Source organism: Orcinus orca, chromosome 20, assembly GCF_937001465.1.
Source record: "Orcinus orca chromosome 20, mOrcOrc1.1, whole genome shotgun sequence".
Lineage (NCBI taxonomy): Eukaryota > Metazoa > Chordata > Mammalia > Artiodactyla > Delphinidae > Orcinus > Orcinus orca.
In genome coordinates this window covers 51,536,244-51,780,036 of record NC_064578.1, presented here as the reverse complement: position 1 = coordinate 51,780,036, position 243,793 = coordinate 51,536,244, and the positions used below count along the sequence as shown (strand labels likewise).

Sequence of the window (243,793 nt, the reverse complement as noted above, 5' to 3'; positions counted from 1 at the left end):
ATTAGAGTGTATGGAAAAGAGGGACGTTAAAAATAATTCCTAGAGGAAATTAAGGAGACAGCTAAATGCAACGTGGGATCCTGGATTAGATTCTAAACCGTAAAAAGAACATTAGTGGAAAATTGTTGAGATTCAAATGAGGTCTGTACCATTGGTTAATGGTATTATACCCTTGTTAATTTCCTGACAAATAATTGTACTATGGTTATGTAAGTTGACGTTGGTGAAAACTGGGTGAAGGATATATGGGAACTCTGTACTATTCTTTGCACCTTTTCTGTAAGTCTGAAACGATTTAAAAATTACAAGTTTAAAGAAAAAATTTTAATGAAGCTAATCTTCCCTTAATAATAATAAAGGGTTAGATTTTCATACTAAACGAAGTAAGCCAGACAGAGAAAGACAAATATCATATGATATCACTTATATGTGGAATCTAAAAAAGTGATACAAATGAACCTATTTACAAAGCAGGAATAGACCCACAGGTATAGAAAAACAAATATACAGTTGTCGAAGGGGAAAGGCGGGGAGGGTTAAATTAGGAGTTGGGGTTAACATATACACACTACTATATATAAAATAGATAACCAGCAAGGACCTACTGTATAGCATAGGGAAGTATACTCAATATTTTGTAATAACCTGTAAGGAAAAATCATCTGAAAAAGAATCTCTCTATATACATATATATGTATAACTGAATCACTTTGCTGTACACTGAAGCTAACACAAGATTGTAAATCAACTACACCTAAATAAAAAATAATAATCTTCGCTCCTAGATTTGTAGGCTAAGCAACTGGGTAATTGGTGGTGCCACTAATTTACAGAGGGAAGACGTGGGGAAGAGTGGGATTGTTGGGGAGGACTTCTGGGTTTGGACACACCAAACATGTCTGTTTGACACTCAAGTGGAGCTGTGGAGTTGAAAGTTGGAAGATATGGCAATCACGGAAGAATTTGGGCCTGGAAACCTAGATTTGGGAATCATTGGAGTAGACGTAGTATTTGAAGCCATGTGACTGAATGAACTCAGTTAGGAGAGGAGAGAAGATGGAGAGGGGAAGACATCTGAGGACCAAGTCCCAAGGCCCTCCATCAGAATTCAGATAAAGCAAGAAGACCCAGCAAAGGAGACTGAGTAGGAGTGATCACACATGTAGGAGAAAAACCAGGAGAGTTGGGTGTCCAGGAAGCCAAGAAGGAAAGTGCTTCAAGAAGGAGGCAGTGTTGGGCTTCCCTGGCGTGCAGTGGTTAAGAATCCACCTGCCAATGCAAGGGACACGGGTTCAATCCCTGGTCCTGGAAGATCCCACGTGCCGCGGAGCAACTAAGCCCGTGAGCCACAACTACTGAGCCTGTGTGCTGCAACTACTGAAGCACACACGCCTAGAGCCAGTGCTCTGCAACAAGAGAAGCCACAGCAATAAGAAGCCCACGCACTGCAATGAAGACCCAACGCAGCCAAAAAACAATTATTAAATAAAAAAAATAAAAATTAAAAAGAGGAGGCAGTGTCAAGCTATGGAAGCAATCTACGTGTCCATCAGCAGATGAATGGATAAAGAAGACGTGGTGTATATATACAACAGAATACCACTCAGCCATAAAGAGGAATGAAATTTTGCCATTTGCTGCAACCTGGATAACTTGGAGGGCATTATGCTTAGTGAAATAAGTCAGACAGAGACAAATACTGTGTGATGTCACTTATATGTGGAGTCTGAAAAATACAACAAACTAGCAAATATAATAAACAAGAAGCGGATTCACAGACATAGATAACAAACTAGCGGCTACCAGTGGGGAGAGGGAAGGGGGCAGGGACATGATAGGGGTAGGGGGGAAAAAGGGTTATTATGGGACTATATGAAATCACTTGTGTGAAACGTTTGAAAATTGTAAAGCACTATAGAATTTAAAGAATCTTTCACTCAATAAAAAAAGAAAAAAGCAGGAGGATGGACCTAGAGATTATCGATACTAAGTGAAGCAAGTCAGACAGAGAAAGACAATTATCATATGATATCATTCATATGTGGAATCTAATTTTTAAAAAATGATACAAATGAACTTACTTACAAAACAGAAACAGACTCACAGATTGCGAAAACAAATTTATGGTTACCAAAAGGGAAACATGGTGAGGAGGGATAAATTAGGAGCTTGGGACTAACATACACACACTACTATATATAAAATAGATAACCAACAAGGACCTACCGTATAGCACAGGGAACTCTACTCAATATTCTGTAATAAACTATATGGGGAAAGAATCTGAAAAAGAATGAATATATGTGTATGTATAACTGAATCACTAAGGTGTATACCTGAAACTAACACATTGTAAATCAACTATACTCCAATAAAATTTTTTTTAAAAAGAACACAGGAAAAGAAAAAAGGAGGAAGAAGAGGCAGTGTTCAGAGTGTCTAATGCTGCTGAGAAATGCAGAAACATAAGGACTGAGGTTTGGCTACCATAGATGACCTTGACTAAACAATGGGAGATGAAGCAGAGACCTCAGGTAGGGAAAAATTTTTAGAGAAGTTTTGCTACAAAGGGAACAGAGAGAGGTGATAATAGAAGGAGAGGGAAGTGGAGTCAAGGAAGGTTGGGTTTTGGGTGTTTGGGTTTTTTTGGCCACGCCACACGGCTTGTGGGATCTTAGTTCCCTGACCAGGGATCGAACCCATGCCCCCTGCATTGGAAGCGCGGAGTCCTAACCACTGGACCTCCAGGGAATTCCTTTTTTTTTTTTTTTTAGGATAGAAAAGATGTTAAGATAGAAGGTCTTATAGCAGAATTATCTGCTGATGGCAAAAAAAAAAAAAAAATTAAGCATATACTTATCGTAAAACCCAGCAAGCTCACTCTTAGCTACTTATTCAGGAGACCTGAAAACTTATGTTCACACAAAAACATGTACATAATTTTTATAGCAGCTTTCTCCATAATTGCCAAAAACTAAATGAAACTCAAACGTCCTTCATACAGGGAATGGATAAACACATGGGCACACATGCCTTGGAATAGTACTGAATGTTAAGAATGAAAAAGAGTCAACTCTACTTCAATGAAAAATAAAATGGGGCTTCCCTGGTGGCACAGTGGTTGTGGGTCCGCCTGCCGATGCAGGGGACACGGGTTCATGCCCCGGTCCGGGAGGATCCCACATGCCGCGGAGCGGCTGGGCCCATGAGCCATGTCTGCTGGGCCTGCGCGTCCGGAGCCTGTGCTCCGTAACGAGAGAGGCCACAACAGTGAGAGGCCCGCGTACCGCAAAAAAAAATAATAAAATAAAATAAAATAAAATAAAATGTAGGGACTTCCCTGGTGGCACAGTGGTTAAGAATCCGCCTGCCAGTGCAGGGGACACGGGTTCGAGCCCTGGTCCGGGAAGATTCCACATACTGCGGAACAACTAAGCCCGTGCGCCACAACTACTGAGCCTGCACACCTAGAGGCCGTGCTCCGCAACAAGAGAAGCCACTGCAATGAGAAGCCTGCGCACCACAACGAAGATTAGACCCCGCTCTCCACAACTAGAGAAAGCCCGCACACAGCAATGAAGACCCAACGCAGACAAAAAATGAGTTAATTAATTAATTTTAAAAAAATCCGTAAAGGAAAGAGCTACTGATACACACAACAGGAATGAATCTTCCATGCATTATGCTAAGTGTAAGAAGCCATACTGAAAAGGCTACATATCCTATGATTTCATTTACACTTGACCCTTGAACAACACGGGTTTGAACTGCTCAGGTCCACTTATACGTGGATTTTTTTTCCGTAGTCAATACTGCAGCACTAAACGATCCGGTTGGTTGAATTCCTGAATGCAGAACCGTGGATATGGAGGAACCACAGTACTCAGATTTTTCAATTGCGTGGACTGTCAGCACCCCTGTCCGACCTGGAGCATTGCTTAAGGGTCAACTATATTTGACATTCTGGAAAAGGCAAAACTACAAGAACAGAGGGAGAGAAAACAGAGCAGTTGTTTCCAAGAGCTGGAAGTGGGGGAGGCAGCTGACTACAAAGGGAAGGAGGGAACTTGGGGGGAAGGATGGAAGGTTCTATATCTTTACTATAGTGGCAGTTACATAACTATCTGTTTGCCAAAATTCATAGAAGTGTACATGTAAAGGGTCAATTTTATTGTATGAGAATTAAATCTCAATAAACTCGACCAAACCAAAAAACTGGCTTCCCCAAATTAATTCATTAATGACAAAGGGAAAAAATAATAACTTTATAATGGAGAAACCCAGCAGACACTAGCCTAACCAAGTGATCAAAATTAATGTCACCGGTGATAAGATATAGCAACATGATGTGCCCCCAATATGATGTGATGAGAAGGGAACTTCAACTGTGTGGCATCCTCCCTCCCCGCAAAAAACTATAATCTCAATCTTATCAAGACAAGACAATGCAAGATAAATGCAAATTGAGGGACAGTCTGCAAAGTAACTGACCAGTATTCTTCAAAAGTGTTGAGGTCATTAAAGACAAGGAAAAAGTAAGAAACGATTGCAGAACTGCAGGAGGCTAAGGGGACATGACAGCTAAATGCAATGTGGTACCCTGGGCTGGATCCTAGAAGAAAGAAAGGAAATTAGTGGGGAAATGGAGGCAATTGGAACGTCATTTAGTCAACAGCATTGTACCAGTGTCAATTTCTCCATTTTAACAAATGAACCTTGGCAATGTAAGACGCTAACATTAGGGGAAACTGGGTGAAGGATATCAAGAATTCTCTGTGCTATCTTTGCCACACTTTTGTAAGTCTGAAAATATTTCAAAATTAAAAGTAAAGCAAAGAAAAAAGATCTTATTATAACACAGGAATGACAACCTGATACCGAGGAATAGGAGAAACTGACATGGAAATTGACATAACACGTCTGCGTTAGTTTCCTATTGGCTGCTGTAACAAATTACCACAAACTTAGTGCCTTAAAACAATACACATTTATTACCCTACAGTTCTGGAGGTTGGAATTCTTAAATGGGTCCACAGGGCTGTGTTCCTTCTGGAGGCTCTAGGACAGAAGTCATTTCCTTGTTTGCTTTCTCCAGCTTCTAGAGGCTACCTATATTCCCTGGCTCATGGCCCTTCCCTCCAGCTTCACAGTCAGCAAAGTAGCATCTTTCTCCTCTCTGACCTCTACTTTTTTTATTTTTTCATTTTTAATTACTATTATTTTTTGTCTTTTATCTTCTTTTCCCCCGGCACCATGCACAGCATGCAGGATCTTAGTTCCCCGACCAGGGATCAAACTCGTGCCCCCTGCAGTGGAAGCGTGGAGTCTTAACCACCTGGTCACCAGGGAAGTCCCCATTTTTAAGTATTTTCTATTTTATTTTAATTTCTTACCTGTACATCTATCCTCACATCATCTAAGAATCTGACCTTCCTACCTCCTTCTTGTAAAGACCCTTGTGATTACCTTGGGGCCACCGAGGTCATCTGGGATAATCTCCCCAACTCAAGAGCCTTAATTTAATCACACCCACAAAGTCCCTTTTGTCATATAGTATTGGGTTGGCCAAAAGGTTCATTCGTTTTTTTCCGTAAGATGGCTCTAGTAGCACTTAGTTGTCTTTAACTTCATTTGAAACAATTTTGTTAGATTGTATGTGACAGCTTGTCATATCAGCGTGCATTTAAAAAAAGACGTATCAAAACTGGTGAATTTTTGTGTAGCCATTTTAATATTGAAGATGGAAGAAAAAAGCAACATTTTTGGCATTTTATGCTTTATTATTTCAAGAAAGGTAAAAACGCAACTGAAACGCAAAAAAAAAAAAGATTTGTGCAGTGTATGGAGAAGGTGCTGTGACTGACTGAACATGTCAAAAGTGGTTTGTTAAGTTTCGTCCTGGAGATTTCTCGCTGGACGATGCTCCACGGTCCGGTAAACCAGTTGAAGTTGATAGCGATCAAATCGAGACATTAATTGAGAACAATCAACATTACACCACGCAGGGCTTCCGTGGTGGCGCAGTGGTTAAGAATCCACCTACCAATGCAAGGGACATGGATTTGAGCCCTGGTTCAGGAAGATCCCACATGCTGCGGAGCAACTAAGCCCGTGCGCCACAACTACTGAGCCCATGTGCCACAGCTACTGAAGCCCGTGTGCCTAGAGCCCCTGCTCTGCAACAAGAGAAGCCACCGCAATGAGAAGCCCACGCACTGCAACGAAGGGTAGCTCCCACTCGCCACAACTAGAGAAAGCCATTGCACAGCCGCAAAGATCCAACACAGTCAAAACAAACAAACAAATAAAATTTAAAAAATAAAACAAAACATTATACCACACAGGAGATAGCTGACACTGAAAATATCCAAATCAAGCGTTGAAAATCATTTGCACCAGCTTGGTTATGTTCATCCCTTTGATGTTTGGGTTCCACATAAGTTAAGCGAAAAAAACTTGCTTGACTGTATTTCTGCATGTGATTCTCTACTTAAACGTAACGAAAACGTTCCGTTTTTAAAACAAATTGTGACGGGCAATGAAAAGTGGATACTGTACAATCATGTGGAACGGAAGAGATCATGGAGCAAGTGAAATGAACCACCGCCAACCACAGCAGGGGCTGGTCTTCATCCAAAGAAGGTGATGCTGTGTATATGGTGGGATTGGAAGGGAATCCTCTATTATGAGTTCCTTCTGGAAAACCAAATGATTAATTCCAACAAGTACTGCTCCCAATTAGACCAAATGAAAGCAGCACTCGACGAAAAGCGTCCAGAATTAGTCAACAGAAAACGCATAATCGTCCATCAGGATAACGCAAGACTGCATGTTTCTTTGATGACCAGGCAAAAACTGTTACAGCTTGGCTGGGAAGTTCTGATTCATCCACCATATTCATATTCACCAGTCATTGCACCTTCGGATTTACATTTATTTCGGTCTTTACAAAATTCTCTTAATGGAAAAAATTTCAGTTCCCTGGAAGACTGTAAAAGGCATCTGGAACAGTTCTTTGCTCAAAAAGGTTAAAAGTTTTGGGAATATGGAATTATGAAGTCACCTGAAAAATGGCAGAAGGCAGTGGAACAAAAAGGTGAATACGGTGTTCAATAAAGTTCTTGGTGAAAATGAAAAATGTATCTTTAAAAACCAAAGGCACGGGCTTCCCTGGTGGCGCAGTGGTTGAGAGTCCGCCTGCCGATGCAGGGGACACGGGTTCGTGCCCCGGTCCGGGAAGATCCCACGTGCCGCGGAGCGGCTTGGCCCGTGAGCCATGGCCGCTGAGCCTGCACGTCTGGAGCCTGTGCTCAGCAACGGGAGAGGCCACAACAGTGAGAGGCCCGCGTACCGCAAAACAAAACAAAACAAAATAAAACAAAAAAACCCCAAAGGCACTTTTTGGCCAACCCAACATACTCAAAGGTTCTGGGAATTAGGACTTACGACGTGGACATCTTCCGGGGGTGGGGGGGGGACATCATTCTGCCTCGCATATTAATGATACAAGAGAATTAGGAGTGATGACAGGAGCTGAGTCTGCAGCCGGGACAGAGAGATGGGACCCAGGACACAAGGCAAGATGTTGGTCTTGGGTTGGGAGGGACAGATGAAAAGCAGAGCATCTGGGCAGCTGACAGAATGGGCTGTAGGAAGATGAAGTGTCTGGTAGCCTCTACGCTTTCAGAAGAATGAGGAGCGAGGGAATCAGCTGACTGAAGGTGGAGGACCAGGGTGTGGTGGGGATTTGAGGAGAATGAAGATGGGGAATGGCCATCTTGTGGGGGGGGGGGTGCTGAGTGTACCTTGATGAAGGACACAGAGCAGGGTCACAGGAGGGCTGGGATTTGGGATCCAGCCCCCCTCAGAGCCCCCTGGGAAGGCACAGGGTTAGGGTTTCACCCCAACAGTGCCCTGGAGGGGATCATAGGCAAAGAAGGGAAAGACATCCAAAGGAGAGTGACTTTATGGGGGACCGTGGAACGGTGGAAGCAGGGGGAAGAGGGAAGGGAGGACAAGATGGGGGGAGTCAAAGATAATGAGAATCTAATGGGGTCAATGCATTGTACCTGCTGGTGGGCTTGAAAGTTGGCTTTATTTTTATTTATTTATTTTTTTGCTGCACCGCCCACAGCTTGCAGAATCTCAGTTCCCCGACCAGGGATTGAACCCTAGGCCATGGCAGTGAAAGACAAGAATCCTAACCACTAAGCCACCAGGGAACTCCCTTGAAAGTTTTTTTCTTAAAGTTGGTTGGTGGGAAAAGGGAGTGCATGGACAGAGAATGGGATGATAACAATAGAGTTTGCCTACTGTGTAGCACAGGGAACTATATTCAGTATCCTGTGATGAACCATAACAGAAAAGAAGAGGAAAAAGTATATTTATGTATAACTTTATCACTGTGCTGTGCAGCAGAAATTGACATTGTAAATCAACTATACTTGAATAAAATAATTTTTTTAAAAAAGAAGAGGAAGTCAACTAAACTCCCATAAAAAACAAACAAAAAAGAGGAAGAAAAAAATAGTTTGGGGAGTTCCCTGGCGGTCCAGTGGTTAGGACTTGGCACTTTCACTGCTGTGGCCCAGGTTATCCCGCAAGCCGTGCCGTGTGGCCAAAAAAAAAAAAAAAAAAAAGTTTTAAGGGTGTGTAGTTACTGATAATGACAAGGACAAGGGTATGACCGAGGAAGTGGGTGGCACAATCAAGGGGGACAGATAGACACGGGTGTCGTTTCTTTGGGAGGAAAACAAAAATTGCCTAAAATTGATTGCAGTTTTGCATGCAAAACTCTTATGAATATAGGAAGAACCATTGTGTTGTATACTTTATTTTTAAAAATTATTTTATTTTTATTTATTTAAAAAAAATTTTGGCTGCGTTGGGTCTTCATTGCTGCGCGTGGGCTTTCTCTAGTCGTGGCGAGTGGGGGCTGTTCTTCCCTGTGGTGCGTGGGCTTCTCATTGCAGTGGTGTCTAAGCGCGTGGGCTTCAGTAGTTGCAGCATGCAGGCTCAGCAGTTGTGGCTCGAGGGCTCAGTTGCTCTGAGGCATGTGAGATCTTTCCCAGACCAGGGATCAAACCCATGTCCCCTGCATTGGCAGGCGGATCCTTTTTTTTTCTTTTTTTTTTTTTGCGGTACGCGGGCCTCTCACTGTTGTGGCCTCTCCCGTTGCGGAGCACAGGCTTCAGACGCGCAGGCCCAGCGGCCATGGCTCACGGGCCCAGCCGCTCCGCGGCATGTGGGATCTTCCCGGACCAGGGCACGAACCCGTGTCCCCTGCATCGGCAGACAGACTCTCAACCACTGCAGGGAAGCCCTGCAGGCGGATTCTTAACCACTGCACCATAAGGGAAGTCCCATGTCGTATACTTTAAACGAGTGAACTGTATGGTATGTGAATTGTAGCTCAATAAAACTGTAAAAAAGGAAGGAAGGAAGGAAGGGGGCTGGGATAGATCAGAGGGCAAGATGGATGGAAATGATGGGTTCAGAGTACCAAGAGGCCACGTGTGGATTATCTAGTATCATGGTGTGTGTTAACGAGCCACCCAAAGACTGTATGACTGAAAACAATAAAGATCATTTATCTCACTCACAAGTCTGCAAGCTGGGAAGGGCCTCAGGGAGAAGGCTTATCTCTCCTCCAGGGGGTAGCCTGGCTGGGGCAGGAGGATGTGCTTCTAAGATGGCTCACTCACGTGGCTGCAGGCTGGTGCTGGGGATGAGCTGTGAGTTTAGTAGCCTAGAGTCCTCTCCACATGGACCTTGTCATCTAGCCTGCACAAGTGTCCCAAGGAAAAGAGTGGGGTGGAACGTTGCCTTTTATGACCCAACCTCGGAAATCACACTGCGTCTCTTCCAAGGTGGTCTGTTCGTTGAGGGTCTCACCAAAGGCTGGAGAATGGACTCCACAAGATAGGGTGTGACATGGCTTGGACAAAAAATACGGTCCTTTTTGGAAAAGACAACCGGGTACAGGCCAGGTTTTAGCAGAATCATCTATATGGGGATATTGAAATTATTAAGAATTATGACAGTCGTTTTAGAGTGATGGATATAGAGCCAGCATTGAAAATCTTCCATGAAAGAGTGGGAGTGGGCAGAAGGGAAAGAGATGAGTTCTTTAGGGAAGGCTGGGAAGAGGTGTCCATGGATAACTTGAGCTTCAAAGGAGCTGAGGGAGGGAGAATTGTCTGGAAGTGGCAAGAAGGAGCGCCCACCTCCAGGCTCAGTGGTAGGAGGGTGTTAAGAGATAAGGTTGCAGGCAGGAGAGATCGGTGCACACACAGCATTCAGAAACCTACAAAGAGGGATCTCTGTGGGCTCTGAGAATGAGAAAAAAAAAGAGAAAGGAGACCAGAAAGAAGGGAAAAGGCCAGAGAGATGGGGAGACAGAGACCCAGACACGGGTAGGGCCAAAGACCATGAAAGAAAGGGACACAGACACAGAAAGAGGGAAACAGAAATCCAGATGGATGGTGACATAGCATCCCAGAAAGAAATTGTAGACAGGAAGAGAACATGCCAGAATTCCTAGGGGGTTAAAACCTTTAGTGTCTCTCTCTACTCCCCCAGCAGAGGGCGCCCGGGGCCTCATTCCCTGGAGTCCGGGTGTCCAATCCCCACGACTTCCCGCCAAGCACATCGGATGGGGCTATTTTTACCCCGTGTCATAGGACACCGGTGGCTGGAAGGCCATCGTCTGTCTGTCCTTTGGTCCCTTCGAGTGACCCTGCGGCATTTCCCCAGCCCACCCCTGACCTGTTCCTGGCAGGCCTGCTCTCCTTTTGCACTATTCAGGGCTGCAGCTCAGGCCTTGCTGGGTCTAAGAAAGTCTGGCAGAGAATCCAGGTGGAGACCCGGGGGGTGGGGGTAGGGGCAACCCGAGCGAGGGCACCCCATGTGGGGGGCACACGCTCAGGGTTTAGAGCTGCTGGAGCATCCCCAGGATGGGGAAACCACCAGGACAATGGCAGAGACAACCTAGGGTGAATGTCAGAGAGAGATTCAGAGATATGACTCGGGAGAGGCTCGGTCCTCCAGAGGCCCTGAGACAGAGACTTGCAGTAATTCAGAGAAACAGGGAAAGAAAGATACCCAAAGGGGAGACCCAGAGAATCCCAGGGACAGAGACACAGTGGGCTGAGAGGTAATGAGAGAGAAGAGACCCAGAGAGACAAGACGCAGAGAGACCCAGACAGAGGGGAAAGACAGAGACCAAGAGAGACAAGAAAGAAACAGAGATAGAGATACAAGAATATAAGAAAGACGGAGATTCGGAGAGACCAAGACACAGAGACTGACGGGAATCCCCACAGATGACCCTAGAACGGCAAAGCTCAGGGATAAATGACCCATAGAGATACTCAGAGATAAAACCCCGAGATCAGAGATACAGAGAGACCCAAAGTGAAGACACAGCCAGACACAGAGACATACAAAAGAACGAGAGAGAGAGACAAAGAGATGGAAATTTGTGACTCGAACAGAGCGGCTCAGATACTCATAAAAACATAGACGAGAGACATACACGGAAACCCGGAGAGACGCAGGACAGAGATCTCAGGCGATGGAGAGACAGAGGGAAAGGAACCCCGAAGGCCAGGTGGACCCGGAGAAAGCGCAGCGCCGCGTCGCCTGGGGGTAAAGGGAGGGCGCCCCGGCAGAGGGCGCCCGGCCGCCCTCTGCCCCGCCGGGGTCACGGCGCCCCCTCCCCCGCGTCCTGGCCGCACGGCCGGGCTATTTTTACGCGTGGACACCGGACACCAGGCTGGGGCGGCGGCGGCGGCGGCGGCGGCCGAGGCGGGGCCGGGCCAGGTCGGGCGTCGGGGCCACACGTCCGTCCGCAGGTCGCCGGGGCTGCGCGCACCATGGAACCCGGGTGCCCGCAGCCGTGCGGCTGCTGCGAGCGAGTGGTGCTCAACGTGGCTGGGCTGCGCTTCGAGACCCGGGCACGCACGCTGGGCCGCTTCCCGGACACGCTGCTCGGGGACCCGGTACGCCGCAGACGTTTCTACGACGGCGCGCGCCGCGAGTACTTCTTCGACCGGCACCGGCCCAGCTTCGACGCGGTGCTCTATTACTACCAGTCGGGCGGGCGCCTGCGGCGGCCGGCGCACGTGCCGCTCGACGTCTTCCTGGAGGAGGTGGCCTTCTATGGGCTGGGCGCCGCGGCGCTAGCGCGCCTGCGCGAGGAGGAGGGCTGCCCCTTGCCATCGGAGCGCCCCCTGCCCCGTCGCGCCTTCGCGCGCCAGCTCTGGCTGCTCTTCGAGTTCCCCGAGAGTTCGCAGGCCGCGCGCGTGCTCGCCGTTGTCTCAGTGCTCGTCATCCTCGTCTCCATCGTCGTCTTCTGCCTCGAGACGCTGCCCGACTTCCGCGACGACCGCGACAACTCGGGGCTCGCCGCGGTGGCTGCAGCTGGCCCGGTGAGGGGGCGGGGCCTGCGTGTGGAGAGGCGGGATTTGGGAGGAGCTGGACGAGGTCCACGGGGTCCTGGCCAATCATAAAGTGGGGTAAGGGGCAATGGGAGGTGGGGCCTCTCAGGAAGGTGGGGCCTGGCTGTGGATAGGCAAGGCATTGGGGGCCTGGTTGGAAGACCTGACCAATCAAAGGTGGGCAAAGGCCTGTGAGAGGTGGGCAAGCCAGGGACGGCGCCAGACCTGGGAACCCTACATTAAATCCTGGGCTGGGGGCGGGAAAGGTGTAGCTTAATGGGGCGGGGCCTGAGGATCTACATAGGAGGACCTGCCTTTTCAGAAGGCGTGCGCTGAGGTAGGTGAGAAACCCGGCTTTTGGAGGGCAGGAGCACTGGAGGACAGGTGTATTAAGAAATCAAAACTGAGGGATAAGGAGAGACTGAAAAATTGGGGGTCTATACGGCTGGCAGTAACCAATGGGAAGGATGGGCTGGAGGTAGTGAGATCTGGGACCTGAAGAAAGCCGCCGAGGGAGCTGCAGATGGAGGGGTGGGGCCTGAGGATTGGGGCAAAAGGAATCCATCATAAAGAAAGTTGAGCTGAGGGCCGTGAGGGAAGGGGCCCGGGTTTTGGCATAAAGATAAGGTGTTTAACCATTATGGTCCAGGCTGGGTTTGGGGAGGGCAGGGCACAAGGGAGTGGGGCCAGGATGGGGACCCTCCCCATCTGGAAATTCAACTCTGGGGGTGGGATATTGGGAGGGAAGAGATTGAGCCCTACTCAAGCATTATTTCAGGAGGCCCTGCCAATGAAGGATCAGGGACCCTAAAGTCAGCCTTCCCTGGGGGTCCCGAGAAGGAGTGTACTACAGCTAGGTCACCGGGGTTCTGGGGGTAGCAGCTATTGACCAATTTGTAAAGAAGTAGTTGAATATTTAAACAGGAAATATGGCCATTCCAGTGCGTCCCAGCCCTGGTATGGTCCTCCCTGAACCCCTTCCTCTCTGCAGTTTCCAGCTCGGCTGAACGGCTCCAGCCCAGTGCATGGACCCCCACCTCGCTTGCCCTTCGATGACCCGTTCTTTGTGGTGGAGACATTGTGCATCTGTTGGTTCTCCTTCGAGCTGCTGGTGCGCCTGGCAGCCTGCCCAAGCAAGACAGCCTTCTTCAAGAACGTGATGAACCTCATCGACTTCGTGGCCATCCTGCCTTACTTTGTGGCACTGGGTACCGAGCTGGCCCGGCAGCGGGGGGTGGGCCAGCCAGCCATGTCACTGGCCATCCTGCGAGTCATCCGACTGGTACGTGTCTTCCGCATCTTCAAGCTGTCCCGGCACTCAAAGGGCCTGCAGATCTTGGGCCAGACCTTAAGAGCCTCCATGCGAGAGCTGGGCCTCCTCATCTTCTTCCTTTTCATTGGTGTGGTCCTCTTCTCCAGCGCAGTCTACTTTGCTGAGGCCGACCGGGCAGACTCCCATTTCACCAGCATCCCTGAGTCCTTCTGGTGGGCAGTGGTCACTATGACCACAGTTGGCTATGGAGACATGGCGCCCGTCACTGTGGGCGGCAAGATAGTGGGCTCTCTGTGCGCCATTGCCGGCGTGCTGACCATTTCCCTACCTGTGCCAGTCATTGTCTCCAACTTCAGCTACTTTTACCACCGGGAGACAGATGGCGAAGAGGCTGGGATGTACAGCCACGTGGACACGCAGCCCTGTTGCCCACTGGAGGGCAAGGTCAATGGGGGGTTTGTGGATCGAGAGGTTCCTGAGCTCCCACCTCCACTCCTCTGGGCTCCCCCTGGGAAACACATGGTCACCGAAGTGTGAGGACAGTTGAGGTCTGCAGAACCTCACATTTCCTTGGAGGGAGGGAGGGAGGGAAGGGAGGAAGGAAAGTTGGGGGGAGGGTGTTGGGTTTAGGAAGAACTAAGTTAAGTGGTAATGAGTTGGGGAACACTAAGTCTTATTGGGTCTTGAGTTGTGGATTGGTAGCTCCTGTGGGTACCTCCTGAGGTGACAGTGAATGGCAATGGGTTATGCTGATTTGAGGGGGGGGCTCCATCGGTTTGTATTGCATTGGGTTGTGTAAAGCTTGGGGTAGTGTGGAGATAGGTTTTGTCACATAATTTTGTGAGTTTCTTAGTTCCATGTTGGGTCGGGTTGGGTTACGAGTGTAGGTGAGTCTTGTCCAAGTGCATTATGCAGGATTCTGTGGTTTTATGAGTCCCCTAGGGCCATGTTGGATCAAGTAAGGTGGTCACCCACGGCACTGTTGGGACTGATTGTGTGTTCATGCATGGCACTATAGAGTTGGGTTGAGACACTGGAAACTGCGTGGCTTTGTGATTCTTCTAGGGCCATGTTATTTTAAGTTCTGTGAACTTGTGAGTCATGTAGAAATACGAAGAGTCATGTGATAGAATGTGAGCTTTCTAGGTCATATGAGGTTAAGTTGGGTTGGAATGTATGAGCATAGGAGTCTTTCAGGGTTCTGTTGCGTTGAACTGTGTAGAGTTATATGGCTAGAAGTTTGTCGGGGCTACAATGAGTTGAGTCGTAATGAGTTGTATAATCATGTGAACCTCGTAGGACCAGTTCAGTTGGGTCATACAACTGTTTGATTTGGGTTACATCAAGTTCCGTCCTTGAGTCCTGGAGGAACATTGGGTTGAGCTGGACTGTATGTACGAGCACCACAGGGCCATACTGGTTTGTTTTGCATTTAGTGGTAGCGCCAGGACCCAAGGATAACAGTGCTGGGAAGGAATCATGTGTCAAGGAGTGAATATGGTACGTGGACTCTAGGAGACCAACTGAACTGGCTTGCCCAGTGTCATCCCCATAAGGGGCAGGGCTAAGTTCTGTATTTGTAGATTCCGTTGGTCACACAGAAGGCTTCTGGGTGACCTTGGAAGATGTAGATGCCCCTTCCGTTTACCCCACACCTGCTTTGTTTTGCCATTCAAACCCCTTCTCTATCTGTCTTCCCATAGAGTTTTCCTTCCAGACATGGAGATCAGAGCCACAAGGGAAGGGGAAAGGGGGAGAAACTGTACTCTGTTTAGACATGATGGGGGGATAGAAACCCAAAGGAGGGGGACAGAGAGCTGGGGAGGGATAGAGACCCAGAGAAAGAAAGAGAAAGAAACCCCAAGAGGGGAAAAAGACCCAGAGAGAGGGGGAGACAGAGACCCATAGGGGGCAGGTATCAGGCACCCAGAGAGCAAGGGACAGAGACCCAGAGTTGGAAAGAGACCAGAGCACCCCAGAGAAAGAGAACCAAGAAAGAAAAAGGCAGAAAAAGTCAGTGCCCCTGAACCTGAGAGAGATGCACAGTGTATTCCATGGAATCACAAAGGGATCCCAAATCAGGATGCACCTCCCTACCCTCCCGCAGCTCAAGAAGTGTGTCAGACAAACTGCAGGGCCCACTTTATCTTCCTGGGGAGAAAGCAGTGTCTCAGAGCATGGGAGTGGCTTCCCAAGGTCGCGTGGCTTGTCCCCGGGGAGGGATGGGGGGCTGGACTTGTGGCCTGCTGCTTGACCCTACATGTCCCCATCAGCCTGCTGGTCTGCACAGGACTTCCCGAGTCTAACAGCCTCATTTCTGACAAATGAGGAAACTAAGGCTCGGGGGAGGTGGGGGGTTACCCAAGGTCAGAGGTCTTTCAGTACTAAAAGGGCATTTGGAGGAGAAAGAAGAGGAGGATGGTTACATCATTAACATATATAGGGCTGCCTGTGTGCCAGGTAACTTTCAAAGTACTTGTATTCATTATTAAAATCCACCCAGTGGTTTACAGAGAGTTGTTGTTGTTATTTTTAGCTAGGAAACCACCCCCCTTTCTTTTTTGGTCAAATGAAATCTCACTTAGGAGCACCAGTGTGAAGCATCAGAGGGTGTGAACTGGTTTGAGGAGTCTCTCTTGACAACTCAGAATGTGGCTAACAAATTCCGTTTGGAAACCCCTGATTTAATCCAACCACCTTTTTACACAGAGAGAAGAAGGTACAGATTGTGAGAAGTGTTTGATAAAGGTTGAAAATAATGTAACCTTTAAATAATATAACACTTCTCTCCAAAATGGAGAGAAAGGCACATTTGGAAAAGAAACGGAGACAGACAGACCCCCCTCACAGTGACAGACACAGGGCAGAGTCTGGGAGGCAGGCACAGAGCCCAGCACAGGGACCCAAAGAGGAAGAGACACGTGCAGAGAGGACAGAGATACCCAAGGGGAGGAGGGAGAGCAGGAGAGAAGAGGGCGGCGGTCTGGGAGGGGGTAAGAGACAGGAGGGAGGACAAAGACCCATAGAAGGGGGAAGAGACCAGAGAGGAGGGGCCAGAGATCCAGAGAAGAGAGAGGGACAGGGACCCAGACAGAGAGGAGAGGGATAGAGAGAGAGGGGGACAGAGACCCAAGGAGAGAGGGGGAGACGGAAACTGTTTCCCATTACTCTTTGAAAACTCACCCCTACTACCCCTTCAGAGACTGAAAGTTGCATAAAGTTCCTCTGGTAGGGCGTGGGGCATGTTGGGTGCTTAGGGGTATGGGAAGCATGACGAGGTCAGGGAAGTGACCTGAGTGGACACTCAAAGACTGAGAAGCGCCCCTCCTCCACCCCAATAAACAACTGCAGCAGCCTTCTGTGTGGCCTTGGCTCGGCTGGGGAGAGGTGAGGGGAACACCCTAATCCGGGGACACCCTTCCCGCCACCTTGCCATGCTATATTTAGGCTGAGGGAGGGGTACGGGATGACCCCCCCACCACCTCCACGAAGGCAGGTGTCGGCTTTCCTCCTGAAAATAGCTCCAGGGGAGGGGTGAAGCATTAAGTCTGTCCCGGGACTCCAACTCCTGTCTGATCTCCATCTGTCTTAAGGTCTCTCTTTCTCTGGGTCTCTTTCCCCCTTGTGGGGTTCTGTTCCCTTTTCTTAGCATGTCTGTCTCCTCTCTCTGCATCTGTGTCTTCTCTCTCTCTCCGGGTTTCTGTCTCCCTCTTTCTCTGGGAGTCTGTCCCCTTTTCCTCTCCATTTTTGTGCCTTTCCCCCACCTCCCTTCATCTGTCACTATTCACTTTCTTTCTCTAAGCAGGTCATTCTGTTGCCAAATCATATCTTTGTCTATCTCCGGGTCCTGGAATACCTTGAGTTGCTCTTATCTGAACTCAGGACAAGACCCTCTCCCCAGTCCCCACCCAGGAAATTCCAGCAGAGAGGACTTATGTGGGAGAGACCCCCCTCACCCAGCGTCTCCCCGGGGCCTCGGGCCTTATCACTTCCCGAGCCCAGCTGGTTAATGTCTGGCCTGGAGCTCCCGGGAGAGTTGGGGATGAGAGCAGAGGGTGGGAATCTGCCCGGGGATTGACATTTCACTGGCAAAAGAACGCAAAGGAATCTCAGGCCCAGACTCCTGGGTCTGAGGGAGGAGGCAGCTGGAGCTGAGCAAGAAGGGGCTGGGGGTCCAGACTCCTGAGTCTGAAGGAGGAGGGAACTGCGCGGGCCCAGACTCCGGAGTCTGCGGGAGGAGGGGTCTGGGGGACCTGGACTCCTGGATCCGGGGGAGAAGGGGGCTGGGGACCCGGACTCCTGGGTCTGAGGGAGGGGTGGGTGCTGGCGCCTGGCTTCCTGGGACTGAGGCGGGCGGAGGGCTGAGCTAGCCAGGCCGGGCTTCCGAGGTCTCTGCACGTGTGTGGAAGGCGGGATTCCCCCGGCCCCTCCTCCGCCGTCGGGCGCCGCCCCGCCCCCGCCCCCGACCCTGGCCCTCGGGAGCTTGTGCCGCGAGGAGCCGGTGGGCGACCGGGCGTCCCTGCAGCCAGCGAGCAGGAGGAGGAGCCGCCGCCGCGCCAGGGGCAGCCGGGGGAGCCGAGGAGTGCGCCCCAGGTAAGAGCCTCCGCGCCTCCTCCCCCGGGATTCCGGCGTCCGGGTCGCCCTGCCCCCGGGTAGGGAGGGACGGGGGCGGGGCCTGCGGGGGCGGGGCCTGGCGGAGGAAACTGAGGCAGGAGGGCAGTGTCCCAGAGGGACAGCCCGTGACCCCCAGCGGGGTCTCAGGAGTCCGCACCACCTGGCTAAACCTTCTGGGGGAGGGGGGCCGGGGAGTCCGTATATCTGAGTACCTGGGAAGGAGCTTGAACTCCAACAAAACTCCAGGGTCTGAAGGAGGAGGGCACTGGGGGTCGGACTCCTGGGTTTGAAGGAAGAGGGATTTGGGGGCCTGGACTCCCGCATCTGAGGGAGGGAGCTGGGGACCTGAGTTCCTGAAAGAGGAGGCAGCTGTGGCCGGGGCTCTTGGGTCTGAGTGAGGAGGGGGCAGCTAGGGCCCAGGACTGCAGATCTGAGGCAGGAGGCAGCTGGGAACCTACACTCTGGGTTCTGGTTGGGTCAACATGTTCCCCTCTTCACAATTCCCCCTTCCCATTTCCCCATCTCCCAGCCAGGGCAGGCGGCCACGCCAGGTATGTGCAATAGACGTCTTGGACGGGCCCTGGCCTGTCCTGTGAGGAGAGAACATTCCAGGAAGCAGCCTCGGGGACCCGGGGCTTCTTAGGTGTGGGCCCTCAGGGACCCGGGTGTCCAGGCCAGCCCTGCCCCCGCCCTGTCTGAGAGATGAATGGGCTGAGGAGGATGTAATCTTTTCCAGCCTCCTTCATCCTCAGCGTCTCCCCTCCCCTCTCCTCCCCCCATCTGCTTTCCATCCAGGAGCCATCACCTGGGCAGGGGGATGCAGCCTTGACTCTTGGTCCCTTACACTTTAAAAAGAACACTTTTAGAGAAGGGGAGTGTTCAGGCCACCTCCTCCACCTGCCTCTATAACCTACCTGTTCCCTTCCTCCGCTAGGTGGTTGCCCCCTCCCTCTCCTGAGATGTCAGGAAGGAGGGGGCCACCTGCGTCCCCCACAGGGGCCCCCCGGAGCCTGGGGGCCCCCAACCCCGGAGCTCGGAGGCGGAGGAGGTGCTGACAGGTCTGGTAACCACCCACTTCTAATCAGTCCTCTCCAGGCCATCCTGTCCCAGAATCCACAGGCTTCCAGAATGTTCTAGAGAGACTGCAATATGCACACCCCTGCCAGTGTCTCCCAGCCCTGGGCCAATTTCATGGACAGGGAAACTGAAGCCCCACCTGAGAGGAAGTGTCTTGCCTTCACAGTGGCAGTTTTAAGCTGAACTTGGGTCTCCCTAGGATTCCAGAACATGACCTTTCTCAGAATTTTGGAAACTCAAACCTCCTCCAGACTGCAGGGCTTAGGGTTCCTTGGGGTTGTAGAGGCAGGATGGCAGAGTGGAGTTGCTGGGACAGGGTTCAAGTTCCACTTCTGGCATTTGCTGGCTGTGTGACCTGGTGCAAGTCACTAACCTCTCTGAGCCTGTATTTCCCCATTTGTTGGCTATTAATAGTAATCATAGTAGACTAATTATGATTAATCTAGAAGTTGAGCATTATCGAAGCCCTAGAATATAGGGTCCCCCGAAGTTCTAGAACAAGTGCCAGAACCGCCTCCCTGTGGTTCTGGCACACAAAAGTTCCCATCGGCCCCCCCACTAAGTTATTATCCTTCTCTCTAATTCCAGCTTCCCTCTCTCTATCCTCAGGTGCTCAGCGAGATGCTCCCCCACCCCTCAGGCTCCCTCCCCATCCTCCTACTTTTCCTCCTCCCCAGTGTCCCAATGGAGCCCCACGCCTCACCCTCACCCCTGCCCCCATTTCCAGTCCCTGAGTGGGACCTCTTGTCCCCCCGAGTAGCCCTGTCCAGGGGTACCCCCGCTGGGCCCCCTCTGCTCTTCCTGCTGGAGGCTGGAGCCTTTGGGGAGCCAACTGGCAGCCCGGCCAACCGCACTCGGCGGGGGGTGAGTGAGACAGCACCAGCGAGTCGCCGCGGAGAGCTGGCTGTGTGTGACGCAGTCAGCGGCTGGGTGACAGACCGCCGGACTGCTGTGGACCTGCGTGGGCGCGAGGTGGAGGTGCTGGGCGAGGTGCCTGCGGCTGGTGGCAGTCCCCTTCGCCAGTACTTCTTTGAAACCCGCTGCAAGGCTGACAGCGCTGGGGAAGGTGGCCCCGGTGGGGGTGGAGGAGGCTGCCGGGGTGTGGACCGGAGGCACTGGGTGTCTGAGTGTAAGGCCAAGCAGTCCTACGTGCGGGCATTGACTACCGATGCCCAGGGCCGTGTGGGCTGGCGATGGATTCGAATTGACACTGCCTGTGTCTGCACGCTCCTCAGCCGGAATGGCCGGGCCTGAGGCCCATGCCTGGGAACTGGGCAGGTAGAGGAAGAAGAGAGCTGGATGCTGAAAGACCTCAGGGGTGGCCTGGCTGCTCTAGGCCTCAGTTTGGGAACTCGTCAAATGGTCACAAAAATCACAGCTCTCCGATTTTGAGAGCTCCATCTGGGCAAGAAAGACAGATGGTGAAACCAAATGGGGGTTTTGAAGGATGAATAGGAGTTCTCTTGGATGAACTTGAGGGTAATAATGATGATGATGATGATAGCCAATATTTTCTGAGTGCCTACTGTTTATGAGCTCTAATACACATCTTGTCAGATCAGCTCTGGTGGATTTGACCATTGGAGGCCCTCAGCTTCTAAGTTGCTGACCATGCGATCTCAGAGGACATCACCTTGCCCACCCTGGAGAGAGTGACAAGGAGGGGATATGTCAAGAAGTGTGTGTGGGAGCATAAAAACTGGAACATGTAGGCAGCTAGTTGGGAGCTGGGGTTCAAATGAGAAATCTTACTTAGTCAGATAGGGCAAGTGTTGGCTTAGATATTCTGTTTTGAGGTAGCGAGCTACCTATCACAGCAGGAGCACAAGCAAGGTTGAATGACAGGAGGTCAGGATGCTTGACAGTTTGGCCTTGGTGGGGAGTTGGAATCAGGTTTCTACCCCTCTTCCCTTTCCCAACCTTTACCCTATACTAGTAAAGAAATAGACCTTACCATTGTCCAGCTTGAGTAGAGCATGAGGTTTTGACCAACTGGCCTGTCCCCTGGCTGGGATCAGGGGTGATTTGGACCCTGATCATCCTAGAATGAGCCAGGAAAATCCAACAGGAGAAGCGGCCCCAGAAGCCTGAATGAGGGGGTCAGTGGCACCCTGGGCCAGGCTGCAGAAGGCAGCCTCAGTTTTCCCTGTCTGAAGAACGGGTTGGTGGGATGAGATAATGGGGGCTGAGGAGGCAGAGGCTTTGACCAAAAGGGCTTTAAAGTGAGGAAGTGACAAGTCAGGGATAGACCCCACACCCTCAGGACACCCCTTCATATATTACCATTCCATAGCCACATGCAAACACAGACACACACTTTTGCCCTTGTTTCTGCATCTCTGTGTTCTGGGTCTGTGGTTCCCGCTCTCTTTTCTGCCGCCTCCTTTGTTGTCTCTCTGTCTAAATTCCTGTCCCACCATCTCTGGGTCAGTAGCTCTCTTTCTGTCCCTGTTTCTCACTCACTGTCTCACCCATTCCTGTGTGTGTTTCTTTCTCATTCAGCAAAGCTCTTTCCACACCCCCCTCTTTATTGCTAAGTATTTCCCCGTGGGTGCCTCCCTCTTCTCCCACACCCATACCCAGGTGGAAGTTTTCAACCAAATCAAAGGCAGGCAGGACAGAAGCCGAAGCTGATGCTGAGCCCTTCAGCACACACAGGGAGGGAGGGAGAGCCCTGGGGAAGTCTGGAAATCGTTACCCAGCCCCTCACCCCTACCCTCTGCTGCCGAGGTGGGCTGTCCTGGCAGAGGGAGGCGGTGGCCAAGAGGGCCTGGACCCTATAGGAAAGAGGGATGTTTCTCATGAATGCCCTGATGCTCTGAGTAGCTCTGCCCTCCTCTCCCTCTGTTCCTCTATTTTTGGGTCTCTGACCACCCCCCGCCCCAGGTCTCTGTGCCCCTCTCTCTGCTGCTCCCTCTCTGGGTCTCTGGGTCTCAAACTCTCTGAACTCTGTACTTCTATTGCTCTCCCCCGCACTTTCTGCCCTCCTCTCCCTCTGGGTCTCCGTCCCCCCCCCCATTTCTCTGAGTTTTTGTGCCCCTTTTGGGGTCTCTGTACTCTCTCAAAATCCTCCTCTCTCCTGCCTGGGTGTCTTTCTCACTCCATCCATCTGCACGCCTGCAGGCCCTTCATTGGCTGGGTTTAGGGTGGGCGGGTTCTGTCACCCGGGGCAACAGCAACAACGAGCCGGCTCCTGCTAGGCTACGGGGCGGGGGTGGGACCATGGCGGGTCGGACCCTAGCTCGGCGCTACGGTCCCCCACGGTCCCCCATCTCTGGGACCAAGGTGCCTGGATCCCAGCCCAGCTGGCATCTCACCAGCAGTGGCGTCGCCCACCACTGTATCCCGCCCGTGCCCTTTCCCCCGCCCACTGTGCAGGTGAGAGGACCCTAGGCTCTTAGCCAAGAGGAGACTGGGGGCCCAGACTGAAGGAGGGGCCTGTGGATCCAGACACCTGCTGAGAGAAAAGGGGATTCCGGGCTTAGAGTTCTGTCTGACAGAAGGAGGAGGGTTCCAGGGACTGGGTCTGAGAGAGGAGGGGTCAGGGAACCTGGATGCCTGGAACGGGCGGTAGGAAAGGGCTGGGGACTGACTGGGAAGGATCAGGGCTTGCGGACGAGACTCCTGAGTCCTTTTAGCTGACGTCCTGCACCTTCTCCTCAGTCCACGGTCGCGGAGCCCCTGCTCCTGGCCGCAAAGCAGGATTTGCATATTTGGGCTTTCGACGAGGTCACCAACAGATGGGAGACAACCTCGGGCTCGGCTCACGTGCCCAAGACCCACGGCGGGCCCTACGCGCAGCCCAAGGCCCCAGAACCTGCGGACCGCACGCGGATTGTGGGGATCAAGGATGTAGCGGAAAAAGTAAGGTTCTGGGATGCCCAGGTCCGCGGGAGACAGGGCTGGGGACCGCACTGGAGTCCCGTGCACCCTCATGTTGTGTCCCCGCGTCGTCTTCTTGCAGCTCAGACACCGCGGCTGGCGCCTCCCTCTGATCACAAAGCACCAGTGCAGTGAGACGAGGGCGCAGTACACCGGCTGGCCCAGCCTGGACCGGGGCGCCACCTCCTTCATCGGGCCCCAGCCCCTGGAGCTTGCGGACCACAACCGAGGGGGCCCTTCCCAGGTAGCGGAGAAGACCGCAGTGGCAGGACCTGGCAGAGCTTTGAGACCCTGGGGCGGGGTCTGAGGGAATTTTGAGTCTGGGGTCTAAAGAGTGGGACAGAATCTGGAGGTTACATTGAGTGGGGAAGGGGCTTAGGCCTTTTGAGGCGGAGCCAGGAGGAGGAGGGGACTGGAAACCCGAAATCCCAGCTCTGAGGCTGGGGCCACAGCTAGTAAATCCTGGGGCGGGCCTAGGAGGCGGTTCTGAGGCTGTGGGCGGAGCTAGGTAGCCTAATGTACGTGTGGGCGGAGCTTGAATATTCTGAGGCCGGTCTGGGGCGGAAGGCGGGGCTGGCTTCCCCTGTTAGGGTGGTGTTAAGGAGTAACAGTCGCCCGAGGCGCAGCTGAATTCCAGGGGCGGGACCGAGAAGGTTTGAATCTAGGGGAGGAGCAGGGAAGGTTTTTTAGTGACTGGGTGCTTGGCTTTGTGTCCGATGACGGGCAGAAAGTATTTGGATTTTGGAGGTGAGGCTAGTAACGGTTCTGATTTGGGGAGCGAAGCTGAAGTGCACTGGCCAGGAAGGATTCTGATTCTGGGGGCGGGTGTCGGCCTGGTTCAGAGGCGCTGTTGAGGCCAAAGGAAGAGGAATTCCGTCTGGGACAAAGGGCATGAAAAAGGGTATGAAACCTTTCTTGCTCATCCCTCCTCCCGCAATCCTCCTCAGGCTCTAATCCCCTGGACGAAGAACCCCGAGCTGGCCGGCCGGCCTTTCACTATTTCTGACCAGGGCATCCTGGACCGCCATCAGCTCTATCTGACCACTTCGGCCCGGGACTTCCAGGCCTATTCGAAGTGAGCCTGGGTCCTCCCTTGGCACCGACCCCCTGCACAGCCCCCGCATAGGCTGGTGGGACGCTGAGCCCCCCGGTGTTGGGTCCCCGTCTCTGACTCAGTAGTCTCGGCCTTCAGCTCCTGCACGCGCAGTAATCAGAAGTTCAGACCCAGCCCCTACCTTTTTTAGCGCCCTGGTACACTTAGTGTCAACTCTCAGGAACGGGAAGCCTGCAAACGGCCCAAGAAGGCGCTCTGGATCTGGGGACGTGGCCCTGAGGGTCTAGGGCGGGCTTCCTTTGGTATTTGAGTCCCCCAGATAACTCGTTTCTAAGGATGCGAAAAGTCCCAGATTCCAGGCCCTTAAATACCTCGAGGACCCAGGAATCCAGGCTAGGACTCCCCAGTCTCATGCTTCCTAAAGGGTCCCTGACTCCTACAAATGTGTCCTCGAGGATCTATCTAGCTGTGCCCTCCCCATCGTGCCTCCACCCCAAACCCCGACAGGAAGGAGTTGTCAGGCTACCCTCGCAAGGACTCGATGACCTCCTGGAGCTTCGGGGAGACGCCCCAGGCCTGGGGCCCCGGCCCGAAACAGCCGCCCGGTCCGTGCTCCTCTCGGCCACTCCGGCCGCCGAAAATCCGCGTGGCCCGCGCCCGTCCGGTGATGCCAGTCGTGCCGCACCGCGGGGCGCTGTCTCTGGCTCAAGAATCCTACAGCCCCCCGCTGCACCCACTCCGCCGGCTCGACCGTTTCTGCCCGCTGGAGCCGCCCTGGGGCGGCCCCCACTGGAAACCCGAGTCAGAGACATCTACAGCGTGCCGAAAGCCTACAGCTCCGAGAACTTCAACTACGGCAGCTTAAAGCCGGCGCTGGCCTGAGTCAGACGGGCCAGCCCCGCCCTGGACACGCCCCCCAAGCGGGGGCGGGGCTGAGCCTGGAAGACTGGGACTAGGGGTACACTGGGTGGGGCTAAGACGGGACCCCCGCCCACCACCTGGGGGCGGGGCAGAGCTTGGACCGTGGGCGGGGCGAATCTAACAGGTCCACTCGATCACGGGGGCGGGACTGAGCCTGGAAAATGTACCTTGGGGCTGTGGGCTAGAGGGTGGCACACACCCTCTGCGGCGGAAAGGGCAGAGCTTATCTCAGTCGACAACAGAGTTAAATAGCCTAAACCACGCTCTTTGCTGGGTTCAGTTCCGGCATCCTGGCTTCTGGGGGCCTGAGTGTGGGGCAGGTGGGATTCCCGCTGAATCCCTGGTGGAGGGGCGGCGCGTCTGGGTGGACCACCCCCCACCTCTGGTGACAGAATCCAACATCGAAGCCACCCCCCTCCTAAGAAGTCGGACTCAGTCTACGGCAGGTGGAGCAGCGTTGAGGCTTCAGCCTATAACCACTGGAGGATTGTCAGAGGGGCGGCGCTCCAGCCTCTGGCGGGCTCCCCTCAGGATGGGTAGAGGGGGGCCCACAAGGCAAGGGGCACAGCCTCCTATACCCTATTTCTTGTGCTCCCACCACGGCCTCCCTAGCACCTGGGGACTGAGTCTGTGAAGTCTGCTTCACCTTGGGCGTCTTCTGCTTCTTGGAGCGGAAGCCACTGAGGGAGTGGGGGGAGGGGGGCGCCACTGGGCCATTCCTGCATCTCCCTGACCTTGTCTGCCTCTCGCCCCCGGGGAGATTAGTGTCCAGGTTACACCACCATGCTGCCGCCCCCAGTGGCCTTGACGCCCCCACAGCCCGCAGCTATAAGACCAGGTAAACGCGGCAGGGGAGACACCGAGGATGGAGATGCTCCAGGTAAGACCGCAGGGCCCCTGGGCCCCTTGCGACTACATCCAGGCCACGGCTGGAAGGAAGAGGGAGAGTCCTGTGACCTGGCAAAGGAGGCCTCTTTCTAGAAGGGTGTGGAGAGCCAGCAAGCTTCCTGGCAGGAGGAGGGAAGCAGCTGGTGCAGGGCCTGAGGGTGGGTATCTGGGGTCCCTGGGTATGGGGATGGGAGATTCTTGAATGGAAGACGTCAGGCAGAGGAGCTGGGTCCCCGAACGTGTGTATGCAGGGCCGGGGGCTGGGTGGTAAGGACTCGGGGCGGAGGGCTCGGGCTGGCCCTGAGGCGCTGGCCTGGTCCCAGGGGCTGCTGCTGTGGCTGCTGCTGAGCGCGGCCGGGGTGCGGGCACCCGGGGGGCCACTGCGGCCGCTGTGCCGGCCCATCAACGCCACCCTGGCCGCTGAGAACGAGGCCTGCCCTGTCTGCATCACCTTCACCACCAGCATCTGTGCCGGCTACTGCCCCAGCATGGTGAGCTGCCCGGGGTGGGTGGGTGCTGCCACCTCAGCTCCAGGTGCATTACTCAGGGCCAGGCCCACAGAAGACAGGAAGTGGCCCCGGGGGTAGAAGCGTGGCCCGAGCCCGGGGCAGGGGCTGGGCGTGTGGGAGGGAGAGCACAGATGGTCCTCTGGACACCCGAGTCTGGGATCTGTAGGGTGCAGTGAGGGAGCTCGGCGGAGGGCTTGGCCCCAGGTAGACACCCAAGCCCTCCCCCGCAACCCCGCCACCTCCAGGTTCGGGTGCTGCCGGCTGCCCTGCCGCCTGTGCCCCAGCCAGTGTGCACCTACCGCGAGCTGCGCTTTGCCTCCATCCGGCTCCCCGGCTGCCCGCCTGGTGTGGACCCAATGGTCTCCTTCCCTGTGGCCCTCAGCTGTCACTGCGGGCCCTGCCGCCTCAGCAGCTCTGACTGTGGGGGTCCCAGAGCCCAGCCCTTGGCCTGTGACCGCTCCCCTCGCCCAGGCCTCCTCTTCCTCTAAGGATCCCCACCTCAACCTCCCATGCCCACCCCAACCTCCCATGCCCACCCCAACCTCCCATGCCCACCTCAACTCCTGGAGCCAGCAGACGCTCCTCCCCATGCCTCCTAATAAAGACTTCTCAAACTGCACTCTGCGGGTGTCTTTCTGGGGTCTCAGGGTGTGTGTGCCTGTGTACGTGCACACGCACACACAACACACACAATAGGTCCAGTTTCAGAACCATTTTATACAAAGTCACAGTGTCAGAACTCTGGGAGAAAATGGGGAAGCGGGGGTGAAGGTGATATCAGCTCAGGAGGTGTCCATGGTTTCACCTTCTGTCGGGAGAAGGAAGGCCACGTGGTCAGTGTGGCCCCGAGGGCAGGGCCTGAGCTCTCCAGGCTGGGCTCCCTCCTCCCTCTCTGGGGCAGGTGGGGAGGGGGACACTCACTGAGCTCATTGAAGAGGAAGGCGTCCTGGTACTCCTTCATGTACTGCGTGGAGCGCGACTCATCCAGGAAGAGCGAGTAGACCCGCTTGATGTCATCCACCTGTACCTCGGTGCCCTGATAGGGGAATTGAGACCTCAGTGGGGCCCCTCCCAGGAGGTGGGTCAGGGTGAGGACTCTGGGGCCAGGTCGCCTGGATTCAAATCCTGCCGTGGCCACCTCCCCACCGCTCAGTTTCTTTTTTTGTTTGTTTTTTTGCGGTACGTGGGCCTCTCACTGTTGTGGCCTCTCCCGTTCCGGACGCGCAGGCTCAGCGGCCATGGCTCACGGGCCCAGCCGCTCCGTGGCATGTTGGATCTTCCCGGACCGGGGAATGAACCCGCATCCCCTGCATCGGCAGGCGGACTCTCAACCACTGCGCCACCAGGGAAGCCCCCCCACCCCTCAGTTTCTTCATCTGTAAAATGGACTTAACGGCATCAACTTGCAGCCAATAGATATTTACTCAGCACCTCCCGTGTGTTAGGCTGGGAGCCACAGAAATTAACCCGAGAGACCAAAGTCCCCTGCCTTTGAAAATTTGGGTTCTGAGACTAAATGCAACTGCCCAGGGAAAGCCCTGGGAGTAGTAGCATGTCCTCCACGCGCTCATCTGACCCCTGGGCAGACGCAGCCACTGACCTTGCGTTTCCGGCACACCAGGCTGGCGGCCGTGATGAGCTGGATGGCATAGCGCAGCGAGGTCTCCAGCCCAATGCGGGTCAGCACTGTGTAGGCGTCCTCACTCATCTCCACGTCTTCCTCCTCACACCTGCGGGCAGGGGGCGTAGGTGGCATTCAGCCAGGGCCATGGCATTGCTGGACCTCTGGGATACACATGGAGTCCACGTGCTCAGATGCACAGAAGAGCCACCGAGGCACGGGCTGGGCCCAAACCTTGGGCCTCCTGAGCCTCTCCCTTCCAGGGCTCTTTCCACAAGGTCAGTCACCGGCACAACCCCTCCCTTCTCCAAAGAGCATCCTCCCATCATAGGCCACTGCTTGGATGCCCAGCCCAGTCCTGCTTCTGGCAGGCCCAGTGACCTCCCCCTCAGACCTCAGTGTTGCCACGTGTCAAACAGGGTGGACACCAGCCCTGCCTCTCAGGCCTGTAGCCTGGTCCTGCCCCGGAAGGCCAGGGGGGCCCCCCCACCCGCACCGGATGCGGAGGATCTGCTTTGTGTCTTTCTCGCTGTAGGGAGAGGTCGAGACGATAAGCAGGCGGTCCAGCAGGTCAATGGGGATGCCATGGGGGCTCTGGTAGCTGGTGCCCCGGATCCTGGGGAGAAGGGGGAAGGGAAGCTGTCAGGGTGATGCTCTTAGAACCTGGCTCTCCATTCCCTCTACTCAGAACACCCCATCCCTACCAACCCCCTCGGCCACAGCCCGCTCACTGGACCAAATACCGGTTAGCCTTCAGCTCCGCGCTGGTGTCACTGCCCAACGGCGCAGCCACCCCCTGACTGCATCAATCCCCCTGGAGCTGAGCTGGTTTTAGCTAGATATCTGTGTCCAGGATTACTGGATCAAGGTCCCACTCCTCTGCCTGACACAGGGCTCCACAAGGGATGCAACTGTGCCGGTCCTGTCCCCGGCTGCACCTGGCCCAGCACAAGGCCTGGCACGTGGTGCTAGGAAACAGCAGATTCCCGTTATTCATGGTAGCTGCGTTCTACAAAGTGGAGGCGAACACTCAATTAGCAAATACAGGGTTAGGCTCTTGTGAGCCTCTGGTCACAATTTTTGGCAACCAACCAATAGATAGCCCGGTTTCAGGTTAAAGACACCTTATTCAATATATATTATTGACTTATTCATGCTGAACTCATAGCCAATAGCACTTGAACTCGTGCCTGAAGGAAGCTCATCTAACACATGTGTTTTCTCTGTACGGCACATCCCTGCCTTCTTGCGCTTAGCGACACTGGACAGCTGGGGGCCATTTAAACAGCAAAATGACCAGGAACAAAAAGCATACAATGTGACAAATGTCGCACTAAACAGATCAGGAAAAGGACACTTATTTACAGCACGTGAACTGAAACTAGGAGGCAAAGCACTGCCTGCTTTGACCCTCGCCTGGACGGTCTGCCATGGGCGATTCAATTTTTTCCTGCTCTGCACACGCTTGTGAATGACCGCCAAAGTGTGATGGATACCAATTTGGAGGCTACAAATCAACTGTAGCGAGTAAGCAGATCCACGAATACGGAATCTGCAGAGGAATGACTGCGTTTGCTGCCCCTCATAGGAGACACCCCTGTTCCCACAGCCTGACCTGCAGCTGCTACAAACATGCTCTCAGCTGGTCTCAATCAACCCTGTCATCTGGATACCAAATTCTGGCCCTGCCACCTTCTACGTGTGACCTTGGGCAAGTTACCAGGCCTTGCTGTCCCCACCTTTAAAACGGGGCTGAGGGAATTCCCTGGTGGTACGGGTGCTTAGGACTCCGCGCTTCCATTGCAGGGGGCACGGGTTTGATCCTTGATTGGGGAACTAAGATCCTGCAAGCTGTGACGCATTGCCAAAAAAATAATAAAAAAAATAAAGCAGGGCTGAGACAATATTACCTCCCGAGCTTCTTTTGAGGGGGCCCAGCAGTTCATCCTGGAAAAGGGCCAAGCACAGAGCCAAGGACAACCTGCCTGCTGCCCCTGGTAGCCATGCCCCTGTCTTCCCTGCACTACAGCTGGCACAAGGCTGCTGCCCTGGAGGTGCTGGTCCCTGGGCTATCGTGCAGCCAGGTGCTGCCACGCACATGAGCAGCCCTGGGTAATAGGTCCAGGTGGCCATGCTGAGTGCAGCCTTTGGGCCCCAGCCTCTTGCGGGCTCTCTGCCCTCCACTTCCTTCTCCCTTCCTGTGGACTCTTGAAACGTAGATGAGGTGGGGAAGAGCCAGCAGGGAGGACCTGGCACAACGACACCCTAGGGCAGAGGTTCCCAAGCTTTATGGCGTCTGGTACCCTTCATGTCTCAGGAATTTTTCCATGGTATCCTTAGGTCAAAAGAAATACTAAGCTTCGTTCCCTTTATTTCTATTAAGCAGTTAGGTGTAAGCAACTTAATTGTAGTAGTTTCTGCAGCGTCCAAAACATGTCACTGTGCATCCCTTAAAACCTTAAAACATCCCACAGGGGCTTTCCTGGTGGCACAGTGGTTAAGAATCTGCCTGCCAATGCAGGGGACATGGGTTCGAGCCCTTGTCCGGGAAGATCCCACATGCCACGGAGCAACTAAGCCCATGCACCACAACTACTGAGCCTGCGTTCTACAGCCTGGCTCCACAACTACTGAGCCCGCACGCCTAGAGCCCATGCTCTGCAACAAGAGAAGCCACCATAATGAAAAGCCCGCGCACCGCAACTAAGAGTTGTTCCCGCTTGCCGCAACTAGAGAAAGCCTGCGCACAGCAACGAAGACCCAGTGCAGCCAAAAATTAAAAAAAAACAAAAAACAAAAAAACATCCCACAGCACTCCTGTGTTCTCTGCAGTACCCTGGGGTGCCTTGGCACACAGTTTGGGAACTGGAGCCTTAAGGGCTACTGGAACAAGAAAACAGAAAGAACATGGCACCTGGACTTCCTTGTGGAGCAGAGTTGCCCACCAGCCCTGACCAGCCACCTACTTTAGTTTGAGGGGAAAGTACACTGTCTTGTCTGGGCCACAGAGCTTGGGAATAGCCAAGCCCACCCCTCCCTAACGAGGTGCTCACCAAACGTGCCCTGATTACCCAGTGACCGTTCCCACCACCCAGAGGTCCCCGTTCTCCCCAGGGGCCTCTGAGGGGCCGGCAGTGGCTCACCGGGTGATGCCGCGGTTGGTGGCCATGATGAGGACAGGCGCCATATCACTCTCCAGGGCCCGGTTGAGGAACGAGAAGCTCTCAATGTCCAGCATGTGGACCTCGTCGATAAATAGCACCTGGGGGTCAGGGGGGCGGATGTCAAACCCACCTCCTGTGTCCCCTCTTCTCCCCCACCGCAACGTCACCTGCCGTGGCCCCGTCCCGGTACTCACGCCGGGGATGATCTCCGCCTTGCCTTCCTCCCGCCACTCGGCCACCTTGGCATTGATCTGCTCTCGGACTTCTGACTTGATCTCCCCTGTGTCACCTGTGGGAGGCGGGGTGTCAGAGACAAGACAGGGATCCAGGGCCGGAGGGTGAACCAAGATGCAGAAGGATGGGACGCCAGGGACAGAGGGAAGAGAGACCAAGCCCCTGGAGTGGCAGCATGACGGGAGGGCCAGGGAGTCGGAGATGTCCCAGAGAGGCAACACAGGGGGAGAGATGAACCACACTGACAGATGGAGAACAGGAGTCAGAGAACAGGGATGAGGGAAGAGGGGAAAAGCCATCGTCACGGGGGGGCCATACTGGTGGATGGGAGAGGGAGAGGGGAGCTGCCAGGCCCCCCGGGGCGGGGGGAGATGAAGGCTGGGCCTCACCTGAGAAGAGGGCCAGGAAGCCCTGGGTGCGGGAGTTGATGACGTCAATCTCATGCAGGGACACCGTGTGCACCACCTCCTTGCGTTTCTGGAGCTCCCCATCTGGGCACTGCACGAACTTGGTCTATGGGGCCGGGGTGGGGTTCGGTGTGGACAAGGGCAGAAAAGAGCATGAAGGGGGGCCCAAGGGGCCGTCTGGGGGAGACTGGGGCTCCCTGGAATGGAACTAAGAATCCAGATGGGGGTCACCCAGAAACCCCAGGCCCAAGGGGTAGTCAAGACCAGGGCAGTCAACAGCACTGAAGGATATGGGGGTTCCTGGAGGACCCTGGAAACCATGAGCCAAGTGCCAAGCTGAGGGACCCCAGCTGTCCTAGAGGGTACAGGGAAGAACCAGGAGTACCAGGGACATGGGGTTGGGGTGACAGGAGGATCCAGACCCTGTAGGCCCTGGGGTGATAGAAGAGAGAGAAACATCCTGGTGCCTGACCGAGGGGACCTGGAGCCCTGGCCCACCTGGGAGCCCATGGCGTCATAGTCTCGAGCGCGTGTGAACGAGCGTCCCAGCTTGGAGATCTTGCCCGTGGCCTTGTCAATGGTGATCACATCCCTGCAGGGGATGAAGGGTGGGGGTGAGGAAAGGAAGGGCCAGAGCTCCCCTACCCTGACCACCTGGTGCGGACCCCACTGCTCACCCAGCCTGGACCTTGTCCTTGGTCAGGGACTCGATCATCTTAGTGCCCAGGTCGTATATGGTCTCCATCTCTGTGGTCTTGAGGGTTAGCTTGCCCACCTTGGAGCCCTGAGGGGTGACATGCCAGGCAAGGGGCTCAGAGACGGGCCCAATGTCTCCCTAACACAGCTACAGAACAAGCATGACATGGGGCAGCTTTGGGGGCTTGACAAAGATGTCCATTGTCACAACTGCAGTGACAGCTTCCTGGGTGCATGTGTGTCAAAGCCTAACATCTTGTAAACCTTCAAGGGCGTGGCTTATTGGCTGTCAACTGCACATTAATAAAGCTATTATTAAAAATCCAGTAAAGAAACAAACAAAAACCTAAAAGACAAAATCTATAAAAACAACAGGGACCTAAGGTCTCACAGAATGGCCAAAGGGGTCCCACTGTAACACTCCTTTTCTATACCCAAATGAAAGGCGGTTTTTGTCGATCACAAACCCAGAAGAACTCAGCTAAACACAACTAAGAAAACAAAAAATGCCACGCCCCTCCCCACGAGATAAGCTAAGAAAACAAAATGCCACGCCCCTCCTCACAAGATGAACAGTCACCAAGTCTGGGCTTTTCCCAGCATATTGGAGTCTCTCCTGTTTCCTGGAATTGTTTCCATAGTGAGGTGCTTCCTTTGTAGGGACAGGTGGCAGCATAAAAGGACTGGGATTGGCGAGGGAGTTAAAGCGAGTTTTGGTTGTTCATTTTTAAAGGGAGGATGTATCCACGGATTTCTGCTGTAATCAAAATCTAATTTAAAGAACGATCTGGGGAATAGCTTTCCCTATATTTAAAGATTCTCCTACCATGTTTTTAAAATTCAAAATCTAATTGCAATGGATGAGACTAATTTAGGAGGCTGTTTACAGGTGTTAAAAGTGCAAGTTGACCTCCACCCTCCAGCCTCGGGGGTAGCCTAGACTCGGGAGCGGACTCACCGTCCCCGTTGCTGGCCGATCAATCTGGATCTCCACCACCTCCCCTTCGATAATCTCAGTCTCCTCCCTGGGCAGAGAACAGATCTAAGGGGAGAGCCCGAGGCCTGGGTCCTCAGGAACTGCCAACTCCCGTGAGCGCTTGGGTGCAGATGAGCTGGCCAGGGCCGGGGGTGGGGGCGTCCCAAGGCCGCTGGGACCTGGCGGCGCCCCCTGCTTACTTGATGCGCACACCGATGGAGCGCCGGAAGGCCTGTGTCAGCGCCTCTGTTTTGCTCATCTCCAGGGAGAAGATCTCACTGCCGGCGATGGCTGTGAACGGAGTGTCAGGGCCCAGGGCCTGTGCCATGCCTGGGAAGGAGGGGAGGCAGCCTGGGTAGGTGGGGGCAGCCCTGGCACCAGGTCCCCAATACCCGCTCTGTGGCAACCAGCTCTTCTCCCTCCTCAGGCAGGAGAGCAGGAGAGAGGGGCAGGGTGCTGAGGGGCAGACAAGGAGACGCAGAGAAGGCAGGGGACAGAGGGCCGCATGGGGAGGATCAGAACCCTGCGCTGCCCAGAGGGCAAACCTTGACTCTGTACTCTTGCCAAGCCTTCCTCCTAACCGCTAAGAGCTGTTTAGCCTCAGGGCTTGGGGGTGATGAGCAGGGGTAGAGACAAGGGGCTGAAATTGAAGGTAAGAGAGTCAGACTGTGTAGGTTTGAATCCCGGCTCCAGGGCTTAGCACCGGGTGACCTTGAGAAGTCTGCTCCCCAAGCCGGTTTGCCCCTCTGTGTAATGGGACCGATAACATGACAAGCACTGGCACGGGATGGCACCCTGCATAGGAGCGATTACGAGGGCAGGCAGGGATACACTGGTGCTCAACCATGACTCCGTCACGGTCTGGAACCAGCACAGGGACGGGCCTCCTCTATGGCTTGGGGCCTGGAGCTGGCTGGTAGACAGCGGGGCCATTCCTGCCATCACTCCAAGCGCTGAGCCCCTCTGCCAGCTCCCCTTCCTGAGGGCTCTGCCCAGCTCTGAGCCAAGTCTCCCGGACAGGAAGTCACCGAACCCTCCTGACCACTGTGAGCTGGGAACTCTCCTTGGTCCCCTTTACAGATGTGTGTCACACTCTGTGCCTGGGTGTCCTGCTCCCTACCGTCTGTCCAGGAGACTCCCAGACATCCTACAAGTCTTAGTTCAGGTTCTGACTCACCTGGGAAGTCTCTCCCGACAACCGCCACCCCGTTTTCTCTCCCCACCACCCCTCATCGGAGGTAGAAGCCTCCTCTGTTCATCACCCTGGACGGTACCGTGTCCACGAACACCTCCCCCAGGCCGGAAACTTCTTAAAGTCAGGATTTTGGTCTTAATCATCTTAGTGTCTGCAGTGTCTGGTCCAGGACCTGGCACACCAGGGTACCCGAATGAGTGCTACTTTATCTTAACTGCAGACCTAGCTATTACCTTGATTCTCACTGCCTGGCCCCACAGTCAAGGCACAAACGTGGGAATGAGTGGGAAGAGAGGAGAGTCCAGGAAAGCTTCAATGAGGAAAAGATGCCTGGGTAGGGTTTTGAAGGATGAATAGGAGCTCAACAAGGATGAGGGACAGTTGTGAGTAAAAAGATCTTAAATCACTAATGCATGGAAAAGAGACTGCTGGCTGTCTATGCAATGCCCATCTTTCCCATCTTCCTTCGTTCCAGAACCCCCATTTTATTAGGGTAGCAGTGATCCCAATTAAAATATTAAAATAAGTTTTAATGTCTCACTGTCTCGTGCAGCAGAGTGTAGCCATTAAGTTCTAGTCAATAAAACATAAGCAAGAGAGTGTGGGAGTCCCAAGACAGCTGCTTAAAGGGAGCTACCTCTTGGAGGTACACCCTCATCGCAATTCCTCTTTCTCCTTCTTCCCATATGGAGTATGGATGGGAAGGCTGGAGCGTAGGCCATCTTCTTGCAACATGAGGTGACCCTGACATGGAAGCAAGTGATGTGGAGGCAGGAAGGTAGGAGCCTTCACTGTTCAACAAGGCTGAATTGGCCTACATTCAGATTATTCTATGGGAGAGAATAAACCCATAGTGTTTAAGGCACTGCCATTTTGAGCTGTTAGACGTGGCTGAACCCCAACCCTGACTTACACGGTAGGGATCATCTGGCAAGGCCAGAAGAGATCCTGCCCTGAGAGGTGTCTTACCCATGGCGATGGCCGTCTTCCCAGTACCCGGCTGGCCGGCGATGAGGACCGCCCGGCCGGCGATCTTCCCTTCCCGGATCATCTCTAGCACCACGCCAGCTGCCCTCCGGGCCGCCAGCTGGCCCACCATGCCCTGGGAAGCCTGGGGGTGGGAGGTGACAGAGCACACAAGGTGACTTCCTCCTGGGCTACTACTGCATTTCTACCACCTCCAGCCTGATGAGATCAAACAGGACATGTTGGCAGGGACTTCAGAAAAAAGCCAAAAAAGCCTTTTCCACCCCCATTTTTTAAAGACCGATAAAACTGCACATGCGGCTGAATTTTATAAATACAGCACAAAGGTCTGGAAGATCATAACGCAGTCCCCATACTCCCCACAGCCCTAGGTCCCCTCTGCCCGAGGCCCCCATGGAGCAGCCTTCCCACCCCGGCCCCCTGGGCTCTACCTGCCGTGGCTCCAAGGCATCATCTAGCCCCAGCCCCCGGATATGGGAGTGAGCGCCTGTGTGTGGGGAAAGAACCAGAAGACACGGTTACCAGCCAGCTCGTGTTGATGTGTGGCCTGAGGGGCTTCCCCGCCGAGCCCCGGTTTCCTCCTTGGTCACAGGGGCACCTCGATTCCCCACCTCACTGGGAGGATGGCCGGACATGGTAAATGCTCAGTAAATAAGAATGGCTCTTAGGCTACGTGGTGGCCTGAGTGACCTCCCAGGTTCTAATCTCATTCCATGTAACTCTGAGAACAAGAGTCTCAGCTATTATCACCCTGGATCATGGCCAGGGCTCAATAATCGCCCCCAGGCCCTCATTGACATGGAGGCGAGGAGGAGTTCAGAGAGGTTAGGTCCCTTGCCCAAGACCACACGGCCAGTGAGACGTGAAGACGCAGGATTCCAATGCTTTACACTAGACCAGGGCTGGGCAAACTACAGCCTGTGGGTGGGCACTTGTTTTTGTAAATAAAGTTTTATTGGCACACAGCCACATCCATTCGTTCACATACCATCTGGGGGTGCTCTCGCATTGCTGCAGCAGAATTGATTACTTTCAACAGAGAAGATTTACTATCTGGCACTTTAAGGAAAGATGTGTCAACCCCTGTGCTGGCCTGTAGGCAGGCTGAGGGCAGGGACTGGGTGCAGCTAGAGTCTCCTGGGTCCTCAGCTCCCAGCAGGGCTGGCCCTTGATAGCTAAGTGCTTTACCTTATTGTATCTTATGTCAACTGAGGAGGTGAACTACTCTCCCACCATTTTGCAGGTAAGGAAACTGAGGCACAGAGAGCAACTAGCCCCTCACTACGCGGCTCAGAAGTGGCACCCAGCAGCGTGCTTCCAGAACCCAGGTTCATAGCCAGCAGCCCTTTACTGCCCCTTCTGGAAGCTCTGAATGAATGAATATGAATAAGTGTAGTCTCCTCCTTGCAAGTCAGGCTCTTTGCAAAGGCTGCACCCTGCTGTCGCCACTACACCCCAACTTCCTGGTCCCAGGTGAGCTGGGACCAGGGGCTTGCCTGCTCTGAGTCTTGGTCACCTCAGCTAAAAATGGGATGACAGTCACAAGAGGCACCTTGTGGGGCTACTGTAAGGATTTGAGGGATGCAAACTCTTATTCAACAGTTATCTGTGGAGCGTCTGGTCTGCCAGGACCTGTGCTGGGGACACCGCTAGGAAGGAGACAGACCAGGTCCCTGCCCTCAAAGAGATGATGCGTGTGCCTGGTGTTTGGGACAGTCAGTGCAGGGCCAACCCCAGTCAGCACTCAGCAAATATCCACCTTCACGATTTCCAAGCAGGATGCTGGGGCATCAGGGAGCCCCGCCAGGGAAGCCAAGCCAGCAGCAGTACCGCCTGGGGTTGAGGCCTGGCATGGTCTACCCCACCCCCACCCCCAGCCATCTGACCAGCTCTGGAACTCAGGAACCTCCCTCCTTAGATAGCGGGGACGGGGGATGGTGGGATGGTGTGCAGGCCGACTCCCTCTTGGGGGCCCTGGGTAAGCTGGCTCTGTCAGGGGTACAGGGGGCAGGCAGGGGCTAGGTCCTATTCCTGACCCACGCTCACTCACCGATACGCTCAATCCTCGTCACGTCACGGATCTCTGGGACCTTGGTTGTGGCTGTCTGGGGTTGGAGGAAGACGCATCAGTAAGAGCCTTTGCGGTCCCAGCTTTCAACAACCCCTCCTCTGTCCCTCCTGCCCGCCTCCCACAAGACAGTCCTTTCCACTCCTCCCCACAGACAGGCTGGCATCCCAAACACCAGATCCTCCTCAGCTGTCACCCACTAGGGCTGGTGGGTTGACACCATTACACCGTCAGTCCCAGGAAGCCAAGGACTGTGTCTGTCTCGTTCACAGCCCCGTCCCCAGGGCCGGGCCCATGTTTGGTGCCCAGGAATTATTTGCTGAAGGAAGAAGTCCTCCCCATCCCCCAGAGCTGCGAGGACAGATGCAGAGTGGGCATTAACTTGGACGTGTTCTGGCCCCCCATGCGCCTCGCTGCCCCAGCTCTCTGTCACTAGGCCTTTGCATGTGCAGGTCCCTGGTCTGGCCTGCTCTCCCCAACCCCCTCACTGAATCAAATCAAGCGTCACTCATTAAGGGAGGCCCTCCCTGACCTCAGCCCCTGCCCGGCTAGTTCTAGGGTCTCTGGATATCCAGACAGAAGGAAGGGCCTCTTTTGGGAGTCTGATCTCACACTCACAAGGTAGACTGTTGCATCAATGTTCTTGGCTCCAATGGATGTGAGTCCCATGAAGGGCACAGCCCACATCTCACTGGTCTCCCTTGGGGCTCAATGTTTGGAGTTTGAATGAATGACGCCCTGAAGTGCTGAGTTCACTCAACAAGCAGGAACTGAGGTCTCCTGTGTCCCCAGCTTTCCAAAGAGCAACGTCAGACATTATCCCTTCTCACGTGGGGGAGAGAGATGAGTAAACACTGCCTGGAACAATTCAAGAACCGAATGGAGATCCACTCAGATATTCATGGCAGTGTTATTTATAACCAAGAGGTGGAAAAAACCCAAAACATCCATCAACGGATAGATAAACAAAATATGGGGTAGCCATAAAACGGAATATTATTCAGCCATAAAAAGGGATGAAGGGACTTCCCTGGTGGCACAGTGGTTAAGAATCCGCCTGCCAATGCAGGAGACACGGGTTCGAGCCCTGGTCCGGGAAGACCCCACATGTCGCAGAGCAACTAAGCCTGTGCACCACAACTACTGAGCCTGCGCTCTAGAGCCCACGAGCCACAACTACTGAAGCCCGTGCGCTTAGAGCCCATGCTCCGCAACAAGAGAAGCCACTGCAAGAAGAAGCCCACGCACCGCAATGAAGAGTAGCCCCCGCTCACCGCAACTAAAGAAAGCCCACGCACAGCAATGAAGACCCAACGCAGCATACAATTCTTAAAAATAAAAAAAAAGACCCAACGCAGCCAAAAACATATATAAATAAATTTATATAAATAAGTAAATAATATTTCTTTTAAAAAAGGGATGAAGTTCTGATCCACGCTACAACGTGGATGAACCTTGAAAACATTATGCTGAGTGAAAGAGGCCAGACACAAAAGGTCACATGTTGTATGCTTCCGTTTATATGAAATATCCAGAATAAATAAATCTAGAGACACAAAGTAGATTAGAGGTTGCCTGGGGTGAATAAAGAAAGGGAGGCCTAAGAAGCCAGCACGCTGACCCAGCTCCTTGGCCACCTGCCCCCAACCCTCTTCCTCCTCACAGGTCTCCTAACCAGAATGAGAGGAGATGCAGGCATCCAACCCAAGGAAAACCCTCCTCTCTCTGGAACCAAGAGTTCAGACTTCCTGACCGTGGCATGGTCACAAGCCTCCTCCCTTGCTGTTTGTGAACTCTCCCACTTACTCCTCCTCATAGGAGGTTGGTCACTGCCCCCAAACCCCTATCAGAAGATTGAGAACATACTCTCACCCACCCCTATACAGCCTATCAGACTCTACTCGAGACAAAAAATACACATTGGTCCAGGAATCCCAACATAAACAGACCTGCCTCCCACAAAACCTTTCCTTTCACCATAAGCCTCTCCTACCCCGCGCTGCCTGCTGATCCCATGGAAACAAAACTGAGCTACCATCCCCTCATACTCCCAATACTTCACCCACACCCATGCGAACTGGGTCTCAGGAGTGTGGCCACTGCCCTTTCCTCTTCCGCTTCCCCATCCACCCCCTTTGCCATGACAACAGAAACACTCACATGTCGCCCCTCAGGCACCAGTTAACTCTCATCCCGACCCTAGCCCCATCTTGACGGGGGTCACCATGGGAACCGAGGCATCTGGAAGCCACGTCCAACCGCCAAGCTATGGCTACATCCCTTCTTCATTCAGATGTTTCTCCGAAAAGTACTAGGTGCCTGGCCCAGTGTACCTGGTCTCTCCTTTATGGAGTTCACATGCATACATTCAAGTGATAACTTATTGAGCATCCACGTTGGGCATGTCCTGATGAAATGCTGGGAATATGAAAATGGCTAAAACAATCCCATGACAAGTTCCTAAGCCTCTGTGCCCCCGGCCCTTTCCGCTCTCTACTGACACCCTCTGGATTCTCAACACTCTCTCTTTTGGCTCAAGACTCAATAAGCAACTCCACGATCTGAAGCGCATTGGGCAGGTCCCCGCCTGTGTTTCTCCCTTGTACTCAGGTACTATTCACACCATCAACAACCCAAGACTGCTGGATGGCTTGGAGCCCAAGACACTACAACCCTCATCAGACTTTAAGGCAAAGGACTGGAGAACTGGCCACTACTTGCGCCCAGAGGATTGGAAGTTGGAGTTCCTAGAAGATGATGGAGTCAGATTTGACCACTGAGACCGTAAGTATTCACTTGAACCCAGGATGCCGGTATCCTAGTCCCTTCTTTTTTCCTCCCTCAGATCCAGAAGCCCGGGCCCCCAGCTCCCTCCTTCCTCAGAACCAGGAGTCCAGGCCCCCAGCCTCCTCTCCGCTAAGATCCAAGAGTCCAGGCCCCCAGCCTCCTCTCCGCTAAGATCCAAGAGTCCCCGTCCAGCCCCCTCCTCCTTGAGACTCCTCAGCCCTCCGCACGCCGACACTCACCACGGTTGCCATGATGCTCACCAACCGCCAATATCCTAGCGGAAACGGAAACGCGCTAGGAACGAGGCGTTCTGGCCCCTCTAGACTGCCAGGTCCTCCAAATATCTCGGTGGTTCTCCTGGTGGGGCGCGGCGTCACTTTTCAGGCCCCGCCCATCCAGGCTGCTCTGGAAGATGAGTTCCCAGAACTCCGGAGTCCATTCCCCACGCCTCGTGGCTCCTCCTCCTTTTACCCAGGCCTCCTTACTAAGGCCGATTGCAAAATTCTTAACACTTCTTTGTGCAACCACACGTACCCCACGCCTCCTTTCCTCCTTATCCACCGTCTTCCCTCCCCCGTCAATTTTGAGGCCTCTAGCTTCGGATTGACAGAGCTGAAGGCCAATCAGCTAGCGCCCACTGGAGCTCGCACCAACAGCCAAGGCGGGGGCGGGGCTGAGCGAACCCTGCACTGTTCACCAATGAGAGACGCGGGAGCCCCGCCCCCGGGCGCAGACCAATGGCGCTGGCCGGGGGGCGGGCACCGTCTCCTGGTGGCCACAAGGTTTCACTGCAGGAAACCCACTGGGCTCAGTGACGCTGCGGCCGCCTCCGGCCCCGGTCCGAGCGCTCCAGGCGGTAGTGCGGTCGTGCAATAGGAAGCTGAGGGTGGTGCAAGCTTCCCGTCGGGCACCAGCTACCTGGCCCAGCGCCCTGCCCAGTGCATTCCTCAGACACCTCTGGGGCCCCCACCTGTGGCCCCCGGAGCCCTCTAACCGCGTCGGCCATGCCTCTAAACCGCAGTTTGTCCGTGTCCTCACTGCCAGGACTGGAGGATTGGGACGATGAATTCGACCTGGAGAACACAGTGCTCTTTGAGGTGGCCTGGGAGGTGGCCAACAAGGGTGAGCACGCCGGGCGGAGGGACCCGGACGAGAAGGGCAGTCGGGGATGGGGGTAACGAGGCTGCATGGCATGACTCTTGGGTCCTGGGCAAGGAGCCTGTGACTCCTGTGTCCTTGGGGAGGGACTGGAGTTTGTCTCCTGGGCCCTGGAGGGAGGGGATAAGTCGCCTAAGATGAAAGGAGGTTGGAAACCCAGGTCCTGGGTCCTAGGGGTGAGGGGGCTAAAATGAAAAAAGACCAGAGACCTGGGTCCTCAATAGGGAAGGAGATGGGGGGAGGGGTTTGCACTTCGGAACTGTGGCCCTAGGGGGAAAGGTCTTGGGCTGTAACTCCGGATTTGGGAGAGAGCCCACTTGGAGATTCGATGCGTGAATCGTGGTGGGAGAATTTGGGGAACTGGTCATTTGAGAGTAAAGACGTGAAGGGGCTGGAGACCCTAATTCTTAGATCCTAGGGTGAGAGAGAGTTAGGGCCTGGATGCCTGGGTTCTGAGGGCCTGAGCTCTGGGTTCTTAGGAGTAGAGGAGCCTGTAGCCTCAGAGACATGCGCGCAGGAATGGGGAAAGGCTGGGAAGTCCTAAGCTGGTCAGGGGCTGGGCCCTGGGATGGGAGTGGCTGGGGGCCTGGATTTCTGGGTTCTGGGCTCCAAAGGGCCTGAGGTTCTGGGTTTGGAGAAGGCTGGGGCTGGAATCCCAAGAGCTAGGCAGTCTAGCTCCACGGAACAAAGGGAGCTGGGATTTTGCTTTGCTGAGTCTTGGGAGAGAAAGGGGAGGTCTGTGAACATGGAGACATGGATCTCCAGGGCCCAGGCTTCAGGAGGTAAGGAGGCTGGAGGCCCAGACTCCTGGGTCTGGAGTGGAGTCATGGGAGGGGCAGGGCCCTGCATGCCTGTGTCCCCATGTAGGGAGAGGGAACTGAGGGACAGGTCGGCAGAGTCCGTTGGGGGGTGAGGAATAACAGCTCTGGCTTCTTTGGGGCAACTCCGAGAACCTAAATGAGGCCACGAAGAGGGATTCTCCCTTACTGTGTCCTGGAGCCTGACTGGGAATTTAAATCCAGCTCCTGTAAGCTGGGAACTCAAGAAGCTAGGCCCTAATAACCCTTGTCAGGTTATGTCCTCCTCAGCCCCAGCCCCTAATTCCCTCACACCTAGAAGCCTAGGCCCCCAGCCCCTTCTCTCAGACTCAGCACCCTCCTCCCTTCAAGTCCCGACCCCAGCCCCCTTCTCCCATAGACCCAGGAGTACTGTCCACCACTGCCCTCTCCCCTCCTTCCTCTGACTCTGAAGTGTGGGCTCCCAGACCCCTTTTCCCTCTGAGCCAGAGGTCCGGGGCTCCCGCGGCCCCACCCCCCACCCCGCCCCAGGCCCCAGATCTGTGGACCTCTGCCCACAGTGGGTGGCATCTACACGGTGCTGCAGACGAAGGCGAAGGTGACAGGGGATGAGTGGGGCGACAACTACTACCTGGTGGGACCGTACACGGAGCAGGGCGTGAGGACCCAGGTGGAACTGCTCGAGCCCCCGACCCCAGCCCTGAAGAGGACGCTGGACTCCATGAACAGCAAGGGCTGCAAGGTGGGACATGGCCCGGCTGAGGGCAGGGTGGGGGCAGCAGCAAGAGAAGGAGCAGGGGATGGACAGCCCCAGGGAGAGAGGGAGGCATGGACAGAAACTCAGGATGGCCCAGCACTTTCCCGGGCAGGTATCTGACAGACACTCAGACAGATGCAGGACCCCGTGAAGTGAGTGGGTGAACCCCCAGCTCTAAGACATTGGTGAATGGACTGACAGACAGCAGGTATGAGACAGACTGAAAGATGGTCCCAAGAGGCCAAGATCCTCAGATCCAGAGAGAGGAAAAGAGCTAGATGGACAGCCAGACAAAACCCAGGGGAGGTGGGCTTGGGGGTGAGGCAGGAGGCCAGAGCAGGAGTTCTGGAGCCTGAAGTTCAAATTCGCCTTCTCTGCTTCCTGCCTTGTGACCTTGGCGAATGAACATGCTAATAGCATCCGCTTTATAGGTTTCCTGGGAGGATGAAATAGTTCATAAAAAGTGTTCAGCCCAGGACCTGGCATGCAGTTAGTACTGTCTGTGAGCTGTGAGGTGTCGTCGTGGTTATTATTATCATCGTCATTATTACTGAAAGCAGCCACACTTGCAGACTGAGGTGGACAGGCAGGCAATGGAGAGAGGCTGAGTGTTCCAAAAAGTGATGGTGGCCCCAGTGGTTAGAGCAATAGGGAGATAGACAGAGTCCAGATACAGAAAAGAGGTAGCCTGATGTTTTAGAGAGAAGGATCTCGAAGGAGAGAGGAAGATGGAATATTGAGGAAGGGAGGAGAGGTAGGCAGGCAAACCCAGGGGACAGAGTTTTGGATGCGCAGCCAGGAATTAAAAGGAGGAGGGGAGAGTCCCAGGCACCCGCTGAGAATTGAAGGATGAGGACAGAAAGGTGGCTGTCCCCCAGGGAGAGGGCCATAAGGCAGCAGGGCTGAGGTGCAGACATTTGGGTCTGGGAGGGAGAGGTACAATGCTGCCTTCATTCATTCACAGCCTCTGATTTGGGGTGGGGTCTGGAGTCCAGTTAGACGGGACTGTGTCCCTAAGGAACCCTAGGGCAGCCCAGTCCCTCCCCCATGGCAGCTGCTGTCCATGTGCTGGGGGCCTAAGAATAGCCCCCCCAGCAAAAGGGCAGACAACAGCTGGGAGGGGGAGGAGCATAGGGGGTCAGGCGCCTAAAGCCGGGAAAAGCCAGGTTGGGGATGAGTAGGACGGCTTTTCGGCCCAAAATCTGGCAGCAGGCCCAAAATCTGGATCACGGTCTCGGGAGGAAAGCAACAGATCAATGAAACGTGGCAGGGCCAGAAATGCGACCACGAGGCTTAGAAACACGGCAGTGGGTAGAAAAATGTAGCCCCCATGCATGGAAAGTGGGTGGGCAGTGTTAGAAATGAGGCTGCAAAGTACAAGATGGGCCTATGGGCAGAGAAAAGAGGAAGCAGGTGACAAATATATGGCGAAAGGATCAGAAACAAGGGAGCGAGTGGAAGAAGGAGGAGCCAGTACAAGGAGTGAGCGGCAGAAAGGAAAGATAATGGGAGAAAGCAGCATTATGGTTGGTGAGAGAAATGTGGCAGCGAACACAGAAGCAAGGCAGCGAGCTGGAGAAATGATTAGCAGGGTGGAGAAGTAAGGCACTGGGGGCACAGAGACAGGACACGTGCAATGTGGGTTTATAAGTAGAGAAGAGAGGCAACTGTTAGAGAAACTAAGCAAGGGATAGGGAGATGCTGCAGCCGAGATGGGAAAAAATTGTGGTGGGAATAACTAATGGCAAATAGAGAAATAAGGCAGTAGGTGAGAAATTAGCATTAGATACAGAAACAGAAGGCAGAAGCACTGAGGCCATGAACCCAGACGTCTCCCTGGGGATGGGAGAAACGCAGTTGCTGTGCCCAGAGACAGGTGGCCCAAACCCTAAGCCTCCCTGTGTCCCCCTGCAGGTGTATTTCGGGCGCTGGCTGATCGAGGGGGGCCCCCTGGTGGTGCTTCTCGACGTGGGGGCCTCAGCCTGGGCCCTGGAGCGCTGGAAGGGGGAGCTATGGGACACGTGCAACATCGGGGTGCCCTGGTATGACCGGGAAGGCAACGACGCCGTCCTTTTTGGTTTCCTCACCACCTGGTTCCTGGGTGAGGTAGGCCCCACTGCCAATCCCCGTGTCACTCCTTTCGACCCCAGGCCCCAAATTACAATGGCCATCCGAGGCCAGAGGGTGGCCAGTGTCTCCCAGAGCATTCTGGGAGTTGTAGTCCTTTAAACCGAGGATTAGCTCTGATCTCTGGCAATATGGACATCCAGGGGCCAAGATTCTTCTTTCCTCAAAGACCCAGTCTCCCAACCCCAGCTTCATTCACTCCAGTCTTCCAAATATAGGAATTCTAAGCCATTAGCTCTTGGGGAGGCTGGCTTGACGGGAGGGCTCACCCCCCCCCAGGGAGTTCTGGGAGTTGTAGTTCTCTAATATGGGCGGGACTTGGCTCTCAGATGAGTCCCCGGATGTTTGGGAATCCCTAGCCTATCTGAGAACCAGGAACCCCAATTCAGACCCTCTCTTAGGTTTTAAAAGGCTCAAGAAACTTGTTTCCCATACCCTGGGACAGTTTATGAATTGGCCGCTCCTAGGGCATTCTGGGAGTTGTAGTCCTTCAACCAGTATCCAGTACAGGTCTACTCTTGATTGACATAAAAGGTGTCCAGGAATTGTGTTCAGGACTTGGGGACACTAAAACTTTGGTCTTTCCAATTCAGCCCTTCTGGGACTTCGAAGGTTGGTCAAAAAAACACAGCTCCCATCAGCCTCTGGGAATGAAGTAAGCTAGCTAGTCTGGCTGCCTTAAGGATTTAGAGCTCCTTGTCCCATGGGGATTGCAATGGGTCAGCACCCACTCTGTGCGGTTGTGGGGATAGATTGACCTCTCCCCTGCTTCTTCATCCACGTTGGGGATTGCTGGTTGTCTTCACAACACACATGGAGACACATGTGTGTCTCCCTATCCCTATTGCCCCACAGTTCCTGGCCCAGAGCGAGGAGAAACCACATGTGGTTGCACACTTCCATGAGTGGTTGGCGGGCATCGGGCTCTGCCTATGCCGTGCCCGGCGGCTGCCCGTGGCTACCATCTTCACGACCCACGCCACGCTGCTGGGGCGATACCTGTGTGCCGGTGCCGTGGACTTCTACAACAACCTGGAGAATGTGAGCTGGGAGGGTGGCAGATGGGGGTTGCCAATATTTCAGGACAGCCCGAGGCTGTCTGCGAAGCCCAAGGGGATCAAGTTCCCTCTTCCCCCAGGACCCAGGAATCCAAGTCCCCAACCCCCTCCACCCTCAGGCCCAGGAGTCCAGCTTCATGGCCCAATCTCCCCTAAGACCCTGGAGTCTGGACCGCCTGTCTTCTCCCCAGTTCTTCTAACCTGATTGCCCTCCCTCCCTACCCAGTTCAACGTGGACAAGGAAGCAGGTGAGAGGCAAATCTATCACCGCTACTGCATGGAGCGGGCGGCAGCCCACTGCGCTCATGTCTTCACTACCGTGTCCCAGATTACCGCCATTGAGGCTCAGCACCTACTCAAAAGGAAACCAGGTAGGAAATAGGCCTGGGTCTGTAGACGTAAGCGAGGTAGTCTATGCCAAGGCCTGTTGCAATGTTTTTGCTGTAAAGAGCAGAGAACTACAACTCCTAAAATGCCCTAGGTTGGTGACCTGAATATGAGGCTGCCTGGCTGCATGCCCTAGAGGCTAATGGGAAGTGTAGTTTCTTTAATTTCAGAAATGGTAAAATTCTCTTACTGGCTAATGTAGATATTGGTCTTCTGAAAGAGGAAGGAGGTTCCTTGCATTTTGTGTTTGAGAAAAGCAGTGTTGGAACCAGTTATTCTTCCCAAACTATAGCATCCATTCTCATTGGGTATAAGGTGAGAACTATAACTCCCAGAATACCTTTGGCTGTCTAGCTCCTTATATTCCTGGAATTTTGCCCCAGGAGCTGATGGAGGTTATAGTTTTTCACTGACATGCTTTAATTTCTATGATAATAGGAAATGGTTGGGGCCCTAAAAGAGGCTTGAAGATAGAGAAGCAGGATGGGGACATTGACTCATTCCCCCAGCTCAGGGTGGCATAGGGGAAACAAAAGAGCTACAACTCCCAGAAGCCCCGATGTTGCTCTGTTCCCTGTCTTGTTAGCCATTCACAGGGGCTGATGGGAGTTGTAGTCTGACTTGTGAATATAAGCATGCAATATTGGGCAAGAAGGTATCTGAGTGGCAGGGCAGCTGGGTCACCACAGGAGCTCACTGGGGAGCTATTGAAACAAAGACATCGTGAAAGGAAAGGGGTCTTTCCTTCATTTATTCATTCAGCCACATTGATCTGAACGAAGAAATGAAGAAATGAAATGTGGGACCTTCTCCCCCAATCCCAGATATCGTGACCCCCAATGGACTGAATGTGAAGAAATTCTCTGCCATGCATGAGTTCCAGAACCTCCATGCTCAGAGCAAGGCTCGAATCCAGGAGTTTGTGCGGGGCCATTTTTATGGGTATGTAGGCCAGATACCTAGGTCTTGAGAGAGAGGGTGGTTGGGAACCCAGACTCCTGGGGCCAGCAGAGGGGACAGCTGAAGACTCAGCCTCTTGAGTTCTTGAGCGCCAGAACAATGGCTGAGTATTTAAGGAAATCCCCATCTAAGGAGAAAAGAACAATTCCCAGGAGTTCCCATGATGCCTCTGTCCTAAGATGTTCTTTGCCCCTGTGGCTTCTGGGGTTTGTAGTTTCAAGGCTGGGGCTAGTGGGTGAGGGTCTTGGCTTCACCCTGTGTTGTGGCTTCTTTAGGCACCTGGACTTCAACTTGGACAAGACCTTGTACTTCTTTATCGCTGGCCGCTATGAATTCTCCAACAAGGGGGCCGATGTCTTCCTGGAGGCCTTGGCCCGGCTCAACTATCTGCTCAGAGTAAGGCCTGGGCTGCAAGGGGACAAGGAGGATGAGAAAATCAGTACATGACTGGGGAGAACGGAGACCTGGGGAGGTGGGGGCAGGGAAACCCATGTGTAAAACAGGAGTGTAGGGACCCAGAAAGAAGATCAGAGTCCCCGTGGGAATGGTACCTCTGTCCTATAATTCTCCTTGACAGTGAGGGGCATGGCAGGGTCCTCGTGGTCTTGGGGGGTGGCAAAGGGTGGGACAGCCTTCTCCCATGTGATCCTCACACACTCACACGCACACACACACACACCCTCCCTTTCCTCTGCCCCAGGTGAATGGCAGCGAGCAGACAGTGGTTGCCTTCTTCATCATGCCAGCTCGGACCAACAATTTCAACGTGGAAACCCTTAAGGGCCAAGCCGTGCGCAAGCAGCTTTGGTCAGCAGCCCTCAGCCCGGCATCCCTGCCGCTCCCACTCCCAGCTGTGTGCTTTGGGTCCCCTGTTTCTCCTGGAGTCTCAGTTTTGTCATCTGTGACATGATCAACCCATCCCCCACCTGATTCCCAGCAAAGTTACTTGCTCCAGATGCCTGCAACTCGGGGGCAGTACGAAGTCGCAGTCGCAGGCAGGACAAGTGTGACAGCATGACCAGGGCTCTGGTATCAAGCTGGCGAGATCCCGCTCATGCCCCTGTCCTGCTCTGGCTTTGTGACTTTAGGCAAACCACTCCCCGTCTTCAAGCCTCAGTTTCCTCATCTGTAAAAAACACCTGTTAGCCATCAGCTATTTCTTGAGCTCCTACTGCGTGCCAGGTGCTGTTCTAGGCACTGGGAACACAGCTGTGAGGCAAAAAGATAAAATCTCTGCCCTTATTGTGTTCACATTCTAGAAAGTTCTATAGAAAGTGCTGTGGCAAAAAAAAGCAGGACTGGAATATGAGACAGGGTTGTCAGGACAGGCCACACTGAGTAAGTGCCAGCAAGTAGAGACCAAGAGAGGAAACAAGGGAGGAAACCCTGTGTGTATCTGGGGAACAGCATTTCAGGCAGAGGGAATGGCAAGTGCAAAGGCCCTGAGGCATGTTTGAGAAACAGCAAGGAAGCCAGCGGGGCTGAAGCAGAGTACCCTAGGGAGATGGGGTAGAAAATGAGGCTAGAGCTACGAGAGGACCATGAACAGAGGAATGTCAATGAAGTTGTAGGGTGGCACTCTTTGCTAGCTTTACTTGTGTCCATACATTTTCCTCTCTCAGAATGTAATTTTCCCTTTTTATAAAATGGGGCTTAGCATCACGACTACCAGGACTAGCCTAAGTCCTAATAATAGCTGACATTTTTGGAAGGCTCTGTGTGATGGGCACTGTGCACTTTTTGTCATGACCTCATCGAATTCTCACTGCAAACCTTTGAGGTTGCTTCTATTTTTATCCCCATCTGACAGATGAGGCATTCAAGTCCGAGAGGGAAGGCCACCTGTCCCTGGCCGCAGAGCTGATGCAAAGCACAAGGGATCCGAGCCTTCCAGGGCCTATTCCCTGAGTCTCCATCCTCCAGCCAGAAATATCCAGAGCTTCTCTGCTCAGACCTCAACTTCCCAGCTGCCCCAGAAGCCTAACAATAAATGGCAGCTGGTCTATAAGTGATGTTGTCGCTCTGCTCCTTCCAGGGATACGGCCAACACAGTGAAGGAGAAGTTTGGGAGGAAGCTTTATGAATCCTTGCTGGTGTGAGTGTCCCGCCCTCAGCCCTGCAGCCTCCTGGGCTCTAAACCCTCTCATCACCCATTCCCAGATGCATCCCACTGCTCACCTTACAGGGGGAGCCTCCCAGACATGAACAAGATGCTGGACAAGGAGGACTTCACTATGATGAAGAGAGCCATCTTTGCCACGCAGGTATGGTTTGGACTCCTGAGTCGAAAGATGGCGATTCCCAGCAGCCCTGGAGGCAGCTTGCCGTGTTAGCTCTGACCCCAGAGATGGCTGGGAGTTCTGCTTTGTTGTCAGTCCTTATTCAAGGAATCAATTCTGAAGCCAGAAGGGTGTGTGTGAGCTGACTGGTAGAACTTGAATTCCCAGAAGCCTTTAGGGCAGCCTGCTTTCCCACAGCTTATTCTGCCACAGAGGCTTCTGGGAGTTGTAGTTTCTTTGAGTCCTTGGGGATCCATGAACAAAAGGTGGAAGGGACCTTAAACTAAAGTCAAGATAGCCACAAAAGGAGAGCTGCAACTCCCAGCTAACCCTGGGCCTTGCTGCAAGCTACCTCCACCTCTTCCCCCAGAGACTGCTGGGAGTGGTAGTTTTGTTGGGCCTCTAGGGATAGAGCCAGGTCAGCTAAAAAAATTATTTCGGGACTTCCCTGGCAGTCCAGGGGTTAAGACTCTGTGCTTCAAATACAGGGGGTGCGGGTTCGATCCCTGGTTGGGGACTAAAATCCCACGTGCCGCATGGTGCGATCAAAGAAGAAGAAAAAACAACAAAAACAACAGTTATTCACTGAAGAACATTGAAAACTTTCAGCAGCTACTGTTTCTTATCCCACTGGTTGTGTCTTAGTCTCCAAATACCCCTGGGAGTTGTAGCTTCTTTAGATACCTGGGGTTAATTAGATGGGTGGGAAACCTTAGAGAAAATTAGCAGTCACAAAATGAGAACCACAACTCCCAGCAGCCCCCAGGGCTTTCTGCTACCTTGACTCTTCCCTTGCCCCAGAAACTTCTGGGAATTAGAGTTCTTTTATCCTCTGGAGTCAAGGGTTTTTGGTACCTATAGTCAGGGTTGGTGATTTCCCCCAATCCTGGGGAATGGAAACCAAGACAGCCAAGTTGCACAAACAAGGTGTGAATTGTTTTTGGCCAAACTATAATTTCCAGTAGTTCCTAAGACAGTCGGCCTCACTGAGAATGTTTCTGCCATGGGGCTGCTGGGAGTTGTAGTTTCCTGGGCTCCTGGAGTCAGTAAACTGAAGATGAGTAGATCTTTTAATGAGAGGAATAATGGGACAGCTGCAAAGAACTATATATCCCAGCAGCCCCTGGGACTGCTATCACACTAGCTCTGTCTTCCTCCAGTGGCTCTTGGGAATTGTGGTTTCTTTGGGCCTCTTTTGAGGGTGGAGGTGGAGAGAATACAGGATGGAGAGTAAAAGGAACTTGGAGAGAAAGAGATCCAGGATTTTCATAAGAAAACTATAACTTCCGGCAAGCAGCCCCTGAAAGGCACAGCCCCCATCAACTGCTGGGAGTTACAGTCCCTTTGGGTTTCTTTGATGAAAGCCCAGAGTACAGAACAAGATAGCTACAACTCCCTCTAGTCTATGAGGCATGTTAACACTGGCTCTGCCTCTAAGACAGCTGGGATTGTAGTTTCTTTTCGGCTTATGGTGGTTATTAAAGGGAAAAGAAAACCTTTACAGATAGAGCCAAGTAGGAAATCTACAACTCCTGGTAATCTCTTGGGTTTGTTGCTCCACAACCTGATGGGAATTGTCTCCTTAGATCCCCAGGATGAGCATGGCTCATGGGGAAGTAGGAAACCCTCTGTCCCTTCCCTGACCCCCCCACCCCACTTGTGGCCCCTACAGCGGCAGTCTTTCCCTCCTGTGTGCACCCACAATATGCTGGACGACTCCTCAGATCCTATTTTGACCACCATCCGCCGAATTGGCCTCTTCAATAGTAGTGCCGACAGGGTCAAGGTGAGGGCACTGGCCAGGGTGGGTTGGGCATGGGGGGGTGGGGGGGTGCTGGGGAGGGCGGTGATATGGGGGCTGGAGCCTGAGCCTCACATTCCCCATCTCCCCTGGTATGTCAAAGGATTGCAATGTTTAGAAAGAACCTTTGCTTCTGAGGCAGACTTGGATTCCAGTCTTTGTCCTGACACTGTCTTGTGTGGCTTTAGACAACTTTTTCATCCTCTCTGGGATCCCCAGGGAGTAGCTAAATAAGGTGCTCGGGCTGAGCCCTTGTTTTCCACTGCCAGGTGATTTTTCACCCGGAGTTCCTCTCCTCCACGAGCCCCCTGCTCCCTGTGGACTATGAGGAGTTTGTCCGCGGCTGCCACCTGGGCGTCTTCCCCTCCTACTATGAGCCTTGGGGCTACACACCAGGTGAGTTCAGCGTCTGGCGTGATCCCAGGACAAGGGACCGGCCCTTCCTGAGCTCCAGACTCCTCCTTTGCAAAACAGGAACAATGGAAACAAGTCTGTTCATGTGTTTTTGTGACACAGTAGCTCATGTGAGTAACTAGAGGGCTGATGTCAGAGTTCACACGTGATTTCTCCCAATTTGCTACTGTTTGGTTCCCCAAAACAACAACAGCTAAATGCACAGCTTGTTCTCTAACAATCAAGCTACTTTCATATGTTTTTAAGGCAAAATAAACACCACATTTGCTGTAATATTTCTTAAATGATGAGTGATTTGACAAGTTTGCCAGTTTCATCCACGGTTAAAATGGTGCATAGGTTTTGTGTGACCAGCTCCAACCCTATTTTTCCCATAAGCCTTGTATGTAGTGCCTACTTTCGCAGCTTACAGAGGTTTTTAGAAACACTTATATAAAAATTATAATAAACTCCTTGAAGCATTTCTCAGCGTTATTTAAGGGAGTAAGCGAGGTGTAGTAGGTGCTCTGTACACAGTGATAGTAATAATGAGAGACCTTGTCTTACCTCTTGTCAAAACAGACTATAAAGCTATGACAACCAAAACAGTGCAGTCTGGCACAAAAAAGTGTCTTACAGGTCATGAGGATAAATTAAAATGGTAGACATTGGCCCAGAATACCGTGCTCAATAAATTAGCATCCTTATTACCCAATTATGGACTCTTCCTTACCCTGAGGCCTTGGGGCAAATGAATTCCCTTTTCTGAGCCTAGTAGCTTCCCCTCTAAGGAATAGGGACTATCATACTTTAATGCACAGCCTAATTTGTCTGGTTCCTGACTTGCGCGGCACAGCGCCCGGCTCTTATTAAAGGAGCCAATAGAGGGCGCCATTGGGGCTTTCACTGGGATTTAAGGCAATAAAGAGGGGCAAGCTAAGCGGACCTTTCTCACGCCTTCCCGCAGCTGAGTGCACGGTTATGGGTATCCCCAGTGTCTCCACCAACCTTTCTGGTTTCGGCTGCTTCATGGAGGAACACATCGCAGACCCCTCAGCTTACGGTCAGCGCCCAGAATGAGAGCCGGGACTCTTGGATCCTGGGAAGGAGGGGCGTGGTCTCTTGGGTCACTAAGAGAGGAGGGGGTGGACTCCTGAGTCCCAGTGGGAGGAGGCGTCCTGGTATCCGCAGAGTCCCAGAGACAATGAAGGTTTCCCCAATCTGTTTTCTGAGACTTTTTCTGGCCCCCACAGGCATCTACATTCTGGACCGGCGTTTCCGAGGCCTGGATGATTCTTGCTCGCAGCTCACCTCCTTCCTCTACAGTTTCTGCCAGCAGAGCCGGCGGCAGCGCATTATCCAGCGGAACCGCACGGAGCGCCTCTCCGACCTTCTGGACTGGAAATACCTAGGCCGGGTATAATTCCCCTCCCTGTCCTCTGCTGTGAATAAGTCACTTACGGCTCTGGGTCTCTGATTCCCCGTGCCTCGAAAGCTGGCGCAAAGGGCATGGTCTCTTCCTATTTGTAACGCTTGCTGTCCCTTTAAGAAAAGAATCAACTTTCAGACTGGAAGACCACCGAGGTGGGAAGTTCTCTATTTGCATAAGGGTGCGGCCAAAGAGGTACCTGACTGGAGAATTCCGCCCCTGTTAAAGGAGTGTGGCTCAGAGACTGTCCATTCACAGCTCTGCTTATCTACATAAGGGGTGGAGCCTGAAAGATGGATGATTGGCAGAGGGGCCAACTGGAAACCACCGCAGGTTGTGTTCATCTGCATAAAACGTGTAACCAGGCTTCACCCCACCTCCAAACCTGCTGGGGGCGGGGTCAGGCTCCTGCCCCCTGATGCCCACTCCTCTTCTTTCCCCCCAACAAGTACTACATGTCTGCGCGCCACATGGCGCTGGCCAAGGCCTTTCCAGAACAGTTCACCTACGAGCCCCACGAGGCTGATGCGGTAAGTGGATCCGGGGTCTCTCTAGGGGGGGCCAGGAGCTAGAAGGGTGGGGTGAAGTAGGGTGTCCCTCCTGGAGTTGCAAGGCCTCAAGGACGCTGGACGCCCAGGCAGGCTGCAGAGGCCTCTGCTCACTATGCGGTTTGTGCCCACACCTCCGTACGCAGACCCAGGGCTACCGCTACCCGCGGCCAGCCTCAGTGCCACCATCGCCCTCACTGTCGAGACACTCCAGCCCGCACCAGAGCGAGGATGAGGAGGAGCCCCGGGACGGACCACCCGATGAAGATGGCGAGCGCTACGACGAGGACGAGGAGGCTGCCAAGGACCGGCGCAATATCCGCGCCCCGGAGTGGCCGCGCCGCGCCTCCTGCACGTCCTCAACCGGCGGGAGCAAGCGCGGCTCGGTGGACACAGCGCCCTCCAGCTCAGTCAGCACCCCCAGCGAGCCCCTCAGCCCCGCCAGCTCCCTGGGCGAGGAGCGCAACTAAGTCCCCTGACCCGCACTCCCCTGCCAACACTGCCTCCCTTATCTTGAGGGTGGATGCAGAATGGCGCTGTCCCTAAACTCCACTCCAGATCCCTAGCCCTCTGTGGGGTCCACAGCCCTACCCCCTCCGCCGTACACTCCAGCCCCTCTAGCTCCTCTCTCGAAATCCCAAATACTCCAGAATCCTCAACGCCGTGCCTTTCTTGGGTTCCAGAATGCATAATCTGTGCCCTGGAGTCCCCCAGGCCATCGCAGAGGCCAGGAATCTGCCATTATCCTGCCGTGGTGCCAGAGGTTTTCAGAAACCTGCTCTGTTGCCTTCTATGCTGGGGCTCCTTGAGCCCCTTGCGGCTTGCTAATTTTACAGCATACAGAGCCTGCCATGCCCAGGCCTGGCCCGGGGCCACCAAGCACTGGAAACCACGTGCAGTCCGTGCTAATGAGACAATCAAGTCCAGAGCTGGGGCACTTTCAGGGACTTAATGCAGGTTAAGTCCAGAACTCGGGCTCCAGGCCAGTGCACTCGTGTTTACTGTGATTTAGCCCTCCCTGGGGTGTCCGGCTCTGCCTGGAGGATCCCTCCACCCCTGCTCCCTTCTTCCTCTGCACTTTGGCCAAGCAAGTGGGGGCAGAACCACTTGGTTCTCATTCCTACTGGAGAACAAGCTGTCTTGGTCTAGATGCCTTTCTGGACCAGACCCTACTCCTTCTTCCCTGAGTCTGAACTCTTCTGCGTATCTCTAAACTCCTGCACCCTACAGGGAATCCCTCTGCTGAGGACAACTGGCTGTCTTCCCCAGTACCTGCACACATAACCCCCAACCGCTAGACCCACCATGAAACCACTGGATTCTAGGTCCCAGCTGCCAAATTTAGAACCTTACCACTTTGCTGCATCCTGGTCCCTTCCCTCTGGTCTAGAACTCAGCCCACTGGATTCTAGAACCTCCATATTTACCTCGAGGCTCTTCCATCCCTAAGCTGTGCCCTGCCCCCAGCTTTGGTGAAAGGGAGGGGCCCCTCACGTGTGCTGTGCTGTGTCTGCTGCCCTTGGTTTGCAATTGGGAGGGGGGAGGGCAGAAGGGGTGTGATTGAAGTGTGTCCAGAGATGAAAAAATACATCTATATTTAAGAATCTCAGGTCTAGTCTGACCGGAGGGCTTGGTGGGCCTCAATCCTGGCCCCACCCTCCTCTTCCTTCCCTCTTCACCTCTTGATTCCTCCCTTTGCCCACTGCTGGGTCCCGGTTCTCTCGTCTCATTCTACTGTCTTAGAGACTTGGATTGCCACTGGATTCCAGTGTTATTTCAAAGGAAGGCAACTCTCTCGTTTTTGACTCGACTTGCAAGTGGCAAAGTTGCCTCAGCCTCTTAAATTCCTCAGTAGCGCTAGCCATATGCAAGGGCTCGATAGCCACTGTGGCCACACGTGGCCCATGGCTACCCTATTGGACAGCACAGATACAGAACACTTCCATCACTGCAAAAAGTTCTGTTGGACAGCACTGGCTTAGAGCATGTTTCTAGGACTCTGGAAAAAAGTCTTTTTCTCCTTTCAGTTCTAATCGTCCCTAGGCTACACGTGCATCTCTGAATCAATCGCTTTTCAGGGGAGTAGAAAGCTCTGATTGAAGGTGGATGTGTGACCATCTTTCTGTTAGCCGCAGTGTTTGTGACACCCGAGTCCCCTCCCCCACCAGAGTTACCAGCAGGAGAGGCAGGGTGCTGAGCAGCCGTTTCCTCTTAGATTCGGCTACCAGAAATAGGATGGGGTGGGGGGGGTCAGAGCTGACATCGTTTTATTGCTTGGACCCGGCAGCTGCTTACGTCATCTTCAAGCTTCTTCAGTTCCCATTTGGATAATTTCACATCCCATTTCTGTCTGTGCTGAGCCCTGAACCCCCTAGCTCAGCACCTCTTTCACATCATGTGCCCTCAGCTGCTCAGACCCACTAGCCAGTTTCTACCTATTATGTGCCTTGAATTCCACACCTGTAACAAACAGCCTTTGGAGGTCAGACCTGGGTGTGCCTCCCGGTTACCATGGGTAATTTACACAGTTTGTCTCAACTTACCCATATGAAGGAGCTCACATTTCTACTTAGCCTCCCAGAATTGAGGCAGAGTACTTTCAGAGCTTGGCAAGTGCCTAGCAACATAACTCATGTGAACCGGTTTCTCATTACTGATCTCCTTAACAGCTGTCTGCTTCCAGCTAGCAACCCCAGGTTTTACTAGACTCTCCCTGGAGTCTGGGCTCTACCATCTTAGGAGGGGCAGTTAACAGCCTGGCAAAGCAGAAAACCCACTACAGCAACACCCCACAGGTGTTATTATGTCTTAGAAGTAGAGCGCCAAACTCCTCTCTCCCTGCCAGCCCAATGTAGCCAGAAGCCTTGTGAAAACAGATCCCACCTTTTTTCCCAGGATACACACATAAAACCACTAGCTGCTGCAAAAAGCTTTATTGTTTCCATTTGGTCCAAGGCTTGGGAGAGGGCTCCAGTGTGGTTAACAAGCTGCCTACTGGCTGCAGAGAGGGGCTTCGGGCAGAAGCCCTGACACCAGAGGGGCTCCTCAAAGGCCACTGGGCTCCGGAGGCTCCTAATCGTGCTTGAGGGTGAGCCTTTCGAAGAGATACTCGCCCAGCCCAGCCTGGGGACCAGCCAGCCTGCGGAGGTTGGTCAGGTGGTCACCCATCTTCTTGATGAGTTTCACCTCCTCATCTAGGAAGTGGCTCTCCAGGAAGTCGCAGAGCTGAGTGATAAAAGAGGAGAAAATGTTGCCACGTACAGATCTAACAATGTGACAGATGGGGGAAGGAGGCTCAGAAGGAAATCTGCCCAATCAAATGAGGCCAATGCTTCGTATGTAAGCATCATTCCAGGGAAGGTCTCATAGACATGACTGGAGATACTTACGTGGGGGTCTGCGCGGGCACAAGCCAGGGCATGCAGATCCAGAAGGGCCTCGTTCAGGTTCTTCTCCATTTTAATGGCGGCTTCCATAGCGTCCTGAGTTTTACCCCACTCATCTTGAGATGGCTTCTATACCGAAAACAAACGGCTCAGTACTAGCCACATACTCTGGAAAGGACTAAAAACTAATTTTCCTGTAGTTGCGAGAGTAGAGGGCTTAATCGGAAAAAAACGTCTAAGAGTTTGTATCTATCATTCCCCAGTCTCCTATAACTACACGTCCCAGGATACTACACGCTGCGCTCTAGACCGCCACGTCTTGGGAGAACTGGGTGCGCCTCGATCTCCAGCTGTAATAACCCACAAAAGACTGAACTCAATCTCCGAGAGGCCTACGCGGTGCCTAAACCAATACAGTCAAGGGGCCTCTAGTGCAGGGACTGTTGGGAGATGTAGTCCAATGCCCACACACTATTTACCTGCACGTCCTGGAAGAGGGCGCGGCCGCCGCGTTGGTTTTGCATTTTCAAGAGACGCTTGGCGCCCTCGTGCTTCTCTTCGGCCAATTCGCGGAAAAAGTGGCGCACGCCCTCCAGAGCCACATCGTCGCGGTCGAAATAGAAGCCCTGCGGGAAGAGATGGCGGGAACAATGGTTAGCAGGAGGCGAGGCCAGGCATGCGGACTCCGCCTCCGACTATCCAACAGGACAAAGGCGGCCAGCGCGTGCGCAGAGGGCCGGAGGTGCGCAGCTGAGGGGAACTTGGGCTGGGGGCGTCCTGGGGACCCTCACCAGAGAGAGGTAGGTGTAGGAGGCCCGCAGATGCATGTTGACCAGGCGGTTGACGGCGGCCTCCACCTCGGTGGAATAATTCTGACGAATCTGGGAGCTCATGGTTGATCGGTAATAAGGAGTTCGGCTCAAAAAATGGTGTTGGCTGGTCCCGGTGACCGAGGACAGCTGAGTGGCTGACTCCGAAGGTTGGAGGGTGGATAGATGAGTGGCTGACTCCGAAGGTTGGAGGGTGGTCGGAGGCTGGAAGAAAGGGCGACCCTGGGTCTGTTCCGTCCAAACACTGTTGAAGCAAGAGACAGATCCGGGGAACCGCCGAGCGCAATGAAAACTGCTGTGGCCAAGGCGGCTTATTTTATAGTGCGCAGGCCCTCGGAAGTGGGACGGCCAGGGAGAGCAATCGGCCAATCTGCGGTGGTGGGAGGCGGGGCCTGGAGCCCACGCGTGACCAATCAGGAGCATATAGGACTCCTAGACACACACCGCTCCCCCCCCGGAGGTGGGGAAGTCACGCGCCTGTAGGCGACGGCTGTTGTGAAATGGGGAATGGGGGGGTGGGGGTTTTCGCGGGATGCAACAGCTCTGGGGCTAATTCTGCGAAGTCAAGGGATTCTGGGGGTGGGGGTGGGGAGGGAGACTCTCTAGTAGGTGAAAGATTAATGAAGACACTGGGAACCCTGGAAAATAATCATTCCTGGGTCCTGGGGGTGTCTCAGGAAAGTAGATCGGATTCTGGTGCTGTGTCAGGGCACGGGCTTTACTGGAACCCTGGGGGCGTTCCTCAGAGGTGCGGAAACCTCCAGATGACTGGGGTTTGCGCTGGGAGATAAGGAGGTACCCGGATCATTGAGAAGTTTGGAAGGCTGTGAGATGATGTTTCTGGAACCTTGGGTCTCTCTCTGGGAGGACCTGGAGCCTTGGGGTTCAAAGGTGGGGGAGTTTCTGTACCTTTAGAGTTCACAGTGGAAGTCCCTATTTTTCTGGAAACTTCCCCGGGGGGGGGGGGGTAGGGCGATCTTTAGGCCCTTGAAGTGATCTGCGAGATTAAAGGGACAGTTGTAGAGCCCTGCTGTTCAGCCCCGCAGTGGGGCAGAGGGATGTTTCCAGAAGCCTAGTAGGGGCTTTTTAAAGAGGTCAGGGGTCTTGGAGAGCCTTTTGGAGCGCTCGAAAGATTGTCTGAGCCCCTTGGAATACCTAGGGGCTCTTTTAGGGGCTCACTTTTTCTGGAAGCTGAGATGGGTTGGGGTGAAATGACACTGGAGTTTTGGGGGTCCCTCTGAGGCTGCGCTTCGTGGAGATGACTTTGAAGGCAGCCAGAGACTGGGAATTCTTTTCGACGCTGAAGCAGCCTCGCTGAAATTGTCCCTGTCTTGCCTGACACATGCTCCTTCAAGATCACGGAGAAGTACTGAGTCCCGGTGAAACAAGGAGGGTCTGGGGACCTACGGATGGGATGTCTGTCTTTAACCAATGGACATTTTTAAAGTGTGTCTGGTCCAGGCTGGTGCCTGGGTGGCAGAGCTGGCTGAAGGAGCCCTCCAGGAGCTCCCATTGTGGTTGTTTGCGGGGAAGGAGAAACAAAGACAGGACTTTGACCCTCTTTCAGTGCCCTAATGGAGGCAGCTGTCCGGCTGGGGCAGGAAAGCTGAAGCCGCTGGGGCGTTGGGAGCAGAGGTCAGGGCTCACCTTGCAGAGAAGCGTCTCCAAGCAGCCCGGGCAGGGTACTCCCTGATCAAGGGGACGCCAGTCAGGCTGGTATCTGGGGTCCTCAAGGGGTGTCTGGGCCAGTGCCAGGAGAGCAGCCGTGCTGAGTCATGCTGAACTCAGCTCTGGAAGGGGCTCCCGCAGCGGGGCGGGGTGGAGCCCGCTCGCTGACCTCATCTACTTTGGGTGGACTGCAGTCTGCCTGGGACCCGGGGAAGTAGGCCTGGCTGGGCCCCAAGTCTGGCCCCCTCCCCCAAGGTGCCACCTCGAGTGCTTTGTCAAGGCACTGTCTTTTTAGTTCCCTTGATGGTTTCCCTGGGCTCCCGCCTGCGGCCATATTGTCCCCTCTCTCTGGGTGGCGACTCAGTCTCTCCTCACTTCTGTCTTATCCGACATCTCTCCCCTGACTGGCCGTCTCTGGGGGAGGGGCAGTTGCCCCAGGCACACAGTCACGATGGAGTCTGAGTTACTCATTCACCAAATTTCAAACCTCAGCCCAAAGACCTTTAGCCTGGGAAAGGAGAGGTGACCTGGGAAGTGCTCACAGGTGGAGGGAGAGGAAGGGGTGAGATAAAGATTATCTGAAGAAGGTGGGGGGAATCAGGGGGGATAGGAGAAGACAAGTGACCCAGGGAAACAGGGAGAGAGAGACAGGGGGACAGAAAGACCCAGAGAGGGACAAAGAGACAGGAACAGAGACAGAGAAGGGGACAGAAGGACCCAGAGAGAGGGGGATGGAGAGCCAGAGGGGTGGGACTTCCCTGGTGGTGCAGTGGTTAAGAATCCGCCTGCCAGTGCAGGGGACACGGGTTCGAGCCCTGGTCGGGGAATAGCCCACATGCCGCAGAGCAACTAAGCCCACGAGCCACAACTACTGAGCCCGCCTGCCCTTGGGCCTGCGTGCCTCAACTACTGAAGCCCGCGCGCCTAAAGCCCATGCTCCGCAACAAGAGAAGCCCAGGCACCGCAATGAAGAGTAGCCCCCGCTCACCGCAACTAGAGACAAAAAAAGCTGCGCATAGCAACGAAGACCCAACGCGGCCAAAGAAAGACAGCCAGAGAGGTGACAACCAACTGTGACTCTCCGAGTGACCTTATTCTCAGTGATTCCCTTTTCTGATTCTCCTTCTTTGGCTCAATCTACTGTGCCTCTTTGTGAGCGCAGCATCTTCCCAGGGGGCTGCCCCTCTCCTGGAGGGCCCTTCCCATTTACGGGGCCAGACCCTAGACTCCTCCTCCTTCTCCAGCCCCTCCCTCCACAACCTGTCAGTCTCCAGCCTGTGTGTCTCCTCTGCAACCACACAGCTCAAGCTCAGGCCTCCCCTGGAGTCCTCCCTTGGACCCTCTCTCCAGCCTCCTCAGCCTTCCAGCCTCCAGGGGCTTCCCCAAAAGGCTCCAGCGCCCTCCCCTGCTTTCCTAGTCCTCCCGAGGTCTGCCCCCCTCCAGCTTCTTCCCCATTTCTCCACCTCAGTAAATGTGCAACTTCCTGTGGTCCCATATGGTGGAAGCTTCCAGGCCCTAGTTCCCAGGGTCCAGGAGGCTGCTTTGCACCCTGCTACCCTGATATCCACCCCCCACCCCCGCCCCAGCCCCCTCTGCCGGGTTTGGGCCTGGCACAGTGCTGCCTCTAACACAATACCCTAGGCTGTGATACATGAGTCATGTGATCTCGAGTCACCTCGGTTCCCCTCAGGACTGTGGGCTCCTTAAGGGCAGGGCCAAGACTTAACTCACCACCTACCCATAGAGGGCACCAGGCAACCTCAGAATAAGATGGGTCAGCACGTGAAGCCTGGTCTCCTGCGACAGCCAGGAAGTGGGCCCAGTGACTCAGACTCTGAAAGTGTGGCCCGAAAGAGGTTTATTGCCCCCCGAGACCACTCCTCCCCACCCCACCCCAATAATTACAAAAGTAAGAAAAATGCCCATGGCCCCCAGTCCCCACCCCTCCCGAAAAATGCCATAATTTATGCAGAAAAGACACAGTCCAAGGCCGCTGGTGGCCTCAGCCCATCTTCTTCCAGATGGTAAGCGAGGCAGTGAGTACTCCGGCCACGAGGATGGTCACTGTCTGCCACGTGGGTGTCCCAAAGTAGGAGAGGAGGCCGTCCTGGGGATAGGGACATGAGGCAGTTCAGCAGCTCAGCCTGGGCCAGCACGTGAGGGGTCACAGAGAGGTCAGAGGGCATGAGTGGGGGCAAGGGCCTAAGATTAATGGTACTAAAGAGTTGGGGGCCAAAGAGTTATCATAGAACTTGAGGGATTCCGAAGGAAGTAGAGGCACCAGGGAGGGCAGAAGGCACTAGTCGGGTCAGAGGTCACCAGGAGGTCAAGGGTCATGGAGAGGTCAGTGGGTGTCATATGAATCAGGGTTGATCAGACATGTAAGAAAACGCATTACAGAGTACATCTGATGATCCGAAAATGGGGAGGAGGGTACCACTGTGGTGGGCTCAGGAAGGCCCAGGGGTCCCAGGGGAGTGGGGGATTGGATGGGGTTAGGGGCCTCACCCAACCACCCTGGTCCTGGATCCAGCCCAGCAGCCGCTCTCGAAGGAAGTCCAGGGTCCAGCCCATGATGGTCCTGATCAGCTGGGGCACCTTGGTGCACAGGGCCTGCAGGGAGTGGACTGGGCCTTAGGGACTAAGCCTTGTCGCCACTGCCTGGGGCAATGGCCCCCAGCCTCCTTTCTCAACTCTCTGCCTCCCCTCCTGCCCTTCTGCAGTCTCTTTTCCACTCACAGTCAGAATGAGCTTCATAAATTGTAAAGTGGATCTGGTCACTGTCAACTTCCCTGCTCACAAACCATCTATGGCTCCCTAGTACCTCTGGGATAAAAAATCAAAAGCACATCTTGGCCCACAAGGCTCTGTGTGAAGCCTCTGACCTGATCACATTCCAATTTTCCTCTTCTTTTCTGTGCCTCACTGCCCTTCTTCCATATCTTTTTTTTTTTTAATTTTAAACTTTTTTTATTTTTTCTTTGGCCACTCCACACAGCTTGTGGGATCTTAGTTCCCCGACCCGGGATCGAACCCGTGCCCCCTGCAGTGGAAGCAAGGAGTCCTAACCACTGGACCGCCAGGGAATTCCCACCCCTCTTCCATATCTTCATTCCCACCAAATTCTTAACCTGCTTCAGGACCTTTGCACATGCTAATTCTGCTGCCTCAATGGACCTCAACCTAGGGAATTTTCACTCATCCCTCACAGCTCAGGTCTAATGTCACTTCCCCAGAGAGGGCTTTCTGACCTTCAGACCAGGTAAGGCCTGACGCCTGCTCTTCAACTCCCTAAGCTTCCCTACTCAGCCTTTATCTCGCTGCTTCTCACCTGCTGTCCCCAGCTCCACACGGAGCCCTACCATCACCCTGACTGCTGTCCCCCTCACCTCTAACATTCAAGCCCCATCAGCTCAATCTTGCAAACACATCAAGAAATCTACTTCTCCACCTCCAATGCTGCCCCCAGACTCCAGGTCAGTCTTCCGTTAGCCAGGATTATTACAGGTACCTCTTTGTCAGCGTCCCAGTTTTTGCCCTTGTGCCCCATAATCCATTTTTCTACCCAAAAGGGCCAAAATAATTTGCTGGGCTTCCCCTCCCCCAATATTTTATAATGAGAATCTTCAAAGAGAAAAGTTAAAAAAGTTTCTAAGCGTACAGGCATATACACACAACCTAGATTCTACAATTAACATTTTGCTCTCCTTGCTTGAAAAGTCTTTTCTATTTATAAATCAGGTCACCTCACTCTCTTGTTTAAAACCAGCCAATCACTCCTGTCGCACTCAGAGTAAAGCTAGTCTTTACAGCGGCCCACAAGACCCTCGCAATCTGCCCTCATCTCTGACCTTCTCCCTCTCCTCACTCTGTTCTAACCACATGGGCCTCCTCATTGCCCACAACACACTAGGCTTGGCCCTACCTCAGGGCCTTTGCATGTTCTGCCCCTCTACAGGATGCCTTTTCCCCCATCTTTATACAATATATCACTGCATCTTTCTTGTCATTCCAACTTTAGCTTTCACGTCACCTCCTCTTAGAAGTCTTTCCTGACCTCTTTGCCCAATCACGTCACCCTAGTTTACTTCGCTCAGCACTCATCATACGACGTGGGCTCCCTGAGAGCAGGGACCTAGCCTTTTCTGTTCTGTGTCCTGGGTGCCGAGTACAGGTCACACACACCATAGGCCCCATAAATGTTTGTTGAATGAATAAATGAATGAAAAAGCAGACAAGCGGTCCATAGCTGCCTCTCTCCATTCCCTCTGTGGTTACTGGGCTGCCACAGGGGTTGACCTCACAAGTCCCAGGTCCTCATAGGGGAGCCTGCCTGGGCTCACAGCCCTGCAGCCGCCCACCTTGAGCACCAGTTTGCTGGCAAAGTAGAAAAGGGCGACAACCCGGCCCCAGTTGAAGTTGCCGTCAGAAAACATTTCGGCCGCCACTCGGAAAAAGACCTCTCGGGGGGAGTCTGTGTCCACGGCCGCGATCATCCTGCAGGAGAGAGGAAAGCCAGTGCTGGGGAGGGAGGATCAGGCGGAGTGTGGAAACTCTGGTGTCCACCCCATACCAAAGATAAGGAAACTGAGGCCTGAGCCAGGAAGCCATCATGGGGGAGAGCCACGAGGTGGACATTGAGGAAACTGGGGAAAATGACTCCCTGAAGGAGAGTTTCAAGATCCTAGGGCAGGGGAGGGCTGGGAGTCCAGAGTGCTGAGTTGAGTGGTGGGGCCCTGGACCCCTGGGTCTGACGGAAAAGGGGGCTGTGGGCCTGGACTCCAGGATCCCAGGGAAAGTGGGGGTTGGGAGCTGGGACTCCTGGGTTCTGAGGGAGAAGGGGCTCACTGGCTGGACTCCTGGGTCCCAGGGACCACACCTCTGCAGCTCCATGTTACTGTCCAGTTCATCTCCAATGCGCTTGAGACACTCGCTCAGCTTCTTGGTGGATGCATCCTGGGGCGCCTGCTCCAGGCCCAGCTCGGGCGTCTCTCCCCCCATTCGCCCTGCTCGATCCTGGATGAAACTAGAGTGGGAATGGAGTTGCAGGGAATGCAGAATCAGAATGGGGCCTCACTCCTCAAATCTGCTCCGCAATAATCAGACCTCAAACTCACCCCTGAAGCAAAAGGGCCCCTGTCTTCATGATCTGCTCAGAGCTGGTGGGCCCTAGAGGAGAAAGGAGGTAAGAGGTGCCTGGACTCTTGGGTCCTAGGGGGATCCAGGGAACTGGAGTGGCTCATGATCCCTGAGGGAGGACAACACTAGGGGACCCTGGTAGATAAAGTGACTGGGGGCCCAGGCAGCTGAGTCCCTGATGGAGAAAGAGGCAGCAGTCCTGGGCCTGTATCCTTCATTCTTCCGGGGGAGGAGGCTGAGGGAACACTTCATGCAACCAGACCCCTGGCCTGAGGGGACTGAGGGGAGACCCGCCCCTCCCACCAGGAAGTGGTGCAGGCAACAAGCCCGGGCCTGCCCCGTGGGCTTGGATTATGGGGCTCCCCAGCTTCTCGGGGGTCCGAAAGCGCCAGACAGGAAGGGATCCGGACGCAGAGGCCAGAGAGCCCGGGACCCCGGGAGTGGGTGGAAGCTGGCAGCGCCGGATCCCGGAGTTTCTGCCCCGGAGTGCTTGGCGATCGCACGGCCCCATACCGGCAGGAGGGATCCTGGGGTCGGCCGGCGAGGGTCTCGCCCTCCTCCCGCCCGTCCACCTCCCGCCTCACCCCCGCCTCTGGGTTGCTCCCCGGACCCGTCCATCACCGCCGCTCCCGCCGCCGCCTCTCGCCGGGTCCGCCCGGGCGGCCGCAGCACGCCCCTGGTCACGTGAGCGCCCCGCTGAGCGTGCGTCCTCTCACGTGATCGCCCCGCAAAATGGCCGCCGCGAGCCGCTGCCCCGCAGGGCTATCCGGACACAGGACCGCACCTGCCTCACCTGCTCCGGGAAGGCTCGGCCCCTATCACGTGACTGCCCAATCAGCACTTCCCCTTAGGAAGTGGTTGTGGCGCCATTCCACCAGGCGCGCATTCAATCGCAGTTATAACTTTTATTCATTCATTCATTCCTGCAATATTTTCAAAAGTTTCGGTTGGGACTTGAGCCCTTGCCAGGACAGAAGGAACATCAGAGGCCAAAGATAGCATTCTTTGAGGCAGGACGTTCCAGATGACTAAAGTCTATGAATGTTTATATGTGTTTCTGTGAAAATAAAAAGAATCTGAAGTTCAAAAAGTGATAGATTGGTGATAGATTGGCAGGGTGAGGACAGAGAGGCTCCTGGGGTGTCCGAAATGTGCTATATATTTATCTGGGTGGTGATTACTTGGGCATACACATATTTAAAAATTCACTGAGTTGTACACATAAGACGTGCAGTTTACTGTATGGAAATGATTATATCTCCCTTTCAAAAGAAAATAGTAAGAAGAAAAAAGAACTGAGATTAGAAAAATAGGCTGGGGCCAGATGATGAACGGTTTGGGCATATAAGAGAAGGGAATCTATCTCCCAAGGGTGGCTGGGAGCCACGGCAATTGAAGATTATAGGTATCTTAATCCATCAGCCTGACAACACCAGGAATATAGTCTGACAAATTAAAGTTTATTGACCCACTGAGATGATGGAGACCACACAACAGAGAAACCATGGAGCATCTTGACAAAGGAAAAGGTAGAGTTATTATAGGATTTGGAGGAAGAGTGGAATTTAGGTGATGACTGTATGTTAGGCTCAAAGCCAAGCAGTGTGTGGACTGCAAAAGGAACCAGGGTCCTGTATCCTTGCAAACTACAAGATGAATGTAGATGTGTAGTGTTGGGTCCAGAAACCCTTTACTCTGCACCTGGGTTGGAAATCAAGGCTGCTACTATGTATCAAGTGACTTCAATCCTACAGGCAAAGTGGGATGTTTCATTTTTACTGATAGAATTTCCAACAGTGTGAGTAAGAAAGCATGTCCTTGGGAAATAGTGTTTCATATTAACGTTGAAGCTGGCTTTATTTGTGTCTGTTATTCCAGCCCAATGAATTAGCCCTCCCTCCATCCCAGTTACAGAGAAGGAAGAAGGGGCTTTTAATGCAGCCACAGACCTCTAAATGGTACAGCTGTTGAGTAGAGGGGAAAAAACTTTTGAGATAGTTCTGAAGTCAATATTGTTTACAATAATAAAGATACTATATCAGAACTATGAAGCCCACCTCCAAGATGGACCCCAATGATTCTCACCTCCAGGTATTCAGGCCCCTGTGTAGTCTCCTCCCGCATTGAATAGGGCTGACAGTGTGACTAACAGGGCGTTGTGGAAATGGCAGTGTAACTTCCAAGGTTAGGTCATAAAAGTCACTGCAGCTTCTGCCTGACTCTCTCTAGGATCACTCACTTTAGAGGAAGCAGCTGCCACATTGTGAGGACACTCAAGCAGTCATCCACTGGAGAAACACACATGTCGAGGAACCAAGTCCTCCAGCCCCAGTCAAGCCTTCAGGTGACAGCTGTCCCCACCAACATCCTGACTGCAACCTCGTGAGAGATCCTAAGCCAGAACCCCACAGCTTAGCCATTCATTGATTTCCAACCCTCAGAAATTGTGTGAGACAATAAACGTTTATTGTTGCTTTAAACTGCTAAGTTTGGGGGCAATTTGTTACACAGCAGTAGATAACTAATACATCTAGGATAATTATGGCCTATTTATAGATGCAGAAACCAGAGCCCAGAGAAGGAGATGGATTTGCCAGAATTGTATGGTTCTTGTGGGTGCTGTCAGGTCTCCAGCTTGACCTGTGTCACTTGGACAGGGCTTTCTTACTCAGCCCCACTCATAGACCCCAACCTCCTGTCCCTCCCCTCCAGCCCATCTTCCACATGAACCTAGATGGGTTTTTCTATATCCAGAGCTGGCCCTGGTCCTCACCTGCTCACAGCCCTCCCATGGCTCACTGGTAATAGTAAATCTCTCTTACACATTATTATAAGACAATGAATCTAGTACAATCTGTTATTTATTGTATATCCAGAGGGATAAGAGAGAAAATGATGTTTTAAGACTTTTTTGGGGGGGGCATGCCGCATGACTTGTGGGATCTTAGTTCCGAGACCAGGGATGGAACCCGTGCCCCCTGCAGTGGAAGCGCAGTCTTAACACCTGGACCACCAGGGAAGTAACTTAAGACTCTTCTAACAAAGGAAAATACAGTTTATAGGTGTTTTAAAGTTACCGATGTATATTACAAGATGGACATAATCGGTGGGATCTGGGGGTGGCTTACTTGGGTCCTCTGCTTTGCATTCTCTCACAAGGCTATAAAAAAGGTGTCAGCTGAGGTTCTGGTCTCATCCAATGACTCATCTGGGGAAGGATCCATTTCCAAGCACCCATAAATTGTTGTTGGGAAGATCCGGTCACATGAGAGATGCTGGACTGAGGGCCAGCTTCCTGGTTCCTTGTTGGCTGGAACTCCTTTCTTTGCCATGAGACCCCTTCATAGTGCAGCTCCCAACACGGCAGCAAGCTTAATCAAAGTGAGCAGGCAAGACTGAAGTCATAGTCTATTATAACCTAGTCTCAGAAGGGACATCCCATCACTTTTGCCATGAGTGGCAGGTCACTAGGTCCAGCACAGTCACAGGAGAGGGGATTATATGAGGACATGAATATCAGGACGTGGAGGTCATTGAGAGCCATTTTAGAAACTGATTACCCCAGAGAAAACTCTAATTCGAAAAGACACAGGCACTCCTATGCTCATAGCAGCACTATTTACAATAGCTAAGACATGGAAGCAACCTAAATGTCCATCGATAGATGAATGGATAAAGAAGACGTGGTCTATATACACAATGGAATATTAGTCATAAAAAAGAATAAAATAATGCCATTTGCAGTAACATGGGTGGACCTAGAGATTACCATATTAAGTGAAGTAAGTCAGACAGTGAAAGACTAATATCATATGATATCATTTATAGGTGGAACATAAAAAAATGATACAAATGAACTTATTTACAAAACAGAAATACACTCACAGACACAGAAAACAAACTTATGGTTACCAAAGGGGATAGTGCAGGGGTGGGAGGAGGAGAGAATTTAGGAGTTTGGGGTTAACAGATATATGCTACTACATATAAAATAGATAAACAACAGGAACCTACAGTAAAGCACAGGGAACTGTATTCAATATCTTGTAATAACCTATAATGGAAAAGAATATGAAAAAGAATATATATATTCAATATATATATAACTGAATTACTTTGCTGTACACTTGAAAGTAACATGACATTGTAAGTTAACTATACTTCAATGAAAGAAAGAAAGAAAGAAAGAAAGAAAGAAAGAAAGAAAGAAAGAAAGAAAGAAAAGAAAAGAAACTGACTACCACTCCAGGAAAGGAAGAACGCTTTGCACATAGAGGAAGGACAGCAAAGAGAGGGCTAACATGTTGTAGATGCTAAGTTATTCAGGGGAAGAGGACCCTGGTGGCTGATCTAGTGAAGGTTCTGGGGTGGAGAAGAGTGAGTAGGATTTGGGGGTTCCACTTCTGCTTAGACATATTAAAAATGAATCCATCTCTCCCACTATAAAAGTTATACCAGATGTTCCGGTTCACTATTGCTGTGTAACAAATCAGCCCAGAGCTTAGTGGCTTAAAACAACAATTATTTTATTATCTTTGATAGGCCTGTGGGTAGTGAGATTGGGAAGGGCTCTCTGGGCAGTTCCAGCTTGGGGTCACTCAGTGTCTGCAGTCAGATAGTGGCTGGAACCGAAAGAGCAGGGAGACTGAAGGGTGTCGGGACCTGGTGGAGCATATATTTTCATGGAGCCTCAAGCCTTTCCATGTAGTTTCTTTGTGTGGGATATTGAGCTTCCTTATAGCTTGGTGGCTTCAGGGCAGCTGAACTACTTGCCTGATGGCTGAAGGTTTCAAGAGTATTTCAGCTAACAAAGAAATTGCAGGCTTCCCTGGTGGTGCAGTGGTTGAGAGTCGGCCTGCCGATGCAGGGGACACGGGTTCGTGCCCCGGTCCGGGAGGATCCCGCATGCCGCGGAGCGGCTGGGCCAGTGAGCCACGGCTGCTGAGCCTGCGCGTCCGGACCCTGTGCTCCGCAACGGGAGAGGCCACAACAGTGAGGGGCCCGCGTAAAAAAAAAAAAAGAAATTGCGTTGCCTTCCCTGATTTGACCTCAAAAATCATGCAGCATCACTCTTCTGCCATGTTGCAACAGCTACATATTAGTCATGAGCGCACACCACCTCAGGGGAAGGGGAACTCGACTCTGCCTCTTAATGGGGGAAGTGAGTGGGGACAGGAGATATCTTTGGAAAATATAAGGTAGAACACCAATTCAGCTGCTTTAGCAAAGACCATGATAACAATGATTTAAACAACACAGACGTTTATTTCCCTCTCATGTAACAGTCCAAGAATATGCAACCTTAAGTGATAATAACAGTGAGTAAAGTTCCACAGTGTCAGGAACTATGATGGTTGATTTTATATGTTAACTTTACTGGGCCAGCTTGACAGGGTACCCAGATGTTTGGTCTAACATTATTCTGAGTGTTTCTCTCAGGGTGTTTTTGCATGAGATCGATATTACATCAGGAAACTTAGTAAAGAAGATTGCATAAAAGGCCTGAATTGAACAAAAGGCTGACTCTCCTCTGAATAAGAAAGAATTCTTTCTGCCTTACTACCTTTGAACTAGGACATGAGTGACTTCCCTGGTGGCGCAATGGTTAAGGCTCCGTGCTCCCAATGCAAGGGGCCCAGTTCGATCCCCGGTCAGGAAAATAGATGCTGCATGCTGCAACTGAAGACCCCTCACGCCACAATGAAGATCCTGCATGCTGCAACTAAGACCCGGTACAGCCAAATAAATAAACAAACAAATAAATAAATAAATTTTTTTTTTTAAAAAAAGGAACTAGGACATCAGCTTTCTTCCTGCCTTCAGGCTCAAACTGAAACATTGGCTCTTCCTGGGTCTCAAGATGAAACTGCAGAATTCAGATGGGACTTGAACCCAAGGGGTGGGACTTAAACCCAGTGTCTTTTTTTTTTTTTTGACGGCGCCACATGGCATGTGGGATCTTAGTTCCCTGACCAGGGGTCGAACCCGCGCCCCCTTCAGTGGAAGCCCAGAGTCTCAACCACTGGACTGCCAGGGAAGTGACCCCGCCAGTGTCTGTTTTAAAATATATATATAAATTTCTTTATTTTAATTTTATTTTTGGCTGCATTGGGTCTTCGTTGCTGCGTGCGGGCTTTCTCTGGTTGTGGTGAACGGGGGGCTACTCTTCATTGTGGTGCGCGGGCTTCTCATTGCGGTGGCTTCTCTTGTTGCGGAGCGCGGGCTCTAGGCACACGGGCTTGAGTAGTTGTGGCACGCAGGCTCAGCAGTTGTGGCTCACAGGCTCTAGATCGCAGGCTCAGTAGTTGTGGCGCACGGGCTTAGTTGCTCCGCGGCACGTGGGATCTTCCTGGACCAGGGCTCAATCCTGTGTCCCCTGCAGTGGCAGGCGGATTCTTAACCACTGTACCACCAGGGAAGTATTCCCCCCACACACTGTCTTTTAACTGAGATCACACACCAGGTCTCAGATCTTAATGAAGCTCAGGTTCTTTATGTCTCATTGCAGAAAGAATTCAGTGAGAGACAAATTGATAGGTAAGAAGTGGATTTATTTAGAGAGAAACACAGTCCACAGAGTGTGGACCATCTCAGAAGGCGAGAGGCTCCGAAATATGGGGTGATTGGTTTTTATGGGTTGGGTAATTTTATAGGCTAAAGAGTGGGAGGATTATTCCAACTATCTTGGAGAAGGGGTGGAGATTTCCAGGAATTGGGCCATTGCCCACTTTTTGGCCTTTTATGGTCAGCCCCGGAACTGTCATGGCACCTGTGGGTGTGTCCTTTAGCATATGCGAATGTATTACAATGAGCATAGAATGAGACTCAAGGTCTACTGGAAGTCAAATCTTCCGCCATCTTGGACCTAGTTGGTTCTAACCAGTTTATGTCCTATCCTCAAGGGCTATGTCATTCTTTTAGACGTTGTGCCCTGCCCCCTTCCCTCCTGTTTCAGAGCTGCCAGCCTTCAGACGACAACTACACCATCAGCTGTCCTGGTGCTCATGCCTTCAAACTTGGACTGGAACTAAACATGGGCTCTCCTGGGTCTCCAGTTTGCCAATTCATCCCGAAGATTTTGGGGCATGCCTACTTCCATAATCATGTCTTTCTTCTAGCCTTCTAGCTTGTTGCCCTACCATTCACAACACAGCACTTCCATCTCAGTGTAAGATGGACACACCAATGCCCAACACATCCCTGCACCAGGAAGGGAGAGACTGAAAGGGATGTCATCCTCCTTGCCTTTAAAGCCATATCTCAGACGCTGCAGACATCCCGCTGGCCAGAAACCATTTACATGGCAAGAAACTGGTTGCAAGGGAGCCTGGGAAATGTAGTCTTTAGCTGTGCAGCCATATGTCCAGTGAAACTTCCCTATCAGAGGCGAATAATTATTAAGGGGACATCTAGGCATATCGGCCACACGATCAAATGATTGAAACCAAGCAAGCAGAGGGCTGAATGGTTTCACATTGTGATGATAGCTGAATGATATGTAATGGGACTTGGAATAGGCAAACAATAGAAAACTCATTTAACTGATTTCTAATCTCTCAATGTTCTGAAATTTCTACCAATTTGCTTATGTGCTCAGAGTGAGAGTTATTAGTGTCATAAACCCAATATATCCATCTCCATCTTCTGGAGTGTGGTGGAATTGAACTTCCCAGACTCTCTGTGGTTCATTCAAGTCACATGACTAGTTTTGGCCAATAAATTCTAAGAGATTATGTATGTCATTTTTGTGTCAGAACATTTAAGTACTGGTACAAGAGCTTCCAGGGTGTTCTTCCTTGGCCACACTTGACCGGCAGGACTCCAGATGGTAGTGGCTCTGTCAGCCTGGGTCCCAGACATATACAGCCCAGAACCCTCAGTCAATATATAACACAAGTGAGAAAAAAAACCTTGTTATGCTAAGCTGAGATTTGGGGTTGTTTGTTACTGCAGCATAACCTAACCTATTCTCACTATTATAGAAAAATATGAAAGTTAGATCTTTCCTAGAGCACAGAGTTAACCCTAATTCGTTGGCCAAGCACCCACATATAGCCCCCCTCCAACTGCTTGTAATTTGGGTGGGAATGATCTCCTACCCCTTCCACACAGAGGGGCATATGACCCAGGCTTTGCCAATAAGGCCACTGAAACACTTGTGAACGTTCCTGTTGAAATGACTCTCTATACCTTAATGGAGGCCTGGAGCTTCTGGAGGCCTGACCTCAAAGTGAAGGGCCAATCAGCTAACATCTATGGAGAACCTGCTGTGTGCTAAGGCCTGTTGTATACCATCCCATTTACTCCTCACCAGAGGGTGGATAGTGTGGTATCTCCCCTTTACTGATGAGGAGACAAAGGCAGAGAGAGGCTAAGGGAGGGTGCAGTTAGGGACACCTCCTACCCATATACTGTTCCCTGCCCAAGGTCACACAGGCTGAGGCAGGCAAACTGTGGATTTGCTCATACACGTCTGCTCCAGGAGCTTGTGGGAAATGTGATCCTGACTGCCCGCCCCCGCACATCCTTCCACCCGATTTATGCTCTAGTGACCCCTTGGATGGTGGGCTCTCTCCAGCTCCCATCAAACCACCACTGCCAAGATCTCTGTGGCGCAGTGGTTGAGAGTCCGCCTGCCAATGCAGGGGACACGGGTTCGTGCCCCGGTCCGGGAAGATTCCCACATGCCGCGGAGCGGCTGGGCCCGTGAGCCATGGCCGCTGAGCCTGCGCATCTGGAGCCTGTGCTCCACAACGGGAGAGGCCACAACAGTGAGAGGCCCGCGTACCGCAAAAAAAAAAAAAAAAAAAAAAAAAAAAATGTAAAAAGCATCCTGGGTGACTAGAATGGGTTTCCTTAGATATGGGAGTCAAGGACAGGCTCCCAGAGACATAAGTTGTATAGACATATCCATTTAATAGCAACAACAGCTATTACTTGCTAACCTCAAATTTCAGCCCAGAAGCTATGCCACTCATGTGTATTATTATTTTCAGATCCTTCAAAGGATGCTAGAAAGCTGCTACCATTTTATGCCCATTTTCCAGATTGGGTCACTAAGGCCCAGCTCCCAGTTTTCCAAGAGAAGCAGAGAGGTTGTGGCTGTTTGCAAAGGTCATTTTTGTTGAGGTTCAGCAGGGGAGAAGGGCGGGCGTGGCACATGTACCTTCCCAGGAAACTTCCTTGGACATTCCAGGGTCTGGGAATATGTATTGTTAATGAGCATCCCAGATAATTTTTTATCACTGGGGCCTCCTTCACATTTCTTCCTCTCTTTGGACACTAAACTAGACCTGTCTCATGCCCAGTGACATGTTGGTAAACAGGCTCTGGGGGGGGTGGGAAGAGGCTCTGATTTGTAGCCTCTGCCAATTTCCTTTGTCTGCTGTTAGTGCAGACAGGTGTGACATCCAGAGCAGCTGCAGCCACTTTGGGACAAGAGGAGTACAGCCCCCACACCTCCCACAGCAGCGCTAGGAGATGGGAGAACCTGGTTCCCTGAAGGCTTTGGAGTCACCCTACCTTGGGACTTCTTGTTTTGGGCAATAATACATTTTTCTTTATTGTTTAAGCCTAGGTTTGGGTTTTCTGTCCTTGTGGCTGAAGGGATCCTACTGAAGGTGCATGTGTGTGTGTGCGTGTGCATAGGCAGCGGACCCATCAGGAGAGGACAAAGATGCCAGGACAGAGCCTCTCAGAAATATGCTTGAATTGATTCTTAAAGAACGAGGAGGACTTTGGCAGGTGAAACATGGCTGAAGTTTCAGAAGGAAAAGGATTTACAAAGAAACAGACGCATGGATTTGTTCCAGGAAGTGTATTTGGTTGGAACCAGAGTACAGAGCAGGGCAGGGAGCCACGTGAGATAAGGCCAGAAAGGCTGAGGGGCTGGAACCTGATCCTGGGGTGGAGTCAGCTCTGTGACCCTTCTGGGGTTGTGTGGGGAAGGGGCTAGGGGCCAAGACATCAGGGCTCCTGGTATGAGAGGTGATCAGCTATGCTGAGGACTCTTCTGGCCCTCACACCCAGCCGTGGGGGAGACACTGTTTTTGAGGCATCGCTGGTCCCACAAAAGGTAGAGAAAGGTCTTAAGGGACCACCCAAGCCCCATAAACCAACAGAAGCTGGGCCCAGAGCAGCAGGCAGGATTCCAGTAGCTGTGGGGATGCAGGATTCCAGAGTGGCCACAACCTGGGCATTGAGGCCCAAAGCAACTAGAAAGGCAGGCATGGAGCAGACCATTTTGGGAGGTAGGGGGCTTCCCTAAGGTAGGCTGAGCCAGTGAGCACTTGACTGGACAAGCGAAGGCAGGTCCCTCGGAGGGGAACAGAAAGAAGGGACCGCAGACTGGAAGGCTGTGGAAGCTGAGGCAGCAGATACATGGCTCGGGCAGCAATACGGAAAGTGCCCTGTCCCCGCATCCCACCCCACCTAGCAGGCCACAGGTGTTGCCAGGCCCCAAAGAAGGTTGATTATGACACCTCATCCCCCCCCCATCAGCTTCAGTAGGAACCCGGCGTCCCAGAAGGATCACAGGTGCTGTGACTCCAGCTGGGGCAGCTTGGAGGTCTGTTCTGGAACTTTCTTTTCTGAAGGATCCACATTCTTCTGGTCACCAGCTGGAGCTGGGACAGGTGCATCATCTGGAAATGGAGGAAGAAAATGGTAGCACTAGACTACCAGCCCCTCCTCTCTCAGACCCAGGAGTCTGGGCCCCCAGCTCCTTCCCTGCCCCCTGGGCCCAGGGGCCAGCACCTGTGTCTGGGTGGAACTTGAGCTGTCCCTCGGGGCCGGGTGCTGGGTTGTTGTGGACTTGCTGCTGCTGTTTCCTCTGTTCCATTTGCAGAACGGCCTGCAGGGGGTGGGGGAGATCACAGAGGCGAGAGGGTATGATGTTGAGTCTCCATGGCAACCTGCTAAGTGGTCATGGACCAGTCCCTTCTCCATGGGCCTCAGTTTTTCTCCCTCATTGAGAGTTGGGCTTAATACTAGTTAAAGATCCAGTTCTCCCTCCCTGGTCATGGCTTGGGTCACACCTTGGGACAGGGAAGCCTCCTCCTCCCTCCTCGGCCTTTCCCCTCTCTCCTGCTTACAACCTCACTGCCCTTATCCAACATGGCAGCCACAGAGCAGCCAGGGATGGGGACAACGTCTGCCCTTACTCAAGATGGCAGCTGCTACCCAAGGATCTACCAGTGATTAACACAGTGGCTGTAAGCCTTCCGCACTTCTGGACACACTAGGACAAGGGCCTCCAGGGGCTCAGAGGATGGACCCCCTTCCCTGGCCAGTCACCTGCTGCAGCTCTCTCTTCTGGGCCTCCAGGCGGCCCTGGGAGCGACCCAGAGCCTCAGTTTCCTGGCTGAGGCGCTGGGCCTTGGCATTGAGCTCTGCCTCCCGGGCAGCCAGCTCCTCCTCAAAGCGCCTCAGCTCGTCCTCCGTGTAGGCAGGGTGCATCTCCACTGTCTGCCGGGGTGAGGACAGGGGCCATCAGCAGGGGGGCTCTAGCCCCGGCCCCGCTAATGGAGGAGGTTCAGGGAAGGCTGGGAGGCCTCGGCCATGCGTGTGGATGGAGAGACCTGAGTGGGAGGTGGGAAGGGAGATAAAGACCCAGAGTGGAGCAGTGGGAGAACAGGGACCCAGAGAGGGGGAGACAACGACCCAGGAGGTTGGGGGGACAGAGAGCTGGGGGGCTTGGAGGTCAGAGACCCAGAGAGAAAGAGAAGTGGCCAGAGACCCCAAAAGACGGGTTAGGTCTGGGAGAGAGAGACACAGGATCCAGAGTATCTTCCGTGTCCTCACCTCCCAGCCCTCCCCGGTGTCCCCGAACTCCTTCCTCTGCGTGGATACAAGGAACTCCTCCAGGGTCACGAGGCGGTCCTGGTTGGTGTCCACCTGGGGAGCCAGGTAAGGGTAAGCAACAGAGCTGGACCTCCCTCCACCCCTACCCCCGCCCTCACCCACGGCCCGGGGTCCTCCTCTCACATTCTTCATCACGTGCTCCCGCATGCGCAGCCGCTCCTCCTCCATCTCCCGCATGTCATCTTCCTCATTCTTGGGGTCATACACCTTCTCCAGCTGCAGGGTCAAGCAAAAAGCAGGAGGTACTGAGAGGTCCAGGGCAAGCTCCTTCCCAGGCTACCCAACCTCTTAACACACACAGACAACTTCAACTCCCATCAGTCCTTGGGACACCCTGCCACTCCTGACAGCCTCTTTTTGCCTCAGGGGCTGCCGGGAGTTGTAGTTTTCCCCCTGAACGCACATCCAGGGGGACCTGAGGGGAGTACTAGGATCCCGAGGGGACATGTTGCTGACCTGGGCATCCTCTGCGCCCATGGCTTCCAAGATACTCACCTCCTTGGTGAAGAGGGCCTCCAGCTCCTGCTCATCCAGGACACCATCACTGTTGATATCTGAGGAAGAGACAACAAGGTGTCTTGGGGGACTGAAGACGGAGTGGGTCAAGTTCCTAAGTGACCTGTTGGAGAAGGAATTCTGGGCTGATGCGAGGTCTGTTCTCAGCGGATAGGTAACAACGGGTCTCCGACAGTAGGATGGTGGCCTTCAGGCTTCAGTGCCCCATTGGCCCGTTGCTAAGACAGCCCTTTCCCTACCAGGGTCCTGAGACTCCATTGGGACCATTCTTGGGCCCACTGTCATGCAGAATGACTTGATCTCTAGCTCCCAGTGACCTGGGCACAGGATCAGCCCTTTGCCCAGGATACAGGGGTGTCAGGGACGTCTCCCAGAGAACCAGCCCAGGGCTGACTCTGATCACCAAAGAATCCTCTCCCTGCCAATCAGACTCCTCCGCCACATGCACCTTGCCCACTGCCTTCGCCTCCTCTGCTCACTCAGATCAGCACCCACACTGGTCCCAGGGAGGCGGCCGGGAACCCTGACCTTGCAAATCCAATGGTTAAGCTTCAGCCTGCACCTTACTTGACTTTCTGCCTTTGGCTCTCAGAACATCACCCTCTCCTCTCCAGCTGCCCTTATTTTCCTTCACTGGCCCTGTCCTCTTCCTGACCTCTACGGGTAGTGTAGGGGTCAGGGGACAATGACTTCTTCCCTATCAAATATTCAGATGTGTCCAATATGGTTGCCACTAACCACATGGGCTGTTTAAATAAAATTAAAATTTCAGTTTATCAGTCCTACTTGCTACATGGCAAGCACTCAATAGCCACATATGGCTGGTGGCCGCCATACTGGGCATCAGAGAACATCATTACAGAAACAGTTCTACTGGCAAGACTTCCTTAGATGGGTTCCTCCAGTCCCTCATCTTTAATGCCATCCGCAAGCTGCCTCCACACCTGAATACCCAACTGCCTACTCTCCATCTCCACATAAATGTCTAATAGACATCTCTAGCTTGACATGGACAGACCCAGTTCCCAATCTTCCCTGACAAACATGCTTGCCCTTCTCTCTCCATCCTTCCAGTTGCTCAGGCCAAATACCTCGGAGTCACCCTTGACTCTCTTGTTCCATTACAATCCTCATCAGGTCCATCCTCAAGTCCTACCAGCTTGACCTTCAAGACAAATCCAGAATATGACCACTCTTCCCTACTTCCATGGTCCAGTCACCAGCATCTCAGGCCTCCTAACTAGGGTCCTGGCTTTGGCCCTGGCCCCTACAGCCTGTCCTCAACACAGCACCTAGACGGATCCTGCCAACCCTTAAAGCAGATGGGGTCAGTTCCTCTGCTCAAAATCCTTTTGCTGTGTCTCACCCAAGACAGAATAAAATCCAAATTCCTTACCCTTAGGGTGGCTGTTACCTCCCTAGCGGTCTTTATCATTCTTCTTTTTTGTTTTTGGCTGCATTTGTGGGATCTTAGTTCCCTGAGCAGAGATTGGACCCGTGCCCTCGGCAGTGAAAGCGCAGAGAGCTAACCACTGGACCGCCAGGAAATTCCTTTTTTTTTTACACTTAACAATGGTTAAATTGGTAATTTTTTTTTAAAAATAGATTTATTTATTTATTTATTTTTGGCTGCGTTGGGTCTTTGTTGCTGTGCGCGGGCTTTCTCTAGTTGTGGCGAGCGGGGGCTACTCTTTGTTGCGGTGCGTGGGCTTCTCATTGTGGTGGCTTCTCTTGTTGCGGAGCACGGGCTCTAGGTGCGCGGGCTTCAGTAGTTGTGGCTCACGGGCTCTAGAGCACAGGCTCAGTAGTTGTGGCGCACGGGCTTAGTTGCTCCGCGGCATGTGGGATCTTCCCGGACCAGGGCTCAAACCTGTGTCCCCTGCATTGGCAGGCAGACTCTTAGCCACTGCGCCACCAGGGAAGTCCAGTAATTTTTATCTATGAGTTTTTTTTTTTTGGAGTATAGTTGCTTTACACTATTGTGTTAGTTTCTACTGTACAGCAAAGCGAACCAGCTATACGTATACATATATCCCCTCTTTTTTGGATTTCCTTCCCATTTAGGTCACCACAGAGCACTGAGTAGAGTTCCCTGTGCTGTACAGTAGGTTCTCATTAGTCACCTATTTTATACATAGTATCAATAGTGTATAGATGTCAATCCCAATCTCCCAATTCATCCCACGCCCCCCAGGAATTCCCTTTCTTATCATTCTTCTCTTCAAGCGTTCGCCTCCAGTGACCTTGGAAACCCACCAAGTTCATTCTCCCCTGCGTGTGCTTGCTATGCCCCCCATCTAGACAAATATCTTCGAGGCTCACCCCCTCACTTCACTGAGGTCTTGGTTCAAATGTCATCTCTCTTGAGCGGTGCTGTCCAATCCAGCGGCCACTAGCCACATGGGGCAAATGAAATTTAAATGACTAACAATCAAATACAAGGAAAGATTCATTTTCTTGACATTATGCTAACTGAAATAAGCCAGTCATAAAAAAGACAAATACTCTACAATTCCACTTATATGAGGTAGCTAGAAGAGTCAAATTCATAGACAAAAGAGAATAGAAGTTACGAGGGGATGTGGGAGGGGTCATGGGGAGTTGATGATTAATACAGAGTTTCAGTTTTGTAAGGATGAAAAGACTGCTGCACAATAATGTGAGTATGCTTAACACTATTGATATGTACACTTAAAAATGGCTAAGATGGTAGATTTTATGTCAAGTGTATTTTACCACAATTACAAATTTTAAAAACTTTAATTGATCAGGGGCTTCCCTGGTGGTACAGCCATTAAGAATCTGCCTGCCAATGCAGGGGACATGGGTTCGAGCCCTCGTCTGGGAAGATCCCACATGCTGCGGAGCAACTAAGCCCGTGCGCCACAACTACTGAGCCCGTGTGCTACAACTACTGAAGCCCACACGTCTAGAGCCCGTGCTCCGCAACAAGAGAAGCCACCGCTGTGAGAAGTCCGCTCACTGCAACACAGAGTAGCCCCTGCTCAATGCAGCTAGAGAAAGTGCGCACGCAGCAATGAAGACCCAATGCAGCCAAAAATAAATAAATTTAATAAATTAAAAAATTTTTTGATTGATTAAAATTCAATTTCTAAGTTGTAAAACCCACATTTCAAGTGCTTAATTAATAATAATAGCCACATGGGAACTAATAAGAACATACTGTATAGCACAGGGAACTCTACTCAATACTCTATAATGACCTATATGGGAAAAAAATCTAAAAAGACTGGATATATGTATATGCATAACTGATTCACTTTGCTGTATAGCAGAAACTAACACAACACTGTAAATCAACTATACTCCAATAAAAATTAATTAAAATGAAAGAACAAATGATGCTGGGTTAATAAATTGCCTCATTCGTTTAAAAAAAAAAAAAAACAGGGACTTCCCTGGCGGTCCACTGGTTAGGACTCCGCGCTTCCACTGCAGGGGGCACAGGTTCGACCCCTGGTCAGGGAACTAAGATCCCACATGCCATGCTGTACAGCCAAAAAAGAAAAAGAAAATAAAGCCAAATGGGGCTGGTGGCTGCTGTATTGGACAACACAGCTGCAGAACACTTCCATCAGCATAGGAAGTTCTACTGGACAGTGCTGGTCTAGCAAAAATCTTTCCAGACCAGGCTATCTAAAATCATCATTCTAGACCTTTAATCCCACTGTCCTGCTTTCCATGGTAATGTGACTACCTGATCATCTACTATAGAATCTACTTCACTGATTCTAAGATGCACTTTTTTTCTCCCCATATTTTATCATCCATAAAATTGGGAGGCATCTTATCATCGATGATGTGTTAGTTTAATGGGCAGTTTATGTAAAATTCAAGTGTTCATCTTATGTTCCAATGGTCACTTAGATTCACTGAACTACAGAACTATCTGTTTGCCTGATCACTGGTTCTGTGATGCCAGGGGGACTTTCTTTTGTTCACAGCTGTACACACAGGGTCTCCGTGAAGCTTGGTCCTTAGAGGTCTCTTTGTAAACATTTGCTGAATGAATGAATCAGACCCTGCTAAGCTCTGGTGACAGGCTATAGCATTTGGTTCGGGTTCCTGGGCACACCTGAGGGGACCTGGCAAAAAGTGGTATCAGGGGAATTCCCTGGTGATCCAGCGGTTAGGACTCCGCACTTTCACTGCCAAGGGCCCCGGTTCGGTCCCTGGTCGGGGAACTAAGCTCCCGCAAGCCGCACGGTGCAAAAAAAAAAAAGTAGTGACATCAGGAGATAAGATCCAGATGCAGAGCAAAACGCCTGGCGTTTGGAGATTGGAATTAGAGGCTGGACATAGAGGTGATGTTTCCAGACAGGAAGAAAATGAAGGGGACCATGCCCCTGCATCACCATGGAGAAGGGGCTTCCCGGGTCCCTGGAGGCCTGGTTACTAGGGAGCAGCCCCTGCTTAGCGATAGAGCCCCCAGAAGCGACCGGGGCTTCTGGGCTGCCATGGGAGGGGGGCCCAGGCCTAGACAAGCCTGGTTTGCTCAGTTAGGGACACCAGTCAGTCCTTAGAACCCAGAGGCCTGGTGTATCCCAGAAAAAAGGACGAGCTCTTCCATGGAACATCCTATTCCCAACAACAGGGAGGGACAGGGCCTTCTAGACCACCAGGGGAGAGGGGCTCAGACCTCTTTGGCCTCCCTAAGCCCCGTGAGTTAGGGAGACCCCTTCTTAGCATTCAGGCCCCAGAAAGGTCAGAGCCTCAGCGTTAGCCTGGGTCTTGGGACTCCCTCCTTACCATGCAGTATGAAGAAGGTCTTGGGGTTAAACCTGTTGGGGTCCAATCCATCCAGTTCCTCCCACACCTCCTTCAACTGGGCTTGGCTGCCCTGTGGAAGGGAGAGCCGGGGGCTCATGAGCAAGAGGTCTGGGTCCCATAGGATAAAGCTAGAGAAACCTTTACCCCCATCCCTCAAATGTCATTCCCCTCAAGCAATAAAACTACAACTCCCAGCAGCCCCTGGAGGTAGCTGGGTACATTAAAAGGGGCCTTTTGCCTCAAGCTCTGCTGGGAGTTGTAGTTTTTCAGCTACTTTCTTGTGGCGCTTGGAAAGTTGGACATGGTTGTCGGGGGTAGGCATGAATGGGGGTCCTTACAGGCACATTGACTTTGGGGTGTTCTCGGTGCCGGCGCTGTTGCTCTTCCAGCTTCCTCTCTGCCTCCTTTCGCTGCTCCTCTCCCAGGGACTCCAGATAACGGCGTCTTTCGTGTTCCTTGAGCATCTCGTAGCGCTTGAACTCTTCATGATGGGCTGCATCGTACTGGGCAAGGTCCCGGGTGGCCTGGGGAAAGGCAGACGGTCACTCTCACCTCACTTTTATGCCCAGCCCCTAATTCCAAACTCCGAATGCCAGACCTTTGGCTCTGAACCTGGCCCAACTTCCACGTGTGCTGGGTCTTATGTCCCGATGTCACTTTTGTCCCATAATACATAGCCTTCTCTCTTTGGTCAAAAGACGAGGATGGTTACACAATAGCAACTTTAACTCACTTCTTTTAAGTCCTCCACAATCTCAAGATCTTGGAGGAATAAATAATAAGGAACAGCACATGAGGTGAGTTAATATGGAAAGCAGTACAGCTAGGGAGTAAACAACATGAGGTCTCTAATTGTTCTGACCAGGGTTCAAATCTAGGCTCTGCCATGTGAACAAATCCTGCTAGCTCTGTGACCTTGGGCAAGTTACTCATTCTCTCTGTGCCTCAGTTTCTGCCTCTGGAAAATGGTGATAACAATACTATACTGGGTTGTATAGGGTCCCCCCAGAATTCATGTGCACCCAGAACCTCAGAATGTGACTTTACTTGGAAACAGGATCTTTGCAGATGTAATTAGTTAAGATGAGGTCCTGCTGGATTAGGGTGGCCCCCAATTCTAATGACTAGTGTCTTTACAAGAAGGCTACAGAGAAGACACAGAGAGACACAGGGAGAATGCCACGTGATGGTGGAGGCAGAGACTGGAGTGATGTGTCTACAAGCCAAGGAATGCTGGCAACCCCCAGAAGCTGGAAGAGGCAAGAAGCAGATGCCTCTAAGGAAACCTTGGTTTTGGTCCAGTGATACCGATTTTCAACTACTGGCCTCCAGAACTGTAAGAGGATAGCTTTCTGTTGTCTTAAGTCACTGAGTCTGTGGTAATTTGTTATATGGCAGCAATAGAAAACCAATACAGCTGTTGTGTGGGGAACAGACGGAGGTTCTCAACCTGGGGTGACTGCGGTCCCCAGGGGACAGCAGTTAATGTTTGAAGATATTGTTGGTTGTCACAACTAGGGGAGGTCTACTGGAATCTAGTGGGTAGAGGCCAGGGATGCTGCTAAACATCACACAATGCACAAATAACCCCCAGAGCAAAGAATTATCCAGCCCCAAGTGTCAAGAGTGCCGAGTTGAGAAACCCTGCTGTTGAGTGTGGAAGGCAGAAGCAAGGAGCCCATCTCTGGGGTTGAGACCAGGAGAATGACAGAGCGGCTGCAGGAAAGCGGACAGTTTCTGGAATGTTCTGGAAATAAGCGGCAGAACCGTCTCTCGGGGACGAAGGTCAGGCATGGACTCAACCAAATGGCTGCTATTATCTTCATGGCCACTAGATGGAGCTCCAGTCAGCCAGAAAAGCAGGCTGAGGCTCAAGTCAGGCAGAGAGGTAGGTTCTGTCCTGGGGGTGCTGGGGAGCTACAGAAGGGATGTGAGCAGGGAAGAGGCAGGGGCAGACCTGAGCATCCCGTGCCACTCCCCAGCCCCGAACTTGGCCTTCCCCACAAGGCAGGGTTGTAGATCCTACTTCTCACATGAAGACTACGTTTGTTCCTGCGCTGCTCTAACAAATTATTTTTTATTGTGGCTTAACACACACTCATCATCTTAACAGCATGGAGGCCAGGGTCTGAAATCAGTTTCACTGGGCTGCAATTACAGTGTTGGCAGAGATGTGCTCCTTCCGGAGACTCTAGGAGAGAACCCCCTTCTTTGCCTTTTCCAGTTTCTAGAGCTGCATACGTGCCTGTGGCCCCTTCATCCATCTTCAAAGTCAGCAGCAGAGCCACCTTGCTTTGGTCATCACACTGTCGCCCTCTACTGTAGTCAGATCTCCCTCAGCTTCCCTCTTTTTAAATTTTATGTTATGTTATGTTATTTATTAATTTCTTTGGCCGTACCACCTGGCTTACGGGATCTCAGTTCCCCAACCAGGGATTGAACCTGGGCCTTGGCAGTGAAAGCCCAGAATCCTAACCACTAGGCCACCAGGGAACTCCCTGCATCCCTCTTACAAGGACCCTTGTGATGACACTTAGGGTCCACCTGGATAACCCTGGCTCATCCCCCCCATCGCAAGCTCCTCAGCTTAATCACAACTGCAAAGTCTGTTTGGCCACATCAGGTCACAGAGTCAGAGGTTCCGCAGACAGCATGTGACGTCTTTTGAGGGGCTATTATTCTGCCTACAGCAAGGACACAGAGGGAATTCCTGCCCCCAGTCATAGGAGAGGGATTTGAATCCAGATGTGAGTGGAGCCAACCTTCCGACCCCGACACACACGCACACGGCTCCGCTTTCCTGTAGAGAATCTGGGGAAGGTTTTTAGGCACAACCAGCCCTTCTGCAGCCGCTAGCCTCAGAGAACACCAGGCAGGGGTGAGTGGGCTCACATCCCAGCGTCTGCTCCCTTCTCCCCCTCTACAAAGCTTCCCTGAGTCCTCTGCCCCCAGGTCCCCCTCAACCTACTGTCTGGATCAGCAGCTCCAGGTCCCGGGCCTCGAATGTGTGCTGATTCTGAGGGTCCAGGTGTTCAAACTGCTTCAGGAGGCTCAGGTGATCCAACTGTACATCTGGATGAGAGGGAAGACGGGGTGGTGGTGGGGTGAACAACTCATGGAACGTTCTTTCTTTCAAAATCCCTATCCTGCGGGAATTCCCTGGAAGTCCAGTGGTTAGGACTCAGCGCTTCCACTGCCGGGGGCCCTGTTCGATCCCTGGTTGGGAAACTAAGATCCCACAAGCCGCATAGCACAGCAAAAAAACAAACAAAAATCAAACAAACAAAAACTATCCTGGGCTGGATGTGCTCTAAAGGAGATCACAGAGGGCACAGGAGAAGCCCACAGAGGATGGCTTGAATGAGCCTGGAGCAATCAGGGAGGGCTTCCTGGACGAGGTGATGCCACACTGAGTCTGATGCTGAAAATAATAATAACCATGATGATAACCAACATGTATCAAACATGTACTATGTGCCAGGCCCTGCTCTAAATATATTAAATATATTAATGCATTTACTTTTCACAAAAATCTCACATAGGTTCTGTGATTATCCCATGTTATGGATGTGAAAACTGAGGCCCAGAGAGGGGAAGTGACGTCTAGGTCACCATCTAGGAAGAGGCAGAGTGAGGATTAGTTGGGCTCCAGAGCACATGACACTTAATTCTGTTATGGGTTGAATTGCGTGCCCCCCAATTCACAGGGAGGTTGATAGCCCCCAGTATCTCAGAATGTGACCTTATTTGGAGAGTGGGGCTTTACAGAGGTGATCAAGTTAAAATGAGGTCATGAGGATGAGCCCTAATCCCATATGACAGGAGTCCTTATAAAAAGAGAAAATTTGGACACAGAGACACACACAGAGGGAAGACAATGTGAGTAGACATGGCGGGGGCGGGGGGGGGGAGTGGCCATCTCCAAATCAAAGAGAAAGACCCAGAACAGATTCTCCCGCACAGCCCTCGGAAGGAACCACCCCTGCTCACACCTTAATTTTTGACTTATGGCTTCCAGAACTGTGAGACAATCAATGCCTATTGTTTAAGCCACCCGGTCTGTAGTACTTTGTTACAGAAGCCCTAGCAAAGTAATGCAGCCTCCTTGTATGAGAGTTTCCTGGCAGAGAGGGAGAGACCAGGACACACTTGGCACCCACTCATCCACTGGACACACATCCTGAGAGGCCTCCTGGGGGCCCCCATGTGAATCAGACCCGGGCCTGCACCTCCAGTGGCTCCTGGGCTGGTGGGGGTGAAAGGCACACACACAGGCAGCTGGAACCCAGGTGACTCAGGCTGTAGTGGCGGCAGCTCTGGGCCTGGGTGAGCCCAGAGGAGGGACAGACCCAGGAGACAGGCACAGATCAAGTCTCATAATTCGTTATTCATGCCACAGATACGTGTTGAGCCATACTCTGGGCCCGACCCTGTGCCTAGCACTGTGGACACAGCAGGAAACAGATGGTGACGGCATCTGTCCCCTGGAGCACCCGGTCAAGATGGAGAACAGGTGAGTAAGGGACAAACACACGACCACAAAGGACTCAAACAAATGGAGGACTCTTCACAAAGGACGGTCAGGGCAGGACGAGGGAGGCGACATCTGGGCTGAGACCAAAGCTCCACTGGCCATGCCAAGAGCCCCGAGAACGAATGTCACAGGCAAAAGTCCCAAGGTGAGAAAGATGTGTTACCCTCCGTACTAAAAATGCTGATGCCAGAGGGTCCGGTGAGAGGGCACACATGTGAAGGGAGGGGCTAGGATGGGCGTGGCAGGGCTCAGCTTGGCCTCCAACTAGCAAGGAGTGTGGACTTGATCCTGAGGGCACTGGGGAGCCATGGCTGGTTCTGAGCACAGGAGGGACAGGATTTGAACTGGGTGCTGTGATAGGCTGAATAAAAGGCCCCCCCAAGATGTCCACATCTGAATCCCTGGAACCTATGAATATGTGATCTCATGGGGCAAAAGGGACTTTGCAGATGTGATCAAATTAAGGATACTGAGATGGGGAGATGATCCTGGATTAACTGGAGAAGGGGGCTAAATGTAATCCTTGTAAGAGGGAAGCAGCGGGAGATCTGACTACAGAAGAATGCCATGTGATGACTGGAGAAAAACGCTACGCTGCTGGATTTGAAGAGGTTCCCAGCCTAGGAATGAAGATTTGGAAGCTGGAAAAGGCAAGGAAACAGATTCCCCCCCATAGCACCTCCAGAACTAACAGAGCCCTGCTGACACCTTGATTTTGGCCCAGTGAAACGGATTTTGGATTTCAGACCTCCAAAAGGTAAAGAGAATAAATGTGTGTTGTTTTAAGCCACTAAGTTGTTGCTGATTTGTTACAGTGGCCACAGGAAATGAATCCAGATATTAACAGGATTCTGTTAAGAACGGCTGTTCTACAGGAAATAGTGGGAAAAGCAAGGGCGGCGGCAGGGTGCCCAGGGAGGAGGAGACTGCGCTGATCCAAGTGGGACCCAGTGACAGCAATGGACGTGGAGAGAAGTAATCAGATTCTGGAGATTCCTGAGTTGTTGAAGGGACAAAAGTTGAAGTACATAGCTTAGCGTATGGGATGTAATAAGCAACCAACTGATGGGAGGGATTTTTTCTCATTCATGACAAGGGAACATCCAGTTTACCAGAGATCAAGTCAGACTCCGAAACTGTAGTAATTAAAACAGCAAGACAGAGAAGGCATGGATGGTTATGCAGAAGGAGGCCAGAGACCATGCCCGTCTGGTCACCTTAGAGCCCCAGCACCCTGCTCAGTGCCTGGCACAGAGTAGAACTCAAGACATATTTGATCAATGGATAAGAGGCATCAGATAGGAATGAAAACAAAGCTCAGCTCTCTTACTGACCCTTAACACCATCTACCAACGTTCAGGGTCCCCATCTGTAACACAGGAGCCTCAAGGGGGTCAGGAGATGAAAGAAGAAGCTGGAGGTAAATCTCAGTAAAATGGGATTGTTCTTACACTTAGTGACGAGCCAAAAGGTGCCCCAGGAGTACCAGCATATCCCACAAAGCTACAATGAGTAAAACAGCATGGTTCATTGTAGCCAATGGATGCAAACAATGCATATCCATCAATGGATGAATGGACAAACTAAATATGGTAGATCCAGACAAGGGAATATTACTTGGCCCTAAAAAGGAATAAAGCAGTGATGCATGCTACAGTGTGGATGAACCTTGAAAATATTACACTAGAAGAAGCCAGGCACAAAAGATCACTTATCGTATGATTCCATCTATACAAAATGTCCATAACAGGCAAATTTATAGAGACAGAAAGTAGGTTGCCAGGGGTGCGGTGGGGAATAGAGGGGTGATAGTTACATGGTCTAGTGATTCTTTTTGGAGTGATAAAGGTGTTCTAAAATTGATGATGGTTGCACATACCTGTTGTACACTTCAAATGGGTAAATTGGTATACGAATCATATCTCAATAAAGTCATTTAAAAGAAATAGCATGGTCCAGACACATGCTCCAAGAAACTGTATCTAGGAATGTTAGAAATAAGATGGGATCTTGGAATTTAAATCCACTCAAATCTCCCTCTTCCAGGTACATTTTTCTTTCTTTTCTTTCTTTGTTTTTCTTTTTTAGCCATACAATTAGACTATAAAATATAGCCTCACATATAAATACCAGGAAATTAGAATCATTCTAGTGGGGGAGAGAAAGAATAAGTAAGCAATGAAAAGTACAGTGTAACCTGTTGAACTTCCTGACTTTGATCACTGTACTATAGTATTGTAGGAGAACATTGTTCTAAGAAAAATCACACTGAAATATTGAGGCATAAAGGAATACGGTGTCTGCAAGGAACTCATAAATGTGAACTACAGATAAATGGAGCAAACGTTAACAATTACAGAATCTGGGCTAAGGGTATTTGAGAGCTTTTGGTAGTATTCTTGCAACTTTTCTGTAAGTTTGAAGTGACATCAAAATTTTAAATGACCCTGATTTGTTAAAATAAAAATTAAAAACACATCAAAAACCACCCAAGCAACTAAAATTACTAACATCTCCCGAGTAATGTTAATAGTAGCTTGTGCTAGGAAGAAAACTCGATCAATCTTCCAGGCAGATTTTACAGGGGTGGAGAGAATGACGCCCCAGTTGGCTCCACCTGCCAAAATCACCTGGAGGCCGGGGAGGGAGGCTGCCCCATGACCCCCAACATCGCCAGCTCCACCCACCCCACCGGCCTGCTTACTGGGCTCCTGCTGGGCGTCCATCTTGGCCTTGAGCAGCATCCGCAGCCTTGACACCTCCTGCCGCTTGAGTTCATCCAGTTTGGTGCGGACATGGTGGCTGACGAAGTCCAGCTCCCGGCTCAGCTTCCCGCTCTGCTCGGGAGAGAGGGGACACAAACCAGGCTGCCCTCTCTGGAGCCTTCTAAGAGCTTTCTGATGCCTCCTGGGGTTCCCCAGGGGCCCCGAGACAAGATTCCAGCCCCTCAGCCTGGCACTGGAGGCCCTTCTTATTTCCCGTCACTCATCAGATCACACTCATGGCTCACGTCTCTTTCCCACTTCTAGGCCTTTACACACGCTGGTCCCTCTGCCTGTGATTCTCCCTGTCACTGCTTTCCAAGCCTAACCAGGTCCTTACAGTCCTTCAAAACTCAAAGCATACTGTAGAGCACAGGGAACTCTATTCAATGTCCTGTGATGAACCATAATGGAAAAGAATATGAAAAAGAATACATATATGTATAACTGAGTCACCTTGCTGTACAGAAGAAATTAACACAACATTGTAAACCAACTGTATCTCAATAAAATTAAAACAAACAAGCAAAATAAACTCAAAGCAGACGGCATCTCCCTTGGAAGAATCCCCAACCCCCTTGACGCCACAACATACACACACACACACACACACACACACACACACACACACACTCTCTCTCTCTCTCTCTCTCTCTCTCTCTCTCTCTCTCTCTCTCACGTGCTGAGCAGGGTGCCTTCTCTGAGTTACCTCTATCATCACTTTGGATTATGTCTGTTTCTCAATTGTGCTGACCCCACCCCTCTCCTTCTCACAGTTCCCCACCCCCGTGGCTCCCCAATGCCCACAGGACCGAATCCCTGGGCCTAACACTGAAGATCCTTCAAGATCCTGCATCTGCCCATGCCTACCCCTCCTCCCTGCCGTCACCGCTCCAGCCCCATCCCTCTGTCTTTATGTCAGTTATAAGGAGCCAGCAGCAGACAGCTGAAGGTACCAGAACGCTTCACTGGTACACACAGTTCTACTGTTGAAAACTTGCCCTTCCCCCCTCCCCTCCCCGTTTCAACTTTTATACCAGACACTCCCACTCAGAATTCAAACCTCACTCGGGAGAATCCATTTCCTAGAAGCTTTCTCTCACTGTCAGGCGGACTGGGTCCCTCCTCCGGCCACCCCAGCACCCTGCACTGTCTCAGATGGCTTTCTCAGCCACTCGTTTGGGTCTCTCCAGCCTGCAGGGGGCGTGGCCTTTGCACAGGCAGCAGGACAAAGGGACCGCAGTGCCAGTCATGTTAACCTCAACCAGTCAGGCACCTACGATGAGTCAAGTCCTGCACTGGACTCACTGAGTCCGTCCTCTAATCCTGCCCACAACCCCATTTTATAGATGAACAAACTGAGGCTCAGGAGGAGAAGCCCCTGGCCCAAGGTTCCTCAGACAGTGAGGACAGGAGGCCAGTTTCCAGCCTGGTGACACAGGTGGCGTCATGTCTCCCCAGAGTGAGAGTCCTGGGGCCTGGGTTCAAATCCCAGTCCTGGCACCACTGCACTGCGTGACCCCAGCACACTGTTTCCCTACTCTGGACCTCAAAAATGGGGCTGAGATTATCACCACCAGTAACAAGGACAACTGACATTTACTGAAGGCTGATGACAGGCTGCACCAAAGCCTCAAAGTGGGGATTATCGCTGATTCACACAACCCCACCCCCATCTCCCCGCAACAGAAAGTGCTGCATGAGCCTCCCCGTTTTCTGAGAAGGAAACCAAGGCACAGAGGGGTGTGACCACTTGCGCAGAAGAGCATGAGGTGGAGCTGGGATTGGAACCTGCCACTGTCCCACTCCAGAACCTGCCTGCCTACGTGGCCACTGTTTCTGATGTCATTTCCCACTTGTATGACCTTGGACAAGCTGGGTGGCCTATAGGGCCTCCGTTTCCTCAGCTGGGCAGTGGGATGGGCTGGGCTCAGCAGTCTCTAGTTATGCCCGTCCATTGTCGGGGGCCAGGCGGATGGGGATGGACAAGAGCCCAAGGAATGCTGGGAGGTTTTGGGGAGAGCAGGGCTGCCCTCCCCCCATCAGTCCCAGGCCCTGGGGCCTCCTCTGGCCCAAGGTGTTTGGAGAACTCGGGGTGGATCCCCCAGGTGGGATGTTCCAACATGCACCTGAACGGGGAGGGGAGTCTAGGTGGGGTGGGGTGGTGGCAGGCAGTGTTGTCTCCTCATGGCGTGTGTGTGTGTGTGTGTGTGTGTGTGTGTGTGTGTGAGCATCCTTTCCGAGGAACACTGCTTGGGGGATGGGGTGGGATGTGGGCTCCAGGCTCAGTCAGTCCAGGGATTGAGACCCAGGCCTCCAGGAAGGACAAACCCTGCTACTAGGGCCTCAGTGTCCACCTCTGTAAGATGAGGAGAATCACAGCTCCTCTAGAGGTCTAACATGAGAGTTAGAGATGATGTGAGTGATGACAGCATCTCCCGTGTTTTGAATTCTTCCTGTGTAAAGAGCACTGTGCTGAGAAATCACAGAACCAGCCCTCACATTGCGCTTACTGAGAATGGCCACTGTGCACATCCATGCCTTTTACACGTCTTACCTCGGACAGGCCTATGATGCAGGTTCTATTATCACCCCATTTTACAGATGGGGAAACTGAGGCACAGTGAAGGGAGGCCACACAGCTGGTAGAGCTGATACTGGGAGGCATGTACCATCCACATCCACACTTAACCACACATTCTGTCTTCCCCAGATCCCTTCCCAGCTATGTGACCCCGAGAAGTGAATTCTCCCGAGTCTCAGTTTTGTGATGGCTGGAAGGTTCCCCTTTAGGGAACCTGGATTGTCCTGGAATTCTGCCCTCTGAGCATGCATGCCCTCCCAGTGTGCTCGCACCCAGCCGCACCTTGATGTCCTCAGCATTGGCGGCCTGCAGCTTTTCCCGGAAGTGCCCGTCTGTCTCCAGCACGTTGATGACTTCCTGGAGGTACCGGTGGTAGTACAGGCCTGTGTCCTAAGGCAACGAGAATGAACATAGTAGCCTCAGCCCTTGTCCCTCTCTGGTTCTTCCCTGCAGGTAGGACCCAGGCTCTGCTCCCCTGCACACCTGCTGAGGGGCCCAGAGATCAGCCCCCAACCCTGAGCGGGAGGCCTGCCCCATGGGATAAAGGCTCTAGAGCCAGCAGACCCTGGTTGCTCCGTCACCCCAGGCAAATTGCCTGATCCTCCGGGCCACAGCTCTTACTTCTTCCCAGGTCTGTCTGTAGTGGAGATGAAATTAAAATCACAAGGGTAAACACCCAGCTCAACACTGCCCATAGAGTGGACACACTGGTATTTGTTGGAAAGCAGTGAAACATACATTCGTTCATTCAACAAGCATGCAGCGAGCCCCTACCACGTGCCAGGCACTGTTCTATGGGGCACAGCAAGCGAACAAGACAGACAAAAATCCCTGGGCTCCTGGCCCTGCCACGTGTAGCTGGCTGGCACTTTCCTCTTCCTGGGCCTCACTCTTCCATTTGTAAAATAGGCAATACATTTCTTACCTCTCAGAGCTATGGTGAAAAGTAAGAGATAAAAAGCCTGGCACCACGGTAAGGCTTTAGAAGATACTCAGTCTACTATAGCTATCATTACATTTTTTTTTTTTTTTTTTTTTTTTTGCGGTACGCGGGCCTCTCACTGTTGTGGCCTCTCCCGTTGCGGAGCACAGGCTCCGGACGCGCAGGCTCAGCGGCCATGGCTCACGGGCCCAGCCGCTCCGCAGCATGTGGGATCTTCCGGGACCGGGGCACGAACCCGTGTCCACTGCATCGGCAGGCGGACTCTCAACCACTGTGCCACCAGGGAAGCCCGCTATCATTACATTTGCTGAGGAACACACCATAGGTGATAAATGGGAGCCGATCACCCAGGCTATGGCACTGTGGGTGTACTAATCTCCTATTGCTGCTGTAACAAAGTATCACAAACTTAAGTGGCTTAGAGTAATAAAAATTTATTCTCTTAGAGTTCTGGAGGTCAGAAGCCCAAGATGGTTCAGCAGAGCTGAGCTTATGTTGGAGACTTTAGGGAACAATCTGCTTTCTTGCCTTTTCCAGCTTGTAGAGGCTGCCTACACTCCTGGGCTTGTGGCCTTGCATCACTCTGACCTCTGCTTACATCATCACATCGCTTCTGACCCTGACTTTCTTGTCTGGCTCTTATATGGAACCCTTGTGATTACATTGGGCTCACCTGGATAAGCCAGGATAATTTCTCCACCTAACTCAATCATACCTGCAAACACTCTTTTGCCATATATTCACAGGTTCTGGGAATTAGGGCATGGACATCTTTGGGGGCCATCATTCAGCCAAACACAGTGGGCTGGAATCCCAAATCTGCCAATTACTAGCTATGTGACCTTGTTCGGACTGCTAGGATGCCTAGTTAAATTTAAATTTCAGATAAAACAACGAATAACTTTCAGTATATTATACTAATGGTTATTCGTTGTTTATCTGAAACCCACTCAATTTTAACTGAGTGTCCTGTGTCTTTATTTGCTAAGTCTGGCAATCTTAGTCCTTGGGCAAGTTACTTAACGTCTCTGTGCCTCAGTTTCCGCACCTGTAAAGTAAGGCTAGTGAGTACCCACCTCATAGGGACTGTTGTGAGGATTAGAGCAGTTAATATCCTTAAATATTTAACTCAGCACTTAGTAAGAGCTGTCAACGTTATTATGATTGTTGTTATCGACATAACACTCTAGTAGCCTCAGAATAAAGAAAGTCTCCGCCATGGCCCACAAGGCCCCGTGGGATCTCCCCCTGTTCCTTCTCTGACCTCATCTCCCCCTCACTCACTCTGTTTCAGCCACACTGGCCTCCTGTAAGTCCTTCTACTCACTGTGCTCTCCTCCACCACGCAGCCTTTGCCCAGGCTTTTCCTTTTGCCTGGAATATTCTTCCATGCACTTCAGATCTTAGCTCAAATGACCCTTCCTTCCTCCCTGACCATCACCCCTGGTGTCCATTCTCAGAGGGCCCTGCTGATTGTCTTCCCAGCAAACTAATCTGGTCTGTGAGGGCAGGGGGCTTGCTCTAGCACTGTGCCTGGCTCCTAGAAGATGCTCAAGAAATGTGTGGAATGAATGAAAGGCAAGGGGACTCAAGCTGCCCTTCTGTGTCTGCAAAGATTTCACGGAGCAAAGGCCTCACTTGCTGGGTGGGGACCTGTCATACAGGAGCATGGGATGATTTGTTCCAGAGACAGTGGTGTGTCCATTCCTAGTGGGAGCTGTAGGATTCGGGCCACAAATCAGGGCACTGGCCTTGAGGATCTTTTCAAGTTCCAAATTCCCTAAGACCAAAGGTTTCATAGTGTTCGATAAACACAAGTTGGAATAAATGAGCAGTTACCGTGCCCTATCATAATTTAAACTACAACTCCCATGAGCTCCATGATGTGAGGACACCCCAGTTAACTAACACCACCTGCTCAAGATGCTACTGGGAAATGTAGTTTTTTATTTGAGTCCTTCTCGAGGGGAGGGCGTCTTAAAAGAGCAGAGAGGTTTAGGTGGGGCGCGGGGGGGGGGGTGATGCAGATTTTTCATCTAAAATCTGACCTGATTTTCCATATCTCAAAGTCAGGGGCTTAGAAATCTCTCTCTCTTTCTCTCTCTCTCACACACACACACACCCGCCCCCAAGTTTTTCACCACGTCAAAGCTCTGGGACGGCCAAGAATGGCAGGCAGACTCCAAGCCGCATCCGTAGCCAGCCAGGGGCCACGGGGGCACGGGAATTGTAGTACCACTGCAAACACCTGGCTGGCGAGCAGGGCACGCCACTCACGGGGCTTTCGGTCGCGGGATTCTCCTCCTTGGGCGCCCCCCGCTCCAGGGGCACGGTCAGAATAGCGCGCAGCAGCAGCAGAAGTGACAGGAGAAGGAGGGCTGCACGGGGCCCAGCGGGAGGCATGGCGGCGTGGTCTGTGGGGGCGGAGAGGTGGAATAAGTCTGTCCCAAGCCGCCTTCTCCCCTGGACCCAGGAGTCTGGACTCCCGGCGCCGCTCCCTGCCCCCTTCCAAGAATCAAGACGCAAAGCGTCTCGTTTCCCGGGAGCCAGGATTCCGAGCCTCCAGCCTTTCCTTCCTCAGACCCAGGAGTCCTGGCTTCCAGCACCCTCTTCGCTTAGACTAGGATTCCGGGATCTCGACCCCCTCTTTCCCCAGGCCCAAAGGTCCAGGGCCCCAGCCTCCTCTTTTCCCAGGATCTGGAGGTACTGGTGTCCTCCGAGACTCAGTTTTCCAGCCCTCTGGTGCCCCGCTTCCCTTCTCCCCAGGACCCAAGAGTCCAGGACCCTCCAGCCCCTTACCTCTCCTTCACCGCAGAGGGCGTTTTCCTGGGCTAGGACCTCCGGTGTGTTCTCTGCGATTTCCCCCCTAGGCCACGCCCACTTTCTCCGCAGAGGATCCGCTCTCAGCAGCCTGATTGGTCCGCGCTGGCTCCAGGTTTCGGGCCCCTGTCTAGCGGCCCCGCCCCTTGTCGAAGTCGCTGGCCTTTTCTCGAAAGCCGAGCCTCCTTTCTCGGAAGCCCTACCTTTTGACGCCACATACCCTGCTTTTTAGGCGAAAGAACAGAGACTTTCAAAGAGAACTACAACTCCCTGTTGGGCCAGGGGAAAATGAGTCAGCTTCCGCGGGCATCTTGGCCTCTTCGCCTCATGGGAGTTGTAGTTTTCCCATTTATTTTCTCTCCTAGAAGTGGCTGTAAATTACAAATCGATAGTAGTTGGCACAGGTCACGTTATAAGTTTATTATATAAGAGAGAGGTGTAGAGCGAGCCTGCGATGCGGCCTCTGTCAGGTCCCTTTAAGGAACACCTGCATGCTCTTCCAATTCAGAACCCCTGGAGCAGGGTTGCCTGGCTACAGCAGAGGCCAGGGGTCATTGCTTTGTTGGAAGTGGAACGTGGGGAGCCAGGAGGGAGGGGATTAGGGCAGGTCCCAGTGGGAATCCCCCCTCCCTCTAAGCCCTCTTTTTCCCCCCTGCTTACTTCCCAGAGACCCAGAGATTATGTCGCTGGTTCCCAAAGATAGGGTCAGGTATGTTTAGAAATTGGCCAGAGAGGCAAGGAACTGAGGTGTGAATGTGAAAAGCCTCTCCAGGCACGAGAGGAGGAAAGGGAGTCTCCAGGATCCTAGGGAGGTGGGTGCTGGGGGTCTAGAATCACTGGGGATGGGGTGTTTGGGGTCCAGAGTCCTGAGTTCTCATGTCTGGGGGAAGGAGAGAGGTAGGTATTTGGGGAAGAGAGAGCTGGACTCCTGGGCTCCTGATAGTGACGAAAGCTGGAAACAGGCTGCTGGGTCCCTAGCAAGTGTTGGTGCTGGAATTCGGGCTGCCTGGGCCAGGGGAAAATTTAAAGCTTAAGATCAGGTGTTGAAGGGAAGAGTCCATTGGGATGTTGGGTCTGGGTCCTGACTCCTCATTTTGCTTCTCCAGGATGTCTCAGGAGAATGACACATGGAAGAAAGAGTGAGTGGGGGAAATGAGATGGGCAGGGGTGGAGATGGGGGTGCAAGGGGGAGCTCAAAGTCTGATTATGCCCACACCTACTCAGCTCTGGTCTCATAATGATGTTTGCAGGTTCAGCACCATTGGCCTTGCAGGAAGGGCCTGGGGGCTTGGATTTCTGGGTCCTGCCTAAAGGGAGGGAGCTATAAATGAGGACTCCTGGGTCTGAAAGAGGAAGGGATGGGGGGTTTGAGTCCTGGGACAGGAGGGGCCTGGGATCTCTGACTCCTGGATTCTAGACAGGCCAGTGCTGTGAGAAAGAGCTTCAGAACTGGTGGAGCAGGCTCAGGTTCTGCCTCTTCTGTGTCCTCACAAATGTTCAGAACCCTAAGTTGGTCAGGGGGAAGAAGGGGAGGGGCTCTTGGGCAACCAGGGTGCCCTGCTTGCTATCACTGTGAACCTGCACCTCTCTCAGGGCCCTGGGGGATGAGCTTGCCGCCATGAGGCTGCAGAAGCTGGAACAGCAGGTACTGTGCTCGGGAATCCTGCCACCCCCGACTCTTCCATCTTCCATACCTCCCCAGGGGCCCCACCCCCAGGACTTGCTCTGGGACTCCTGGTCCTCGTTGGTTCTCTCGGAGCCTCAAGTTTTGCAATTGGGAAATGAGAAAATAGGAATTTGGGATCCTCAAGTAGCAAACCTTAGTGATGAGACTCCAAAATTTCTAAGGAACAAGGGTTCTGGAGAGCAGGACTCCTAGGTCCTGGGGGAGGAGGGGCCTGGGAGCCAGGACTCCTGGATCTAAGGAAGGAGTTGCTGAGGGACTGAAGGCCTGGAACTCTCCCACCGACGCAGGACGCCCCTTGCTCCAGGCCCCCTTTCACCCATGTCTTCTGGTCCGGTTCCAACCCTCCCATTCCCGCCCATACACCCTTTTCCCGCTCGCGCAGCGGCGGTTGTTTGAGATGAAGCAGCGACGGAAGCGCCAAGAGCCCCTCATGGTTCAGGCCAATCCTGACGCTTCCCTGCGGCCCCGGCGACCGCGGCAGCGGGAGGAGCGCTTCTCGGGTGACAGCGGTGAGGAAAGGTTCCCAGGGTCGGGCAGGAGCACAGCCCTGGAGGGAGGGGTCTGTGGGAGTGCGGAGCCTAAAGGGCTTAGACGGGAAGGGCCTGGCGGAGCCCTGGTGCGGGGACTTGTAGAGCACGAGAGCGGGGCCTGACAGAACCCTTGGGGGGAGCCCAGGAGAGCCTGAGTGCAGGGCCTGTGAGGGCCCAGGGGAAGGACCTGTGAGAGTTCGGGGGCGGGGTCAGGGAGAGCGCGGGTGCGGGGTGTGGTGCAACTAGAGGTGGGGCCCGAAAGAGTCCTGTGATTGGGCTTGTTAGAGCTCCGGGGCGGAGCCTGGGGCAGCTGGGGACCGCCCAGAAAGTGCTGGGGCGGGGCCTGGAAAAGCTCCGGGTTGCAGTTAGGCAGAAGAAACCTCACTGCTGAAGTAGGCGAAGCCCGAGGGCTGGGACTGGGTTATTTAGAGCCGAGGTACTGGAGAGCCCGCGTGAGATTGTTTACACGCGGAATCGAGACAATTTAGCGGTAGGGCTGTGCTTGTTTGAGTCTTGGGATGGAGTTAGGGTCCTGAGTGGGTCTTGGGGGTTTGGGTAGTCAGTTAATCAGGGAAGATATCTCGGAGACCAGTGAGGAGGCGGATCTTCTCAGATGACCGGAATTTGTACATCGTGTTAATGGGCCTCGCCGTACCTTCTCCCAGGCCCCGGGAACCCTTTCCTTCAGGAGAACGTGCCAGAGACACATCTGCGCCCTGGTGCCCGCAGTGTCCTGAGCACCGTGAGCTGCGGTGGAGATGGCAGTGGCGACCGTGGACCCCTGGTATCGCCGACAGAAACAGGTAATCTCAAATCCCTGGGCCGCCTATACACTGGAACTCCACTCCCACTAGAACCCAGGAGTCTGGAACCTCAGTCCTTGCTCTCCAAAGGACCCCCAGGGGCCCCGTTTCCTTCACACCAAGGAGTCCAGGTCCTGAACCTTCTCCTTCTCCAACACGCAAGAATCTGAATCTCCAGCCCTCTCCTCCCCCAGTATTCAGAAATCCCAGTCTCCAGACCCGCCCCCCCATCCTGATTACCAGGCAGTTCCGATCTCGAGTTGGAGGAAGTCTCCGTGGAGGATATTCCTGCCTCACCACCTCCTTATGAAGAGCCTCCGGGGACTCGGCGCAGGGGTTGGCCAGCCCGCCAACGACCTGGTAATTTCTGGGACATTGGGTGAAATCTGGTCCCCTGGTCCATGTGGCAAATCCTCCCCCTTTTTGGTAACAGCTTTGTCGAGATATATTTCACATACTATACAATTCACTCATTTAAAGTTTACAATTCCATGGTTTTCAGTATATTTACCAAGATGTGCAACAATTACCACAATGAATTCTAGAACATTATCATCACCCACAAAAGAAAGCCCTATACCTTTTATCAGTCAACCCCCCCCCACAATTTCTCCCAGACCTAAGTAACCACTAATCTAATTTCTGTCTCTTTAGATTTGCTATTTTGGATATTTCTATATTCATATGTAGAATAATACAGTATATAATCGTTTGTGATTGACTTCTTTTGCTTAGCATGCTTTCAATGTTCATCTATGTTGTAGCATTATCAGTATTTCATTCCTTTTTATTTCTTAATATTCCACTGTGGTGACATTTCCTTTTATTCTCATGACATGATCAACGATTTCAATAACAGGACTCTGGGTTACCACTCCAAACTTCGCTCCCTCCTCCCGGATGCTCTCTGTGGGACATGGGAAAGAGAGGACTCTAACTACTCCCTGTCCTTAGATCCAGAGAGCAGTCAAAGACAGTAGGGTTCGGAAACCCAGGGGTTCTGGCCTTCTCCAGCTAGCACTGATGACCTTGTCCCGAGCTCCTGGGACCCAGGTGTCCTGAGCTCAGTCTTCTTCGGGCTTCTTCCACCCTTTAGGGCGCAGTGCTGAGGACGAGAGCGAATCCCAGGATGTTGGAGATGAACACGAGGTGCCCAGTCCGAGACCAAACCCTGGAATGGTTGGTGACGGGGGCCATGTAGACTTAGCCTCCAACAAGGTGGGAGGTGGCACAGGCAATAAGGACATAGGAGGAGGAGGGCTAGTTTCGGACTCTAGTGGGGACGGGACTCTAAAATTCTGCAGCCCAGTCAAGGGCCCTTTTTACTGGTGAGTGGAACCTGTTATGTTTGGGCTAGCAGAGGCGCACCATTTATTGAGTCAATCTAGAGGATTTGAATTGATGTGAGTATATACATTAAAACCCAGCCCCTCGAAAGGCAGCGAGCTTTGGAAAGGGTGAGAAAGGGCCAACTGGCACTCACTTTGCTACTGATGAAAGTGAGATAGTTTCAGTTGAGTAGACCCAATGAACATTGGTATTAGAGGAATGGGCAATGCTTTCAAAGGCATTCTCCAATCGGTAGGTGGAATGGGTGTGGCTGCAGAGGGAGGCTAATGGTGCTGGCCAATCAACACTTGAAGAGGGCTTGGTGGGGTGGGCCCCTTGAATGTACTGGCCAATCAGAAAGTGGCTTAGATGCTTGACCAATAGACAGAAAACTCGGTCGAAAGAGGGCGTAACCCTGAGTTGGAATGGCCAATCGCTAGTTGGCAAGGCTTTGGGGGGGGGGAGGGCGGGTCTCGGCTGTCCCTCAACTTGAATTTGGCACGTGGGCTAGGGCGAAGACCTGCAAGAGAAGAAAGAGGAGTCGGAGTCTACAGTGAGGAACTCCCCATGGGCGACCGACGAAGAGGTGTCCGAGGCCCCGGAAGGCGCGGGCGGCGCGGGCAACAGCGATGTGGGGAGCTCGCTCCGCTGGCCTCCCCGCGCCCCAGGCCCTCGGCTGGGCGAGGACATGGAAGCGTATGTGCTGCGGCCAGCGCTGCGTGGTCGCACGGTGCAGTGTCACATCAGCCGCGACAAGCGCGGGGTAGACAAGGGCATGTTCCCTTTCTACTATCTCTACCTGGAGGCGGCCGACGGCCGAAAGGTGCGGTCTGGTAGCCTCGGAAGCAAGTCCCACCTCCCAAGGGCAAGTCCCGCCCCTTTCTGAGCGAGGTTAAGACTTAGGCGAATCCAGGCCTTGCTCGTCATTGAACTAGGACTAGTCAGCTCCAGCGCCAAGTCCTGCCCTTCACAGCACTAGGATTCTTTCCTCTCAGAGCCCGATAGGCCCTCCCCATCCCATAATCCAGCCCTGTCCACTCTCGAGTTGGGCCCGCCTTTCTCAAGGCTAGGCCGCGCCCTGTCGGAAGGTCCCAAGCCCCACCCCTTACAGACCCTCGTGAGGTACTGGCCTAATCTTTTTCGATCCAAGTCTGGTCCCTCAGTGAGCCTTCTGTGTTATCAGGCCCCACCCAATCCTGGGACAGGCCCCGCCTCTCAGGAGCCAAGCCCCTTGCTTCGTGGATTTTCCACCCAAAGCCAAACGACTCCCCTCTCAGTCTGGCCATTCCTGTCTCAAGTGTGGCCGCTTCTCCTCAATTACTCATTCTCTCCCAGAAAGAGGCTTTTCCCCTACTCAGTGCCAGACCTGGTTTTTCCCCGATGAAATACGTACTGAAGTCCTGCTGCGATGTTCCAAGTGAGGCTCTTCCCTATTCTCCAAAGCCAGGCCCTGCCTGCCAGTCAGGCTCGCCCCTCCCTGGGCTCAGTCCCAACCCTGAACCCAATGGACGAAGGAATAAGGGGCAGATATTAAGATGTGAAATGGGGCTTCCCTGGTGGCGCAGTGGTTGAGAGTCCGCCTGCCGATGCAGGGGACACGGGTTCGTGCCCCGGTCCGGGAAGATCCCGCGTGCCGCGGAGCGGCTGGGCCCGTGAGCCATGGCCGCTGAGCCTGCGCGTCCGGAGCCTGTGCTCCGCAACGGGAGAAGCCACAACCGTGAGAAGCCCGCGTATCGCAAAAAAAAAAAAAAAAAAAAAAAAAAAAGTGAAATGAAGCTCCCCATTCAGGACCCAGCTGATGACTTCCTTCAGTGAGAACCGCATCTCCCAGCAAGCCTTGGGACGCTTATTGCTCCATTACCCTTTCCTCTGTCTTGGGGACCTGGTGTTTCCTTGTCTTTGGACCCCTCGCCCTAGCCAAATACCAGAAATCGATTCTAATGGGCTGTTTCTCACATCCACAGCACTTCCTTCTGGCTGGGCGCAAGAGAAAAAGGAGCAAAACCTCTAATTACCTCGTCTCCCTGGACCCCACAGACCTATCTCGGGATGGGGAAAATTTTGTGGGCAAAGTCAGGTGGGCAGAGTCCTGATGTGTGTGATAAACAGGTGGCAGAGGGCCGGGGGTTGGGGGGGGGGAAGGGGACAATTGAACTACATTTCCCAGCGGGCTGTAGAGTACAAGTTCCACCTGCCCTACAATTTTTTCTCTTGGGGATTGATGGGTTTTGTAGTTCTTCAAGTTGCAACCCCAGGGTGGTTGGGAATAGAACTGAAGCCTTTGGAGCAGAGGCTGTTATTTAAGACATTTGACTTCTTGAGAGACACGGGGCTGGCATTCCTAAATTCCTGTGGGAGAAGAGGGCTGGGATATGTGAGTTCTTTTGTCTTGGAAGGGCGTTCCTAAAGGGCCAAGGCAGGAGGCTAAAATCATGGCTCACCAAAGAAAGAAAGGGGGCTGGGACTAGATACATGGAACATGGGACATGAATCTTTTGTAGAGGATTGATCGGAAGAGTTCATGAGATGACATGGGAAAGCAGTTAATGTAAAATAGGAATAATTATTATGTTTATCTGACCACTTCCCTCCTGGAGCAGATCTAATGTCTTGGGCACCAAATTCACCATCTTCGACAATGGGGTGAATCCAGAAAGGAAGAATTTTGTCCCAGAGACTGCTCGGATCAGGGAGGAGCTGGGGGCTGTGTGTTATGTGAGTGTCTGGGAGACGAGAGAGAGTGGAGCAGGACGGTGGGGAGGGAGAAAGAAGAAGGCCAAATGGAGCATATTACCCTCAGGAGACCAACATCTTGGGATTCCGAGGGCCCCGGAAAATGACTGTGATCATTCCAGGAATCGACGCCCAGAACCAGAGAATCAGTGTCCAGCCACAAAATGTGAGTCCGCCAAGGTTGAGTGTCTCTGGGTCAATGGGGAGGAAGGGCTGGGGGACCGGCCATTGGTCCTAAGGGGAGAGGGAGCCGATGGACTGCATAAGGTCATATATGAAGCCGGGAGGACTGTGTCAGACTTGTTTCTCAGGAAGGAGAGCCTAGGGACTCAAAATTCTGCGTCTGGAGGAAAAAAGCTGGTTGGTAGTTGGTTAACCACGTCCCCACTTTACCCTCTAGGAACAGGAGTCGCTATTGAGTCGCCTCCAACGGGGGGCCAACCAGGGGCTGGTCCTGCTGCAAAATAAAGCCCCATCGTGGAGCGACGAGAGCGGCGCCTACGTGCTCAATTTTCATGGTCGCGTCACTAGGACCTCGATCAAGAACTTCCAGATCGTGCATCCGGATGACCGTGAGTTCCTAGGAACTGGTTTACCTGGGCAAGGGAGCAGGACAAGAACTACTTCTCCCATTAGCACTTGAGCGTTTTTCTAGGCAGGGCCGACTCCACGCTATTGCAAAGCCTATTGGGAAGCGTAGTTTACAAGGCCCTCTGCCATATAAACTGCTCTTTCGGAGGATTCCGCGCATAGTGAGGGCGCCGCACAGCCTCTCGGGAGTCGTAGTTCTCGCGGCTCAGAGGCCCGCGGCAGGGAAATGACACCCGCTCCCCTTAGTTCCTGACTTCCTTCTCAGCGGACTACCTGGTGCTCCAGTTCGGTCGCGTAGCCCCAGACACGTTCACCATGGACTTCCGCTTCCCACTTTGTCCGCTCCAAGCCTTCGCCATCTGCTTGTCCAGTTTCGATGGGAAGCTGGCATGTGAGTAGTTCAATGAAATACTCTCATCAGCTTGTGTGCCTGCTCATTTGGAGAAAGGGCCCCAGCGTGCCTTCTTTTGCACCAGTTTACTAATAACCAACACTTATTAGACGCCGCCTGAGTGCCCCGTCCTGTGCTCTAGGCAGTGGGCTGTTCGGCAGCACTTGCTCTCCTGAAACCACAGTCCGATCATGGGGGATGGGTCTTAAACAACAAAAAAAATCAAAATGCTCGTCTGCTATGAATGAGGAAGGCACACAAGTTGCCTGGGTCAGAGCAAGATATCTCTTAAAAAAAAAAAAAATTTCATCTACATTTGAAGAATCACAAGGAACTAGCTGAGCCAGAGGGGTCAGGGACGGGAACAGACAGTAGCCACAGCTCATACAGAGGTCTTAAGGTGGAAGGGGGCTTGGTCGGTTTGGGAATGAAAGGATAGTGTAGCAGGAGCCTGGGGAACCAATGGGGAGGGACAAGGTGTGAGGCTGGATAGGGTGCAGGATGTTTGGGCCATTCTTTTTTTTTTTTTAATTAACTAATTAATTTTATTTATTTATTAATTTTATTTTTTATTTTTGGCTGTATTGGGTCTTCATTGCTGTGCGCCGGCTTTCTCTAGTTGTGGCGAGCAGGGGCTACTCTTCGTTGTGGTGCGTGGGCTTCTCATCCCGGTGGCTTCTCTTGTTGTGGAGCATGGGCTCTAGCCACATGGGCTTCAGTAGTTGCGGCACGCAGGCTCAGTAGTTGTGGCACGCAGGCTCAGTAGTTGTGGCATGTAGGCTCTAGAGCACAGGCTCGGTAGTTGTGGTGCACGGGCTTAGTTGCTCCATGGCATGTGGGATCTTCCCAGACCAGGGCTCGAACCCGAACCCATGTGCCCTGCATTGGCAGGCGGATTCTTAACCACTGAGTCACCAGGGAAGCCCCCCACCCCCCACCCCCGGCCACTTTTGTTTGAACTGCTGTGAAGAGTTCTAAGCTGGTGAGGTAAAGTAGGATGGGTAATTGGAAGACATCCATGAGAGTGAGAATAAATACTAGCCAACACTTATGTTATTTGACAAACATTGTTTTAATTATGACTTCCTTTGGGGCCTTACAAACTCATAAGGTATGTGCAATTGTTAGCCGCATTTTACAGATAAGGAAACTGAGTCTATGGACACATGATTTATAAATGTGAAATCAGGCCCACTCATAAATGTGAAAGCCTTGAGGAACTCACCACATCTGCCAGTAGGAGGATGAGTCTTTGTATTCCAAGGACACACAGAAAACTGGAGCTTAACCCTTTTTTGGTGAGTCCAGTTCCCAGCTGCCTTGGGGAGATAACTGTCCGGGGTTTAATCAAATATAGGTGGAAGCCAAAGAAAAACGACAAAACCCACCAGTCCTTAGTTCAAAAGAAGCCTCGGAATGGGAAGAGGGATGATGGGAAATGTAATTTATCCTCTATTGAGAGGCTCGCCTTTATGCTGTTCTCTCGCAACTGTTTTGGGGACCCAGGAGTAGTGGATGGTGTCAGTTCAGACACACACGGAGACGCTGCTCACTATGAAAAGCTTTATTCCTTATATAAATCAACACTTAAAAATAAATAGTTAATAACACAAAAACTACTTCATCTTAGCCACGCCTCCCACTGAGGTCCAGGCAAGGAGACACACAGGGAGGAGATGGAGGCCAGAATGTGGCTCAAAGGTGTGGTCTGCATGGGGACATGGGTAAGGTCGGGGTAGGGGCAGGTATGGTGGCCAGAGAAGTGGGAGGGTTCCCGAGGCGTGCCCAGGCCCTGGCCCGGGCGGCAGGGGTGAGGTAGGGACCCAGCTCCTCTTGGGCTTGGGCGATGCGTCGGGCAAAGCGGCTGCGATCCCGGGCGAACTGCTCCCAGGGGCCTCTGCGGGCGGCCTGGGCGGGTCCCGCCCAGACAGCCAGGAGATGGACGGAGACCTTCTCAGAGAAGCGCACCTGGAGATGGACCGTCACAGACATGGGGAGACACAGAGATACAGACACAATATACAAACGGCCACAGGTTGCGGGGTGTGGGGAGAGGCAGGGAGACAGAGAGAGAGAACCAAACAAAAATTAGCTGCACAACAGCGCTTGTTATCTGGCTAGTCATTCACCCACCAGCGGATCCTCCATCTGACTCACTGAAGATGGAGGTAGTTCCCTGGGGTTGACATCAGCACAGCTGCTCCTTCATCCCACAAGGGCCCAGCCTCTTGCAAAGGATTGCATTACAGTGAACACAGCCGTCCCAACGGAGCTCACATGCAACCCTCTGCAACACGGGGGACCCAGGAATCGGGGCCTCCAGCCCTTTGGCCCCCAGGCCCAGGAATTCCAGCTCCCAGCCCTCTCCTCGCTAACCTCAAGAATCTGAGCCCTCAGCACCCACCTTTCTGGTCTTCAGGGGAGGCTCAGGGTCCCGATGCCTGGTGGGGGTTTCTGCAGACTTGAGGCGCATTTGCAGACGGAGGGGCAGCCGAGGAGGAGCCCAAGGAGGTGGGGCCTTCTCTCCAGGTAAATAGATGGCCACTCGGAAGGGGCAGGGCTCAGCTTCTCCCCACTCTGTGGCAGCTTCCCCTCCCTCTGTTTCCTCTCCAGGCTGATATATCCGGTGCCTGAAGAGGGCACTCTGGGTCTGAAGGGAGGGACTTGGTTCCAAGTCAGCTGCTTCTGATTCATCATCTTCATCCTCATTCTCACCCTCACACTCAGTTTCCTCCTCTGTGTCCTCTCCTGGTCGGTACACCCAGGCCCTCAGGAAGGCACTTGTGTGTGGGATGGAAGAGGAAGCCTCAGCTTCTCCTGAATCACTGTCCTCCTCCTCCTCTTCCTCCTCTGTGATCTCACTGGATTGGTGCTGCCAGGTCCTGAGCAGGGGGCTCTGGGCTGGAACTGGGGAGTGTGGCTCTGGGTCAGCTTCTCCTTTCTCAGCTTTTATGGGCTTCTCCTCCTCAGGCTCCTCTCCTGAACAACACTCCCAGGCCCTGAGGTGGGAGCCTGCAGATGGGGGGCAAATGGAGGTCTTCGTGGCTGCTTTATTCTCTGTTCTTTCTTCCTCTGTGGCTCCATCTACGGGGCAGCACAGCCAAGCTCTGGGCTTGGATCCCAGAGCTAAGGGAGAGGCAGATGTTCTAGGAGCTTCTTCATCCTCCTCCTCTTCCTCCACCCCTGGACAACATTCCCAGGGTGATGGAGGAAAAGAGAACGTGATCACTTCTTTATCTTCAGTAACCCCTTCTTCCTTAGATTCCTCCTCCCCAGGAAGGTCTTGCAGGGATGTTACCAGAAGGCTGGGGCACAGGGGAGCAGGCTGGCCATCCATAAATTCACTTCCCTGCTCTCTAGGGATACTGGTTGCTTCTTCCCTGCCATACTCTTCGTCATCATTATCTGAAAGTCCCCAGGCTTCAAGAAGAGAACACTTGGTTTCCAGGTCAGGGCAGGCCCCCCGGGATGCTTCTCCATCCTTCTCAGCTGCTCCACTGTCTCCAGTCTCCTCTTGAGGGTGCCTGCCCTTGGGGGCATGGTGAGTGGCCAGAGAAGCCTTAGCTTCTCCCTCCGGGACAGCTTCTCCCTGATCTGTTCCGGTTACTGCTTCCACCAACCAGGGCTCTGGAGATCTTGGGCCTCTCAGGTGGCTCCAGGCCCAGCTGAGAAGGCCCACCAGCGGGGACACGAGGTAGAAGGGGTGGGTATCCCTCCAGGGGGCAGGCTGATGGGGCACTTGGCCTGGGGCCATCTGTCTGGACTGGGAAAAAGGGAGAAAAAAAAGGAATCAAGTGGGGCTTCCCTGGTGGCGCAGTGGTTGAGAGTCCTCCTGCCGATGCAGGGGACACGGGTTCGTGCCCCGGTCCTAGAAGATCCCACATGCTGCGGAGCGGCTGGGCCCGTGAGCCATGGCCGCTGAGCCTGCGCTCCGCAACGGGAGAGGCCACAACAGTGAGAGGCCCGCGTACCGCAAAAAAAAAAAAAAAAAAAAAAAGGAATCAAGTTTAGAAGCCATTTAGGGGATAGTATCAGAGGATGACCCTGAGTCATAGCAACGGAAACAGTAACACAAATAGCAACAGGAGAGTCCCTGCCCCACATTCCTTTCTGATCCCAGCCACTCCCATCTCTGTCCCTTGTTTCGCCACCTCTTCTCTCAATACCCAAGAGTCTGGGTCTCAACAAGCCCCTAGCCCCATCTGCTCTCACCCATTAAGTCCTAGTCCCAAGAAGAGAGAACACGGGTCCTCTACTTGCTTCTCTTGGGGACAAAGTCCTGGTCCCTGCTTCTCGCCCCCTCCTGAGGATTGACAAATCAGACCCCCATCACCCTCCTCCCTCGGAGACTCAAAAATTCCGATCCCCAGATGGTTCCTTCATTGGGGACCCAAGAGCCTGGCTCCCAGAACCCTCCTCCGTCTGGCTCAGGACTCCAAGTTCCCAATTCCTTCTGCTTCCGAAGTCTGAGCCCTAGGGTCCCTCCCACCCCTCCATACACAAGAGTTCAGGTTCCCAGGCCCTCCTTAGGACCCAGGAATCCGGGCCCCGAACCCTCCTATTTCGGAACCCTGAAGTCCGAGCTCCCTCCTCATGACTGACCAGCAGTCTGACCCCAGCCCCCAAACCCCTGGGGACCTAGGTGTTCCGACCCCCCAACTCACCGGCTCGGGACCGTGCGTCACCCTGGGGGTAGGAGCGCCGGCTGGGGCTGCCACAAGCGATCACAGGTTCGGACGGCTCGGGAGGCCAGCGCGTTCATCTCGCCCTCCGGCGTTGGGCTCAGGGACTCAAGTTGTCACCGGCTGCTGCAAGTGCTGTCGCGACAAACGGGCGCGGGATCGTGCCGGGAGACGCAAAAAGACAAACAAGTGGGAAACTAAGCGGGTTTGTGCTGACGCTACCCGCAGGGCTTTTATAGGCCAACGCTGCCGGACGTGCTAACGCCAAGAGGGGAGGCGGGGTTTCGAAACGTAAACGTGAGGATCTGAACGGAAAACAAGGTTGGACTTCTCGCGGAGATTCCGGGCTTTGTGACGTCACGGCGGCGGCGGCGTTTCCAAGCGTGGCCACGCCCCGAGCAAGAGAGCTATCACTCAAACGCGTGAACTGCTTAAGCAGTGAGGGAGCTCGCGTAACCCCTGTTGCAGACAGATGCCTCCCCCCTTATTTAAGCAGCAGGCCCCAGTCTAGAGTCTCCCACTTTCCCATCCGGTCGGCTTCCTACCCGGTGTGGGAGAGTATTATTGTTTCCATTTCACAGATGGGGAAACTGAGGCTTGGGAATGAAATCACTTGCTCAAGGTGGTCACAGCAGAGTCTAGATTCATTGAAAAAAGACAGAATGTGTAAGCCCCCTGAAGGCGGGCACCTTGCATTGCTCACTGCCTGGCACATAGTAGGTGCTCAACAAATATGTGGTGAGGGGATACGAAACCAGAAACTCGGACCCCTTCCCTGTCTCAGGCACAAGGTTCCACTCTTAGGTTTCACCTGCTTCAAATTTGTACAAAACCTCTGCTTACACAAACTGAAATTCTGGCTGGGGAGCACCAACGGAACCTCATGGGAGAGTGGGGTCTTCTGCCACAAATTCCAGGCCCAGGGACACAATCCCAGTCCCGCCGCACCACCCACCCCTGACCTGGTCCGTAATGTTTTCCCTCAAAATACACCCAGAACCCATGTCTCCCTCCTGAGGGGGTCAACCTCAGTCTAGAAGAGAATTTTCATCTGAATCTGAGGTGGAGATTGACACTGGCCATTTGACCATTCTCTCGCCAGCGCCCAGGGATCGGGGGCCACTCCCTCCTCACTGGAGGTCCATCCACTTAAAGCCACACTTCCAGACCCCCAGCTCTATTCACAGCTCCGGAGTCCTGACTCCTAGCTCACACCTTCCCAGGTACCCTGGAGTCTCAGCCCCGACCCCTTCCAAGATCCTAGCCATCTCCTTTCGGGGGAGGGGCGTGGTGCCCATGACTTAGGCCCCTGACTACCACCAGCCCACTGAGGCCCTGGAGTCCAGGCCCAGCTCCTACTCTCCAAACATTTAGGAATCCCAGCTTCAGCCTCTATGGGACCCTGGCTCCCCAGGCTCCAGCCCAACAGGGACCTAGGAATCGGGGAGGGGTGTGTGTGTGGCCCTTCAGCATGGGGTCAGCTGAGCCAGAGGTCAGGCTGTGGTGGGGAGGCCAAGAGGGGCGGGGTCAGCCGGGATTGGGAGGGGAGGCAGCCGCGTGGGCGGCTGGCAGACGGAGGGAAGGACCCGCAGAGAGGAAAGAGAAACTGGGAGAGCGGGGAAGAGAGAAAGTCAGAAGGGAAATCTGAGCGAGGAGGAAACAGTAGACGTGGAGGGCCACGGAGAAAGAGAAAGAGATTGAGTGTACGGGAGAGAGAGAGACAAGGGGGAACAGAGAGGGAGAGAGCGAGAGCGAGAGCGAGAGAGCGAGAGCGAGAGACAGAGAGAGCGAGAGAAAGAGAGAGAGAGAGCGAGAGAGAGAGAACGGGATGGAGACTTAAAGAAGAGACTCCATGAGTCCCAGAAAAAGATTTGGACAGAACCAGAAAGATTGGGAGAGAAAGTGATATGGGGGTGGGGATGCTGCCGAGGAGGGAATGAGTAAGAGAGAGATTGGAAGAGACAGAGATTAGAGAGTGAGAGAGACAGAAGGTGAGACTGGAGAGAGAGACAGTATAAGAGGAAGGTAGAGCGTGAGAGGAAGACTCACTATCAGAGACAAAGAGACAAAAGGGTGTGAATGAGCAGGTGAGAACTGAGGGCTATGAGAGTCATCCCCTAAGGGGCAGAGGAGGAGGGGGACTGTGCCTGGGTGTCCCAGGTTCCACGCTGCCCTCTTGGGCTCTCTGTCCTTGGGACCCCAGAGCTGGTAAGTTTCCTGGCTTGGCTGGGCGGGAGGAGCTGCCTGGGTGCACATTCCTGGTGCCCGGGTCTCAGTGGGGATGTTCTGGGGGTGCACGTGGGAGGGCAGGAGACAGGTAGCTGGGGGGCGGCTGGAAAGAGACAGGGAATGGGGGGTCTTGAGCACAGAGAGGGTCAAATTCCTGGCCAGCGTGCAGGGGGGGCAAGAATAAAGGGGCTCCTATTCTCTGTCTCTGGCTGCAGACAGCTGCCCCCTCCCTGCAGCTGCCAGTGCCGCCCACCTCTCTTGGCGTCACTCTTGGTATGCAGTCCCGGGCCAGGGCCTCCCCCAGTCCCCCCAGGCCCCAAACAACAGGCTCTTTCTCCTCAGCCTCCTCCGACCTGCAAGCCCCTGACCCTGTCTGTGTCCCCAGCCGGGTCATCTGCAGAGAGGCACACACAGCCCCTTTTTTTTCCTCTCCCCAAGCCCTTGATGGAGGAAGGCAGACCTCGGAGCAGCCTCAGCCTGGCCAGCAGCGCCTCTACCATCTCCTCGCTTGGCAGCCTGAGCACCAAGGTTCGAGCTTCTTGGTGGGGCTGGGGAGGAGGGGGGTGCTCTGGGCTGCCCTATCCTCCTGTTTCCGAACCCTGGTTTCGGTGCCACCCGAGGGACTCTGATTGTCAAAAGCAAGGATCTTTAGCAACGGGGTGTGCCGAACCTAGCAAGGTCCCAAATTTCCCACCCGCCACAACTAGGAATTCAGAGGCACTCCCAGCTGTCCCCACCCCTTGTATTTTCCTAATTCGAAGCCAGAGTAACAGCCCTGCTTAACTCTGGTTGCTAAGATAAGGCCACTCCCCAGCCGTGACCTCCCCTCTCCCCAGCCAGGAACTCAGTGGCTACTCTTATTAGGACTGAGAAATCTGTGTCCTGTCTCTAGCCATCCCATCTACCCAGTTCTGAAATCTGATAAAGGAAAGACCCTACTCCAACAATAAATATGCCCCATGTGGCCTGAGATTCTTGCATCCCAATTCATCACCCCAGCCCAAAGTTCAGTCATGACATTCATTTTCTTGTCCTCCAGACATTCCCCTCACTCATTTCTAGCTTCCCAAGTTCAGATTCTGTAGATTTGAACCTGACCTGGATCAGCATCGTCACCAAGGAGGGGCATCCTGTGGGAATCTGGCCATGGGTGCCTGGGATATCTGTGTGCACAGGAGAGGGAGGCCCATCTACTGGGATGAAGGGATTTGGAGCTCCCACCGCCACCCTGGACATGATCGCTAAGGAATGTCATTCCTTGGCACTGAGGTATCCTTTGATTCCAGCTGACCCATCACTAGGGACTCAGCACAGAGGTCCTTCCTGACCATGGGGACCTCCCAGGCAGTATTGCCATCTTGGGTCCCAAAGGCTCTACTACATCTCGGGCTCTGGTGGCCAAGAGCATCCTCTCCTTGGCAGTGGACCCTCGATTCCCAAATTCCCTCCGCAGTGGCCAGTAGCCTCTTCCTTGCCTCCAGACACCTCCCGCCACGCATGAAAAGTGTCTGTCAACTCTGCACTATGCACATGCAATTCTCATCCCCAAACTCAGATCCCTCTTTATTTATTTTTTAATCTCAGTTCCCCGACCAGGGATTGAACCCGGACCACGGCAGTGAAAGCGCCGAATCCTAACCACTAGGCCACCAGGGAACTCCCTCAGCTCTCTCCTTGACCCAGTTTCTAAAGGCAGCTGAGGAGGGCCTTGGGTTGCCTGAGTCCCACTGCACCGCCTCCCCAAGTCCATCCCAAGGCCATGTTCACTTCTGTCCTCCTTATCTCTTCAGAAGTCCACCCGGGCGGTAAGCAAGGTGCATGCCTTCGGGAAGAGGGGCAATGCGCTCAGAAGGGACCCTAACCTCCCCGTGCACATCCGAGGCTGGCTTCATAAGCAGGTAGAGTGAGCAGAAGAAGGGAAAGGACACTCCAAGTGATGTTAGAGGCTGTGCCCCTGGCTGTCCACTGTTCCTCTCCTTCCAAGTCTTCTCCAAATATATATATATTTTTGATCACTGTTTCCTCCCTTATTCTGTCGTTTCTTTCATTCATTCATTCATTCAATGACCACTTTTTTTTTCATAAATTTATTTATGCTTTATTTTATTTTTGGCTGCATTGGGTCTTCGTTGCTGCGCGCAGGCTTTCTCTAGTTGCGGCGAACGGGGGCTACTCTTCGTTGCGGTGCGCGGGCTTCTCACTGCGGTGGCTCCTCTTGTTGCGGAGCACGGGCTCTAGGCACGCGGGCTTCAGTAGTCGTGGTGCGCGGGCTCAGTAGTTGTGGCGCGCGGGCTTAGTTGCTCTGCGGCATGTGGGATCTTCCCGGACCAGGACTCGAACCGGTGTCCCCTGCATTGGCAGGCAGATTCTTAACCACTGCACCACCAGGGAAGTCCAACGACCACTTCTTGAACATTTACAATGTGCCAAGCCCTGGGTCACATACCATGCAAATAAGACAAATAAGTATCTGTCTACATTCAAGATGGGGGTGGGACAGGGATGGATAATAAATTAGTATAAAACAAGTGGACTAAATGATTTTGGATGGTGGGAAATGAAGCACTGTGAAGAAATAACGCAGGAGAATGTGCTGGAAAGTGGCTGAGGGATGAGAGCTACTTTTGACTGTTGGTCGGGGAAGGCGTCTCTGAGGAGATGACATTTGAGCTGAGAATTATATGTCAAGAAGGAGCCCATTGTGTTAAGATCTGGGGGGCAGAGGGAATCTGAAAGCAAAGGGCCCTGCAGCAGGCCAAAGTTTGGTGTTTGGAGCAAGCCAAGGTGAGAGAGAGGAGGGGCGGCAGGGCGACGGGGCGAGCTTCTCTAAGTGTGGTCCCAGACCAGCAGCGCCAGCATCACCCGGGAAATTTCTAGAAATGCAAATTGTCAGCTCCCACCTCAGATCTACTGACTGGAGAACTCTGGGGATGGGACCCAGGAATCTGTGTTTTAACGAGCCCTCCTGGTGATTCTTATGTGCACCCAAGTTTTAGATTCCCTGTAAGCCGGCAAATTAGGGTAAGGAACTTGAGATTTATGCTAAGTGTGACGGGAAGCTCTGTTTTGAGCAGGGGACTCACATGGTCTGATTTATAATTTTAAAAGATCATGATGCTTCTGTGGGAATGGATTGAAGGGGAGAAGAGGGGCACAAGGTTAGAGATGGAGCAGTTCTGTGGCTCAGTTCTGATGGCTCAGCATCACCTTCCTGGCCTCTCTGTGTCTCACACTCCATAGTGATCGGGCCAAGTCTTCCTATATAAAGCCGCTGCCCGTGTGTGGTACAGTATCTGTCCCAATCTTCCTGTAACTTCTCAATCCCCAATTGACACATGAGGAAAAAATGAGGTTTCTAGTGGGGAAATGACTTGCTTAAGGGCACAGTTTGAAAGTGGTGGAGCTAAGAGTCAAACTCAGGTCCACCTGTGTCCAGAATCTATGTCCTCTCAACTGCAACCCACTGGTTTCCAGTTCTCCATCTGAATCTATTGCACCAAACATGTGTCTCTGCCCCTCTCCTTTCTTTGGGTCTTTGGCCCCAAGTGTCACTGTCTCCATCTCCTTTTTTCCCTCCCCCCTCTACTCCCACTCTGTCTCTCCAGGACAGCTCCGGGCTCCGGCTCTGGAAACGCCGCTGGTTCGTCCTCTCTGGCCATTGCCTCTTCTATTACAAGGGTCAGTGCCCCAGCTGGCATGGGGTGGGCGGGCCCCCCTCCCACCCTCCCTTTCCACTAGCCTCTTGGCCTCTAGATCCCTGTGTGACACTTGACCCCAGCCTGTCTTTTGCAGACAGCCGCGAGGAGAGCGTCCTGGGAAGCGTCCTGCTCCCCAGCTACAGTATCAGGCCAGATGGTCCAGGAGCCCCCCGAGGGCGGCGCTTCACCTTCACCGTGAGTCCATCCAAGCCCCATGGGCACTAAGGCACTAGGCGATGGGGGCAGGCATGGAGCATCCATTACTGGAGATAAAGACCAGGTTCCATGGCATCCTTCTTTTTAGAGGACCCGGCGGCCGGGTCCTCCAGCTCTCTCTTCCCGCAGGCGGAGCACGCGGGCATGAGGACCTACGTTCTGGCGGCTGACACGCTAGAAGACCTGAGGGGCTGGCTACGGGCACTGGGGCGGGCCTCCCGCGCGGAGGGGGACGATTGGTGAGTATAAGTACAGGCCACGCCCCTGACACTCTATCTCCAGTCTGGGTCCTGCAAATTATCCGGCTAACCCCTCCCTTTAAGACCCTGCCCTCTTCAATGTCCAATCACTATTCTTTTAGCTATGGAAACTCCGCCCTTCAGGCCCCACGTCCAGGGGACTTCATCTCCAATCAGCAAAGAGTCTATCTCTTGTAAGCTCCGCCCACCGTTTTGTCCATCAGTATTGCTCACTCTCTAACTGGCTCCCGCAGAAGTCTCCACCCCCTGAGGCTGCCCCCTAAAAAATGTCAGATTAAAAAAAAAGGAAGGCTCCAGGCTCTGTCTGCCTGCCCCAATTTTCAGGCTGGACACGCATAGTCTAGGGCATTGGGTCCAGCGACCTGGATGGACCTTGTGGCCCTGCACAAGTCACTTCCAATTCGGGCCTCAGTTTCCCCATCTGCAAAATGGGGAAAACAATTTACAGTACACTACCTCCCCTTTTTTCTTTGTAGGTTCCTGTGTCCTTATCTGTGAAATGGCAATTAGGGCTGTTATAAAGTTCAAAGGAGTGATGTCTTTTTCTGTGTCCACTCGTTAGTGGGCAACCCAGGTCATCTGCACGTCCCCAGACTGGGGAGGGCCCTGGCGGCCCCGGTGGTCCCCCAGAGGTGAGCAGAGGGGAAGAGGGGCGCGGCTCCGAATCACCGGAGGTGGCTCGTCTCTCCAGAGGTCGTGGCCGGCTGCTCACCCCCAGCCCCATGGCTGACCTCCAATCTGGACCCCGAATTCGGAGGACAAGGAGCCCAGAGTGAGTTGGACGAGGGAGTCTGGGACGAGAAGTTTCTATAGGGCTGAGCTTCAGAGGAAATGCTGTGGGCGTGGCCGGGGGGCGTGGCTGGGACTGATTAGGGGAGTGACTTAGTGCTTTCTCACTGATGTGTGTGACTTGCTGGGTTCTTGTGGGGTCAGTGCCTGTTGGGGAGAAGTCTTAAGGAGGGGATACCATAAAGAGGGAAATTATTCAGGATCTGGTTACTAGAGGAGGGTTCTACTCCAGAGGGACAGTGAGACACCCTGAAGGGAGACAGATCTTTGAGGCTGGCTTGATGGGTCGTGGGATGAGGGGGCTCTAGTTGACGCAGTTCGCCTATTCTCTCTTCCCTACAGCCTGTTCACACCCTTCTCTCGCCCTCCCTCCCCTCTGAGCCTCCCGCGGCCCCGTTCTGCTCCTGCACGCAGACCCCCTCCCTCCTCTGGAGACACAGCACCTTCTGCCAGACCCCATACCCCCTTGAGTCGCATCGATGTCCGGCCTCCCCTGGATTGGGCCCCCCAGCGCCAGACACTCTCCAGGCCCCCCACTCCCCGACGAGGACCCTCCTCCGAGGCTGGGGGAGGAAGGGATCCCAGGAGTCCCCAGCACTGGAGTCAGGAGGCCAGAACACCGGTGAGCAGAGGTGATGGGGAGAGGGACTAAACCTCCCATTCTTTCCAGGCTGGTCTCTAGGCCACTGGCCCCTGGGTATCATGGGGATTGTAGTTCAGACATAATCGCAGCTGGGTTCAGATGTGAAAGGGAGAGTGAACTTTAACTCCCATGAGTTCTCAGGGCTCTCCTCAGGCTGGTCTTTGGCCGTTACCCCTTAAGCATTATGGAGATTGTAGTCCAGAATACTCTCCTCTAGGACAATGCTGTGAGCGTCGATTGCATCTGCCTTGTGTCTCCAGTTTATCTTTCTAAGTTGGTCACCTGCTATTTCCTCTGAGCATCATGGGACTGTAGTCCCGAAAATCCGCAGCTAACCACGAATGTGAGCGTGAGCGTAGACTGCAACTTCCATGGGTCCGTGGGACCGTTTTGCCAGGCTTTCCACTCGTTAGCATTCTCTGTGTCCCAATGGCACACAGCTGGAGAGCAGATCGTTGAGGAAGTTCTGGGGGCCCAGTTCTGAACCTCAAAGAGTCTCCTAAGGCACTGCAATTCGGGACACATCCATTCTAATATTTGTTAGTAAGACATGCCGATTTCTAAACCTCTCTATATCAGTATTCCTCCCAGGCCCCCTCTGGTTCCTCCACATATCTCCAGCTCCCTCCAAGGCCTCCTGGGACCCGGGCTTCCATGGTTTTATTGGTAGGTATCCTGGGGCACCTTGAATCTGCCAGAGCCCCCTCCCTTGCTTTCTTTGCTATGGTGAATGTCATCTCCTGGACTAGTGTGCCTAGAGAAAACTGGGTATTTCAAGGTGCCTGGATATATATTAGTTTCCTAGGGCTGCTGAAAACTGGGTGGCATATATATATAGAATATCTCTCCATTCATTCATATAATTTTCTAGGTCTGTCATTTGAGTTTTTCCATAGAGATTTTTGTGCTATTAGTTAAGGTAATTAAGGTAATTCCTAAATTCCTGATAGTTTTTTGTTTTTTTTGGCCACGCTGTGCGGCTTGAGGGATCTTAGTCTCCTGACTAGGGTTTGAACCCAGGTCACTGGCAGTGAGACCACCGAGTCCTAACCACTGGACCACCAGGGAATTCCCTACTGATAGTTTTTATAGTTATTTGAATGGTATATTCTTCTTTTTTAAAAAATATTTTCTAGTTATTGATGGTGTAGAGATATGCTATTAATGTTTGTAACTTCATTTTACACCTGGCATCCTTGCTGAATTCTCTTATTTATTCTAATAATTTTTTTATGCTATTTTTTGGGGGGAGTAGATGAGCACATCATCTATAAATAATGATGGTTTTATCATTCCCCTTCCTATCCTTACACTTTTATTCTTTTTCTTATCTTATAGCATTGGTCAAGATCTCTAATAGTGTGTTAAACTGTAACAGTGGTAGTGAGCATGCTTATTTTATTCTCAGTCATAAAGGAACTCTCTAAGTTTTCTCCATTAATTATTTATTTGCTATAGCTATTTGGTAGCAAAGACCACTTCCTAAAGCCCAAAGTCTGGCAATTGGTCTACTGAGGTTTGCTAAAGCTTGGAACAAAGCTAATAAGGACAGGGGTGTCTGTTAGTAGCAACAGGGCTCAGCTCAGCGCTTAGCTACAATAAGGACCTGTTTGGGCACGTGACCTCCAACCTTTCTCTTTCTCCTCAGCCGGGTCCCCCTCTAGACTCAACCTTCCACCAAAGCTTGGAGACAGATGTAAGTTCTCCTGATCGAACCCTTGCTGAGTTCCCAGAGCTGGGGAGAGAATGTTTAAATTGTGGGGCAGGGGGAAGAGCCAGATCTGGTCCATAAATAGCTCCTGTCCTCCTTTCTCCAGACTCTGTTGACCAAGTTGTGTGGGCAGGACCGGCTCCTGAGGAGGCTGCAGGAGGAGATAGATCAGAGGCAGGAGGAGAAGGTACAGGGCTCTGGGACAGGGGAGGGGCATCTGGCCTCTCCACGTGCCCTTAGCCCATCCTGATCCCCAGCATACCCAAGGATATAGGAAGACACCTGTTCTCTCTTCCTGAGGCTGGGGGTGGTTTCAGAAGTCTAACCATCTTCCCTTTCGGTGCAGGAGCAGCTAGAAGCAGCCCTGGAATTGACTCGACAGCAGCTGGGCCAAACAACCAGGGAGGCTGCAGCTCCTGGGAGGGCTTGGGGGCGCCAGCGCCTCCTGCAGGACCGACTAGTCAGTGTGAGGGCCGCTCTTTGTCACCTGACCCAGGTGAACATCTGGGAAGGGGCATACCTCCAAGGAGACCCCAGGATTCTACAGGTTGTTACTAAAGGGAACTTGCCCCCAAAGGCTCTTGGGAAGGTGGTTCTTGAGAATCCCCCCAATTTTAAGCCAATGATCTTGACATTCCTAGAGGGTGAGGGGCAAGCAGCCAAGAAACAGTAGTATTTAATTTAGCCCTTTAAGGGGGAGATTTTTTTTTTTTTTGAGATAGATTTAGTTTCCAGTCTAGTAAGTTCTTATTTATTTATTTATATTTGGCTGCGTTGGGTCTTCATTGTTGCGCGAGGGCTTTCTCTAGTTGTGGCGAGCGGGGGCTACTCTTCGTTGTGGTGCACGGGCTTCTCGTTGCGGTGGCTTCTCTTGTTGCAGAACACGGGCTGTAGGCGCACGGGCTTCAGTAGTCGTGGCACGCAGGCTCAGTAGTTGTGGCACACGGGCTTAGTTGCTCCACGGCATGTGGGATCTTCCCGAACCAGGGCTCGAACCCGTGTTCCCTCCATTGGCAGGTGGATTCTTAACCACTGTGCCACCAGGGAAGTCCCAAGGGGGTGATTTTGAAACGGACTTCCTGGCTTTGAATCTCAGTTTCCACTCATTGTTGCTTTGTGACCTTAGAGAATTTACTTAATCCCTCTGGGCCTTAGATGCCTCTCATATAAACTTGAGATAATAAAAATAATATTTACTTCATAGGGCTATTGTGAAGTTTTCATAAATATATGTAAATGAAGGAATGTTTAACACTTTTGTACCTAGTATATGGTAAGCAATACTTATGTTAGCTGTAATTATTACTATCTGTAAAATGGAGACATTAACAGTACCTACCTCAAAAGAATTAAATGAGAGCTAAGAACAGTGCCTGGCACACAGTAAGTGCCAAATAAATGTTAGCTGCAAAAAAGAAAAAAAAAAAAGAAAAGAAAAGAAAGGAAAAGTCTGTTTAGGGCTTCCCTGGTGGCGCAGTGGTTGAGAGTCCGCCTGCTGATGCAGGGGACGCGGGTTCGTGCCCCGGTCCGGAAAGATCCCACATGCCGCAGAGCGGCTGGGCCCGTGAGCCATAGCCGCTGAGCCTGCGCGTCCGGAGCCTGTGCTCAGCAACGGGAGAGGCCACAACAGTGAGAGACCCGTGTACCACAAAAAAAAACAAAAAGAAAAAAAGTTAGCTACTCTTGTTATTGGTATTGGCAAGGAAGTTTCTGCTGCCCGGAGTGTACAGGTCTCATGGTCTTGTCTGTTTCAAGAATTCATTAGATCTGTAGACTCTGCTGCCCTAGAGGAGTGCAGAGGTAATCCAGAAGATTCAGGGAAAGCTGTTATTTGTCTACACTAGCAGTTCATTGGAATGGCAGGTTCAATATAGACTCTGGGGTTCCCAGTAGTCTGAGCAAAGAGGCCCTTGGGACTTGCAGTCCATATACCCCACAGGGCACCTGGGGCCAGGCCACCCTTCCTCCTGCTAATCTAGGAAAAGATGGGATTGGGGAAGATCTGGTGGGAGGACATGCTAACTCTCTGTCTCCCCCTTTCTGGGACCTGAGGAGCGAGAGCGGGTTTGGGACACGTACAACAGCCTGGAACAGGAGCTGAGCACCTTGAGAGAGACCCTTGAGTACCTGCTGCACCTCGGGTCCCCCCAGGTACACCCCTGCCCCAAGCCCCCAAGCCCCACCCTGCACTCCAAGATCACTTGGAAACCCTTTTGGCATTTAAGCCCCTCCCACAGAATCAAAACCCCTCCCATGTTATCTTTAGCCCCTCCCCCTCTGCCTTTTCCTTTCATTTAAAAACCAATAATTAAGACAGTGCCCTTAATTTCAAGACCTATCTTCAGATTCGGAACTACTGCCCCGTCTGGTTCTAAATCTCTCCTCTTACTTTGAAGCCCTACCCTTGGGGTCAAAACTCTGCCCCTCAGCCCTGTCCCATCCTGCAAGTTCATCTCTTGCATTCTGCATCCTGACTTTCACTTTTAAATTTATCCTCTGGAGGCTCCAGTTCTAAATCCAATCCCTTAGTTCAAGCCCCACTCCTGAAGCCCCATTGCTTGGCCTCAGACCCACGTCTTCATTCTAAGCCTAGCAATAGAATTTCTAAATCATATACCTTCAACTAAACATTCTGGCTTCTAGTATTAAATGCATACTCACAGGTTTAAGCCCCACCCTCTTCATACTAACCCCCTCCCACTTCCTCCTAAAATCCACCCCTCAACGCTAATCCCCCAGCTACTGGTGTTAGATATTCCTCAGCACCAGCAATATATGAAAAGAAAAAGACATCACAGGGCTTCCCTGGTGGCGCAGTGGTTGAGAGTCCGCCTGCCAATGCAGGGGACATGGGTTCGTGCCCCGGTCCGGGAAGATCCCACATGCCGCGGAGCGGCTGGGCCCGTGAGCCATGGCCGCTGAGCCTGCGCGTCCGGAGCCTGTGCTCCACAAAGGCAGAGGCCACAGCAGTGAGAGGCCCGCGTACCGCAAAAAAAAAAAAAAAAAAAAAAAAAATCACAACCAAATTAGGCTTATTACAGGAATGCAAGGTTAATTTAACACTTGAAAATAAGTTCATGTAGTTCACTACATTTAATAAAATAAAGAAAAAAAACCACATGGTCATCTCAATAAATGCAGGAAAAACATTTTAAAAATTTAATATCCATTCATGATAAAATCTCTCAGCAAAGTAAGAATATAAATCAACTTCCTTAATCTGATAAGGCATCTATAAGAAACGTAAACTTACAGCAAACATGATTGTTGGCAGTGAAATGTTGAAAACTTTTCCCCAGTATTTGGAATAAGACAAGTTCTCAGACCCAGGATCCAGACCCCCAGCCCCTCCTAGTTCTAGTCAGCCTTGTCCCAGGGATTCTAGGCAGTACAAGGGAGTCTGAGACATAAATTAAAGGTATAAGGACCAAAGAGGAAGGCGTAAAGCTGTTTTTATTTAAAGATGACAAAGCTGTGTATGTAGAAAATCTAGAATAATCTCCAGAAAGATTGGTAGAATAAGCCGATCCAGCAAGGTAACTGAATGCAAGGATAACATGCAAAAATCACTTGTCTTCTTGTATGCTAATAACAAACAATTAGAAAATGAATATTCATAAACAATAGTGTTTACAATGAACATAAACAGGTTAAATATCTAGGGAGAAACATAATGAAAGACATGCACGACACCTACTCTGAATGCCACAAGATGTCATTGAGAGAAATTGAAGACTGATATAAATGGAGAGATGTACCATGTTCGTGGATAGGAAAGACACTAATGTAAAGATGTGGTACATCTTTATGTGGTGAGGGCTTTCATGTAAAGATGTGATTTCCCCAGTGGGGATATTCGATCCCAATACAATTCCAGATGGCTTTTATGTGGAGTTTGACAAGCTGACTCTAAATTCTATCTGGAAGTGCAAAAGGCCAAATGTAGACAAGGCAACCTGCAAAAACAAAGCTGGAGGACTGACACAACTGGATATCAATCAAGTCTGACTGTAAAGCTACAGGTAATAAGAGGGCAGTATAGTATTGACACAACATTAGACAAATGGAACAAAGGAAAGAATAGAATATTCAGAAACAGACTCACATCTATTTATATGGTCACCTATTTATAACAGAGGTAACACTACAGAGCCATACAGAAAAACAATGTTTATGATAAATGATAATGGGTAAGTGGGATATCTAAATGGAAATTTCAGACCGTTTCCATGGCCTATCAACTTTAACCCTCCTTGCATTTTCCCACCTTTGAGTAACAAATTCCTTTCCTCTCCCCAGGACAGAGCATCTGCTCAACAACAGCTGTGGATGGTGGAAGACACACTGGCAGGTCTGGGGGGCCCCCAGAAACCACCCCACCACACTGACCCTGACTCCCCATCCCCTGCACTCCAAGGCAAGGAGTCCTCAGAGAGGGAGGTGAGACTCACCTTTTTCTCCACCCCCAGCTTCCTGTTCCATCTGCCCCTGGCCCAGCTCATTACCATCTCCCCTCTTTCTCTCTCCCTTGACCAGCTAACCAACCTCAGCCATGTATCCTAAGCTCTGGAAGCCTTTGTTTCCTTATTCGTTGTACTATGATCATTGTCCAGTGATGTGCTGGACCCAGTTCCCAACACCTCCCAAGGTCCAATTGCCTGCCTCTCTTCTCAACTCCACATTCAGTGATGTCATGTTGGTAGCTTGAAATTGACCACGGTGGGAGTATTTACACCGTGGAAACTGGCAAATGCTACAAACCAGGGCTCATGTCTCCCAGAGGGCATTTGTTAAACATTTACCAGACACCGCTGATCTTAACCCCTACCTTGCAGGGGACTGTGAGAAGGAGAAACTGTGACTAGAATGTGCCTGACAGAGTAAGCCGTCAGGAATCAGGAGCCACAATGGTTGTAGGCGATCATCAGATCATGTATCCGGGAGACCTGGGTTTAGATCTCAGCTTTGCTATCTTTGTGACATCAGTCATTGACCTCATTCTCTGAGCCTCAGTTTCCCCATATATCAAATAGGGATAATAATAGCTGTCTCGTAGATTTACCGAGGGGATTCAATGAGATAATGCTGGTAAAGTACTTAGCACCGTGCCAGATGCATAATCATTATAAAACCTCACACGTATAATGCCCTGCCATGTGCCAGGCACTGTTCTAAGTACCTTACATGTATCAATTCAATCCTCATATCAGGGACTCCCCTGGTGGTCCAGTGGTAAAGAATCCTCCTTACAATGCAGGGGATGCAGGTTTGATCCCTGGTCAGGGAACTAAGATCCCGCATGCCACGGTGCAGCTAAGCCCTCGCGCCACAACTACAGAGCCCACGTGCCCTGGAGCCTGTGCACCACAGCTAGAGAGTAGCCTGCGCGCTGCAATGAAGAGCCCACGTGCCACAAGGAAAGATCCCGCATGCCTCAAAGAAGATCCTGTGTGCTGCAACTAAGACCTGACGCAGCCAAAAAAAAAAAAAAAAAAAAAAAAAAAAGCTGTAGGTTAAAATCCTCATATCAAAAGGTGAAATATGGCACAGAGAGGTAAAGTAACTTGCCCAAGGTCACACAGCAAAAAAAATGGCAGAGCTGAGGTTTGGAAACCAGATCTGGCTCCTGGTTTTCAATCTTAATCCTACTTATGCAGTGTCTCAATTGCTAAGTGCTTGAAAATGGTAATAATAGTGGTAATGATAATTATTATTCCCCTTTCCTGACCTCTCCAGAGCCTGCCTGAGTCCTTGGAACTGAGCCTACCCCGGTCCCCTGAGGCTGACTGGGGGCGGCCCCCAGGGGGCGACAGAGAGCTTGCCAGCCCTCGGTCAGGTAAGCGTCTGGAGTGGGGAGGGACTTGCTCGGCATTCCTGGTCCTCACCAGTCCCATTCTACTCCTCCAGGTCTTGGATCTCCAAGGGTCTCCCGGGCTTCCAGCCCTGAGGGTCGCCGCCCCCCTTCCCCACAGCCAGGAACCAAGGTAGGCAGTCCATCTGGCCTCCTCAGGTCCACTGTAACCCTTTGACCACCACAGGAAGGACCCCCTGTCCCCACTCTTGGGGAAACATCTGGGAGAGAAGAGTTTTAAGGCCACACCCTAGAGCAGAGACAGCGAGATTTATTAAGAGCGTTGGGACTGAATTTTGTCTCTGCCACTTCTAAGCTGTGTGACTTTGGATCAGTTATGAAATCTCTCTGCCTCCATTTTCTCATCTGCAAAATGGAGCTAATAGCGGTGTCTACCACCTAGGGCTGATGTGAAGAGTCAAAGTAGATGAATGCCCATAAAGCCTGAAAGTAGTGCCTTAGAGCAAGCACTTCATTCATTCATTCATTTATCAATCATTCATTCAATATATACTTATTAAATACCCTCTTCACTGTCTAATAAGGTAGCCAGTAGTCACATGGGGCTATTTAAATTTAAATGAATTTAAATGAAATACAATGAAAAATTCACTCTCACTCGCTAAATTTCAAGTGTTCAGGAGACATAAGTGGCCAGTGGCTACCCTGTTGGACAGTGAAAATATAGAACATTTCCATCATTCGGGAAAGTTCTATCACAGAGAGCTGTTTAGGTGCTCAGGACCCAAATGTGAACAAGATGAAAAAAAAAATCCTTCTCTCATGAATCTGACATTCTAGTGGGAAGAGGCGGGTAATAAATAATTTACTATAAATTACTTTATATGTTCTAAGTGCTAAATAAAAACAACACGGTGAGGGGATTTGGGATACTTGGAGAAGAGGTGCAATTGTCAATGGCTTGGTCTGGGGAGGCTTCTGGAGAGGTGACGCTTGTGCAGATACCCGGAGGAGGTAAGGGAGCAAGCCTTGGGGATGTCTGGTGGAAGAGCATTAGAGGCAAAGGGAACAGTGTTTGCAAAGGTTCCGAGGCAGAAGACTCTGGCGTGTTGGAGGAGCAGCTAGAAAGCCAGTGTGGCCGTAACCGAGTAACCGAGCAAGAGGGAGAGGGGTGCTGATGAGGACAGAGGGGTAATAGGGGCAGATCGTGCTGGGTCTTGTGGTCCAAGGTGAGGGCTTAGCTTTGACACTGGGTGAGCCCAGAGCCATGGAGTATCTGAGCAGGCACTGAGATGCTGTAAATGGGCACTGGCGCCCTCTGGCGGCCACATGTGGGAACAGACAGTGAACAAGGGCTGAGGCAGGGAACCAGTGAGAAGGTGACTGGGCTAGTCCAGCGGGGAGAGAACAGTTGTTTGCACTAGGTTAGAAAAAGTGGAGATGTCGAGACAGAGTCGGATTCTAGATATAGCGGTTTTCAAACCTTGTTCAAAACCCTTGGGACCAGATGTTGTTTAAAATGCAAAGTTTTGCAGATTCTAGTAATTCGGTGCCTATACTGTGTACTGTGCGTTCTATAACACCGCCTGCCGTGTCTGCAGCAGCACACTTAAGCAAACACATTACCGTTTCTCCAATAAAATGTATGAATATGCATACGAAATGGGATAAAAGCTATAAATAACATCACCATTTAAATGTCAAGTTAAAAAAATAGCAATGAATTACTTAAATGGAGTCAGGGGGATAAAAACAGCTTATAAGTATCAGGCGCTTTTAATTTTTTTATTTTTTGGAGAGTTATTTATCTTTTTGAATTTTTAAATTTTATTTTATTTATTTTTTTATACAGCAGGTTCTTATTAGTTATCCATTTTATACATATTAGTGTATATATGTCAATCCCAATCTCCCAATTCATCACACCACCACCACCACGCACCCACGCCACTTTCCCCCCTTGGTGTCCAGACGTTTGTTCTCTACATCTGTGTCTCAGTTTCTTCCCCAGGCGCTTTTTATTTCTGAGGAAAATGTCCTGGGTTCCTGATGCCTGCAACCAGTATGCAGTTTTTGTTTTTTGATTTTTTTAAGGCGGTGGGTGGTTTATCCTTTCTCTTCACGGAGTGTGAAATTCTATTGTTACAAGCTGTATGTAGAGATGCCACAATTTCTTTTCTTTTTTTTTTTTTTTTTGCGGTACGTGGGCCTCTCACTGTTTTGGCCTTTCCCGTTGCGGAGCACAGGCTCCAGATGCGCAGGCTCAGCGGCCATGGCTCACGGGCCCAGCCGCTCCACGGCATGTGGGATCTTCCCAGACCGGGGCACGAACCCGTGTCCCCCGCATCGGCAGGCGGACTCTCAACCACCGCGCCACCAGAGAAGCCCCCTCGGTGACATTTTTACAGGAGCACAGAGACATTATGGAGCTCTTTGATCCACCGTATACGTTTTTTTCAGAACTCAGTTTTCATCAGCTGTTATCTTAGGAAACTCATCAATTGTAATTTCTGACCTGCAGATGCTCTGCCACCCAGGTATTAAGATATTTTACATCACATACTTCTTTAGTGTTGCCAGCTGATGCTCATGATCAATGTTCTGGTCTTCATGGAATGTTCTAGCTTGTTTCATGACCAAAGGCCATTCAGGGGCATCCAGTTACTTCCTCATGAACACGGGGTCCGGATCTTCAGATTTTGCCCTCTGCAGAGTTTCTCTACTTGTCATCAGTTCCTGGTGTCACTGTCCCAGTAAAACTTCTGCAACGTGTCTTTCTGTTTATGTCACATCACATCTTGAGGGTCCTGTTTAGCGAGATGTCCCTGTAGAGGCTCCACAATCCTGTTCCTGACTTGATTCTACTTTCTGAGCTCTTGGAAGTGACAGATGCTTCTGTTTCTTTTCACTCTCTTTGGGGCGATCTTTGGCTCTTTTTGACACCTTCAGAGAGCAATTAAACTAGAAGTCGTAAGTAACAGAACAAAACACAAAGCAAGAAAATTGCAATTGACGGCAGAAGCCCGATGGGTGTGACTCAGGCGATGCCTCACATCACGAACACTGGGTGCATATTGGCACCGATTTAGAAAAACAAATGTCAGTTTCAGATTTTTTTTTTTTTTTTTTTTTTGGAAATGACAGATTAAGAAATTTGGAGAACTGACTTTGAAGGTGGAGCCAACAAGTTTGCCATTCTCATTGGTGCTGGGGTGGTCCTTGGCCTCTTGTGGACTGGGTTTTGTCCGGCCACTGGGGTTCCTGAACTGAATCAGGCCAGATCCCAGGCATCAGGAACCTCAGACACAAGCACTATCAGAACAGGCGGAGGCGTGTGCTGAGATGGGGAAAGCACGAGGCATTGGGGGACTTCAGGGGACAGCTCCCAGGCAGCCTGGGCATGTTGGGGATGGTTTCCTGGAGGCAGACAGACCTTAAAGATTGAGTTAGAATTTATCCCTGGCAAAGCAGGGAAACAGCTAGTGCAAATGTCCAGACTGAGGTGGGAATTTAGGAAGCCAGGGCTTCTGCTAGCCTACAGAATGCCTTTTTGTGAATGAGAGACAGGCTCCCCCTTCTGCGTGGATGGAACCTGGCGTGGTCAATGGAGGGCTTAGCCCTTGGGCAGTAAGCAACCCATACAACCGCACATGGTCACTTGGGAGCACAGAGTTCTGACCTCTGGAATGCCATCTGCCAACTGCAGGTTGTTCAATTCAGGTCCACGAATTCCTCAGACCCTTCTTGACTGCCAGGCTCTACAAGGCGAGGTCCCCAGACCAGTCCCTGTTTTCAAGGACCTACCCTTCTGAGTTTGCCACGTAGTGAATCTCTGCATCACAACCCCTATTTTTCTGTGGCTTCCCCCATCCTGAAACTGGCAAAGGGGTCTGGCAGGAAAAGTATGGCTGATGGACTTGGCAGGACCCCTCCGATGCCCACTAAGCCATCAGCAGATGACCAATCCAAGTAGAGTGTCAAGAGCAGTTGCTATCTCTCCCCTTCTCCCTCAACTTTGGCCAGTGCAGGAAGAAATCCCGACTTCCCTTATTTGCTCATCATACTGGTCTTCTAGGGACCAGCCCCTGTGGAAGGTGTTGGGGGCGCCCTGCCATGGATTAGTCCTGATGCTGGAGTCTGATGGGGGAGAGGCATGAATGCAATCCTCATACACATCCGACAGGGCTGAGCCGTTTCATAGGGGGACTCAGAGCATTGGGAAGCCTTTTAAATGTTAGGTAAGGTGAGTCTGGATGAATGAAAAAAGTTTGGCCATGCAGGAAGCAGTACTCCAAACAGGGAACAGGCTATGTACGCAAAGGCATGGAGGGGATAAAGAAGCTGCAGCTCTGTATCGGAAACAAAGCTGAATTTATTACTTGCTTAAGCAAGACAGACCTCTTGTAAGATACAGTCGCTCTGAGCAAAGCGGAGAGCTGATGTCATATGGCGTAGAGCTCGGAAACCGGTGGACTTTCGTATATTCGACCTTAAGATGCGGAAGCTTTGTGTCTGTTGTTGATTGGCTGATTTTCAGAAACGCGGCGCCATCGTTGATTGGCTGACTTTCAGGAGCGTGGTTCCGGGGATGCCAGTTACGATTCCTTGTTCGAATTGGTGGTGGTGGTTCCCCCCCGCACCTTGGCAGTGCCACGAGGCATGCGGGATCTTAGCTCCCCGACCGGGGATGAAACCTGTGCCCCTGCAGTGGAAGCACGGAGTATTAACCGATGGACAGCCAGGGACGTCCCCTCGAATAGGTTTAAAAGCATTTTTGGTGCTTCCTTATTATCCGTGGAAACCAAGTAATCAATCTGTCCTTTCTTAGGAGCAGAGGAACTTTATTCTTAGTGGTGTGTATAAAGGACATGGATTGTTGGAGCTGCACCGAATAACGCTTAATCTTGAGAATGGCTCCTCCCTCAGCCGTACCGCGGCCAGCATCCCGGGGTGGTGTAAGGTTCTAGGTATTTCAGAGCTGATCAAGGAAAAAGATATGACCACTAGGTGGCAGTAGCACACAGAGCTTTAGTTGGTCCACACTGACAGATTTGCCTGTGGGAAAAGTCCCTGACAGCATTAGATCCTCCAGAGGTTACTGCTTCGGGGCCACTGCCCAGGAGGAGGAGCGGGGGAGCGGGACAAGGGAACTCCCTGAAGAGAAGGAGATTAGAGAAGGGACTTAAGGGTCTAGGTGATGTGCTTAGCCGCACAGAGGGGAGTCTCTGGGTCAGAGAGCTCCTAAGGGCAGCAGCCTGTTGGGGGCTTCTTTTGTTTGTTTGTTTTGGTCCCGCCGCGAGGCATGCGGGATCTTAGCTCCCCGACCAGGGATGAAACCCGTGCCCCCTGCAGTGGAAGCGCGGAGCCCTTAAAACCACTGAACCTCCAGGGAATTCCCCTGTTGGGGGCTTTTATAGCTACAGGTTGATCTTACCTATGGCTAGCAGATGCTGGGTACAACTTCACGGAGTATTCAAAACAGGCAGGCTCTAAGTGGCTAAAAATATCTGTCTACTTGAGCTATCTTTGAAACAAGGGATGTGTAAAAGTTTCAGTTTGGCCCTAGCAGGCTTTCGGGTCAGTGGTCTGGCCTGCCATGAAGAAATAAATGACATAGGGTCAATTTACAGGGACTATGATGTATCTAACAGGTGGGCATGTGACTCAGGATCGACCAAATCAGAGTCACGTAGAGTAAACTGCAGTGATTGGTCCTACAATAGCAACAGATCTAAGCTGTCTGCCTAGAATGTTCTAGTTGGAGACTGCAGTGGAGAGTTCTCTCCCCACCCCCATCCCCTTTGTTTTTTGCTTAAACAATAAATTTACTGTCTTACAGTTCTGTAGGCTAGAAGTCTGAAATCAAGGTGTTGTCGGGCCATGCCCTTTTTTAAAAAAAATTTAATTAATTACTTAATTTGGCCGCGCTGCACGGCACGTGGGATCTTAGTTCTCTGACCAGGGATCCAACCTGCGCCCCCTGCAGTGGAAGCCTGGAGCCTTAACCATTGGACCGCCAGGGAAGTCCTGGGTCAGGCTCCTTCTGAAGGAGCTAGGGAGAGATCCGTTCCTTGGCTTGTGGCATCATAACTTCAGTTGTCCTGTGGCGTTCTCCCTAGGTGCATGTCTGTGTCCAAATGACCCCCTTTCTGGAAGGATAACACGTTTGAAGCTCTCTTGGCCACTTTCCTGCCTGCAGCATCCCAGATGTCTGATGGCCTTCCTTCGTTTTGTCCCATCTCTGTCCCCTTCAGTTTGACTTGGCATCTTTTCTGCTGAGTTGGTTTACTGGTTCCACACATCATCACATGCCTAATGTCTCAGCAAACGGTTTTACGGACACACCCTTGGTGTTCCCATCAGAACAAGCTTCCTTGCAATACACATAGGCTGCGAATGTTCCAAATGTTCAAGTTCAAGTTCCCCTTTGATTTATCTCCATCCTGTTGCATTTTAAGTTCTTAAGGCTATAAGTAAGTGATCATGATCAAGGTGTCATCAGAACCATATTTCTGGTAGCTTCTGGTAAAGCTCCTTGGCTCGTGGCAGCATAACTGCCATTGTCACATGACAGTCTCCCTGTGTGTCTCTTCCCTCTGGTTTTGAGGGCACGAGAGAGCTTGTAAAGTCCTCCCTCAGACAAACCCAAAGTGGTCCTCCTGACGATCGAGTTACACGATAAATCTCATTCTTCCTTTTAATGTTTTCAAAGCTGATTCAGAGGTTTTTTTGTTTTGTTTTTTTTTTAATCACAAGCAACCTGGAGTCCTGACTATCACTGCAAAGAGACTTGATCTGTCCAGGGAAGTGTGGGTGTTTGTCAGTCTGGGGCTTCGGGTTTGAACAGGGCAGCTGATGGAGTTGAGGCTGGAGAGGTGGGTAGGGACCAGGCCACAAGGGGCCTCCAATGCCTTTGTCCTGAAAGCGCTTGGGGGCCATGGAAGGACTTGAGCAGCAGAGGGACAGCCTGTGCTCCGGGTGTAGAAGTAGCCCTCGAGAGCGGGGGTGAACTTATTGGGAAGGGCAAGGCAGGGGGCTGAGAGGTTCAGGGAAGAGAGAAAACGGAGGCCAAGGTTGGAGTATCGCGGTGTTTCTCATCTCCCCAGGTCCCTCTGGCCCGGCCCCGGATGAGTGCTCAGGAGCAACTGGAGAGAATGCGCAGACACCAGGAGTACGGTCGGCCTCTCCCTCGCCCAGCCTCCCCCCGGCTCCTCACTCTGGGGAGGACACTGTCCCCAGCCGGACGCCAGCCTGACGCAGAACAAAAAGTGAGGGAAACGGGTGGGGCGGTGAAGCAGCAGTGGGTTCTTAGTTCCTAGTTGGAGCCTCAGTTTTCCTCTCTGTAAAATGGGGATGTTTCCTTCCTCCGTACCCAGAACAGGTTTCCAGATTTTACCCCGCTGTACCTGTGTTGAAATCAGCATCCTGCCTCCCTTATCGGTGGAAGACAGGGTGGGCCAGAGACAACATCTCCACCTCACCAGCGTTCTCCCTTCTCAGGGAGGGGGTGGGGGTCACGGGTCTGGATTGGAAGCCCAATTTTCCTTTTCAGTTACTATGTGTTGTCAAAGGCAAAAAGAAAAGAAGAAAAATTGATCAAGTAAGGAAATAGATTTTATTCATGTTATGGTGCTGGGGAGAGGACTCCAGCTCCAACGATCAGAGTGGTCCGGGCAGGACGGCATTTTTTGTTTGTTTGTTTGGTTTGCTGTTGGTGGGTTTTTTTTTTTGTTTTTTTTTTTGGCCACGCCATTGCGCAGTGGCTTGTGGGATTTTAGTTTCCCCACCAGGGATTGAACCCAGGCCCTCTGCAGTGAGAGTGTGGAGTCCTAACCACTGGACTGCCAGGGACTTCCCCATGGATGGTTTCATCTTAGACTTTTCTAGGAAGGAATTAGACAAGTGGGTTGATTTTACAGTTGGGATTGTTTTTGTAAACAGGGAGCATCTCAAGTCAGCTGAACACCAAACATTTATCTCTATGTCTAGCTAGTTTGGGGGGGACAAAGAGTCCAGCTAATCATTTACGACAAAAGGAATGTGAATTTGGAGGGTCTGTTTCTGGCCTTGTCACAGGTAAACGGGGTGGGGCGGGGGGTCAACTGTGAATCTTGTCGACGAAAATTCTATTAAAAACAAGTTAACAAGAAACAAAGGGAATTTTATTTGAGCGAAACAGGATTATAACCTGGGAGACAGACTCTCAGACAGCTCTGAGAACTGTTCCATGTGTTAGAAGTCAAAAGGCACACTCACATCCATTTTCCAGACAAAGGATCGTACATCAAAATGACGTACTGATGGGCTTCCCTGGTGGCGCAGTGGTTGGGAATCCGCCTGCCAATGCAGGGTACACGGGTTTGAGCCCTGGTCTGGGAGGATCCCACATGCCGCGGAGCAACTAGGCCCGTGCGCCACAGCTACTGAGCCTGCGCTCTAGAGCCCGCGTGCCACAGCTACTGAGCCCGCGTGCCATGGCTACTGAAGCCCATGCACCTAGAACCCATGCTCCGCAGCAGGAGAGGCCATAGCAGTGAGAGGCCCGTAACAGGAGTGACCCCTGCTCACCCCAACTGGAGAAAAGCCCAGGGCAGCAGCGAAGACCCAATGCAGCCAAAAAAAAAAAAAAAAAAAAAAAGATAAATAAAATAAATGTAAAAAATAATAATAACTTTAAAAAATGACATACTGATATTTTTACATAAAAAGTTCACCAAGGATACATAGTCTAGGGAAGAACATACAAAGCCAGAAGCAAATCACCGTGATCTACAGAGTTGGAAAAGAATACTGTTCTTTTAAGAAGTTACATTGGTAGTGTCGGAAGAAAGGGGGGAAAAATGATCTTTACGATAGAGCAGGCACTGCCATCTCTGAGGAGCTCTGGTTAATGTGTAATGCAGATGCACCCTGCACATTAGGGAGAGAGGGAGGACACTCAAGCACACAGAGAGAATTTTATGTTTAATTTTTCTTGTCCTGCCTTAAAATAGCAATTTTACTTCATTAGTCTTATCTAAGTCATATGGAGAAGAGGGGTTCTTTGCAGTAAGCCTTTTACCAGAATGCAAAGGGGCTGGTGGGGCGGGGGGGCGGTGATTTTCCGAGCTCTTCTTGTTTTCCAGGAGCTCAAGTAAAGTTAAAAATTGGCAGTGTGTTTGGGGCAGTTTTATCCCCTTTCTGAACCCCTTCACCCTCAAAATGAGAACATGAGGACTTCCAGATGAGGAATTCTAATGCACCAATTCCTTTGCAGCCTGTCTTGGGACACTCAGGAGCCCAGAAATGGCTTAGAAGCTCGGGGTCCTGGAGCAGGTAAGGAATTGGAGATCGGGGCAAGGAGCAGGGAAATTAGCAAAGGGAAGGAGAGTAGCATTGCTATTAATGTCTCCTGAGTACTCGTGAGTACGTACAGATCGCAGAATCTTTTAGAGACGCTTGAGTTCCTGAGGAATCAGAAAGCCCTAGTTCGCAGTGAGAACTGCAGTTCCTTGGTCTATATCAAACTCCGCCCCTCCGTCAGGAAATCTGAGAAAATTTCCGGCAACCGGACTACAAATCCCACAATGCACGCGGGCTTTTTAAAAGAGGGTCGCGCCCAGTTTAAAATCCTTTAGAGACACGTGCTAGGGACTACAACTCCCAGAAGGACACGCGGGGCACTGTGGTCCTTACTGTACTGGCTAATTATACAAGTTCCCCAAATCTCTTTCTTTCTAGTCCAAGGAACACCACCCCTTATTTGCCGACATCCGAAGGGCACCGGGAGCGAGTTCTCAGCCTCTCTCAAGCCCTGGCCACTGAGGCGTCGCAGTGGCACAGAATGATGACAGGTGAGAATGGGCTGGGGACTTTGGGCTACTGGGTTTTAGGGAAGAGGGAGTCGGAGGCCTGGAATCGTAGGTGCTGATGGGTAGGGGTCTGAGGAATCCTTTATCTTTATGAGGAGAGAGCTGGACAGGGCTTGGGAGTTCTAGATCCCAGGAAGGAGGGGCCCAGGGTCCAGGAATTCTGGGTCTGGGAGAGGAGGGAGCTGTGAGGTCGGACTCCTAGGTCTGAGAGGAAAGGCCTGGGGGAGTCTGGACTTCTGGGTCCCAGAGTTTGCCATTCTCATACCCCATTCGTCCTCTCCAGGTGGAAATTTGGAGTCTCGAGGAGACCCTCTTCCCCCAGCCCCGCCGCCTCCGTCAGAGCCCCCGCCCCAGGTGTCCTCCCCCCCAAGATCTCCTCCAGCTGCCAATTCCCGCTCCTTGGGGTTCTCCCGCAGAGGTAGTGGGCGCGGCGCAGGCCCCGCCTCCTGGGAGCCGACGTGGGATTCCGGGATCGCCCCTCCCGCCCTAACCCAAGACGAGGGGGCGTGGCCTCTTCGAGTCACTCTGCTGCAGTCTAGCTTCTGACCCGCCTAAACGTAGCAACCAATCAGAGAGTGAGGGCGTGGCCTGGAGGTACCCCCTGGAGATCTGGAGCCTCTCCAGGAACCTGGGGGCGTGATCTGGTCCCCTCAGGTGGCCTAGAAGGGGAGGGGTTTCTATGGCCAAAGTTTGATTTTCCCAACACTTGTCCAGATTTGGATTAAAACTTTGAACTTTTAGTCAAGAACTTTCTGTCTGAGGTTGTTACGCTGGTGTCTCTGAGGGGTAGAGCCGGAGTAGTGGGCTTCTGGGCCCCGAGGGAGGAGGGGACAAGGACCTCGGACTTGTAGGTCTGAGGAAGGAGGAAGCTCGGGGTCCAGGTTACTGGTTCTGAGGGAGGAGGGGGCTGGGGACCAGGATTCCTGGATCTGAAAGAAGAGAAGACTAGGGACCTGGAGTTTTGGGTCCGAGGGCAGAGGGGGCGAGACGGCAGGAATCCTGAGTTTGAGGGAGGAGGGGTTTGGGGATCCGGACCTCTGGGTCTGAGGGAGGACGGGGCTGGGACCAACCTTCCAGGCTTCTGGCTTTCCTGGCAACGCCCCCCAGGGCCGGGCTTCCAGGATCCAGCCCCTATTTACCGTTCGACCCCACGACCTCACCGGATTTTGAGGTGGATAGAATCCTGGAGTGAGTGACAGAGGGAGAGACAGTCTCACGCGGAATGGCAACGGGAACGCGCTATGCTGGGAAGGTGGTCGTCGTGACCGGGGGCGGGCGCGGCATCGGAGCCGGGATCGTTCGAGCCTTCGGTGAGTGGGGTCTGGCTGGCTCTGAATGTTGGGAGTCTGGGAGAGGAGGGACCCTCGGGGGCTAATTAATGGGTGTGGAAAGAAGTATCTTCTGTACTGGAATCTAGATTCTTATCTTATAAAATCCCATTTGCAAAGTTAATGAAAAGATAGGCAGTGGTAGCCTGGGGCCTGAGATTTTGGCGGATTTCCAAACGCCATTGACTCGCTTTCGGCGGGTCTCAGTAATGGCTACAAAACGGGTGGTTTGGGGGAACATGCCTCTTGCAGATTTAGGGTTTACTCTGGAACCCGGGGATGGAGGCTCAGGAGCTCCAGCAAGCACCTGGAGCAGCCAAGGAGAATATGTGTCAAAACTTCTGCCCTTTGTCCTAGGGGATTATCATGAGACTTTGGGGTCACGAAGGGAGCATAGCGGGAGACGGCCCCACTTCAGGTGGCCACTAGAGGGCACCAGAGGGCTTCGCAAAGGCCTGTGCTGGGTTAACCAGTTCTCTTCCCATCCTCAGTGGAAAGCGGTGCCCAAGTGGTTATCTGTGACAAAGATGGTGAGTGAGGGTCCCTCAGTCCTCACCCCCACCCCTCCAAGAGGAGTCCGGGTCCCCAGACCCTTCCTCCCTCTGACCCAAGAGTCCAGACCCCCAGCCCTTCTCTTCCTGCAGAGTCCGGGGGTCGGGCGCTGGAGCGGGAGCTTCCTGGCACCGTCTTTCTGCTCTGTGATGTGACTCAGGAGGAAGATGTGAGGGTGAGCGTATTTTCTGTCCCTACCCCCGGTATCTCCACTTGTTTCTCCACCCCGCCCCAGGCTTTTGCACATGCTGTTCCCTCTGCCTTCCCCCCTTCTCCTGGCTAAATTGTACCCGTCCCAGAGGTTTCAGCTCAGTATCATTTCCAGGCTTTCCCTAACTCTGCCGACCAGGTCCTGTGTCTCCTGGGAAGATTCTCCTTTATCTCCCACTCCCTCAAGGCTCTTGTCACACCTGTCATGTGGATTGGGACAAATAAATTCCTCACAGTGAGTCTCTTTCTGTAAGAGTTTTTCTCTTTCCTCAGGGTTTCTGGTCTTTCTCTTTAGCCAGTATCTCTGACATCTGCCCCCGCACCCCAGTCCCAGGTCTCTGGAGTAGTGACCGCAGTGTGAATGTCACCAGCCCTCTGGTGTCTGGCCCCTCAGCTGTGACTCCTGTCCCCACCTCACTTTTGGACCCTCGGCTCCAAAAGGCCTGGTACCATCACTGCTCACTCACGAGATATCTTTCTCCTCAGACCCTCATTTCTGAGACCATCCACCGTTTCGGCCGCCTGGATTGTGTAGTCAACAGCGCTGGCTACCGTGAGTCATGAGTCCTGAGGGCTGTTCTCCACTGGTGTCAACCCACCTCCTGGCTTCCCACCCCAATGCTGGCTCTGTTCCATCCCTGCTGTGTGCCCCCAGGCCTGTGCCCTTAGCCCTTTTATGCATCCGTTTCTACATCTCTAAAATGAAAATCACCATCCCTGTCATCATTATAGGGTCATTGTGAGTATGGAATAGTGTAACTGCTCAGCCTCATAATTGCCGGAACTGTCTTGGGCACATAGCTGCCATCTTGTAGCCTCAGTTTCTTATCTATGAAGTGAGGCTGATGGCCCTTTTTCCATGACTGAGGTGATGTACTCTCTACACATGGTCTATAGGGCTTGGTGTGGAGGCTTTGAAGGGAAATTGCCATCAGCTTCCTGCTTACCCTTCGTAAGAATGCCTCACGTTGGTAAACCAAGGCTCAGAGAGGTGAATTGATTGGACTGGGGTCACACAGCAAGGCCGTGGTAGAAAGAAGCCTCTCTTATTGGCTGGGCAACTTTGAGCAATTAACTTACCCTCTCTGGGCTGCACTTCCCTTCTCTGTTGTAAGAATTTAGAGACGGCAGATACTAGTGCATCCTTTCTCTCTGTGTCCTTGATCCTTTCAACAGATATTTATTGAGCATCTAGTATGTCCCACATTCTGTCCTAGGGACTGGGGATTTAGCAGTGAACAAAACTGACCAAGCATTCCTGTCCTCATGGGATTCACATTGTAGAGGAAGGAAATAGACAAGAAAAGACAGATACAGTTAATCCTCATTATTTGCGGATTCCGTATTTGCGAACTCACCTCCTTGCAGGGTGGGTTGTAACCCCAGAATCAGTACTCACTGCACTTTCCCGGTATTCACGGACATGGGCAGAGAGGCAAAAATTTGAGTTGCCCGTAGCACGTGTTCCCAGCTAAGGTCAAACATGGTGATGCTCTGCCCTCTGGGTTTAGCTTTCAAACAGAGAGATGCCCAGAGGTGGAGACGGGAGAGGGCAGTGTCTTGTAAGGAGTTCCCTCTGGGGCCAGCTGGATGGGTTTGAATCCCAGCTCTGGCATCTGTGAGTGGGGCAGCCTCAGGCAAGTCACTTAACACTTCCTTATTTGCAAAATAAATAAAATAGAGTCTGCCAGTATGGGTTGTTTTTAGGATTTAAGGTTATAATATTTATGTTAGATAGCCATATAACTATATACATATACATATGTACATATATACATACACATATATGTCCTGTCTTAGTCTGTTCATGCTGCTATAACAGAAATACCATGGACTGGGTGGCTTAAATGACAAACATTTATTTCTCACAGTTCTGGAGGCTGCAAAGTCCAAGATCAAGTCAGAAGCAGATTTGGTGTTGGGTGAGAGCCTGCTTGCTGGGGCCTCACATGGTGGAAGGAACGAAGGACCTCACGGGGGTCTCTTTTATAAGGGCACTAATCCCATTCAAGAGGGAGCCATCCTCATGACTTAACTCCCACAGAACCCCACCTCCAAATACCATCACATTGGAGGTTAGGATTTTAACATAAGGAATTTGGGGGGCGGGACACAAACTTTCAGTTAATAGCATGTATATGTTATAATGTAATATTATATACATGTATTTCCCCTAGGAGCAATGGGTCAATAGTCACTAATGCAGTGTTCCCTGTGACTTTGTGGACTATAGCTGCCTCGAATAAGGATAATTGATTGTATATATTAGCATGTCTGGTACTGATAAAGACTATGAAGAAAAATAAATCTGATTGAGGGCTTAGAGAATGGCAGGGGCTGTTTTGTACAGAGGGTCTGGGGTGGATTCTCTGAAGATGTTTGAACCGTTCTCTGAAGGAAGCAAGGCCATAAGCCCTGGGTCTCCAGGAGGAATAATCCAATATTTCATTAACTTTCCATTATCTTGTTTTCCATCTCTCTGTCCCTTCATCCACTTTGACTCTTAAAGCCTTTGGAAGGTTCAGGGTCCATTTTTCCCAGTTTCTATTTTTTTTTTCCTGTTCTTACTCCTATCTTTCCTGCTTCTTTTCTTCTGAATGTTGATTTGTCTGTCCCTCTTCCATCCACCCAGTTCTTTCTATTTTTTTTTTTTAATATTTATTTATTTGGCTGTGCCGGGTCTTAGTTTCGACACGTGGGATCTTTTAGTTGTGGCTTACAGGATCTAGTTCCCCGACCAGGGATCGAAGCCAGGCCCCCTGCATTGGGAGTGCAGAGTCTTAACCACTGGACCACCAGGCAAGTCCCCTCTTTCTATTTATTTAACAAACACATTTATAGTACTAAGTGTCAGGCACAAATATTGACTTGTGAAATTTATAAGCCTAAGAACAAAGTGTTATCCTCATTCTGCAGATGAGGAAACAGGCACAGGGGGCAAAGTGACTTGCCTAAAGTCACACAGCCAAGAAGTGTCAGAGCTAAGATTTGAACCCAGGCCTTCTGGCCCTGAGACTGGTTTTTTGTTTGTTTTTTCTTTTGATGCTCCTTTTAGTTTTTTAAATATTTGTTTATTTATTTGGTTGCACCAGGTCTTAGTTGCGGCTCCAGGGCTCCTTTAGTTGCGGCTTGCCAGCTCCTTAGTTGCGGAATGCAAACTCTTAGTTGCGGAATGCAAACTCTTAGTTGCGGCATGCATGTGGGATCTAGTTCCCTGACCGGGCATCAAACGTCGGCCCCCTGCATTGGGAGCGCAGAGTCTTATCCACTGCGCCACCAGGGAAGTCCCTGCTCCTTTTAATTTTTTTTAATTGAAGTATAGTTAATTTATAGTCTTATGTTAGCTTCAGGTGTACACCATAGAGATGCAGTATTTTTGCAGACTATATTCCATTATAGGTTATTTCAAGATAATGGCTATAATTCCCTGTGCTATACCATATATCCTTGTTGCTTATCTACTTTATACATAGTAGTTTGTATCTGTAGTAGTTTGTATACTCCTGATTTGTCCCTCTCTCCCTCCTTCTCCCCTTTGGTAACCACAAGTTTCTTTTCTATATCTGAGTCTGTTTCCATTTTGCATATATATTTACTTGTCTTATTTGTTAGATTCACATGTAAGTGACATCACACAGTTTTTGGCTTTCTCTGACTTATTTCACTAAGCATAATATTCTCTAGGTTCATCCATGTTGCTGCCAATGGCGATATTTCATTCTTTTTTTTTTTTTTTGTGGTACGCGGGCCTCTCACTGTCGTGGCCTCTCCCGTTGCGGAGCACAGGCTCCGGACGCGCAGGCTCAGCGGCCATGGCTCACGGGCCCAGCCGCTCCGCGGCATGTGGGATCCTCCCGGACCGGGGCATGAACCCGCGTCCCCTGCATCGGCAGGCGGACTCTCAACCACTGCGCCACCAGGGAAGCCCCCGTTCTTTCTTTTAAGGCTAATATTCCAAGTGTACATACAAACCACATCTTCTTAATCCAATTTTGAGACTACTTTTTTAGTAACCACTATGCAGCCTCCTTTCCTTTTCAGGACCCTTGACCCTCTTGTCTGCCACTCCTCCCCCCTGCACCCCGCAGTGCCTATGTCCCTTCCCTGCTCTCCTGTCTTCATGGTTCCCTCATCCTCTGCTCTCTCTCTCTTCCACCCCCACCCTTAGATCCACCTCCGCAGTGGCCCGAGGAGACCTCTGCCCAGGGCTTCCGGCAGCTGCTGGAGCTGAACCTGCTGGGGACGTACACCCTGACCAAGGTGAGCAGCCGCCTGACAGTGAGACTGTCAGACCCACTCTGTCTCAGAGCCAAATGTTTTCTGTGCCTTGCTTTGATCTTATTCCAGAAGGACTCCATTTTTGTAGAAAAGAAATGCATGCAGATCCCTACAGCTGGCCAAAGCTACCTGTGTTGCTACATAGCCCAGTCTTCTTAGGAACCTTCCAGAACCTTCCAAAGTGGTGTGGTGGTAGTGGTGGGGGATGTTAAGGATCTGGAGAAAGGAGTTAGGACAAGGAATCGGTAATAGACAGTCACAGGTTTGCTACCCAGTGAATAGCTATCAGGAGCAAAGAGTATCTCCTTCTACCTCTACGCTTTTCCTCTGACTCTTCCCCAAATCGCCTCCTACTCACTATCTCAGTTCAAATACCATCTCTTCAGAAAGGGCTTTCCTGACTACTCGCTCATATGGCAGCTACATGTACACATACATATTCGTCCTCTATGATAACAACTTATTTTCAGCAAAGTACTTTTTATTTATTTATTTAATTTACCATCATAATACTTTTTTTTTTTTTTGCTGTGCTGTGGGACTTGTAGGATCTTTGCTCCCCGACCAGGGATCGAACCCGTGCTTCCTGCAGTGGAAACGCAGAGTCCTAACCACTAGACCGCCAGGGAACTCCCCATTATAATACTTTTAAAAAATTATTTATTTATTTTTGGCTGCGTTGGGTCTTCATTGCCGCGCGCCGGCTTTCTCCAGTTGTGGCGAGCGGGGGCTACCCTTTGTTGCAGTATGTGGGCTTCTCATTGCGGTGGCTTCTCTTTGTTGCGGAGCACGGGCCCTGGAGCGTGCGGGCTCAGTAGTTGTGGTGCACGGGCTTAGTTGCTCCGCGGCATGTGGGATCTTCCCAGACCAGGGATCAAACTTGTGTCCCCTGCATTGGCAGGCGGATTCTTAATCACTGCGCCACCAGGGAGGCCCCTATTCTGTCATTCTTGTTTCTTGTTGACTCCTCACTTTTTCTTTTCTTTACCTTTTCTGGAGTATTTGAAAGCAAATCTCAGATAGCATTATTTCACCCATAAATAAAATAATTCAGTATGATCTTTACTAGATAAGGGTTTTTTTAATTTGTTTTTTAAGTGTGTATCTGTGTGCTCTTTTAGACAGGGTGGGTGGTCAGAAGGCTTCTCTAAGAGGTGACATTTGAGTCAAGACCCCAAGGAGGTATGTGGGCAATTGTGGTCCAGCAGAGGAGCAGCCAGTGCAAAGGCCCTGGGGTGGGAGTGCTTGGCGTGTAGGAGGGACAGTGAGGAAGGCAGCGTGACTGAAGCAGACGAAGCAGGGAGAGGCTGGAAGTTGAGGGCAGATCGTGCTGGGTCTTGTAAACCTTGGAGAGGACTTGGGTTTGACACTGTCTGAGCTGGGAGCCATAGAGTGCTCGGAGCAGAGGAACTCGAACTGTTGTAAGTGGGATCTGGTGCCGTCTGGTGGCCAGGTGGGGAACAAAGTGGGGGGCAAGGGCAGAGGCCAGGAAGCCAGTGAGGAGGTGACGATGGGATGGTCCAGGCCAGAGGAGGTGATGTTGGATCCCACCAGGCTGGTGGCTGTGGATTTGGTGAGAAATGGTCTGATTCTGCATACATTTTTTCCATAAGTTTTTCTGTTTATTTATTTATTTGGCTGCCTCGGGTCTTAGTTGCAGCTCGCGGGATCTTCGTTGCGGCGAGAGGGCTCTTCATTGCTGCTTGTGGGCTTCTCTCTAGTTGTGGTGCTGGGACTCCAGAGCGCACAGTCTCAGTAGTCGCGGTGTTAGGGCTTTCTAGTTGTGGCACGCGGGCTTAGTTGCCCTGCGGCATGTGGGATCTTAGTTCCCTGATCAGGGACCGAACTCGAGTTCCCTGCATTGGAAGGCGGATTCTTAACCACTGGACCACCAGGGAAATCCCTGGATGCATTTTAAAGGTAGACTTTTTAAGATTTCCTTATAGACTAGATGTGGCGGCCGACTTAAGAAAGAAAGGAGTGGGTGGGGTTTTTGTTTGTTTGTTTCCCGCAACCCCAATCCCCAGCATCTGGCAGGAAGGCGTTGGCATCTGCTGCCCTGGGGAAGCCTGGGGAGGAGCAGGCGGGGCGGGGGGCTGTCGAGTGAGAGATGCCCACCAGACATCTGCGTGCGGGCCATGGGTCTAGGGCAAAGGTTGAGGCCTGGAGACATCAGTTCGGAGCGCACCAGCTTGAGGCTAGAGGAGCTCAGGAAAGCGAATGTCAACAGAGGGGAGAGGGGCACGGAGTGGGTCAGGGGTCACCTGTGTGGAGAAGCTCAGGTGCTTCCCCAGATCTCATCCGAGATCCAGGAGAAATATCCCCAGGCAGTTGGATAATCTGTCTCTCAACGAATCAACCCTGGCTCCTGTCCCCAGTTTCTGTTCACCTTCTAAGATTGGCCCCTCCTGGGAATTCCCTGGGGGTCCAGTGGTTAGGACTGCACGCTTTCACTGCGGAGGGCATGGGTTCAATCCCTGGTCTGGGAAGTAAGATCCCGCAAGTCAGTGGTATGCGGCCAAAATAATAATAACAAAAGATTGGCACCTCCGTACAATAAGGCATGCACACACCACAGCCCGTAAAGGGTATGTGCGTGTGTGTATTTTTTTTCCCTTCCTTGGCCGTGCCGACGGCATGTGAGATCTTAGCTGCCCCACCACGGACCGAACCTGAGCCCCTCGCATTGGAAGCAGGGATCCTTAACCACTGGACCACCAGGGGCTTCCCGTGTGTGTGTGTGGTTTTTTTTTTCTTTCTCTGCTTCCCTCATTAATTGCCTAATTGCCAGCATTTTTAAAAAGAGAGAAATTTCTCACAAACACCTGGATTTCTGGTTTCTCTTGAAAAGTTGGCCAACTGCATCCATGGCAAGGGCTCCCCACTGTACCCCAATCCCCAGCTCTCCCTCCTTGGCCTCCTGACTCTGTTACCTGTGAGTGGCTGGTGCAGAAGCCTCACATGAGGGTCTAGATCTGGGGTCCCCCTGCCTGGGTTCTCTGTCACTTCCTACTTGTAACATCAGGCAAGATTCTCAGTCTCTGCACCTAGGTTTTCTCATCTGTAGAAGGAGGCTAATAGTGGTAGTAATTCACAGCGTTGTCCTGAGAATTGAATGAGATTAAATTAAATACCCACAAAGTCCTCAGAACATACCTGGCACAGAGGTTACTGTCTGCAAGGTATTATTGTTTATCGTGAACCTTGCCCCATTCTGTTTCTTGTGGCCGATCCACCTCACTTGGTTTGCAGTCTCTGAGATACATATTGGGCAAGTGAATCCTGGGAGAAGTAGAAGGGAAAAGGTGAAGTTTGAGCTCGACCTTGAATGGGAGGGAAGGAAGTAGAGAAGTAGGACACAGGGTGTTTCACTTGCCAAAAGAGTGTGCAAAGGCCCTGGGGCAGAAACAACCTGGGTGTATTTTAAGAACAGGAGAACCTCCATCTCCTTCTCCCTTTAGCAGTTATAAGCATTTTGTTAAGCTTGTTCTATCCATTGCCTCCTGCCATCCCCTACCCAGACATCATATAATTTCATTAGTAAGAACTTCATGAATACTACCAATGGATTAGAACGTTTATTTATTTTTATTTTTTTTGCTGTACGTGGGCCTCTCACTGTTGTGGCCTCTCCCGTTGCGGAGCACATGCGCCGGACGCACAGGCTCAGCGGCCATGGCTCACGGGCCCAGCCGCTCCGCGGCATGTGGGATCTTCCCGGACCGGGGCACGAACCGGCGTCCCCTGCATCGGCAGGCGGACTCTCAACCACTGCGCCACCAGGGAAGCCCTATTTATTTTTATTTTGACATAATTTAAGACTTAATTAAGACTTATTGCCCGGATAATACAGAGGAGTCCTGTATACGCAGACTCCTGTTGTTAACATTTTACCACATTTGCTTTATTCTTCTATCTCTCTATTTGAGAGTAAGTTGCAAGCATGATGTCTATTTACCCTTCAGTGCTTTGGAGGGTATTTCCTAAAAACTAGAACATTCTCTTACACAGTCATAGTAACATTAACATTGATATCATGATCTTAGCTAATCTAGAGACTTTCTTATTCAGATTATTAGAATTCTTATCACGGTACCGTGGCCACACCTGTGTTAGTCGGGGTTCCCCCAGAAGCAGAGTCCAGGTGGGGACTGAAAGGCAGGATGGATGGAAGGCGATCCCAGGAATTGCTTCCTTCAGCCTGGGGAGTAGTTGCTAGGCAGTTGATGAAGGGCGTCACCAAGCAAGTTACCACCAGGTGGGGCACCATCCCCTGGGGGCACTCTGGGATTCAGCGAGAAACATGCACCTCAGAGTTATCCCCCTATCTAAGAGGCAAGGGAGAGCCAAATACTGTTTTAACTTAAAAATACATTTGGGGGGTCTTCCCTGGTGGTCCAGTGGTTAGGACTCCGCGCGTTCACTGCCAAGGGCCTGGGTTCAATCCCTGGTCTGGGAATTAAGATCCTGCAAGCAGTGTGGGGTGACCAAAAAAAAAAAAAAAATTTAACTTCATGTTAATAATTAAAATTAAGACTTTTTTACATGACCAAATTACTATTAGATCTCCTAAGAAAATTAACAGTAATTTCTTAATACCGTTTCATACCCAAGCCCTATTTAAATTCACCCAGTTGTTCGCAAATGTCTTATTATAGTTGGTTTGTTCACAGCAAGCTCCAAAGTCTGCCGATTGCATTTGGTTTTTCAGAGGGCAGAGACTTTTGTCTGCTTCTTCCTGCCTCTATCCCAGTGCCTGTTGTAAAGCAATTTGTCAACATGTGTAAGTTGCTGCCATTATCACCATTGTCATCATTATAACCATCACCACCGTCATCATCATCACCATCATTCCCATCACCACCATCATCATCATTAACATCGTCATAGCCATCTTCACCATTATTGCCATCACCACCCTCATCATCATTATAATCATCACCACCATGGCTCCCATCACCCTCACTGTCATCATTATTAAACCATCATCATTACCATCTTCACCATCATTGCCGTCATCATCATTGTAACCATCACCACCATCACTACCATCACCATTATCATCATCATTATTTACCACCATGATCATTACCATCTTCACCATCATTACTGTCATCATCATTGTGACCATCACCACCATCACTACCATCACCATTATCATCATCATTATTTACCACCATCATCATGACCATCTTCACCATCATTGCCATCACCACCATCATCACCATCATTCCCATCACCACCATGACTGCCATCATCATCATCGTCATCATTTACCACCATCATTACCATCTTCACCATCATCACCATCGTCACCATCATCATCATTATAACCATCACTGCCATCATCGTCATCGTTATTAAATCATCATATTACCATCTTCACCATCATTGCCATCATCCCCCCATCATTATCATCATTACCTTCATCACCATCATCATCATCACCACCATCATCATCACCACCACCAATGTCCCTTGAAAGCTCTTTAAATGTTGATTCTGGGACCCCAGGCCTCCTGAATCAGAATCTCTGGGTCTTTGGCCTCCCTGGTGGATTCTGACACAAGCCAAAGTGAGCCATTGCCTAGGCTAGAGAAAACAACAGAGGAATTAGGGATATTTATATAGTTAAGGAAATGAGATCTCGTCAGTAGGGATCGCAGAAGATGTTTGAGCACAGGAGTGTCTATTGTAGACCCTCAGAGCTGGATTGGTTCTTAGAGACCTATCCATTTGTTCATCTATTTAGTCATCAAAGACTGACCAAGCATTCGTAGGTGCTGGGGATACACCACGTGGTCTTTGCCCTTGTGGAGTTTATAGTCATGGGGCAGCCAAGTGTTACTAAATAAACAAGAGACGAGTTTATATGGGTGAGTGTGTTCTGGTGCTGGTTTGTTCTGGCCGTCAGGGTAGGCTTTTTGCAGGAAGTGAAACATGAATGACATTAGCTAGGGGAGAGGTGGGGCAAAGGGAGGGAGTCAGGCCATCAAGAGTCCAGTGGGTCCTTGATGGAGCTACACGGAGACGCAGGTGCTCCTGGCAGAGAACAGCCTGTGCAGAGGCCTGGCTGTGGGAGAGGGTTAGGAGCTCTCAAGGTGCTGAGTGCAGTGAGTGAAGGGGGTGGTACAGGAAGGGGTTGGGGGGCAGATATATCAGGCTTGGATGGCCATGCTGAGGCATCTGGTCTTGACCTCAAGAGCAACAGGAAGCCATAGAAGGTATTTGAGCAAGGAAGTGATGTGAGCCCATTAATACTAACAGATCATTAGTAGTAACAGATCATTCTGTCTCTTGTATGAGGAACAAATCTGTGGGCAAAGTGGGGTGAGAATTCGTATCAGGAGATGATCGTACTTGTGCACATGAGAAGAGCTGGCCTTCAAGGCCTCACACACTCTGGCCCCTGTTGCTCCTCTGATCTCACTTCCCACCGCAGTGGCCTCCTGGCTGCTAAACACACCCAGCCTGGTTCTGCCTCAGGGCCTTTGCACACGCTGTTCCCTCTGCCCAGCATGGTTTTCTCTAAGAAATGCCTACAGCTCACACCTGGACTCAAAATGCTCAAATCTGGGACTTCCCTGGCAGTCCAGTGGTTAAGACTCCAAGCTTCCACTGCAGGGGGCATGGACAGGTTCAATCCCTGGTCCAGGAACTAAGATCCCACAAACTGTGAGGAGAGGCCCCCCCAAAAAAAGAATGAAAAAAAACCCCTCAAATCTCACCTTCCCAAAGCCCTCCCTTGGGCACCCTGTTTGAAACTGCACCCAGCCCAACACTCCCATTCCCCCTCCTCCTGCTCTCCTTCTTGTTTCATATCCCTAATTACACTCTAGAACATTTCATAGTGCACTTGTATCTGTTTCTTGCTGCCTCCCCACGGAACTTGGGCTCCACGAGGGCAGAAATCTCTCCCGGTCTTGTTTCCTGCAGTGTCCACAGCATCTACCCCAGTGCCTGGCACATAATAGGTCCTCACGAAATGTCTGTGAAATGAATTAACAAGGTGGAGGGAATTGTAGAGATTCAAGAGCTCCTTGGTGATGGGTCTGATGAGGAACTGAGGGTGAGGGAGGCTCTGGAAGACCCCCAGATCTCCTGGGTCTCCGGCTTGAAAAACTGGGTGGGAGCGGGCCCCATGTCAGAGGCTGGGAACCAGGAAGAGGGGCAGATTTTAGAGGGAGACAATGGGGTAAGTTTTGCACTTGAGACACGGAGATGAAAATGCCCGAGGGGGCCAGGTCAGGAGCTCCAGAAGGGGGCTCCAAGGGCGATTTAGGAGATGCTGGTGGAAACCCAGTAAAGTGGGGGGTTCCCACAGCAGGGCGAGGAGAGCAAGAAGCAGACCCAGGAACCTGAACATTTAGGAGACCTGGAGTCAGGCCAGGGAGAGCCTGCAGGAGTTCTCTGAGCGAGCAAGGCTGTTTCAAATCGGGCGTCTGAAGGGAGGAAGGGAAAGAGGGACAGGGAGAGTCAGCAGGTCTCTTACCAGCAGGTCCCTGATGCAGCTACACAGAGGTACAGGCGACCTTGGCAGGAGGAGTGGGGGAGGATGCCTGCCAAGGAATGCCTTGGGTTAGGGCTGGAAAGGGGCCACAAGGAGCATGGGGCAAATATTTGTTGAACGCTAGCTGTGTGCCCAGTGCTGAGATGAGGGTGGTGAATGAACCCGTCTCAGCCCCCATGGACCTCACCTTTGCAGGTTGGGGGAGGGGAGGGAGTTAAACAGCTGGGCAGGGAGTGATGAGGATTAAGGAGAGAAATATGGCCAGGGCAGGGCCTGGGGAGTCAGGGTTTCAAGGCTGGTGAGAGTGAGGGGAGACAGGGAGGAGAACACTTAGAGTTGTCAGAAGTTTCTTTTTATTTTTAAGATTTTTTTTTTGCGGTACGCGGGCCTCTCACTGTTGTGGCCTCTCCCGTTGCGGAGCGCGGGCTCCGGACGCGCAGGCTCAGCAGCCATGGCTCACGGGCCCAGCCGCTCTGCGGCATGTGGGATCCTCCCAGACCGGGGCACGAACCCGTGTCTCCTGCATCGGCAGGCGGACTCTCAACCACTGCGCCACCAGGGAAGCCCTAGATTTTTTTTTTTTTTTTTTTTGATGTGGACCATTTTTAAAGTCTTTATTGAGCTTGTTACAATATTGCTTCTGTTTTATGTTTTGGTTTTTTGTCTGCCGGGCTCATGGGATTTTAGCCCCCCGAGCAGGGATCGAACCTGTACCCCCTGCAGTGCAAGAGTGGAGTCTTAACCACTGGACCGCCAGGGAAGTCCCAAGTTGTCAGAAGTTTTTATTTGCTTATGGGTTTGGGTCTCAGATGGCCAAGCCACAAATACTGGCTCGTGACCGATCACATGACCCTCTGAGCATCAGTCACCCTTTCGCTCCTCAGTCTCCTCACCCGGAGGAAGGCGCTGTCGACTAGACCTCATTTTAGGGTTGTCGTGAGGATTAAATGAGCTAATCTGTGTAAAGAGCTGAGAACAGGACTTCCCTGCTGGAGCAGTGGTTAAGAATCCGCCTGCCAATGCAGGGGACACGGGTTGGAGCCCTGGTCCGGGAAGATCCTGCATGCCGCAGAGCAACTAAGCCCGTGCACCACAACTACTGAGCCTGCGCTCTAGAGCCTGCAAGCCACAACTACTGAGCCCGTGCACCACAACTACTGAGGCTGTGCTCTAGAGCCTGCGAGCCACAACTACTGAGCCCATGTGCTACACTACTGAAGCTTGCGCACCTAGAGCCCGTGCTCCGCAACAAGAGAAGCCACCACAATGAGAAGCCCGAGCACTGCAATGCAGAGTAGCCCCCGCTCACCGTGACTAGAGAAAGCCTGTGCGCAGCAACGAAGACCCAGCGCTGCCAGGAATAAATAAATAAATTTATTAAAAAATAGCTGAGAACAGGGGCAGGCGCATAATAGATCCTCAATAAATTCATTCATTGATGCCAAAGATATTTATTGAACACCTACTATGTGCCAGACACCTTAGTATGGGGGATGAATCAAAATAAGAAATTCCAACCGTCCCTCATAGGTTTTTGCATTCTGGTGGGAGAAACACAGAATAAACAAATAAGCAAGTAATAAAAATATATATGGCATGTCAGAAGGAGGTGTGTGACACAGGGAAAAGGAATCAGGAAAAGGGCTGGGGACCCAGGGGTAGGCAGGTTGCAGTTTTAAATAGAACAGTGAGGGAATCCTCACTGAGAAGATGACATTTGAACAGGATTTGAAGTTGCTGAGGGGATAGTATTGTCCCACTTTAGCCCTGAAACTATGGACCGAATGTCCCATGTCCCCAGAAAACTGGGGAAAGTTGGTCACCCTAGGAGTGAGTCACATGCTGTGTCAGGAGAAACATTCTGAGCAGAGGGAACAGCAAATGCAAAGGCCCTGAGGTTGGAACTCGGGGAGTGTTTGAAGATAGAGCACTGAGGACAGGGTGGAGGCTGTTTCTGAGGGAGTGGAGGTTAGAAAGCTGGTGGGGTGAACCGGAGAGAGAGAGTTAATTTAGCTTCCCATTCTGAGTATCCCTTGGGTGAGCCAGCTTGTGCCCATTAATCTTTCATGACAGGAACAGTCCTTGCCCAAGGCAAGCAAGGGGAGGGATAGAATTTAAGTTTATTCAAGGTCATGTGTAATGGAAGAACAGAGAGACCGACTGGGAGGGAGAGAGAAGGAAAGGGAGAGAGAGAGAGTTGAGAGTTAGTTTAAGGACCTCCTGATAGCCAGGGGTTGCCAATTCTGTTGGCAGAATAGGGAGTACATTTCATGAAGTCTTCCCATGTCACATTCTGACCACAGAGCTTTCCCTAAAGCTCAGAGAAACCATCTTCCCCTCCACGGATAAAAGAGATTCCTCCCATTTTTGTAAAATATGCAGCCATCTTGGTCTCTCTTGCATTTTCCTATCTTGTTATGGACAGGAGTTTTTTTTTGTTTGTTTTTGTTTTTTGCGGTACGCAGGCCTCTTACTGTTATGGCCTCTCCTGTTGCGGAGCACAGGCTCCAGACGCGCAGAGTCAGCAGCCATGGCTCACAGGCCCAGCCGCTCCACGGCATGTGGGATCTTCCCGGACCGGGGCACAAACCCGTGTCCCCTGCATCGGCAGGCGGACTCTCAACCACTGCGCCACCAGGGAAGCCCTGGACAGGAGTTTTGAGTAATATACAAAAAGGCCTAGAGAGAGACACAGGGACCCTGAGAGAGGGGGACAAGGACACAGAAAGGGGAGGCAGAGACAGAAAAATCCCTTCCAGACAAGGAGAGACTCCTTAAGGGGTGAGACCCAGAGGCCCTGGGGCAAACCAGAGAAGGTGCACCCAGAACCCTGGCTGCTGCCCCTACAGGTTCCCAGATCAACTAGTGAGCATACCCGGGAGATGGCCATCAGGATGCATTTCAACGGGGCAGGCGGAGATCCAGGGGCTTGGGTGGCTTACTCTGCTTTCTGTCTCCCCAGCTCGCCCTCCCTCACTTGCGCAAGAGCCGCGGGAATGTCATCAACATCTCCAGCCTGGTTGGGGCAATTGGCCAGTCCCAGGCGGTTCCCTATGTGGCCACCAAGGTACACCACCGAGGTAGCCTGCCCCTTCCTTCAGGAACCTCAGCCCTGAGGCATGGCCACCTGTGACATGTTGTTATACATCAAGGGTCTCCCAAGAGACAGAGCCTGGTGCAGCCCAATGAAACCTGCAGGGAGAGCGTGACTTCCCTCTTCTGATGCCCCTGCTTGATGCCCCCTGGTTGGGAGGAGAGGACAAAAGGAACCTCATCTTCTCTGGTCTGAACTTTCTCCATGTCCCGTCTTCTGCAGGGGGCAGTAACAGCCACGACCAAAGCCTTGGCCCTGGATGAGAGTCAATATGGTGTCCGTGCCAACTGGTGAGCAGCTCCACATGGGCTGAGAGCCTGCTGGGGGAGCTGGGAAGACTGGGAGTGAGCCCAGGAGGCAGTGTTTGCGGCAGACTTCCCTGACCCCCTCTCCTGCCTCACCCCAGCATCTCCCCAGGAAACATCTGGACCCCACTGTGGGAAGAGCTGGCAGCCTCAACGCCTGACCCCACAGTCACAATCCGAGAGGGCACGCTGGCCCAGGTAGGAGTGGGAGCCAGGGCCAGGTGGCATGGGGGTGGCGGTCAGGTGGTGGCTTCTCTTGACCCTCCTTTTCCCCTTGTCTCTCCCCAGCCCCTGGGCCGCATGGGCCAGCCAGCGGAGGTGGGGGCTGCCGCTGTTTTCCTGGCCTCCGAAGCCAGCTTCTGCACTGGGATTGAGCTGCTAGTGACTGGGGGTGCGGAGCTGGGGTATGGGTGCAAGGCAGGTCGGGGCACCCCCGTGGAGGCCCCCACCATCCCTTCGTGATCTCCCACATTTCCACTTGGGCTTCCCTGACTAGGGCTCTCCCACCCAAAACTCAGTCTCCCAAATTCCAGTCCTCCCCCCCCCAACTCTAGACATCAAGCCCACTTACCAATGTGCCAAACCACCGCACAGGTTCCCTTAAAAGCGCTCTGCAGCCAGAAGGAGGAAGCCATCATTACATTTATTTTCGGCCCTTTATGAGTCCTATCACACCAGGACCCCGTCCCCCCGCCCCACCCAGCCCCACGCATTCCCACGCGTGGCCTGGACCCGAGGGACTACAACTCCCGGCAGGCTTTGCAGCAGGAGCCTGTAGCCAGGGTCTCCTGGGAAATGTATTGCAGGTCGGCTTCACCAGCTCGCTAATTAAAAAGGCCCGTAGGGGAGAGTAAATTAAGCTCCGATTAGGAAATAACGGAGGAGGTAAAGCAAAAAGATCTGCACTTTATTCTTGGCGCTTAGGGAAAAGGAGTTTTGACCTTGCTGCCCGCGGAGTAGGAGGGTGGCCAGCGCCAAAAGTCCTGATGGAAGAGAAAGCCGTCGGGTTGAAACTCCCGGGTCAGAGGGAGGAAAGGCTTGGGGGCTGGACTCCTGGGTTTCTGGAGGAGGAAACTAGGGAAGAGGGAGGAGGAAACTAAGGGGCGTGGACTCCCGGGCTGGGAGGAGGGGGACTCGGTTCCCCGAGGTGGGGAGAGGGGCCCAGTTGGGGGTAAGTCCCCCAGGTGTGGAGGTGGAGCTGCATCGCTGCTGCGGATTGGCCGCGGCGGTGGGCGGTTTGGGGGTGGGGGGCGCGTGAGGCAATCGCTGATTGGCCGCGGCGGAGGCGGGCGCTGTCTCGGCGCCGCGTCCTGACTGCTTCCAGCCGAGGAGGTGGGGGAGGACTGGGGAGGAGGGAAGGAAAACAGGGAGACACCCTGCGGGGGTGGGGTCAGAATTTGACTGGCTGGGCCTGTGGCTTTTAGGACTGGGGAACAGAATTTGGGAGCAAAATGTCCCAGGGTAGAATTACGCAGACTCAGTGACCTAGGGAACGGAGTTCGAGGATAGAGGAGGAACAATATTTTGGTGTCACAGTAACCTGGATGCAGGAGTTGGGGGAACTCTGACCACGGAAGGTTTGGGGGGCACAGTGACCGCGGAGCACGATGTAGGGGACACTGGTGCAGGTTTGAATTGCTAGCGATTAGAGGGATCCTGAGGGGCTGTAGTCGTCTAACTCTGCCCCTGGGGGTCATGAAGTTGGGGCGACACTCTTGAAGGGGAGTAACCAGGAAATCCTGCTCTACGGGCTGCTCATTGAAGCTCATTGATGAACTGGGGGATTGAAAATTTTCGGGTGTCACTGATGTAGGGAGCTGGAAGGAGGCATGGTGAACCGAGTGTATGTTTATACCTTAAGAAGTTACAAAGAATACACATATATCTTCTCGTTGGAAAGAAAACCTATATTCAAACAGGGAAGTATCTGGACAGAGTGAAGCTCCCCCTTCATCCCTACCTGCCACCCTCTTCAGAGTCCTTTCCGTTTAACGGTGCATTTTTACATATCTGCGCCCACCGACATTTATAGTGTGCTTTTTCTTTTCACCAAGAATCGTGGTATGTGAAGGTTTCTGCTCCCTGCCTTTCCGCCTCGGGTTGCTTATCCTCTTCAGCGCTCCACAACAGTACTGTACCTACTGAAATGCATTTTTGAAAACCTTTGAATGCACGCTCTAGCGTGGGGGCTGGGAGGAGGGTTTATTTCCACGTACTCCCTTCGCCTCGCGGGTTCCAGCGCATGCGCTCTGCAGCAGGACCCAGCTCCCCGCGGGCGCCCAGTAACTGGGAAGGCCAGGCCGGCCTTTGGTGGTAGGCTGGCAGCCATCCCACGGGAGGAGGCGTGAGCGGGGCGGGGCAGGAACGTCTTTCTCCCGGGCCGCGCCCTGGGCGGGCACAGATACCTGCCTCACAGACCATGGCTGCAGCGGCGTTGAGGCAGGTGGGTTCGCGGCCCAGTGCCGGGGGCTAGGGAGCCCTGCGGTGCGGCGCACTTCCGGGCGGACCCCTCTCCGGTGGCCAGTCCGGCGCGGCGCCGCTCCTCCCGCACTCGGGTTCCGCTGCTGGGCCGAGGAGGAGGGGGCCCCTTGGAAGGAGAACTAGGCTTTAAGGGGGGTGAAGGGAGAGAGGTAATCGGTGGGAAGGGGACCCAGATGGGACATATAAGGAAGGATACATGGAGGAGGAGACGGTAATGGGAGAAGCATGGGGCTGGGGTGGCGGGATGGATTAGGAGGGAATAGTCAGCCTTTGGGAGCGCCGGGATAAGACGCCCAGGACTTCTGGAGTGGGAGTAGGATGAACGCAGAGTTCAGTCTCAGGTCTGGACTGGGAATTGGACCCAAGGCCCTATTTTCTTGGAACTAAAGATAGAAGTAGAATGTTGTGTCCCCGAAACCCCTTATCTGAAACTCTGCACCTGGGTTGGAAATCGAGGCAGCATCTCATTGTCAGTGACAGAGATCTTCCAGGCGAGAGTGGAACCCCTCCATTCTTACTGATAGGATGTCAACAGGCAGAGCTTCCGAGAGTCTGTGATTCTAGAGAACAGGGCTTCTCAGTGAGGAAGGAAACAATAACAACTCAAAGAAGGAGATCTTTACAACCCTTGACAGCTGTAGCATAACGTTGGGAGAAGTGGTTCCTGTTAACTTTGCACCTGACTTTATCTGGGACTTTTATCCCAGCCTGACGGATAGCAGGACAGATGTTTACTTTCTGAGTCTCAATGACTGAGACAGGCCTGGGCTGTGATTGGGACAATCTAGGCTTTGATGATGACACCCCTGGGCTGTGTTGGTAGGTCAGCCCTGGGCTGTGACTGGGTCAATGGAGGTTCCATCATATTACAGAGCCCTGCCCTGTGCATACCCCACCATACTCCAAACCATTTCTCATTTCCTGATTCAGCCCCAATCCTTTTACACTCTTTGTCCCAAAGGCTCATCTATCATCTGAGATCTCCTTTGGGCCCAATTCCCCACCCCCACCCCGCCCCCATGGTTTGGGGTATCAGACGGTGAAGCACCTTCCCCGAGCTGAAGTGAGACCCCTGCCCCCAGAAAAATGTCCTGGGAGGATGAAGGGAGATTCTCCCAGTGTGACAGGGTCTCTATGGCCAGTACAGATTTATAATCTGGAAACAGTGCCTGGCACCTTCTCTCTGCCCTGTGGGTGTGTTTTTCTGCCTCTCCTCTCTGTCTCTCCTGGATCTCTCTGTCTCCAAGTATCACTGAGACAGTTTCTCTCCAGCTGTTGGCATTGCTCTGTCTCTCCCAGTGTTTCCTCATTTCCCTAGGTCTCCCTTTCACTTTGTGCTATCGCCTAAGTTGGGTCTTGGTCTGTTCCTCTCCTTTCTCCTGTTCCCTCTCTCATGGCTTCTGATTATCCTGCCTTCATTATTTTTTCTTGATTTCTCCGGGCTTTGCCTTGTCTGAATTTCTCTCCCTCTTGTCTCAGTTTCGATCTCTCTTTATGATCATATCTATTTTGGCATCTCTTGGCCTTGATTTCTGTTCTTTAAAGTTTTCTATTTCCATGTCTCTCTTTCTCATTCTTACGCTTCCCTATTTTTTCCCATTCGGCCTCCCTCTGAGTCTGAGAGCTGCTTTCCTGCCCACATGCTGGCTGCCTCCGCCCTGCGTATCCCAATTTTCTCCATTCCATGGGTGTCCTGTCCCCTCTTGGACAGAAGCAGGCCAGTGGCTTGGACAGGCTACACAGCGCCACCTAGAGGCCATGCCCAGGACCCACACCCACACTCTGATTATCCCAGAAGCTCTTGGGACCCATACCATTCAGAACCACTCTTCAGACTTCATGGCCTAGACTTTAGGACATTACAACTCCGCAGCCCCCCTCTCCTCATGACTCACCTACTGACCAGTGACTTCTGCCATTCACATCCGTTCTCAGTTCCCCCAGCTCACAGGGCAGAAGCAGGCTAGGCTGTTCTGTCTCTCCCAAACCTCATGACACAGCTGCCTTCCCACCAGGCTGGGGAAAGGGGTATCGTGAGGTCAGAGACCACTGGGGAGAAGCCATCCTGCTGGACACAGCCAGACCTGCTCTCCCATGCTGGCCTCGGGCAGGACCACAAGGGAAGTGTTCATCTGAGCAGTGTCTCTTGATGACCGGGGTGGTCCTCAGGTCCATGTGGCTGCCCCTCAGCCCTGGGACTGAAGGGAATTGGAACTGCTGGTGTCCAGGGTGTGGGATTGGGGCTTCAGGTAAGCTGAGCCCAGTTGATCTATTACCCTGAAAGAGAAAGACTTGGGCTCCTGGGTCTGAAGGAGGATGAGGCTGGGGGCCTGGATCCTGGGTCTGAGCGGGGAGGGGCTGGGGGCCTGGATCCTGGGTCTGAGGGAGGAGGGGCCGGGGGCCTGGACTCCTGGGTCTGAGTGGGGAGGGACTGGGGGCCTGGATCCTGGGTCTGAGGGAGGAGGGGCCGGGGGCCTGGATCCTGGGTCTGAGGGAGGAGGTGCCAGGGGTCTGGATCCTGGGTCTGAGGGAGGAGGGGCCGGGGGTCTGGATCCTGGGTCTGAGGGAGGAGGGGCAGGGGGCCTGGATCCTGGGTCTGAGGGAGGAGGGGCCGGGGGTCTGGATCCTGGGTCTGAGGGAGGAGGGGCAGGGGGCCTGGATCCTGGGTCTGAGGGAAGAGGGGCCGGGGATCTGGACTCCTGGGTCTGAGGGAGGAGGGGCTGGGGTTCTGGAATCCTGGATCTAAGGGAGGATCAGGCTGGGGGCCTGGAATCCTGGGTCTGAAGGGGGAGGGACCTGTGGGCCCTGCTCCTGGGTCCTGGGGAAGCATGACCTATAGGCCCATCACTTTTCTAACTCTTTTCAGGATTTGGGTCCCCCCCGGGGAGGCCTTCACTTACCTGCACACCTTCCTGTGTCGTCCTCTGTCTGATCTGGTCTCAGGGCTGGGCCAAAGTTCCCTGGGGTAGGAGGCGCGTGTGTTTGACTTTGCCCCAGCATGGAGGAAGGGATGGGAGCTGATTCAGCTCTTTATTGGATGGCCCTCGTGAGGGCAGGGAGGGGACTTGGCCTCCTTTGGGATTTCCTCCTGCTACATGCTGATCAGGACAGGGGAAGGGACTTGGCCAGGGCCACGTGCTCTGTCTAGAATGTACTAGGCCTGGGACAGAGCCAGCCGGAGGGACCTGCCACGTGCAGGAGGTGGTAAAGATGGTGCCAGGGGTCTCTGCTCTCTCTGTCTGCTAGCCTCACCACCTTTCTTACTTCTGTCCCCACCCCCAGATTTGGACCCGAAAATTTCTCCCTGTCCCTTGGCTTCTGTGTGGTCTCAGAAGATATGACTCATCCAGCTTCAAGGTGACAGGAGGGGACTATACTTTTGGATCTCAAGGAAGAGGGGCTGGGAGCCTGGACCACTGGGTCTGAGGGAGGCAAGGGCTGGGGGCTGGATTTGGGCATCTCCAAAAGGTCCAAGGTCCAAAGGTGAAGGTGGGTGGCAATGGGGTAGCCTAATTGCCCGCCATCAGGCCATGGGAAAGAGAAGAAACCACATGTCCCAGAAGCCTCTGGGGCTACAGTTCCCTCTTCTCACTGGGTCTTAGCCCCAGGGATTTGTGGGGCTAAGTTTTTAGTTTTTTAGATTGGAGGTTGTGGTTAGATTCCAGGACACCTGTCTTTTCTCAGGCTGCAGACCTGCAGCTGGAGATGACACAGGAGCCTCATAAGAAGCCTGACCCCAGCAAGCCCCTGCTGTTCGGGAAGACATTCACCGACCACATGCTGATGGTGGAATGGAACAGGGAGAAGGGCTGGGGCCAGCCCCGAATCCAGCCCTTCCAGAACCTCACAGTGCACCCGGCCTGCTCTGCTCTCCACTATTCCCTGCAGGTGGCAGGGTGGCTGCCCTCCATCCCCATCTCTCTCCGCATCTCTTCCCTCTTGCTGTGTCTCTTGCTGGGTTTACCTCCCTGGGTTTGCTTTTTGTGTGTTTCTCATTTCCGTGCACTCCTCATCCGTTTTCTGAGGCTTGTCACGTTCCAGGCCCCGTGTTGGGTGGTGCAGGGTTCCCCGAGATGAGCAGACCCAGCTTCTTCGCTTGAAAACCCCACCCAGTGGGATCTGTGCTCAGATGGAGGCAGCTGAGGCATTGTGAGAGACCAGGGGAGGAATGCCCACCCTACCTCTAATTTGACAGGAAGTGGGGTCTTTCCTGCAAAGAGGGGAGCTTAGGCTCTTAGAGGGAGAAGAGACATCAGTACAGACATAGTACAAAGAAGAGCCCAGCATGTTTGGGGGGAAGCATGAGGTTGGAGCCTGGCAGGGGTGCCTGAAGATGTCATCAGGACCACAGAGGAGCTGGGATCTTGTCAAGGGTATTGGGAGCCCTGGAGGGCTCCAAACAGGCATAGAGCAGGTAGAGAAAGACCCCTCTCAGGCCATGTGGAGGATGCGCTCGGTCCAGAGCTGGGGGGATGGCCAAGAGGCAAAGAGATTCAGGGGCGGAGAGATTCAGGGACACGAGGGATTTGGCCGGTTGGGCGAGAGATGAGCAGGGAGGGCCGAGGACAGTGCCCTGAGGTTTAGTCAGGTGACCATGTAGACCACGGGACTGTCCCCATACGGGGACACAGGAGGAGGATGACTTTGCAGGACTTGGTGAGGGACCCGTGAGGAGAGACCCAGAGGCATTTGGTTTCAGACTTCATGCTATGGCTGAAAGCAAAGTCTTTCTGTGGAAGCTTTAATTGTGACAAAATTTGAATGAACACATTGCAGTTCTAGTAGCTGGTTTGCAGTTTTTGTCCCTTAGGGCATTTGGTTCTGTGACATTAGGGATGTTTTCCTTTTTTTCTTTTCTTTTCATAATTTTGACAGTTTTCTTCTTCCCACCTACTCGGGACATTTGACTAGAACCGATCATTTCTGCGCAGAGGAGACCCAGCTTGGGGAGCAGTTAGGTGCGAAGGACGGACAGTTAGGACATGTCCACAGATCCCCTCAGGAAGGTGGCTTTTGGAGACCAGCATTTGTTTACCTCCCTTTTCAGCCCAACACGCCAGGATGTTCTCCGGCTGGGGACCCAGTACTTTTTCTTTAGTTGAGTGAGTGCAGATGAAGGGGTTGAGCTAAGGCCCTGGCATCCAAAGCGTAACGTTCTTTGTGATGTCCTCACACAGGACGCCTGGGGACCTGAGGCCAGCTGAGGGCACGGGAAATTACATCCTCGTGTCATCCTGACTCTGGGGGCAGTGTGGAATAACACCCAGCCACTTGTGTTATTTTTTATTATTGTGGTAATAATGCACATACATAATAATACAGATAACATAAAATGTACCATTTTAACCATTTTAAAGTCTACAGTTCAGTGGTATTGAGTACATTCCCCATGTGGGGCAGAGAGCATTTCCACTCTCTAATTCCAGAACTTTTTCATCATCCAAAACAGAAACCCCACACCCATTAAGGACTCATTCCCCAAGCCCCTGACCCCAGCACCTGCCAACCATTAATCTGCTTTCTGTCCTATCTCCCCGTATTTTTATTTATCTACTTATCTATCTATTTATTTATTTATTTGGACATGCGGCTTGCAGGATCTTAGTTCCCCAAACAGGGATCGAACCCAGGGCCCCAGCAATGAAAGCACCAAGTCCTAACCACTGGACCGCCAGGGAATTCCTCCCCGTATTTTTAAACTTTTAATTTTATTTGGAATGTTTTTCAATTAAAAACACCTCTTTTGAAAAGGGGGTCATATATTTACACAGTTCAAAAAAGAGGGAACAAATATACCTCCCCAGGCCCCAGCCACCTCACTGCCCTCCCTGAAGCAGCCCCCCCACCCAGTTCCAGTCCCCAGGTCCTTCCAGAGTTCTGCTTTCTGGATGGCAACACGGATGTGTATAATTGTTTCACTCCATTCTTCCCCCATAAAAGTCAGCATATGGTACACTCACTCTTTGGCATCCTGCTTCCTTCTGTTAACGTAGCCTGGAGATTCCTGAACAACCCTTGAAGAGCTTTTTCCTTCTTTTTGCTGCTGTGTAATATTCCATCCTAACAACGCCTTGTTTAGGCCGTCCTCTATCGTTGGACACTTAGGTTGTTCCCAGTCTTGTGCTATTATAAACAGCATTACAATAATCCAGGAAACACCTCACTTCCTTAAGAGCAAGTGTATCTCTCAATTTCTGCAACTGTTGGCTCAAAGGGTATGTGTGCTTGTAATTGTGACAGATGTTGAATCATGGCCACCTCTACAGAAGTTGTATTGATTTCCACACTTAACCAGCGGGCCCTGTTTTCCCCATACCCTGGGTGACCCTTGTCAAACTTTTAGATCTCTTCCAATCTCCTAAGTGGTTATAAAGTTACCTCAAAAAAAAAAAAAAAAGTTACCTCAAAGTATTTTTTTTTTTTAAAGAAGATGTTGGGGGTAGGAGTTTATTAATTAATTTATATATTTTTGCTGTGTTGCGTCTTCGTTTCTGTGTGAGGGCTTTCTCTAGTTGTGGCAAGCAGGGGCCACTCTTCATCGCGGTGCACGGGCCTCTCACTATCGCGGCCTCTCTTGTTGCGGGGCACAGGCTCCAGACGCGCAGTCTCGGTAGTTGTGGCTCACGGGCCCAGTTGCTCCGCGGCATGTGGGATCCTCCCAGACCAGGGCTTGAACCCGTGTCCCCTGCATTAGCAGGCAGATTCTCAACCACTGCGCCACCAGGGAAGCCCACCTCAAAGTAATTTTAACTTGCATTTTTCCCCTAATTATGAAGTTGACCATCTTTTCACAAGCATAAGAGCCATTTTTAGTTCCTTTCTGTGAACTGTCCATTTTCTTGGCTGATTTTTCTATCAGGGTGGGTTTCAATATTTGTTTATTTGTAGGAGTACTTTGTATATTAGCTAAACCATTTGTGATATGTGTTGAAAGCCTCTGCCCAGTTTGTTTTATTTTTATGCAGTGAAATGTATCAATCTTTTTTTTTTTAACATCTTTATTGGGGTATAATTGCTTTACAATGGTGTGCTAGTTTCTGCTTTATAACAAAGTGAATCAGTTATACATATACATATGTCCCCATATCTCTTCCCTCTTGCATCTCCCTCCCTCCCACCCTCCCTATCCCACCCCTCCAGGCGGTCACAAAGCACCGAGCCAATATCCCTGTGCCATGCGGCTGCTTCCCACTAGCTATCTACCTTACGTTTGTTAGTGTATATATGTCCATGCCTCTCTCTCGCCCTGTCACAGCTCACCATTCCCCCTCCCCATATCCTCAAGTCCGTTCTCCAGTAGGTTTGTGTCTTTATTCCTGTCTTACCCCTGGGTCAATCTTTTCTTTTTGGTTTCTGTGATTTGCCTTATTTAGAACACCATCCCCAATTCAAAATATGAAACGGTCATCTTTTGTCTTCTTCTGTTGGTTTCATGGTTTAAAAAAATTTTTTTCATTTAAACCTTTAATCCACCTGGAATTTTTCCTGATGTGAAGTATGAGATAGGGATCCAACTTAATTTTTGTTTTTTCCAGAGATGAATATTTGGTGGTTCAGCACCATTTAACTGAATTAATCATATTTTTAAAATTTTTATTGAAATATAGTTGGTTTACAATGTTGTGTTGGTTTCAGGTGTACAGCAAAGTGATTTAGTTACACTATAATACACTTTCCAGTCTCTTCCATTGTTCAATCTGTCAATTCATATGTCAGTGTCACTTTGTTTTAAGTGTTGCAGGTGTATAAGCTGTTTTAATATCTGATGAGGCTACTTCCCCCTCCTACCTCTTGCCCTTATTTTAAAATATTTTCCAAAATATTCTGACTATTCTCGTTTATTTTGCATTCTTCATTCATTCGTCTATTCATTCAGTCAACAGAAGCCTACTGTGAGCCAAGCACTGGGCATAGTGAGGTTGGGGGTGGTGGTTCTCCAGCGACACTTCAGGTCTGGTCCCTGTCCATAGCACTTCGGGTCTCTAGTGAAACAGACATGAAAGAAGCAAAATGAAACCATGGGGGAGGAATCAGGGTGCCCTGACCTATCTGGGAGTGAGGCCGCATCATGGTGGCAGCAACAGAGGCCCAGCAGGCAGTGGTAGTCGTTGAGTATAGGAGGCTGGGGATGAGAGAGGCCAGACCATGTGGGGCCTGGAAGGCCAAGGGGAGGTTTTGGGCTTTCTCCTGAGAACAATAGCGCGGGGATGGGGACCAACTTTTTAAAAAGTTTTTATTATGAGAAATTTCAAAACATAAAGGTATAATAATAATTCCGCCATCCCCCCAAACCCCTGCTTCATCAGTTAGCACTGGTTGGTCACAATCTTCTTTCATCTGGACTTCGCTAACGCTTTACCCTTTCTGTATGATTTGCAAGCAAACCCTGGCTGTTGTTGGTGTTTGGCCGCACCACGTGGCTTATAGGATTTTAGTTCCCCAACCAGGGATTGAACCCAGGGCCTCGGCAGTGAGAGTGTGGAGTCCTAACCACTGGACCGCCAGGGAATTCCTGGACATGGTATTTTTTAAAATTTTATTGAAGTATAGCTGATTTACAATGCTGTGTTAGTTTCTTGTGTACAGCAAAGTGATTCGGTTATATATTAATGTATATATGTATATATTTTTTTTCCATATTTTTTCCATTATGGTTTACTACAGGATATTGAATATGGTTCCCTGTGCTATACAGTAGGACCTTGTTGTTTATCCATTCTTTTTTTTTTTTTGGCGGTACTCGGGCCTCTCACTGCTGTGGCCTCTCCCGTTGCGGAGCACAGGCTCCGGATGCGCAGGCTCAGCGGCCATGGCTCACGGGCCCAGCCGCTCTGCGGCATGTGGGATCTTCCCGGACCGGGGCACGAACCCGTGTCCCCTGCATTGGCAGGAGGACTCTCAACCACTGTGCCACCAGGGAAGCCCTATCCATTCTTACATATAATATTTGCATCTGCTAATCTCAAACTCCCAATCCATCCCTCCCCCGCTCCGCCTCCCCCTGGCAATCACAAGTCTGTTCTCTATGTCTGTGAGTCTGTTTCTGTTTTGTAGATAAGTTCATTTGTGTCATATTTTAGATTCCACATGTAAATGATACCATATGGTATTTGTCTTTCTCTTTCTGGCTTACTTAACTTAGTATGGTAATATCTAGGTCTATCCATGTTGCTGCAAATGGCATTATTTCATTCTTTTTTATGGCTGAGTAATATTCCATTATATATATATATACCACCTCTTCTCTATCCATTTGTTGATGGACATTTAGGTTGCTTCCATGTCTTGGCTATTGTAAACAGTGCTGCTATGGACATAGGGGTGCATGTATCTTTTCGAATTAGAGTTTTGTCTGGATAGCTGGATGATATGGTAACTCTATTTTTAGTTTTTTGAGGAACTTCCATACTGTTTTCCATAGTGGCTGAACCAATTTACATTCCCACCAACAGTGTAGGAGGGTTCCCTTTTCTCCAGGCCCTCTCTGGCACTGGTTATTTGTAGACTTTTTAATGATGGCCATTCTGACCCGTGTGAGGTGGTACCTCGTTGTAGTTTTGATTTGCATTTCTCTAATAATTAGTGATGTTGAATCCCCACAAAGGCTCTTTAAAAATGTAACTTCTGGGATTTCCCAGGTGGTCCAGTGGTCAAGACTCCCCACTCCCAATGCAGGGGGCACGGGTCCGATCCCTGGTGAGGGAACTAGATCCCGCATGCCGCAACTAAAGATCCCACACGCTGCAACAAATATCCTGTGTGCCACAACTAAGATCCACTGCAGCCAAATAAATAAATATTAAAAAAAAAAAAAAAAAAAGACTCCGTGGTATCACTGTTGAGGGCCTGGGTTCAATCCCTGGTGGGGGAACTAAGATTCCCACAAGCCCTATGGTGTGGCCAAAAAAAAAATAATAATTAATTAATTAATTTAAAAAAGAAAGTAACTTCCACATCGTCCTCATTACTGAGAAATAGTCCTAAAAAAAAAAAAAAGAAATAGTCCTAATAACACAGGAAGGGTTTAAGCAAAGCATTCTCCCTGCTCTGGGTCTCTCTGTTCTGCTTTCTCTGGCCTCTGCCCTTTGCTCTCTCCTCTCTTGGTCTTTCTGGTTCTTTTCTCTTTTTCTCCCCCTCTCTGTGCTAGTAGGTTAGTCTCTTCCGCCGCTCTCTGCCTTTTTTTCTGTGTCTGTATCCCTGTGTATCGGCCTCTGTCCCTGGCTGGCTGAGCTGGTCCCCGAGCCCTGATCGCCCGCCTGCCTGTCCCTGCAGCTCTTTGAAGGCATGAAGGCGTTCAAAGGCAGGGACCAGTGCGTGCGCCTCTTCCGACCTTGGCTCAACATGGACCGGATGCTGCGCTCTGCCCTGCGCCTCTGCCTGCCGGTGAGCGGGTGGCAGGGTGAGCGGCGGGCTGGGTCCAGGGTCGCGAGGGCCCCATGACTCATCTTCATCCCGCCCAGAGTTTTGACAAGGTCGAGTTGCTGCAGTGCATCCGCCGGCTGGTGGAAGTTGACAAGGACTGGGTTCCCGACAGCTCCGGCACCAGCCTCTACGTGCGGCCTGTGTTAATTGGGAACGAGGTGGGCTGGCTCCCAGGGCTGGGGGTGGGGTGGGGAGCCACGCTTGGGGGAGGGGTGGGGACCCAGACATGGGTCAGGGGAGCGGCCGGGGGCCTGGACTCCTGGATCCCTGATGCCCGCTTTTACCCATCTCAGCCCTCGCTAGGTGTTGGCAACCCCACGCGAGCCCTCCTGTTCGTCATTCTCTGCCCGGTGGGCGCGTACTTCCCTGGAGATGCCTTGAGCCCTGTCTCTCTCCTGGCTGACCCATCATTCATCCGGGCCTGGGTTGGTGGGGTCGGTGACTATAAGCTGGGGGGGTAAGTAGTCCCTCGCCCCCCGCCCACGGGTCTGGTGCACTGGGTGTCAGAGACACAAGGTGTGTCTTTGGATGTCCACTGGCCTTCTCGTCCTGTTTCACGTGGTTGGGGACAGCTGTGCTTGCATGTTGGGATGTACTGTCATTGGCACCGTGGTGCGGGGATGGAGGGGCGGGTACCAGGGTGTGTGCTAAGTGCTGTGGACAAATCGGCCCAGAGACTGGAAGGGGTTGGATGGAGGTAAGTGGAGAAACTCGGACTGGCCCTCAGGGAAGCCTCCAGAAATGAAGTTTACACTTAGCTCACTGGTCTCTCCTCCAGGTAGCCTCCCCTGAAAACCCAGGCTCCGCCAGCTCCCATAGTTCCCTGGGGCTCCAGCGCCCATCACCCTGTGTGTGGACTTTCTGTGTACATCTGTCTTTCCAGGGTCCTTGGCTCAGCAGGGCGAGGAGGGTTAGGACGGGGATAAGGCAGAGGGCGGGGTAAGGGTGTGTTGGGACAGCAAGTGTGGCCCCAGCTGGGAGTTCATTTGGGTCCTTTCAAAATACATCTTGTGAGGTCTCCTGAGGGCCAGGCCCTATGCTGGGTGAAGCTGGGGGACACAGATGAATCAGATCCGGGCCCTGCCCTCCAGGGGCTCCCAGGCTGGTGGGAGCCCCAGTATCTGGGGCAGCACGTGCTCTGGTGGAGGTGACCGGGACATTGTAAAAGTCTTCACAGAGGAGGTCTGATTGGTAGAGAGGAGATGGTTTCCTGGATACAAAAATGGTAAACAATTTCTAATCCTCGGAACACATGTGTAGGGGCAGGGAGGAGGGGCAGAGTCAGGGAAGGAAAAATGAGTCTGGTTTTTGCAAAAGGCTTAACAGGTAGTCCCGGACCAGGCCCAGCCCTGAACACTGGACTGAAGGGCTGGGATCTTGTCCCAGAGGCAGTGGGGAGCCATGGGAGGCTTGTGAGCAGGGAAGGGGTGAGGTCCGCTCTGGGTGAGAGACAGTGAGTGTTAAAACAGGGCGATCTGGGAAAACATAGAGGTGGCCCAATTTACTGGGAGAGCCCAGAGAAGGCCTGAAACCCACCCTGGAGGTTCAGTAACGCCTCACAGAGGAGGTGACATCACAGGTGGTTTTGAGGGACATTGGAGCATTTGGTCAGTTGAGGAACTGGGTGAGGAGGGGGATCCGCAGAGGAAACAGTGGTGCATTTGTGATCTGGAGAGAGGAGAGAAGGAGGAGGGGTGATTGAGAGACTTGACCCCAGGCTACTGGCCAAGGATTCTGTCCTGGGGCCACTGGGGAGCCATGGAAGGGCTGTGAGTGGGGGAGGAGCAGGGTCAGCCCTGGTCGTGTCCCCATGTCGGGCCACGCTGGGGGAGGATGGGAGTGCCTTACCCTGGTCCACCGTGTTGCTGTCCACCAGGAATTACGGGCCCACCGTGTTTGTGCAGCAGGAGGCCCTAAAGAAGGGGTGTGAACAGGTCCTGTGGCTGTACGGGCCTGACCACCAGCTCACTGAGGTGGGCACCATGAACATCTTCATCTTCTGGACCCACGAGGATGGGGGTGAGCCCACCCATGACCCAAGCCAAGCCCTGGCAGAAGTGGGTGGGAGCAGAGTGCTTAGTGGATTGCAGGTCTCAGGGGTGAGGGGCGCATGGGGTGGCCCCTAAGAGGATGGGAGGGTGTGCCTGAGGGTGTCAGGTAAGCCCCCATCTCGTACACCTGACCCAGCGCTGGAACTGGTGACCCCCCCACTGGACGGTGTCATCCTGCCTGGAGTAGTTCGACAGAGTCTGCTGGACCTGGCTCGGACCTGGGTGAGGGCACGGTGTCTTTGGATGGCCGGAGTGCTGGGGTACTGCTAGGTTGGGGGGCCAGAGTATGGGAGGGGTGGTCGGGGTGGGCTGGGGCACAATGGCACGTCTTCCCTCCTCCTCCTCCCAGGCGCTGTCCTTACAGAGGGAGCGACAGGGCTCTGCAGCAGGGCAGCCCACCACCGGGCTCAGACGTATCTGTGTCTTGCCTCACAGGGTGAGTTCCGGGTGGCAGAGCGTAAGATCACCATGAAGGAGTTCCTGCAGGCGCTGGAGGACGGCCGGGTTCGAGAAGTCTTCGGTTCAGGGACCGCTTGCCAGGTCTGCCCTGTGCACCGAATCCTGTACCAAGGCAAGGTGAGGAAGGACTGCCCTTGGCCATGAGAGAGAATAAGGGGGAGGGGCGCCTCCTCACGGCCCTTTCTTCCCCAGCACCTCCACATTCCCACCATGGAAAATGGGCCTGAGCTTATCCTCCGCTTCCACAAGGAGCTGAAGGCGATCCAGGTGAGGTGCACTTGCTGGGAAATGGGCTGGATGCTTGTTCAGTTTCGCACAGAAATTCACATCCCGCGAGCGTCTGGACTGAGGCTCCCCTCCCCCTCCCCCATAGTCCCACAGGCTGATAATGGCTCCTCCCATCAGCCTCTGGGCCCGGGATTGAGTTTGCTTCCCTTGAGCCTCTGCGGCCTAGCACACTTCTTGGGGCTAAATGATCCTTTTCTGTGCGCCTCTGGAGCCCTGGCTTGAGAAATCCCCATCCCATGAGCTTCTGGGACCTTAAGCCAGCCTTCTGGCCACTGAGGTCGGATCCCCAGGAGCCCTGGGCTATTCCTCTGGCCTGAGAAATCTTGCTCCTACAAGCCTCTGGACCGTGGCCCCCTCTGTGGCCTAGGAATGTTTCCTCTCATAAGCCTCTGGAGGTATCTTCATTCGTCTGGACCGAGGTATCTTGCCTTTCCTGGCACTCGTGTGAGCGTCTGTAAACTCCTGTGCACCCGGACCTAGAACTACACCTCTTGACTCAGCTGAAAACGACTTTTTCCCAGAGCCTTCAGGGTCTTACAAGAACTCCTCTTTGCAGAATTACATCTCCCGTGAGCCTCTGCGCCATACTTGCCACGACTCCCCCTCCCCGTGATTGTTGGTGGGCTTCTGGGAAGTGGAATACACTTCCCATGAGGTGCTGGGGCGCAACTTGGCCAGCACTCAGCCTGGGACGCCGCAGGGCCTGCTGGGAGTTGTAGTGTGGCTTCCCCTCACCTCCGCCTGTGTTATCCCGCAGTATGGAGCAAAAGCCCACGAGTGGATGCTACCTGTGTGATGCTGCGGGCTGTGCCGGACCACTCCACGGATCCACCGACCTGTAGCATCCAGTCCCTGTTGGATCTTCGCCTTCATACCAGTGATTCACCTGAAGTGCAATATGAAATAAAAGGCGGCGGGCCGGGACGCCTGGGTTTCCGGTGCCCCCACGTTACACTCCCGAAGCCATAAGGGCCCGACCCAGGCGTCTTGGCCCCTAGCCCCGCCACTCAGGCCTTGGGGACCTGGACTCCCCGCTGCTCCGTGTTGTGGGGTCAAGGATACACCTTGACTCAGACTCTGCATCTCCATTTTCAGGCCGGATCAACCGGTGCTGCTGTTGAGTTTTTTTCCTAGCTGCAATTTTGAAATAAAATGCCAAAGAACAAGCCATTAGGTGTCATCTCCAATGATGCAACTCAGGGACTCTAGGGTCTTAACCAGGAATCCCCGCGTTCAGCCCATTTCATTTTCAAGGGCCCAGAAATCCAAGCCCCCAGTGTCCTGACGGTTTCTCTGACGGGAGAGATTTTTCCACTTCCTCACAAATTGAGCTTAGCATCTTCCCACACTAAGCCGTGCCTCCCCCGCTGCCGCATCTTGGGGACAGCCCCCTGGTATATTCCAGACCCCTCAGCTCTGTACCCCTTCCCCCAAAGCCCATGAGTCCCCAGCCCTGTCCTCCTTCCCCAGACTCTGCCCTGTCTGTCTCTTCTTCTTGGCTTCAGCTCAGAGCTTGTCTCCTGCCTGGACCCTTCTCCTGGCCTGCAGTTTGACCCAGAAGGGGTCTTTCTACACCCAGAGCTGCCCCTGCAGGACCAGGTATAACTGGCTGCAGATCTGGCTTCAAACCTGCCTCTGGGGCTTCCCTGGTGGCGCAGTGGTTGGGAGTCTGCCTGCCAATGCAGGGGATACGGGTTCAAGCCCTGTCTGGGAAGATCCCACATGCCGCGGAGCAACGAAGCCCGTGCGCCACAACTACTGAAGCCCGCGTGCCTACAGCCCACAAGCCGCAGCTGGAGAAAGCCCGCGCGCAGCAACGGGGACACAATGCAGCCAAAAATAAATAAATAAAATAAATAATAAATTAAAAAAAAAAAACCTGCCTCTGTTATCTGCTTGGTGTGTAACCTGGGGTCTGCCACCTGACTTCTGATCCGGTTTGTTGGAGGGAGACCCTGTAGGACTATTGGGCAGACTCCACCTGTGGCCTGTCCAGCAGCCATCAACTCTGGGACTAGAATTCTGATTTTGGGGGCAGCAGCCAACCAGTGCCACACCCCCTCATTCCCTTTTGTCAATCGTTGCTCAAGGGAAGGCCACAGGCCAAGGGGACACAGGGGGAAATTTGCCTGGAGGCCTCTGGGAAAGCTGTCTTCTGTCGATAAAACACCGCAGAAGAGCTACCTCTTCTTTTCTTCTCTACCTGCTTTGTCTGGGATTACCTGCAAGTGTGATGCTTGGAGCTGCTGCAGCCATTTCTTGGCCAAGAGTGCCAAGGCCTGCACACTGAAAGACCCAGCTCCTCCAACTGGGAAATGTCTGATTTCTGGATTGTTTGTTAAAAAAAAGCCGAAACAAAAACCCACTTAAGTCACTTTTGTCAGGTCCTTTATCTTTTGTTATTTGCAGGTGTGTGTGTGTGTGTGTGTGTGTGTGTGTGTGTGTGTGTGTGTGTGTGTGTGTGACTTGCAGTCAAAAGCTTCTTTGCTTCTGTGCATCTCCGAATGGCTAGAGCTGACTGCATCCAGAGAGAATCCCTGATTCTAGTAGCCAGTTCGGTTGCTGGCCAGTGACTTGGTCCCAAATGAAGACCTAAGCCAGATTTTTATCTTAGATTTGAGTCCTAAGGGAATGATCAGGAAGGGGTAAGTAGCTGTTGCCTGGGAAAAAATTATGCAAACTGAAAGTTGAGAATTATGTTTTATTTGGCAGAAAAAACTGGGGACTTAAGCCAGAGACACAGCAACTTAGATTGCTCTAAGATACTGCTCTGAAGAGGCAAGGGGGTGGGGAAAGCCAGGATATATAGGAGTTTTTGCAACGAAGACCAGGTAGTCAGAACGTCAAAACATTACTGTTAGTTAAAGAAAACCAGGGACTTCCCTGGCAGTCCAGTGGTTAATACTTCGTAACAGGGAAGAGTTAATTTTGACTCCAAGTTGGATCTGTTTCTTTGACTTTGACCTTTGCTTTCAGTTGCTTTTGTTATTATAATCATACATAATGGCCTGCCTCAGGGAACCCTGCCCCTCTGCCTGAATGTTAGACTAAAGTGCCTTTGTTCAGCTCACAGGGAGACAACCTGACCCTGCCCACCTGTGAATGGCTGCAGGAAAGAAATTAATACATACCCTCCCCATGCTGGCCGAGCCTGGCCAAATGAATGGCCTTTTTACTTTACTTCCTCACCTCCTCCCCGTCTCTGTTCTATAAAAGAAACTGGCATTCAGACCCCAATAAGATGGTTATTTTGAGACACTAGCCTGCCATCTTCTCAGTCTGCCAGCTTTCTGAATAAAGTCGTTATTCTTTGCCTCAACACCTCGTCTCCGAGTTATTGGCCTGTCGTGCGGGAGCAGAGCGAGCTTGGACTCGGTAACAACTTCGCCTTCCAATGTGGGGGTGCGGGTTCGATCCCTGGATGGGGAGCTAAGACCCCACATGCCTTGTGGCCAAAAAACCAAAACATAAAACAGAAGCAATATTGTAACAAATTCAATAAAGACTAAAAATGGTCCACATGAAAAAAATCTTAAAAAAAAAAAAAAAGAAAACCGGATACCTCAAGTTAAGGAATTTAGTGCCTTGTTTTTGTTTTTGTTTTGCCCAGCCACGCTGGCTTGCAGGATCTCAGGTCCCCAACAGGGATTGAACCTGGCCCACGGCAGTAAAAGCCCAGAATCCTAACCATTAGGCCACCAGGGAACTCCCACACTTTTCTATGTATGGGAAGATGCAAGAGTCTGGGCTCGTTGAAATCATTCCTTTGATCTGCACCTCAGCTATCTGGGGCCAGTATCCTGTGCTTTCTTATCCTGAGTCTCCTCTGGGTGCACCGTCGGGCGGTGGGGCTTGGGGTGTCGGCAGCAGTCGACTGCTTGATGGGTGGCATCCTGTTTCTGTCTTGAGTTCCCTCAGGGCTCATCAGTAGGGCGGCAGTAAGGTAACGGCTTGATAGCTGCAGCATCGTTTATTTACTGATATGGCAGGCAACATTTTTTTTATTGACATAGCCATCGTTTTGAGATAAAAAAGGCAGAGGTCCTCCTGAGGAAACAGGCTCAGAGAGGTAAACTCACTTTTTCTTTCTTTTTAAAAATTTTATTTATATGTATATATTTATTGAAGTATAGTGTTGTGTTAATTACTGCTATACAGCAAAGTCAGTTATACATATATATATTCTTTTTGTAAAATATTCTTTTCCATTATGGTTTCTCATAGCATATTGAATACAGTTATCTGTGCTATACAGTATAAACTCACTTTTTTTTTTTTTAGCTGTGTCGGGTCTTAGTTGCTGCAAGCGGGATCTTCGTTGAGGCACATGGGATCTTTTGTTGCAGCGCGCGGGCTCCAGAGCACGTGGGCTCTGTAGTTTGCAGCACACAGGCTCTCTCATTGAGGCATGCGAGCTCAGTAGTTGCGGTGCGCGGACTGAGTTGCCCCGTGGCATGTGGGATCGTAGTTCCCCGACTAGGGATGCAACCCGCGTCCCCTGCATTGGAAGGCGGATTCTTTACCACTGGACCACCGGGGAAGTCCCTAAACTTACTTTTCAAAAATCACTTGAGGCAGAAGCACCTGAGAGTAAACAGAGACATATGTTGACATGCAATAGGTTAACTACTGTTATTCTTAAGTGAATGAATGAATATTTTGTTAATTTTCTGTCCTAATTTCTAATTCTATAAATATGAATAGATGTAACCCACATAAACTAAAGTTCTTAAATGTTCCCAGTGATTTTTTTTTTTTCTTTTCTTTTCTTTTTTTCTTTTTTTGCGGTACGCGGGCCTCTCACTGTTGTGGCCTCTCCCGTTGCGGAGCACAGGCTCCGGACGCGCAGGCTCAGTGGCCATGGCTCACGGGCCCAGCCGCTCCGCGGCATGTGGGATCTTCCCGGACCGGGGCATGAACCCGTGTTCCCTGCATCGGCAGGCGGACTCTCAACCACTGCGCCACCAGGGAAGCCCATTCTCAGTGATTTTTAAGAGTGTAAAGTGATTTTTGGTCTCAGGACTAAAAAGTTTAAGAACTGCTGTCCACGGACAATGCCTGGCACTTAGCAAACCGATGTCAGTGTTGGTTAAATAACAAAATAAGCAACAAATCTGATATGGTTGCAATTTATCACATAAAAGAACTTTGTTTCTTGTTTTGCATTCGTAGACATTTTAAAGGGTCCAAGCTTTTTCTGTTTGAGACAGACATTCCGTAGGAAGATTCCAGCAGGCTTACTTAGCATTATTGCTTCATTTGATCACTTTTCAATGTGAATAAGACACTTAGGTTGCAGATGAGAATTATTGGGGTACACACATTCACATTTCAGATAACCCTCATATGTTGCCTAATTAAAGATCAACTATTTTTTTTTAAATCCCCTAACAGCTGTGTGATGTTGGGGAAGTGAGTGCACCTCTCTGAACTTCAGTTTTCTCGTTTCTCAAATGAAGATCATAGTACCCACCCATTAAGGCTATACTGAGGATTAAATGAGTGATTAAATGTAAAGTGCTTAGAACAGGGCCTGACATGTAGAAAGCACTATAAAATTGCTCTTGTTATTATTTTTATTTTTTTTGCGGTACGCGGGCCTCTCACTGCTGTGGCCTCTCCCGTTGCGGAGCACAGGCTCCGGACGCGCAGGCTCAGTGGCCATGGCTCACGGGCGCAGCCGCTCCACGGCATGTGGTATCTTCCCGGACCGGGGCACGAACCCGTGTCCCCTGTATCGGCAGGCGGACTCTCAACCACTGCGCCACCAGGGAAGCCCGCTCTTATAATTTTTGACAACTGAATTTGCCTTGTGATTCTGATTTTTCAGCTTTATTGAAAAAGTTGTTGAATTCTGTGGAAAAATGAACATTTGTATAGATTAAGGTATTTAATACAGCTTAATAGTTAGGGGACTGTAGATCTCAATGGCTTTAGAAAATTGATTTTGTTCAAAATATTATGTCATCTTCATGCTTAAGGATGTTCTTCATTAGAAAATAATAAATATACACTAAGTGGAAAGAACCAAAATGGGAATCTTCATTTCGTTTAATCAGAATTCTGAAAAGGTCACCAAAAAATCCTTGGATTCATATATAATAAAACCATTTTGTAAATTTGTTTATCTGAAGCTGTAAATGCCTCAATTTCACTAATCATGTTCGACAATCATGCTTTTGGATACGAACATTGTTACTGGTTTCTAAAAAGCAAACAATAATTAATAAGTCCAAAATATCAGATTTAGTCTACTGTGAACGCTAAACACCAATTCTAAGTGATGAAACAATCAAAGAAATTTATAAAAACCACTTATGTTCTATGCAGGAACATCCAGTAATATATAAAAATGATGATGTGAATATTCAATAAATAAATAAATAATCAAATAAATAAATAAATAACTTTTCCTTGTTATAAGACAAAATAATGAAGAATAAAATTAAATTGAGGGGATTTCCCTGGTAGTGCAGTGGTTAAGAATCCGCCTGCCAATTCAGGGAACACAGGTTCGAGCCCTGGTCCGGGAAGATCCCACATGCCGCGGAGCAACTAAGCCCGTGCGCCACAACTACTGAGCCTGTGTGCCACAACTACCGAAGCCCGCGCACCTGGAGCCTGTGCTCTGCAACAAGAGAAGCCACCGCAGTGAGAAGCCCGCGCACCACAACGAAGAGCAGCCCCCGCTCTCCGCAAAGAGAGGAAGCCCGCACGCAGCAAGGAAGACCCAATGCAGCCAAAAATAAACTTAAAAAATAAAATAAACGGTAAAGAAATCTCAGCTATCGTAGCAATCACTGCGAGCTCCGGTCTCAGGCGCTGCTGCGAGATGCCTCCACCGCCATCTGGCGGCCAAAGTTGGGCTAAAGCCTCAAAGGCGGAAAGAGCAGAAAGGGGATCTACAGTGGGAGCACCCAAAAAAATTTCATCAGTTTTCAATGTGATTGGCTAAAAACAGCTTTATTGCACTATAAAAATTTACAAACATCTGGAGGGACACCTGTTTGAGAAGACTCCTCTTAGGAGGTGTTTAAGAAACACTGGCTTGAGGCGGGCGCGGGGAGGGAAGGATTACGAGTTTGGGATTAGCAGATGCAAACTACTGTGTATAGGATGGATAAGCAGCAAGGTCCCACTGTACAGCACAGGGAACTATAGTCAATATCCTGTGATAAGCCATAATGGAAAAGAATATGAAAAAGAATGTATATATTATATATGTATAACTGAATCACTGTGCTGTACAGCAGAAATTAACACAGCATTGTAAATCAACTATATTTCAATACATTTTTTTTAGAAAAGAAACACTGGTTTGGGTATTTAAGAAAAGCCCTCAGCATATATTGCACTCAATGGTGAAAGAGTGAAAGCTTTCCTTCTAACATCGGGAGCAAAAAATGATGCTGCCTTTGCCTCTTCTATTCAAAAATCTACTGGAAGTTCTATCCAGAGCAATTAAACTAGAAAAACAAAATAAAAGGCAGTTAAGTTGTAAAGGCAGAAGCAAGACTATCTTTATCTGCAGATAACACGATCTTATACATAGAAAATGCTAAAGGATCCACACAAAAAAAGTGTCAGAACCCCCCCCCCGCTCGCCGCAACTAGAGAAACGCATGCAACGAAGATCCAACACAGCCAAAAAATAAATAAATAAAAACCTTTTAGAGCTAATAAATAATTTCTGCAGAGTTGCAGATACAAGATCAACACACAAAATCAGTTATATTTTTTACATTAGCAATGAACGATCTAAAAAGGAAATTAAGAAAGCAGTTCCCTTTACAATAGCATCAAAAAGAATACAATATGTATAAATGAATTTGAGCAAGGAGAGAAAAGTCTCATGCACTGAAATCTGACAAACATGGCTGAAAGAAATTAAAGGCAACATAAATAAATGGGAAGGTGTCCTGCATTCATGGATTGGAAGACAATATTATTAAGATGACAATACTCCCCAAAGAAATCTAGGGATCCAATTCAATCCTTATCAAAATCCCAAAACAAGACAAAACAAAAACCCAGCCTTTATTTGCAGAAATGGAAAAGGTGACCCTGAACTTCATATGGAATTGCAAGAGACCCCACATACGGAAACAATCTTGGAAAAGAACAAAGTTGGAGGATTCACACTTCTCGATTTCAAACCTGATTACAAAGCTACAGTAATCAAAAGAGTGTGGTACTGGCATAAAGACATAGAAATCAGTGGAGTAGACTGAGAGTCCAGAAATCTATACATCAACGGCCAATTGATTTTTTTAAAAAAAATATTTATTTATTATGGCTGCACTGGGTCTTAGTTGCAGCATGCATGTGGGCTCACCGACCAGGGATTGAACCCGGGTTGCCTGCATTGGGAGCACGGAGTCTTATGCATTGGACCACCAGGGAAGTCCCGGCCAGTTGATTTTTGACAAGGGAGCCAAGTCGATTCAATGGAGGAAAGAATAGCCTCTTCAATAAATGGTGCTGGAACAGCTGGATATCTCCATGCAAAAGTCTGAAGTTGTACACCTACATCATACCAGATACAAAAATTAAATCATCAAAGTCTTAAATGTAAGAGCTAAAACTATAAAACTCTTAGAAGAAAAACTAGGGATAAATCGTCATGACTTTTGATTTGGCGATGGTTTCTTAGGACACCAAAAGCACAGGCAACAGAAGAAGAAAATAGATAAATTGGACTTCATCAAAATTAAAAATTTTGTGCATCAAAGGATACTATTAGGAGAGTGAAAAGACAACCCACAAACGGGAAAAATATTTGCAAATCATATACCCGATAAAGGTCTAGATCCAGAATCTATAAAGGCTCCTACAACTCCCTGCTCCTTCCACTAGATTCCTACAACTTGAGAGACAACCCAAATCAAAAAGAGGCAAAGGGGGCTCCCCTGGTGGCGCAGTGGTTGAGAGTCCGCCTGCCAATGCAGGGGACGCGTGTTCGTGCCCCGGTCCAGGAGGATCCCACATACAGGAGAGGCTGCAACAGTGAGAGGCCCGCGTTCCGCAAAAAAAAAAAAAAGTGCCGAGTCTTAACCACTGGGCCGCCAGGGAACTCCCAGAATCGTATACGTTAAAATGGTGAATTTTATGTTATATGAATTTTAACACACACGCACAATGCGTTAAATGTACAGAATGCTAAAGGCTGCTCATAATAGTCAAATAATAGCTAGCATTTTACCGAGGCTTTCTCTGAACGGGTACTAGGCACCTACCCTATTTCCTTCCTCTCCATTTACAGATGGGAATGCTAAGATTCAGAGGTTCTCTGCCCATGTTACTTCAGTGATAAGGGGCTGGGTAACTCAGGATGTCTCTCCCCACAGCCCCTCACCAACCCGCGCCTATATCCTAAATCAAGGTTTATGCTATATGCCCACAATTTGCATGTGATTTCAAAAGATTTAGGAGTCCAGCCCTGATCCATAACTCCTGATTAAGAATCCCTATTCCAGCCCACCCTGCCAATTTCTCAGTTGACGGAGAAGCTGGCAGAAAGCGTAGCCAATCGGATGGCTGAAATCTCATGACGTCAGTGGTCGCTAGGCTTAGGCCTCAGGTCGCGGCTCTGGGTCGGTGGAAATCTGCGGATGCTGAAAGTGACCCAGGTGGCATCGGGCCTTCGTTATTGGGAGGTGGACAGGCCAAGCAGCCAGGGAGGGTTAATGGGATCCCTCTCCACACACATACTCAAATCCCAGTGGCCAGGAAATGTTTCTTCCAAGAAACTAAATTTATTAAAGGCAAGAGGGTGCAAAGCACGTTAGACTTAACCCACACCCCTCCGCGCGCCCTCCCCAGGAAGTAAGGTTTAGTGGTTAAGAACGTGGACTTCGCGGCTAGACTATGGGTTAAAATCTGAACTCTTCCGTTTTCTAGCTGTGTGGATTTGGGCAAAGTGACCCCCTCTCTGAGCCTCAGTTTCCCCATCTATAAAATGGGAATAATAATAGCACTTCGCTCATGGGCTTGTTGCGAGATTAAATAGGACAACTGTGCCTATTTAATCTCCCAACAAGCACATGAGCGAAGTGCTCATGAGTGTGTCACACTGTCCGGGACGAGGCAGCGACCGGGAGCAAAAGGGCACTAAAAGTTGGTGGGATCCAGCTAGACACACACAGAGCAGAGGAAATGCGACCTTGCCCTCCGGGCACCGTAACATCCCAGGAGAACAACCACCTGCTCCCAGGGAACTTTGATCCTGCTCCTGAGGCCCGGGAAGGGGAATTAATTCATGCCACAAATGTTGTTTAAGAGCTTACGATGTGCCAGGCCCTTAGGCTTGGATTGGAGATCCAGCAGGGGACAAGAGTAAATACCACACATTGGTAAAATCACTATTACAGATTATATACTTTCTATTGTATATTTATATAAGTATATTTATATATTACATATTTATATTTCTTGTAAAGTATATATATGTATATTATAAAGTCTGTATTTATATATTATATATTAGTAAGCATTTACATACTTGTATACTATGTTTAGGTGTTATATCATGAAGTTCATTTATATTTCATGAAGTATAATATGTTTGTACATTTAAATGTATATATTTATTATAAAGTATATACAACTCATATGCGTGTATGTTAAAGATGAGTGCTATGGAAAAAAATGAAGCAGGGAAAGATGATGGAGTACTGGAAGGAAGTATAATTTTAAATATTGTGGTCAGGAAAAGCCTCACTTAGGTGTCATTTAGAAAACCTTTTTGTTAGGAAAAATGTCAAATGTACAGAAAAGTAGAAAGTATAGTACAGTTCACTCTTACACCCAGCACCAGCATTCAGCAATTTGCCACATTTGCTTCTTCTGTCTGATATTTCTTTCTTTCTTTTTTTTTTTTTTGTGGTACGCGGGCCTCTCACTGCTGTGGCCTCTCCTGTTGCGGAGCACAGGCTCCGGACGCGCAGGCTCAGCGGCCATGGCTCACGGGCCCAGCCACTCCGCGGCACGTGGGATCTTCCCGGACCGGGGCACGAACCCGTGTCCCCTGCATCGGCAGGCGGACTCTCAACCACTGCGCCACCAGGGAAGCCCTGTCTGATATTTCTATATCTGTTGAACCAGATTAGAATTCATTTCACACATCTTCACTCCCTCCACCCCCCAGCTTCACTTTGTATTTCCAACAATGAGGACATTCTCCTCTGCTATAAATCCTTGTACCACACCTAATGAAATTAACAATTCCCTAATATCATCTCATTCCCTGCAGAAAGTGGCATTGGAGAGGCCACCTGAAGCAGGTGAGGGGTGAGCCCTGAGGGCTTCTGGGGGGAAGAGCAACCCAAGCCAAGAGAACAGCCAGTGCAAAGGCCCTAAGTCTGGAGGGTGCCATATGTGTCCCAGGAACTTGGAGGAGGCTAGTGTGTCTGGAACGGAGTGAGCAAGCCAGGAGATGGTGGAATATGAGGGCGAAGACGAGAGGGGCCAGATGCTTCAGAGCCTTGTAAGCCCACGGTGAGCATGAAAGCTTTTCTAGGACTGAGCCCAGAGCCAGGAAAGAGGCCGGAGCCGAAAAGGACCTTGACCTGCTGTAAATGGAAAGAGTCCAGGTGACGGGGGTGGCAGCAGAGGCAGGCTGGGGCAAGAAGTGATAGAATTCTGGGTGCAGGTCAAAGATCAGACCAACAGGATTTGCTGATGTATTAATTCACGCCCCTACCAGCCACGTCTGAGAGGCGAAAGTGAAATAAAATAGGACTTCTTTCACTCAACGCTGTTTTGTGAGATTTTTGTTTTCATGCTGTTTTGTATTAGTGGACTCATTGAAAACTTGAATTTGCTGCCTGCTGGCAACTATTAACACAGCATTTACATGGTATTTATAACTATTTACATTGTATTAGGTATTATAAGTAATCTAGAGAGGTTTTAAAGTACACAGGAGGTTGCAGCCACTGTGGAAAACAGTATGGAGGCTTCTCAGAAAATTAAAAATAGAACCACGTTATGACCCAGCAATTCCACTCCTGGGTATATATCCTCAAAAAACAAAAACACGAATTTGAAAAGATACATGCACCCTGACGTTCATAGCAGCCGTTATGTACGATAGCCAAGATATGGAAACAAACTAAGTGTCCATCAACAGATGAATGGCTAAACACCTGGTGTTTTCAGTTTTGTTTATATTTTTAGTTTAGTTTAGGGTTTTGTGTGTGTTTTGTTTTTTCATTGTTTCTTTCCGTTCTGGTGGGGTACTGATTTTTTTACAAATCAACTTTTCAGTTTGGAATAAGTTCATATTTAGTAAGTAAATTTGCAGAGCTAGTACAGAAACTTCTGTACCCTTCACCCAGCTTCCCTTAATGCAGACAAACTAATAACAATGGTATATTCGTCAGAACTAAGAAATTAACAGCATGATACTATTAACAAAACGACAGGCTTTATTTGAATGTTCCAAGACCCATCGAGGATGCTACATTGTATATAGTTGTCCTATGTCCTTAGTTTCCTCCAATTTGTGAGTTTTCAGTTTTCCCTTGTCTTTCATGACCTTGACAGTTTTGAAGGCTATTGGCTGAGTATGTTGCGGAATGCCCTTCAGTTTCAGTCTGTCTAATATTTTCTCATGATTAGGCTATACAGCAATTTTCCTCTAGTGTGTGTGGGAAGAAATTGGGTGAGGCAATGTTCTATTGCTTAACCTGGGTGGTGGTGGCTAAGGAGTTTGCTTCATACTATTTCTTAAATTGTACGTGGTAGGCTGAAAAATGTCCTTGTAAATGGTATCCAAGTCCTAATTCCTGGAACCAGCAAATGTTACCTTATGTAACAAAAAAAGATGATTGCAAATCTGATTAAATTAGTGATCTTGAGGTGGGTGATAATCTTAGGTTATCTGGGCAGGTCCTAAATGCAATTACATGTATCCTTATGTGAGGGGGGCAGAGAAATATTTGACACACACAGAAGAGAAGGTGATGTAAAGATGGATCAGAGAGAGATTTGAAGATGCTGGCCTTGAAAATTGGAGTCATGTGGCCACAAGCCAAGGACTGCTGGTAACCATTAAAAGCTGGAGGAGGTAAAGAACAGATTCTCCCTTAAGAGCCTCTGGAGGGAGCATAGCCTTGCCCACACCTTGATTTCTTTCTCTCTTTCCTTTTTTTTTAAAAAAAATTTTGGCCTCACTGCATGGTGCTGCGGCATGCGGGATCTTAGTTCGCCCATCAGGGATTTAACCCACGCCCCCTGCAGTGGAAGCGCGAAGTCTTAACCACTGGACCGCCAAGGAAGTCCCCACACCTTGACTTCGACCTGGTGATTCTGATTTTGGACCTCTGGCCTCCAGAACTGTGAGAGAATAATTTCTTGTTATTTTAAGGCACCCAATTAATAATACTTTGGTCCAGCAACTTTAGGAAACTAATCTACCATACATTTCAGTTTTATTTATGTAGTAAGTGTTTATGCTATATGTCAGGGTAAAAAGTTTAAAAATTAACCTAACAGCTTTCCCTTTTCTTTCATTGGCAAAAGTAATGTTGACAGTTCTTGTGATAAGGCAAATGGATTTTAACCCCAATGGAACTTTCTCCTGCTGAGTATTTCAAAATATTGACGCTCTAATTTACAACTCAGTCTTGCATAGGTAAAGCAGCCACCTGCTAGCTTGGATGCCATGAAAGGGCAAAATGAATCAAACAGGCAGAATATCTGCTATACCCTGCTTCATTGATCTAAGGGGCGCATTTTAACCTCTGAAATAAGGATGCATCTTTTTTTAATGTATTTATCTATTTTATTTATTTATTTTTGGCTGTGTTTGGTCTTCATTGCTGCACACAGGCTTTCTCTAGTTGTGGCGAGCGGGGGCTACTCTTGGATGTGGTGTGCGGGCACTACTCTTCATTGCGGTGTGCTGGCTTCTCATTGTGGTGGCTTCTCTTGTTGTGGAGCACAGGCTCTAGGCACGTGGGCTCAGTAGTTGTGGCGCACGGGCTTAGTTGCTCTGCGGCATGTGGGATCTTCCCGGACCAGGGCTCGAACCCATGTCCCCTGCATTAGCAGGTGGATTCCCAACCACTGCTCCATCAGGGAAGTCACCTGCCTGGTCTTTTAATAATGCCTTGGCTTTTTTCATTTCTAATCCTTAAAAAAAAGTCTTTAGACATTAGAGCATGTTCATTTTACAGTAGTTAATATTGTAGGTCTTAAGCTTTATTAGAAAGATAAGCTGTGATTTCAAAATTGACCAAAGGCTTTCAATCGAACTGAAACCCAGAACAAGTTTCTTGGTCTGCTGAGGAAAACAGAAACCACCCCAGGTATTTGTTTATTCATTTAATTTATTTTTTTACTTTTGGATGCGTTGGGTCTTCCTTGCGGTGCGCGGGCTTCTCATTGCAGTGGCTTCTCTTGTTGCCGAGCACAGGCAGTAGGCATGTGGGCTTCAGTAGTTGTGGCATGTGGCTCAGTAGTTGTGGTGCACGGGCTTAGTTGCTCTGCGGCATGTGGGATCTTCCCAGACCAGAGCTCGAACCCGTGTCCCCTGCACTGGCAGGAGGATTCTTAACCACTGTGCCACCAGGGAAGCCCCACTCCAGGTATTTAAAATACAGGGAGTTCATTTAAAGGGAATTGGTTACACACGTGCCAGGAGGCTGGAAGAGTAAACAAGACTTGCCTTCTGAGGTAGAGTCAGGAGTGACCTGAAGCAGCTCAAACCCCTGGGGATGCAGGAGCTTGGAGGAGTGCTCTCTGCAGGGTAGAACTCAGACCTCTGGGGAGGGGGGTCCAGGCAGCAGGTGCTCTGGCCTGTGAGGGATGGTACCTCTGTCCAAGGAAATTGGAAATCTCCCTGCCAAGGCCATGCAGCTGGCTGTTGCTGGTGGAAGTGCCCAAAGCAGCAGGAACCCTTGTTGCCTGTGGCTGCTGGCAAGATGCAGACTGGAGCTGGAAAAGAAGTTCCTTGACCCCTTGTCCTGGCTCCCCGTCTCCTGCCAGGTCCTCCCTGCCACGCTGGTTAGTTGTCAAAAGGGGTCACAGAGTTGGAAGGTGAGATTCACACTAAAGAGACAGCAGCACAGCCTCCTGAGAACAAACAGAGGGAAAACAGGCTCACCGTGTGCGCAAAATAAAGAGGACATATTCCACATATTTAACAGGGAAGGCTCCGGAACAAACAGCTGCTAAATAATAGCAATTAAAATGGTATGATTCTTGGGGCTTTCCTGGTGGTGCAGTGGTTAAGAATCTGCCTGCCAATGCAGGTAACTCGGGCTCGAGCCCTGGTCCGGGAAGATCCCACATGCCATGGGGCAACTAAGGCCGTGTTCCACAACTACTGAGCCCGCGTGCCACAACTACTCAGCCCATGAGCCACAGCTACTGAAGCCTGTGCACCTAGAGCCTGTGCTCCGCAACAACAGAAACCACCGCAATGAGAAGCCCACGCACCGCAACGAAGAGTAGCCCCCGCTCACCGCAACTAGAGAAAGCCCGCTCGCAGCAATGAAGACCCAATGCAGCCAAAAATAAAATAAATAAATTTATAAAACGATATGACTCTTAAAACATGTTCTTCAGGCTGTACTACAAAGCTATGACACTCTGAAAAAACAGCTGTGGGAAATAAATCAGGATCACCCAAGTCAACTTCCTAACTCATGCAGTCATGGAGTCATAACAAAGTCTAATTGTCCTGCAACTCAAGCTTGATGAGAATCAATTTAGAAGGGATCCCAGGTCCGAATCTTCAACCATCAACTGGTCAAACTGTTAACTCAGCTGGTAAAGGAGCAAAGACTAACTCTCTTGTAGGTAAGAAATATCACAGGTAAGTATCAAGATTGTTGAATCAAAATCTTTGATCAAAATCGAGGTATTGAAGAAACAAATTTATATCCATGATAGAAATATATTTGTAAACAATTTACTGTAAGGAAACCGGTAAATGTGATAATCATTGTACTCCTACTTGTGTCTTTGAAGGTATTTAGTGCTCTTTTCGGCAGCACATATACTAAAATTGAAGGTATTTAAAGCATTTGTGAGAATCTGTTATATTAGACTTGAGAAAAATATGATCTAGACTGTATTACTCTGGGCCTCTCTCACCTTCTGAGAGGGACCGCATTCTGCCTATGGAATGCGTATCTCTCTCAATAAACTTGCTTTCATTAAAAAAAAAAAAAGATTGTATTACTCTTCTTCTTCTTTTTTAAAATAAATTTTAAGCTACACTAACTCTCTCTTTTTAAAAAATATGTTTATTTAGGTTGCACCGGGTCTTAGTTCCGGCACGCAGCATCTTTGGTGCAACATGTGAACTCGTAGTTGCAGTATGTATGTGGGATCTAGTTCCCAGACCAGGGATCGAACCTGAGCCCCCTGCATTAGGAGCCTGGAGTCTCAGCCACTGGACCACCAGGGAAGTCCCTACTCTTTTTCTTCTCTTCAAGGTTCTTAACTCATTTAAGGGAATCTGAGATCCCAGATTTGTGTTTGTTGATGAAATTTGCAATCCATGTTCAAATGTTTTGGGAAATCTGAAATTGTGAAACTCACGGCTTGCTATTTTTAGCTGGCAAAGTAGTCAGTGAATGTTTAGAGGAAAGTTGATTGTTTGAAAATTAATTAATCATTACCAAAAAGCTGAATAGTTGTGAATATTTGAGCCTGAACACAAAAGCTCTTCTGACGTTAAAAGATCTCATCACAAGGGACTTCCTTGGTGGCGCAGTGGTTAAGAATCCGCCTGCCAATGCAGGGGACACGGTTCGAGCCCTGGGCGGGGAAGATCCCACATGCCGCAGAGCAACTAAGCTCAGGCGCCACAACTACTGAGCCTGCGCTCCAGAGCCTGCCAGCCACAACTGCTGAGCCCACGTGCCACAACTACTGAAGCCCATGCGCCCTAGAGCCCAGCTCTGCAACAAGAGAAGCCACTGTACTGAGAAGCACACACACCTCAACCAAGAGTAGCCCCCTGTTCGCTGCAACTAGAGAAAGCGCACGCGCAGCATCGAAGACCCAACGCAGCCCCAAACAAACAAGCAAATAAATAAATAAATTAAATTAAATCAAGGACCTAAAACTCTTAGAAGAGAGCTTTTCTTAGGGGAAAATCTTCATGACAATGGATTTAGCAAGAATTTCTTGAATATGACAGCAAGAGCATGGGCAACGAAAGTAAAAATAGATAAATTGGACTACATCGAAACTAAAAACTTTTGTACATCAAAGGACACGATCTACAGAGCCAACCTATGGAGTGGGAGAAAATATTTGCAAATCATATATCTAATAAGGAGTTAGTAGTCAGAATACAGAATGAACTTTTACAACTCAACAACAAAAATCAAACAACCTAATTTAAAAATGGGCAAAGGACTTGAATAGACATTTCCCCAAAGAAGATATACATATACATCTATATGATATACATATATAAGTTACATGTGTGAAAAGATGCTCAGGGGAATTCCCTGGCAGTCCAGTGAATAGGACTTGGCACTTTCACTCAGGGGGCCCGGGTTCGATACCTAGTTGGGGAACTAAGATTCTGCAAGTCATGTGGCATGACCATAAATAAGTAAATAAATAAAGCAAGCGCTTTGCATTAAAAAAAAAAGAAAAGAAAAGATGCTCAACATCACTAATCATTAGGGAAATGCAAAGCAAATCTACAATATCACCTCACATAAATGTTCACAGCAATTTGGGGTCTTTTGGGAATTAGTTAATTTTCAAACAATCAACTTTCCTCTAAATGTTCGCTGACTACTTCCACAGCTAAAATACATCAGTGTAGAGTATATATACCATATATGTATCATATAGTATATATATGATATATACTATATATATATGTATATGGAGATTTTATCATAGGAATTGGCTCACATAGCTGTGGAGGTTAAGTCCCACAGTCTCCTATCTACAAACTGGAGGAGGAGGAAAGTGGGTGGTATAACTCATTCTGAGGCCAAAGATCTGAAAACCTGGGAGCCTGGTATCTCAAGGCTTGAGAACCAGGACCTCTGATGTCCAAGGGTACAAAAAGATGGATGTTTTGGCTCAAGAAGAGCTAGAGAGAATTTGCCCTTCCTTTGCCTTTTTGTTCCATTTGGACCCTCAATGGGTTGGATGACACCGTTCACACTGATGAGGGTGGATGTCTTTACTCAGTCTACTGAATCAAATGCTAATCCCTTCCAGAAATACCCTCACAGACACAGCCAGAAATAATGTTTTACCAGCTATCTGGGCATCCTTTAGTCCAGTCAGGTTGAGCCGTAAAATTAACCATCACAGGCAATTCCTCAAAAGATTAAAAATTGAATTACCATATGATCCAGCAATACAATTCTGGATATCAGGGTTTTTTTTTTTAAGAGATCTTTGTACATTCATGTTCACAGCAGCACTTTTCACAATAGCCAAAATGTGGAAGCAACCTAAATCCCATTGATAGGTGAACGGATAAACAAAATGTGGTCTATTCATACAATGGCGTATTATTCAGCCGAAAAGGAAGGAAATTCTGACATCTGCTACAACACTGGTGAACCTTGAAAACATCTTGCTAAGTGAAAGAAACCAATCAGAAAATAAGTACTGTGTGTTTCCACTTATACTAAGTATCTAAAGTAGTAAAATTCATAGAAGCAGGAAGTAGAATGGTGGTGGCCAGGGGCTTGGAGGAGGGGGGAATGGGGAGTCATTGTTTAATGGGTACAGAGGTTCAGTTTTGCAAGATGAAAAAGTTCTGGGGATTGGTTGCATCATAATGGTAATATACTCAATACTAATGAACTGTACACTTGAAAATGGTTCAGATGGTAAATTGCATTTTGTACGTATTAGATAATAATTTTATAAAAAAGATCTTGAACAGTCATTTTCTTCTCACGGCTCTACCCTTTAAAGTTATTGCAAGACGGGGTGGGGCGAGCCTCTCTAGCCTTGTCATTCAATACATTTGCTGGCATCTACCATGCGCCTAGTTCCCTTGTGTATTTGGTGACATTGCATTATGAGCTCTTTCAAGACTTCTTCTATGATGTAGTTGAGCAGCATCTATCCAGAGAAGCTTTGCTTTGCTTTGCTTTGCTTTGCTTTAGCCAGAAGCCCTAGAGCTATCACTAGCCCAATATCGATACTATTAATTTCTCATCTTGGGAGTGCCTCCACCACTGAGTTTGATTTTATACCCCTTCCATGTGAGACTGGCCTGGTGGCGACACAGTTTTCAATAGTGAACCATGTTTCTTCCATTGAGACCCCAAATGGAAACAGGAGAATCTCCTTGAACTTTTCTTCGTGTAGTTTGGTGGATTTTTAAAAAAAATTGTTATGGGAGTTCCCTGGTGGCCTAGTGGTTAGGATTCCAGGCTTTCACTGCCATGGCCCAGGTTCAATCCCTGGTTGGGGAACTGAGAACCCACAAGCTGTGCGGTATGGCCAAAAAAAAAAAAAAAAAAAAAAAAAAAAAAAATTGTGACGACATACACATAATGTAAAGCTGACCATTTTAACTGCTTACAAGGGGCATTAAGTACACGCACATTGCTATGAAACCGCCCCCATCATCCATCTCCAGAAGTTTTTCATCACCTCACTCTGGAACTCTGTACCCACGAAACAATAACTCCTCATTCCCCCCTTCCCCTGGCCACCACCATTCTACTTCCTGTTTCTATGAATTTGCCTAACCTAGGTACCTCTTTTTTTTTTTTTTTTTTTTTTTGCGGTACGCGGGCCTCTCACCGCTGTGGCCTCTCCCATTGCGGAGCACAGGCTCCGGACGCGCAGGCTCAGCGGCCATGGCTCACTGGCCCAGCCGCTCCGTGGCATGTGGGATCCTCCCAGACAGGTGCACGAACCCGTGTCCCCTGCATCAGCAGGCGGACTCTCAACCACTGCGTCACCAGGGAAGCCCCTCCCTAGGTACCTCTTATCAGTGGAATCATACAGCATCTATCCTCGTGTGTCTGGCTTCTTTCATTTAGCAAAATGTTTTCAAGATACATCTATGTTAACATGCTTCAGAATTTCCTTCCTTTTCAAGGTTGAATGACATTCCACTGTATGTGGGTTGGTGGGATTTCAAACACCAGGCTTTCATTGAAGTTGTGGCCCTTTAAGCTTCGCCTTGAAAATTGTCCCTATCACAGAATCAGCATATTCCAGGAAGCCGCGTGGTGATTCACACTTTCCACTTGGAGTTTCACTTATTCCTTATGTTTTTTTTCCCCTTCTGTCTCCTCCTTTTCTCTCACCTTTGCTTTCACCGTCTTTCCTTTCCTTTTCTTCCTTTCTTTCTTCCTTCCTCCCTCCCTCCCTCCCTCCCTCCCTCCCACCCCCTTTATTCCTTCCTTTCTTCCTTTCTCTCTTCCTTCCTTTTCTTTCTCCCTTTCTTTCTTTCTCTTTCTTCTTCTTCTTCTTCTTTTTTTTTTTTTTTTGCGGTATGCGGGCCTCTCACTGTTGTGGCCTCTCCCGTTGCGGGGCACAGGCCCCGGACACGCAGGCCCAGCAGCCATGGCTCACGGGCCCAGCCGCTCCGCGGCATGTGGGATCCTCCCGGACCGGGGCACAAACCCGCGTCCCCTGCATCGGCAGGCGGACTCTCAACCACTGCGCCACCAGGGAAGCCCTCTTTCTCTTTCTTTTCTCTCTTCCTTCCTTCCTTTTTGTCTTCGTTCCTTCCTTCTTTCCTTCCTTTCTTTTCTCTTTCTCGTTCTTTCTTTCTCCCTTCCTTCTTTCTGTCTTTTTCTTTTCTCTTTCTCCCTTCCTTCCCTCCTTTCAATCTTTCTTTCTTTCTTTCATGGATGGGATGGGGAGAGAACCTGGAGATTTCTCTTTCTTCTTAGAAGCTCATTGATGCATTTTGAAGGATGTTTGGAAAGAAGCAAGATAGCAATAGGGGCTGTAGCATGGATTTCTTTGGGGTAGGAGTAACTTTTACCTGATATAATTTTGAACTTATGGACAGTTTCAAGACTCATACAAAGAGCAAGATAGGTGCAGGGGATTAAGGGGTACAAACTACTGTGTATACAATATATAAGCTACAAGGATATATTGTATAACACAGGGAATGCAGCTAATATTTTATAATGATAAATGACTATGGTGTACACCTGCAACTTATATAATATTGTACATCAACTATACCTCAATTTAAAAAAAGACTTGTAGGGGTTTCCCTGGTGGCGCAGTGGTTAAGAATCTGCCTGCCAATGTAGGGGACACGGATTCGATCCCTGGTCCGCGAAGATCCCACATGCCGCGGAGCAACTAAGCCCGTGTGCCACAACTACTGAAGCCCGTGCGCCTACAGCCCATGCTCCGCAACAAGAGAAGCCACCACATGAGAAGCCCACGCACCGCAACGAAGAGTAGCCCCCGCTCGCCGCAAATAGAGAAAGCCCACTCACAGCAACAAAGACCCAACACAGCCAAAATAAATAAATAAATAAATAAATTTATTTTTTTTAAAAAGAGATTTGTACAAAGAACTCCATATATCCTTAACTAACTGGGCTCCCCGATTATTGCTATTCCCGCCCCCTTTTGCTTTCTCATTCACCCTCTATGTCTATATATTATTATGTATTTACCTTTCCAGAAATATTTGAGAAAACATTGGAGATACCATGCCCCTTTGTCCCAAAATACTTCAGCGTGTATTTGCTAAGAACAAGGACATTCTGTTTAATAACCGCAGTACAGAGATCAAACCCAGAAAATGTTAACATGGATAAATGACTGCTATCTAAAGTTCAGAACTCATTCAAATTTCATCGTGTCTTGTTAATATCCAGGATATCACCTGGATTACTCCACGAACTGCATTTCCTTGTGCTGACTCTGGTCTCTGTTCATGTACAGTTTCCCCATCTTTTGCTTGACCTTGACATTTTCCAAGAGTCGAGGCCAGTTGTTTTGCAGACGGTTGTCGGTCGTCGACTGGAATTTGTTTGATATTTCCTTGTGATTAGATTCAATTTAGGCAGCAGAGTTTCTTAATCTTCCCAAATTCCACCCCTCCCCCCCCGGGAGAGCCAGTTGGATAGTAGAAGCTCACAAACAATGCTTTACAAAACCAGCAGACAGTGGAGCCCCATGAACCCTGAAATATGAGTGGGTGAGGCCAAACCAGCGCCAGTACAGGAAGAAAAGGAAACGAGCAAAAGTGCTATGGGGCTTTCTTGGTGGCGCAGTGGTTGAGGGTCTGCCTGCCGATGCGGGGGATGCGGGTTCGTGCCCCGGTCCGGGAGGATCCCACATGCTGCGGAGCGGCTGGGCCCGTGGGCCATGGCCTCTGAGCCTGCGCGTCAGGAGCCTGTGCTCCGCAGCGGGAGAGGCTACAGCAGTGAGAGGCCTGTGTACCGCAAAAAAAAAAAAAAAAAAAAAAGTGCTATGAAGATTGGAAACTTCCCACCAGTCCTCACCTCTAGAGGAGAGGTTGCCCTCATAGCTGAGGACTTGGTGAGATAATCTGAGAACAACTGCAAAATGGTGTGTGTGTGTGTGTGTGTGTGTGTGTGTGTGTGTGTGTGTGTGTGTGTTGGGGGAGTGGGACTTCCCTTGTGGCTCGGTGGTTAAGAATCCGTCTTGGTGAGATAATCTGAGAACAACTGCAAAATGGTGTGTGTGTGTGTGTGTGTGTGTGTGTGTGTGTGTGTGTGTGTGTGTGTGTATTGGGGGAGTGGGACTTCCCTTGTGGCTCGGTGGTTAAGAATACGTCTTGCAACACAGGGCATGCTGGTTCGATCCCTGGTTGGGGATCTAAGATCCCACATGCTTTGAGGCAACGAAGCCCAGGCACCGCAACCACTGAGCCCATGCACTCTGGAGCCCACGCGACGCAACTAGAGAGAGAAGCCTGCACGCCGCAACAAAGAGCCCACGCACCGCAATGAAAGATCCCACGTGCCGCAACTGAGACCCAAAGCAGCCAAAAAAAGTAATAATAATAATAAATAAATATTTTAAAAATTGTGTGTGTGTTTGTGTGTGGGAAGCTCCACAGGCTCCCATTAGTATTTGGGGTGTGCTGGGGTGGTCTGGGTCCTCAGAGGTCTCAGAATTACTCAACGGAATCTCTCTTTTGGAAGAACAAAACTCCATACTTAAAAAAAATTATTATTGAAATCTATTGACAGATAATATTGTATAAATTTAAGGTATACAACATGTTAATTTGATACATTTATATATTGTAATATGATTGGTATTGTAGTGATAATTAGCATCTATCACGTTACAGAATTATCCTTTCTTTTTAGTGGTTGGACAAAGCTCTATTCTTGTGAAAACGAATGGAAGCAAAACCCAGATTGATTGTGGCAGGAACTCTGGGGGTAAAGGAGAGAAAAGGTTCAGGTACTGGGGGGCAGGGGGGAAGTAAACAGAGGAGGTATATCTCTCTCTGAAATATTGGCAATGTGGCTATGCTGAGAGGTCGTATTTTTTCATACTGTATGGAAACAGCAGAGAGTGAACTATGAGAATGATGAGGCTAGGAAAGCTATCCTGGCCACCCCACTCCCTACCAAACAAATTCCTCAGTTACTTACATGTGAGCAGGAGAAGATGGATTGTGGCAACTGCATATAGAGAAGTGTACTGAGTTAAATAGCATCCCCTGGAAATGCCCGTCCCCTGGAACCAGTGAATGTGGCCATATTTGGAAATAGGGTCTTTATCAAGTTAATATGAGGTCATACTGGGTTAGAGTGGTACCCTCGTAAAAAGAAACAGACCCTCGGGGAGAAGGCCATGTGAAGATGGAAGCAGAGATAGGAGAGTTGTGTGTAAAGCCGAGGGATGCCAAGGATTGTCAGCAACCACCAGAAGCTGGGAAGAAGCAAGGAAGGATCTTCCCCTAGAGCCTTAGAGAGGGCATTGCCCTGGTGACACCTTGATTTCAGACTTCTAGCCTCTAGAACTGTGAGAGAACAAACTTCTGTTATTTTCAGCCCTGTAGTTTGTGGTACTTTCTTACCGCAGCCCTAGGAAACTAATAAATCCTCATTCCATTCTCCCACCAGTTGGTGGCAGTCACTGATCTGATTTCTGGCCCTATGAATTAGCCTTTCTCCCAGAAGTTTGGATTCAGTAGGTCTGGGCTCCAGAACGTGCATTTCTAACAAGTTCCCGGGTGGTGCTAATGCTGGTGGTTTGGGGCCACGCTTTGAGAACAGCCACTCTACAGCATCTCGAGTTTAGACCACTTGGGGTGCAGGTTCCGGCCAACGAAAGAGCAAACTAGGGCCACCCCCCAGCCCCTAGAGCTCACCCTGGAATCTGGACTCTCTGTCAATCAAGTCATCTACCAGCTCCCCTTCCCAGACTGGCTGCCCAGTTTGCTGTCAATTTCAAGGGGAAGATCTTGCAATTCTTTTGGTGCGTGTCATAGTTCCTCACTGATCACGCTTTGTACCTCACCCAGTGGAGGCTGCCAGGAGTCAAGTCTAGAAGCATTTGGAGATAAGGAGGTGGATCCTGAGGAAGATCAGCAGCCCTGTGTCAGGCAGCAACCTCAGAGGATGGTCTTTGGACAAGGGGACACTAACCTGCTTCTACCAGAAAGGAGGCACTACAAGTTGGGGGCTCAAAGTGCTCAGACCGAGTGACAGGTGCTCGTTTGAACACATTTTGCAGGTTCCCTGTCTGATTCCCTCTTTCTGGGTCCCTGCCCTTTTTCCAGTGAGGACTCTCCCTTGACTGAGCCAGTCTGGTTCCATCGGAGTGGGAAACTATATTTTCTACAAGACACAGATCTTCATTTTCTCCAGGCATTGAATCCCTCCCATGACCTTCTGGGACCCACACTTATATTCCTTTTGACTGAGATGTTCCTCTCACTTGGACCTTGGAATTTAGATCAAGGGCTTGAGACCACAACTCCTGTGAGGCTGCAGTGGTCAGTCAGACACCTGGGGTCCAGCCAAAGCTGACCCACCCCTGTGAAATGTAGTCTAAATCTTTGACTTCAAATCTTTCCTAACCAGGAAATAACTTGCACAGCAATATTGAAATCTAAGTTGTGGAAAGGGAGGAAGATGGGCAACGTGCTCACTGAGACTGGATTCTGTGACAGTCATTACACTCCAAAGTCCATAAGCAGCTGGATGGAAGCATTCAGATTCTCAGGTCCTTTTCCTGAGACCCAGGAATCCCAATCTTCAGCCCCTCCTCTCTCAGACCAGCGTGCCCAGGTTCTTATTCCCCTGTTCTCCAGGATCCAGGTGTCCAGGTGTCCAGCCCACTGATCCCTCAGGACCCAAGAGTGTGTTCCTAGAACCAACTACACCCCCAGAATCCAAGAGTCCTTGCGCCAGCACTGAGGACCAAGATGTCTTTCCATTCCTAGTGCTAAATGAACCCAGAAAACTACATTTCCCATGAGGCTGTGGGTCTGCTGTGTCATTTTTTAAAAATGTCCCCCGTTATTGAGTTACCTCAGAGAAATAGTTCCACAACACTAACACAAGGTTGGGGACAGGGGGAGGGGGAGGGGGAGAATAACAAGTCCTGTCCTGTCAAAGGGCAGGGATAGTCCAGAGTCCCTGGGAACAACTTAGTGGAGCAGAAATCTGAGGGCTGGCCAGGGGAGGGGGGGCAGAAAGGCTGGGACTTTCCCACAGCCTTGTGGCAATGCGGGGGGGGGCGGGGGGCAAGGGGAGACAAGGAAGCTGACCCCATTTCCTCCCTCAAACACATGTGCTCACTCTGATCCTCCTCTCAGACTCTTTATTATTTCAAGTTAGAAAAAAAAGAAAATAAATAAGATAAATAATACAATAAATAAAGAGGAGACTCAGTAATAAACAGCCTGTAGCTTCAGGAAGTGTAGCTGGGGCTTCGGCCATGTGAAGGTCCCACCATGTTCAAGGGGTCCGAGGAACCCACGTTGGGAGGCTCGGGGGCCAAGATCCCTGGAGGCTCCAGGGGTGGCGGGAGGAAGCCTGGCAGCGGCAGGAAGCGAGCAGGTCCCCGGGGGGCCAGGTCCCAGTTGGAGGAGCGGTGCGGGGGCAGGCGGAGGGGAATGCCAAGAGCCTCAGACTGGTAAACGTTGTATCCATCTTCAAGAAGCAGCTCCCGGAAGCTGCAGGCCTGGGGGTTGAAGTGGAGCTGAGGGGATGAGAACAAAGATCAGAGACGTGGGATTCCTCTACACCTGCCTCCTGCAGGAACCCCAGCTCCATCCTCTCCCACACTCAGGGGTGCAGGCCCCCAGCTCTCTCTTCTTTCAGACCACAGAGTCCTGTCCTCCAGCAGGATGTGGGAGTCCCGGGACTCCTGGGGAGCCGGGGAACCCACTCCTTCCTCAGATGCAGAGTCCAGGTCCCCAGCCCCTTCCTCAAAACCACAGAAGCAGGCTCTTCCTTTACCCCTAGGCAGTCCCACCAGGCTCACCTCCTTGCCCTCACTTCACAGAGAAGAATATTCCAGCCCAGGGATCAGTGGAGGCTCTCTAAGGCCTGGCAGGGGCATCTGGCTAGCACCCAAGGTCATGTTCACTTTACAGGCCATCGATTCCCAGAGTGACCCTGCACCCAGCATGAGTCAGGTCTGTAGGAGCCTGTGTGGTCAGCATGGGTTACGAGTCACAAGACTCGGTCTCCCAGGTCATTCCGTCATTCACAGGCTTTGTGACTTGGGGCCGGTGGTGGCCCTGCCTGAGCCTCAGTTTCCTCTTCTTGTGAACATGGATGACAACAGCTGCCCCCTCCAGGGATTGTGGCGAGGTCGGGGCATGCAGAGAGCATCGAGCCAAGCCTGGCCAAGGTCAAAGGTGCAAAACATGGTCCCCCAGCCTGTGAGGGTGGGGAGTGGAAGGGTGGAGCACAGGGACAGGGGTCCTGGAAACTCACCGATCCATACAGCCTCCCCTCTGGCCCCTGGCACAGGAACCTGGATGTTTTAACTCCCAAGATTTGAATGACCCCTGGCTTTAGGGCTTTCAGCTCCAGAAGACCTAAGAGGAGAAAGTGATCAGGGACTCAGAAGGCCTTTGCCCATCCCTCTCCTCCCTCAGACCCAGGAGGCCAGCCCCCAATTCTCTCCTCCCTCAGGACCAGGCCCTACCCCTACACTCACTTTCGGGGCTCCGGCGGGCCGTCCCCACCACTGTGCCATCAGCCCTGATCTCCAGGTGGGCCTCCGTCTCCTGGGCATCATCCGTGTAGAGGTATCGCTGGCGGACTTGGCCCCCAAATTGGAGGAGGGGGCTGGAGTCAGGAATGGGATGTGCCTGGCAGGGTCCCAGCAGGACAGCTAGCACAGGGACCCACAGTCCCAGGTGCTCGAGTTTGGTCTTGTCCCAGCCCATCAATGGTTCACGTCCTCAAGTGAGGTATGGGGTCTGGGCTTTGAAGACCTGAATGGTCTAGATTCTGTTTCAGAGCCTGGCTGTCGGGGAGAGCAGATTCACGATGGCTTCTCTGGTAGCTGAAATGCCTGGGTCCTCTTGCACGCAGATTCACAGCTGACAGGACACCCAAATCTCTTGGGAAGAATGCAGATACTCCAGAATTTATACCCAGACAGACCCGCCCAATCACCTTCCCGACGCTTGACCCTTGATATTTGACCCACATGGCAGATGCTAGAATTCCACGGTGGCCAGGTCAGCCTGAACGGATGATGCAATCAGGGGTCCTTCCAGCTGAGGCCCTGGGCTCCTGGGTCTGAGGCATCAGGGGGATAGAAATGTGATGAAGTGGGACCTGAGTGAAAGGGGCTGGGGGCTCAGACCGTTTGGTCTGAGGCAGGAGGGAGCTGGGGTTTCAGACTCGTGGGTCTGAAGAAGCAGGAGGCTGGGGGTTCAGGCTCTTGGGTCTGAGGGAGGAGGGGGCTGGCGGCCTGGACTCCTGAGTCTGAGCAGGAAGGGGGCTGGGATCCACCTCTCTGCCTGACTGATGCAGATGGTGTCCCACAACTGGCGTTTCTGCATCTCACCTGACTTTCTGGGTTTCTGGGGGTCAGACACTGAGGTTCCTCTGGCGTTTCTGCATCTCACCTGACTTTCTGGGTTTCTGGGAGTCAGACACTGAGGTTCCTTGGTCATTAAGAAAGCAGCAAGTGCTGCATGACCCAAGCGTTCTCCTCAAGGACACAGGAGTCCTGGTGTGGGAGCTTCAGACCAACCTGCCCACAAATCCCAGCCCAGGCACTCACACACCAAACATCCCAGCCTCCTCCTCCTGGACCCTGATGCAATCCTGATGTTTCTTTCACCAGAGAAGCTAACCAAGATCAGACCGGTGCCCTCAGAATAGCCTGGGGAAGTGGGGGGAGGGTGAGAATCTTTGACTCAGAGTTGACAACTGACGCAGGCTCAGGAGGGAGAAGTTAGACCCAAGATCCCAAAGGGAATGAGGGGTTGGGCAATTTCCTGGAACCTAAACGTGCAAGAGTCTGAACACCAGATCTGAAGGAGGCAGGTGACTGGAGGCCCGGACTTCTCATTCTGAGGAGGGGGCTGGGGACTGGGAATCCTGGGTCTGGAGAAATTATGATCGGATCTCTAGAGAGTCAAGTCCAATTCCTGGGTCTTTGCTTTCTTGAATGGTAATGGTCAGACCGCTCGGGCCAGGCTGGGGGTTGGCGGGAAAAAGCCTCGGTGGAGGGAAGCCGCCTCAGGTCTGCAAAAGAAGGAGGCTTTTGCTCCTAGCCGGGTCTGCCTCGGCCTCTGTGGAAGAGAGTTTCTCTTCCACTTCTGCTTTCTCTGTTCCTGTCCTCGGGAGAGGCGGGACGTTTCCTTCACCGTCAGGTGCCGGACGCTAGGCTTCGCTCAGACGGAGAGACTGGGAGCCGGGACTCTCGAATTTGAGGGTGGGTGGGGCGGAGGGGGGATCGGCGGCCCCTGGTGGGCGCGGGGACACGTTCCCGCCAGAGGCTCTCACGCCGGGACTCAGAGCCGGCGGAGGCTTTGCACCCGCCCATGGAGCAGCCAGGTTAACAGGTTCTGCATCTCCACGGGAGGACGCGACAGGGGGCGGAAGCCGCTGGGCCGTGGCCGGACTCGGCGCATCCTGGTACACAGGGCGGATGGTGAACCCAGAAACTGGAGGGGAAGAGGGAGAGGTCGAAGTCCAGCATTGCAGCTGGGCGCTAGATCACGGTGTCCACGGAAGGATGGGCTGCTAGGAGGCCAGGTAGGCTGCCCCTCGCTGGCCGATGTCAGGCAGGAGGGGGGCTGGGGCGTGGGTCTCCTGGTCCGGGGGAGGGCAGACGGCGGGGGCTGCGGCCCTAGAACTGGGAGCTGGGGCTCGGCGCCAGGGAAGGGGCGGGGCTCCGCCTCCGAGCTACCTGCCGGCCGGGGAGGGGCGGGGCTGGGATCCTCCGGACCGCGTCCCCTCTCCCACCTCCGCTTCCCGAGCCCTCGCAGCCAGTCGGGGGAGGCGGCGTGGAGGGGGAGGGCTGTCGGGCCTGGGAACCTGGAGTCCAGGGTTCCGGGGGCCGCCGGATGTGGGCTGCACTTGGGGCCGGAACGCTCCGTTCACGCCAAGCTGACTGTGGAGCTCAGGTAAGTGAGAAATGCAGATGCCTCGGACCCAGGAATCGGGCCTTCAGTCCCAGGAGGCGCTCCCCCAACCTCTAACCCCCTATGACCCCCAGGAGTCTCCTCCACCCCGACCCCCAACTCCTGCTTCTCCAGGAAACAAGATCCCCCATCCAGGCCTGGACCTCCAGCCTCTCATGTTCTACTTGGCCCGTTGCTTCCTGCCACCTCCCTGGTGGACTCTGCCCCTCACACACAGGTTCACTGAGAAAGAAGTTGGGGGAACACTGTCCAACGTCAGTGGACCTTACAGCCTGGGAGAGTGAAATTCCAAGATGTGAGGACAAGGTGGTGGGTCCTGGACCATTGCTATTTTGGAAACCACTAATTTTCACCATCTTCCATCTGCCGCGATTCCAAGCCCTTAGCTTCTCCTAATTCAGATCCAGGAGCCCTGATCCCCTTTTCCCTCAGACCCAGGTCTCCAAACCTAGAGTTTCCTTTCTCTCAGGCCTCTCCTCCTTGACATTCATTCTCAAGCTTCGAGTATCTCGTAATTCACTTTTCTTCCCTTGCAGCCATGTGGGCACCCAGGCTCCGTCACCTCTGTCTGACCTTCCTGCTAACCTGTGTTTTTACCTCAATCTTCTTCTTCCACATCCGCCAAGACCTCTTTCACAATGGCTTAGGCCTGTCTGCCCTATGTCCAGACCGTAACCCAGTGACATCCCCTGTGGCCATCATCTGCCTGTCGGGCACACCCATAAACCCCAACGCCTCTTTTTCCTGTCCCAAGCATTCTGCTTCCCTCTCAGGAACCTGGACTATCTACCCAAACGGCCGGCTTGGGAACCAGATGGGGCAGTACGCCACGCTGCTGGCCCTGGCCCAGCTCAACGGCCGCCAGGCCTTCATCCAGCCTGCCATGCACGCCACCCTGGCCCCCGTGTTCTGCATCACCCTGCCCGTGCTGGCGCCTGAGGTGAACAGCCGTACGCCTTGGCGGGAGCTGGAGCTTCACGACTGGATGTCAGAGGAGTACGCCCAACTGAAGGAGCCCTGGCTGAAGCTCAGCGGTTTCCCCTGCTCCTGGACTTTCTTCCATCATCTCCGGGAACAGATCCGCAGTGAGTTCACCCTGCACAACCACCTTCGGCGAGAGGCCCAGAGTTTACTGAGTCAGTTCCGGCTCAGCCGCACGGGGGACCGCCCAAGCACTTTCGTGGGTGTCCACGTGCGCCGTGGGGACTACGTGAAGGTGATGCCCTATCACTGGAAGGGTGTAGTGGGTGATCGCGCTTACCTCCAGCAGGCTATGGACTGGTTCCGGGCCCGGCATGAAGCCCCGATCTTTGTGGTCACCAGCAACGGCATGTAGTGGTGCCGGGAAAACATCGACACCTCCCGGGGGGATGTGACCTTCACTGGCGATGGGCAAGAAGATGTCCCCAGCAAGGACTTTGCGCTGCTCACACAATGCAACCACACCATCATGACTATTGGCACCTTCGGCTTCTGGGCCGCCTACCTGGCTGGTGGAGACACGGTCTACCTGGCCAACTTTACCCTGCCTAACTCCAGCTTTCTGAATATCTTTAAACCCAAGGCCACCTTCCTGCCTGAGTGGGTGGGCATTAATGCAGACTTGACTCCACTCCAGATGTTGGCTGAGCACTGAGCAGCAGGGAGACTTTCTGAAACAGTCTGATCAACCTAGGGCCAGTGTTATGTATCTCTGGAAGCCCAGCAGCTTCTGGAGAAGCTGGTGGTCCTGCAGCTGGTGGACACCCATTTCTAGAGTGATTCTAGTTGGCTAGACTTGGAGAAAAAGGGGGGCTGGCGTTCTGCAACTGCCAGAACATTCTAGAACCAATGGAAGATCTTTTCATGATGGCTGGCAACTCTGCAGAAGCTCATGGAAGTTCTAGAATGCACAGTGCCCACCTGTTCTTCCCAGCCCATATCCAGAGTACTTCTAGATCACTGCCCCACCAGGAACAGGGAACTCCCTGTTCCAGCATTGACCATCTTGGTCTTTTTGAGAAGAGATATTTCTCTTCCCTGGGTCATCAGGACAGAAGGAACTCATGGATGTGCTATAGCAAGCACTCACCAACTTCCCTTCTGTGTTTCTGGCGTGATTCCAGAGGAGGGATTTTTTCCGGAGAGGGTCAGCTCTAATGCCTGTAAAGAACCCTGTGGGGACCTTCCAGAGGGCTTGGGATTCTGGAATTCCAGATTAGCTCGGCAAAGAAGCTAACAAAGGTAAAACCAGCAGCCCAACACCTCACCACTGCTAGAAAGGTTGATGGATGACAAACTGTCTGTAGCTGGGGCAGTTTGTGTGACAAGTGGAACTTTACCCAACATTTCAGCCCCTGAAAAACCACAGATATGCTAAAACATGGGAGGGGTGGGGGAAGGGATGCTGCTGAATGCTGCAGCTTAAGGAGCAAAGCTCTGCAGAGATCTAGGGACACCATTTTTTTTTTTTTAAGCTCAAAACTGCCAAAGGTAGACATGCACATCTTGGCTCCAAGTTCATGTTGCTTTACCCAGTTAAGGAAGTTTCCTCCTCTGCAGCTGGGCTGCTGGGGAGTGATGGTGTAACAGGGAAGAACAAAATCTGACTCCATGTTGGATGTTTCTTTTATGTTAACTTTTGCTTTCCCTTGCTTTTGTTACTATAATCACTAAAAGGATGCTATAAGCATACATGATGGTCTGCATGGGGAACTCTGCCCCTCTGACTGAATGTTAAACCAAAGTGCCTTTGTTCAGCTCACAGGGAAACATCCTGCCCACACACCCATGAAGGACTGCAAGAAAGAAGAAATTAACACACCCCCTCCCCGATGCTGGCCAAGCCAGGAGATGTTTTGCAAGACTTATGGCCTTTTTACTTTACTTCCTCACATCCTCCCCCTCTCTGTTCTATAAAAGAAACTAGCATCCAGGCCCCATAAGATGGTACTCTAGGACACTAGTCTGCCCTCTTTTCAAACACCCGGCTTTCTGAATAAAGTCACTGTTCCTTTCCTCAACACCTCATCTCCCAATTTATTGGCCTGTCATGCAATGCAGCGAGCTTGGACTCGGTAACAATGGGGTTGATTTACTGAAAGTCAGCTGGCGTAAGGGTGCCCTGTGGGCTTGCAGAAAGCTGCAGGTATTGTGCCCCTTGCCAACCACTCTCTGCCCCTGAATTCACAGAGCCTCTAAATCTGGCTTTGGGTAAGTCAGGGATGAAAGAATCAGAAGGTATGCAGACCCAAGACTGGTCTCCAACCCAGGCAGGAGCACAGCGTCTGGCCAAAGAGGATGGGATTCTTGACTCAGATTTCAGGACTCCCTTGAGGCTTTTTGAAGGAAGCGAAGGTAGACACTTTAATCACAGAGTTGTCTGAGAATTTAAGCCCTTTTCTAGTCTTCTCAGGGAGTTTTGGAGGACCAGTCCCTACTCAGCTGCCATAGGTGGGAGAGAGGGAAGTATGAATTAAAAATCCTCATCACCAACCCATCTCTGCAGGGTTTTTTTTTTTTTTTTTCCCCTTCGGTATGCGGGCCTCTCACTGTTGTGGCCTCTCCCGTTGCGGAGCACAGGCTCCGGACGCGCAGGCTCAGCGGCTATGGGTCTCGGGCCCAGCCGCTCCACGGCATGCGGGATCTTCCCAGACTGGGGCACGAACCCGTGTCCCCTGCATCGGCAGGCGGACTCTCAACCACTGCACCACCAGGGAAGCCCTCTGCAGGTTTTTTTGAGTCTCGTGTGCATGAGGGTGTGTGTAAGTGAGTAGGAGTAAAGGTGTGGAGCTTCCGGGGACTCTCACTTCTCACGTCTTGGGATACTGTTCCTGCTCTCTTGTTAGTGCACTTGTGTGAGTTATGGTCTCAGAGACCCAATTCCTTTCCCGGACTCTCAGCACTGGCCTCCAGACCTCTCTTTCCCCTGGGACCTCAGCATCCAGCCCGAGGCTGGAGAAAGAAGGAGGAGGGGTGGATGTGGGAGTGAGCAAAGATTATAATTAAAAAAAAAAATTTTTTTTTGTCCACGCTGCTTGGCAGGCGGGATCTTAATTCCCCCACCAGGGATCAAACTCGAGTCCCCTGCAGTGGAAGCGCAGAGTCTTAACCGATGGATCGCCAGTGAAGTCCCAACATTACAATTTTTGAACTACATTTCCCATAAAGCTATGGGGTTGTCTGCAGTAATCTCCTACGGAGAGACCCCAGGGCCTTCTGGGAGTGGTAGTCCTAGGGCTAGAAAGGACCACTTCCCACGTTTTCGTGGCTAGAGGACAGTTTTCCGAGGGCCGTGGGCAGCTAGCCAAAAGCCTGGGTCCTGGGGCCCAGAGAGAGGCGGAGATTGAAGGCTAGAAGCCCTTTCCTTAGCTTGGAAACCAGAGTCCCCAGGGTAAGCCCCCTTCGGTAGACTCTGGGAAAGTTCTAGTCTGAAAAGGGGGCTGTGACATCACGGAGCTATGGGCGGGGCCTCCCTTTGTTGCGGTCCAATCAGGCTAAGAGTTGGGCTTCTGGGCGGGGCCAAGGAAACCTCAGGGAATATCTCTTGGGAATTTGGGGCCCTGCGTGGGTAGCCGGAAGGCAGAGGCTTGGGAGTTCCTATTAGTAAGGGGCGAACCGTGGCTGTGAGCCCCAGTTAAAAACTGTCTATACCACGCAACCAACCTCACCCTCACCACCCTCGTCCGCCAAAATCTTTAATTTTGGTCGTGGGAAAAAGAGTGGAAGGAGTGGCCTGTTCTTCCTCTCTGAAAGCCCTCAAAACCTGGACTCTTCAGCGAACCCTAGTGTTGGAAGGTACAACAGTCAGGAGTCAAGGTCGGGCTGCGGCTGTTAGAGTGCTTCGGGACTCCTCGGTTTTCTAATGAGAAGTGTGCGCCCTGCAAATTGGGGCTACATTAGTCTCGGGGAAGGGTTTCTCTCCGTTTAGCTTTCACCTTCTCGGTTTGGGGTAAGAGGAGCCTCCCCGGAGTTCGGCGCGAACTGCGCGCTCTGGCCGCAATGGGGCCGTGGCGGCTCCCCCTCCTGGTGGCGGCTCTGGCCGGCTGCCTGCTTCCTGCCCGGGGCTGTGTCATGTGTGATCCAAACGTCGTGGAGGCGCTAAACTCCTTGGAGACGGATTACCTGCCTGGCCACCTGGAGGCCAAGCATCACAAAAACGTGATGAAAAGGGTAAAGCAGGCAGTGGAAGCTTTCAAGGACCTGCCGATTGACGAGGATTCCTATATGGGGGTCGTCGGTGAGCGCGGAGTGCGACTCCTGGGTCCTGGGAAAGGAGGGGTCTGGGGCCAGGATTACTGGGAGGTGCTGGGGAGAAAGGGCTGGAGGTACAGTCTCCTGGTTTCGGGAATGGAGAAGGCTGGGATGCAGATTCTGGGGTTCCCCAGGGCTGGCAAATACTGTTCTCCCTACCTTTTATCCTGCAATTTTATTCCATATGTAATAAATAAGACTACAACTCCCAGAAGGCAACGGCGTGGGTTAATCCCTTTACCAGGCCAATCCTTGCCCATTGGCCCCGTGGGTGTTGTAGTTTCTAAGACTAGGTGAGCCAATGAGACAGCAATGCTTGGAATCTGGGGTTTATCTCCCCCCACAGATGAGGCCACACTGGAGAAGGCAGCTTGGAGTTTGCTGAAGGATCTGAAACGCATCACGGACAGTGATGTAAAAGGTAAATGCACAGAGGGGGCAGGAGAGGGCTTCCAGAAACTCTCAGGGAAGTGATTGCTGGTGACACCTGGTCTGGTGGTCAGGTACTGGACTCTGGAACCAGACTGCCTAGGTTCAAATTCTGGCTCTGCCGGTTTCCTAGCTGTGTGGCGTTGAGCGCTTTGTCACCTCTAAAATGGAAACCATAACACAGCCTTCATCCCAGTTGTTGCTTAGCCCAGTGGCCAGCATTATGTTAAGTGGTCATTAAATTGTATTGTCTTTCCCTGAGGAGACCCAAAAGCCACGCTCTGCAGGCAGAGGTCAACTTCCTGTGCCTCACATCTGGGAGGAGCAGGAGGGTGGGGGTGGGGACTCCTCTGCGTCATCCTGCTTCTTCCCAGGCGAGCTCTTCGTGAAGGAGCTGTTATGGACGTTGCACCTGGCAAAGGCTAACTTTGCCAGCTACGCTGCTCAGTTTCAAAAAGCGGGTGAGAGAAGATGGGAGGCCGGCATCCCAGCGTTCTCTTTTCACAGTCCAAGAGTCCCTGACCCCAGCCTTCTGCTTCTCCGAGTCCCATCCATCAGCTCTCCCAACCCCTTCCTCCCTCAGACCCAGGGGTCCAGACACCCAAGTCTTTCCTTCCTGGAACTCAAGAGCCCCAGCGCTAGCCTGTTCCTTCACCCCCTCTCTCATCCCCTTTAACGTAGAAATCTGATTTTTTTTTTAAATTCTTTATACCGAGGCAGCGTTTTGTCCCAACAAATGTGGTGAGTCCGGATTATGGGAACTGGTCCTCTATCCCTCATCCCTGCCCCGTGAATACCCAGCCTCCCTCTTTTGGGTCTGTGTGTTTTTTCATTCTCCACGTGGAGAGGTTCCTGGGTCTCCCGTATTCCTTTTGCACCTCGGACTTCTTGGGAAGCGGGCATATACTTTTTGCACTCTTTACTGAGCTTGGTTAGACCGGCTTCCTACAGGGCTGTGTTCTAGCCCAGCCCCGCAGGCTGACCTCCTCAGGATTCGGCTCTTGAGCCCGCCCCAGCCCTTGGCCCTGCCCTCTCCTCTTAGCCCCGCCTCTTAGTGGGAGAACACCGCCTCGAACCTGCCCCTTCAGGTTTGATGTTGCAGCCTCTGATCTGGTGCAGTACCTGCCAGAAGCAGGTTCACTCTTGTCGAAAGTCCTCGAATTGCGGAGGTGAGAAAGCTGGGCCCAGCCGGAGGGGTTGGCGCAAGAGGGGCGGAGCCAGAGGAGAGATCAAGAGTCTAAAGAGGTCGGAGACTGGAGACAGCCAACAAGAAAAGGCGGGGCGAGACCAAGTGGAAGGGGGTTGGGAGAGGGCCCAGAACCGTGAAAGAGCATCCCACAGTAACCGCCTATTCCCAGAGCGCAAAGTCAAGGTCCATCAGATGGAAGATATGATCCTGGACTGTGAGCTCAACTGGCATAAACTCTCTCAAGGCCTGACCGATTACAGCTTTTACAGGGTGGGGCCCTCCAACTCCCGTTACCCTTGAACTCCATCAGGCTTGCATGAGCCCCCTGGCCCCTGTATCCACAGGCCTGCACCCATAATGCCCATGACCCATGACCTACCAAGTTTGGCTTCTTCTGATCCCCTGGGAACCCATGCCCTGACCAGTACACCCTGAAGCCCCATGATCTTCTCACCCCTGTACTCCCCAACCCCTGAATTCCCCAGGCCTGTGTGACCCCTTGAGCTTGGGTTTAGGTTTGGGGGAACAATTCTGAGACCTTGATGTCCAAGGGGAAGGAGCCCACGCTGACCAAGACCATGGTGCGTCCAAAGGATGCAGGCACCTATCGCTGCGAGCTGGGCTCCGTGCAATCCAGTCCAGCCACGATCATCTATTTTCATGTCACAGGTCAGTGCTGGGGAGTTGAGAGAAGTGGGATTCAGGGTCCTGGTGTGTGTGTGGGGGCGGCTTCAGGGGAGTGGCCTGCTTCAGGGGCGTGGCTTATGGGGCATAACTTCCCATCGGGGTGTGGTTTCAGGCCACGAGGGTATGGCTTCCTGTCCTGAGTGTGGCCTCTGGCCACTGGGCCAGGGCTCCCTTGTGGGTGTGTTTGGGCTTCACGCAGTTGGAGGCGTAATTATGTCCCGGAGGGCCTGGGTCCTGGGGCAAGTTACTGTGGGGAGAGCTTGCCTTGGCCTTGGCAGGACCTTCGCGCCCTCCCAGGACTGCTCCTTAACCCTGTTCTATCAGTATTGCCCAAAAGAATCGTGGAGGAGATACCGTCACCAAACACTGAAACCGAGGATGAGGTGGCCCCAGGTGAGGTGACTTTGGATCGCCCCCGGACGGCCACAACCCTCCAGTCACAGTCTCCGAAGCCAGAGAAAGTACTGAGGAGCCGCCTGGTCGGGCTGCTGATCTGGGGCTTTGTCGTGCTGATAGCCAGTGTTGCCACCGTGTGAGCCGCCCACTGAAGAAGGCAGGGCTTGGAGCGAGGGGCGGGGGCTTCCAACTACCTAATACAGAAGGGGGTCTCCAGCCAAGGAGCGCTGAGAGCCGGACTTCCTCCGGGAGCGGGGCTTACCTAGGAGGGCGAAGCTTGGATAACTGCTAGAATAAGATCAAACATAGGGAGGCCGAGACGGGTGTTCCTCCCTTATTAGGACCTAACCTTGTTTCTGCTATTTGTACCCCAACCAGGATACTTTTATCTCGGTCTGGGAAAGTGATCGATTTCATGAAGTCCTCCTGGTTCAGCACTGGCCGTGGAGCTGCTCAGGACTCTGAGGTTTCAGAAGAAAAGGCCAAAGAATCAAGGAGAAAATAAATATTTATCTGGTTGTCTAAGTATCTGACTCACTCCTCCGGACTGATTCTAACTTTTGGTTCCCCTAGGGAAGCCTGGGGATGGTCTTCTGTCTGAGGGAGGAGGGGCTGGGAACCTGGTCCTGTGGGTCCTGGAAGGGGCCAACTGGCTGCGATGTAATTCCAGAATCAAGGAGTGGGGCCGGGCCAGCCTTCCCCAGGTCTCCTCCCCCAGGCCCGGTCCCCTCACAGGACGCCCCCTCCCCGCTCTTCCTGCCGGTTTCCTCTTGCCTTTTCCTGTCCCCCACCCAGTGCTGGGAGCTGGGGCAGAGGCAAAGGCTGAACAGGAGCAGCGGGGTCAGGAACCAACCAGGGCAAGCGGAGCCAGGGCCCCCGGGTGCTGCCGGGACCCGAAGCAGGGTAAGAGCTGGGGACCCAGGAGTCCAGCACCCTCCTCCCTCAGACCCAGGAGTCAGTCCCCAGCCACCCCCTATCCCAGCAACCAGCAATCCGGGCTCCCATCCCCTCCTCCGCCCAGATTCTGCAGGCTGGGTCCCAGACCCCTCCTCCCTCTGACTCAGGAGTCCAGGTCCCCCTTCACCCCATCCCTACCTCTCAAGGCCTCAGGAGCCGGGGCTTTATCCACCCTCCCTTAGGGCCATGCTATCTGGTGAGCGGAAGGAGGGCGGAAGCCCCCGCTTTGGGAAGCTCCATCTCCCGGTGGGCCTGTGGATCAATTCTCCCAGGAAGCAACTGGCCAAGCTGGGTCGACGCTGGCCCAGCGCTGTCTCTGTCAAGTGAGTGCCCACCTCCTCACGGCTCCTGCCCCTGCCCCACCTGCCTCCCATCTGTCCCTGTTTATGACCCAGTCCCTGCACTGGGTAATGCCAGGGAACCGGAAAGAGTTGGCTCCAGTTCCTGTCCTGAATGGGCAAGTGAGATGGCAGGCGGTAGGGGACAGTGGGCCCCAGTGATATAGGGTCCGGTGAGGGAAGTGCTGGGCCTGGAGATGGGCTTCGGCCAGTGGACACGGGGATAGGGACACAGTAGGAGTAGCGGTTTGGTTCACCTTCCTCCTCTCCCTGCTCACCTCTTGGAATTTCCTTCTGTGGGACTCGCCTTTATTTATTTATTTTCTCTCCTTCGCTCTCTCTTTGCCTCTGGCCTCTGCCCACGCCACCCCCCATCTCTATACACCTCGCGTCTCTCGTCCTTCTGGGGGTGTTTGTCCCCCACTATCTCTGGGTGTCTGTCCCTCCCTTTCTGGGTCTCTGTTCCTCCCCGCCCCCCCCCACTCTGGTCTCTGCCCACCTCTCTCTTTCTCTAACCCCTACCCCCGTCTCTGCATGTCTTTCTGGTTCTCTCTCCCGTGTCTCTGCTCGCCGGTGGGCTCCCAGGTCTTCGTCTTCGGACACGGGGAGCCGCAGCAGCGAGCCACTGCCCCCGCCGCCGCCGCACGTGGAGCTGCGGCGAGTGGGCGCGGTCAAGGCGGCCGGGGGAGCCTCAGGGAGCCGCGCCAAGCGCATCTCTCAGCTCTTTCGGGGCTCGGGGACCACGGGGTCCGGTGGCGCGGGAGCCCCCGGGACTCCGGGGGCCGCGCAGCGCTGGGCCAGCGAGAAGAAGCTGCCGGAGCTGGCGGCGGGCGTGGCCCCCGAGCCGCCACTGGCCGCCCGCGCCACGGCGCCCCCGGGGGTCCTCAAGATCTTCGGCGCCGGGTTGGCTTCGGGCGCCAACTACAAGAGCGTGCTGGCCACGGCGCGCTCCACGGCGCGCGAGCTGGTGGCCGAGGCGCTGGAGCGCTACGGTCTGGCCGGCAGCCCTGGCAGCGGCCCCGGCGAGAGCAGCTGCGTGGACGCCTTCGCGCTGTGCGACGCGCTGGGCCGGCCCGCGGCGGGCACCATTGGCAGCGGCGAGTGGCGGGCGGAGCACCTGCGAGTTCTGGGCGACTCGGAGCGCCCACTGCTGGTGCAGGAGCTTTGGCGGGCGCGGCCCGGCTGGGCGCGGCGTTTCGAGCTGCGCGGCCGCGAGGAGGCGCGCCGCCTGGAGCAGGAGGCCTTCGGAGCGGCAGACGGAGACGGTGAGCTGGGGGTGGGTGGGGTGGGGAAGCCGGATTCTGGGGGCGGGGCCTGCGGAGGGATGGGTGAGACTTGGGGCGGATCCAGTGTGGGCGGGGCCTGAGGGACTGTTGGGACAGGATGGCGGGCGCCGGGGGAGGGGTCCGCGGGACGGGGACTGCGCGGGACCTATAGCACTGGGTCTAGGGGAAGGCGGAGGTGGGGCAGGACCTAGGTCAGCCAGATGGCCTAGGCCCGAGGACTTTGCTCTTGGGATAGGTGCAGAGTTGATGGGCGGGGCCTGCGATGCTGGGGCGGGGCCTCGGAATGGAGTAATAGGAAGGCAGAGATACTGCGCGGGGCAGATGAGTGGTCCTGATGGCAGATGGCCTCTCAGTAGTAGGCTGAATTGGCTCGTGAGGGGCAGGGCCTATGTGGATGGAAGCTAGAAGGGGGACGCGCTTGGAAGGTGAAGAAATGGGCTATTAGATCAGGGCCTAAGAAAGGGCGGAGCTTCAGAAGGGTGGGCCTTGGACCAGGTGACCTTAGGCTGGGTTGGCTGCAAAGCCTGAGTGGGGGCTTGAGGGTGGTGCACCGGAAATGAAGCGGTATTTGTATTGGCCAACGACCAGGCTACTTGGGGGCCTAGTATTTGAGAAGGCCCGGCCTGGAACAGGAGGTGCACCTGTGATGAAATAACAAAGGAGGGGGCACAGTCTGGCAGGGGTGGGGCTGGGCTCACAAAGATAGTGTCTGCTCAGGGAGCCTTCTCACAGCTTTTCTGTTCCCGAGTCTCCCTTTGAGAGATAGAGTGGTGTAGCAGTTACACTCATGGGCTTTCTTCGCCGGTTAAACCCAGCAAAATCCTAGGCGAAGATTCAATGATATAATGCATATAAAGGGGTTTAGCACAGGGTTTGGCACATAGTAGTTGCTAAATAAAGAATGCAATTATAACCATCATTGTCTTTTTTTCTTTTCCTTTTTTTTTTTTTTTTCCAAAAAGCATTCACTGAACACCTTCTGTGGGCCACACATTATTTAGGGCCCTGGGGGAATACAGTGGGGACATTGACAAGTTCCCGACCTTCTAGATTTCACAGCCCAGTGAGAAAAACATCAGTTCACTCATTCAGCTCATTTCCACTGGGCACCTACTAGATGCCAGGGCTGTGTGTGACAAAGTTCGGAGCGCCAGTGGTGCCCTTCTCTGCTTCGACTTGGAATGTCAGGGAAGGGTGTTCAAGAGGAGGTGGTTTCTGCTTTCCTTGGGGCAGTATCTTCTCGGTTCTTCGTGAACAGTTCTAGTGCCTAGAACAGTGCCTGGCACATAGTAGGGGCTCAAAAAATATTAACTGAAAAAATGAATGAATTTTTTATTTATTTATTTATTTATTTATTTATTTTTGGCTGTGTTGGGTCTTCGTTTATGTGCGAGGGCTTTCTCTAGTTGTGGCAAGCGGAGGCCACTCTTCATCGCGGTGCACGGGCCTCTCACTATCGTGGCCTCTCTTGTTGTGGAGCACAGGCTCCAGACGCGCAGGCTCAGTAGTTGTGGCTCACGGGCCTAGTTGCTCCGTGGCATGTGGGATCTTCCCAGACCAGGGCTCGAACCCGTGTCCCCTGCATCAGCAGGCGGACTCTCAACCACTGCGCCACCAGGGAAGCCCAGAATGAATGAATTTATGAGCTGAAATTACAAGATGGGTAGGAGTCAAGCAGGAAGTATGTTCCAGGCACAGGGAACAGCATATGCAAAAACCTAAATGTGGGAAGCAGCCTCACCTCTTTGCAGCCAATTGTCTCTTTAGAATCTCTAGCTCTTTCCAGTCTCTGTCTCATCTTTCTCCATCTCTCTCGGCAGGCACGGGCGCCCCCTCGTGGCGGCCACAGAAGAACCGCTCCCGCGCGGCGTCAGGTGGGGCGGCGCTGGCCAGTCCTGGCCCGGGGTCGGGGTCAGGGCCCTCGGCTGGGTCCGGGGGCAAGGAGCGCTCGGAAAACCTGTCCTTGCGGCGCAGCGTATCGGAGCTCAGTCTGCAGGGTCGGAGGCGGCGGCAGCAGGAGCGCAGGCAGCAGGCACTTAGCATGGCCCCAGGGGCAGCCGATGCCCAAATCGGACCTGTAGACCCCGGCGACTTCGATCAATTGACCCAGTGCCTCATCCAGGCCCCCAGCAACCGCCCCTACTTCCTGCTGCTGCAGGGCTACCAGGACGCCCAGGTAAGCGCAACCTGTCCTAACGAGAGAGACCTATGCCCCACCCTTCGGTTGAATGGGCGGCAAAACTACAACTCCCAGAATCCCGTGGGTCGCGTTAGTCTCAGGTATGTTGGAAGGTATGGTCCCAGCCAGGTTCCAGAGTAGGAGATAATATCAGAGAAGAGAATGGGAGTGGTGGAGATAGATGTCGGAGAAGGATTTCACTGGAGGGGCAAGTAGGCGATGATTCATTTCTTTCAAAGTTGGGAGAAAGCAGTGTCTTCCTCCAGGGAGAATGGGAGAGCCCACTTTATTTTATATTTTATTTTCCCGCGCTGTGCGACTTGCGGGATCTCAGTTCCCCGACCAGGGATTGAACCCGGGCCACAGCAGTGAAAGCCCGGAATTCTAACCACTAGTCCATGCCCAGCCGTAACTCCTGGGAGAGCCTATTTTAGAAAGATCTTCTTGGAGGCCTCTCTTTCTTGAGGGAGAGTAATGGAAGAGTATCTTCTGGGGAGGGAGATAATTTGATTGATGCCTGGAATCTTGTTCGGGGTAAGCCTATGTTGTCTTAGGAGGAGTGGATTGAATCATTTTTTAAAGAATATTTAATTAATTAATTAATTAATTTTTATTTTTGGCGGTCTTGGGTCTTAGTTGCAGCATGCGGGATCTCTTGTTGCGGGCGCGGACACTTCGTTGCGGTGCAAGGGCTTCTCTCTAGTTGTGTCGCGCCGACTCCGTACTTTGCAGCACGCGGGCTTAGTTGCCCCGCAGCATGTGGGGTCTTAGTTCCCCGACCAGGGATCGAACCCGAGTCCCCTGCATTGGAAGGCGAATTCTTTACCACTGGACCACCAGGGAAGTCCCTAAATCATTTTTTTAAGTTGATGGTTTACTTTGGAACGATTGTGAACATTGTTGATGGGGACAGGTGGTAGTGATACTCTTATTTTACATATATGAGTGGCAATAGGAGAACTTGTTTGAGTGTTGGGGAACAAGAGAAAGAAAGGATTAGTGGTTGGGGGCCAGTGGTAAGTTATTTCATTAAAGAAGTGTAATGTATTATTGGAAATATTCGTGTGTGTGTGTGTGTGTGTGTGTATGATAATTAGGAGAATCATTCTTATGGTTTTGTCCACCTTTGGGTAACAGTGGTACAGCCAAGCTCAACAGGTACAACTGGAATCAATGGGAAAGCCCACTCTGGAAGGTGGTGGAGTTTACTGAACAGTTCCATTTTTACTCTCAGAGAGGGATCCATCTGGGTTAGGTCACTTGGCTGTGTATATGGGTGAGAGGTTAAAACTATTCAAAGAACTTGCATTGGAGGAATTCATTCTTCCTTGCTGGGGCAACAGGACAGGGAAAGTTCATTGTAGGAAGGGGTTTGTATATATTATAACAGCCCATTCCTCCAGACAAGGTTGGTGAATAGGAGGCTCTATATAGGAAAGGTGGTCAAATTGGAAGGATCTATTCTGGGAATATAAGAAAGTACGTTATGGGAAGAGAGGGAAACATTGGAAACATCCATTCTTTCAGATGGGATTCATGAGAAATTTCTTTGTAAGAGGCTTCATTGGAAGTGTCCGTTCCTTGGGAACAGGAGTAATTGTTGAATCTCTTGTAGAGAGGAATTTCTTTGCATTCATCTATTCATGGGTGTCTGTAATGTGAGAGTTCATGTGAGGTGCAGTGGAAGAATCCCTTCTTGGGTTAAGGAACAGGGGAGCCCATTGTAAAAAGGGGGTTCGGGTATTCAGGATCATTCCATTCCTCCAGACAGGGATGAAAAATAGGAGATTCTACCTTCAGAAGGTGATCAGAAATATGGAAAGATCCATATTTCTCAAGAGGCAAATGAACCAATACATTGTAGTAAGGAAATTTAGAAATGTGCATTCATGGGGTGGAGGTAGTGGGAGAGAGTTCAGTGTAGGGAGGGGATTTATGGATATCAGGATGACTGTTTTCTCAGACATGAATGGGGAACAGAAGTGTCTACTTTAGGAAGGGGGTCAGACAGAGTGCTTCCATTTTTATAGGATGCAGATGGGAGAGTCATTTTTAGGAAGGGGTCTTCTGGAATGCACCTCTTCATCTGGTGGATGAAATGGGACACTCCATTATAAGAAGAGGGTCTCCTTGAAAACATCTATTTATAAGATGGGGTTACTAGAAGTGCCACTGTATGGAGATCTCCTTGGAGACGTCCTTTTTGGGGATGGGAATATTGAGAGCATCCGTTGATGGGAGGGAGAGTGTCTTTGGAATCCTCCATCCTGGGAGTGGGGGGAATAGGTGAGTCCATTGTAGAATTACGGCTCCTTGGAAGTAAATTCATGGGGTGGGAAAAAATGAGAGTCCATTACAGAAAGTGGGTCTCCTTGGAAGTGTACATTCATGGGGTAGAGATACTGGAAGAAACCTTTGTTCAAAGGGGAAGTCTCTTTAAAGGTATCCTTGCTTTGGGAATATTGAGAGAAGCTATTATTGGAAGGGGAAATGTCTTTGAAAGCCTCCATCACAGGGGTGGAATGATGGGCAAGTGGGGACTAGGGTAGGGAAATGGGAGAGTTCCTAGGAGAAAGAAGGTTTCCTTGGGAAGGTCCATTCTTAGAGGGTGAGGGTAGTGGGACAGTCCATTTTAGTAATGGAGATGTGGTGTCCTTGGAAGCACCCATTCTTTGGGCTGGATGTTATGGGAGAATCCACTGTAGGAAGGGATTGGCTTGAAGGAGTCCATTCAGAGGAGGTGAGAAGATGGGAGAATCCATTGGAAAAAGATCTCCCGGGAAGCATCCATTCTTTGAGGGAGGGAAATGGTAGAGCCCATGTCAAGAAAGGGGTTTCCTCGTATCCAGTCTTCAGGATGGATGTTATGGGACAGTTCACCATAGGAAATGCCTTTGAAGAGTCCACTCATGGGAGGTCGGAGGTAATTGGTGAGTCCTTTGGGATCCCAGGAGATCTCCTTGGAAGTGCTCATTCAAGGGGTCTGGTCAACTGTGGGTAAGGGATTTCCTCAGAAGCATCCAGTCCTCGTGGGTGGTGTCCTTTAGTGCATCTTCACTTTCCCTCCAGGACTTCGTGGTGTATGTGATGACTCGGGAGCAGCACGTGTTCGGCCGGGGTGGGAACTCCTCGGCCCGCGGTGGGTCCCCAGCCCCGTATGTAGACACCTTTCTCAACGCCCCGGACATCCTGCCGCGTCACTGCACAGTGCGCGCAGGTCCTGAGCCCCCGGCGATGGTGCGCCCATCCCGGGGAGCCCCGGTCACACACAATGGGTGCCTCCTGCTGCGGGAGACTGAGCTGCATCCGGGCGACCTGCTGGGGCTTGGTGAGCACTTCCTGTTCATGTACAAGGACCCCCGCGCTGGGGGCGCGGGGCCGGCGAGGCCTCCGTGGCTGCCCGCACGCCCCGGGGCCACACCGCCGGGCCCCGGCTGGGCTTTCTCTTGCCGCCTGTGTGGCCGTGGCCTGCAGGAGCGTGGTGAGGCACTGGCGGCCTACCTGGACGGCCGCGAGCCCGTGCTGCGCTTTCGGCCGCGCGAGGAAGAGGCGCTGCTGGGTGAGATCGTGCGTGCCGCGGCCGCCGGCGCCGGGGACCTGCCACCCCTGGGGCCCGCCACGCTGCTGGCGCTGTGTGTGCAGCACTCAGCTCGGGAGCTGGAGCTGGGCCACCTGCCGCGCCTGCTGGGCCGCCTGGCCCGTCTCATCAAGGAGGCTGTCTGGGTGAGCACTGCCAACCTGCGTCCAGTCCCATCTGCGCCCCAAGTCCTTTCCCGAGCCTCCTCTAGCCACCTCCAACCTTAGTTCCGTAGTTGGGCAGGACAAAACTACATCTCCCAGGATACCTCAGGCGGGGGCTTGGGCTATTAAGCAAGGGGCCCCAAGGGATGCTGGGAGCTGTGGATTAATCCACAGTGCTTTAAGAGAAGACAGTACAGTAGTACCTATCTTTGCAGCCGGGGGATATTGGAAGAAACCATCCTGGGAGATGGGGTAGGGGCAGAGATCCCTGAAGGTTGGAGCCGTAGTGGGCGAGACCATTCTTGGAGGCGAGTGAGAACAAACCCACTGGACCAGCAGATGGAACTGCCAGGGAGAAGCCATTCAGAGTTGGGGGTGGGGGAGGCGGGGAAAGTTCCATCCTATTGAGCTGGGGCCTAGTTAGAAGAAAGGTTTAGGAGGTTGTTTTTGAATAGGGGGAAACTCCATTTGAGCAGAAGTAGACCTAAAGGGAGACAGACCACCATTAATCATAGGTGTGTGTGTTTTAAACTGTAAGAAGAGGATTGACTATTCTGAAGCTTGAGGATCAGAGTCCATTTGAAAATTGGGGAGAGTCTCTTGTCAAAAAGGAAAACTCAGGGCATTAACTCATAGGCCTCTCTTCCTCGTCCACCTCACCTTAATTCTGATCTTACTGTTCCACAGGAAAAGATTAAGGAAATTGGAGACCGTCAGCCAGAAAAGTAAGAGAAACTCTGGGGAGAAGGGTCTAGAGTGATGTGGGGGTCAGGATTCGCAGCCAGTTCTATGTTCACATTTCCATGCATGTTTTAGTGCAAGCTTCTTTGGGACTCAACTTTTCTAGTTGTGAAATGAGGGTTGGACTCTGACTCCAGTTAGACCCAGATCTCGGGGCTTGGACATATTTGGGGGGGGGGGGGAATTGGGCAAGGATTCCAAGTCCCTTCCCCTTTTCCCAGCCACCCTGAGGGGGTTCCTGAGGTGCCCTTGACCCCTGAGGCTGTGTCTGTGGAGTTGCGGCCACTCATGCTATGGATGGCCAACACCACGGAGCTGCTGAGCTTTGTGCAGGAGAAGGTGCTACAGATGGAGAAGGAGGCCGACCAGGAGGGTGAGCTCTGACCCAGGCCCATGCTTGTCCAAGCCTCCTGCCGTTCCCTGCACCTGGGGACCTGGGCTTCTGCCTGGCAGCCTCTGGTTCTCCCTCTCACTCCTATGCCTGTCCTCAGACCCACAGCTCTGCAATGACTTGGAATTGTGTGACGAGGCTATGGCCCTCCTGGATGAGGTCATCATGTGTACCTTCCAGCAGTCTGTCTACTACCTCACCAAGGTTGGCCTTGATCCCTGCTTCCTGTTTGGTGTAGCATCACTTCCTGTTTGAACTACATCACATGAACTACATCTGGTGTCACTTCTTATTTGACCTAGCAACATTTCCTGCTTCTGACATCACTTCCCATGTCCCAGCCCCTCCCCCACCTCGCACTTTGCTGTTCTGGTACCAGTTCCTGTTTGAGCTTACATCACTTCCTGCCTTCCTGACTTCTCTTCCTGTCTCTGCAACTATCCCCTCCTCATAGGCTGACTTCACTGCCTGGTTATATCACTGTTACCACTTTCTCAAGCTACTGTTTTCTAAGTCCAGTCTTAAGTCACTGATAAGTTAGATAGATAGATAGATATAGATCAAATAATACTAGGCACTGTCATTTAAATTAAACCTCTTTATTCAGTCCTCACTTTCTGTGTTTGCTGACCTCACTTCCTATAGCTTTGAATTCATTCCCTTTTCTGAGCCACGAGCCTTTTTCTCCCTGGAGTGCCCATCCTGTAGGGCCTGCTTCCTGCCCCAGTCCCCCACCACCACTCTTTTTTTTTTTTAATATTTATTTATTTGGTTGTGCTGGGCCTTAGTTGCGGCAGGTGGGCTCCTTAGTTTTGGCATGTGAACTCTTAGTTGCAGCACACATGTGGGATCTAGTTCCCTGACCAGGGATTGAACCTGGGCCCCCTGCATTGGGAGCATGGAGTCTTATCCACTGTGCCACCAGGGAAGTCCCACCACCTGCACTCTTGAACTTAATATTGCTTCTTGGAATTCTCAGGGTTTCTGTCTTATGGTGGGCCTCATTCCTTATCTGTAGAATGAAAGGGGATATTTTGGGACAGGTAGTCTCTATGTTCCTTGAGCAGCCTTGATTTGTGAAGCCCTTTCCTCCTAGGCTTCACTTCCTGTACATCCCTGCCAAGTGTGGTTTTATTTCTTCTTTGGCTCTGACCTCATTTCCTGTCCTTGGCCTGATCTCACTTTCCACTGGCTACCTGCCACCCCACTCCCACTTCCTGACTCTCCATTCTTTTCCTTTCCTTCGGGAATTCTGGATAAATAATTCTTTGATTGAAGGGAGCCTCTTTTTTCAACGTCCTTTGTCCTCCTTGAGCTGTCTCTGTTGAGAACTACATCAGAGGTGGTCTTAAAATACCCAAGACACTTCTGGAAAGCCTTTCTTAAACTTGAGGTATCCCAGGCCTGATGAATGCTAGGAACCTATCTGGAAAGTAGGATTTTGCTCATGGAGACCTTTGGGATGTTGAAGGTAGAATGGACTACAATTCCCAGAAGCCTTTGGTGGAGCTCCCCAGTACCTTCATGCTCTACTACCCTGAAGCTTCCAGGGAGTTGTAGTCCGATCCCTTGTTCGCATCTGTGTGTCTCCTCAGACTCTGTATTCAACGCTGCCTGCTCTCCTGGATAGTAACCCTTTCACAGCTGGGGCAGAGCTGCCGGGGCCTGGAGCCGAGCTGGGGGCCATGCCACCAGGGTTGAGACCTACCCTGGGCGTGTTTCAAGCTGCCCTGGAACTGACCAGCCAGTGCGAGCTGCACCCGGACCTTGTGTCTCAGACTTTCGGCTACTTGTTCTTCTTCTCCAATGCATCCCTCCTCAACTCGCTGATGGAACGAGGTGAGGGTTGGTCTGGAAAGGGTCCGGGAAGCAGAGACAGGAGCCACTGAGACCTGCATCAGTTAAGACACATCAGAGGCTCAGGCCTCATCTTTAGGGACTCTGGAGAGGAAGCTCCAGATCCCAAGCTGAAGAATAGGAAAGGTCTGGGAGGCAGGAGGGCAGAGTCCGTGCACCCATTGCTTCTCACACCCTTCCCCCACAGGTCAAGGCCGACCTTTCTATCAATGGTCCCGAGCTGTCCAAATCCGAACCAACCTGGACCTTGTCTTGGACTGGCTGCAGGGGGCCGGGCTGGGTGACATTGCCACTGAGTTCTTCCGGAAACTCTCCATAGCTGTGAACCTGCTCTGTGTGCCTCGCACCTCCCTGCTCAAGGTGACTCCTGACCCCTGACCTCTGAGTCCCCAGTCCCACTTATCCATCCTCTGTATTCAGCTTACCCTTGGATCTCCCCTTGGACTCCATGTTATCCCCAGTCCCAGTTCAGACACCATGGGTGATGCATCAGCAACTAGAAGGAAGCCAGCCACATAAATGTCCAAGTTTGGCTGCATCTGAATCCCAGTTGGACTTATTAATAATAGTTTCCAGGGTCCCCTCCCTCAGACATGCTGATTCAGGAAGTCTGGTATGGGACCAAGGAATGTGACGTTTAAAACATTCATTGAACGTAAACTCCACGCCAGATACTGTGTTTAGCCCTTCTCACTGAATGCTGACTAAGCCTCGTGAAGTAGGTTATTAATTGACAATTTTGTTCAGACAAAGAAACTGAGAATCAGGCAGGCTAGGTCACTTGATTTCATTTATTTACTTTTATTTATCAAACTTCTACAGAGCATTTAATAAGCACCAGTCAGAGTTCTGTGTACTTTACAATCTTGCCATATTAAATCGTCCTAACAACCCTGTTAGGTAGTTCCTGTTCTCCCCCAATTTACAGGTGAGGAAACTGAGGCATAGGGTTTGCAAGAAGGTAATGAGTAGCCTGGGACTTTTGAACCCAGGCAATCTGGGTTGAGTTTCTTGTTTTAACCACAGTGATGATTCTGTTGCCTAGATCTAGGTTAGGTACAGAAATTTTCAAACAGTTACAAAAAGTAGCCACAGTAGAATAATGAACACCTATGCACACAGTAACATAAACTAATGGTCAGTTTTGTTTCTTCTCCACCCCTGCCTACTCCTACCTCCTCATGTATTCCAAAGCAAATCACATTTTTCTCTTTTAAAGCTGAGGGTATGCCTTTTCCCACTATCACTTTGGTGACAACCATGTCTCACAGTACCTGGAAAACATTGCACAGACATCACTGTCTACCCACTACATCCATGCCCTCTTCTATGGAGGGCCTTCCACTTAGGATTTCTCAGCTGCCCCATAATGATCGTGGATTTTTCACCTCATCTTCCCACCAGGCTTCATGGAGCAGCCTACGAACTGACCACCCCACGCTGACCCCTGCTCAGCTCCACCATCTGCTCAGCCACTACCAGCTGGGTCCTGGCCGCGGGCCTCCACCTGCCTGGGATCCTCCCCCTGCAGAGCGAGATGCTGTGGACACAGGTGAGGAGAAATAGGGACAGAGGCATTGGGGCTGTCAGCTTTCTTCTGTCCTCAGGACCTAGGGATCCATAGCCCCAACTCCTTCCTCCTGGTCCAAGATTCTGGACCCCTAACCCTCTCCGGCCCCGGGATCTAAGTGCTGGATCCCAGGATACAGTATTCTCCCCCAGGATACAGGAGTTCAAGCCCCCAGCTCCTTATTTTTTTCGCAGCGGTTCAGATCCCCAGCCTCTTTCCCCCTCTTTCCCTCTTTCCTCCTCACCTAGGAGGCCGAGTTCCAGGCCCCTCCACTCTAAGGACTCTGTACAACGAAGTTCCCAGTCCTTCCTCCCTAATGGACCCAAGAACCCAACTATATCGCCCGTTTCCCAGGCAACGGTGGCCTTTCATAGTCTGAACTACAGCTCCCATGATGCTTGGGGACTCCCAAGAGTCGCGTTTGAGGGGACCCGGCTCCAGTAGTTGCCGGGGTTTTTTTCCTTTCTTCGGGCGTGACGCAGTCTCCGCTATCCCCGACACTGCTGCCTCACGCCCATTTTCAGAATTTAACTCCGACTTCTTCGGTCTCATAGGGGACATCTTCGAAAGCTTCTCCTCCCATCCTCCCCTCATCCTGCCCTTGGGCAGCTCGCGCCTCAGCCTCACCGGTCCTGTGACGGACGACGCCCTGCACCGTGAACTGCGCAGGCTCCGCCGCCTCCTCTGGGATCTTGAGCAGCAGGAACTGCCGGCCAATCACCGCCACGGACCTCCCGTGGCCACGCCTCCTTGAAAACCAATAGCAAACGAGCGCGCGAACCTTGAAAATTCATCGGCTTCTCTAGAGTCTAGAGCCTGTCTGAGCGCAGAGCTTTCTGGGAGTTGTAGTTTTCCCCGCGTGGAATGCTGGGAGTTTGAGTTTTGGGGTAGTAGAGGATGGGACCGTGGGAAGATGGGTTTGGGAATTTGAGTGCCAGGAACAATAAAGGTATCTGTGGTATTGGCAATGCCTCTATTGTTAAGACTCGGGAGCGGTAGTGATGATTTTCTGTGGAATAAGGCATCAGGGCCCTTGCCTGGAGCATTGGGCTCCTGCCGAATCCTCCGTGATATTTATAGCCACGGCCTCAGCTTGCCCTTTTGCATGTAATCCAATCCAGGAGCACTGTGGCCTCCCACGCATCTCAGGACAGAGCCCTAAACTTGTTCTGCCAAAGATCACGCCCTCAGTCCTGCCAGTGGGAAATAGCCAGCGCTCCCTTCGACCTTCCATAGCCCATACTCCAGCCTCCTCCCTCAGACCCAGGAGTCTGGGTTCCCAAGCCCCTTCTGGACCTTTCTGCCTGTCGGGCACACTGATGAGTCGCAACGTTTCTTGTCCCTGTTCTGGAATCCCTCTTCCCTCACATCCGAAAGTATGGGCCCGCAACGCACTCCTCCCTCGGGCCCAGGAGTCCAAGCCTCTGCCTCTTTTTCTTCAAACGCAGGAATTCAGGTCTCCAGCCCCCTCCTCCCTCACACCCAGGAGTTCGGGGCTCCAGTTTGAACTTTTCCCTCCCCTGAATCCGACTCTGGCTGCTGCGTCAGGGAAAAAGTAAGCGACAGGTGGCACCTGCCTATAGGGACGGGGCACGACCACCTGCCGCTGCTGCTCACCCTGAGCCCCTCTCCTGGCACCTGCTTCTGTCAGTCCTCCCGCCGCTGCCCCTTTCGACCCCGCAGCCCCAGGACGTGGAGGAGGAGCGAGCCGGGAACCCCGACTTCCGCCCCGCCCCAGGCCCTCCCAGTCCGCGCTCCCGCCCCTTCTCAGGATGCCAGGAGGGGCTCCCGTCTCCCCCCGCCCCTCTCCATCGCTCCCGACACGCCCCCAAAAGGGGGGTACGAGGCGGTCCCAGGCCGGTAGGGCGGAACCTGCCGCCTCCAGCCTTGACTGCGGGACTCAACCCGCTCCAGAGCACAGCTGAGCCGAGCCCACCTGGTGAGAAGCCCCTGGGGTGGGGGGTGGGAGGGGAACCCGCCTTAACTCTTCTGTCACCTCTCTGATCCTAGTCCCTTCCCCACAGACCGTGGCGGCTGACACCCACCCACGCCCTTCTCAAGTGCAGGTGGCAGAGACCCTTCCATTCCCCAGGGACCTATCGGGTCCCCTTTCCCCTCTTGATCAAGGCTGTTGGATTCTAGGCCCCTTAGAGTATTGAGTTCCTTCCCTTCACCCCCTTTTCCTCCCTCTCCTTTCATAGACCCGGGGTCCAGGCCACCAGTGCCCTCCTTCTTAGGACCCAGGAGTCCCAGATCTGAGGTCCTTCCTCCCCCAGACTCCAGGAGTTGGGGCCCTCAGCGCGTCCTCCCTCTCACCCAGGAGTCTGGGCACCCAGCCCCCTCCTCCCCCAGGATCCAGAAGTTATGGCCCAAGGCCGCTCCCATCTCTAAGTTCCTCAGGCCCTTTCCCTGCTGCGTTCACATGCAAGGGACGCCTCCTGACCTCCACTCTGACCCTGCCTCCTGTGGGGGGCCTGCTCTCCCCGCCAGTCCAGGTGCCCATCCCAGCCTTGGCAATGACCCTGGCGGCTTCCTCCCAGCGCTCCCAAATCATTCGCTCCAAGTTCCGATCTGGTGAGAGTCTTCTCTCTGTGCACGTAGGGAAGGGAGTCTGGGAGTCCGCACGGCGGGGTGACATGGGAGGGGGGTGGTGACACATGCCAAAGGCATGTGTTTTCTGTGCAAGAGATTATTTATGTAAAGGAGGCCCCAGCAAAGGGGTGGAGTTGTGGTTGACAGTGAGTGTGCAAATGGCTGGTGCAATGCTCACGTGAATAGTGGGGAATGGGCGGCTAGGGGTGGGTGTGCAGAGGACCAGGTACTGCAAAGGAACAGGGGCTTAAATTGACACCTGTGCAAATCGGAGGAGCGCCCAGTGTGGAACTGTGGGCAAGGGGACAATGAGCTCTCAAGCCTTGAAAGCGGCAAAGGTTGCATTTCAGGTCCCAGCACAGGTGAAAAGTGTGCAAGTGGATACACCTGGAGGTAAAGTCCTGAGTAGACAGAGTGTACTTGAGTGTGCAAATGAGTCTGCTTCTGTGGTTGGGTGGGTGCGAAGACACCAGTAACCAAAGAGCAAGGAGTGTGCAAAAGAGTGCACGTGTACAAAGAAATGTGCAGAGATCCTTGCTCCACAACTGGGGGCCAAATTCTGAATGCGTTAACGTGGCTGGGTGCGTGCCGAGACAGTGAGCCTAGGATGAAGAGTGGCAAAGGGTACCAGTGCACAAAAGTGCTGTAGATGCAAAAATAGAGGCCAGGGAAATGCGTGTTTGAAGGTGGGTGTGCAAAGGGGGCGACTGAGGGGAGGCCCAGAGGTAGTGCAGAAGGGAGTGGGCGTGTGCAAAGCGGGGTGCGGGGATGAAAGGGGGCGAGGTACAAACACTAAGATGGTGATTGGGCGGAGGATGGGGTGGGCATCAGCTGACGAAGGGGGCAGGTGGAGGAGTTGGGGGCAGGGCTGCCTCCTGCCTGCACCGCTGGCTGGCTCCTGGCCCCAGAACGGCTCTGGCCTTCGGCGCTGTGCTGGCAGGGAACAAGCAGGAGGCCCTGGAAGGGAGCAGGCTGCCCGCCCACCCGCCTGCACGGGGTGTGTAAGGGGGCTGGGCACACGTGTCCTGCCAACAACTGCAGCTCACACTCGCCTGCCAGGCCAGGCTCTTGGACACTCCCTTCCCGCCTTTCTCCTCCCACCTTCCTCCACAGTCCTCCAGCTTCGGATCCACAGACGCTATCAGGACACGAGTAAGTGTGGGCCCTGAAAGGGAGGGGATGGCGGCCCTTCTCCCTTGGGGCACCCTGGAGTGCAGCTGCCACACATCTTGTTTCGGTTCCCGAGCCTCAGCCCCTATGCCCCAGGGTACATTGCAATCCCATCCTGCCCTTCCCCAGGACCCAGGAGTACAGATCCCTGGCTGCCCCACCCCTAGGAGCTTTTCTTCCTGCTCTTGGGCTTTTCTCACTCCAATGAAATGCATGGATCCAGATCCTGTTTCTTTGGAGAAGACAGGCATCCCACACCCCACACTTGGCACACATACAAATCTCAGGATGTGGCTTTCAGCTTCTTTCTCCCCAAGAACCAGGAGTGCTGGTCCCACCCCTGTCCCAGCAAAACCCCAGGAATCTGTGATCCTCAGTTACCACACCCCTCGGTGACTGAGGAGGAGATTCCTGCCTTTCTTCAGAATGTAAAATTCTGGGTCCCTAGCACTTCTGCCCTTAGATCCAGGAGTCCAGACAACCAGCTCCCGCCACTTGGGTTTCACTCCCTGGCTCTGTCCTCTTGCACCCGGGGGGGCTGGGGCCTCCAGGGTCCTCCTTCCCATGCAGCCTTGTTTCTCCCTGCCTGGCTTGCTGCCTGCAGGCCTCTCAGGGTCCTTTGCTGCCTCTCCATTCTCGGATCCAGATCCATGGATCTCAGCCGCAGACCCGGCTCTGGCTCCGGCCCCAGCCTCACCCTCGAGCCCAGCGCCTTTCCTCTTCAGCCCCGGGGTCCTTCTCCCTGAGCCAAAACACTACCCTTGGCGGTCCCTGAAGAAGGTGAGTCTCGACCAGAGTGAAGGGAAGTCCCCCTGAGAGTCTAGCCTTTGTCCTCCTTACTGCTGCCCATTTTGCTCCTCTCTGATGGGGACAAGCCGACCCCATACTTTTCATGGGGCTCTGGGGCAGGAAAGTGGGAATGGAGCAGAAGCATTTGACGTCATACCTGCTTTTTCAGGAGTCTCCCAAGATCTCCCAATATTGGAGGGAGCCCAAGCCCAAGAAGAACTTGACATACCACCAGTACATGCCCCCAGAGCCGAGACAAGGGTCCAGGGCAGACCCCCAGGCTGAAAGGTCGGCCTTGGGTCCCCCTGGACCACCTCCATGGGAATGGACAAACTCACAGCAGCCACCTCCTAGGTATGACCCCTGTTTTTGTTCTCTGGGAAGTTCAGGCCCCCAGCTCCCTCTTCCCCCAGGACGCAAGAGTCCAAATCCCCGGCCCCTCTTCCTTCAGTTCCCAGAAATCCTGACCTCATCCCCGAGAGCCTGAGCCACCTCCTCCCCACCCCCGCCCCCTGCCGCGGTTCCTCTTCTCTCAGGCACCGGAACTAGCCTCCTCTGTTCTCGCGGAGCTTCAGAACTCAGGTCCCTTGCTTTCCTGCATCTTCATGAGCCCCTGTCTTTGAGGACTCCAGAATGCGTTTTCTCTCTGCTCCTTCTAACCTGTTTTCCCTTCACAACTCTCGCCAGGATGAAGCTCAGTCCCCTCACTCCCTCCCCACCAGGAGTCCCCAGCCCCTCGCCCTCTCCACACAAGTTGGAACTTCAGACTCTCAAACTGGAGGAGCTGACGGTGAGTTTGGGGAGTAGCTTCCCAGGCTGGCCCTCTCGCTCAGTGGGGACCCAGAAGTCTAACCTTGCAGCCTCTGCTCCATTGGAGATCCAGGACCTAGGGTCCCCAGTCCCTCCTCTCTCGGTTTCCAAATGTCCAGCTCCAACCTCCCCCTCCCCGCCACCTGCGCCCCGGAGCCCGCCTAGCACGGCCTCTTTCCGCCTCCCTCCCTAGGTCTCAGAGCTCCGGCAGCAGCTGCGCCTGCGGGGCCTCCCAGTGTCTGGGACCAAGTCGATGCTCCTGGAGCGCATGCGCGGTGGCGCCCCGCCCCGCGAGCGGCCGAAGCCGCGGCGCGAGGAAGGTCCGGCGGGTGCTCCCTGGCCTCGCTTCAGGCGCAAGGCTTTGGGAGCCGCTGGGAGGCCGGGCTCGGTGAGAGCGGGACTACACGCGTGGACCAATGAGGAGAAGACAAAGAGGGACGGGGCGGGAAGTCGAGAAAAGAATAGCCAATAAAGTGTGTGGGGCGCGGTTAAGAGCAAAGGGGGAGGATCTTAAGGGAAGGGAAGCCAATGAAAGAATAGGGGGCGAAGCCGAAGGGAGCCATGGATGAGTGAAGGCCTGGGCCGGGATCAGGAGGTGGAGCCACAGGTAGCGAGTGGATAGGGTTGCTCCCCGTGGGCACGGCTTATAGGAACTCTTCGCCGTTCTAGTTGAAGCCGAGTCAGACATCTCACTCGCTGCCCCCTCCACGTGCCGCGGAAACCCTTGTGACGGCTCCGGCTCCTGCTCCGGCTCCGGCTGCATCGACGGCTCAGGCTCCAGCTCCAGCTCCAGTACCGATTCCTTCTTCAGCAGCAGCCTCGACAGCCCTGACACTGGAGGAGGAGCTGCAGGAAGCGATCCGCAGAGCGCAGGTGAGAGGGAGCGGGCCTAGGGTCTCAGTCAGGATCAGGCTGGAGTCCCAGGTTCACGCCAGTTCTGCCCGTCCACAGTTGCTTCCGAACCGGGGCATCAATGACATCCTGGAGGATCAGGTGGAGCCTGAGGGTAAGAGCCGAAGTCCTAGATTTGGGGGGAAAGGGGGCCGAGGTTCTGGGCTTCTGTGTTCGCGGGAGGAATAGGTTGGTATCTGGACTCCTGAGGTGTCTGGACTCCTGAGTCCTAGGGAGGAATGCGCTGGGGGCCTAGACTCCTGGAAAGGACGAATAGGGATCTGGGGTCCGGATCCCTGCCTTCCTAAGCTCACGCTTCATTCCTTTCCCTACAGACATGCTGCCCCCCATTCCCCTGGACTTCCCCGGCTCCTTCGACTTGCTGTCCCCCTCCCCGGACTCTGAAGGCCTCTCATCTGTCTTCTCTTCCTCGCTCCCATCCCCCACGAACTCCCCGTCCCCCTCTCCCAGGGGCCCCACCGACTCCTTGGATTGGCTGGAGGCTCTGAGTGGGGGTCCCCCACTGGGCTGTGGCCCCCCAGCCCCCAGCATTTTCTCTGCTGACTTATCTGATTCCGGTGGCACCAGGCTTTGGGACCTGCTGGAGGATCCATGGTGATGGATTTTGGGGTTTCCAGGGACTGTGAACTGGTGGGGATGGAGAGGCCACAGAGATAGACTCCCTGAGGGAGAGGTTGGAACAACCAGCAGAATCCCTCCCACCACAGACACAAAATCAGAGACAACTCTCATGCCCACCTGGCCCCTGCACTGCTGCTGACATGCCAACCTCCTGGCTTCTGCCTGACCTCCATGTGATCCCCTCCATGGTTGTGTGGTTGGGGGCAAAGAGGTTTCATTTGCTGCTGACCAGGGCAAAACAAGCTGCTTGCTGCTCCCCTCAGAGAACTCCTGGATGTTTTTGTTCCCACTTTCATCCCCCCATCCCACTGACTAGATGGATGCCTGTTGCTGGGGAGTCTGGAAGGTGGTCTGTGCTTTTTGGATGCAGGAGAGGGACAGGGAAGAGTAGGGAGAGAGAATAGTCTGCCAGACCCTTGGCTTCTGATTGGAGATGAGAAAAATCAGATGTGTCACATCTGGGGTCAGATTCTTTCGGAAGCAGAGTCTGAGACAAGGTTTGTGTATCCATGACTTGGGAAAGAAATGCTCCCAGGAGAAACCAATGAAGGAATAGATGAAACAGGACAGCGATGGGGGAGAAGACTAGCTAGAATGCGATTTTAGGTGAAGTCCCAGCCTTAGCCTGATCCCATGGGGAGCTCTGCAGGATAAATTAAGTGGTAGAGTCTTTCCCACCTTGAGGCAAAGGGAACTGGACCTTTGAGGCAAAGGGAGATCTCTGTTTGGGTTTATTATTGCTGAATAACAAACCGCCCCTAAATTTAGAGTCTTAATTCCTGTCTGTGATTGTTCACAATTCCATGGATTGACGGGGCTCAGTGAGGCACCATATAATGTTAACTAAAGCTGCAGTCCTCTTAGGGCCCAGCTGGGCTGGAATATCCCAGATGGCGCACTCAGGTGCCTCTGGCACCTGGGCAGGGATGGCTAGTAGGCTTGACCCTACTGGGCTGTGGGATATCTGGACTTCTCTCATTCTGGGTTTGGTCTCAGTGCTCTCCCTCTCCATGTGGTTCCTTTCTCCAGCAGGTAGCTGGACCCCTTACATGGTAGCTCAGGGCCCCCCAAAGTGAGCATTCCTAGGGGAGGAAGCAAAAACTTCCAGTCTCTGAAAGACTAAGCTTGGAACTGGCACAACGTCACTTCCACCACATCTTATTGGTTAGTGCGAGTCAAGGTAGCCCAGGCTGAATATGATATGGGATAAGACTACACAAATGTATGAATACCGGGGGCGTGGTCATTGGGCACTGTCTTCGGAGACCTGCCACTACACCCCTCTAGGCAGTCACGGGCCACAGGTCACAAGAAGGGGGCAGGATATAAACTCCAGGCACCTCAAGCTCAAGGGCAGTCTTGGGAACAAGGTTGCAGGGTAAGCCCTTAGCAGCAAACTGTTTTAAAATATAGGTTTATTATCATTCAGGTATGGTGAGGCCAATAGATCGGGAGACAATTGCCATTGAAAAGATAGTTTGTTATTTTCAGAGATCCCAAAGGAAGGGGGCATGCCAAGCTCTGCAGGGCACCAGGGTCGGTCAGGAGTTAGAGGGGAAGAGGAGAAACTTGGACAAGAGTCTTTACTGTGGTTTCCTTGGGAAGGAACAGATGAGGCAGGGTAAGCTTAGGATTGTCTAGTTTGAATAATTTCAGCAGGCTCTGGGGTGTAAGGGTTGTCCCCAGTTGCCTGGAACTTGGCCCTGGGGTGATGAATAGTGACCTGAAGTATAGAATGCCATAAAGGAAGTGGTTGGGGGTATGGGCTCTGGGTTAGTTGCTTTGCATGTGAAAGGCATACTTACATGTCAGTCCTTTATTACCTCTAGGAATTGGCTAGCCCTGGGAGGGGCAGTCCCTCCAATGTCAGCAAGGCCCCAGATGTCAAAGCACCAGAAATACAGAAATAAAAAGCCATGATTAATGCATAAAGCACACAGAAGCCGGGTGTTGGGTACACAGAACTGGTAAGAGGAATCTGAGGGGACCTGGGCAGGCTGCCAACAGTGTCCACTACAGGTGGGAATGTACAGTGGATTAGTTATGTGTTACAGGACCTAGAAGCAGTGACTTACCCTGGCTTGCTGTCATGTCAGTTTCCTTATTTGTACCTACAGCCAAGTGTGGCTGAGAGAGTTCACTGAGAATGTCCATGAACTGGACCTGGCATGTGACGTGTGATGATAAACATTAATCACCATTATTAGCTGCTGATCGACAATTCTAGTGCCTCGAAGTGTGTAAACTCTGGTGAACATTGAGGATCCAAGATAAAAATGGAAGGGAACAAATGCTCGTTACCATGAGGCAAAGGGAATCTTTGATGTCTTCCAAACCAATCAGGTAGAATTTGTCCTCCTTACTTTCCAGATGAATTAATTAAAGATCAGAGAAGGAGAGCGACCTGCTCAGTGTCACACAGACAGGAGGTGTTGGAGTAGGGTTTTGGGGGTTTTTTTGCGGTACGCGGGCCTCTCACTGCTGTGGCCCCTCCCGTTGCGGAGCACAGGCTCCGGACGCGCAGGCTCAGCGGCCATGGCTCACGGGCCCAGCCGCTCCGCGGCATGTGGGATCTTCCCGGACCGGGGCGCGAACCCGCGTCCCCTGCATCGGCAGGCGGACTCTCAACCACTGCGCCACCAGGGAAGCCCCTGGAGTAGGGTTTTAAATCAGATTAATATGTCTACAGCCCGTACCCTCAGGGTTGAAAAATCAAAGAACCTCAATCTCTGCTCTGGTGAAGCTCAGACATTTGCAAAGAGAGTCCCAAGGCAGGGTGATAGGTATTTTCATGGCAAAGGTACAAGGAATAGGAGGGGCGTGACTCCTAGAAAGTGACCAGAAGCTGCAGGGGAATGGGACAGGGTGGTCAGAGAAAATATTTTTGCCAAGACGCAAAGGGTGAGGAGAAGCTGGTCAGAGGAACCTCTTGGAAGACAGCATCCTTGTAGAGGGAGAAGAACATGCAAAGGCTTGAAGGTGTGAAGGGCGCTGCCACCTGGGGAAACTTGTGAGGTCAGGGTTCCTGGAATAAAAGGTGGGTGTTGGTGCTGCGGCAGAATTCAGGGCTGAAGAGGTGGGTGGCGGCCGAGTCCTACAGGACCCTTCACATCAGGATGAAAATTGCTGGGAAAAGGGTACAGTCAGCCCTGGAAAGATCAGAAGGGGTCTGGCAGGTCTTCCTCTGTCTCTCTTTCCCTTCTGACACTTCTATGCCTATACCCCGATATCAGTCTCTTCCCATCTCTGCCTGCCTCTGTGTCTTCACTCTGTCCCCATCTCTCCTGTGTCCAGAGGAGGGTGGCCTTGGGCTGAGAGCCTGTGGGCCCTGTGTGCAGTCTCAAAGAGAGTCAGGGCTAGGGGCGGCTAAGGAATTCTCTGGAAGGTGGAGATTTGAAAGACAGACCCAGGATTGCGAGGAGTGTGCAGGTTTGAGTCCAGAGTCTGAGGGACGGGCTTGGGTCCTCCATTCTCCATGGCCTGTCCCTCAGCCCTCTTCCAGACATGTCAGCTACTTCCTCCTGCCCCTGAGGCAAGGACTGGGCCTCCCCCAAGGGGGTGGGGAAAAATGAGGGCTGGACCTATGGGGGAGCTGGGGGGAGGATGAGGTCAGATGGGGACCCCTCCCCCCACCATGCTGCCATCCCACGATCTCAATGGAAGCATGAAAAACACCAAGAATATATTTGACAAATTACCAATTTATTTTATAGACGTATTCCCCAGAAAGATACATTCATATTCATTGGGTAGACTGGAGAAGAATATATTTGCTTTTCTCCCCCTTCTCCTTCCCCCTGCTTCTCTTCTCTGCCCCCCAACCCCATTTCTCCCTCCCTCCCTTCGTATCTCTCTTTCTCCCTCCTTTCTCTGTTACCACATAGCTAACTGGCTGCTTCCAATCACTGACTTCTATTCTATTCTGCCTCTTACCTCTACGTTATTATTATTATTATTTTTATCATTATTATTTGGCCTCGCAGTTTGTGGGATCTTAGTTCCCCAATCAGGGATTGAACCTGGGCCCTCAGCAATGAAAGCATGGGGTCCTAACCACTGGACCGCCAGGGAATTCCCATCGTCCACCTTCTTTTTTCTTTCTGCTTCACCAGAGATGACCACCCCCCAGCTCCCAACTCCACCAACCACCTGAGATCCTCGTCATCATCGAGCACAGCCTCTTAGGGACCTGTGGGAGAATTTCTCTGGGAAACACACCCAGGAGAGCTTGACACAGAAGCAGGTGCCTTGGTGGTTGAGGGTCATCTCTGGGGCCAGATTTACCTGTGTGGACTTATCTCTCCCATCACTAGCTGCCTGGCCTAGGGCAAGCCATTTAACCTCTCTGTGCCTCAGTTTCTTCATTCATATAATAGGAACAAGGGCAATAGTACTTTGTGTGGGTGGTGTGAGGAATAAATGAGTTGACCTGTGTCAGGTGCTTAGAACAATGCCTGGCGTATAGTAAGTGCTCATTAAGTGTCAGTGACTGTCACCGCCCCACAGGATTGATTTGATTTCCACTCCTCCGCCAGATGGCTGTGTCCCCCCATGCCACCACCGTGTGTGTACGAGGGTTGCCCTGCCCTTGGTGTTGTCCAGCTGTCTCATTTTCAGTCTGTCCACTGTTACCTCTTGTTTCTCTCAAATCTTGTTTATCCCTGATGGTGGGTGATGGGGACTCCCATACCTCAGACAGCCTGGTGATGAAGACCTCAGAGCCAGGGCAGGGGGGAGTTAGATGGCTGAACTGGGAGGAAAAGAGGGAAATGGGAATTGTGAACATTTATTCTCTAGAAGACAGGCTCTTTCCTTCCCTTGGGCAAACTGCTTCAGTGCCAAACCTTCATTCAGACTTTGAACCCAGCCCCTCCCTATCTGGGGATCCTAGACAAGTCATTTCTTCTCTCTGACCTCATAGATGACCAGGTTCCTAGGTATTTTCCCAAGAGAAGGGAAAACATAATTGCATAAAGACTTGTACACAAATGTTGATAACAGCATCATTCATTATAGCTCTAAACTGGGGAGAGCCCAAATGTCCATCAGATGGTGAACAGATAAGCACCCCATGGGACACCCACACAGTGCAATACTACTCAGCAGTGAAAAGGTGGTGAATGGTTGATGCCTGCAAGGACATGAATGAATCTCAGAAACACGATGCTAAGTGAAAGAAGTCAAACACAAAACACTAAACATGGAATGATTCTTTATGATTCTAGAAAAGGCAAAACTAAAGTGACCAGGAGGTGTAACCAAGCAGGACCCTATGGAGCCTTCCCGGAACAGATCCCCCTACGTCCTCCACATACCTCTTGTCTGTAGAAACACTTTAGCCTCCTAGGCCTCCCCCGAGTTACAAAGAATAAATTTTATCAGGTGAGATATGCAGAAGCAAAGGAAAAACAGTCTAGCAAGACAATAATAGTTTAGCCATTAAACAAAGTCAAGGACCTTTAGTTCCTCCTCAAGGGCTATAGATAATATTCTGAGTCATATCCTTTGAGCTGTTTTGCAGATACTGAAACCCCCACCAGGTGGAAGAAGTTAATTGTATGCTGCCCACAAGAATGTAGACCCCAGACTGGTTGGAACCAGAAGGTTGATGATGTTGACTCCCAATTACCTCACTACCAACCAATCAGGAGAATGTCCAAGAGCTGATCACGCACCCCACAGCCCCTCTCCCTTACCCTGTCTTTAAAAACCTTTCCCTGGGCTTCCCTGGTGGCACAGTGGTTGAGAGTCCGCCTGCCGATGCAGGGGACACGGGTTCGTGCCCCGGTCCGGGAAGATCCCACATGCCGCGGAGCGGCTGGGCCCGTGAGCCATGGCCGCTGAGGCTGTGTGTCTGGAGCCTGTGCTCCGCCACGGGAGAGGCCACAGCAGTGAGAGACCCGTGTGCCGCAACAACAACAACAACAAAACACCTTTCCCTGAAATCCATCGGGTGTTTTAAGCACTTGCTGCCTGGACTCCTTGCTTGGTGCCCTGCAATAAACACTGCACTTGCCTTCACCACAACCCGGTGTCAGTAGATTGTCTTCACTCCACGTGGGCAGGCAGACCCAAGCTAGGTTCAGTAACAGAAGCAACTCAGTGGTTCCTTTTAGTATATTCACAGAGTGGCCCATCCAGCAGTACAATCAATATCAGAGCATTTTCACCACCACAAAAAGAGACCCCATCCATACCCATTAGCAGTCACTGCCGATTTCCTCCCAAACCTCTGCTCCTCCCACTAGGCAAACAATAATCTACTTTTTGTCTCTGGATTTGCCTGTTCTGGATATGTCATATGAATGGAGCCACATGGGGTCCATTGTGTTCAGCTCCTTTCACTCAGCATGATGTTTCCAAGGTTCACCCATGTTTTAGCATGTACAGTATTAAAATGGAGCAGGACCGTATGGTCCTTCCCCACCATGTCCTCTGCCTGCCTTTTGTCTGTGGAGAACCTTTAGCCAAAGAATAAATTTAATCAGAGAAGAGAGAAGATGCAGAAGCAAAAAAAGCAGTCAAACAGGACAAAACAGTAATAGCTTAGTCACTAAGCAAAGTCAAGGCCCTTTAGTTCCTCTTCAAGGGCTATAGATAATATTCTGAGTCATGTCCTGTGATCCATCTTGTAGATACTGAAATCCCCACCAGGTGGAAGAAGTTAACTACATGATGACCAGAGTGTAGCCATGACATAAGCTGCCATAATTCTGAGAGTTGTCCTCAAGGAAATGGGAACAAACTGACCCTGGAACTGAAGACTAACCGTACTTAAAACAATCAAGATGATGCTGGTCAGACCACCAATGACCAATTTCAAGACGACGGTCAGAGCTGACTGCTGTTTCTGCATGTAGCCCCCTCCCTCTGTCTATAAAAGCTCTTTCCCACTGATTGTCAAGGGGGGCGAGTTGGCCTTTGGACAGAATTCCACCCTCACCCCCACCCCAGTTGCCAGCATCGAAAATAAGGCAAACTTGCTTTTCCACCAACTTTGCCTCTTTATTAGCTTTTGAGCGGTGAGCAGCCAGACCCCCACTTTCGGTTCCAGTATTTCACTCGTTTTTCTGGCTGAATAATATGCCATTTTATGAATCCACCGTATTTTCTTCATCCCTTCAGCAGGTGATGGACATTTGGGTTGTTTCCCCTTTTTGGCTGTTATGAATAATGCTGCTCTCAAACGGGTGGATATTACGTATATAAATTGTATTCACTAAAGCTGGGAAATAAAGACCAAGCAGAACAAAATGGTTGTGTTTACAGACACATCCAGAGATGGGAAAAGGATAAAGAAAGGTAGAAATATGCCAACAAAAGTGAGAATCACCATCAACTGCAGTGGAGGGAGAGAGGCTTTCTGGGTGTTTCCGTATCCTGACAGCCTCCCTGGTGTGCAGTAAAGGGTTAACTCAACAGTCTTGGGGTGCTTAAACCCTGCACATTCCAAAGAGAGGACTGACCAATGATCAGCTCCTGGGACATAACCTCTAAGCTCTTGGCTTGTCCTACCTGATAAGAGTGTCTTTGTTTACTTGGGGCCTTGGACCACATGGTGTCAGCTTAACTTCTGGAGGTACTGGAGACTGAGTAGCTGAGGTCAGTCCCATGGGCATCCAGCCATTCCTACACGACCAACCCACAGTAAAAATCCTGGACTCCAAGGCTCGTGGGAGCTTCTCTGGTTGGCAATACTTAGTATGTGTTGTCCCACATCGTTGCCGGGAGACTTAAGTGCTGTTCATATGACTCCACTGGTAGGGACAACTGGAAGCTTCCACCTGGTCTCTCCTGAACTCTACCCTGTGCACCTTTTGCTGATTTTAACCTGTATCTTTTCACTGTAATAAAACACAAACATGAGTATAACGGCTTTCCTGTGAGTCCTTCCAGCAGATCATTGAACCCGAGAGCGGTCTTGGGGTCCACCGACACACCAGGTCTTAATCTGGATGGGAGTTTCTGCCGTTATTCTTTTTATTTATTTATTTATGTATTTAGGCTGCACCGGCTCTTAGTTGTGGCACGCAGGATATTCGTTGCTGCATGTGAACTCTTAGTTGCGGCATGCACGTGGGATCTAGTTCCCCGACCAGGGATCCAACCCAGGTCCCCTGCATTGGGAGCACAGAGTGTTACGTACTGGACTACCAGGGAAGTCCCTGCCCTGTTATTCTTTTTTTTTTTTTTTTAATAAATTTATTTATTTTTGGCTGCATTGGGTCTTCGTTGCACGGCCTTTCTCTAGTTGCGGCAAGCGGGGGCTACTCTCTGTTGCGGTGCGCGGGCTTCTCATTGCGGTGGCTTCTCTTGTTGCGGAGCACGGGCTCTAGGCGTGCCGGCTTCAGTAGTTGTGGCTCGTGGGCTCTAGAGCACAGGGCTCAGTAGTTGTGGTGCATGGGCTTAGTTGCTCCGCGGCATGTGGGATCTTCCTGGACCAGGGCTTGAACCCATGTCCCCTGCATTAGCAGGCAGATTCTTAACCACTGCACCACCAGGGAAGCCCTGTTATTCTTTAAACTGTGCATTTTATGAATGTTTCACATGTATGATGTTAGAATTTAAAAAAATAATCAGGACTTCGTAATGAACAGAAGGCAAATAAAGAGAAGAACCAAAAGTAAGTTTCAGGGCTGGGTTGCTGCAGAAGGCTTGCTGTGGCTGTTAAGAAAACATGCAAAAGAGAAATAGCTTCAAGGCGAGCAAAGTGAAGAATCGCTCAATTCACTTTGGCCTACTGAGTTTTAGAATCCGAGAATCTCGCTTAGCAGACTGACTTCAAAGCTCAGGAGAAGTGATAAAAAGACTAAAAGAGACCTCATTCAAAGAGAAATGTAATTGAAGATGGTGCCGTTTTCCCCCAAAGAAATCAGAGAAAATTTTAAAAGATGGTAATATCCAACTTTGGCAAGACTGTGGGAGAATGGCCTTGGACAGAATATAAATGGGGTTGGACAGACTATAAATTTTTTCACAAGTTATACAGCATAGTTGACTTTAAATGCACACTTCATGACCCAGAAATTTCAATTCTAATAATATATCCTTTAAAAGAAATATTAGTATGCATGCATAAAGATTTCCCACACTATAGCCAAACATGGCAAATGACAAGGATATTCTCCCCAGCATTATTTGTAATAGCAAAAAATAACAAACACCCTAAAAACCTTCAGGTGGAGTATGGACGTGCCATAGTTGAGGAATACAATAGAATCTTTTGCAACTACCGAAAGAGAGTGGAAGGATGCTTACTACACAAAGCAGATTTAAAAAGAACAGCAAGGACTTCCCTGGTGGCGCAGTGGTTGAGAGTCCGCCTGCTGATGCCGGGGACATGGGTTCGTGCCCCGGTCCGGGAAGATCCCACTGTGCTCCGCAACGGGAGAGGCCAGAACAGTGAGAGGCCCGCGTACCGCAAAAAAAATAATAATAAAATAAAATGTGAGAGTCATCAAAATACAGCATGTGAAACTATGAAATCACCCAGGGAGAACAATGGGCCATGGATAGAACCCTAGGAAAACTAATTCTTGGAAGGAACACCCCATGACCATGAACATAATTAATTAAATTAAAATGGACAGGGCAACAGCCAGCCTTTTACTGAAGCTTGGTTCACTGAAGAAACTCCATAAAATCACCAGAAACAACCCTCTCCCCTCCCCACTTTCTTAGGTACTTTTAGTTTCCTAAGGTTGCTGTAGCAAAGTACCCCCAACTGAGTGGCTAAAAAAGCAGAAATGTAAGGTTGCGGGGTCAGAATAATTCCCTAGGTAATGACAGGAGATGCAGTAGTAAGGAATCCCAGGAGGAAATACCTCCTATCCTAATATCCCACCACATACAGTCAGCCTCCAGAATCCAAAGTGACCTGAGAATCACCCCCTTCCCTCAGCTATGGGGTAGAGAGGGTGAGCTGTAAAAAGAAGCAGTTGGGAGTAGATCTCGGGACAGTGACGGAGGGGGAAGGAAAATAATCAACCTGAAAATGAACACATATCTTCATGTGCTAATTGACATTTGCTTATCATCATTTTCAAACCATCTGTTCAATTTCTTTTTTTTTGCGGTACGCGGGCCGCTCACTGTTGTGGCTTCTCTCGTTGCGGAGCACAGGCTCTGGACACGCAGGCTCAGCGGCCATGGCTCACGGGCCTAGCCACTCCGCAGCATGTGGGATCTTCCCGGACCGGGGCACGAACCCATGTCCCCTGCATCGGCAGGCGGACTCTCAACCGCTGCGCCACCAGGGAAGCCCATCTGTTCAATTTTTTTTGCCCATGTATTCTAATGAAGCTTTTGTCTTTTTCTTATTGACTTATAGATATTCTTTATATCTTCTGCATATGAACCTTGTTAAATGTAGATACTGCAAACATGAAAAGTGTCTTTTTTTTCCTTAGCTTTTTATTTTTTTATTTTTTATTTTTTTGCCACACCTTGTGGTAGGCAGAACTTTCCGGATCATAAATTGAACCCGCATCCCCTCTCGTGGAAGCATGGAGTGTTAACCGCTGGACCACCTGGGAAGTCTGAAAAGGGTCTTTTAATGAATCAAAGTTTTTCATTTTAATGAAATCCAACATACCAATTTTTTTATGGTTACTGGGGTTTTTTGTGTGTGTGTCTTAGTTAGGAAACCTTTGCCCACATCAAGGTCATGAGCTTTTCTTCCGTGTTTTGTTCTAGAAGCTTTATGCTTTTAGCTTTCACCTTCTGGTTTGTGATCCATCTTGAATTAACATTTGTGCATGGTGTGAGGTAGGGGTCAAGGCTTACTTTTCCCCTATGAGTATAGGATTTCTTGCATTTATTTATTTATTTTATTTATTTATTTTAAAAATTATTATTTTTTTTAATATTAGTTTTTTTAACATCGTTACTGGAGTATAATTGCTTTACAATGTTGTGTTAGTTTCTGCTGTATAACAAAGTGAATCAGCTATATGCATACGTATATTCCCATATCCCCTCCCTCTCACCCTCCCCACCCCACCCCTCTAGGTGGACACAAAGCACCGAGCTGATCTCCCTGTGCTATGCGGCTGCTTCTCACTAGTTATCTATTTTACATTTGGTAGTGTATATATGTCCATACCACTCTCTCACTTTGTCCCAGCTTGCCCTTTCCCTCCACCGTGTCCTCAAGTCCATTCTCTATATCTGCATCTTTATTCCTGTCCTGCCCCTAGGTTCTTCAGAACCAGTTGTTGTTGTTTTTTTTTTAGATTCCATATATATGTGTTAACATATGGTATTTGTTTTTCTCTTTCTGACTTAACTTCACTCTGTATGACAGTCTCTAGGTCCATCCACCTCACTACAAATAACTCAATTTCATTTCTTTTTATGGCTGAGTAATATTCCGTTGTATATATGTGCCACATCTTCTTTATCTGTTCATCTGTCAATGGACAATTGGGTTGCTTCCATGTCCTGGCTACTGTAAATAGGGCTGCAGTGAACATTGTGGTACATGACTCTTTTTGAATTATGGTTTTCTCAGGGTATATGCCCAGTAGTGGGATTGCTGGGCCATATGGTAGTTCTATTTTTAGTTTTTTAAGGAACGCACATACTGTACTCCATAGTGGTTGTATCAGTTTACATTCCCACCAACAGTGCAAGAGGGTTCCCTTTTCTCCACACCCTCTCCAGCATTTATTGTTTGTAGGTTTTTTGATGATGGCCATTCTGACCAGTGTGAGGTGATACCTCATTGTAGTTTTTTTTTTTTTTTAATTAATTAATTTATTTATTTGGTTGCACCGGGTCTTAGTTGCGGCACGCATGTGGGATCTAGTTCCCCGGCCAGGGATCGAACCCAGGCCCCCTGCATTGAGAGCATGGAGTCTCAACCACTGTGCCACCAGGGAAGTCCCCTCATTGTAGTTTTTTTTTTTTTTTTTTTTTTCTTTTTTTGCTGTACGCGGGCCTCTCACTGTTGTGGCCTCTCCCGTTGCGGAGCATAGGCTCCGGACACACAGGCTCAGCGGCCATGGCTCACGGGCCCAGCTGCTCCGCGGCACGCAGGATCCTCCCGGACCGGGGCACGAACCCGTGTCCCCTGCATCGGCAGGCGGACTCTCAACCACTGCGCCACCAGGGAAGCCCCTCATTGTAGTTTTGATTTGCATTTCTGTAATGATTAGTGATATTGAGCATTCTTTCATGTGTTTGTTGGCAATCTGTATATCTTCTTTGGGGAAATTTCTATTTAGGTCTTCTGCCCATTTTTGGATTGGGTTGTTTGTTGTTTTGATATTGAGCTGCTTGTATATTTTGGAGATTAATCCTTTCTCAGTTGCTTCATTTTCAAATATTTTCTCCCATTCTGACGGTTGTCTTTTCGTCTTGTTTATGGTTTCCTTTGCTGTGCAAAAGCTTTGTAGTTTCATTAGGTCCCGTTTGTTTATTTTTGGTTCTATTTCCATTTCTCTAGGAGGAGGGTCAAAAAAGATCTTGCTGTGATTTATGTCATAGAGTGTTCTGCCTATGTTTTCCTCTAAGAGTTTGATAGTGTCTGGCCTTACATTTAGGTCTTTAATCCATTTTGAGTTTATTTTTGTGTGTGGTGTTAGGGAGTGTTCTAATTTCATTCTTTTACATGTAGCTGTCCAGTTTTCCCAGCACGACTTATTGAAGAGGCTATCTTTTCTCCATTGTATATTCTTACCTCCTTTATCAAAGATAAGGTGACCATATGTATAGTGGAATAACTGAGGACATGGAAAGGAGACGTGACCCATGAGCCCCCCCCCGCCAGCAAACTGGGGGCTGGCGAATAAGCCAGAACTGCCAAGAGTCCTGATTGGTTTGAGCCCCCCCCCGGCAAACCGGGGGCATGCGAATAAGCCAGAACTGTGAACAGTCCTGAATGCTTTGAGCTCCCCCCCCACCCACAGCAAACCAGGGGCCTGCGAGTGCTAAGCATTGAGTGCTTTGGGCACTGATCCATGAGATGTCCTCAGTATAATCAGAATGGTGGGAACGCAAGGAAGTGTCCTTGTGCTACTTCAGTATAATCAAAATAATGGTGGGAACTTTGTGCTGCTTTTGCGCTCAAGGACGAAGGACGGCATGTTTTCAAGAAAGCCCTTTATTGCTTGTATAATCAATAGAAGCATATCTTGCTGCTTTGACATTTCTGAAATGTTAAGAAAACAAGTCTTAAAATGTAAACATAGATAATGCTTTAATAAAAGCTACCGCAGCAGGACAGACGGCGCTGTTTTGCCTGAGCGAGCGGCAGCCCTCTACTGCTGTGCTTCGGCACAATTCATCTCGTGTGATGAGCTTGCTTTCGGCCCTGTCATAAGATAAACTACAACACATATGTGCATGGGTTTATCTCTGGGCTTTCTATCCTGTTCCATTGATCTATATTTCTGTTTTTGTGCCAGTACCATACTCTCTTGATTACTGTAGCTTTGTAGTATAGTCTGAAGTCAGGGAACCTGATTCCTCCAGTTCCATTTTTCTTTGTCAAGATTGCTTTGGGGCTTCCCTGGTGGCACAGTGGTTAAGAATCCACCTGCCAATGCAGGGGACACGGGTTCAAGCCCTGGTCCAGGAAGATCCCATATGCCACAGAGCAACTAAGCCCGTGTGCCACAACTACTGAGCCTGTGCTCTAGAGCCCACAAGCCACAAATACTGAACCCACATGCCACAGCTACTGAAGCCTGTGTGCCTAGAGCCTGTGTTCCTCAACAAGAGAAGCCACCACAGTGAGAAGCCTGTGCACCTCAACAAAGAGTAGCCCCCGCTTGCCGTGACTAGAGAAAGCCTGCACACAGCAATGAAGACCCAATGCAGCCAAAAATAAATAAATTAAATAAATAAATTTAAAAAAAAAGATTGCTTTGGCTCTTTGGGGTCTTTTGTGTTTCCATACAAACTGTGAAATTTTTTGTTCTAGTTCTGTGGAAAATGCCATTGTTAATTTGATAGGGATTGCACTGAATCTGTAGATTGCTTTGGGCAGTATAGACATTTTCACAATGTTGATTCTTCCAATCCAAGAATACGGTATATCTCTCCAACTGTTTATATCATCTTTAATTTCTTTCATCAGTGTCTTATAGTTGTCTGCATACAGGTCTTTTGTTTCCTTAGTAGATTTATTCCTAGGTATTTTATTCTTTTTGTTGCACTGGTAAATGGGGGTGTTTCCTTAGTTTCTCTTTCAGATTTTTCATCATTAGTGTATAGGAATGCAAGAGATTTCTATGCATTAACTTTGTATCCTGCTACTTTACCAAATTCATTGATTAGCTCTAGTAGTTTTCTGGTAGCATCTTAAGGCTCCTCTATGTATAGTATCATGTCATCTTCAAACAGTGACAGTTTTACTTCTTCTTTTCTGATTTGGATTCCTTTTATTTCTTTTTCTTCTCTGATTGCTGTGGGTAAAACTTCCAAAACTATGTTGAGTAATAGTGGTGAGAGTGGGCAACCTTGTCTTGTTCCTGATCTTAGTGGAAATGGTTTCAGTTTTTCACCATTGAGAATGATGTTGGCTGTGGGTTTGTCATATATGGCCTTTATTTTGCATTTATTGAAAAGCTCTTTCATTCCCCCACTGAATTGTGTTAATATCTTTGTCATAAATAAAGTGATCATATATATGTGGTCTGTTTCTGGACTCACTATTGGATTCCATTTCTCTATCTTTTATGTCGGTACCACTCTGTCGTAAGTTTACCTTTATGGTAAATCTTGAAATCTGGTAATCTCACTGGTCTCTAGCCTCAGTTCCACTATTACCTCACTGGTCCATTGTCACTGCTGGTTAATGTAGATCAAATTCATTCCTCGAGGTATATTTTTAATATTTTTTTTACAGCATAACTTTCTTATAATTGTGATACAGAATTATGCACACACACACACACACACACTTTTTAAAATATTTATTTATTTATTTTATTTTTGGCTGCGTCAGATCTTAGTTGCAGCACGTGGGCTTAGTTGCCCCACAGCATGTGGGATCTTAGTTCCCTGACCAGGGATCAAACCTGAGTCCCCTGCACTGGAAGGTGGACTCCCAACCACTGGACCACCAGGGAAGTCCCTGACACACACACTTTTTAGCTCTAACTCTGGTTCACAGGAAATGCAGGGAACACAGGAACATGTTGAATGACAGAAAGAGGACTCAACCAGCCAAATGAAAATGACAAATGACTTGGTTTACAAATTAATGGCTTTTTTTAAAAGAAAAGGAAGGGGATCATTATAGATTAAAAGATATTTAAGACACTTGTCAACCAAAGGCAATGGATGAAGTTTGTTTATTCTTTTTTCTTTATTCTGCTCTGCAGTAGTTATTTCCACTATTTTATCTTCCAGGTCACTTATCCGTTCTTCTGCCTCAGTTATTCTGCTATTGATCCCTTCTAGAGTATTTTTCATTTAATTTACTGTGTTGTTCATCGTTGCTTGTTTCCTCTTTAGTTCTTCTAGGTCCTTGTTAAATTTTTCTTGCATTTTGTCTATTCTATTTCCAAGATTTTGGATCATCTTTACTATCATTATTCTGAATTCTTTTTCAGGTAGACTGCCTATTTCCTCTTTATTTGTTAGGTCTGATGGGTTTTTATCTTGCTCCTTCATCTGCCGTGTGTTTTTCTGTCTTCTCATTTTGCTTATCTTACTGTGTTTGGGGTCCCCTTTCGCAGGCTGCAGGTTCTTAGTTCCCGTTGTTTTTGGTGTCTGCCCTCAGTGGCTGAGGTTGGTTTAGTGGGTTGTGTAGGCTTCCTGGTGGAGGGGACTGGTGCCTGTGTTCTGGTGGATGAGGCTGGATCTTGTCTTTCTGGTGGGCAGGTCCACGTCTGGTGGTGTGTTTTGGGGTGTCTGTGGACTTATTATGATTTTAGGCAGCCTCTCTGCTAATGGGTGGGGTTGTGTTCCTGTCTTGCTAGTTGTTTGGCATAGGGTGTCCAGCACTGTAGCTTGCTGGTCGTTGAGTGAAGCTGGGTGTTGGTGTTGAGATGGAGATCTCTGGGAGATATTCGCCGTTTGATATTACGTGGAGCTGGGAGGTCTCTTGTGGACCAGTGTCCTAAAGTTGGCTCTCCCACGTCAGAGGCACAGCACTGACTCCTGGCTACAGCACCAAGAGCCTTTCATCCACACGGCTCAGAATAAAAGGGAGAAAAAGTAGAAAGAAAGAAAGAAAGAAAAAAAAGAGGATAAAATAAAATAAAGATAAAATAAAGTTATTAAAATAAAAAATAATTATTAAGAAATTTTTTTTATTTTTAAAGTAAAAACAAACAAACAAAAAAACCGGACGGACAGAACCCTAGGACAAATGGTGAAAGCAAAGCTATACAGACAAAATCTCACACAGAAGCATACACATACTCACAAAAGGAGGAAAAGGGGAAAAAATAATATATCTTGCTCTCAAAGTCCACCTCCTCAATTAGGGGTGATTCGTTGTCTGTTCATGTATTCCACAGATGCAGGGTACATCAAGTTGATTGTGGAGATTTAATCCGCTGCTCCTGAGGCTGCTGGGAGAAATTTCCCTTTCTCTTCTTTGTTCGCACAGCTCCCGGGGTTCAGCTTTGGATATGGCCCCGCCTCTGCATGTAAATCGCCGGAGGCCGTCTGTTCTTGGCTCAGACAGGACGGGGTTAAAGGAGCCGCTGACTCGGGGGCTCTGGCTCACTCAGGCCGGGCGGGGTGGGGGGGGAGGGAGGGAGGGAGGGAGGGGCACGGAGTGCGGAGCGAGCCTGCGGCGGCATAGGCCTGCGTGACGTTGCACCAGCCTGAGGCGCGCCGTGCGTTCTCCCGGGGAAGTTGTCCCTGGATCCCGGGACCCTGGCAGTGGCGGGCTGCACAGGCTCCCCGGAAGGGAGGTGTGGATAGTAACCTGTGCTTGCACACAGGCTTCTTGGTGGCGGCAGCAGCAGCCTTAGCGTCTCATGCCCGTCTCTGGGGTCCGCGCTTTTAGCAGCGGCTCGCGCCGTCTCTGGAGCTCCTTTAAGCCGCGCTCTTAATCCCCTCTCCTCGCGCACCAGGAAACAAAGAGGGAAGAAAAAGTCTCTTGCCTCTTCGGCAGCTCCAGACCTTTTCCCGGACTCCCTCCCGGCTAGCCATGGCGCACTAACCCCTTCAGGCTGTGTGCACGCCGCCAACCCCAGTCCTCTCCCTGGGATCCGACCGAAGCCCGAGCTTCAGTTCCCAGCCCCGCCCGCCCCGGCGGGTGAGCAGACAAGCCTCTCGGGCTGGTGAGTGCTGGTCGCACCGATCCTCTGCGGGAATCTCTCCGCTTTGCCCTCCGCACCCCTGTTGCTGCACTCACCTCCGCGGCTCCCGTGAAGTTTGTTTAGATCTGGATCCAAACACAGTAATAAGACATTTTTGAGACAGTCAGAAAAGTTTCAACACAGACTTCTGATAGACGATATTAACATATTATTATAAAATTGTCTTAGATATTTATGTGGTTATATTTTTATTAATTCCTCATCCATTAGAGATACAGAATTCATGCACGGAAAAATTTGCTGTCTGAGATTTGCATAAAGTAAAAAGGGGGAAGATGAGGGGCATAGATGAAAGAAGAATGGGGACATTTTGAAATTATTGAATTGCGTGATGGGCATTTTCTACACTCTCTATTTTATGTATAAAATGTTTAGTTTGTTTTTAAAGAAACTTCTACACCTGTCCAGGTGGAGATGGTGGTGACTTGGACAGAATGGTTATGGTAAAGGAAGGAGAGAAGATCAGATTCAGGGTATATTTTCTAGGTAAAGCTGACAACTTGCTGGTGGATAAAATGTAAAAGAAAGAATCAAGGGTAAGATTAAGTGTTTGGTTGAAGTAAATGGACAGCGCCACTTACTGACGTGGGGGTGGGCAGGGGAAGGCTTGGTTGGCTGAAATGAGGGGAGATGTTGTCACAGACATTTGGGGAAACTATGACTAACCATGATGTTGTTTTAATTTAGAAGCATGTAAAATGTGCCCCCCCAATACATTTTTAAATGTACATGAAGGAAATAGAGAATGCTGAATTAATAAATGAACATAGAATTTCTTTTCTTTTGTTTTAAATAGCAAAACCTGGTCCAGTGACCACCACCCATTCAAGCTGTATAAAATAAGGCTGGAGGGCTTCCCTGGTGGCGCAGTGGTTGAGAGTCCGCCTGCCGATGCAGGGGACACGGGTTCGTGCCCTGGTCCGGGAAGATCCCACATGCTGCGGAGCGGCTGGGCCCGTGAGCTGTGATCGCTGAGCCTGTGCGTCTGGAACCTGTGCTCCGCAACGGGAGAGGCCACAGCAGTGAGAGGCCCGCGTATGGCAAAAAAAAACTGGTTAGAACTAGTTAGGTCCAAGATGGCGGAAGATTCAACTTCCAGTAGACCCTGAGCCTCATTCTATGCTCATTGTAATACATTAGCATATGCTAAATGACACACCCACAGGGGCCACGACAGTTCCGAGGCTGACCATAAAAGCCCAAAAAGGGCGATGGTCCAGTTCCTAGAAATCTCTGTCCCTTCTCCAAAATAGGTGGAATAATCCTCCCACTTCTTAGCCTGTGAAATTTCCCAGCCCATAAAAACTAACCACCCCATATCTTGGGGCCACTCTCACCTTCTGAGATGGTCTGCATCCTGCCTATGGAATGTGTATCTCTCTAAATAAACTTGCTTTCACTTTACTATGGCCTGCTCTTGAATTCTTTCCTGTGCAAGGCCAAGGACCCTCACTTGGTGGCCCGTCGCAGAGACTCACCCGAGACCTGGGACATGACAGTCCTCTCACACCACATTCTCCTGCGACATAATTATAGGAGGTCCAGGGCATTGAGGATTCCCCATCTTGGGTCATAAATCTTGACGCGGTGGTTTGTAGAGTGAAGCAGTTAATTAAGCTATTGGCTGAGATTGTTTAGAACAAATCAAAGGCCCCGAAAGGATGAGGTTGCAGAGCATAAGTAACGAAAAGCAGGAAATGAATTGGTTCTGACTCCCCATTACGTGGCTAGAAGGCAGCAAGGAAAAGCAGAAGAATCCTTACTTAACGTCATCACAGTTAACACCTTACTGTTGCTAAGACCCCATCTAGA

At 51.4% G+C, this 243,793-nt stretch overlaps 19 protein-coding genes and 4 long non-coding RNA genes across 62 annotated transcripts; 15 read left to right on the top strand and 8 right to left on the bottom strand.

The window, feature by feature from the left end:
• Positions 1-11,745: 11,745 nt before the first annotated feature.
• On the top strand, positions 11,746-16,225 carry KCNA7 (potassium voltage-gated channel subfamily A member 7). Its single transcript, XM_004271059.3, has 2 exons — positions 11,746-12,431; positions 13,432-16,225. Exons 1-2 carry the CDS (start codon positions 11,877-11,879, stop codon positions 14,248-14,250), a joined length of 1,374 nt encoding a protein of 457 aa, XP_004271107.1. The 5' UTR covers positions 11,746-11,876; the 3' UTR covers positions 14,251-16,225.
• Positions 16,226-20,025: 3,800 nt separating this feature from the next.
• On the top strand, positions 20,026-20,965 carry NTF4 (neurotrophin 4). Its single transcript, XM_004271060.4, has one exon. The coding sequence runs from the start codon at positions 20,026-20,028 to the stop codon at positions 20,656-20,658; it is 633 nt and encodes a 210-aa protein (XP_004271108.1). The 3' UTR covers positions 20,659-20,965.
• Positions 20,966-22,006: 1,041 nt separating this feature from the next.
• Positions 22,007-25,274, top strand: LOC101288819 (uncharacterized). The gene is given in 6 exon segments (XM_049703618.1): positions 22,007-22,782; positions 23,068-23,268; positions 23,369-23,530; positions 24,234-24,361; positions 24,848-25,139; positions 25,142-25,274. Coding segments are annotated over 6 exon segments (1,020 nt in total). The 5' UTR covers positions 22,007-22,626; the 3' UTR covers positions 25,223-25,274.
• A 732-nt stretch (positions 25,275-26,006) lies between these two features.
• On the top strand, positions 26,007-27,206 carry LHB (luteinizing hormone subunit beta). Its single transcript, XM_004271061.3, has 3 exons — positions 26,007-26,141; positions 26,473-26,640; positions 26,904-27,206. Exons 1-3 carry the CDS (start codon positions 26,127-26,129, stop codon positions 27,144-27,146), a joined length of 426 nt encoding a protein of 141 aa, XP_004271109.1. The 5' UTR covers positions 26,007-26,126; the 3' UTR covers positions 27,147-27,206.
• Positions 27,207-27,355: 149 nt separating this feature from the next.
• On the bottom strand, positions 27,356-41,385 carry RUVBL2 (RuvB like AAA ATPase 2). 2 transcript variants are annotated; one of them, XM_004271062.3, is made up of 15 exons: positions 41,033-41,385; positions 37,989-38,043; positions 36,370-36,425; positions 35,921-36,062; positions 33,957-34,086; positions 33,739-33,805; positions 32,762-32,868; positions 32,583-32,676; positions 32,067-32,190; positions 31,638-31,732; positions 31,423-31,541; positions 28,776-28,895; positions 28,259-28,388; positions 27,580-27,694; positions 27,356-27,466 (listed from the first exon to the last, which is right to left on the bottom strand). In XM_004271062.3, the coding sequence occupies exons 1-15, from the start codon at positions 41,042-41,044 to the stop codon at positions 27,441-27,443; spliced, it is 1,392 nt and encodes a 463-aa protein (XP_004271110.1). In that variant the 5' UTR covers positions 41,045-41,385; the 3' UTR covers positions 27,356-27,440. The 2 variants fall into 2 exon arrangements, with proteins under 2 accessions (XP_004271110.1, XP_033286406.1); XM_033430515.2 differs by lacking the exon at positions 41,033-41,385 and adding an exon at positions 38,625-38,839.
• Positions 41,386-41,574: 189 nt separating this feature from the next.
• Positions 41,575-56,091, top strand: GYS1 (glycogen synthase 1). 4 transcript variants are annotated; one of them, XM_004271064.3, is made up of 16 exons: positions 41,576-41,915; positions 43,309-43,490; positions 45,420-45,611; positions 46,488-46,673; positions 46,917-47,061; positions 47,902-48,019; positions 48,313-48,433; positions 48,738-48,844; positions 50,073-50,132; positions 50,223-50,301; positions 51,989-52,102; positions 52,387-52,513; positions 53,478-53,573; positions 53,764-53,927; positions 54,389-54,469; positions 54,634-56,091. In XM_004271064.3, exons 1-16 carry the CDS (start codon positions 41,798-41,800, stop codon positions 54,955-54,957), a joined length of 2,214 nt encoding a protein of 737 aa, XP_004271112.1. In that variant the 5' UTR covers positions 41,576-41,797; the 3' UTR covers positions 54,958-56,091. The 4 variants fall into 4 exon arrangements, with proteins under 4 accessions (XP_033286403.1, XP_004271112.1, XP_012389030.1 ...); XM_012533576.3 differs by lacking the exon at positions 43,309-43,490; XM_033430512.2 differs by lacking the exons at positions 47,902-48,019; positions 48,738-48,844 and having other exon boundaries at positions 41,575-41,915.
• Positions 47,813-53,766, bottom strand: LOC117201779 (uncharacterized). Of its 4 annotated transcripts, none has more exons than XR_007474383.1 (4): positions 53,519-53,766; positions 50,216-50,433; positions 48,964-49,163; positions 47,813-48,445 (listed from the first exon to the last, which is right to left on the bottom strand). It is a non-coding gene; the product is annotated as an uncharacterized LOC117201779 (long non-coding RNA). The 4 variants fall into 4 exon arrangements; XR_007474384.1 differs by having other exon boundaries at positions 48,984-49,163; XR_007474382.1 differs by lacking the exons at positions 48,964-49,163; positions 50,216-50,433.
• Positions 56,092-57,405: 1,314 nt separating the features above from the next.
• Positions 57,406-59,003, bottom strand: FTL (ferritin light chain). Its single transcript, XM_049703619.1, has 4 exons — positions 58,665-59,003; positions 58,353-58,499; positions 57,877-58,002; positions 57,406-57,712 (listed from the first exon to the last, which is right to left on the bottom strand). The coding sequence occupies exons 1-4, from the start codon at positions 58,764-58,766 to the stop codon at positions 57,560-57,562; spliced, it is 528 nt and encodes a 175-aa protein (XP_049559576.1). The 5' UTR covers positions 58,767-59,003; the 3' UTR covers positions 57,406-57,559.
• A 3,209-nt stretch (positions 59,004-62,212) lies between these two features.
• BAX (BCL2 associated X, apoptosis regulator) lies at positions 62,213-66,227 on the bottom strand. 2 transcript variants are annotated; one of them, XM_033430517.2, is made up of 6 exons: positions 66,095-66,227; positions 65,489-65,540; positions 65,251-65,397; positions 64,733-64,868; positions 62,869-62,984; positions 62,213-62,516 (listed from the first exon to the last, which is right to left on the bottom strand). In XM_033430517.2, exons 1-6 carry the CDS (start codon positions 66,126-66,128, stop codon positions 62,336-62,338), a joined length of 666 nt encoding a protein of 221 aa, XP_033286408.1. In that variant the 5' UTR covers positions 66,129-66,227; the 3' UTR covers positions 62,213-62,335. The 2 variants fall into 2 exon arrangements, with proteins under 2 accessions (XP_033286408.1, XP_012388929.2); XM_012533475.3 differs by having other exon boundaries at positions 62,213-62,478; positions 62,880-62,984; positions 66,095-66,211.
• A 57-nt stretch (positions 66,228-66,284) lies between these two features.
• On the top strand, positions 66,285-67,990 carry LOC125962728 (uncharacterized). Its single transcript, XR_007474387.1, has 2 exons — positions 66,285-67,039; positions 67,740-67,990. It is a non-coding gene; the product is annotated as an uncharacterized LOC125962728 (long non-coding RNA).
• Positions 67,991-75,312: 7,322 nt separating this feature from the next.
• On the bottom strand, positions 75,313-96,621 carry NUCB1 (nucleobindin 1). The gene is made up of 13 exons (XM_004271070.4): positions 96,302-96,621; positions 95,780-95,916; positions 92,842-92,949; positions 89,918-90,050; positions 85,648-85,751; positions 83,018-83,203; positions 82,659-82,749; positions 77,868-77,926; positions 77,496-77,588; positions 77,313-77,405; positions 76,806-76,976; positions 76,266-76,362; positions 75,313-76,153 (listed from the first exon to the last, which is right to left on the bottom strand). The coding sequence occupies exons 2-13, from the start codon at positions 95,903-95,905 to the stop codon at positions 76,041-76,043; spliced, it is 1,374 nt and encodes a 457-aa protein (XP_004271118.1). The 5' UTR covers positions 95,906-95,916; positions 96,302-96,621; the 3' UTR covers positions 75,313-76,040.
• A 136-nt stretch (positions 96,622-96,757) lies between these two features.
• Positions 96,758-104,047, top strand: TULP2 (TUB like protein 2). Its single transcript, XM_049703614.1, has 12 exons — positions 96,758-97,031; positions 97,429-97,461; positions 97,916-97,967; positions 98,392-98,518; positions 99,205-99,342; positions 99,586-99,702; positions 100,439-100,521; positions 101,183-101,494; positions 102,636-102,748; positions 103,272-103,386; positions 103,472-103,570; positions 103,805-104,047. Exons 1-12 carry the CDS (start codon positions 97,003-97,005, stop codon positions 104,045-104,047), a joined length of 1,461 nt encoding a protein of 486 aa, XP_049559571.1. The 5' UTR covers positions 96,758-97,002.
• A 214-nt stretch (positions 104,048-104,261) lies between these two features.
• PLEKHA4 (pleckstrin homology domain containing A4) lies at positions 104,262-135,017 on the top strand. Of its 8 annotated transcripts, none has more exons than XM_033430520.2 (20): positions 104,267-104,386; positions 111,736-111,825; positions 113,088-113,195; positions 114,903-114,975; positions 115,090-115,190; positions 115,341-115,450; positions 116,034-116,243; positions 116,603-116,882; positions 117,483-117,569; positions 118,552-118,599; positions 118,721-118,801; positions 118,961-119,110; positions 120,667-120,765; positions 122,914-123,054; positions 124,351-124,450; positions 124,522-124,598; positions 131,533-131,694; positions 133,683-133,741; positions 134,147-134,259; positions 134,561-135,017. In XM_033430520.2, the coding sequence occupies exons 1-20, from the start codon at positions 104,372-104,374 to the stop codon at positions 134,821-134,823; spliced, it is 2,367 nt and encodes a 788-aa protein (XP_033286411.1). In that variant the 5' UTR covers positions 104,267-104,371; the 3' UTR covers positions 134,824-135,017. The 8 variants fall into 8 exon arrangements, with proteins under 8 accessions (XP_033286422.1, XP_033286411.1, XP_033286419.1 ...); XM_033430524.2 differs by lacking the exon at positions 104,267-104,386 and adding an exon at positions 109,383-111,155; XM_033430521.2 differs by lacking the exon at positions 104,267-104,386 and adding an exon at positions 109,383-111,276.
• PPP1R15A (protein phosphatase 1 regulatory subunit 15A) lies at positions 105,936-109,271 on the bottom strand. The gene is made up of 3 exons (XM_004271337.4): positions 109,051-109,271; positions 106,791-108,149; positions 105,936-106,354 (listed from the first exon to the last, which is right to left on the bottom strand). The coding sequence occupies exons 2-3, from the start codon at positions 108,138-108,140 to the stop codon at positions 106,082-106,084; spliced, it is 1,623 nt and encodes a 540-aa protein (XP_004271385.2). The 5' UTR covers positions 108,141-108,149; positions 109,051-109,271; the 3' UTR covers positions 105,936-106,081.
• A 149-nt stretch (positions 135,018-135,166) lies between the features above and the next one.
• HSD17B14 (hydroxysteroid 17-beta dehydrogenase 14) lies at positions 135,167-152,174 on the top strand. Its single transcript, XM_004271075.3, has 9 exons — positions 135,167-135,587; positions 136,097-136,135; positions 136,250-136,332; positions 136,854-136,920; positions 140,536-140,627; positions 151,118-151,222; positions 151,472-151,539; positions 151,656-151,752; positions 151,843-152,174. The coding sequence occupies exons 1-9, from the start codon at positions 135,500-135,502 to the stop codon at positions 152,014-152,016; spliced, it is 813 nt and encodes a 270-aa protein (XP_004271123.1). The 5' UTR covers positions 135,167-135,499; the 3' UTR covers positions 152,017-152,174.
• Positions 152,175-153,808: 1,634 nt separating this feature from the next.
• Positions 153,809-168,423, top strand: BCAT2 (branched chain amino acid transaminase 2). The gene is made up of 11 exons (XM_004271074.4): positions 153,809-153,997; positions 157,318-157,392; positions 157,720-157,923; positions 164,308-164,418; positions 164,496-164,615; positions 164,751-164,914; positions 166,334-166,476; positions 166,645-166,730; positions 166,944-167,084; positions 167,160-167,234; positions 168,013-168,423. Exons 1-11 carry the CDS (start codon positions 153,974-153,976, stop codon positions 168,049-168,051), a joined length of 1,182 nt encoding a protein of 393 aa, XP_004271122.1. The 5' UTR covers positions 153,809-153,973; the 3' UTR covers positions 168,052-168,423.
• A 24,567-nt stretch (positions 168,424-192,990) lies between these two features.
• FGF21 (fibroblast growth factor 21) lies at positions 192,991-195,710 on the bottom strand. Its single transcript, XM_004271076.3, has 3 exons — positions 194,358-195,710; positions 194,132-194,235; positions 192,991-193,388 (listed from the first exon to the last, which is right to left on the bottom strand). Exons 1-3 carry the CDS (start codon positions 194,587-194,589, stop codon positions 193,098-193,100), a joined length of 627 nt encoding a protein of 208 aa, XP_004271124.1. The 5' UTR covers positions 194,590-195,710; the 3' UTR covers positions 192,991-193,097.
• Positions 195,696-199,808, top strand: FUT1 (fucosyltransferase 1 (H blood group)). Of its 2 annotated transcripts, XM_049703617.1 has the most exons (5): positions 195,696-195,830; positions 196,306-196,417; positions 196,921-197,101; positions 197,343-197,891; positions 198,077-199,808. In XM_049703617.1, exons 1-5 carry the CDS (start codon positions 195,775-195,777, stop codon positions 198,103-198,105), a joined length of 927 nt encoding a protein of 308 aa, XP_049559574.1. In that variant the 5' UTR covers positions 195,696-195,774; the 3' UTR covers positions 198,106-199,808. The 2 variants fall into 2 exon arrangements, with proteins under 2 accessions (XP_049559574.1, XP_049559573.1); XM_049703616.1 differs by having other exon boundaries at positions 197,343-199,808.
• A 943-nt stretch (positions 199,809-200,751) lies between these two features.
• On the top strand, positions 200,752-205,265 carry IZUMO1 (izumo sperm-oocyte fusion 1). Of its 12 annotated transcripts, none has more exons than XM_033430559.2 (9): positions 201,219-202,024; positions 202,385-202,459; positions 202,842-202,928; positions 203,188-203,208; positions 203,556-203,636; positions 203,826-203,926; positions 204,172-204,325; positions 204,668-204,896; positions 205,118-205,265. In XM_033430559.2, the coding sequence occupies exons 1-8, from the start codon at positions 201,787-201,789 to the stop codon at positions 204,877-204,879; spliced, it is 969 nt and encodes a 322-aa protein (XP_033286450.1). In that variant the 5' UTR covers positions 201,219-201,786; the 3' UTR covers positions 204,880-204,896; positions 205,118-205,265. The 12 variants fall into 12 exon arrangements, with proteins under 12 accessions (XP_033286449.1, XP_033286445.1, XP_033286444.1 ...); XM_033430557.2 differs by having other exon boundaries at positions 201,229-202,024; positions 204,208-204,325; positions 204,668-204,875; XM_004271077.3 differs by having other exon boundaries at positions 201,233-202,024; positions 204,668-204,875.
• A 5-nt stretch (positions 205,266-205,270) lies between these two features.
• On the top strand, positions 205,271-218,767 carry RASIP1 (Ras interacting protein 1). Its single transcript, XM_004271078.4, has 12 exons — positions 205,271-205,642; positions 205,879-206,019; positions 206,620-207,299; positions 209,141-209,496; positions 212,569-213,222; positions 213,928-213,965; positions 214,203-214,354; positions 214,473-214,576; positions 215,968-216,211; positions 216,417-216,589; positions 217,634-217,781; positions 218,354-218,767. The coding sequence occupies exons 2-12, from the start codon at positions 205,883-205,885 to the stop codon at positions 218,551-218,553; spliced, it is 2,886 nt and encodes a 961-aa protein (XP_004271126.1). The 5' UTR covers positions 205,271-205,642; positions 205,879-205,882; the 3' UTR covers positions 218,554-218,767.
• LOC125962727 (uncharacterized) lies at positions 208,653-209,204 on the bottom strand. Its single transcript, XR_007474386.1, has 2 exons — positions 209,062-209,204; positions 208,653-208,966 (listed from the first exon to the last, which is right to left on the bottom strand). It is a non-coding gene; the product is annotated as an uncharacterized LOC125962727 (long non-coding RNA).
• A 141-nt stretch (positions 218,768-218,908) lies between the features above and the next one.
• On the top strand, positions 218,909-227,344 carry MAMSTR (MEF2 activating motif and SAP domain containing transcriptional regulator). 13 transcript variants are annotated; one of them, XM_004271079.4, is made up of 10 exons: positions 218,909-219,738; positions 220,290-220,373; positions 221,505-221,543; positions 222,166-222,341; positions 222,520-222,704; positions 223,038-223,140; positions 223,354-223,548; positions 223,830-224,033; positions 224,112-224,166; positions 224,387-227,344. In XM_004271079.4, exons 2-10 carry the CDS (start codon positions 220,316-220,318, stop codon positions 224,668-224,670), a joined length of 1,299 nt encoding a protein of 432 aa, XP_004271127.2. In that variant the 5' UTR covers positions 218,909-219,738; positions 220,290-220,315; the 3' UTR covers positions 224,671-227,344. The 13 variants fall into 13 exon arrangements, with proteins under 13 accessions (XP_004271127.2, XP_033286435.2, XP_033286432.2 ...); XM_033430544.2 differs by having other exon boundaries at positions 222,208-222,341; positions 223,830-224,166; XM_033430541.2 differs by having other exon boundaries at positions 223,830-224,166.
• A 9,253-nt stretch (positions 227,345-236,597) lies between these two features.
• On the top strand, positions 236,598-243,385 carry LOC125962729 (uncharacterized). Its single transcript, XR_007474388.1, has 2 exons — positions 236,598-242,517; positions 242,778-243,385. It is a non-coding gene; the product is annotated as an uncharacterized LOC125962729 (long non-coding RNA).
• The last annotated feature ends 408 nt before the right edge of the window (positions 243,386-243,793 follow it).

Bases quoted from the DNA above. Each gene is read 5' to 3' on its own strand.
- KCNA7 (XM_004271059.3), top strand. From the start codon at position 11,877: ATGGAACCCGGGTGCCCGCAGCCGTGCGGCTGCTGCGAGCGAGTGGTG. The intron at 12,432-13,431 runs GTGAGGGGGCGG...TCCTCTCTGCAG, and splicing joins CGGTGGCTGCAGCTGGCCCG to TTTCCAGCTCGGCTGAACGG.
- NTF4 (XM_004271060.4), top strand. From the start codon at position 20,026: ATGCTCCCCCACCCCTCAGGCTCCCTCCCCATCCTCCTACTTTTCCTC.
- LHB (XM_004271061.3), top strand. The intron at 26,641-26,903 runs GTGAGCTGCCCG...CGCCACCTCCAG, and splicing joins CCGGCTACTGCCCCAGCATG to GTTCGGGTGCTGCCGGCTGC.
- RUVBL2 (XM_033430515.2), bottom strand. From the start codon at position 38,693: ATGTGGGCTGTGCCCTTCATGGGACTCACATCCATTGGAGCCAAGAAC. The intron at 33,806-33,956 runs GTAAGCAGGGGG...TTCTCTGCCCAG, and splicing joins TCCATCGGTGTGCGCATCAA to GGAGGAGACTGAGATTATCG. The intron at 27,695-28,258 runs GTCAGTGGCTGC...TTCCCCTATCAG, and splicing joins TGGTGTGCCGGAAACGCAAG to GGCACCGAGGTACAGGTGGA.
- GYS1 (XM_004271064.3), top strand. From the start codon at position 41,798: ATGCCTCTAAACCGCAGTTTGTCCGTGTCCTCACTGCCAGGACTGGAG. The intron at 48,020-48,312 runs GTATGTAGGCCA...TGGCTTCTTTAG, and splicing joins GTGCGGGGCCATTTTTATGG to GCACCTGGACTTCAACTTGG. The intron at 50,133-50,222 runs GTGAGTGTCCCG...CTCACCTTACAG, and splicing joins CTTTATGAATCCTTGCTGGT to GGGGAGCCTCCCAGACATGA.
- FTL (XM_049703619.1), bottom strand. From the start codon at position 58,766: ATGAGCTCCCAGATTCGTCAGAATTATTCCACCGAGGTGGAGGCCGCC. The intron at 58,500-58,664 runs GTGAGGGTCCCC...CTCTTCCCGCAG, and splicing joins CCTACACCTACCTCTCTCTG to GGCTTCTATTTCGACCGCGA. The intron at 57,713-57,876 runs GTAAGTATCTCC...TTTATCACTCAG, and splicing joins GTGCCCGCGCAGACCCCCAC to CTCTGCGACTTCCTGGAGAG.
- BAX (XM_033430517.2), bottom strand. From the start codon at position 66,128: ATGGACGGGTCCGGGGAGCAACCCAGAGGCGGGG. The intron at 64,869-65,250 runs GTGTGGTCCCTG...TCTCTCCTGCAG, and splicing joins AGTAACATGGAGCTGCAGAG to GATGATCGCGGCCGTGGACA. The intron at 62,517-62,868 runs AACCCCATCCAA...CGTGCTGGCCCA, and splicing joins GGTGGTTGGGTGAGGCCCCT to GGCTGAGCTGCTGAACTGCC.
- NUCB1 (XM_004271070.4), bottom strand. From the start codon at position 95,905: ATGCCTCCCGCTGGGCCCCGTGCAGCCCTCCTTCTCCTGTCACTTCTG. The intron at 77,927-82,658 runs GTAAGGAGGGAG...TCTCTTCCTCAG, and splicing joins GACCTTCTTCATACTGCATG to ATATCAACAGTGATGGTGTC. The intron at 76,154-76,265 runs GTGCTGGCCCCT...CTCCATTTCCAG, and splicing joins CAAGTTCCACCCAGACACAG to ATGATGCACCTGTCCCAGCT.
- TULP2 (XM_049703614.1), top strand. From the start codon at position 97,003: ATGTCGCTGGTTCCCAAAGATAGGGTCAG. The intron at 97,032-97,428 runs GTATGTTTAGAA...TTGCTTCTCCAG, and splicing joins GTTCCCAAAGATAGGGTCAG to GATGTCTCAGGAGAATGACA. The intron at 102,749-103,271 runs GTGGGCAGAGTC...CTCCTGGAGCAG, and splicing joins AATTTTGTGGGCAAAGTCAG to ATCTAATGTCTTGGGCACCA.
- PLEKHA4 (XM_033430520.2), top strand. The intron at 116,244-116,602 runs GTGAGTTGGACG...TCTTCCCTACAG, and splicing joins CGGAGGACAAGGAGCCCAGA to CCTGTTCACACCCTTCTCTC. The intron at 118,600-118,720 runs GTAAGTTCTCCT...TCCTTTCTCCAG, and splicing joins ACCAAAGCTTGGAGACAGAT to ACTCTGTTGACCAAGTTGTG.
- PPP1R15A (XM_004271337.4), bottom strand. From the start codon at position 108,140: ATGGCCCCAGGCCAAGTGCCCCATCAGCCTGCCCCCTGGAGGGATACC. The intron at 106,355-106,790 runs GTGGGTGCTGAG...GTCCATCTCCAG, and splicing joins CTCCCCTGAAGACCAGAAAG to GTGCGCTTCTCTGAGAAGGT.
- HSD17B14 (XM_004271075.3), top strand. From the start codon at position 135,500: ATGGCAACGGGAACGCGCTATGCTGGGAAGGTGGTCGTCGTGACCGGG. The intron at 136,333-136,853 runs GTGAGCGTATTT...CTTTCTCCTCAG, and splicing joins CTCAGGAGGAAGATGTGAGG to ACCCTCATTTCTGAGACCAT. The intron at 140,628-151,117 runs GTGAGCAGCCGC...CTGTCTCCCCAG, and splicing joins GGACGTACACCCTGACCAAG to CTCGCCCTCCCTCACTTGCG.
- BCAT2 (XM_004271074.4), top strand. From the start codon at position 153,974: ATGGCTGCAGCGGCGTTGAGGCAG. The intron at 153,998-157,317 runs GTGGGTTCGCGG...CCCCACCCCCAG, and splicing joins CTGCAGCGGCGTTGAGGCAG to ATTTGGACCCGAAAATTTCT. The intron at 157,924-164,307 runs GTGGCAGGGTGG...CTGTCCCTGCAG, and splicing joins CTCTCCACTATTCCCTGCAG to CTCTTTGAAGGCATGAAGGC.
- FGF21 (XM_004271076.3), bottom strand. From the start codon at position 194,589: ATGGGCTGGGACAAGACCAAACTCGAGCACCTGGGACTGTGGGTCCCT. The intron at 194,236-194,357 runs GTGAGTGTAGGG...TTCTCCTCTTAG, and splicing joins GGCCCGCCGGAGCCCCGAAA to GTCTTCTGGAGCTGAAAGCC. The intron at 193,389-194,131 runs GTGAGTTTCCAG...TCATCCCCTCAG, and splicing joins AGGGGAGGCTGTATGGATCG to CTCCACTTCAACCCCCAGGC.
- FUT1 (XM_049703616.1), top strand. From the start codon at position 195,775: ATGATCGGATCTCTAGAGAGTCAAGTCCAATTCCTGGGTCTTTGCTTT. The intron at 195,831-196,305 runs GTAATGGTCAGA...CCTGGTACACAG, and splicing joins GGTCTTTGCTTTCTTGAATG to GGCGGATGGTGAACCCAGAA. The intron at 197,102-197,342 runs GTGAGGACAAGG...CTTCCCTTGCAG, and splicing joins GGAGAGTGAAATTCCAAGAT to CCATGTGGGCACCCAGGCTC.
- IZUMO1 (XM_033430551.1), top strand. From the start codon at position 201,787: ATGGGGCCGTGGCGGCTCCCCCTCCTGGTGGCGGCTCTGGCCGGCTGC. The intron at 202,460-202,841 runs GTAAATGCACAG...GCTTCTTCCCAG, and splicing joins CACGGACAGTGATGTAAAAG to GCGAGCTCTTCGTGAAGGAG. The intron at 204,326-204,667 runs GTCAGTGCTGGG...CTGTTCTATCAG, and splicing joins CATCTATTTTCATGTCACAG to TATTGCCCAAAAGAATCGTG.
- RASIP1 (XM_004271078.4), top strand. From the start codon at position 205,883: ATGCTATCTGGTGAGCGGAAGGAGGGCGGAAGCCCCCGCTTTGGGAAG. The intron at 209,497-212,568 runs GTAAGCGCAACC...CTTTCCCTCCAG, and splicing joins AGGGCTACCAGGACGCCCAG to GACTTCGTGGTGTATGTGAT. The intron at 216,590-217,633 runs GTGACTCCTGAC...TCTTCCCACCAG, and splicing joins CTCGCACCTCCCTGCTCAAG to GCTTCATGGAGCAGCCTACG.
- MAMSTR (XM_033430536.2), top strand. From the start codon at position 221,189: ATGGTGATTGGGCGGAGGATGGGGTGGGCATCAGCTGACGAAGGGGGC. The intron at 221,544-222,165 runs GTAAGTGTGGGC...TGCTGCCTGCAG, and splicing joins CAGACGCTATCAGGACACGA to GCCTCTCAGGGTCCTTTGCT. The intron at 223,141-223,353 runs GTGAGTTTGGGG...CTCCCTCCCTAG, and splicing joins TCAAACTGGAGGAGCTGACG to GTCTCAGAGCTCCGGCAGCA.